General features: G+C 37.6%; 1 protein-coding gene and 1 pseudogene across 4 annotated transcripts; one reads left to right on the forward strand and one right to left on the reverse strand.

Moving 5' to 3' along the window:
- Positions 1-6,448: 6,448 nt before the first annotated feature.
- Positions 6,449-8,561, reverse strand: LOC149231355 (dnaJ protein homolog pseudogene; annotated as a pseudogene).
- An 8,350-nt stretch (positions 8,562-16,911) lies between these two features.
- On the forward strand, positions 16,912-176,719 carry OVA9 (glutamine-tRNA ligase, putative / glutaminyl-tRNA synthetase, putative / GlnRS). Of its 4 annotated transcripts, none has more exons than XR_016248061.1 (24): positions 16,912-17,253; positions 17,372-17,507; positions 18,881-18,931; positions 19,041-19,112; positions 19,286-19,385; positions 37,403-37,498; positions 37,749-37,810; positions 38,008-38,109; positions 38,253-38,348; positions 42,735-42,887; positions 43,009-43,064; positions 62,230-62,320; positions 62,538-62,624; positions 62,810-63,007; positions 63,096-63,194; positions 65,830-65,961; positions 66,123-66,259; positions 69,273-69,372; positions 125,178-125,273; positions 174,932-175,032; positions 175,419-175,524; positions 175,618-175,707; positions 175,813-176,016; positions 176,383-176,719. XR_016248061.1 is itself a non-coding variant. In XM_089379183.1 (24 exons), the coding sequence occupies exons 1-24, from the start codon at positions 17,075-17,077 to the stop codon at positions 176,478-176,480; spliced, it is 2,499 nt and encodes an 832-aa protein (XP_089235309.1). In that variant the 5' UTR covers positions 16,914-17,074; the 3' UTR covers positions 176,481-176,719. The 4 variants fall into 4 exon arrangements, 3 of the variants coding, with proteins under 3 accessions (XP_089235309.1, XP_089235308.1, XP_089235310.1); XM_089379183.1 differs by having other exon boundaries at positions 16,914-17,184; positions 175,887-176,016; XM_089379182.1 differs by having other exon boundaries at positions 16,915-17,253; positions 175,887-176,016.
- Positions 176,720-288,358: the final 111,639 nt, after the last annotated feature.

Consider the following 288,358-nt stretch of genomic DNA (forward strand, 5'->3'; position numbering starts at 1 on the left):
TAACTTTGCATGATATCATTTGATAACTTCATACTTCTGCAAAGTGTTTTACTTGAATTGCAACATGGTTGGTTCTTGTGTTACAACTATATTTTGTTGTTGCATTCAATTTTTGATCTTTAAACTTTGCATAATGATAATTTGATTATTGTTGCAAAGTATATCTTTATTGGATTGCATCATGGTTGGTTCTTGTGTGACAACCATGATTGTGTTTGTATCCAATTATCCTTTAAGCACTTTTGAAAAGCCATTGTATGCTCATAATAATAATGTAATATTTAATATATTTTGGAAGTATTTAGGCTTCTGAATATGATATGAACATGGAAAGATATGGATAGGAATGTATTCCTCCCCCAACTGATGGTATTGGCAATTTTATGAAATGAGGAAGAGAAATGTTTTTCCAACAATTATCATTCTAGCTTTTTATGGAATTCTATGGTAAAAAGTTAGAAAATGACGTACCTTAACTTACCCTTTGGAAATGGATGAGTTGTATGTGTGGTGGCTACAAAATTTTGATCATAATATTCTTCAAGTGGCTGGACAAAAAGAGTCAAGATGACTTTTTATTGCTTCTACTAAAACTTGTTGAATCTGCTCCAAAATGCTGAAAATAATAGTCTTCATGTCTTCAAAACTCATTGGCACAATTCCTGCTATGTGAATAGATGTTCTGATGTCGAACATAGCAGGAAATTGTTGACTTAGTGGCCAGTAATGGATGCCACTAGTCAACACAAGAACTCTCACCATTGGTGAGAATGAGAGTTAAGATGCCCAAACACATCTTGCTAGATACGAATAAATTTGCCAATGTCAAGTCACCTAGAAGATCCGATGAACAAAGGACATTAATGAATTCTCATTGTTCATCGGCATGAGGACTTGCCATTAAGGCATGTAAGCCTTAAGGTGTTTTTGCAAGGAATTTAGACTCAAAGGACTTTGGACTCAATAATTTGCATTAAAGCAGGGTTTATCTGCAACATGAAAATGATGAGAAAGGGAAAATGAAAATGGAAGATGGCAATGGAAAGTAATAATGGCAATGGGCAATAAACATGTAACCGAGCCTCTTTCTTTTATTTGTGGGTTAGGAGTGGATAAAAAGTAATGGAAAGTGTATGTAAATGTAAATGGAAAATATGAAGGGAAATGAGGTGAATGGTTTATTATGAAGTATGGATGTAATGGAGACAATAGTATCTAAAAGTTTTGCAAATGCTTCGATTTGATTTTGCATTAGCACGTGCTCATGCATTGATGTTTCTTCTTTGTTGCTGATCATCCTCTTATGAAACAAATTGGTCTCTAAGAGAGACACTATTCACTTCTAGTCATTTGTCCTTCCTCCTGGAACCTGCAAAAAAAAACTAATACTTCTTCTGCAATGGAATTTAAGACTATCAAAAGAGAGAGGTGATCAATCTCTCTAGTTATGATATTTACACACAAAACTAGGAATTCGTACTAATGAAACAAGTTCACGAAGGAAAACCAAAATAATTTATACCTGTGTTGAAAGTAGTGTCTCAAGTTACCTGTTGTTTCTTTTCAGCAATTTATTTATTATTTACTGTTTCAAAATCTGATAATAACTTCCTCATATTGTAGATCTCGTCGAGATCTTTCCAAAGATGATTAAATCATCGAATTCCGATTTTGTATGAGAAAGTTAGACTGATTTGAACAGTGAGGTTTTTCAGCTGTAGAATTGATGTTTAGCTGCAGAACGTGCACAGTCTCTGTAGCTAAAAATCTTGAACAGAAAGTTAGCTATTCATTTTTCATCATTAGTCCAAAATTAATCAATACCTTCCAAAAAAGTGAGCAAATAATCTACTCATTTCATTGATTTTATTTTTTATTTTTTTTACCTGTGAACCCGAAGGCCTAGTTTCTATGTGAAAATAAGTTCATGTACCCAACTGAAAATGGTGATGGCTTCTTCATTTTGAGACAATGAACCAAATCTATCAATACAGGAAGAAAAACTATGATAATGTAAGGAGCTATAGGTCAGACACACAACAAATCAATATTCTATGAAATCTTTGAGGACAAAGTAGTTTTCAGAATCTCTGCCCTGATGTTTTCCAAGCTACCCATGTAGTCATTTTTCCCTCTTGACACCTGGAACCTGCAAAAGCGTGAAAGTAGCTGCGGAACAGTCGATTAGCTGCAAAATGTGGCTGTGTTCCGTAGCTAAAAGACAACCAAGACATCAGTTTTCTGATTTAAGTTATTGGAAAAGAAATTTTATGCAACCAAGTACCAGGAAGAAAGTCCAAGACCGCCCATTTGATCCAGCTAAAGCTAGTATGGCATCTACCTTTGCAAGATGGATATCATTCAAAACATGAGCTTGCCCAGCGTAGAATATTGTCAACTGGCATCTGTTGTTATACTTTTCGGGCCAGCTGGAATGCTGGATTCTCTGGCAGCTGGTGCACTTGGATGAAAACAGAGTGATTGTATGCACAATAAGGTGTTTGATAGGTGTGTGGGAGAAGTCTGGTTAAGCACGAGTCAAAAACGAAGATTGCATCATTAGACCGTTTGGCATTGAAGATGGAAGGCATGGTGTAATCAGTCTAAATCGAATTGGACTCTTAGATTCGCCATATGGATTGAATGCCACAACATGATTAGTCTTTAATTTGAATTTTTCTTCCTGGAACGTGCCGTGTTCAAACAATGCTTTGTTCATTTAATGAAATTCGTTTTTTTCCTCACGCAGCATGCCAAATTGGGCTCCAAAGAACTTGAAAAGTCTCCCAAACCATTGTGAAATTATCCAAACCATTTTTGAGTTATCTAATTGACCATGTTCTCGAAAAAACCCATGTTTTTGTTTTTCCTAATTCGTTTTTATTTGGCTGGAATTTGGTTTTTCTGGCAAATGTGTCTTCTATAAAAAATCAATTTCGAATTTTCTCCAGATGCAATTGCAGCACAGACAATAGCACCAACAAATGAACCAGCCAATGGTGTGTTCTCAGTGACATAGCCTCTACAAGTAAGGCTCTTGGTGATTTGAACACTTGCCTTTGCTGGAAATGGTGTATGGATTAGCAGGCGCACTGGTGGACTATTTCATCGTATGTTTCAAAGAACATTTCATCAACATGTCCAAGAAGAGCTATTCTCGGTTGCAATTCTACCTCTGGTTGATCTGTTTTTGCCTCAGCCAAAACAAAAGCAGTGTACTTCCCTTTGGGAGCAACATTATGTGAATAAGAACAACAAAATACATACATGTCATACTTGCGTCCAAGTTGCTTCTAAGGTAGAATTATCTGTATTGATTGGGAGTCATTTGTGTTTGTGATGGGGTGGCTCATTACACAAATTGCACGAGCAACCTCCATAGACAGCACTAAGACGTGCAAATCTCTGAGGTAGTTCACCCAACCCATACAATGGGTACATGTATGGCGACCCTCCTTGAAAACGTGCAAGAGATTCTTCATATAGCTTTATTTTTTTTACGGTTTTTTTTCTCTTTGTGTGGGCAATGTTTTATGGACCTTCTCCTCGGCTGCAGTGGTGATATGTATTATTCGTTGGTTTTTTTTTAATGTATGTTTTTTAGTTGATTTGTTAATAAAATTATATGCTATACTTAAAAATAAAAATAAAAATATACATATATATTTTATCAAACAAAACAATTTATTGAAATTAAAGTTTTTCATTGAATCAAATGAAATGATGAAAATATCTATATCTACTATATATATATATATATATATATATATATATATATATATAGATATTTTTTTTTAAACATAAAAATTCTTTTTTTGATCCTCCAGATCACACAAAGTGCAGGAGAAGAGCATACTCGAGAAATTATTAATTTTTTTTTTAGATGTAAGAAATAAGGTCTCCTAATTACACTTCCCCGACAACGACGCCAAAATGTCTAGTCAATTTAGTGTCCTAAATTGCTCTACATAAATTATCAATCCGGGTATCGTAAACTGATGAAGTGTGGTGCACTATATGTGCTTAGTTAACCTTTCTCTTACTTCGTTGTTTTATAGTTTATGTTGTTTTTGGGGGTTTTGTTTCTCATGCTTAAGGAAATTAATCTAAGAAAGAAAAGTTATGCTTCTAAATGAAATCTCTAAATGTTAATGGACAACTAAATCTCTTTTAATGTTAAAATCTAATTTCTAAAGAAGGGAGAAAAGGAAATGAACAAATCAAAACTTTGAATAGTTAGATTAATCTAAGCCGACAAAATGTCTATGAAATGAAAGCAAAAATGATAACAGCTAAATGAAGTGTTTTATCACTCTACTATACAATTTTGGGAGAACTACCTCCTTGTGATAGCATTTTGAGGGACTCCATACTTCATTGTTCTAAAACTAAAAATGAATTTTAAATGAAATACTAACACTGAAAGTGAAATTGCAACTAATATACTATAACAACTAAATGAAGTGTTTTATCACTCTGCTATATAATTCTAGGAGAACTATCTCCTTGTGATAGCATTTGGAGGAATCCAATACTTCATTGTTCTAAGAAAAAGTAAACATAAAAATGCAAAGAAAGACTCATTCATAAATGAAATACTTCACCACTTAGTTTTAAGATGAACCATCAACTGAAAGGGCTTTCGAAAATATTCACTTACTATTAAGCTCCCATAACTGTCGCCGATTTATTACGGAAACCAAATCTGCGCCAATTCCATTAACCATCTGCCACCCATTCCAAAAATTATGGAAACCATCTGCTGATTGATTAATTTCTTGTTGGGAGCTTCTGGAGTTGTCCATTACTCCCTTTTCAGTTCTCTACCATGATCTGTGGAACACTTGACACATAACCAACAGAAGTTTGATGGAAGCTTGGCTATAAATACTTCTGTTGGGTCCCCAAGCTTACTAACTCAAACCCCTTCAGCCTTACACCATCAAATCAAAGTGAGCAGAGCTTGGAAGTGCCAAACGAGAGAAAGAAACAGTGACAGAGTGTGAACAAGTATCAATTGCCGGAGGTACAATTTCTTGGGCATTCAAGTTTTCGATTCTTTTAAGTGTTTATTCTGCATTATAGAATCATTATTTAGACCTTATCCACACCCAGCGTGTTAAGCGTTTTTTCAATTCCGGACTTGGGATCATTTTATATACGTATGCCCTGTCTTCTTCTGTTATAGGCCACTTACTGTATGCCCTGTGCTTTAGCTTTGCTTAACTTTCTCACATTTACAATAATCTATGCTCTTAGTATTTTACTGGATTTTAGTCCACCCATTCTGTACGTTTGATAGGAAGATCATATTATAATTTTGCTTTCAATAATGGCGCTGCATTCCATTGGTCAAAATGTTTTCCCTTTTATTGGAATAATGCATCATCTTATCATTTTAGTTTTAGTTATTGGCACACGCAGCCGTGGATTTTCTGAGATCTCATTGCTTATCATTTTTTAGTTATTGACACACGCAGCTGTGGATTTTCTGAGAACTCTTTCCCTAACCCAATCGTTATTTCTGCTTTCACTTACAACATGAGTTATTAAACTAACATCAAATCTACTGTGTGCTCTAATGCTCCAAGCACCAATTGGAAAATAGGAGGACTACTTTCTTGGACTATTTTGTCAAGCATAGATTACACAGTTAGATAAATCTACAATCAACCGGTTGAACACACTTGCATGAATTAAACTTGCATGAATGGAAAATCTAAACTATTAAACTTGAAAACAATAAAATGACATACTTGAATGAAATCAAAGCAAAACTACAAAATAAAATCTACTCTACCTTACATTCTAATATGCTCCATGACATCTCCTACTTCACATCTCCTTCCATGTTGGGAACCTCAAAGCTTTATTCAAATTCTTCAAAATTACAAAGTACAACAAGTTGAGCTAACAAAGTTTACAAAGCTTCCAAATAAATGAGAGAGATCTCCTATTTATACAAAAAGATGAGAAGTCATCTTATTAATGAGAGTCCATGAATCTCTCCCTATACCTCTAGAGTTATAATCAAAATAGGAAATGAGAAGACACATGTCTTCTTAGAGTTTCAATACAAATAGGAAATGTGACACATATCTTCATGAGCCCATGATCTTCTCCACTCAAATTCGAATTTGGCCTTAGGATGCCACATAAAAGTTTTCTAGAAGCTTCTTTTTGACCTACACATGTTAACAATCTCATCCCACTTGTTAGGTATAAGCATATGCACATTATTTTCTAATTTTTAACCACAAATTCACTTAAAAATGCTAAGAATTAATAAAGTTTGGAAAAACATAAATGTGACCCAATAATAACGAAAGTGAGATGAATGCAGTGACATGGTAGTGAAATGAAAGTGAAATGGAGGTGATATAATGGACATGATAGTGAAAGTGTAATGGTAGTGAATGAAAATTTCAAGACCCAACGTTGCACACGGTCACCTCTCACAAACTAGCCTAATTAATTGTTTTGCACATTGCACACATTGACCCTGAGGTTCGTCATCCTCTTCATATGCTTCTTGATGTTGTTGTTGTTGCTTCCTTCTTAATTCATCCTCAATATTGACATTTTGCAAAAGTGTCTCTTCACATTCATCCAATTCCATGTCTGTTATATAAGCAGTTAGATGTGGAAGCAGGATAGCATCCAATGCCTTACATGGTTCTAGGGTGTTCTAGGAAAAGTGCTCCAAAATATGGAAACTCAACATTGAAATGAATTTACAAACAACCTTTCACGAAAGGCCTTTGATATTGAGGCATACCTTCATTTAATGCTTTATATTGATTAGGTTTGATTATCTCTCCTGGCCTTCCCTCAAGGCTTTCGATATTGAGGCATACCTTCATTTAATGCTTTATATTGACTAGGTTTGATTATCTCTCCTGGCCTTCCATCAAGGTAAGGGGAAATTAGAATCCACACAATGCCTCCGTCAAATTTAGTGTGTGCTCAACATAGATATCATCACCCTTTCGTTTGAACTTAGAATGGTCTTTCAATTGTAGTACAAAAACAATGTTCCCAGTTACAGTGTTCGACGCCTCATCAACTTGACCCTGAAACATTGTCCTCTGTCCATGCTGCATTCCCTTCTCAACATATACTTCTAACACTTTCCTGTCTTGAACAACTTTGTTCCCTTTACACTACTAGTGACCACACTTGTCCTTGTCACTGGTTGTCTCGCCTGAGCCTCTACAATCGGGGCAAACATGTTGCATTTGTTGTATCATCCTAGGAACTAGTTGCCTAATAGAGACCTTCGTACCAAAACCTTGGCATCTCATTATAACAAAGCAATGTATACCAGAATCTAATCCTAAAATTTGATGGACACAATATAGGGACAATTTACATTTGGAAAGGCTTTAAACACATTATAATAGACTATTGGATATCAATTCACTTACACAACAAATTTTCTACCGAGTTCTGATGAGTTGGGAAATGGGTAAACAATCAATCTTATAAGAATGTTTGGTGAAAATTCTTGTCATAATGTTTTAAACGAGTGTGTCATATCGTTGGATTTCATTATATTTTACATTCAAAGCGAACAGGACACTTAATCTACTAGATTTCCAAACATTTATGCTGTTGTGATGGGTTGAACGGTTATCCAAATAGATTTCATACTTTTCATGAAGGGAATCTATATACTTTTGATTCTTCGAAATTTTTTAAAAATTGACCATTGCACTAACAATTTTAACTCCAATAAAACTTTTATTCGAAAGTGTGCTATAAATTGTCATTTAGGAAAGTTTAAACTATCAGCTCCCATACATCGACTAGAAGCACCAAATTTAGAGCCTTTCCCCTTACACTTTGAACATATAACATTTCTCAATGTTCCATTGTACATGTCCTCTAGAGAAACCTTAATAAGATGTACAACATCTTCAACTTACTTTTGTGCTCAACCCCTTGAGCTACCACCTCCTAAACTATATCCTCCAAAAGAACCTCCAAAGAATGACTCAAATATGTCAAATGGATTATGGGAAGCACTTCCTCATCCCTTTCCCTCTTTCAACGCATCTTCTCCATATTGATCATATATCTCCCTTTTTTTCTGGATCACTCAATGCTTCATAATCCTGAGCCAATTATTTGAATTTTTCTGGATCCCCACCCTTATCAAGGTGATTTTTGATGACAACTTTTCTATAAGCATTTTTCAACTCATCACGTGTGGCACTTTTTGACACACCGAAAATATCATAATACTTTGTGTTGTCACTCTCTTTTGGTGCACACCCAAACACAGTTAAGACTTTAGTCTCCACTCTAACAATTTCTATGAAGCTATATGTGAAATGGGATATATTTGGAAAATATTTTTATATGTAACAACTTTTCATTAACATAAATATTGCTGGGTTTTTTTTCCTTGTGAAAATGAAATGTGAAGATAATATATTGTTGTCAATTGAAATGCATTTTTTTTAAGCTTCTCATTATGGAAGGACATCATGAATATATGTCTTTCTAATTGAAATTAAGACCGACCCTTCAAATTTGATAATGGTTCCAACCCCCATCGTATTCTTATTTTGTTAGCGCGGTTAAAAACTTCAACAGTTAAAAGTTAGATGATAAAGGTCTTAAATACAATGCGATGGCGCATATATATAATTTGTTTCGTTTATTGGCTAACAGTTATGGTTCCAAACCATACCAACAACCTTACCATTTAATATGCCAACAAACCATTTTTAACATATTTGTTGAAAAATATGTTTATTTAATATGGAATTTTTATAACCATATTAATACCAATATTGTAATATATAGGTTTTTTTTAAATGAATTTTTGTTTTTATATGGGTTTTGTATTTTATGGAATTTTTAATATATATATTTTTGTCTTTTTTGTGCAGGGCTAGGAACAAATGCTAGTGCGCCATGTGTCAATGGTTTAGTAGCCATTTAGTTACCACATAAACTTAGTGGGTCTCCCCTGTTGACTGGGATGCCATGTGGCATGTCGTGGGTCTCGCTTTTTCCTTGTCTTGTCAAACTTTAAAGAGCCATAAGTTGGTCATACAAACTCGGATTTGAGTGTCGTCTGCACCACCAGAATCGTAATGACGAGCACTACATATTGGTATTGTTTTTGAGCCATTCTGGAGCCACTTGGATCATTATCCCTACATGGATACATTGTGATAATTAGAGTTGCATAAGATTGACGGAAGACCCACTGTTGCATGAAAAGACGAAGCATATAAACAATAAGTACCACTACATCAGAAGCTTGGTACGAGATAAGGTCGTGAAGTTGCATTATCTACCCGCAGATGAATAGGTAGCAGGCATATTGACTAAAGCGCCACCAAAGAAGAAGCTTGAGTACCTAACAGGTAAGCTTGGTTTGGTGGATATCTCTTCCCTGGTTGAGAGGGAGTGATATCAGATAGTTCTTGTCTTTATGGGTTAGACACTAAACTAGGACTAACAACCATAAGTCTTAGTGAAGACCATAAAGAAAGAATGGAGTCTAGAGGATTGGACAATCATCTAGATTATAACTTCTCATGGATTGTAGAATCTAGGAAAATAATTTGTTATTCGATGCTCTTTGAGGATGAGGTAGGGCATCCAAGATAAGAGTAGTCGGAGATGACCGATATTCTTTAAGGATCCAGGTTTGGGAATCTGAGATAAGAATAGTCCTAAAAGGGCATACCTTGTAGACATCCAGATGGGGTATATGCCTTGAGAGGTAATGTGACAACTCACGTAAAGCCTCCCAACATCATGCTCATAATTAAAGATGAGTTTGTCTAGATAAGGCCTTCAAGGACAGTGTTGGTTATGACAAAGATGTTTGATATCAGTCAGACTCTTCTTATGAGAATGCTTCAAGATTGAGATTCCTTGTACCATGAATACCTCCTTAGTTAAGAGGGAGTGTTGAAAATTGTAACTAGGTTCAATCCTCATTATGATGTAACTGTAATCATGACATTGTATATTCTTTATAAATAAATAAAAACAAAGAAAAACAAATTTTATTTTATTTTTGGAGTATAGGTTTTATACTCAGGTTTGAGTCAAAAGAATGTCCTTCGTGCTTTTAGGTCTTTCAGGTCTTTCTAGGATAAATAATAATATTGGTCATATGTCATAGCCCCATTTGGACTCATTGCAATGAAGAGAAATATTTATTTTGTCGAGAAAAATCCATGGATAAGCCCAAGACCAAGTCAACCCAAGTAGCAAGTCAAGTCGTCCTAAAAGGAGGGAATTCAACCCTCAAGAAAAACTATATAAAGGAGTGAAGCTCAATTCATTTGGCCACTCAACTCAAGCAAGTTTGATAAGCAATAACGAAGGTGAAGAAGATTATTTGGGAGGACAAAGAAGAGGAGCAAAAGTCAAAGTATATCAATGAATCTCTTTCCTTGTCTCACTAGGGTTTGTGAAGCTGCGAATTGCAAGAGGCTGAAATTCTGAAGTAGTTGCAGGAGGTTAAAATTACAAGGCAATAATTATGTTGCAGGGGCTGAAGTTGCAGCATCATGGAAGAAATATCGAATTTCTGAAGCTGTCTCAAGGAAGATCTTGTTGGGGGCTGGCTTGGGGTTTGGAGGGTTTGTTGGCTTTAGTCTTTGGGACTTGGAAGTCTCTTTTGTAAGCATATTCTAAATTATAAGAGAAGCATTTTCTAGGTTTTCCCCTGGCTTGGAGCCTGTATCTTGTGTACTGTCTCCTTGTGATCTTCATTGTTTTGGTAATTGCTTGATGAACATAACTAAATAAGTAATAAAGAACTAACTAACATCACAAGTAATTATAATGATAAGGAAAATAAGTTATAATCTACAAGTCTCCATATTTTCCAGCACTAAGTTCACCGTAGGTGGTCTCAATCTTCCACAAGGGAAACCATATTTATTGACTATCTACAAAGGAGAAAGGTTGTCCAAAATAACACAAAGTGTTGTATAAAAACCATCTTAATAATTGCAAGTAAGAGTGCTACTATAATACATAATAGAAAGTCACGAATCAGAAGAAGTCACGGGGGTTGGATCTTGGGTGTTAGATTCAAGAGGAGTTGGAAGCTTAATGTCACAGTGGAGATGACTCTCCATGTGGGAAATCTTAGCATTCAAGCTCTCTAGACATGAATGTTGGTAATGCCAGGAATGCATGATATCATTTAAAGCAGAGATAATGTTGTTTTGTTCGTCATGTTTCTCCTTGAGGACCCTGCCCAAGAGTGTTCATTTTCTAATGTAAGGTGATGGAGATGAGGTATTGTTTCCATCTTTCCCTAGTGTGACCAAGGTCATAAACCCAATGGGTTACCTCCTTAAGGCTTACAGAGTCTGAGAAAGCTTAATGGTCATTGGATACAAGAGTCTTGAGATGGTGAATCTCATCTCGAATATCAAGGGGGGTAGTTGAATGGTAGATGGGCACTTCCTCCTCAACCTGAGTTTAGGCTCGTGTTCTCCCTGGGGGCCTCAACCTCCTCCCCCTCGAAAATTGCACATGCATTGTCGAGGCATGGTACACAAGGAAAGGCAACACCACTGACAGAGCACAAGAGTTAATATACCAAAGAAGGAGAGGGAATCACAGGAACAGGGATATTAGTCAAAAAAGGTCTGATGCGAGAGATTAGGTGGTGTATAATTAGAATGTACCAACACCGGAGGTCAGAATGGGAAGACATGATGGAAGATAAAACTTCTTACTCAAAGAAAGGTTCCAATAGATGCCACCGCACCATAGAATAGAATGCCAATTACCAAACCAAAAGAAATGCAACAAGAACCGAGAAGAACAAGAAGTATCCTAAAGGAAGTCTCCCACGTTGCCAAAATTTGCATATGTTGATGAGTTGTAAATGGAGAAGCAAATGTTACAACTGCAAGATCCAACTCTGAAAACAACCCTCATAACTAGTGAGAAACTTCATCGGCATGACCAACATTGTCATTTATAATGTCACCTAACTTGCTTTGTGCACACCAAGTCATCCAATCTCCATTTAATTTTTTAGAGTACGAACATAACCCAGTCACCTTGGCTCCATTGTTTGGAATGGACAAGCACGCTTCAGGAAAAAGTAGGCAGGATTTTCCCAATTTTATAGTAAATTCACCTTGCACTTGCCCCTCATCGTCGTGTTAAATTTTTGTTACACCCTAGGTCTAGTCTATGGCTTACCAAGCACACAAACACACTAGGTATGTTCAACCAAAACAACTTTGCATAGTGGAAATATAACAATAGTGAATCAATAAAATACACAAGATAAATATATGGCCCAAATCTTGTTATTATTTATCCATTAAGAAAACAAACATAGGCCTCTCATACAGGGGATCATGACCCTTTTACACCCTCATACAAGAATAGTATACAATAATGTACACCAGGGCTTGAAGTCGACTCCTTTTGACTTGCAATCTACCCAAAAGAACAAAAATAAAACAAACAACTTACTTGTTGATGTAGCCCCTTCACAACTAGCCCTTTCAGTCCTTATTTGCCCTTGACACCCAATTGTTCTTTGTCTCCAAAAACACTAGAGAAATAACTCCTTTAACTTCTCTATACAACCAACTACTCAACAAATTAGGTCCTTCAAATTCACTGCATACTAGCCTCCAATACCAGCTATCCAACTATCCTTTGATGAAAAGACTTCTCACAATGATCACAAAGGGTAGAGACTTCCTTGCAAATACTATTTATGCTGAAATTGCCTTTTGGGCTTGAAGCAAGACCTAAAATTATTTATGATTGGCTAAGAATTCGTCTTCCTCAAATGGAAGGAAACATGGTAATGATCCAAAACCCATAAACATTTGGTAGATCATTATGAACCACCACCAAATCATTTTAGGTGGTATGGTTTTTCTCAAACAACAGTAATAAGTTATTTATTTTTTACTTTTTTATTTTTTTTATTTTTATAGTGGGAAAACCTATCACATCTCAATTGTGAAACCGACAGTAGGGACAACCATCACTGGCTGTTATTAACAGATGCAAGTTGATTCATCACTATTATTCAAGGAAACCCATGCCACCTAGGATTAGCCATTGGTGGTTCGTAAGGGGGAAGGCTTTCACTCCTACCAGATGCCTTTGGGTCTTGGACCATTAACATGTTTCCTTACGTTCGAGAAAGACAAGCTTTTAGCCAAACAAAAACAATTTTAAGACATACTTTAGACCCATATAATAATAAATTATCTAACATTCATGATAACAACCAATAATTATTTTCTTTATTATTGTAGATATAAGTCTTTCGAATTAATCACATTGTTAGGATTTGGTCGACGTTTCGAACCAACTAACGTGGTTCATCCTGAGGACAAGGTGAAAAATCAATCGGTCTAAAGGAATAAATAGCATGGATGCATCATTGCCCAGAGTTAGTCGTTGGAAACTAGTTGTTGGTAAAATATTATTTTAAGAAAAAGTGGTAAGGGATTATCTCTTTAATAATTCAAAATTTAGTTAAAAACTAGTTGTTATGTGATAATTAATTATTTAATTTCGATATTATAAAATAATAATTTAATGATAACAATTTATATGGTAATAGTTAATTTATATAATATAATTTGACTTATTAAAATAAATTTGGTTGGAAACTACCGGTTAGGAATAATCCAAAATTAAAAATATAATAATAATAATAATTAAATTTATAAATAAATAAATAAATACTAAAACAAAAATTATTTCACTATATTTTAGTGATAAATTTATTAATATTATCAATTTCACTAATAAGATTAATTTATTAATGTTGTCCATTTAATATGATTATACCTAATTAGAGGAAAACTTGTCCTTAAATAGGAGGAAAGCAGAGATAACCCTAAAGATTAACTGCAATATTAATAGCTAAAAATATTATTCAATGCAAAATGAAATCAAGATTAAAAAAAAAAAGATAAAAAAAGAGGATGTTAAAAAAGATATAATAAGCCGATCATATTAGACGAATGAAGATAAAGATAATTAAAGAGGAAAATAGGGGATAAGACTAGAAGAGGAAAGAAGAAAATTAGGAGGAGACAGAGGGAGAAAGGAGAAAAAAGGAGAGGAGGAGTCATGATGAGAGGGCTGGAATCCAACTTTTACTTAATTTCCACCCATCATCCCTATTAAGGTTACTGGCATGCCTTTCGATTTCAATCGCTTCCCTAAGTTTCCTGTGGTGGAAATGATCAACCCTAGCAATGACTTTGGAGTCTTCAATGCAGACGTGGTGTTTCGATTTCTCTGCATGTTCGGCAAGGGCTGATGTGCGGGAACGATTGTGTCTAATGTCGACAGCATGCTCCTTAATCCTCTATTTAATAGACCTACCTGTTTCTCCAATATAGGGGATACCACAGGAGCAAGGAACAAGGTAGACTCCTTTTGTGTCTTTAGGATCAATAGGGTCCTTAATAGATCTAAGAGAATTCTTAATGGTATTGAGAGGTTTGAATGAAGCAGAGACATTAATCTTCCTAAGAATATGGGCAATCCTATCCGTGGTTCCTTGGATATATGGGAGATGAACCTTAGAGATAGGATCAACATGAGCGGGTTTAACTCTAGGCGCTTTGTTGGCTCTGTGAAAGGCCTTGAGGCTTAGAGGTCTGCTATACCCATTATTTTTAAAAACTTCAAGAAGATGAGATTTCTCCTGCTCGAGGTGGCTATCATCAGAGATTCTTAGAGCACGGGTGGCAAGAGTGCTGAGAACCCCGAATTTCTGAGCCAGGAAATGATGGGAACTCGCATGAAGATACTGTTCAGTGTGAGTCTTTTTCCTAAATACTTGGTGACAGATCGAACCATCTTCCCTCCTAGAAAGGAGAATGTCAAGAAAGGGAAGGCAACCATTTTCCTCAACTTCCATCGTGAACTTGATGGAGTTTGACTGAGAATTAAGGTGGTTAAGAAACAGATCCAGTTTCTCACGACCATGAGACCAGATGACACAGGTATCATCAACGAACCTTTTCCACTTTTTAGGGCGAAATTGAGCAGTGGCTAAGGCCTTGGTCTCAAAATATTCCATAAACAAGTTAGCGATGATGGGAGAAAGAGGGGATCCCATGGCAACACTGCAAGTTTGCTCATAAAATTCTCCCTGGAAACTGAAGAAAGTCGAAGTGAGGCAAAGACCAACTAACTTGGCAGTGTCTTTGTCAGAGATGCGATTTATGATGTCAATGGCTTCTTGGATGGGAATTTTGGTGAATAAGGATACGACATCAAAACTAACCAGCAAATCTCCAGGTTCCAATCTGACATCTCTCCACTCTTGAACAAAGGAGGCAGAATCTTTAACAAAAGAATCAGTGTGACCAACAAGAGGTTTAAGCTTTTGAGAAAGGAATTTTGCAAGAAGGTAGGTAGGTCCGCCTATTGTGTTAACAATAGGTCTTAAGGGGGCCCCTGATTTATGAATCTTTGGTAGGCCATAGATTCTAGGGGTGAGGGGATTGCTCTCAATGAGCTTCCAGGAGAGAGGATTAAGAGACAGATCAACTTTAATAGCGGATGCTACCTCTTTGGAAATGGACATAATGGGATTCTTCTTGAGCTTGATGTAACTACCACTACTAGATAGATGGTCTACCATTTTGTGGACATAGTCAGACTTATCAAGAATGACAACAACTCCACCTTTGTCTGCTCTAAGGATGACAATGTCGGGGTTGTCCCTTAGGGATTTAAGGGCAAGAAACTCAACCTTGCTCAAATTTTTCTTAGGAGGCTTGGCCTTCCTAAGAACAACAACACAATCTTGCCTAATAGTCTCCTTGATGCTATCTGGAAGGTCTTTAATACCGTACTCAATGTTACAGATAATGTTGTCAGTAGGAATCCTATTAGGGGCAAGGGCAAAATTAAGACCTTTATTAAGAAGGCTAAAGATAGAGGGATCCAAATTTTTGCTTGGGAAATTAATAACATTCTTAAAACCTAGCACAAAATAATAATAATAATAATAATAATTATTATTATTATTATGTGTATAAGCAGAATCTATGTGGTTATTAAAACACAAGGGAGAAATCGCTTTGATCATATTCTCATTTTTATAATTAATTAGATTGTTATAATATTTATTATATTAATTATCTTTAATATTGTTATAATATTTATTATTATTTTTATGATTATTATTATATATATTAATATTGGTAATATTATTATATATATTAGTATTAGTAATATTATTCTTAATGATATTATTTTTATTAATAATGTTACAAGTAAAAGCATCAAAGCATGAGGGAAGGTTATTATGGGAAATCAAATTAAATGAGAGGGAGCGTGATGCCTTGGTCTTATAAGCTATTTTTAGTCTCATGGACTTTAAAATATCATTTCATTTCATTTTTGTAATGAAATAAAGAACAACGCCAGAGGGGAGAGGGACGGTGAAAAGGGCAATGATGGGGGAGGGATGACAAAGAGTGGGGAGGAAGGGTTCCAATTGGGAGAGGGAGGTAAAGTTGTAGGACTAGAAGCAAAAGGCATAAAAGAAACAGGCTTGGAGGATCCAGACATGGAGAGGGTTGCGTTAAGCAAGGTGGATGAAAGGTGAGCAAAAGGAGATAAACTTAAATAAATTTTACGAACTAAAAAAACTTTAATTTTACCAACTAAAAAAACTAATTCTCCTCACTATTAATAAACAACTAAATTATCATAAAATTTATCATATTTTAAAACAAAATATACTCAATATCTTCATCTGAAAAAGAACAAGGCTGCTCCCGCTCGTTATCCCATTGGTTCCAAAAAGTGCCGAGATGCTCAAACTCTATAGAGGAGATTCGTGTACAAAGAGTTTGCTATGGTCAAAATGAAGAATAAATTGCTATGATTATTCTACCATAATCAAGGCCACCAGGCCACAAAATGAAACGCTAATTGCATTGAAAGAAAGAGGAATACTTGGACAACAAGATTCCTATAGTCAAATTACTAATGTCAAACTCCATAGAAGCCAAGTCAGAGAGACCAACAAATAAAACCTAATCACATCTCAAAATCTACGACATTTATGCTAGGCTTCAAGCATTGGTTTAATACCGTGGTTCAGAGTTCAAAACACGGGAAGAGACACAGTCCGCTCACTCAACACCTACGATATTCGTTGCGGACCTCTATCAGGTGCGAAAGGGCATTTGGTTCGCTACTGGAATACGTTATTTACTCGTTCTCTACAAAAACCCTACGAAGGTGGGAATTGCATTTCAGGAACTGTGTCTTTATTGTGTGCATTTCAGGACAAGGACTATCGTTGACATTGTTGAGAGGATTGCCAGGGTTTTGCGTCACTCCTTACTTGTTTGTGCAGTAAAATGGTGACAAGCGAGAGCAACAGCGGCGAGATTCTCCAGCTGTTCCTTAAGATTGGCTTGGACGAGAGGACTGCCCAAAATGCTATAGTCAATGGCAAGGTCTCCTCCAATTTGAAGGATGTTATTCGTGAGGTTCGTACATCGATTGGCCTCCAATATAATTTGTTCTGTAATAAAATTGTAATAAACAAAACGAGCTTGATAAATATATATAGATATGAGCATGCGTGTGTAATGTGGCAATTCTGCATTTCATAGAAGCTGGAAATGAGTTCTGAATCTTCAGGCATTTCCACATTTCAGTTAACTTAAAAGTGAAACATGTATCACAAAAATGTTGCGTCACATGTCTTTCAGGTTAGCTATCTGATTACTTTACTCTGTAGAATTTGGTATTCAATACGACGAAGACTTACACATATCCTATTCATGGTCAGGCACAGAAACCAAGTGGTAATAGGCATACAAACATTCTCCTTACCTACTGTCAGATGTATAAAGGGCAAGATGCAGTTTATGACTTTGAACCAAGCTCCCATCCACCAGATGCCTTCTATCAATTTGATCATCCTCGATATTTTCAGGTCCCATAAAATTGTAATTCCCACTATTGCCCACCTGCATCCAGTGATATACACTGTGCCCTATTTTCTTAATTCCATCATATCCTCCATTGATAACTTTGTATTCTACAATTCTAGCCTTTTGCTGTAATCTTTCATTTACCAGATCTTTTTCATAGGACCAAATTCAATGATATGATCTTCATTATTTTTGATCACTCGAGGAGTCAAACATCCTCAAAAACTCCTTAATTGGATCCAACTGGCTTAGTTATATTAATTTTCTTTCCATTCTGCTATTAGTTTATCTCCCGACTTCATCTCTTTAGATTGGTACCCAGGTTCATTTTCTGCTTCTTTGTCAAGGGAAGTGCATTGATCTGGTTTAAAGCACTTTTTGCTACATTCTAAACTCCTCCGCCTACATGTTTTTCTGAGTTTATAGTCTTCCATTTTTTCTGCTTCCTTGTTTACATTCCCTTTACTGTTTGTGTCCCATTTGGTGGTTCCTGGCCATTCTCTTCTATTCCCTATTTTGAAAGAGTGCTTGCCAGCTTCGTAATTTGTAGGGAGTAAAATTGGAGTTTTAGTGTTTGAGCTGCTGTTCTCTTTCTTATCTTATTACGTTGTCATTCTGTAATTTGAATTTTCCTATTATTTGCAATGGCATTTCTTGAGGAACAGATTATTCGCGGTTGTCAAGCAGTTTTCTAAGAATAAATTGAATTAAGGTTGTAACTCTAAGACTATAATGATGTGGATGTTGACAATTTTTTTATGATAAAGTGGATATTTAGAATCTTAGATAGCAATTTTGTAATTTCTGAACCGTAAGTCAAATCTGTATGATATTCATGTACCATGATCTATGCCTGTTGTTTGCATTGCTTGATTTGATTGTGATTGCCGTTAGTCACGCATTAAAAATTGTCTTACATGCAGGCAGGTGTGGAAGATGGGTGCATCAAGTCTGTTGGAAATCTTCTGTACATGGTATATCACATTAAACATTTTTTGATTGTTTATATATCTACAATGTATTTCTTCATCTCATCTTGATCTAGATTTTTCATAAAAACTCTGAGTAACAACATTGCAACAGGTAGCAACAAAATATCCAGCAAATGCACTCAAACATCGACCCTTTCTTCTCCAGTATATCATCTCATCTAAGGTATTCGGAGTATGCATTTCTAAATTTTATGTGTGGTGTAAAACATGATTTTAGCCATGTGAAAAGTCTCAAGAAAAATAAAAGCACTACTAAAAATCTTAACAGATATAATGCTGTAATGAAATAAACACTGCACAAATATTCATATGAAGCATGGGATGTACTTGTTGCAGATTAAGAATCCAAATCAGTTGGAAAAGGCTTTATCTTTTCTATCTAATATTGGTCCTGAAAGTTTGGAGGTGGATGACTTTGAAGAATCTTGTGGTATAGGTATGCTTTGTATTTCTCTTGATCATTTGTTTATGTTGATTGTGAATAAAAGCAGAGGATAAGATTGAGTCGAGTTTGATATGAATTACAAATGTTGCAACCAAACTATTTTGGTTTGAAACTATTATCTATCATTCTTTTCCTTATAAGATGCAGATTACAATACATTAATATTATTTAACCTTATATTGTATTACATTAATGGGCTAGAGAAGTTTTGACCTATGTATTGACATAATGCTGCAGTAGTGGTAGCTTATCTTTCTCTTTGTACCCCATGCAGTGAAATAATTGTAAATTTAGACATCATGTGTTTTTTTTTTGGTTTTGCTAGTTTGTTCGTGACCTGCGGGACTAGTGCATGTCTAAGAACCCGCGACCGAGGGGCCTCTAAGTCCTCAAAATTTTACCTGGGGATTACACCCGGCCTGGGCCACACCAACCCTTAACATGGTTGGATTTGTGTCCACAACATTTTGAACCTAGGACCTTAACACAAGGAGTGCTTAACAATGCACCCAATCACCAGTTGCTCTACGTCCTGTGGGCAAATTTAGACATCAATGTGCACAATAACACACAAAGGGTGTTGGGGGGAGGACTTACAAAACTTAGGTCTAGTGCGGAGACAATCACCCATATAACAAATTGGCATTTTGTTAAGATATGCAGAAGCTAATTGATACTTTTCATGCCTTAACATGTTATGTCTAGACTCTAATGCTATGTTGCATTGGTTTCCAGAATGGGAAATGATGGGATTGGGGATGGGTGTGTCGGATAGCTAGAGCACTGTTAGGAAAAATATCGAGAGGGGGGGCGGGGAGTGAATCAATATTTTTAATTCACTTTAACTTTCAATTTCTTATTCACAATTTTGTACGCTACTGTTCTTCATGCAACCAATGTATGTACGCGATTAGTGAATGCAATCAACGTATATCCAGATAAATTAATTTGTCATAACTTCCATCAATGGGTTAACTTAACCATTGCATTATTAATTCATTAACCATTAAGCATGCAGAAAGATAAATCACAACACATAAGCAACACATATAGAACACTAGGATTTTAGGTTGAAACCCAATGTGGGAGAAAACCACCGTTGCAGTTGTCTCTTTCTTTTTTCTTATTCTATAAAAATATCTTCATTACATTTTGTATTGGCGCAAACTCTTACCAGCACGCAAACACCCACTTGCAGGAGGCTACAACCCCCACTCGTTCTCCAACCTCCATTGGAAGGGAGCTACAACCCCCCGAACTCATTTACCGGCTCCTATCAGAAGGAAGCTCCTACCCCCTTTTTGAAGACTGTAACCCTCATCTCCTTGTGGATCACTTTTCATAATGTTTCATACTGGATCCACTTGTCAAATGATCATCAAACAACCTGTAGGCCACCTTTAATCAAATTTTCATACTGAACCCACACCATCAGAAAGCCCAAACCAATATCCAAACTAAAATACTGAAACACAAATCTGAATCACTGAATCTTTGTAAATCAACTGAATCTCTGAAGCATAAAGCTAATTAATACAAAATCTAACCAGAACAAATGAACTTTAGAATATGTACATGACTGTTCTTAAGATAACCTGTGTATATACGTGCTTCCTTTGCATAATATCTATGTATAGATCTCAAATCATTGATTGCTATAAACATTGTCGAACCGAATCACTGTGTCAGTGACTGAATCACTGAAAAACTAAATCACAACAGATACATGAAAACCCAATCATCGTAACTGATCCATATAACACTCCACAACTCAATTGAGCCAAACAACATTGCGGGATACAAATCATGCTTATCAAGACTTCATTGACAGACAACAACAAATAGGATAGACATCATCAATGATTATCATCAAATAACACTGCAAACCTTGACCATATCTGACTTAGAATATATATGCGGCTGTAATTAAGTAGACCAATGTATATACACTTAAAATGTGGAACACTCGTGTATAGATATTAGCATACTGAAAAACACATCACAAAATATATACGCGATTACCCAGAAACAAATCTGCGTATGTACGCGACTATTTAGAAATAAAATTGCGTACAAATCTGAAAATTCTCATTGCAAACACAATTCCCATTCCATAAACCTCACTGTCACATATTCATATTACAACGCCATTATAACCAAATATCTATCATTATTAGCTACATGTATAAATAGATCAAGCGAGTGTATTCATTTATCTTTACTACACTTTCAGATCTATCAAATCAGAGCCATCTCCTTGCTCCCTAATGCACATGTTTCAGATCAAATCACATATGAATAACTCATTTACTTGCACACTTAACACCTTGATCTCCATCTCTTTATATAGCTTTTGCCTTAGCCAATACCTTAGGTAAATCCTTTTGTAATGTTGTTAGTATTTGTTGATGGGATCAAATGAACGTTGTCGCTCTAATTACTATGGGCCAATACCATGGTAATGACCCTTGGTATCCAGATTACCATGGTTTAGATTCTGTGCACGACTTTTACTCACAAGACCTGCGTATGTATGCGACCCTTCTTCATAGGAACCACGTATACTTTCTCAAACTTTACTTTTGTCATCCTTCTGTAACTGAATTGCCATTTCTTTGTACTTATCCTCTGTAGCATTTGTACCAATCTGCATGAGTTTCATAATAATCATGTTATCACAATGTTGACATCTTTATCAAGTAGGTTTTTATCAAGGACAACACATTAGCCATAATGCCAACAATCTCCCACTTTGGATTTGATGGCAACCACTTTGGTGTTTGGACACCACCTGCAAACATCTACAAACACACCTGTAAACGCCAAGACTTCCTTCCAAACACCTCTATCCAAATACCAAGTCTTCTCTCCCCCTTTGACATCAAGGGCAAAGGGCTGAATCAGACTGAGTGAAGTACTGCCCTTGTAGTGCTGATCGCTGAAGGTCTGCCTTGCTGAATATGAATCATGAAATCTGCATACTGACCATGCTCCCCTTGAGCATATGCTGAACCTGCTGAAGATATTCAAAAGATTACAAGACTTTATGACTCAACAAAATATGACTTTTCCTATCACCAATGACTCATGATTACATTAGACACCCAACATATTGGACCCAAATTTTACATCAATGTCCCAACATAATGGGATTACATACATGACATGACTTGATCCCAATAGCCCATTCATGATTGAATTTTACAATGATTTACAACATGGGTCTTTTCATGACCTTTACATCAAGAGACATATATGACACTTAGAACCAAAAGCGGGGACCTCAACAATGAGGTAGCAAGACCATGATAGTCATCAATCATGCACTGTATAGGAATCTACAACATAATCATCTGATAACAACAATATAAATGTCATAATGAAAACAACATGAATGTCCTCATCATCAAGAAGTTATGTAAGATAAGACAATGAAGCATCAATCTCTCCAATATCATCAATATGTGACCAAGTATGCAATGTCTCCAAGCATCACTAATCAACTGTAGCAGAGGCATAAGATGGTAAAATCAAGCTCTGTTAGCAACTCATCCCCTTGACCTGATGTCATCAAGGTCAACACACTCTCTCCACATATAGGAAGAGCCACAATCCTCAAGCAACAATATCAAACACTATAGGCAACATGTACATGCATCAATAACATATGTTCAAACAAAGAGAACCTTTAACATCACAAATCATAGAACTGATCGACAACATCATGAAGATCTTCAAACCAACTTAACCAAGTGCAAGACACCATGCAACGAGAAGTGCTTAAGAAACCATAATGCCAACAATGGACTAGTAGAAGCATAATAAATGCTCCCCCTGAACCTGTGCCAACTTCTCACCATCAACTCTGATCACATCCATCTCATCAACTAGCAAATACACCAAAGAACCATTTCAACAACAACAATATAAGATCAACTCATAACCTTATCAAGAATCAATCATCATTTCTAAGCAGTAGAAGGGTAGTATTAACAATCTACAAGAAGTCAATATCAGAACTAGAAAGCCAATAATAACTGATGGAAGCATATGAGAAGCTCCCCTTGAATTTGTGCCACTTCTTTTTCATTGCTGAGAATCATACACGACTGTCTTGATCTAAAACCACGTATACACGCAACTGTCTTTCATAAGATCTGCATACAAAAAGTAAACTATTAGTGATTACAGCTACAGTTCCTCCTGAACATGACATGCCTATTAGAACAATTAGCAGAGTGAAGAGGCAAGAATCATTCCTAATTTCTGTCTGAGATATTCAAAGGAATCACGTGGAAGAGGCTTGGTAAATAAATCTGCAACTTGTTCCTTTGAAGGAACATATTCCAACTTGACTTTTTGTTCAAGCACTTGCTCTCTAAGAAAATGGTATTTGATTGGGATGTGCTTAGTTTTGGAGTGCATGACAGGATTTTTAGAGATACTTATGGCACTAGTGTTGTCACAGAGAATAGGTACAGGTTGAGGACAAGTGACTTGAATGTCTTGCAATGTTTGGATCATCCATAGAAGTTGAGTACAACAAGAGGCAACAACATATTCTGCTTCAGCAGTTGATAAAGCAATAACATTTTGTTTCTTGTTAAAGCAAGAAACTAAGCGAGGTCCCAAATAAAATGCTCCTCCATTAGTACTTTTGCAGTCATCAACATTACCTGCCTAGTCTGCATCTGTGTAAGCACGAAGTGCAAAGTCTACATTTTTGGGATCCCATAGACCAACATCTTGAGTGCCTTCCAGATACTTGAATATCCTTTTGATTGCTTTGAGATGAGTTTCCTTAGGATTTTCTTGAAAATCGTCCAACTATGGCAACTACATGCATAATGTCAAGTCTTGTACCTGTAAGATAAATCAAGCTGCCACTCATAGATCTGTATTCAGGTTGATTAACTATAGGAGAATCATCATTCTGGCTCAGATTATATCCTGTTACCATTGGTGTGCATATAGGTTTGCAATCTTCAATTCCATATTTCTTCATAATTTGCTTGAGATACTTGGTTTGAGAGAGAAAGATACCATCTTTAGTTTGATGAACTTGAAGACCAAGAAAGTATGTTAGCTCACCAAGTAAAGACATTTCAAATTCCTGTTGCATAGTTGAAGCAAATCCTTGACTCATAGATTCAACATTGCTTCCAAATATGATGTCATCTACATAAACCACTACTATCAAAATTTTGTCTTTGTCAAATTTGATATATAAATTGCTATTTGCAGATCCTTTCTTGAATCCTTGTTGCTGAAGATACTTGTCAAGATGATAATATCATGCACGAGGAGCTTGTTTTAACCCATACAATGCCTTCTTAAGTTTGCAAACAATATTTTTATCATTGCCAAGTATGAATCCTTTAGGTTGTTCAATATAAACTTCTTCTAGATCCCCATTTAAAAATGCAGATTTAACATCCATTTGATATACTTTAAAGTTATGAAAGTTGGAAAATGCAAGAAACATTCTTATGGCTTCAAGTCTAGCTACAGGTGCAAATGTCTCTTCAAAGTCTATCCCTTCCTGTTGAGCATAGCCTTTGTATACAAGTCTTGCTTTGTTTCGAATTATTTTTCCATTTTCATTTTGTTAAAATTGGCAACTAGGTCCAAACTCCATGTGGGTCTTCTTATTCATGGCAACTGATATTTTTCTTGGATTTCCTTCATCGAGAGGTGTATGATTGATCTAAAGATCATCTGATTCCGATAAGTATTCATAGAGATATGAATTTATTTGTGTTATGGGACAATTCCTCAAGGTCGGCCAACAACCAAATTGCCCCCATCTATCCTCAACGTTTTACTATAAAAGGAGGTGGCTTGCAAGTCATTTGTCACTCATCTCATGTGATCTTTTCCTCTCCACTCGTTTGGGTTTTGGTGGAAGGAAAAGTCACTAAGAGTATACGCTGCCCTAATGGTGCCCTAAATCCTATACGTTGTCATGGAAGGGATGCCTAAATCCTATACGCTGTCATCCTTATGCTAAACGTTGTCATGGAGGATCTAGTCTCCTAGCCGCAGTACACGCAGCAAGAAGGGACACTTATACTCTGTGAAGAGAAGGCCTTAAACCGCAGTTTGAAGAGGCTTTCATCTAGCCCTATCCGCAATAAAGGAGGTCCACTCTCAACTGAAGATACACAACCCTAGCTGCACTAACCATAGGCCTGATCCGTAGCTATTGTACAACCCTCACTCTCAGTCCAAACAAGGTGACTACAATGCTGTCATATTTGGCCCATCCGCTGTAAGGAACAACACCTAACCTCATCAAGTGAAAGGTCACTTGGCCACAGTAAAAGAGGTTTCAACATTGAAGTGACTGAAGGCCTCAAGATGTTGTAAGGGGGTTCGAAATTCACAATATATGACAATGTTGTACCAAGGTAATGAATAAGCTTGTTCCAAGGTTTTTCTAGGCCTGTTGAAAGAATTTACAAGTTACAACTTGCTGCTTTGCTAGGCTGCAAGCCGTAGCAAGCAGCTAAGGCTGTCCTAAGGTCACAATGCAACGTGTATTATATAATGGTGCAACATAGTGCACAGTGATGGGTACAACAGTGAATGGTGCAGCATAGTGCACAGTGATGGGTACAATAGTCAATGGTGCGGCGTAGTGCACAGTGACAGTGGTGCAGCACAGTGATGCATAGTGCAACATGATGATGAAGAGTAGCATGTTGGGTACAACATGATGAGGTACAACTTAGTGATGGTGCATCATGGTGCAACACAGTGATAGTTACAACAAGGTGATGGAATCACCTGTGTTCAGACCAGCTACCTCATGTGACATCTTCTTAGAGAAGATCTCTGCTCTTATTTTGATAAGTCAAAGTGTTGACTTCTGATATATATGTACTATCTCTCTCTCCGCTGAACTATTGAAGAACATAAGAAGAATTGATCAAGGGTTTCCCCATATTGGGGTTTGTCCTTGGCTGGCGCCACATCTTCTGTCCTCTTGTCTTGGCTTGTTTTTTGCGATTCATGTTTATGTTCTATTGGCATTTTACTATCATGCTAAATGTGATTGCTAATCTGGAATTGATATTGAGCTAATATGGAAAATTGAAGTAAATTTGTTCCAAGCAGAGAACATACCTAAAACTAACATGGGATCAAAGCTAAGGTGAAAACAAAGCCCAAGCAAGAGTGAAAGAGCAATCACCGAAGACAGTTGAAAAGGACAAAAGGCTCAATGGGTTCCTCACCCCGCTTCAAATTCCCCAAGGTTGAAGTCAAATCAAAGAAGATTATCAGAGTGGTGCAGCGGATGCATCTGATGGCCTACCTAAAGGTCACTTCAATGGGAAGTCCGGATCTAAGAATGGAAGGAAAGGCAGATGCCTTGCTTGCAATAAGTTCGACCATTATGCGAAGGAGTGTTCGAATAGAAGGGACACATCACTTGATGATGATATCAATCATTCCAGGGACATTTATAATGATTGAAGGAGTGACAGGTACAACGGCAAGTCACTTGTCACTCATCTCATGTGATCTGTTCCTCTCCACTCATTTGGGTTTTGGTGGAAGGAAAAGTCACTAAGAGTATACACTGCCCTAATGGATGCCCTAAATCCTATACACTGTCATGGAAGGGATGCCTAAATCCTATACGCTGTCATGGAAGAGATGCTTAAATCTTATACGCTGTCATGGAAGGTATGCCTAAATCCTATACGTTGTCATCCTTATGCTAAATGCTGTCATGGAGGATCTGGTCTCCTAGCTGTAGTACACGCAGCAAGAATGGACACTTATACTCTGTGGAGGGAAGGCCTTAAACTGCAGTTTGAAGAGGCTTTCATCTAGCCCTATCTGCAATAAAGGAGGTCCACTCTCAGTTGAAGATACACAACCCTAGCTGCACTAACCACATGCCTGATCTGTAGCTATTGTACAACCCTCACTCTTAGTCCAAACAAGGTGACTACAACGCTGTCATATCTGGCCCATCCGTTGTAAGGAACAACACCTAACCTCATCAAGTGAAAGGTCACTTGGCCACAATAAAAGAGGTTTCAATGTTGAAGTAACCTGAAGCCTCAAGATGCTGTAAAGGGGTGCTAAATTCACAATAGATGACAACATTGTACCAAGGTAATGAATAAGCTTGTTCCAAGATTTATCTAGCCCTGTTGAAAGAATTTACAAGTTACAACTTGCTGCTTTGCTAGGCTGCAAGCCATAGCAAGTAGCTAAGGCTTTTCTAAGGTCACAATGTAGCGTTGTATTATATAATGGTGCAACATAGTGCACAGTGATGGGTGCAACAGTGAATGGTGCAACATAGTGCACAATGATGGGTACAACAGTGAATGGTGCAGCATAGTGCACAGTGATGGGTACAACAGTGAATGGTGCAACATAGTGCACAGTGACAGTGGCGCAACATAGTGATGCATAGTGCAACATGATGATGAAGAGCAATATGTTGGGTACAACATGACGAGGTACAACTTAGTGATGGTGCAACATGGTGCAACACAGTGATAGGTACAACAAGGTGATGGAATCACCTGTGTTCAGATCAACTACCTCATGTGACATCTTCTTAGAGAAGATCTCTGTTCTTATTTTGACAAGTCAAAGTGTTGACTTCTGATGTATATGTACTATTTCTCTCTCTGCTGAACTATTGAAGAACATAAGAAGAATTGATCAAGGGTTTCCCCACATTGGGGTTTGTCCCTGTTTGGCGCCACGTCTTGTGTCCTCTTGTCTTGGCTTGTTTTCTGCGATTTATGTTTATGTTCTATCTGCATTTTACTATCATGCTAAATGTGATTGCTAATCTGGAATTGATATTGAGCTAATATTTAAAATTGAAGTAAATTTGCTCCAAGCATAGAACATACCTAAAATTAACAAATTTGTTCTTAAACACCCACTTTGTCCTAATTACATTTTTATTATGAGGCCTTCGTACAAGTTCCCATGTATGGTTCTTTTCTATTTGATCAAGTTCTTCAAGCATTTATTTAACCCAACATTCATCTTTGCTTGCTTGATTCACATTTTGAGGTTCAATTATGGGTAGTAAGGCTAAGTGACTAGACAATCCAACAAAAGTTCTTTTAGTTTGCTAAGTCACCTGACACGGGGACATGAGACACACAGGACACAAGGATTCGAGTGTCCAACATTGGCACGTAGACCCCTTAGAATAGGACACATTATATATATATATATATATTAAAAATTAGATATTTCTTACACAAGTTCTCATTTATAATACAAATTCAAACATAGATCTAGATTCTACATTGTAAATTCAAAATTTGTAAGTTTTACAAAGTAACATTATGCATACAAATACAATTGTGACAGATTCATCAATGATCCAATAGGAGAAAGACAAGAAACTGCAATTTTCTCATTAAGTCATCAAAATCAAAATGTGTTACATAGGTAGTAGCAATGCCAATGGCAAATAGAAATAGCAAATACAAAACAACTACAAGCCTCAAGGCAGTAGGTAGCTCATGAGTCATCAATCATCATCATCAAAATCAACATCACTGTCATCATCATGGTCACCACTGCTCTCCTCTACTGCATCCTCCTCCTCTATATCCAATGTCATCTCTGCATCTATTGGTGTGGAGGATGACCCCTCAACAGTATCACCATCATTAAAAGTAGCAGGCTCTAGCACTGGCTCATTAAGATCCAAGTTGGCCAATGCCAACTCAACATTGCTGTCCAAACCCATATCATCAGGAAAGTCATCCCACATCTTTGTCTTTCCCTTCAACCACTCATCCCTCTACTTGTAAATAAGATGAAGGTTGGTGTGCACATACACCATTGTCTCTGCCATGGACCGCTCAAGCCTGCTCTTCTTCACACTATAGAAATTCCCATATGTGCTCCAATTCCTCTCGCAGCAAGAAGATGAAGTCACCTGAGAGATGAGCCTCATGGCCAATTGTTGTAAATGACGGGTTGTTGCTGCATGAGTTGCCCACCAAGAATAGGGCTTCTTAGCCCCCCTGTCTCTAATCACATCATATCCTGCAAATCGACCAGTGCCAGTGGAAAACTCTGCAAAGGCATCCTCCACCTCATCAAGGGATGCTCTATCGTGAAAAATCCACCTCAATGCATCCGTCCTCCCTTGTGATATTTCACCATCCATGTGAGGAGGGAATCTGTGGGACGGTCCACCATTCAACCACTTATGGCTATAGTATTTTGGGTTCAATGAGTGAGCCAAACAATGCAAAGGTGTGCAATTCTTGTCCCATCTACTGACAAGAATATCCTGTATGGTGGTGAAGAAGGCCTTTGATGATCTCATACTCGGGGCACTCACTCTGTAAAATAATGGTTTTTATCTACAAATCATAGCAAAGCAATGATAAGGTCCATGATCTTAATAAGTGGATATACCCTCTCCCACCAAGCATCATCTAACACTGTGTCCTTCACTCTTTTTGAGGCTGCTTGATCTGTGTTCCTCCAAAAAGACCAAAACTTTGAAATAACCATGGCTCCAAGAGTGGTCTTGACCTCCCTCAACCTCTTCAACATGATGAATGAAGAGTCAAACCGTGTATCTGCAATCTTCAATAATGATATATTGGTGTACTCCTTGTAGATTGTGAGGGCATTTGTATGATTTTGTACAAAGTTGTGGATATACCGTGCATCCTCAATAATACTTCCAATCCAAATCACATCAGAAGCAATAGATTTAAGCAGTGTTTTACAACTCGGACTCGGACTCGGACTCGGCCGAGGATCGACTCCGACTCGGACTCCGACTCGGCCGGCTCGATTTCAATGACTCGGTCGTTGTAAAAAATAGTAAATACATTAAATATTTATTTTTTTTATAAAAAAAACATAATTTTAAATATTTTAAACATAATTTTAAAGATTTTCATTCATGTTTCCAAACACACAGTGGGTGAAGACAGTTTTGGAATTTATTGAAGGTGCTTGGCCCTTTCTTCTAGACCACATATGTATTATGAAGTATTTGTGGCTCCATTGAAGCTACCTGGAACTATAATCTTGAGCAGTCACATAAAATGCTTGAATCTCCATGTTCATTGCACATGCTAAGTATGAGTTCTGTTGAGGTTATGACAATGTTTGCATTAACAGTTTTGTTGGTGACTCTTCATCCTACAGCAACATGTAAAAGTTGACATGTCAAAGAAGCAGCATAGCATGCCACAGGTATCCATTGAGATAACTGTAGAAATAAGTTTCAACTGCTTGAGAGGAAGAATCACATCAAACTGAAACTTCTGACATGGAAACTATTGAGTTCTTTTGTTGTAACAGGAGATTTTTTCTTGCAGAAACCAAATTCTGGCCCGATGTATTTAACAAAAGGTATTACTGAACATACAAATGCATTTCTGGACCTTGACTGTGGTTATAAGAGATTGAAAATAAATAAGAAATAAATTGTGTAAACATGTGTACAAGAAGAGAAGTGGTCAGAGAAACAGGCAAAACACCAAGAAATAGCCCTACATCAAAAGGAATGGCTCAGGCATCTCTAACTTGGATACAGCTAAGTGTAATGAAATGAAGCGACGAAATCCAAAAATAAATATATTGAAAAAAACACAGTATTAAACATCTGAAATCGAATTTCGAAGAAATATCCACAGATTCCACACGTAAGTACAGTCCCAACCCAAATTCAGTTAACCGGTATTAATGTTATATAAGTTCAAGGCTCAAGCACTGCTACAGGGATAATCTTAGCCCAAATGCTAGTTAGCACTAAACCGTCTTGACTCATAACACTTATATTGTGATTTGGGGAGTGACTCGGCCAGCTACCCGGCCGGGTTGACCGAGTCACATATGACTCGGCCGAGTCATTGGATGACTCGGCCGAGTCATATGTGACTCGGTCAACCGAACCGGGTAGCTGGCCGAGTCACTCCCCAGGCCTTTGACTCGGTTCGACTCGGCCGAGTCGGAGTCGATTCGGCCGTTTTGTAAAACACTGGATTTAAGTGCTAAATTCAAGGAATGGACAATGCAAGGTGTCCAAAATACTTGTGGATATTTAGCTTCCACAATCATGCCAGTGGCTAGTGTGTCCTCAAGAAGCCCTCCAAATTTCATGAGATTTCGATGGTGGGATTTTGAGATATCGCAAGCCCTAGCTCAAAAACCAATTCTTGTCCTTGGTTTTCCTTAAGCTAGTTACCTCATAGGGATCGTTGTGCCAAATTTCATTGAATTTTTTTCTTTCAAGCTCATCATTGGTTGCTAAACCCTCCCCCCTTGACCTAACCTGGGGTCCATTTGGTCTCGTGTGGCCTCGTTTCCTATCAAAGCTAACTTTTCAAGGATCACTTAGGAATCCAAGTTCCATAAGGATTTTGAGGAATAGGAAGCTCCATTGCATGCCATACTCCCTAAAACTAACCCTCAAATATGCATCAACCTTTCCTAGAAAAACCCTACACCTTGCTTACAAAGCAAGCAAGCCCTAATTTTGAGTTTCTCCTTGGAAATGGTGATTGGAATCACTTCTTATCCATTGCATTGATATATTTTTTGTGAGTGAGTCCTCATATTGGGTCTCCTACCGTCAGTGAAAGTTTGTAAAGAGTAGGGAGCCTTAGCTAATGTGACAGTGGGCTAAGTTTCCATTGTTTTCCTTGTCCTAGCAGTTGCCTCTTTAGGATTCCCTTTAAGACCCCTGCTAGTTTGAGTGGTGACAGGGCCAATACCACGATAATGACCCTTGGTATCTAGATTTCCATGGTTCGGATTTTGTACGCGACTTTTACTCACAGGACCTGCATATGTATGTGGCCCTTCATCATAAGAACTGCGTATACTTTCTCAAACTTTACTTTTGTCATCCATATGTAACTAAGTTGCTATTTGTTTGTCCATATCCTATGTAACATCTGTACCAATATGCATGAGTTCCATAATCATCATATTATCACAACCGTTGACATCTTTATCAAGTAGGTTGCCATCAAGGAAAACACATTAGCCATAATGCCAACAATCACATCCCCAAAATTTTTAGGAGATGGGGGGGTTAGGGATGGAAATAATATATAGATGGATATCAGGTAGATAGAAAATAATAAATATTAAAAAAATTGTAATTCACCATAAACATGAATAATACAATTAAAAACATTGATTAGTAGTTAGAACTAGGCAATGTTTTAAAACACAGACTTAGACTCAGAGTTGGTTGAGGGTGAACTCAAACTCGGATTGATTATGATTGGTCTGATTTCAGTGATTCGATTTACTAAAAAATACATAAAATATTAACTTTTAATGAAAAATTATATTATAAAGATTCCAAACCATGCTTTTAAAAAATTATTGAAACTTTGAAAGATACCATTAGAATAAATGAGCAAGAATACTTAAATGACAAACAATGTTCCACCATCGCCTATATTGGGATCCTCATCATTAGTAGCACCCTTTCTCTCTTGTCTAGCATTTGCATCTAGCTTGATCCTCTAGGGAAATAAGTCAACACCACCTGATTTTGGTGAGACTACCTAATCTAAGCCTTATAATATGGTAGAACAACATATTCTTTTGCCAAAAAATTATGAACTTATATCCAACTTGCATATGAATTTTGTAATTTTGAAAGTTGCTAGGGTTAGAACTTAGACTGAGAAATTTTCCTCACTTACTCCCACCATCCAAAGTCTTCCACCTTTGACCTCATCCTTTTGACTGCACACCCAATTGATTGAAGGCACTAGTCACTGTGTGTCAATCTTCTTTAAATTTTCTTTTCTTATTTTTTGTGGTAAACTAGGGTTAGGATTTTGCAAAATCTACCTTAAATATAATAAAACACCTTAAATATCATATACCCAGGGTTAGAGTTGGCACCAATTAATTTGAAAAGGAAAAGTATCATTTTTTATGCATTTTCAGCCATAATAATAGGGCTAATGTCTAGGGCTTCCGAGCTGTTTTGTACATTTCAACAATTGAAAATTTGCTTTAGCCTTTCTCTTGTTGATCTATTTCATAGCCTTTGATTTTTTATTGTCTGTCATCAGATATAGGAAATTTTTATTGCTGCTGCCATAAATTTTGCATGCTCTAAAATGTCTTTATTTTAAACTCTAATTTATAATAGCAGTTGTTTAATTAATGGTAGCATGTGTTTGGAATCTATTTGAGCATCTTTTGGACTTATCTCAGCCCTCTACACCTAGCCATAGGTTCTTTGAAATTTCTGCCTAATTTTCACCTGGAGCCCTACCTTATAGAATACATTTTTGTGGTGTCTAATTAACAGGTTCCTAGGAGGGTATTTGGCTTGGGATTCCTTTGATTACTTAATCTTTGAGGCTTGTTGGTGAAGCCTCCTTTGTGGGGATGACATCCAACCACAAAACAACAGGGGAACAACCACTATGGTGACAATGGTGGTTGATCTCATTGTTGCTGTGGACCTAGAGTGCCTAGTGTGGGTTTGCATTGGTTTGCTAGATTTTGTGGTAATAGTTTCATTTGAGGCAATGGAGGGATATTGACAACATCACTATGGAAAACTCAAAAGGTGGTAGGTTCTTGGAAAATCAATGTGATGGGATGTGGGAAGTTGCTTCTCTCAGGCTTTGAGGAATCATAAGAGGGCCTTGTCATTTGCAAAGTAATTAAGGGATTACAATGATGGGTGAACCTTGTGGATTGCCACCATATGGGAAGGAAAGGTTTGAGCGTATACAAGTCGGGCCTTACTGAAATGAAATCTCTTGTTCCCTCCTCTTGGAGAGAGGAGTTCTATTGAAATTTGAGAGTGATGTAGTATAATGCGTATATGGATTGATGGGACAAACATTAAGTGGGCCCTATGTCACATGGTTCAGGTTCGAATTCAAGTTTGAATTTTATTATTAACTTATAACCATATATAATTTTTTAATACATATAAATATATAAATATTTTATTAATAAATATTTTATTAATATTTATTATTCATTTATAATTAAATATGATTTTGATTTATATATAAAAACTATAACTTTTATTAATAACTTATAACTATATAAAAATATATAATATTTATTGTTGATTTATTAATATATATTCTAATTTATAATATAAAGTATAGATAATAATTATAATATGAAAATATAAAAAATATAACTAACCACCATGTCATTCCATGGCTGCTTGTTGTCGGGTTTTGCATAATCTATTTATCTTCCCACTCAATTAAATACATTATACAGCCTCTCGGTTAAATACAGTTCACTTTTGGGTGGATCATGGTTGTGAACAGCGACCTGAGTTGTGATAATTTGACCCTATCTAGCAAGAAATCACATCATGTGTTAAGAATTGTAATCTTAATTAGTCACCCATCATCACAATTAGGAAGTTACCAGTCACTTGATTGCAGCAAATCACACAATGTCACAATACAACAATGAGACCTGCACCATGCAAACCATACACAACAGAAGGGAGTCAACAGTAGCTTGATTGCGGCAAATCACACAACATCTCAATGCAACAATGAGACCTGAGGGTTGTAATTGGTCCAGTTGGTGGTATAGAGAAAGCACACAACACGCAGATAGCCACTGGCATAAAACGTGAATGAATCATTGACCAAATTGAAACGAACTTCTTTTTTTCCTTGGGGTTCGCCAAATCTCAAATTTCAACTTAGGAGTTTGACGAATCCTGTGATTTAGAGTGGGCATAATTGTTAAGAACATGTGTTTCCTCCTAGGAGGTTACACGTTCAAATCTAGAGGGGGTAGAGTATGTACACCTTCATAGATTTTAGCTGTCAAATTGTTGCATGAAGGGCCATCTTTTGTCCCACATACAAGGGATTCTCTTACACCAATTTGTTATTTGGCTTGGCTGTGAACTTAGAATTAGATTATTATTATTATTAGTATTAACCAAAGACTTTGGGCCCTGGGGCAGTATAGTGGCTAAAGGATTTGGGATATTTCTTTACAAAGTCAATTCTTCTATCATGGAAGAATTGTCCCTTGAGAATTTGGAAGTGATAGTTGACATGTTATGGAGCCATGGATGACCAAGGAGAATGATGTGCATATTTATCTCTGAGGAAATAATCTCACACAATCCTTACATACTTAAGTGAAAAATGGGGGCTGCTGGTACCATGCCAGTCATCACAGAGTTCTCGTCCTTGTTTCTTGGGAATTTTGGATGGAAGGACCTGATGAGACGTGATCCCGAGACTATGTATTTAGCACAAAAGAAATTACCATTCGAGCTAACCCTTGGGGCTAGAATTGCTATACCTAAGGGGATGGTTTCTTATTTATTGAATTGCTGACAGAGACGTTGAGGCGGCCCAAGCTTGGTGATATCAAGAGTTTGAGTCAAAATAATATGGGAATCACAATGAATGCAGAGTGTTGATGAACGATGACTCTCTGCACTAAGTAATCTATAGTCTATACCTTTGTGTGGATGGAATCATGTGTTTGAAGATACATTGTTTAAGGATTGGGCAAGTTTCGTGTTCTCAGAGATAGCTACCACCATTCCAGCCATCGTGTTTGTACAATGTTTTTCACTGTTCTTTGAATAATAGAATTTAGTTTTCACTGTATCTTTGTCTTTCTTTTTTGGTATTAATGCTGTTGTTCATTTTGTTCTTAAGCTAATCTGGATCAAATATGAGAATTATGACTTGCATGGGAGTTGTGATGACATGACAACTTGGTTTCAAACTTAAGAAGTGAATTTGTATGGCTTCACTGTTCAGACACTTGTCTATGGCATCCTCACGAGACACCTGAAATTGGGTGAGGGATTTATATGACTGTTGAGATTGAAAAGCATGGATGAACTACTCTTGTAGTGGTTGGTTAGGAAGTGTTTGAGAGCATCCATGAATCACTTAATGCCACCTATTGATGTAGGTCAAGTTGGACTATTCAGGATTTTATTTTCAATACAGAAGTGTTAGTGTAAGTTTTGGCTATGTCAAAAATTAAAGTGCTTAATGAAGAGGTCCACCAATTGTTGGAAATTGGAATGCATATTTGGAATCCTATGGTAGACAATGAAACCACCTAAGTTCTTTTTGTTGCAATGATAGAATGTAGAGTTTGAATATGACAAGGTCCTGGGTCATGAAGTCTGAACAAATAACAATAAGGGCATCTATATGAGTAGCAGGATCTTGAGGTAAGTCTCTAGCAAACTTAGATTAGTTACGACGTGGAGAAGGAGAAAGTGGCATCAATCTGAGGAACGAAAGGACTCCTGAGGTAAATAATCTCTGCATCAAAACATGTGTGACAGTGGCACACTAGGATAGGGGTTAGGAGGTTACATTCCTCGACAGTGTGGTGTGTGGGAATGGTAGGGGAATGTAGCTTGGGAAAATAGACTTCTATTCACTTCCATATGGTATATGTGGGATATAAGCTATGGTAGAAACAGGAGGTCGTGACAAGACAAAAAATGATGAAGTCTGAACTGAACTAACCTAGTAGATATGGTGTTTTGTTAAAGTAGAAAAGATTACTGTGCTTAGTGCTCAAAAGAAACATATACTCATTCTTCTGAAGATTTCAATTTAATTTTGATCATGTCTATGGTCGGTGTGGAGTTATCTTTTTATTAGTACTCTTGTTGTTTTTATGCTACATTTTGAGACAGCATTCTGTATAGTATCTGATCTAATTTTTGACGTTCTTAGTTTATTCTTAGAAAAATTGCCAAACAGATGCTATGTTATGAGGTGTATATTTTGGCTATTACTCTTTTATTGGGTGTAATGAGGGCAAAATCTGGGAAGGTTTCTTTCAAGAGGATATGTAAAAGACGGATTTTAATACTTTGATTAGAAATGAGGACCATTCTATGATGCTTTGTAACTTATGCCTAATATAGTTTTTTAGGTCACTGAAGACTTTCCTATCCATTTTATATTCTAACAAAATATGAATGTTTCTAAAAGATGTTGAGATTGATGTCTTCGAAGCAGGAGTTGAGGTTTCAGTTGGAGACATCAAGGCTGCAGTAGATGAGGTGGTGAATGGGAACATCGAGGCCATTTTAGCACAGCGTTATCGAATAAATGGTTGGACTCCGTAAATCAATTCTCTTTGTTTGCAATCGTCTGTTAATAACTTAGTTTCTTTATTTCATTTCATTCTTTATCAACATAACATTATTGATTTACATTCCATTTCTTGCTCTCTCATCCCTATGCACATTCTTTATAATGGTTTTAGGATTAGTATTGACAAGATCTGTGTCACTTTCCCATCTTTATTATAGCATGTACATCTGGTGATTTTTAATTTTTCTTATGTTTTGTTACTTGTTAGTTGGAAATTTGTATGGCCAAGTTCGTAAGCTACAGCCATGGGCAGATGCAAGAGTGGTTAAGGTGAACACTGAGCGGAATTTATGGGCTTGTGCTGATATGATCTTAAGCTTCATTCAATTTGCTTCCTTTGGTTGATGATTGATGATTCAATTAAGATATACAGTTTTTATAGTAAATGGATAATGCAATCAGAACCTTGTTTCTTTTTCAAATATAATGCCTTTCGATGGAAGTGAGTTTTGCTTGGCCAATCACAGGAAACAATGGACACTAAGCTTCATGAGTTACTTGGGGAAAAGACAGCTGCAGACGAGGAAAAACCAGTCAAGAAGAAAAAGGAAAAGCCTCCGAAAGTGGAGGTGAGCTTTAAGTATTGACTACTTCTGTCCATTGATAGCTTTAAAGCTAGTCCCTAGACTGGCAATATTTCATCTTTAAATAAGTATATTTTTTTTGAAGCTATAGAATTTCAATCTGAAAGAGTAGAATCTTGTGTGTACAGGATAAAGTTATTGATGCTAGTAATTCGGCATGCGCTCCTGCGTTGGTGGATACCAACCCATTTTTAATATTTCCTGAACCAGGCGAGAATTTTCAGGTATGCTGATTATGCTCCTGGGTTAGGAATTTCAATTCCTACTTGTTTCAGGTGTTTGGCTTTGGGAAAACTGAGTTTTGAAGTTGTTTTATATCAGTTAGTAGAGGTACAGATATCATAAAAGGTTACCTATATATATTTGATTAGGCATTTTCCACAGAAGTTTTCCTCTTATTAATGTCTGCATTTTGGTATCTTTTTCATAATTCAATTCCAATAATCATGTCAATCTACTCTTACTGCTCTTCTAGATTTGCAAATGGGAATGATACACCCTTTACGTTAGCTTTTGGTTGGTTTGCAAATGGGAGTGATACACCCCAACATCAATATCAGAAAAACACAATGCTACATAAATATGAAAATAAGACTGATATATAAGATGTATATGATGTCAAATGGTACATCAGATAACGATATTGAAATATGATATCTGTCTTGAGTCATAAGTTTTGCTATGTGATACAAAATCACATCAAAACAAAAGTAAATATATCTCATTAGATGAATCATGGCAATGAAAACAACATATTTTCCCTTATTTTCTTGATTGGAAATGGTCAATGTTACAATAATTGGACAGGTCAACCCCAAAAACTCGATCTGGACCAGAGCCAGAAAAAACCAGACCAAAAGACAGATTGACCAAAAAATACATAAAATAATTAAATTTGAAAAATGAACATATACAGCCCACGGGGCTTTGGATTGACAGTGAATGGGTGCACTGTTAAGACACTCCTTGTGATAGGTCACTGGTTCAAATCCCCCGTGGGTGCTTACCTACCAAAAAAAGGAAAAAAGAAAAAAAAGAACATATACAATCATGTGCATCCATATGAATCCAAACCCTTATACACAAATATGCAAAGTTTGTCATGTACATAGCAAGTAAGGGTACATATAACCAAAATAACCTCGTATGTGATAGAATACAGTGGAAATGTTGCTATCCTGCCAATCCTGAAACCCTGAAAACTGTTCTGCTGAATTGTGAATGAGATCTAAAAATCTACTCGCTCTATATGAAATCCAAGGTGGTTGGAACCACTCTAAAACATCCTGAAACAATTAAGAATAACGTTAAAAATCTAAGTCAAATGATGAAAATGAAAGAGAAAGATGAACACACTTCTTCATCTTTCATTTTCATCCCTTTACTTAAAGAATTTAATATTACCATTAACTACTAGGATATGTAACTCATGAGATGAATCATGGGAAATGTAAATGATAGATTTCACCTTGCTTGCTTAATGGAAAATATTCACAGTATCCTTGGTGCTCATTCTCAATCCCCTAGCTCCCTTTAAAAAAATGAGGGTTAAATGACCCGTAATTTGGTTCTAAGGTAATATTGACAAATATAGGGTGATGATCTTAAAATTATCGTGATAAATTGAAATTATCACGATAATTTAAAAATGGAAAAGTATCGTGATTTACTGCTGATATTATTGCCGATGTTGGTTTTGGTGATATTATCACGATCAGTGTAACACTGACTCTGCCCTTCTTATGTTGGGTTTTCCTTCATTAAGTTAACATTGTTCATTTCATTGATATGGGAGCTGAGTTCTGATCTGGCCTTTGGCCACATAAGTATTTTCAGAATTTTTCTGATCTCCTGCTCCTTGAACCAATTTAGGACTTTGGCCATACTTTTGCCAGGTCCTGTCTGATGCGGCATTTTGTCCCACTTAATTTTGGAGAGTTTCAACGTTTGGAGTAGATATTGCAATTGTACATATGGTTGAATTATAGTGCATAGAGAGGTCTTCCTTCACTTCCTTGGGGTGTTGTACTATGCCCATGTGTGGGCGAGTGGAGGTTAGTGTTCTATGTTACCAATCACGGTAGCATTCTAGCTGCCAATTGGGTGGTGAGATGCTTAAAGGGGCTTGCTTTATGTTTTGTTTTGGCATTGGATGATGGCGTCACAACATATATGCAAGGTTTGAGGGGCTTTTGATTTGTGTGATATTATCTTTCCTCCCACCCAAGCCCACCTGTTTTAGGTCTTGTGTTTGGTCATATTCATGATTATCTTGTTAGCATAAAAGTTAGTTGCAGGTTTGGTTTGGTGGATTTTGGAGGGTAATAGGGTAGGTTGGGATTTGGTGAAATGCCCAGTTTGGAGTTAGAGGTCAATGGGTACTTACTGTAGAGTTGCCACGCTTCTAGGATTATCATTTGAGTGAAGAAAGACATCTTTTGGGAAGATTTGTGAGATACAATGGCTCATTGCTGGAAAGATTGGCATACCTTGGCTCATGAGTATGTTTTGTTTTTTTCCTAATATATCATGAGTGATGGATTTGATAGTGCTCATATCCAGCCGGAAATATTCGAAATGAGCATTGCGATGTTGGGACTATTTTGGAGGGATTAGCGGTAGAGTTTTGGTTAATCCTTGCTTTAGTATACTATTATTCAAGAAGGCTTTATTCTTTGTTGCTTTGGCAGCATTTATTAACCTTGATTCTCAATGTGAGATGGCTGTCAATTGATTTAGAAGATAGCTTGGTGTATAGAACTATATGAATACCAACCTCCATTAAGTAGAACTTCTCAACTCTTTAAGAAATGCCATCACTGAATTGCGCATCATCTAGGGGATGTGATCTTGATTTGTCCATTTTATAAAGAGACATTGTATAGAGGCATTAATACCAATGTTGCGAACATCAGCATTGGGATAAAATCAGCAAGTGTCCGGAAAACCAAAAATCGTAAAAATCAGAAAAATATCAGTAAAAACTGGCAAACATCGGCAAAATCAAGATACCATCAAAATATCGGTAAAAATTGACAAACATCAGCTAGGCCAAAAAATCGTGATTTCGAGATAAAATTGGGATGTTATCAAGATGTTCGCAACACTGATAAATACACGAGAGAGGGTATAAAATGAGTAAATGATTATATGCTTGCATTAGACAATTTGTTCGTTGATGAAGAGAAGTGTGCTCAAGTATGGAGCCAATTAAGCAAGTACATCAGCGAACATATAGTCTTGGTAACTTACATGCAGCTCAAGATGGAGATAGGTCAAGTTCTATTGAGAGGTAGAACATGTATGGTTCCTTTACCACACATTTGCATAAACTGGCAGTGACGGTGCTTTCACAAGTTGTTAACACTTCTTCGGCATAGAGGTGCTGGAGCACCTATGGCTATAACTTTATACACAATGTTAAGAGAAACAACTTGAATGTTGACAGAGTAGAAAGTTTGGTTTATGTGCACTACAAGTTGAGGTTGTTATCTTATTATTGTGAAGCAGCAGAGAGGAGTCTGATTTGGAGGATGGAGCCATAGCTTTAGAGCACTTGGAATTTGAACTTTTGGGTGATCATGATGGTGATCATAATCATGGATTAGAGATGCAACCCCCATGCACCAGCTGGTTTCCAGATGCAGGAGTTTTTCCTTTATCTTCACAACATCTAGCATTACGTGGGGGCCATGCAGCTACTAGTTGTGTTCCACGAACACCTCCACTTACTTTACTTCTCTTTTTTAGATCACAGGAAAAGAAACTAGAGGTTTCTTGTGGCAAGAGGAAAGCTTAGTAGATACGATATCTCTTTTTCTTCTCCCTGTTTGGAAGTAGCCTCTAGAACTTCTTACTGTCTTTATTATGGCTTATTTTGTAAACATTATATGATAGTTTCAGTTTGAAATTTGAAGTTTGAACCTACCTTTGAACTTTAGACTAAATCGTACAATTCTTTGGTAATGAATATGATGCTCTATTTCATTTCGTGGTTGATATTATCTCTTACAATTTTGGATGAAACTTTTTATATGTTAAATCCTGAAGGTTGGTGTTGTGGTTGATTATTGATAATTTCATGACAATGTGTCTAGGCTGAGCATAGGCCAGGGCCAGCCCCTATATTGGATGGAAGCAGTACCAATGACCCACAGTGGGATGCTTATCACCAAGATTGTGTGAGGCTCGGTCAAGCCTGGATGCCCCTTGGGAAGTTTAATTCCCCCAAAGTGGCTTCCATCCTCAACCCCCCCCCCCCATGAGGTTTGAACCTGTGAACTGGCAGGGACTGAACCCCATGCAAACCAACTGGTCTACACCTCATGGGTATGACAATGTTATAAGATATAACTACTAGATGATTGATGTGATGTGTACTTAATGATTTACTGATTATCACTACTAATTCGGTAGTTAAATCTATTTACTCATGTTTTTTGTAGTTGATTCGGCATTCTACATGTTTTTTTTTGAATATGTATGCACCAGAATATATTAAAATATATATTATTTGGTTTGTCCTAAAGTTTATATTTTCAGGTCAGTTTCTTTGTTTTTTGTTGGCATGCTACGTGTTGAGATATTGATTCATGATACTGGTTGAACAGGTACACACAGAAATATTCTTTAGTGATGGTTCTATTTGGAGGCCCCATAACACGAAAGAGAAACTTGAAAAGCATTTGAAAGTGACGGGTGGCAAAGTATTTACACGTTTTCCTCCAGAGCCAAATGGATATCTTCACATTGGCCATGCCAAGGTAATCATAGGTTGTAGCTTTTCATTTCTTAAATGATCAACTGTGAAGCTGAAGATTCAGTATTTCATTCTTTTATAACTTGACCTGGAGCTGAATTTTTAGTTGGCTTAATTGTTTTCAGGCCATGTTTGTGAGCTTTGGCTTAGCCAAAGAAAGAAATGGGTTTTGCTATTTAAGGTGAGATAGAGGATTAACACTTTGAAGATAACTGTTCTTTATAATTAGTTGCTACAATTTTGCATTCTTCACTAATGCAGTATTGCTGCTGTTTATTTTTGTTGTTATTGATTTTTTTATTGCTTTGTGTTACCTAATTTGTTATTTTGTGTATGTATTTTCTGGCTGTAACTATGTATTGCTGTGTTTCGATCTAGGGTGAGATAGAAGGCTTAACGCCTCTGGAGATAAATGTTCTTTATTCTTGCTAGCTACGATTTTGTATTCTTGACCAATGCAGCATTGCTGCTGCTTCTTTTTGTTGCTATTGATTTTTTCACTGCTTTGTGTTACCTAAAGCTGTTATTTTATGGAAGTATTTTGACGTCCATCACTAAGGATTGCTGTGACTTGAAGCTTATTCTGTCTTGGATTGCACATATTGACCACATCCCTTTTTCCTTAAAATTCTAAAATTCATTAATTTAGCAAGGATACCAAAAGAATATTGGACAGGGAAATGCAAGGATACTATATTTATCCTCCAAGCTTATTGGACAGGATAATTCCTCAAGTATTGGCCTTAATTTACAAACTATTCCTCTTCATTCTAGCTATAGCAGTGGGTGTTTTTAATACAAACAATAGGACAAAGTTTCAAAATTCGGAAACCCTGAATCCTTTTGCAGCAACTGGAAATTATTCTCCAAATTGTTAATTAAATTTAACAATTTATTTACTGTTTCCTACAACAAATATTGAATAACTCACACTGCAACCTACACAAATCAAACTGTGGAAGAATAAAATAACACAATTATTTTTGGACAAATGACCCCCGAAAAACCCAACTTGGGAAAATTGGTGCAGCAACTGAGGAAATTTAATATTAAGCAACAGTGAAATAATCTGAGTACAAATGGATGCCAAAACTGGCAATCCTATAGAGAAACACTGGCAAAAGAAATCTAGTGAGGAAATTTCCTCACTCCACAGGGAAATTTGGGCTCTGACCTTAGCTCCAAGTGAGCTGTCCAAATTGGCTCTGTGCAACTACTGCATCACGCTAGCGCAATCCCTTTTGCACTTAGTTTGAACCAACTTCTCCTCAAGCCGTTTGGTCTACTGTTGTCTGGGAAAATGTCTCTTTTGGCCTCCGGAACCTCTGCCCATCTTCTGGCACTAAAACTCGTCTTTCCCGGCAGAATCGAAACTGCCTCTAGAAGCTATTGCGCCGCTTCGACGTCAACCTCTTTTTGGCTCTTCTGCCTCTCTTCAAATGCACTCACCGGATTTGAAAATCTTCTTCCGGCTTCACTGTCTCTACCCCTCTTACTGCTTCGATCTCACTAGCTTTCTCTCTGGCAACTCACTGCTGCTACTTCAGAAATCAATCTCCTTATGAAATCAAATTGTTCAAGTGTATTCTCCAAGTGCCCATCGACTTCTTATAATCCTCTGTTAGGACTCCAACGACCAAGATTAAATCTTACTCAATGGCTAGGAATAACTTGAAGTCGATCTGTGTGAGTTTATCGATCATTCACGCCTTGACCTTAATTAATTCTAATTAATTAGCCATATTCCCTAAGTTTAGACTTGGGAAACATTTAAAAAATTGGTTAATAATCTAATTAAGTCATTTCTAGGCGGAATTTCCAAAAACGAATTATGGATTTTGGAGATATTTTATATTCTAGCCTCTTCACAAAATTTTGTGGCTACAACACATCCGATGCTACAAAAACTAATACTCCCTCTTAGCGATGAACGTGTTCTAGTGCTCTATTGCACATCATGTAGCAACACCCTGTCTCTGCATCATCTCCTGTCATGCTGTTGATGTCTAACCATTTGCCAACCAACCACTGTGCAACTCTAATTTACGCTGCATCTGTGCTGCTGCTGACTTTGTTGAACTACTGCCAACACTGCATCTACATACAAGGTTCAAGGTATATTACCATCAACATATGCATTTAAATACATCTAGAACATATTTGGCACCTAGGGATTGTCATTATACTTAAATCTTCATGTTTAAGGCATCATGGGCATCTTTAGGGTTTCATCATATGAATGATCCATGTTAGGGCATAGACTTAGGGTTTCATTAATGTACTTGGCATGTGCATCTAGAGTTTTATCATTAAGCCATGCTTCAACAATCTAGGACAAGGGTATCTTTTATGTAGATCTAGGGTTTCTTGCACATTAGGATTTTCTTCATAGGATCTTGTCTAGGGAAAGATACCTAGGATGCCATCTTATTGACATCAATGACAACTTTGACAGTTTGACCAACAATTTCCCCCTTTGTCATTGATGACAATATTCTCGCGCTTTCAATATTCTCCCCCCCTTTAACATCAATGGAAAATGGTGTGTCCTAACAATGTCTTTTTCCATAAAATGCTCCCCTTATCATGCTTCTTCTTGTTATGTTGCTCCCCTTGTCACCATGCTTTCCTTCTTCTGGCAATGTGCTACAAGAGAGATGTCTTAGTTTGTATTTCTTCATGTGATCAACCAACTCTCCATGCCTACATAAACTTCTTTTTCTCTCCCTTTTGCTCATGGAACCAAAGACAGGAAAGATTATTGTTTTGAGTGGAAGGCATCTTCAACAATGGGTGTGTGGTGGGGACAAAATATCATGATCTTCTGCCCCTAAGCTTTGCCCCCCCTAACAATATGCATGATCTTCTTCTTAGTAAGCAAAATCTCATCATCAAAACTTGAAATATTTGTTAAGATGCACTCATCAGATCAACAACATGAGTTGATGCTTAGAGTATTCAAGACACATTCCACGTGATCTCCTTGTGGTTCAACTTGCTTCCTTCTCCAAACTTATTTAACCTTCTTTTCATGCTTGGTTGTCATGTTTTTAAGCTGTTTAGGAGCCCAATTCAAGTTAGAATCTCAAGCCATATGACCAATATTATGACATTTGTAGCATTCAGTTTTGTACATAAATGAGGAGGCATAATTTCTTCCTGCAAAGTTGCTTTTGGGAGGTTGATGAGGACCCATATGACCAATATTATGACATTTGTAGCATTCAATATTGTACATAAATGAGGAGGCATAATTTCTTCCTGCAAAGTTGCTTTTGGGAGGCTGATGAGGACCATTATAGTTGTCCTTGTTGTATGCCCTACAATCCTTTGCCATGTGCCCAAAATTTGTACAAGAGTAGCAATAACCAAAAAATATACTTTGATACTTGGAGGATGGAGCTTGCCTTGATGAACTTCTAAAGTCTTTCTGCCTTGAGATCCTTTGATGATATCCTTTGCTTCTTGCATCCTTGATACCTTTTACATACTTTTTTCGAGTAAGGTTTCCATTAAGGTTATCTTGATTAATCTTCTTGCTTTTGCTGGAATTGGGCACATCAACATTTCTATCAAGCTTCTTCACATTATTGTTGCTTGATGCATTAGAGTTTGTATCATTTTTGATTGAGGATTCACATGCAGAACCAAGACCTGATTTATTAAAGGGGGATCTTTGATGACTTAGGATGTCATCTAGGGTTTGCGAGCTCTTTAAAATCTTGTTCAACTGATCAACTTCTTTCCTTGGGAGATCATTTTCTTTATTCATCATCTTGCATTTTGTCTTTATTTGCAAGATGGTTCTCAATATCAATATTAATATTTGGGCCTTGAGAGAGGAGGCATCTGATCTCAATATTAATATTTCTTCATCTTTTTCTTCTAGTCGGCATGCTATGGTATTTCTGTCCTTTTTTGCTTCTTTCAGTTGAGATTTAAGGGAGGAGACCTCTTCCTTGTATTGACCAATTTTTGCTTCAAATTTGTTCAAGTCCTCATGTCTTTGTTCAAGATGGTTTGACAAAATGTCTTCACTTTTCTTTGCTTTATCCAACTGATTTGTCATGGATATGACTTCTTCATGATGCCTTTTCTTGTTTTGATGCAATTCCTCCTTAAGCTTGGTGAGCTCCTTATCTCTTTCTTGTACTTGAAGCTTGAAGAGGTCAACTTCCTTACTTGTCTTTTCAAGATCATGGTTACCATCTTGTGCTTGCCTTTTGAGTTCTTCATTTTCTTTTTTTAAGTCGCTTCTTTCTTCTACGGCAGCGACAAGCTTTGTCTTAAGATCTATTTCAAACTTTGTCTTAAGAATTTCTTTATCATCATCTTCCTTTATACAATTGGTCCCTTCATTTTTGCTTTCATTTTTCTTATTTGGTTCATCTTGATGCTCTTTGTTATCATCTTTTGGATCAAAGGTTATGACCAATAATCCTTTAGAGTGAAGATCTTGAAGCTTTTCCCAAAGCTCTTTTGCTAATGAACAATTTTCCATTCTGTCCTTTATAGGATTTGGTAGCCCAGTCAAAATTGCCTTCATTGCTATTGCATTATGCACTTTGGATTCTTCTTCTTCTATTGTGCTTCTGGTAACCACTGAATCCCAAACTTCAAAACCTTGAGCCATTAAGAAATTCTTCATTCTTGCCTTTCATATTTCAAAGTTTCCATTGAACAACAGAGATTTCCCAATTTGATTATCCATTTAGGAGGTGACACCTTCGAATGGTTTGCAAGCCTTCTTCCTTGACTTTGCCATTTGTGTTCTAAGGCTGAGACTGAAGGAACTCGCTTTGAAACCAATTGTTGGAAACACTGGGGGGGTTGTGAATCAATGTTTCTTTTACAATTGTTACTTTACCAAATTTAGATCACTTATAAACAGAACACAAAATGAACAATATATAATAAAATATTTTATTAATCAGAAATGACGAGGACTCCAATCCTCTTCTTTACAATAAATCAAGTACAATAATGCTTAGGGTTCCAACCCTAGACGAAGACACCAATCTTCAATCAACCAGGTTCTGACCTGTATGATGCTAACCTCCAACATGGTCTTTATGAGGCTCCAACCCTATCGTCCACAAGGTTCCAACCTTGTCGTTATGCGGCTCCAATGGCTAGGGCTCCAACCCTCTCCACTGGCACAGGTTCCAACTTGATCTTCTTAAGGACTCCTATCCTCTAGGGCTCCAACCCTCTTAATCTGCTTCAACTCTTCAATCTGGATTCAATAGGTCCTTCAAGGACTCCAATTTCTTCTGCAACAAGCCTTGATGATTTCTCCAAGAAGGCCTTCTACAATGTCTTCAATTAGTTTTCAATAACCCTTTGTTCATCAATGACAACTTTACCAATCTCTAAAAGAGTCTTCAAAACTCTTCATCATTCCCAATATAAGTTCCTTCAATGTCACGCCATGAAGCCTTCAACAATGCATCAAGTTCTCCACTAATGCCTCCAAGATTAGCTTCTGCAAATAGATCTTCAACGATGCAAGATATCTTCAATTAGGTGCTCCAAGGTATTCTCCCGAATCTACACGGCTATAGGGTCCAAATTAGCCTCCAATTTATGCTTCAAAAACTTCAACCCTGCTTGGATTAGGGTTTTCTCTAATAACCACACAATTGGTCCTTTCCCAACAAGTCTTCAAAGTCTTCTTCAAGAGTATTCTAGATACTCTTCAAATTTTGCTTCAACTGGACTTCTATCCCGCTTTGCTCCCTCAAAAAGGTGTCCTCAACTTTGTCACTAGATTGCTCTAGACAATGCCCAAAAACCTATTCTCAACACTGTCCTCAAGGCTTCAAGTCTACTCAGATTGCTGCAAAGGATTGCTTCAATACTTCAACCAAGCTTGTTGCAACAATTCCTCTTCAATTTGTCCTCAACAAGTTTTTCAATAGGTCAACAAGTCTTTGTCCAAACACAACAAGTCCAAGGAGGGTTTCCAAACCAATACTGTCTGCAAGATGTGACTGTGTATGTGTTTAAAGCTTGCTTCAACACAATGCAATCTGCTTCCAAAATACTCAGGCTTGAAATGTACTGCACAAGTCCAAACAAAGTCTACCCATAGCTCTGAATTTTGTGCAACAGAGATTAACCTTGGGTCCAAAACTCACTCTTCACAAGACTGCTGTTATATATTATATCACAGATTAAAATTTCAGGTCTGAAACTTTTGTTAGATACAGGTTGTTACTAATCAAACATGAGCACAGCACACAAATCCAAGGTGAAAGTGTAGGTCTGTATTCTTACTCCACAGGGCCGAGGTACAGGACAGTGCCACTTCTTTTTACAAATCTGAACTTACAAACTTCTGTTTATATGTCGAGAAGATGTTCTATATCAAAGTTATGTTCCATTGATCTGAGTAATTAATCTCCACAGGACTGAGGTATTTCTGTCCAAGACAGAGGTATGTCTATAGTTCTGCAAAAAGTGCTACAACAAGTCGAAGATATGCCTCCACAGGTCTGCAAAGAGTAGTTATACAGGTCTGAATTTTTTCTCTACAATGTGCCTCCACAATTCTGAATACTACAGTCCAAATTACAGCTTATCATAGTGGGCCGAAGTTACAGTGCCACAGAGCCCGAAATTTTCAGAGAATGATAAGCTTTGCTCCACGAAAAATACAGATTTATTAAGAGACTTCATCCTTCTTAACTCCTCACTCTTTTCTGCAATTCTACTCTGCTTAACCAAATTTTTCTGAGCTCAAATGAAGGAGACGCTGGGGTATTTATAGTTGTTGGAGTGTACTGAACCGACATGTCCCTTAAGAGAGCTGACCAGTATATTGGAAGGCCGACTTAAGTAGGCATATAATCAGTGTGTTTTTTGGTCTTTAAAAATTAAATACTCCTCAATGACAAGGAGTTAGGGGATAAGAAATTATTTGCTGGAGAGGATGAAATCTTTCATAAACTAATGCAACAGTCTTATCAAAAAAAATTCCTTATAGACAGTAATTGTTTTTGTATGCTTGCTAGGGCTTGTATATTTAGGACTTCATTTATGCATACAAGGTTTCAAGGTTTATTACCATCAACATATGCGTTTAAATACATCTAGAACATATTTGTCACGTAGGGATTGTCATTATACTTCAATCTTCATGTTTAAGGCATCATGGTTATCTTTAGGGTTTCATCATATGAATGATCCATGTTAGGGCATAGACTTAGGGTTTCATTAATGTACTTGGCATGTGCATCTAGAGTTTTATCATTAGGCCATGCTTCAACAATCTAGAACAACGGTATATTTTACATAGATCTAGGGTTTCTTGAACATTAGGATTTTCTTCGTAGGATCTTATCTAGGGAAAGATACCTAGGACGCCATCATATTGACATCAATGACAACTTTGACCAACATGGGTGACATTGAGCTATGCCGAATATATCCTTCAAGTAAGTATCAGTAAGAGAAGAAGAAAAGATGTAACTCGCAAAGCTGTTAGATCAAGTACCAATTCTGCTTAAGGAGAGTTTGGAAGAGCCCAGTGCAAAGATCAATGTTTTGCTTCAAAGCATGCATTTCACAGATTAAGCTTGAAGGACTTTCTCTCACATCTGACATGGTACCATATCGTGACACACATCCCCCCTCACTGGCCAGGGTTCAAGGCTGATTTAGCAGGCAATTCGAGAATATTTAGGAAATTATTCAATTGAAGGGATTGTATGCAACACTTCCAAATTATGAGGATGCAGCCCTGTTGTTGAGGGTTAAGTCAGATGGGCTATTCTATTTTAACAGTTACGGGTCTTGCCCGTTGGCTCAGCAATATATTGGAATCACTATCAAGAAGCCACTCCAAAGGTCTCAGTTAATGAATGATGTGTGTTCCGAAAAGGTGATGGCTATTTCCAGCAAAGAGAGCTCGTGCTATAAAAGATGCAGCCCTTGCAAATGACACTCTTGGACGTTTTTTTGAAGACAGCTAACTGGGAGATTCTCCAAACAGAGACCGAATTGCCATATGGTTTTGTGTCCCAGAGCAGATTGAATTTGGTAGAAGACCTTTTTGCTGATGGCCATATTCATGCTTTTATGTCCTCTACTATTGCATGGGAGTAAATCTTCCTGCTCATACTATTACAAAAGAGAAAGATGCATAAATTGAACCCCAGTGAACCCCATTGTAGAAATCACGGAGGCTGTGAGAATACTGGTCAATTATGTAAACAGTACTTCGTAGAGTTGAATTCTTGATGGAGAGCTGCATTACAAATAGATACTTTAAGATTGAGGTCATTTCTTTGCCACCGAGCAGTTTGGTTGTGCCTGCTGCATGAGGGCTTTGTATAGGTTTATATTATAAGCTTTCAGTTATTGGCTAGTAGGTGCTGGTCGGAAAAGACTATATATATTGATATATGGTTGGATTATTTACAGCCTTGGAATATTGGTACGGAAGGTAAATCAACCCCGCTCTCGAAGAGGATCATTATTTGAAGGCAGAGAATAAGATGCTCAGAGATTAGAATCAACGATTATCTACTGACACTGTGGGACCATTAGTTGTTATGAATCTAATGATCAGTGGCAAATCTATGTTCCGGCTAATTATCCTTTTTACAGCTCTCTTGTTGTTTCACTTTCTTCTTTTTGTCAATAAGTTTGTGCACATCAATATCAAGGCACTTCTTCAGATGATTCACAAGGTATTAAGTGTTTTTGTATTTTCAAAGGAGCTATTGTGTCTTGTTCGAAGCATAGATTTGACATACAATAATGTGAAGTCGGGAAGTGCACCATGCTGTTTTGACAGTTTGCGTAAGGTAGTGTTTGCCATCCGAGAGCAACTACAGGACTGGGAGGATGATTTATCAAATTTTGAGAAAGGCAAGGAAATCACTCACTATCCTTTGCAAAAAGAATCTTCAATTTTGCAACTGTTCAACACCAGGTATAATAGAGGCCATCAATTGTACTCATGTCAAGAGTTCTTGACGAATGTTAATAATCTTTCGGAATAATATTCCAGTGATGCTTATGGACAGTGAGACAGTACGCCTGCATACCTTATGTGGTCTATTGTCAGTAAAAACAAAGACCTTACTAACAATGAATCTTGCAATCAAGTGAAACAGTGACATTGTTGATGATGAAGGGAGTGACCTAGTAAAGTGTGACCTGTGATTGAACATGGGTTATATGGTTGTGGTCTTACAATGATCTTACTGACATCAACCTTTTAACATGAAGCATAGCTGGTATGAACTTGTAGCAATAGAGAGAGCATAATAATTCAAGGTCAAAATTAACCTGAATCTCTCAAGGAGGAATAGTCTTCCAGGAAGTATGAAGACCTAGAGCTATTAGTCCAAGATAGAACTGTGTGTTGTAAAGAACCTTGGTTACCTCTACTATGTGTAGCTCTATCCTTTGTATGGTATCAGCATCATTTATGCTCTCTTTTTAGTCCGGCATTATGAACAATTTTGTTACAATTCTGTAGCTATGGTCTTGTTCACAATTGAAGTTGTGAACAAGACAGATGTAAAATTGGATAGCTTATCTTTTGGAAGGTTGCCTATTAAGAAGAAGCTACAGTGATCTGCCAGAAAAAGAAATTGCAACACCTTTGATAAGAGGTGCAACTCTCCTGAAGTTGTAGCCGCATGATAAGTCTCATCTCTCATATGGAAATATCATCAGATGATCACCTTTATAGTGAGTTATAACATCCCTGGATTAATATCATATACTTACATTCTCAATATTCAAAGGAGCTATACAGCTATTGATGTTGTCTCTCGTTATATGCCTTGATTCCAATGGACAACTGCTCATTAAAATAATTTGATCCATAGTTCATCGCAGAAAGTTGCAGGGCTGACAATATGGTAGATGGTAAAAGCACATCTAAGTGTCATATCTCTTAAGGTCCACCCTTATATCTACAAAGTAGACGGATCTCACGATGAGCAGGTTGCCAGATGGACACTTTGCACATTGGAAAGACAAGCTTAGGCCTGTGATCTCCCTAAGCAAAAGGGAGCAAGAATAGTTAAATATTTTCTTCATTTAGATATGCGAGAAGCAGAGGATTACTAAGTGCTGCTAAGATCTCTGCTGCTAAAATGGCTAATTATAAATTAATGTCTATTAAAAGGCTGTGTATGAATATATATGCTGCTGGGTGGAGCTATTGACGATTTGGTCAACAATATCATCACCTAGATCTAGTCTTGATTTTCAGAAAGCAGCATGGCTCTATCCCCTATATGAAGGGATCTTTGGTTAATATGGAACATTGAGCTCTGGGAGCTCCTAAAGGCTTGGGGTACTTATTGAGCTATGTGCGACCATAGGGTGAGTGGTTCACCTTCCCCTATGATTGATAACACGTGTGTAGGGTGAGTGGTTCACCTTCCCCTACTATTGATGACATAAGCATAGGATGAGTGGTTCATCTTCTCCTGCGGATACCTTGGTGATAGATGCATCAGGCATCTCTTGTGGACATGTCGGTGGGACATGATTCATCCTTTCCGCACATGTAGGATGCTCATTCCCTACGATTTACTATTGACATGTCCGTGGGACGTGGTTCACCCTTTCCCCACTTATAGGATCCTTCCTACGATTATTGATTGGCATGCATGTAGGACGTGGTTCGTCCTTTCCTTGCTCATGGTTTGCATGTGTGTAGAATGTGGTTTATCCTTTCCCTACGTATGGTTGTGACATGTGTTTGTAGGATGTGGTTTATCCTTTTCCTACGTATGGTTGTGACATGTGTTTGTAGGATGTGGTTTCTCCTCTCCCTATGTGTGGTTGTGAGTAGGATGTGATATATTCTTTCCTTGCTAGTGTTCTTGTATCATCCCACCCATGTAGTCTGGGACACATGGGAAATACCTCTCATCTGGCCAATGAGTTGGGAAAAGTGGTTTGGGACCATAACACTATCAATGGACACATTGTGTACTGCTGTACTCTCTATGTCTAGGATGCATTATGTTCAACAACTTGATCTGGGATCAAGTCGGATTGAGGTAGTACCTCTAGACTGACTTTTGTCAGTGGAGAGTGGTAAGGTCTTGTGACTCACTCTCAATCGATTCTTCTTCATTATTCATATTAGTGTTCAACAGAGCATAAATGAGATGAGATACAAAGATGGTACGTGACGACATGATAATTCATGATGACCGAATGACACGATAGATTGGCAGGTGGAATTCTCCCTAGTTGAGAAAGAGTGTTAAAATTGGCAACTAGGGCCAAATTCCACTATTGGACAACTCATATGTTGGAGATGATTATTGCATTGAATTCCTCTTTTCAAGAGGACCAAAATCGACCTAAAGATCACCAAATTTGGATGAGGAAAAATATTTATTTATTCAAAAGGAATTCTATAAGGCATGACCTTATCAAGGCGGGAAAAATTTAAAATTTGAAATTTGAATTTGCCTCCAAGTGTCAAGGTTGGCTCCATCTCCATAAAGACAAAACGTCATGTCTAATTGTATATATATATGGGCATCCTCCAAACTCATGAGACATTCAAAATCTCTCGTGTGATACTTCTGACGGAGCTGTAGCTTGAGAAGCTAGGAGTACGAGTTGTTTGGGTTTGCTCCTTGGTTAATTTGTCTCCCACAAGTCCGAGTTAATAAAAGACAGCTGACTGCAGGCTTTAGGGCTATTCTGAATGATGTCTTGGCTTGACTTTTGGGTCTGAAACTCTCCTTCATCTGGCCGCTTTCTTTCTGTGGTATCACAGGTAGGCCGCAGCCCTGTTTGCCTTGGAACCACAAGGCTGAGAGTTATTTCAGGGTTACAGAATAGGCGGCAGGCTAATATCTCTTGCTGAGGGAGGCGAATGTCTAATCTAAGGGCTATTCTCCAACCTATATTGACAACGAAGGAGAGCAGAAAGGATTAGAGGCCCTATCACAATGATTGAGGAAGTCTGAAAGAGGAGGAACAAAGGTAAAGCAGGAGGATCGAAGGTAAAATAGGTTAACAGTAAACCATAATCAGTAATCAGTATTGCAGCAGCTCTTGAAGCATGTTTTGCCAGATCTGAGGATTGATTGGGCCATCTTCCTGTGGCAAGTCAATGTTATTGTACTCTCTCTCTTTGTTGAATTTTTGATATTAATAATAAGAAGAATTGATAAAGGGTTATCCCCATCTTGGGTTTTTCCCTGACTTGAGCCAATTCCTGTGTTCTCTTGTCTTGGCTTGTCATCTGCTCATTTGTTCAATGTTCTTTCTTCAATTTCTGTGATTTGTAATGAAATAAGAATTGCTAATGATCTAATGAAGTATTTGACCTAAACAAGAACATGTTAACCTAAAATTAAGATTTGTAAAGGGTTGTAATCTCTCCTACTTTCATTAATACAAAAATGCTTTGTTTTGCTATACTTATGTCTCATTAATGCATATGTATTACAATGTCTTCTTGACTCATTGTTTAGAGATGTTAGTACATGCTATTTGTATGTTGTAGTGCTCTTGTGCAGTACCAAGATCTGGTGTGATTGGCACCTATGCGAGCCTACAAATCCTTGTTTGTGGGCAGAATCTTCAAATGAAATTTTGGTGCCACGTCTTTATTGTCATCCAAAGGCCAAACTATCGTCATATCGCTAGTGCGTGTGGTCTATATGATTTCATTATTTTCGTTGCATGCCATCTACAGGCCTAGCCACAATCAGCGTGGAACCCGAGTTACCGTATCTGTGTGGCCAAAATTGGTTCGTGGTCGTGGGTCGAGTACCTGAGCCAATACGTTGCCAAAAATATAAGTGAGAAATCATGGAGCAAATTCCTGTTGCATGTAATTAAGTAGCTGTGCATGATTGCTCAACTTTGATGAGCTTTATGATCCTGTGCGCATGGGTAAATTATAACACCTTGAGATCGATGGGAGACTTCACATTCTGAATAAACTGTTGCAAAGACTAGATGCCAAAGATAGTGGATGAATGTTCGTGAATGTATAACTAGTGCATGGAACTCTTAACTGGGCGGATAAGTGTTGTGCATTCTAAGATGCCTAATCAATTAAAATGTGGTATGAGTACACACTCCCATAATTTGGATAGCACATGAATGCAAAGCATTTTGCTGTGCGTTGATCGACTCAATAACATGTTAATCATATAACAAATGCCATTAGGATAGGTTGTAGTGCGTGGGTCAATTAATAGACCAGTATGGATGCCGGTGCATCGACAGTCTTGGTGTAAGATGGTCGACCTGTGCATTGGATCAACAGAGCATTATGGCTGAGCATTGTAGTTTATATGGCTATGAATAGCCATGTATATGCAGATATGCAACTATGGTCGTGTTAGACAGTAGCGTGATTTAACAGTGCACCATCTACTCACTGCAATATGCATAGAATGCAATGAGTTGGGGAGTGCAAGTATTCATTGTGCAGAGATCATCAACACGCTGGAGAGTTGGTGATGGATCGTTTGACTAGCAAAACATATGGTCGTGCTTAATGAGACTGGTTGTTGTAAATCAGTATTGCTGAGAATTGATGCGTGACAAAAGGGCGAGATTCACTACTGTTTGGTGGCCAGTAATATTACCTGTGTATGTAGATCAATTTCACTGATTTCGGTGCATTCTGGGCGTGAAGAGACTTCACATTCTGAATAAACTGTTGCAGAGACTAGATGCCAAAGATAGTGGATGATGTTCGTGAATGTATAACTAGTGCATGGAACTCTTAATTGGGTGGATAAGTGTTGTGCATTCTAAGCTGCCTAATCAATTAACATGCGGGATGAGTACACACTCACATAATTTGGATAGCGCATGAATGCATAGCATTTTGCTGTGCGTTGATCGACTCAATAACATGTTAAGCATATAACAGATGTCGTTAGGATGGGTTGTAGTGCATGGGTCAATTAATAGACCAGTATGGATGCCTGTGCATCGACAGTCTTGGTGTAAGATGGTCGACCTGTGCATTGGATCAACAGAGCATTATGGCTGAGCATTGTAGTTTATATGGCTATGAATAGCCATGTATATGCAGAGATGCAACTATGGTCGTGTTAGACAGTAGCGTGATTTAACAGTGCATCGTCTATTCTCTGCAATATGCATAGAATGCAATGAGTTGGGGAGTGCAAGTATTCATTGTGCAGAGATCATCAACATGCTGGAGAATTGGTGATGGATCGTTTGACTAGCAAAACATATGGTCGTGCTTAATGGGACTGGTCGTTGCAAATCAATATTGCTGAGACTTGATGCATGACAAAAGGGCGAGATTCACTACTGTTTGGTGGCCAATAATATTACCTGTGTATGTAGATCAAAGTCACTGATTTCAGTGCATTCTGGGCGTGAAGAGACCGTAGTCTCCTTGTTGACGGGTCTGAGATTAATAACATCTGCATTGAGGAGGTATTATATGTAGAGGCTATGAGCCACTTACTGAGGTCAATTTGGGGGTGGGAGATAAGTATCCCAAGTTTGGTGAAGGTCGAATACTTCATTGTGTCTAGCTGATTCGAACAATAGGTTGAAACCTCATTGCTAGCGTATTATCAGTCTCTGAAGCACATTTTCCTGAACTGCGTGGAGTCCACAAGCAATGAACTGATTGTTGGTGCAGAAGACGGATGCTAGAGGTTTGATACTAGTAAACTCAGAGGGTTTGAACGTGTATAATGGACTTCCTAGCTTGTGCTTCTTTTCTAGATTCACATACAACAATGTATTTGAGACGTGTGACAAAGATCACATTGAAAGAGGGTAGCAAAACTCAGAAATTTCAAATAAATTGGCAACATTTCTTGCTCCAGATCTGAAGTTCCTCTTGGGATCACATTTTACATCCCTATAACAACCTAATCTTCCAGGATTTATCTTAGAATTCTTGAACATCAAGGGCAAAGTTGATCATTCTAGCTTAAACATGGATCAAACCTTCATGAACTCCCTTAATAAACTAGCAACAACAATCAACCAATCCTTTTCCAAGGGGATACTTACTGTGCTACAACAAGAGCAACCACAATTAAGGAAATTGAAACACTGCTAAAAATAGTAAACTGTGCTATAATTAAGGAAATTGAAACACTGAAAGAAGCAATGGTGGGGGTCCAAGTGGAATTGGCGGGTGGCCACCAATATCCACCTGGATTACCTTCTGACTTTCAGGATGATGGTTCTTCTTTGGATGAGTCCATGGGGTCATACGAGGATGCCTTTGGGGAGCATGAGTAGTCATGTGGAGTTGTTGAAAACAGGCCAGAATTATATTCTGGTGTGTACGGTGAGCAGTCAGTGGACCTTGTGGGAGACATTCAAGGTGACGAGTCACCTGTGATGATTTAGCATGAGAAGCATCTGGTGGAGCATGAGTCAGATGAGGAGGATGATATGCACAATCTGCATGATGAGCCTTTTGTGGAGAGTCAACTAGTGGATCATGTTGAGCTTATGACAGAGAAGGATGAACAACCATCCTTGGGGCTAGCCATTGATGACGAGCAAGCAGATGTATAGATAACCAACATGATTGTAGTATTTGTAGACACTTGTCGTCAGGAGATGCTAGAGCCTGATGGGATAGTTTTGCAGGAGTTTGCTAGACTGGTGGAGTGTGGAGTTTCTGGTCAGATGAGGGAGGATCTTTTGGAGATGGTGGTGCATCCATCTTTCAGCCCACCCATTGATGAGGTACATATAGGTGTAGTGGCAGCCAACATAGCCACAATATTCCTCCCAAGCAGCAGAGCTCTCCAGGAGTACATAGACAGGGCGTGCAACACGGTTTGGCCACTTTTTCCAATTGTAGGGAGAGAGGCAGGCTTTCTAGATGGATCTTATTGATTGATCAGGTGGAGCTATATGAGTTGAGCATAGTGCAACATAGTGAACTTGTTCCATATACAGGTTCCTGTACATCCGATCCTTTCCACAGGATGGATTGGCAAGAGATCATGAGTTGGTATCTTATTTATGGAGCGATATTTTTAGTCAGGGACATAGTGCAACAGGGGTGCTTAGTTATAAGGGATGTTGCATGTTTCATTTGGCAGAGGGATACAAGCCATTGGTTTATCAACATACCATTTGCACTAGGCTTGCATCAACATAGTGGGGCTGACCTTGGTTTATGCCAAATTTTGGACTGGAAAGAGGTGATGAGTTGGTACTCTATTAGTGGAGCAAAATCTATGTCACGAGGCAGAGCCCAGTTAGAGCCATGAGATAGGGGTGCTGGTGATTGGCCATGGTGGCATTGGGACGCAGGAGGATCAATTGATGGCAGGACAAGTCAACGTTTAGTCTGGGATCCGGGCATTAAGGGATCCTTTCATGGTTGGGTGGCATGGGGGCGGTAGGATTTGTCATGTTCCTTATTCTGGTTTCCCTTATGGCATGATTAGGATGGATTTCCAGGGTCGAAGGTAGCTAGGTCACATGAGCAGGTTTACTCCATCAGTGGGCCTAGGGGCTTCTAGAGTGGTTTCATTGGGTTTTGAGGAGTTTCTATGGGCTTTGATGGCATTCTCTTGGCATATTCCATCATCCGCACAACTTGCCTTTTATTCCGACAACTTTCGAAAAACAGGGTTATTATTGGACCTAATTCAATTAATTGTGCTTAAGGTGGTATTCTGGGAGAAGTACTTGACATAACACCTTAGTGTAATAGCTTGTTGGAACCGGAATGAGAAGATCTACATGATGAGATGGTGGAAAGTGACTATCAGTGGCCTGAGGAGGAATGGTGGCCTATTTACCATTTTCCCGAATTAAATGGGTATTTTAATTAAAATTAAAAGAGGAAAAAAGTACCAAGTGATTAAAATAATAATCAAATAAGGCTTCTAGAGGGGTTCATCAAATTCATAAAAGAGGAGGAGACCATTTGAGGATATATTGGAGTTGAGTTTTCTTTCTTGTGGAGAGGTTTGGAGAACCGGGAGTTCCCAACTTTAGCAAAAGCCCCAGGACGAAAACCCTTGGGTGATTCAGTGAGGGTGGGTGAGCACCCAACTCTTCCCTTGGTGAATTCATCTAGAATTTACATGAGAGCTTAGCAGTTGCATTTCAGCTCAGTTTTGGAGGGCCAATGCAGCATTGGAGCAGATTCTTGAGGCTAGTTTTTTATCTTAGCTATATTGATTGTATCTGCATGTAACCCCAGTTTATCTATTGTAATAAAGCTGATATTATTTTTTGCCATTGTATTATTATGTTGCAGCACTTCATTTGTTATATTTTACATGGCAATGTTATGTTATGTTGAAAATTTTTCAAACTCTCCAGTTTGGGATATTACAGAAGGCAATGAACCAAATTCACCTTCTAGGTGCTCAAGTTTGGTTGCGGTTGTCTTGTATGACTGGTCTGACCTTGAGCTTTCTTGTTATAATCTCAATAATAATAACTTAGATTGCAATGCATTGGAGGCTTTTAATGTCATGGTTGATTGCCAATTGTGTTCCTTTCAGAAATGCTCATGGTTCTGGGTGGGGTTTGAAGTGGATCCCAGGTCACATTCAAATTTTAGACAATGTTTCCCTTTCTGGGATGCAAACAAGTTCCCTGGCCCTGCCTCTCCCTGAATTGCCTCTCACCAACCTACATTTTTGTGTTATTTCCCTCATTGACATTTGAGTGAGAATATGGGTGCCTACTTAGCAGAGCTATGTTTGAGCCCAGAGAATTGCCAACTTCAAATAAAAAATCCCCAGCGAAATGGTGATGGCTCACAGACATTAAACACCTTTCTCCTTCATCCTGGGGATGGGAGGGGATGTTTCTTGGGGAACACATATTCCACCATTGAGGATGAGCCCTTCATGGTTCAATGGGGAAAGCACATGGACCAGATCAAATTTGCTTCTTGTGCTGTATGAAAGGGTTTGAGGCATTGGAGACAGATTATCTACATATACGATTTTTCAGTTAACAACATAAGGTGTGAGGGTGAATATTTCGTAAGAAAGATAGTTTTACTATGATCCAATTCCTTACTTAGCTTTAAGACTTGAGGAAGTTATATTAATATCCACATACAACCAAAATCGGTCAATGAGAAAAGTAAGTTAGATCCACAAAAGGAGAGCCTAAAACAACTATTAAATACAAGTGCTACAAAGGCAGTTTAACAAAGTGTAAACGTAAGCCCTTAAAAGCACATGGTACCCAACTAAATTAAATAAAGTGGGAGAAACAAGATAGAAAAGGAAGAGTTACTGTGGCCAAACGAAGGGCTTTGTCAAGGAAGGGACAGAAAAGGAAGGAAACCTGTCTCTACCCCTTGTTAGAATTAGAATTAAGATCTGCAATAGTGCTCATCAGAATGTCCTGAATGATGTAACTAATAATGTTTTGTGGAGTGTGAACTGGATTTATGGGACCCTGCAAACGAATCATTGGATGCGTCAAAATGCTCTTTCCAAAGAAGGGCTAAGCTCCCAACGAGAAGGCTGAAGGGTTTTCACAGGAAGTGATGTAGCCAGCAATATGGCCTCAATCTAATTTGACTACTTAGTCTGTGTTGATGGGACGAGATCTCTATGCAGCCTGGCAGAAGGGGCAATGCTTGATTGAGATATCACTGTCAGCACTAGTCTGTCAAGGGGACTAGATCTCTATGCCGCCTGGCTGAAGGGAAATGCTTGATTTAGATATCACTGTCAACATGTGCATTGGCTACACACAGTTGAGCTCTTCATATACTCAAGATTTGGAGAATGTCAGAAGAAGTTGTAATTAATCTAGTGGATCTAGTTGAAATCTGAAGAAGCAATACTAGGCATCTCTAGTCAGAGGATACCAGAAGATGGAAAACGAGCTATGCCCCTGGCGCCCCTCAAATTTGTGAATTGTCATTACTGCCTTGTCCTGATCTCATAGTAAAACGGGCTTCTATAGATGAAAGGCTCCTAGGTCTCTCCCCCATATAAGCAGCAAAGCCTTCAGATCCTAACCTTTCGAGGGATGTGGTGGTCTGTCTCCAGTCACATCTGGTGCAGCTTTATGCTGATTTGGTTGAGAGGAATGTGACCGATGATGCCACAGATAGTCTGGACAAGCAGTCAATCTATCTGAAACCTGTACATGTTCTGAGTAGAATGGCAACATTGGACTGAGATGTCTAAATGTGGAGAACCAAGTTGTTTGAATGAGGTATCTGTATATATCTTCTGTGATCATACTTTAATCTCTTCTAGAAAATGAGAAGGTGCAGCAAAGAAAATATATAGGGGACTATCAAATTAGAAAATTGTGCGCTGCTTATACAGATGCTTGTTTGCCTTTTATGGTTAATGTGGTTTGGATCTTTTCTTCTGCAGATTTGATGACACAAATCCAGAGGCTGAGAAAAAGGAATATATTGACCATATTCAAGACATCGTGAATTGGATGGGCTGGGGCCCCTTCAAGGTATACCCTTGATATCTGGTTAAATGGGAACTGCTTGTTTATCTATTGTTGAACGGATAAATAAAGAACAATTTAATATGATATTAATGTCCACTAGTAGGCAGTAGCTGCTAATGGGCCTGAAATTACATGGTAATACTTTATCTCTTTAGGCATTGAGGGGACAGGATATTGTGCCCCTTCTTGGAAAATGCTAATTTCTGTCCTGCTGTTGTAGATAACCTATAGCAGTGACTATTTCCAAGAGCTTTATGATCTAGCAGTGGAGTTGATCAAACGCGGTCATGCATATGTTGATCATCAGGTAATTACCAATAAAAAATGAACTATTCCTACCAAAAGCATCCTAATTACTAAAAGATTTTTTTACATATATTTAAGAGATAAGAAACAACTAAGTATAAACATAGTCGAAAGTAGATATTTGTCATAAATGGATTCAGGAAGCCATTCTAGATGGCTTATCTATTGATGAAATCTTTTCTGCAGACACCCGAAGAAGTAAAGGAGTATAGGGAGAAAAAACTAAATTCTCCATGGAGAAATCGTCCTATTGCAGAGTCTTTGATGTTGTTTGAAGAAATGAGGCGGGGAATGATTGATGAAGGAAAGGCAACTCTTCGCATGAAACAGGATATGCAAAGTGATAATTTTAATATGTATGATCTAATTGCTTATCGCATAAAGGTAACCTTTGATTTTTTGAAAGAACTTTATTTGAATTTACAGTGTTATTTGGCATTTGTGTTGACTGAACTGTTCACTTTGCCTTCAGTTTACACCTCATCCACATGCCGGAGATAATTGGTGCATTTATCCAAGCTATGACTATACACATTGCATTGTAGATTCTCTTGAGAATATCACACATTCAGTAAGTTCTCTGTCACTCTCATGTTTAGTCTTTTTATTTTTCCTTCCATAGACATAGTAATACTATTTTTTTAACTTTCAATTTTTGAGACATTTGTTTCATCTGCATCATAGCAGTCTGATTGTGGGCATAAGCTGCAATAATTCTTCATATTTGTGAAACAAAAGCAAATCACACTCTTGAGTTGTAACTAGTCACATATGCTTTCTTTTCTAGATAATTACATATTATTGTATCAACAGGCCATCGGACATCAACTGCACTTTCCTACATGCGGTCACCCTCTGAACGGTCACACAATTATAACCTTTATGTATTTTAATTTTTAATATTAAATTAATCTTGATATGAAGACTGTCAAACTTTACCAATTTATACTCGTCACTCTTCTCGTGTTGAGATTTAAACTTGGGTCATTAGCATAGTGACATCCTGTGTCAACCATTGACCAGAGTCCAATGGACCGGGGAGGCTTAAACATTGCCAAAATCACTAGATTGTCAATGTTTAGTACATTACCATGTTGAATCTGTGATTTGCTTGATCATTTTTGCACTGAACAATGAACATTTATGAATTGTGATTTTGATAAATGGATTGTAAACTTTCTCTTATGAATATGAATGAGTATGGCCAGGTGGTTTAGTTATAACTCATGACTCTGATTATGAGATGTCTGTATTTACTTTAGAAAAGTGAATTATTTGCAACGTACAAGTTATTTTAATTTTTTTTGGAGAAATATATTACCTCACTTGATATATTAGGCATTCCAAGTAAGGATGCTGGTACTTTGCTATCCCCCCCATATATATATATATTTTTCCCTTCTTCTGTCGGTTTTTTGGATGGAGAATGGTAGTAACTGCCATTGGAAATTCCAAAATACTCTCTGGTGATCCTAGGAGACTCTATGAGGCTATATATATATATACATATACATTTAAAAGAAACTCTAAAATTTGTTATGTGAAAGTTGAGTTTTTTCATTTCCCATCCTATATCCATTTTTTGTTTCTCATTTGTGGTAACATAACTTTAGAGTCCCATTGGTCTTCTTTGGTCACTCGTGGACACTTTGTAGTTTTATTTTGTTTGTTTTATTATATCCTGGCAAATAGGTGTTTGATCATATAGAGAATATCACAAATTGCAAGCCATAGCCTTTGAATTGACATACTGATACAACCTTCTTTGTGTGGTGTTCAGCCTAGCCTTCTCAGCATTAAGCATTCTCCTATGGATATTATGAGATCCTGTATTGTCCAAATCGTAGTGATAGATGAAAGCACAGTCGGTCCTTCCACTTCTGCTTCAAGCATTTATACAAACATGTGACAATGCTGATCTGGTCTCAGTTTCTAGCTCTGTTCTTCATGTTCCATAGGAGACAATTGTACATGTACTTGGGTGTTATATTTTAGATTTACCCACTCACTATGCTTGTAATATTTGCTTTGTTTGCATTATTTAGCATCTTAGTGTTTGGCTACATTTTCAATCCCTAGGGTTTCTATCCTTGTCCTTTTCTGTTTTGGTGGCATTGACCTACTTTGGGCATTTGTGGACATTAATACTGTTTGTTTCTATCTTTCTCAAACCAACCAGTTGAGCTATAAAGCCAAAAGTCCACCCATGTTAAAATATCTTTAGGTCACCGCAACCCCACCATTGCTGAAACAGTGAAATGTGAGTGAAGCTATGCAACCACTACAGCAGTAACCACACCTGAGAGTCTGATGTATGTAACACAGCAGATGAATCACCATCAAATTGACATGCAAACTGCACCACCAGGAAAATCAGGAGGTGAGCCATATACAATAATAGCAAATCATAAGAAAGTTCCAAAGCATCATCACCGGGATCACGAAGATCACTGGAAGCCATTTAACCAAGAAAGATTAAAAGCATTGCCATAGGGATCACCAAGATCACTGGAAGCCATATAACCAAGAAAGATTCAAAGCATTGCCATGGGGATCACCAAGATCACTGGAAGACATATGATATGACCAAACGTCTGTAGTAGCTCCGATCTCTAGACAGTTAGTTTCAAAGTGATCTTCCCCTTCTCCTTGCATTTTTGTGTGTTGAGTGGATAAGGAAACTTGAGCAAACGTGTTTCTTACAGCAGCCCAGGAGTCAGAATCCCATAGAACAATTTAGTCTTCTATCCATATTGGTGTATCTATATATAATATTGTTGTATGGTCTATTCTGATGTATTCAGCCTTTCATTGGTTGGAATTGCTATTTCTTTTAAAGAATATCCTGACTGTACTGTTGAAGGATAATTAAATTTAGATTTTTTTCTTCTGTTTTCACGTTTAAAATCTGCTAATATTCTGCATTTCTCAGAAAGATATTGTGTCTGTGATTGTCCTTGGAATCATCGTATTATTTCCTCACAATCTTTCTCCCCAAGTTTGGGAAATATAAAATGATTCTTTTCCTGTGGCTGTTTGTTATTGGTTGTCTTTATCCTGGTAGGTTTTTTTGTCCCATTGTTGACTGGCTTTGATCGTTTGGAGACTTGATAAAATTTTGACTTAACATTCCTTTTATTAAGAGGAGCATTAACATTCCTTTTATTAAGAGGAGCATTGAATCTAATTTTCTTTTTGCTGTGCAGCTTTGCACTCTTGAATTTGAGACCCGCCGTGCTTCTTACTACTGGCTATTGGAATGTTTAGATCTTTACCTTCCATATGTGTGGGAGTATTCAAGACTAAACATGTCTAATACAGTAATGTCCAAACGTAAGGTACAGACACTACTTCATATAATGCAAGATCATATAGCACTCACTGTATGGAATTCTAGTTTTACTTCTTGAAAATTTTATTATTCTTATATATTTTCTAATAGTAATTTGCAGCTACTACCTGTAATGCTTTTCTTTTTATCCTGGTTGCATATTTGTAGTTAAATCGGCTGGTTACAGAAAAGTTGGTTGATGGTTGGGATGATCCACGACTTATGACATTGGCTGGTTTACGACGGAGAGGAGTCTCCTCAGAGGCAATTAATACTTTTATCAGAGGTGTTGGGATAACAAGAAGGTAAGTGACATACTATGATATTGTTCTATTGTTAGTTTTTTTAGTCTTTTTATAACTTTGAAATCATCTAGTGACAGGTTGTTTGAGTTTGTATACAATGTTAAGTTACCTGAATTTGTTAATTCTCCTGCAAACCTAGCATTCCATTAACCTAGCAGATCACAGATCCACTGAATGATTGCACAGCTAGGTTTTTAACATTAATTAGTAGAAGCAGAAACATAACCAATCTCACAAAAAAAATGGCACAACAGATTCTGCCCAATCAAATCATTTCATCATTAAAATATTCAGAACCTACTTGGGTTCCTGTTCTAGGATAATGGCCCAACTGAGGAAATGCATGTACAACAACTGGATCTGATCTAGCTGATGAAGCCCTCCTTGGTTGATGCGGGTTTCCTTGCCGTCCCCCTTCTTGGGACTCAACACACTAGAATATTACACTCCTCATTGAGATGCCTCTCTCAACCTTGTGCTGCTGTATGGTGTCTTCTCCCTCTCCTTAGCCTTACTTTTATAACTTTTTGTTGAACTAAATCCCTATCCCTAATATGCAAAGTGATTGACAACTGAGATTAGATCTCGCCTCACTTGAGATCAAGGGCTGAGATTAAAACATAATTACTAAAGTAAGAAAAATTACTTTTTCTAATGTTTCTTTAGCTCAATTAGCCAGCATAACAATTATGCGATTTTCCTAATTTTAAACATGGATCTACAAATTAAGGCTGTGGGAGTACCTGTGCAAATAGGAGATCAGTTAGTGGCAAAAATAGAGTCTCCCTCGTCCCAAAACTCATCTCTTAGTCAATTCTCCAACCATAGTAATTGCCAAAATATAAAAGAGAGGTGAGTGTCAAAAATTAACAAATCCCTTGGAATATGTTTCCTTGGCGAGGGACCCTTTTAACAAATCCCTTGGTATACATTTCCTTGGTGAGGGACCCTTTTCGGGGATGACACTGCAGCTGGCTCATGCTGGTGAGAAGTATGGAGCACCATGTGCCTAGAGAGAAAGTTATATGTCCAAAGAATCAAGGTGTCAAGAAGGAGGATGCCAACCACGGCCCAGGAAGAGGAAACAGCTCAGCTAGGCCAGCTTTTCCCTCCTGATCGTGGAGCTGCAGTCCGATTTTCCTAACTAAAAAGCCATGCTACCAGGCAGTAGATGAGGAGCCTATTACGAGCTGCAGAGAGTCGAGAAGAATGGAATGCCCAACAAATCCAATGGAGACGAATTGCTGCAGAGAGTCGAGAAGAATGGAGACGAATTGCTAAAGAAATCCAATGTTCTTATGCTCCATACCAATCTTTTATAAGAGTATCCCTGACCGGCATGTCATGTCTCCGCTGGGTGGCCATTGATGGCTGATCATTGAATACTGGATGATTGATATGATTGTGCCTGCTGTCCAAATCCATGAGAGCTGTACTGTCAGTGATATGAAACCACTGCAAATCCACTGAATCCCCCTTCGTGCAGATAACCAGTCTAAACAATGAATGTGGTGCAGTCTTGCCGGGTGGAGAGTTGTGGCTGCCATCTGCGTGCAGCATAACATGCATGTCTTAAATGAACTCCTGAGGGGGTGTGTTGCCACATCCTGCTGGCTCGTGGGCTGGTGGGGCAGTGGCAAGACGCTCCCTCCCTTTTGCTGGCTTGGTCACCCCTTCCAGAGCTATATTGAAGAATATTATATATTAAATCTTTATGAATTATGTATGAATAAAATAAATGCATGTCCTATGAATCCTTGTTCCATGTTAATGTTTTAAGTTCAATGATTATGTTTTACTATAATGAGTCTTTATGTATTGATTCATTAAACTTTAATGAATATTTTTAATGTAATGCAATATAATTGCTAAATAAAAATATGCACCTCACTTGGAATTTATAGTTATTTGTGGGTCTACACACATGCATGCATGCACAAATATATGCATGGTGCTATACCCATGATTCCTAAGTTCTAACTTTGGGATCCTTTCCACATTGACATGCTCGCCTGCCACATTTGCACTGGGTAACTTCAATGACAAGGGTAACTTAGCCACCCATGTTTCCCAACTTTGGGATCCCTGCCACATTGGCACCCTCTCCTGCCACATTGTACTGGGTAACTTCAACGAGAAGTTTAAGTTAGCCAGGTTTCAGCAATCCATTTGAGTGGTGTTCAGTCGTATTCGGAAACTGGATGTCTGGTAATGAAGATATCTCATTCTAGGAGCTTGCTAATCAACTAGCAGCATAATGTCATGGATGTATCTGTATCATGGAAAGTTCATTTTGGTAAATAATTGCTAGTTGCTACTATGGGATAATGTGCATGGTCTTGTAAGGTTTCCAACTGGAGACATTTTGATGGTTCTTTCTATTGTCTGTATATTCATTTAGCTTGTAAGTTGTGAAACCAAATTATTTTATCAGTGTAATGTGGTACTAATTGCTTTGTTGCTAGGTAAAATAAGACTGTTCCTTTTGGGTTGGGAGAAAGCTCATGATACCTGACCTGCATTCCCTTTGGAAACTTTGAAAATTTGAGTTTGTTTGGAAGTTCAGATTATTCCATATCTCCCTTGGTGCTGCTCCTGCTTTCACAGTTTAGATTATTCCATCCGTTTCTACTATTTATTTTTGTACTTCCATTATAAATATTAGCTCGAGCCAGCATTAGCAAAAGGATCCTAACCAATTTTTAATATTCCAGCATTCTTTTATTATGCCTAGTTCTTTCTTAATTGAATTTATGGCTGTGTTTTTTGAGTGCAACTTTTGCAATCGCATTTCGCAGTCAGATATACTGCTCTTTGTTAATTGTCTTTGTAAAGAGTTGACCATTTTTAGATGTCAAAATCACTGGCACTGCTGTAATTTGTTCGTCCCGCAGTCTATTTCCTTCTTGTTTTAGATGCCATAAAATTTCTGTTTGGATCTACAAATTATGTTATCTGCAGGGTGATTTAATGCAGGTTAAAGTTGGAGCTAATGAAATTTGTTCTTTTGCAGTGATAATAGTATGATAAGAGTGGACCGGCTTGAGCATGTCATTAGAGAAGAGATGAACAATTTGTCCCCTCGAACTATGGTTGTTCTGTACCCTTTGAAGGTAATTTCTGAGTTTTCTAGGATCTTTTCGCTGATTCTCATCCTCCCACTTTCTGGTAAAAAGCAGTTGTACATTGAGAGGTTTTGGTGGACTCGGTTTAATTTAAAAGATTTGACCTATTATTATTTTTGTGGCATATAGTAATGTAGAAATTTAGGGTATACGCATCCATACAAATGGGGACTATGGTCTAGAGATAATAAGGAATACACTAATATAATTGGTGCTGCAGTGTATAGATGTTTCTGATGCCACTTTTTTTATATCTCATTACAATTTATAATACCCCTAAGTGGCTATGGTTATTCAACCACCTGTCCCTTGAGTTTTAATCTCAACATTTAACTTTCCATTGGTTGCATGCCATTCCCATATAATGTCATGATGTTATTCTCGGTTTGAATATCATTAAAGTGTTAATACTCAGATATCTACTCTTAATACAGAAGCCCAAAGGTCTTAATAGTGAAGATATCTACAACAACAATAAAGGAAGACAACAAAATTTTCAAATGTGAAGATTGCATATGGATCGACCTCCATCCATGGAGGCATCTATGACCAGATTAACCAGCTGAAATACTTGTTGGGTTGCTTGTTGATGTTTGTAGCTCAGGCAGGTACTTTCGCACAGGTCTAAGTGTCTAGACATGTGGAAGTCACCTAACTATCCTTCAACCTTATCAATTATATATATATTTTGAGAAAATGCAAAGATTATTTGCATTAGTGAATTAGGTAATGCAAAGATTATTTGCATTAGTGAATTAGATAAATCTTGACCTTTGATTTGAATTGAAGTTGAGATATAATCTTCACCATCAATCACTTTGGAGATTATGGTTGTGGATTTAATTGGTGTGGAAAAAGTCGTGATAAAAGAGGTAAAGTCCGATTTTTTGGGCTAGCTGATTTTATCGGCTGACTTTTTGGCAATATTTTTGAAAACAAAAAAATTGCAATTTTATCGGGAGTCGATTGAAAAAATCGAGAAGCCTGTCTAGGCCGCGGATAAGTGAGGGAAACAGCCGAAAAATCACTCATTTTTCACTCTTCTTTCTGCCATTCGTCCTTGTGGAGAGAGGAGGTGTTTGCCATTGCCCAAGAGGAAGAGATTTACTAGTTTTGTGGTGTGGATTTGGAGATTTGTCCACTGCTCAACGTGAGAGACTCAAGGTGCCGATTTGTTGTTGCCAGGGATGTATTTTAATTTCTCTCTCGGTCTTTGTTACACAAATGGCTTCTTAAATCTTTCTATTAGTTTGTTTTTAGCTTACTTTTACTTAGAAATTTGAACCAAAACATTGTTTAGGATCTAGATTGAATCAAAACTTCAAAATGTTTAGATTGTTTACATGTTTCAACTTTCAAGAATAAAAAATTCAAACCCTTGTTTAGTGAATCTGAGTGTGTTCAAGTGAGTGAGAAGAGGCATTTAAAATTTAAAATCAACAATTACATTTGTTTTTGCTTCTTATGTGATGGGCAATTTTTATTTTTTTTGTGCCCATGTTCAAATTCAAGTTCAAAATTTCAAACAAAATGTCGAGGAATTTGGACCCTATGTGGGAATATGGTGAACCTGATCTTATACCTGAATCTCGGGTGGTTAATAGAATGTATTTGACTTGCATGTTGTGTGGCAATCATATGTTAGGGGGTGTCAAGAGATTAAAATTCCATCTAGGGCAAATTTCGGGGCAAAAATAGAAATTTTCCCAAATCCATCTCCAGAAATCATCTGACAGGCCATTAAATCATTGATGGATAAAGAGGAGGGCAAAGAAGTTAGGGCAACGATAAAAAGCCAACTTGTAGGGGCCTCAGGAGTGGGGGGGAAGTGAGAGTTGTTCTTCAATATCACATTCCACACCCACATGTCCCAACCCCTTAGTTTTCTCATTTTTTTTGTTCCTAGAACCACACTTGGTGCACAACCTGGCATCAAATCGACACTTAATAAAAAGGAAAAGGCTGTAGCTGACAAGGAACCACACTTGGTGCACAACCTGACATCAAATCGACACTTAATAAAAAGGAAAAGGCAGTAGCTGGCATGATGTTCCTTTCAACATTGCCAAGACCAACCCATTCTTCCAACCTATGTTTGATGCTGTTGCTGTTGTTGGCCCGGGGTACAAAGCCCTACCTTTGCAGAGTTGAGAGGGCCTCTTCTTCAAATGAAAAGGCTAATTGTACTGTTAGATTGGAGGAGTTTAGGGCATCATGGGAACACACTGGATGAACAATCATGTCAGATGGTTGGACTAACTAGAAGTGCAGGACCCTTCTTAATTTCTTGGTTAGTTGTCCCAAGGGGACAATGTTTATGAAATCTGTTGATGCATCTGCACACATTAAAGATGCATGTTTATTATGTGAGTTGTTGGACATCTTCATTCAGGAAGTAGGTCCACAAAATGTTGTCCAAGTCATAATAGACAACACTGCAAATTATGTTGCTGCTGGCAGGTTGCTTATGGAGAGGTATCCTAACTTGTTTTGGACACCTTGTGTTGCTCATTGTATTGACTTGATGATGGAGGATATAGGTAAGATTCCTTTTGTGAGGGATATTGTTGAATCATCCAGGAGCATAACAAAATATATATATAATCATGTATCTGTGTTTAGCTTGATGAGAAGATTCACCAACAACAAAGAGTTGGTGCGTCTTGCCATTACATGATTTGCCACTACTTACATATCCCTTTAGTCTCTGTTGAATTCTATGTGGGATGTGAAGAGCATGTTTCTTTCACAAGATTGAAGTGCTTTATCTATTAGTTGCAAACCATAGCGAGAGGGCTTATGCATACTAGTTTCATATGATCGAAGCTTTTGAGCAGGATTAGAGGAGGTGTATACCATTTTAAAACCTTTGGTAAGGGTTCTTCGGTTGGTTGATGGAGACAAGACCGCAATGGGCTACTTGTATAAGGCCATGGATAGAGCCAAAGAAGCCATTCGTGCCTATTATGAAGATAAGGGAGATGAGGGGTTAGAGAAACAACAATTGGTATTGAGAGTGATTGATGAGCGATGGAACAATACCCTCCATCGCCCCATTCATGCCAGAGGTATCTACCTTAACCTTGCATTTTCTAACTCCCGTGGTTTCAGATTTGATGTCGAGGTGATGGATGGATTCCTCACTTGTGTTGAGAGGATGGTGGTATCTGAGCAAGAACGTGAAGAAAGTTCTAAAGAAATGGAGGTATATAGGATGGGAGGTGGCACATTTGGTTTTACCATGGCTATTAAGAATAGGACGACCAAAATCCCAGGTAAGCTTCAGTTTGTTTCAACTTTCAAATTTCATAATTCATTCTCTTCATAATTTGCTTCAAGTTTAGAATTTCAATCTTTTAGCTTTTTTTTTTTTTTTTTTTATGTTTCTCATTTTTCTTTTAACTTGTAGATCAATGTTGTGAAAATCGCGTTAAAATGAAAAAATTGCAATTTTTTCCCTTTGCCGATAAAATCACGATAATTAAACGAAAAAATCGCCGGATTTTTTTTTTTGCCGATTTTTATTGAAAAAATCGTGATTTTATGAAAAAATCGCAATAAAAACGAAAAAATCGCGATAAAAACTTAAAAAATCGCTGAGGGTCGTGACATCATAGTTTTATAACATTTTTTTGGGTTTTTTCATGCAATTTTTTTTTTGAAAGAAACAAATAATTTTTGAGTGGGGCAGCTTAATGATCAAGTCTAGGCCCTAGTATGGATATGCTATTCATGGTAATGTTAAATTCTTAAAGTAAAAGTGACATTCTCCTTAATCTTCATTTTCATCCTTTTATTTAAATTTTTAACATTACCATGAAATGACTCAGGATGTTTGAGAGTGGTTCCAGCCTCATTGGATTTCATATGGAGAAAGTAGAATTTTAGATTTCATTTAAAATCTAGCAGACTTATCAGTTTTTTCAGGATTTCAGGATTGGGAGATTGTAATGTTTCCAGGTGACACCACCTGCCCGGGCTACCCCTACCACCAGTAGAGGACGTGGTCTACCTCCTATAGCTCCTACTTCTAGTTCTTCAGCTTCTAGAGCACATCAGACTCCACTGCCATCTCCACCAGCACAGGCACCAGCATTTACATCTAGAGGGAAAGGGAAAGCTGTGGCATTTTCTCGCAAGAGGGGCAGAGGAAATCAATAGGATTAGACTTTCATTTTATTGTATATGACATTATGACATGATGAGATACATTATCATATTTTTTGTTGATATTTTGAGGTTGAGTTGGGACTCAGGATTCAGGACTTACTATTCAGGACATGATTCAATGTTATGTGTGATTTTAGCGCTAGAAATGATATTAAACATCTTATATATTAGTTTTTTTTATCATATTTATGTGTCAATGTATTTATTTTATGTTGTAGATGGTTTAGATATTAAAAAAATTGAAAAAAAATGAATATTTTTGTACCAAACGATTTTTTCCTGATTTTTTCCGATTTGTTTCCCGCGCCGATTTAATCTCGATCACGATTTTCACAACATTGTTGTAGATGCTTGGTGGACAAGTTATGTGGTAGAGTACCCCATCTCTAAAACCTTACCATTTGAGTGCTCATCCAAACGTGCAAATCCTTTGGGTGTGAGCGCAATTGGAGTGTATTTGACAAAATACACAACAAAATGCGGAATAGGTAAACAAATTTCGAATTCATTTTATTATTTTTAATATTTAAATTTTCTAAGTACTAATTTGCAATCTATGACCCTAATACAGATTGGAGTCGCCTCAATGACATAGTCTACGTCTACTACAATCTCTGATTGTGGGTGAGACAACTTCTAAAAACTCCTGATGTGGAAACCATCTCATCAGACAATATTGATAGCATTGCTGCATCAGGGTCGAGACTGAGAGGTCCGTCATGGACTCGATCCCTGATAGGTTAGGTTTGGATCCAGAGGCACTAGAGGTAGAACAAGTAGTAGTTGCAGGGGAGGGAGAGCCAAAGGTAGAGGACACATGCCACCTCTTTTTTTTTTGCTTCTAGAGGATGACAAAGTCCATTTGTAGCCCCAGGGGTAGGGCCTTCTTCCTCTAGAGGAAAAGGCAAAGCATTCCCTATTCCCGTAAAAGGGGCAGAGGATCTCAGTGATTGATTATTTTATGACATGTAGATGACTCATGATATACATTTATTATTTTTTGTTGTTAATATTTTGACTCTTGAGAGTTGAGACTGAGTCAGGACTCAAGATTCAGGACTTGATTCACTATTTTGATATGTGATATAGCACTAGATTTCATATACATGTTATATATTAGCTTTCTTTTCATGTTTACATGGAAATGCATTTGTTTGATGTTGTGGATACCTTAGATGCTAAAAAAGTAAAAAAAAATGAATATTTTTGCATTTTTCAATTTTGCCGACTTTTTGCCGATTTTTTCAAAAACCTCCAAATTGTAATGACTTTTTCAATTTTTGAACCGTTGCCGATTTAATCCCAAGGTCAAATTTTTCCACATTCAATTTAATTATATCTCAAACTTAGAAAATGAAGGGTGGGCCAAGGGAGGAGACACATTTATTAAGCACAAGACACAATGAGATAAGTGAGGATCTCAGTGATTGGGTGAAGGAGCACATTCATCCCAAGTGTGCAGTGGCCAGAAGAAGACAATGACAGTGTGTGAAAGCAAGACAAATCATTCAAATTTGGAGGTTGTGGTTGTGTTATCGCTCAAACTAGCAGGGGTCCTAGGAGGGCATCCTATATAGCAACTACTAGGTCAAGGGGCAACAATGGAGCGATAACACACTATCACCTAAGCTAAGACTTATTGCTCTTTATGGACTTTCATCGATGGGAGGAGACTTGGTAAAATAAGGATCACTATAATGAATATATCAATGATAGGATGAAAGGTGATTCCCAAGGCCTATTCACAAGAAAGACTCAATTGTATGGATTTCTTGCTGTTGAAATATGTAACTAGGTTCGGTCTTCATAATGGCATATGTAATCATGATTTCATGTAATTGATGTAAAGAAGAAAAATAAAATTATTTTGTTATGCATGAGTCATGGTTTTCATGTTCAAGGAATTTTATTTTAATAGATGAAGCTCCCATTGAGAGCTATTAGGATTGGTCATCAAGTCATAAAGTCTATTGAGTCAATGTCAAATTATTGAAGGCCCAATTGGGCATGTTATACATTGTAAAAAGAGAAGTTATTTTAGTCACAAACCCTCCAAGACCTTGTTGCAAGTACCTCATCAAGTCGGCTTTCAAAAGGGGATGAAGATGATTCTAGAGTGGCAAGACCACCTACCCCATGGCACAAGTCGACTTATTTTCTATGGGAAGATCACTATATATTGAAAGATCTCGACCTCTCTCATGGCACTATTTGACCAAGGATCTAAAATAAGAAGTGCGAGAATCACAAGGAGAATAACCTCATAACCAGCGAGAAGGAAGGGAAGAAGAGTGAAGAAATTTGGGACTGTTTTTGGGTCATCCTCCTCACATGTGTGACAAAAACTAGGGTTTCTGCAGTAGGGTTACACTAGCCTTTGTAGAAGCCAAGTAGAAGGTCACTACAACAATCTTGCTAGCCAATGTTACAAGGAGAAGCCCTCAATTAAGGTGAAGATGAAAACCATCATCAAGATCCATAATTCAACCCACGTGTGATCTTGTAGAAGTTTCAAGCAATCGAGAATTGCAAGACTGTGGAAGAAGGCCGAAATACTAGAGTAGCTGAAATTTAGTGCTAGAAGTCAGTTTGACTATTGTTGACTTGGGAAAGAAGAAGAAGCAGTGAAGAAGGGTCTTGTGACTTGGTCTTGGAAAGGTTGATAAGTCAAGGGTCTTGGTCTTGGAATTTGTCACTTGAAGTTTCTATAAGAAGAAGAATTCGTTTGGGTTTTCCTCTCAAGTTGGAGAGGTTTTAGCCCTGGCTGATTGCCTACATCCTGTGTCTCTTGTCTCATTATTGTTTATTGTTTGGTAGCTGTTTGATGAAGAAGAACACTATAATAATTCAGAAGAAGAACCTAATCTAAAGAAGTAAAAAGTATTCACAAGCAGTGATCATTGCTAGAGAAATCACCTTTTGTTTCATGCCCTAGATTTCTCAACACTTGCTTGGGAAACAAGGTGGTAGGCTCTCTAGGAAGGGCTAAAAGGATTCTTGAGGCCAGGGTTTGGGAATGTATCTTGAAGAGATGTTCTTTAAGCCTAGAAATCCTTATGGAGACTTGGTCTTTATGTGATCATTGCGGAATTGGAGTTATAAAGTTGTAGGACAACGCAGGACCAAGTGGGCCCAAAATTAGGTAAAGTGGGATTGGTCACTCAAGGGGGGGCTTCACCAAATTGCGGAAGAGAAGGGAATCAATGGGCAAATCTTCTTGGAATAGAATGCAATGATCCAAATGAGGTCAATAGCCAAGGGAAACCTAGGGCAAGAAATGGTCCTTGAGTTAGGGCTCGCTATATCTCGAGATCCCATCGTCGAATTTGCTTCAAATTTGGAGGGCCTCTAGAGCAAACTTCAACAATTGATTCCCTAAGTGACCTATGTAGGCTAGGCCTAGAAAAAGAGGGAGGTGAAAAGAATAAGCGTTGAAAATTATCACCAATGGAGGATTAGTGCCTTGTCCTTTGGGAGAGATGGAGTCAAGGATAATTTGTAGTTTGGAATAGATTCACTTGGTCAAGGAGGCCTTGAAAACAACTTCGCATGGCATTAGGGCATGAGAGAAGCAACTTCAAGGTCTTTGCACTTCGATTTGCAATATTTGATGGCTTGTCAAGACAAATTATCTCTAGGAACATTCACTCGTTCATACATGGCCCATAACATGATGCAATGATATAAAAGATCAAATTCCCACAATTTCGCATTAGAAAAGTAGTAAATTTTAACCTAGTATAGCGAAAATCCTAGCAACATGCATGTGACAAAAGTAAATAAGAAGAATAACATTAAAAGAACACTTGCATATAATAAAGAGTATATACAATCATCAAGATATGCCAATAGAGAAGCTCCAATGCAAAATGAAAGAGATCCAAACATGAAAATTCACCCATTCATCCAAACTCGTCCTCCAAGAAGGATAGCGAAATTCTCACAAGAGGAGATAACCCAATCCAAGTAATAATGATCAAAATGAATCATCTCATTTCTATTTATACACTTTCTAAGGAGATCAATTTAGCTAAATTGGCCTAATTGAGCCCTTAAAATAAAATAATGTGCATAATAACAATACTTTTGGTGACAAGCCCACCAAATAGCTCAATAATACATGAATAAGCCTCTCAAGAGGGCCAAATGATCAATAAAGTGAGTTGTTGGGCCTTTGAGCAGGCCTAATCAAGTCCAAGGGGTGTTATGATGTGGAAATGGACTCCCAACATAGTGGACAAGGGGTTGGCCCCTTTTTTCAAGCAAGAACTTGTGGTGCTCCCAAGTAGGTGTGGGGGCACAAGGACATCCTCATGGGTCTCCAAGTGGATCGAAAATGCCTGTAGACCATCTGTAAGGGCTAGGATGGTGATGTTAGCCCTCCCTCTGTTGTGAGAGACATCCTTTAGACCTTGGAACATCTGTCGAGTGTATGGTGCAAGTTTGGAGCTGGCTAGGAATTGTGAACTAGGTTCATCATCCTCATCCAAAAAGGTGGAACACGAGCAATCAATGATTGGTGCTTGAGATCCATGAAGTAATATCTGCTACGGTGGAAGATCATGGTTCTCAACGCTCACCCTACAAATGCTAATGTGGCTCTCTAGAGGGCTAGGACCCCTTATAGGGAGACCAAGCTCCAAATGAAGACCCACCTGCAATCCTGCATAAGATCCAACACGTCCCTTACTCTCCAATAAAACAAGTCATTAGAATACTCAAGTAATAAAGCTTACAAGTCATGGGATCAATGGGGCACTTCATGGTGGCATGCCCTTCCATAGTGGGCTTTGGCATGTACAAGTCTCTTCAAGCTCAATAGGGGGTTAACCAAGGACCTTAGTTGGTGGTTTCAACGTCTAAAGGGGGTGACATGTCCATGGTACATCCTTTAAGTGGTAGGTGGCAATTGATATAATAATGGAATGGAGTGGGGATCAGGGGAACATCTAAACCACATGTTAAGGTTCATGGGTAGCTATAATAAGGGAAGCCCACACCTGGGTATGTGAGTGTAGGAGGAAGCAAATCATGGTGCATGAGTTACCCCGACGTTTGTTTTTCCACCCGTCTTCATATGCCTTTTGCCTTTGATTGATTTTTCTTCATAACTGCTCGTGGCGCTAGTAGATGGAGAGCATAATGTGTAATATGTAACAGTGGATATCCCTTTGAGGTGGGGCCGTTCATCGCCCACCAGGGGTTGGGACAATCACAGGTTACTTAATGATGGAGAGAGCTCAGGAGGGCTTATAGGAACGAGTGTGATGGCCATGGATAAGGGGTAGAGCTCATGTTTGGCTATTGCCCACGTGCTAAATTTGTGAGTCCCGACCATCTTTTGCATTTTGTGGTACATTTCTTGTTGAGAGTGTCCAAATTATGCTTTTTATTTTCTTTTTAGCTGCATCAACCTCCGGGGCACCGTTCCAGGACTGTCCCAAGGTGTGGACAAGGGAAGCGGGGAGGCCAACCCTATATGGACCCAATAGACACATGTGGACCCAGATGGGAAAAGAGATGCATGGGGCTAAAATGAGTGGAAGGGGAGTGATTTAGGTGGTATCGGGAAGTGAGAGCGCACAACCAAAATCAAGATTTCCCATGTAGTGCCAACCCTAAATCTAATGGCTAGTAAAGGAGATCCCACGAGACTAGGATACAAGGGTAACCATGAAAATGGGCAACGAAGATAAGAATACAGACCTAACCCACTCTTTCTGTCGAATCCCCCCACCAATCCATGCCCAAAAGTGCCCATGAAAAGTAAACAAAATTACTCAACCAAACCAATGAAAAGCCATAGCTTTGGGGTCGAGAGGCCCACCTTCAAACATACATTCATAACAGATGGGCGAGGGACCACATAGCTAGTTAAGGTGGCAGAGAAAATGGCATATCAAGCTATATGGGGGCTGCAAGGGGCTGTTGGCTGCCGGCTGAGGACCATGCAGGAGAAATTTTTTCTCTTATATACACTACCCACAGGTGGTGGGTTATATTTTTTGTCATCCATCTCGATGCATTTGGTGTGGAAAAAGTGGAGGAATCAACTCACGGGACCGTTTTTACTGGTGGGACCCAGTTTGGCGAAACGAGGTCTGAAACCTTCCAGGAGTGTTTTGAGGCATCAATCAACGTTTTTTTGGGATAAAACTTTTTTTCCATTGCGCCAAACCTTTCATGCTATTCTACACGCAAAGATCTTTCCAACGGTGCAAGAAGCGAGTCAATCAGAATCTGTATGCAAAAGTTATGCCACTCAGAAGTTGACCTTCCTGTTTCACACCTATAGTTGAGGAGGATGCCGCGTCAACGCCCATTATTTATGGAAAGGGGGCTAGCCACGTGTTTGTGATGTAAAAGATTCTATAAGAGTCTATATTGTAACTCCAGTTAAGAGTTGATGTAGTCAAAATTAACCACTAGTAGGCTATCGGGCTATGTTATAACCACACAACTAGCAGGAATAGACGTTGCATTCTTTCGAGAGCATTTTGTTCCATAGTTGAGTAAAGATAGCTAGGAGAGATAGGAGGTAGAGCACACAGAGAGGATCTGTGCACTGTAGCAGCCCACGGGCCACAGGCGTTACTTCATTGTACCTTCAGCCATATTTCAAGACAGAGAAAGAAAGCGAAGCGACCTCACCTTCTAGTCGGGTTTTCTTTCGAAAGGGTTTCCTAAAGAGCACATCTTGTGTCTTGTGTGTGTGTGTGCTTATTTTATCATTCTCTACTTTTCTGCATAATTTCCATTCACATGCATGCATTAATTACAGTTAAATCCACATATCTTAAAGTTTAATAAACTGTAATAGTGTAGAATTTTCAGAGTTTTAATATAATATTCTTAGATCTGTTGTGACGAAGAGATCTATAATATTTCATCCACAAAGAGATGGGTAGACAGAAGTAGTCAACAGGACTTTGGTGCAACTTCTGAGGGGATACAACAGAAGCATCCGAAGACCTGGGATGAAAATCTTGGATATATACAACATTCTTATAATAGAGCAGTCCACACTTCTACAAGAAAGTTCCCATTTGAGACTTGTTTGGGATATTTGCTACCTTCACCTTTGGATATTGCATATGGGACGCAAGGAGGAGTGAGGGAAGATCTTATAGTAGATGCTTTGAGGGCTACAAAATTTATAGAGAAGATTATACAAAGCCATCTACAGGTACAAGAAACATTGTAGAAGTCGTAGGAGAAGTATAAGACTAGGCATGATCAATACAGAACAGAGAAATCATTCAAGGTGGGAGACAGAGTATGAATACAAACTAAACAGGGAGAGGCTGCAAGGGCTTGGTAAGAAAATCAAGGCTCTAAGGTATGGTCCCTTTGAGATACTGGAAAAGGTGGGTGATAATGCTTATCGACTCAGTTTACCACCATATATCCGCATTTACTCTGTTGTGAATGTAGAGAATTTGAAACTCTATGAGCCTTCCATGCTTGATCAGGAAGAGGAACAAGTCCTACCTTCTGTGGAGGATTTGGCACCAGATGCTCAGGCAAAGTTGATAGAGGATGTAGTTTTGTAGAAGAGGTCCAAAACTACAAGATAGGGGCAGCATGACCTTAGGCAGATTGGGTTGAAGGGACAACTTCCATGCAAAGCTAAATGGTACACCAGAGAGAAGGTGGAGGAAGAATTTACTCACTTCATTTCGTAAAAGCTTTTGGGGACCAAAAGCCTCCCAAAATGGGGAGGTGTGATCCAAATTGGATCATTATATTGTTTGTCATCCATCTCGATGCATTTGGAGTGGAAAAAGTGGAGGAATCAGCTCACGAGACCGTTTTTACTAGCATGACCTAGTTTGGCGAAATGAGGTCTGAAACCTTCCAGGAGCATTTTAAGGCATCAAACGATGTTTTTTGGGGGTAAAACTTTGCCGCTTTAGCCTGCCACCTTTTCATGCTATTCTACTGATCCAGGTGGATGTTGGTGGCCACCCACCTATCCCACTTGGACCCCCACAATTGTCTCTTTCAGCTTTTTCAGTTTCCTTAATTGTAGCACAATTTACTATTTTTAGTAGTTTTTTCAGGTCTTGAACTTCTAGAGCCGTTTTGAGGCCCTAAACGACGTTTCTTTTGGAAAACTGCGAGCAACATGGGTCCATGGACCGATGTTACTCATTCCAAAGTTGTAGTCCTCAGATAGATCTTTTTAACGAGGTATTGTGCCCGTCAAACAGAGATCGTATGCCAAAGTTACGACCCCGGGAAGTTGATGTACCAATTTACCCAAAACGGGGCCCATAGTTTGGCGCTTCATCTCCTAGGGTTAGGGTTTTTGATGTTTAGGGTTTTCCATTGTTTCTCAACAATAAATAGGCCTTCGAGCCTCATTGTAAGAGTTCAGGGGCATGTAGCCGCCACATCTCTCCTCAGAGATAAGCTACCATCGCCTATGCTAGTTTATTTCCGTTTCTGTTTGTAAGCATATTTCAGTCTTTTACATTAATGAAATGAAGTATTATTTCTACTGCATCTCTGTATTTATGGTTATCTCTGTAATTTGTTGTGTTCCTGTTTAAATCCGGATCAGTGGTATCAGAGCGGTCTGTTCTTTCTTTGTTTTTCTTTGCATGTCCCCAGCGAGGTCGGGATATAAGGAGCTAGGGCTTGAACTGGGCGAACCTTTGCAAGACTAGCCTCACAAATCCTGACGGCCTCCCATGGCAGATGAAAATAAAGACGAGGGGGCAGGAGATCCTATCAAAACCTTGCTCGAAGAAGCCCTCGAGCGACAAAGGAATGCGATGATGGAAAACTTTGCCCAGATCCTTCAATGGCTACCCATGGGCAACGCATCTACTTCCAGCAACTACTTCGGAAACGCCACACCCTTTAAGGTGCAATTTAACTTTGAAATCCCCATATTCGAGGGTCAGATAGATGCAGCTGTCATAGATAAATGGTTAAATTTGCTAGACGGGTATTTTTCTGTTCATGATTTTTCCAGATGGGAAAAGATTACTTTCGCTCTTCTCAAAGTAGCCCCCCACGTTAAAGACTGGTGGGAAACCTACTGTGAGCAAAAGGATGAAAGTACGAGCTCATTGTTTTCAGCCGCACCCACTTGGAATTCATTCTGGGATGCCATCAAGGAGCAGTACTACCCTGTCAAGAGCTATGAGGACAAATACATCAAGTGGACCACGCTGCGGTAGGGAAGGGACCAAGATGTGTTGGAGTTCACAAATATTTTTCATACCCTTCACACAAAGTTGGGTATCAAGGATTCTGAGCTACGTTTGGTACTCAAATACCGTGGCTGCTTACATAGGTATGTCCAAGATGAGATGGAGTTCTTAAACATCTCCTTACTCGGCATGACATACCGATACACCGTCAAGATCGAGCAGAAGTTTAAACAAAAGAAGCGAGACTTTGGATCTGCGAATCTGAAGAACAAAGTACAAAGCCAAGGCGGGGTGACCTAAGACAACCCGTCGAAGCCGCAAGAAAAGAACAACACCACAAAGTCAAAGAAGGACACAGGAAAGTGGTGTGAGTTCCATAAGAGCCCCACTGATAACACAACCGAGTGTCGAACCAAGCAATCGCTGGTGGCCAAGTTGAAGGCTTTAGAATCAGATGCATGTTTTGACCCTAAGTCAGAACCCGACAAGGGGAATGACAAAATGTAGCAAATCATTGATGTGGAGCCCAACGCCACTGTTGCCACCACCAAGGTCTAAAAGAATGAGCCCGAAGATCCAGAGGAGGGGGAACGCCTTTTCCACTAATTGATGTGGGTGAAGGGTTTGCCGCTGCAATTCATTATCAACAGTGGCAACCAAAAGAACCTCATTTCAGCAGAGGTCGTGAAGCGGTTGGGCCTACTGACTACACCACACCCACAACCGTACAGTATTGAGTGGCTTCACCAAGGACGAGATCTCCGAGTCCGCCAGCAATGCCGCCTTCCCTACAACATCAAGCCTTTCACAGATGAGGTATTGTGTGATGTTGCACCTCTTGATGTTTGTGATGTACGATTAGGCCAACCATACTTATGGAGGTGACATACTATGTATGAGTCAAGGCTTCGCGCTGTTATTATTTCTTTGGGTTATTCATTATACAGGATACCAAAGGTAGCCCCACCTACCTCCACCTCTTTGATCACTGCTAAGAAATGTAGCAAGCTCATCTCCTAGACTAGGAAATTCATTTTCTGTCTGGTTCGCCCCAAAGTAAGGGGAAGATCGAAGCCACATCCATGACCCTCGCGAAGGGTTCCTCCACGCAGAAGCAGAAGCAGGTGGATACAGTCATGAAAGAAGACAGGGACATCTTCTCCTCACCCATAGGGGTACCGTTGCACTGTCAGGTCAAGCATTCGTTCGATCTGACTTCTGGAGCACCTCTACCCAACGGGTCGATCTATCGCCACTCCATTCTGGAAAATGCCAAGTACAAGCAGCAACATGATCAACATCAGGTACCACACAAGTTTCAAGTGGGCGACAAAGTCTGGTTGCATCTACAGAAAGAACGCCTTACAAGAGCCCATCAGAAGCTCAGACCACTCCGATATGGTCCTTACACTAGTACCAAGGCTGTGGGAAACAATGCTTTGGAGCACAACATTCCCCCATTCCTTCACTTGCACCAAGTGTTCAATGTGGACCGCCCTCGACCAAGCTTCCCACCATTACTGGACACATCAGAGGTTGCAGAACAACTCACCAGGGACCAAGTTCAACAGAAGTTTCCTCATCTCATGGAGGAACTCAACGCAATGGGGACCATTGCTTCCTAAGGGGGGAGGAATGATCCAGGTGGATGTTGGTGGCCACCCACCTATCCCACTTGGACCCCCACAACTGTCTCTTTTAGCTTTTTCAGTTGCCTTAATTATAGCACAATTTACTATTTTTAGTAGTTTTTTGGGTCTTGAACTTCTGGAGCCGTTTTGAGGTCCTAAACGATGTTTTTTGGGAAAACTAGGAGCAACATGGGTCAATGAACCAATGTTGCTCATCCCAAAGTTGTAGTCCTTAGATAGATCTTTCTAACGAGGTATTGTGCGCGTCAAACGGAGATCGTATGCCAAAGTTATGACCCAGGGAAGTTGATGTACCAATTTACCCAAAACAGGGCCCATAGTTTGGCGATTCATCTCCTAGGGTTAGGGTTTTGGTTGTTTAGGGTTTTCCATTGTTTCTCAACAATAAATAAGCCTTCGAGCCTCATTGTAAGAGTTCAAAGGCATGCAACCGCCACATCTCTCCTCAGAGATAAGCTATCATCGCCCAAGCTAGTTTATTTCCGTTTCTATTTGTAAGCATATTTCAGTCTTTTACATTAATGAAATGAAGTATTATTTCTACTGCATCTCTGTATTTATGGTTATCTCCGTAATTTGTTGTGTTCTGTTTAAATCCGGATCATCTACACACAAATATTTTTCCAACGATGCAATAAGCACATCAATCAAAGTCTGTATGCAAAAGTTATGCCACTTAGAAGTTGACCTTCTGGTTTTCACAAGATTCTGAGTTAGCTCCCATTATTTATGGAAAGGGGCTAGCCACGTGTTTGTGATGTAAAAGACTCTAGAAGAGTATATATTGTAGCTCTAGTTAAGAGTTGATGTAGTCAAAATTAACCACTAGCAGACTATCGGGTTGTGTTATAACTAGGCCGCTAGGAGGAAGAGGCATTCCATTCTTTCAAGAGCATTTTGTTCCATAGTTGAGCAAAGATAGCTAGGAGAGATAGGAGGTAGAGCACACAAAGAGGATCCGTGCACTATAGTAGCCGATGGGCCACAAACATTACTTCTTTGTACCTGTAGCCATATTTCCCGATAGAGAAAGAGAACGAAGTGGCCTCACCTTTCAATTGGGTTTTCTCCTGAAAGGGTTTCCCAGAGAGCATATCTTGTGTCTTGTGTGTGTGTGTGTGCTTATTTTATCGTTCTCTACTTTTCTGCGTAATTTCCATTCGCATGCATGCATTAATTATTGTAAATCCATAGATATTAAAGTTTAATAAACTGTAATAGTGTAGAATTTTCAGAGTTTTGATATAATATTATTAAATCTGTTGTGACAAACTGTCCAGTGGAATATCCACGACAGTTTATGGATCACCATACAACAGGGTGAAGGGGCTGTTTGGTCTGTACAGGTCACATTAACAAGTAGCAAGTGGTTTGTGGATGATTTATAGATTTTTGGGAGGGCTGCACCGCTTGGATAGGTGCCAAGTTAATTCCCAGAGTTTTGCTGTAGCTAAATTGTTCTTTTAGTAGGCTATTTTCCCTGTAAGGACCGCTTGTATGTTTGGAAATTTATTGAATGAAAGACAATTTTTGAAGGGCAAATATTTCTGTGTATTTTTTTGTTTGAAAAATGGCTGTTTTGTTTTCATTATCTTATTTATTTATTGGCCAGCTAAAATCCCTGTGGTACTTTTTATTTAGTAAAGGTGAAATTTAAATTTGAAAATCAGCAAGGAAATTTTCTAGGAAATAATTAGTCACTTATTGGGGCTAGTAAATTAACATGGTATCGAAGTTTCTCTGAAGAGGAGGAGGCCGATTTCCTTGTTAAACAATAGAAATCCAACAATACATTCTTGTGAGTGCTAAAATGAATTAGCACAAAGCATACTTTTGTTCAGGTCTAGAAATGGTACTGATCAATGTCAAGTTTGAAGACAAATTGTATGGGGTTTCTAACTTCCCACCCTAGAAGGCAATGGTTACCTTGATGCTGAAAGGGAATGATCTTTGAGAGATTTTTGATAATGTGATTAACCACCAATAGATCCAACACTGTTGGCAACCCATGAAAAGATGACATTAAAGATCGACAAGTCATTATTGTTGTTGTGAAGGATCACTTGATCCCTCATTTGGTGGAAGAGAATATAGTCAGGGGAATGTTCAAGGCTCTAGTGCACTTATTCTGGAGTGATAATGTGAACTGGAAGATGATCTTAAAGAGCAAGTTAAGATCGACACATATGTTAAGATCAGACAATATTACTGACGATCTTATGAAGATCACCTAGATATGAGATCAACTTGTAGCCATTGGAGAGAAAATGGAGGATGCAGAATTAGTGAATGTGGCACTGAATGGTTTCACCAAATTATGGGAATCATTTGTCAAGGGGATCTGTGCTCGGCATAGTTTTAAAAACTGGCCAATTTGAACTGGAAACCGGTCAAACTGACTAGGTTGAAATGGCCAAAAAACCCGGTTGAAGGGTCCATTTCACCCAAATTTCACAAAAGCCGGACCAAACCGGCCGATTTATGATGGAACCGACCGATTTATGGTTAAACTTGCCGGTTTCATCATAAATCAGCCGGTTTATTGCCAAGGCAGCTATAGACCCCACCAAATGCAGTTTTGTGAGTTTTGACGCTGTTTTGAGGGAAATTTGGGGTTGGTTTCTTCCAAAAATAGTCCCTCCAAGAAAAGCATGCCTGCCCTCTCATTTTCTTGACACATCTCAACCCTAGAAATGTTTGGCAATTAATGGTAATATTAAATTCTTAAAGTAAAAGTGACATTTCCCTTATTTTTCATTTTCATCCTCTTACTTAAATTTTCAACATTACCATGAAATGACTCTGGATATTTGAGAGTGGTTTCAACCTCATTGGATTTCATATGGAGAAACTAGAATTTTAGATTTCACTCAAAATTCAGCAGACTTAATGGTTTTCAGGATTTCATGGTTTGGGGTTTTGCAATGTTTCCATTTGATTCTATAATGTGTGAGGGTATGAGATTGGCATTTGATCAAGAGCATAAAGCCCTTTAAGATCCTTGATGTTTGTGGCATTGATTGTTGAACTTTGTTGATGTTGGTGGTATTGATTGTTGAACTCCTCAACCATGGCCTTATCACTCAAAGGAAAACCACTGGTTCGACATGCTAATATTTTTCTACCAAATTATAAGGTTGAGGAGATGAACCTTCTCTGAAACCAAAATCATTGGTTAGGCATGTTAAACTTTTTCAATTGTTAGCACGTTATAAGGTTGAGCAATCCAAGTCTGAAGACTTTGAGCTAGATGATGTTTATGTATCTCTTGTTGATGATCCCATTTCTAGTAGCACTGAATCAATGATGATTTTCATGAGTGACCATGTTGATAAGTGATTTGTAGTTTTGATGTCTATTTTTGCTACTACCACTACTAAAGTTGTAGAGGAGTTTTAGGAGTCCTCAAACTTTGAGCCATATTATATATGTAGCTTATGTTGATGATCTCTTGTCTAGTAGTGGTGATGAGTTTGATCATAATGAGGAGTGATCATGTTGTTGATCATTGATATGTAGACTTGTAGTAGGTTAGTGGACCCATAGCTTAGAGCATTGTTTTCATATTCTAGAGGCCATATAGAGCCTCATTGATTATGTATTTGGTTGCTGATATGTATTGCACTCGGTGTCATTTTGATATATTCACCTTTACATGGTATATAAATGAGCAAACCTTGCATATATTGTCTCTATTGGTTTGGAATCATGGTTTTAAGTCTTAAAAATAGTTTTTTTATTATTAAAAACTAATTATTTGATGTATTTTTTTAAAGGCCAGTACATTGAGATCCGACTAGACCCGGTTTGAAACCCAATTTATTAGGTGGACCAATCCGATCACTGGTTCCGATTTTTAAAACTATGGCGCTTAGGAGCACCTTCCCAACTGGGAGAGGCTTTGGGATGATTGCTTCCATGAAGAGGTTGACTCTAAGGCAACAAACAAGGAGGTGGAGAGGAGAACTTGGCCTTGGTTAGGCCAAGAAAGGAAATGAAAGGGGTTTGGCAAGAAGGGTAAAGTTAGGGGGTCAACCTCATAGCCGGGCAAGAAGGACTTGAGTAAAAAAAGAAGGGAGGGGGAAGTCATAGTAGGCAATAACATCAACAAAGACACAACTTAATGAGTTATAGCAAAGTTCGAGAAGGGCTTCTTGTTGGTCTCCTGCCTGGCTACCAACACCATCACCTCTAGGATTTTGTTTGGTGTTGATTTTCTGGAGCACATACTAGAAATTATTTTCTTCAAAAGATGACTACTTTCAATGATTCAGTTAGCATTTTCACATATCATTCATTCATAATCATTAAGCAATTATACAGAGGAAAATTCAACCATTAAAACCATGAAAGAACAATAGAGAAATAACCAAGATACCATGAGACAAAGACACAAAAATTTGGCTTGAGGCCAGGGAAAAACCCGCGAGGGGAAAACCCGCGAGGGGAAAACCCAAAAATTCTTCCTTATGCGAGAGAGAGAGAGTTCATAGTTCATCAATACATCAGAGACAACATTAAAAGAATAACCAAACCAATATCCAAGAATAAGACAAGACCCCAAACCCTCCTCCTGAAATTTCGACCCTCCATTTCAGACTTCTTCCTTTGTTGGGTCAGAGATAAGCAAGACAAAGTCGATGTGTGCAAATGATGGAGGAAGGCTCCTTTCTATAGTGATCAAAAGGGGTCGAGTGGGTGCCTTCTAAGGGCCCAACCAACCTAAACAAAAATATGGCTGATTTGAATATTTTAGGAGGGAGAAATATAAATCAAAATTTTCAATTTCTCTCACATGATGAGAAATAGTGACCATGGCTACGATTTTCAACACTTGGTACTTGGTTAATGGTTCATCATGCTACGTGATAACAATGTGAGAGCCTTTTAGTCATTTGATATAGGAAGACTCAAATTTACTTGTGGATCTTGGCAACGGTGCCAGGTATGTAGTGAAGGGTGTTGGAACTATCATGTTCCAACTCAAGGTTGGAGGGTACCTGGAGGCTAAGGAGGTGCTATATGTGCAGGGTTAAGGAAAATATTGGTTTCAATCTCAACTATGCAGGACAAAGGATTTGTAGTGATGTTTTAGAAGGGATATGTACTCATATGTTCAGAGGGAGCTAGTCCTAACACAACTGGGGCCATTGGGATTAGTCAATTCAATCTTTACATGTTGTAAGGGAGACCAATACGGGCCTTGGTACATAACAATGGCAACTTGTGTGAGTTGTGGCATAGGAGGATGGGACATTTGCTCTTTAGGGTGTTGTCAATTCTAAGGGAGATTGTCATTGTTAATGTTTATAGCTTGGACAAGTGCTTTGTATAGGTTAGGTGTCAAGCATGTAGAAGATGTTCAAAAGCCCTGCTTAGGTAATTGCATGAGTAAGTGATTAATATGATTTATTTCCTATGTATAACATGGGAAAAGTACATTAATTAATTTAATTATTTAAGTGAATTGGATCTAATCTCTACCGTTGATCTCAAGTAAGGCGTATGTTCTAATCCTAGCCATTCATCACTTGGGAGATGAGGGTTAGGGATTTGGCTTAATGAAATTCTAAAATAGGCCTAAGGAAGAGGTGAAAGACACATTGTGATTGAGAAAACAATTTTCTCAAGAAGTGAGAGACTCAAAGACTGAAGAGAAGGGAAAGTTCTGTAGTGTGGTAATTTTGGGAGAGGAATTCAAGGAGGTTGAAACCAATGATAAGTCAAGTTTTCTAGCCAAGGGTTTGCATAGAGGAGGAAGGCTGAATTCATTAGTGTGCAAGGAGGTCATATAGGTGAAGAAAAGGAGGTCAGTTTATAGTTGGTGTTGAGTTTTCCAAGCCCAAGATTTTTCTAGTGTGTTGAATTTCTAGTGGGTCGAATTTTTTGCTGTTTCTTGTGGTTGATTTTTTATTTATTTCTATTGCAAATTCATTTGTGAAGTTAAATACTCGTGTTTTTATTTTCAGTTGTATTAAGAATTTTATCAAGCAAAATAATTTCTGGATTTAAAATAATTATTGAAGAAAAATAAATAAGATCTAGTATTAAAAGTTAATAGTCATTGGTCTCCCATAGTTCAACATTGAGCAACAGGGCATATGCAAAGGGTGTGCACTCGGCAGGAATGCCAAGGCTGCTTTTCGAAGCAACATGACTAGGTCCAGTGGAATCTTGGATCTCGTTGATTCAAATGTGTGTGGACCGATGTCAGTGGCACCATGGGTCACTATATTATGTCACGTTCATAGATGACTATTTAAGGAAAACATGGATCTTCTTCATGAAGACCAAGGATGAGGTCTTGAGGTGGTTCTGGGAGTTCAAGCCCAAATGGAGAACCAAATATAGAAGAGGATCAAGGTCTTGAAGTGAAATTATGGGGGAGAGTACACCTCCAATGACTTTAAGGATTTCTGCACGGAGGCAAGGATCAAGAGGGAGATGACAGTCTTGTACAAACCTCAGCAGAATAGGTTATGAAGAGAAAGAACCAATCCATCATAGTAGTTGCCAAGGAAATGATTCATGACGAGGAATTGTGTATGTTTCTTTGAGAAAATGCATGCAACACAATAACTTATGTTCAAATTAGTATTCCTCACAGGATCTAGGGGGACAAGACTCTTGAGGAAGCATTCATAGGGGTGAAGCCAAAGATAGGGTACTTTCACATCTTTGGTTATCTGGCATACATCCATGTTCCAGTGTAAAAGAGTACGAAGCTACAACCTTTAGGAGAGAAGGGTATATTTGTGGGGTACAATGACACTTTAAAGGCATACAATATTTTCATTCTAGCAAGGAGGAAGATAGTGGTTAGTAAGGATGTGAAGTTCGAGGAGGATATAACGTCCAACAAGTCTCATGAACCACTTCGTGTGACGAAGGTTGAGGAGCAAGAGGCTTTGAAGGATGAGCAATGATCATTGACTACTTCTAGTTCAAGGAATTAGACTTTAGGTGGGGAGGAGTAGTGAGCAACAACTACCAATTTTGTTTAGAGAGCTCGACGGTTTGAGCAGACATTGAGGGTTGCTAAGGAAAATTTGGAGGCTCCTAGGAGCACATTTAGAGTGAGTAAACCTCCGAGGAAGTTCCTAAACCATGTCACACTTATGAGCAACATTATTGATTCCAAGTCTTCTAGTTTTCAAGATGTAGCATACCAACAGGTTTGGAGGGATGCCATGATAGAAGAGTAAAACTCCATTATGAAGAATGATGTATGGGATATAGTGCTAAGACCGAAGGACAAATCAATTGTGATTTCTAGATGGGTCTTCAAGATCAAACATGCTGCAGATGGTAGCATAGAGAAGTATAAGGCGATGTTTGCGACGAGAGGGTTCTCCCAGAAAGGGGGAGTGTGTGAAAATTCCTTGAATGCAATTAACTGGAGATTTATCTTCCAACTATTAGCAACTTATTTGTATTTTGAAATAATATGTGGCAAATAACGATAAATTCACAATTGCATTTTTCAGAATAAAATGGTGCAGAAAATATAAAATACAGAACTAATTAATAGATGCACACACACAAAATATAACACTGTCATTTTTGGACAATTGCCCCTAGAAAAACCATGAAGGGAAAACCAGTGCAACAAATGAGGGTTCTGTTATTTCTTCAACAAATTCAAGAGTACAATAGTCTTCCTGCCAAACTGGCAACTCTCTGGTAGTCTTCTATTGAGAAAATAAACTGGAAGACACCCTTGTCTCCCTCTACAACTAATCTGACCTCTCCTAGCTTGCACACACTCTCCCTAGCCACTCACACTGCAACCTAGAAATGCGCATAGCCTGGTTGAATAATTTCGTACAACCCTGGAAATGCCTCCAGGTGAGACGCCTAGCCTCACTTTTCCACTGAAACCCACTCGCTTTGCCTTTGGGACACTAATCCAACAAGTGGCAATTGAAACATGGCCCTTTCAGCAACTTGTATTGGGTAAATTGGCTAACTCGCACTAGTTGTAGCGGCCCTCTCTGCAGATGAATTAAGGAGGAAGTTGTTCTCCACTATACTGATTTGTTCTCTGAAGTAGACGAACTTGGCCCTCTGTAGAGTCTTTGTGAGTATATCAACGACTTGTTGCTTTGTGGGAACACGCTGTAGCCGAATTGATCCACGCTACTGGTGTCGGACATTTGTGATACCTCCTTCCTTCACATCTTCCAGCTGATTTGACTCCCTGTCATTGGAAATCATTGTGAAGAAACTCACTTTCCACCCTGCTACTGCACGTACTCTGATCTCACACTATTGATGCCTCTATGCTGGAGTCATCACTGCACTTGTGTGTACTGATCTCTCAGAACTTAATGATCAAGCTTCCATAGGGATTCTCCCTCTGAAGCTGGACTCCCTCTGAGTCTCTCATCAATTTGCTGTTTCACAGCAACTGGCTCTGCAACTGTCCCTTGAGTCTTTGATTGTGCCTCCTTGGCTTTGCATTGTCTCTCAAGTATTTGGTTGCGCCTTGCTGACAATTTTGATCCTCCTGCTACTGAAAATACATGGGCTGCTGTAGCAAAGGTATTGGTCTAGCTGAGGAATCTCCTGAATAATGTCTGGATCTGACCTACTGATCAAGCCCTCTATGGCTAGATCTAGACCTCTTACTGCTCCTCCCTCGGACCCTGCCCAATCTCGCATACTAGAGTAACATGCTCCTCCCCCATCTTAGGATAATGTTGCAGACATACCGAACTCATCCTCCAATCTGACGGATAAGTCATCAATCTTTGCTGAAGCTGCTGTTTGCTTCCTCTTCTTGTCCTTCTTCCTCTTTGGACACTAGGTGATGTAGTGACTAAACTCACAACAACCGAAGCACTTGACCTTTGACAGGTTCTTTTTCTTCTTCTTTCCTTTAGAGTCTTGTCCTTAGCTGTGACCCTTCTTCTATTTTCCTTTTCCTACAAGAGCGATGTTTACTTCTTCAGTGATGTTTACTTCTTCCTTCTCTACCTTCAATCCCTTGTCATTGCTGCTGGTAGTATCATCTATGAGACTGAGCCTCAACTCCTCTTGAGTGAAGTCACTCCATAGGCGCTCCCAACTAGGAAGTGTGTCTCGCCTAGAAATCACTTGTACGAATGTACGCCACTCCTTGGTAAACCCATTGAGTGATATGCGCACTAGCTCACTATCTGATGGTTTCTATCCAACAACTGCAAGTTCATCTCTGACACCCTAAATCTTGGTGAGATAGGATGTAACATTCATGCCCTTCTACATCTTGACTATTCTCAGTTTCTTCTTGAGAAACATTTTCCGATTCTTAGATGGATCCTGGTATAGCTTCACGACGACATCCCACATGTCCTTCGCTGTTGCCTTATCTGCAATATGTGAGACGATATGATCTTGAACTGCATTGAGGTCCATCCTCTTGGCTTTGGCTATATCCTTCTTATAGTCATGGGTGCTGGATAGGATCTGTTGGCTCAACAACAACTGCTGTTACAAACTCCTTCAGATCGTGCTCATCCAATAGGAATTAGATCATGGCCTTCCAAATGTCAAAGTTGGAGGCTCCGTCCAACCTGTCCTGATCTCTTAGTATTTTTGCGACCATCTTTGCTAAACTAAAAAACTGGAGAAATAAATTGGGAGTTCTCCTTCTCCTTTCGACAAACTACTTTGTCCTTCTTGTTGCTACTCTTACTCCTCTTGGAATGTGCAGATCTACTACTGGGTAATTTGCCCTTGCCTTTGGATTCCTTCCCAGAACTTACACTGCTTGGTACTTCATTCTTGGGTAACTCGCTCTACCTTCGAATGTCCTTCTCCGACACTAGAACACACATTGTTGACCCTTTAATACTCATTGACTTGATTGGCAAGTTCGCACTGGCAAATTGGTTTGCCTGCTATAGCCTTCTTCTGTTGGAAATTACGACCTCCTTTTTTCCTATTGGAAAATTGGAAACCCTCTAAGAATTTCTAGAAATTCCCTTTGTGTGCTTTTCTATTCATTGCCCTACACTGATCTGCTGCTACAAAACCCTTGCTGCAAAATCACCGTGCTAGATCTGCTCTGTGAAATGTCTGATTTGCTTACCGAAAACCCTGTCCGACAATCTCTATGGCCTGCTTCTATTGCTTTGAGACAAATCGAGCTTTTCCTCTAAACTAGACTGGAAATCGACCTGTTGTCTCTCTTGCAATTTGCATTGCTTGGCTAGGCCCGTGGAGATCTAGAATTTCGTGCTTTAGATCTCCCTTTGAACTACGCAATCTTGATTCTTTCGCTTCTAGAGCCTCTGGTTTGATCTTTATCGCTCTGATACCATGTGAAAATTCCTTGAATGCAATTACTTGGAGATTTATCTTCTAACTGTTAGCAGTTTATTTGTCTTCTGAATTAATATTTGACAAATAACGATAAAATTCACAATTGCATTCTTCGCAATAAAACACTGCGGAAAATATAAAATATGGAACTGAGAAATGGATTCTCACACAAAAAAATATAACAGTGTTATTTTTGGACAATTGTTCCTAGCAAAACTTTGAATGGAAAACTAGTGCAGCAGATGAGGGTTTTATTATTTCTTCAACAAATTCAAGAGTACAATATTATGCCTGCCAAACTGACAAGGCTCTGATAATCTTCTATTGGCAAAATAAATTGGAAGACACCATTGTCTCCCTCTACAACTGATCCAGCCTCCCCTAGCCTACTCGCACTCTCCCTGGCCACTCACTCTCTCCCTGGCAATTCGCACTACAACCCAAAGATGCGCACTGCCTGGCTGAATAAATTCGTACAACCTCAGAAATGTCTCCAGGTGAGACGTTTAGACCCTCTTCCTCTGAAACCCACTATCTCTGCCTTTGGGACACTGATTTGACATTTGGCAACTGAAAAGTGGCTCTTCCTGCTACTCGTACTAGGTAAACTAACTAACTCGCACTCACTGTAGTGACCCTCTCTGCAGATGAATTCAACCTCCTCTTTCCGTTTCCCGGACACTGAAAATATTGAGGAAAATTCCTCCCGACTCTTGCTCCTAAATCTCTGTTGAAAGCCTTGCTTTGATGCTTTCCTTAGCTTCAACTACGCCCTTTCTAAATACCTGCAACTGGGTAGTTGAAATGCTCAACTCATTACTGATGCCATCTCCATGCCATTCAACTTGCTCTTATAATCTCTCATTGGAGTCTCAATGACCATGATTTCATCTCAATCAATGGCTAAGATCAATTTGACTTATCAATAGAAGCCTCGAGAGCAAAAATGAACTTCCTTAATTAATTAACTTTAATTAATTAGTTTTCCTAAGTTAGACTTGGGAAATAATTAAATTATGGCTAATTAATTTAATTAAGGCGTCTCCAAGTCTTATGTTGCAAAACCTTTTCTGGGTTTTGGAGATCTTGTGTTCATTAGCCTCTTAGACATCATCTGAGACTAGAACACTTGTTCATTGCTAGCAAACACAAAAACTAACAGAGTGGACTATGAGGACACATTTTCTCTAGTTGCCAGATATAATTCCATTAGAGATGTTTTGTGACTTGTCTATTGCTTTAGTCATGAGATGGAGGATATGTCAGATGGCTGTAAAGACAATGTTCCTCAATGGGGTGATTGAGGAGAATATTTATATAGAGCAGCCTCAAGGCTTTGAGGTACATGGGAGCAAGTCTCATGTGTGCAAATTGAAGGCGTTATACAGACTCAAGCAGGCACCTAGGGCATGGTACTCCAGTGTTGATGGATATTTACTAAGCATGGGTTTGACCAAGAGTGAGGTGGATCCCAACTTATCCTACTTATTGGAGATGATCCACTCATCTTGGTGCTGCATGTGGATGATTTGTTTCTTTTAGGTGTAGACGGGCTCATAGAATGGTGTAAGTAAAACTTGTGTATGAAGTTTTAAATGAAGGACATTGAGTTGATGCATTACTTCTTGGGACTAGAGGTATGGTAGAGGCTAGGTGAGATGTTCCTTGGTCAAGTAAAGTAGGCAGTAGAGATCACGTGGAGATTCAAGATGGAGGACTATAGATCTATGTTTATACCTATGATCATCAATATGTGGAAGGTCTTGACTTTAGATTCAGAGTTGTGGATCCCACGTTGTATAGACGGTTTTTGTAGTGAATAACTTGATCCAGTTCATGGTGGAGTCAAGGCAAGTGCATTGGGTAGCAACAAAACATGTGTTGAGGTACTTGAGAGGTACAATGAAGCAGTATTGGACTAGAATTGGTGGAACTGGTTAGTCCAACTGTTTTGACACCAACACTGATTTGGCTAATGGCTTGGAACTAGAAGAAGTCGATTTGGTACCAAACCAAGCTTTTTTCATTGAACCAAACGACTCTATATGATACAATCGAGGACCCTCTGAATGCAATTTTTTTTAAACAATAATTTATAAGTGGAGTAGCCTAATATTCAACCCTAGGGCCCCAACTAATGCTATATAATTAATGGTAATGTGAAATTTTCAAAGTAAAAGGATGGAACACCTTCATCCTTTTACTTAAAATTTTACCATTACCATTAATTGTTTTAGGATGTTTGAGAGCGGTTCCAACCTCATTGGATTCCATATAAAGAAAGTAGAATTTTAGATCTGACTTAAACTCCAAAATACTTAAAGAGTTTTTAGGATTCAGGATTGGGGGAATTACAGTGTTTCCATTTGATTTTGTCATGTACAAGGGTATGGAACTAGCTTTTAATCAACAACACCAAGCCCTCTATGTACCTTGATGTTAGTGGCATTTATTGTTGAGCTTTTCTATCATGACCCTAGTAAAAATGTACCCGTTTCCCAAACAAAATCTCGATTTGACATGTTAAGCTTTTTCTATCTTATTTTAATGCTTAAATGGTAATGTTCCACAACCCCATGTCTCTCTAACAAATATAAATATGCATAAAATAATAATTAATAATTATGAAAAGGCATGTCTTACAGGACATGAGTGTTCGTGAAGGGGCACCCACCCGGGTATATATACAGGACTCTCATTTGTAACCAAGCCATATAATTCATTCATACATTCTTCATTATATTAAATTTTATCCTAAATGGATTACTTTATATTCCAAGTCTTATGGATTATTTAATTGTGAGCCAAGTTTGGCTATCACATTTGGTATCAGAGCTGAGTTTTTGATCCTGACCATTGGCCATAATAGGCTCTTAGCCACACATAATCAAATTTTTTTGAGAGTTTATCCGATTCCATGGTCTTCGACCACAATTTGGCCCTTAGCCATAAAGAAAAATCAAAAGTTACATCAAAGAAAGTACTCCATCACAAATTCAAATAACAAAAGCAAGACAATTAGTTGGATGAGGGAAGTAATAAGCAATGTTAGACCAGGCAGTAACTCCTCAAATCAATTCGTTATATTCATTCAGGTTGGTCTTTATTATATACATGAAGGGAGAGACTGTTCATTTCTTCTCTCGGTGACTCTTCATATTTTCCATTATTTATTTACATCAGTTATACTTATTCACCCAATCCTGATGATTAGGTGTCAACATTCCCCCCCCCTTAATCTGAAGGGATATTGGTGAGTCCAAGCATCGTTCTGAATCTTTCAAGCTTTTCTCTTCCAAGCGCTTTGGTGAAGATGTCTACAATTTGCTCATTAGTGGAACAATGGCGAAGATGGCTTGTTTTGGCCTCAACATGATGTTGAATCAGATGATATTTAGTATTGATGTGCTTTGTTCGATCATGGAACTTTGGGTTCTTGGCCAACTTTATTGCTGAGGTATTGTCAATCATGAGTGGAGTCGATTGTACTTGTTTTACCTGCAAATCTTTGAGAATTTTCCTGAGCCACACAATTTCTTTTGTTGCCTCAGCTGCTGCCACATGTTCTGCTTCTGTTGTGGATATTAGAATATCTCTATTTAGTATTTAATGCTCAGTCTTTTAGCTGTTGCTATTTTTATTCTTTTAGCAATTTCTTAGATGAAACTGTTTGTTTCCATATTCTACATAGAAACCTGATGTTTCTATTATTGTAAATATCTTTGTATTATCATTGAGCTGTTTGCTCTTTGTTAATTAATTCATTCAATATTCTTTTACATGAGTGTTTCGCACTGTTTTATGGTATCAGAGCACAAAGATTTTTTTTCGAAATAATTTTTCATAATTTGAAAAATTCAGTAGTTCATTTCGAAACTGCTCTCAGGGTCTGTAGATTTCTTGATCAGCTATCCTCCTCGTATCCTAATCTCGTGAGTTCCTTCATTCCTTTCTAAGGTCGAGCCCTCTGTAAGCCAGGTAGCCTTCACTGAGTCTTAGCCTCGGCTTTGCTCATTGTGATAAAAGCTTACAGTCGTCAATCTCGATACAGAAAGGGATTCTTCTCCTGCATTATCATTTTATGAGGAATTAACTTTGTGGCAGTGCTCAGAATCGTGAACAGTTTATTTGTTTTGAAGTCTTGTTTATTTCGTGGCCACCCGATCAACGAATTTGGAAGCCATGCAGGACCGCCGACGCCTTCGAAGAAACAAGATTCGAAACCCCGGGGGGCCCAAGTTCTAAAACGGCAAAGGGCAAAAATTACTATCAATCGATAGAGGGGAATGAAAGCCAATCGTCGGAGCAGTCTTTAGAACACGTGATCTGAGAGATCGGACCAGACCAGCTTCGAATTGAGGCACGCCCGAAACATATCAAATTCAGTAAGGCACTTTCCAGCGGCACCAAATTCGACCCGAGTTGCGAGGAGAAAACCGGCGAAAGCACCTAACGCTGTATCGATCCTCTGATTTGCTTTGCCACACGGGAACGTGGCAACACAGTCTACATGCCCGACGCTCACACAGTCTTCGCTACACGGGAATATATCAGTGTTAGCTACACGGGAATATATCAGTGAGGAATCACACGCCCGAATCAAATCAGAGTTACAGTATTATATCAAAGTTACAGTTAGCACGAATCAGCTCCCGTGGTATTACATTGACTGGTCCCGTGGTATTACATTGGCTGTCTCGAGGGCCTGAACCAAAGCCAAAGCGTTTGCGTTCGAAGCATTGGCTCATGTTTTCAACAGATCGAGATCCTCCAGATCACGTGACGACAGTTTCACGTAAAGTTATTTTCCAGATTCACGTGTTTGCTTAGCAATTGGATTAAAGTTTATTGTGATTTTATTTGAAGCGGTGGGACCAGAATAGCATCACAGTTATTTTTGAAGTGGGATCAAAACAACATCACAGTTATCATCAGTGCACGTGATCAAACCAGCATCACAGTCATCTTTAAAGTGGCGTGATCAGATCTGAGTTATTTTTTCTTTTGGTCTAGTGTTTTTGATCTGGTGCATTGATACAGATCTGAGTAATTTTTTGTGTGCAAGCCTATTTCTTTCACAACAGAATTTGTTAAGATTTGGTACAGTCATCTTGAAAGAAGATTTTTAAGCAGGCAGCTACACTTTGTTGTGTGTCAGACTTCTGTATTAACTTTGGGAAAATGGCCATGCTCACCAATCTGATGTTAGAAAGAAATCAACGCTTTAATGGCAGCAACTATAACATTTGGAAACAAAGAATGCTGACCATTTTTGAATACAGACGTCTTGATCAGCTCATTTTGGGCAAAGAGCCTCGTCCCGGTACAACTGGTACCGATCAAGATAAATTTGATGATCGAAATCGGGAGGCTGTTATGCTTCTCAAGCTCTCTGTCGCTGATGATCAGTTACCACAGATTCCTTCTGGCAAGACCGCTGCCGAAATCTGGCAACACTTGAAAGAACTGCACGAGACATCTGACAAAATTAGAGCATTTTTTCTCAAAAATCAGTTGTTCTCCATCATGATGGATGAACATATGTCTTTACAGGAACATCTCAACAAAATTAAAGACATTCGAGATCAGCTCGAAGCCATTGGTCGGACCATGGAGGAAGAAGATATGGTAGTCATTACTCTGAAGAGTCTACCAAAATCTTATGAACACTTCATAGAAACACTCAACATTACAACCACAAATGTTGATTTGAAGTTTCCAGATTTATGTACCAAACTTCTGCAGCAGGATCGGTGGAAACAACAGTTTGGTAGTGGTACTTCATCAGTGCCCTCGGAAAATGCATTTGCTGCAAAATACCAGTCCTCTCTGTCTTTTCAGCAGAAAGGCTCTCCTCAGTCTTTTGATCCTGCTAGGAAGAAAAGTGTGCCGTGTAATTACTGTCACAGGTTCGGTCACATGAAGAAAGATTGCCGACAGAGGATTGCTTCTGAACAGAAGAAACAGGGAGGGCCAAATCAGACAGCGAATGTTGCAGAACATTCCGAGTAGATAGATTCTGCCTTTTACGCCTTTATGGCTAAAAGGTCTTCAGAACATGTTCCTTCCTCTGCATGGTACATTGATTCTGGTGCATCACGCCACTTCTCTCACATGCGTGACTGGTTTATTGACTTCTCACCTTTCAGTGATTCAGTGGTATTTGGTGGAGGTGAAAAGTACAATGTAGCTGGCAGGGGTACAATTAAAATTCAGTCTGGTGGACGCACGCTCATATTTCTAAATGTATACTATGTTCCTGGTATGGAGATTAATCTGCTATCTGTTAGCCAGATTATGAGGAATTCTCCTCAGCTTGATGTTGTGTTCAGTGCACACAAGTGCTCCATCATTGACAGGGAGACCAGTCTAACAGTTGCTGTTGGCCTAGAGGACCATGGTCTATACAGGCTACTTGACACCGGTGACTTTCCAGAAGTGGCTCTAGCAGCACGTGTCTCTCCCATCAACACTCTATGGCATCAGCGATATGGGCATCTAAATATGCAGTATCTCTCTCAACTCTCTCGGGAGGGACTTGTGTCAGGATTACCTGATATTCAGACTCAACAGTTGGGGGTATGCAGCGCCTGTCAAGCGGGAAAGCAACATCGGTCTTCATTCAAAAATGGAGAATCTTGGCGCGCATCTAAGGTACTTCAGTTACTTCATGCTGATATTTGTGGTCCTATGAATACAGCTTCTATCACTGCTTGCAAATATTTTTTACTTATTGTAGATGACTTCAGTAGAAAGATGTGGGTGTATTTTTTAAAAAATAAATCTAATGCTCTTAGTACCTTTCAGAAGTTTAAAACCTTAGTTGAAAAAGAATCTGGTTGTAATATCATGACCCTTAGGACCGACAATGGGGGGGAATTTTGTTCCTCAGCTTTTGCCAACTTCTGTGATATTCATGGCATCAAACGTCAATTAACCACACCTTACACTCCCCAGCAGAACAATGTTGTCGAGCGTCGCAACCGCACGGTTGTTGAAATGGCTCGTTCCATGTTACAACACAGGAGTGTTCCAAACAAATTCTGGGCTGAAGCAGTATTTACTGCTGTTTACCTTCTTAACCGATCACCTACTCAGGCTATTAAAGGGAAGACTCCTGAAGAAGTTTGGTCTGGTCGTAAGCCTAAGATCAGTCATCTCAAAGTATTTGGCTCAGTTGCATATGTTTGGATTCCATCTGCTAAGCGCTCTAAGTTGGATTCCAAAAGTCAGAAACTCATGATGACAGGTTACAGTGATCATCACAAGGCCTATAGACTGATAGATATAGCCACTGGTCGTCTTAGCTTCAGTCGAGATGTAGTATTTGATGAAGACAGAGGATTCTTTCAGTCTTCTTCTTCTGAGCAGCGTTCTGAGGATCAGCGTCACAGTATTCTTCTTCCGGTCAGTCCACCTAATGGGAGGGATGATGTAGCATCAGTATTTGATAATACTCTATCTGAGCTTCCTCCAGAAGCTAACCCTCCTCTTGCTGTCCCTATTGCTCTTGAGCCTTCTCCACCTCCTCCTGATATTGGTTCTTCTACTCCTGATATTGGTTCTTCTTCTCTTCGGCCAAAATGGTGGGCTAAAACCATAGGTGATCTCCGGGATGATGAGCTCCTTGAAGGTAGAACTTCTAGAATCTAGACATAAGAACAGACAACAGTCTACAGTCAATTTTGCTCTTATGGCTAACCTACACAGTATTTTTGAGCCTCAAACCTATTCAGAGGCTAAGGGTACATCTGAGTGGGAACAGGCTATGGAAGCCGAATTCCAGAGTCTTCAGAAGAATCACACCTGGACACTTTCTGATCTTCCTGCCGAAAAAAAGCCCATAGGCTGCAAATGGGTGTATAAAGTGAAATACAAAGCTGATGGAACCATAGACAAGTATAAAGCTCGTCTTGTGGCTCGAGGGTTCTCACAGAAGGAAGGCATCGATTATGAGGAGACTTTTGCTCCTACAGCCAAGATGAGTACCATAAGGCTTGTTCTTGCCCTAGCAGCTCAGTTCAATTGGAAAGTTCATCAGATGGATGTAAAGAGTGCTTTCCTAAATGGTGATCTTCAAGAAGAAGTCTACATGACGCAGCCTCCAGGATTCAAGGTTGCTGGTCAAGAACATAAAGTGTGTCGGTTAGCTAAAGCAATCTATGGATTGAAACGAGCTCCTCGGGCTTGGTACATGAAAATTGATCAGTACCTGATAGATCAGGGTTTTCAGCGGAGCCCATCTGATGCAAACCTGTATATCAATCATACTGGTGATGATATCTTGTTTGTGGTTGTCTATGTGGATGACCTTATCATTACTGGCAGCTCTGCACATTTGATCCATGGGATGAAACAAGATCTATGCAGAACTTTTGAGATGACAGACTTGGGACTTCTTCATTACTGTCTGGGGGTTGAAGTTTGGCAAACTGAAAATCAGATCTTTCTCTCTCAGTCCAAGTATGCCAAAAATCTTGTGGAAAGGTTCAGAATGCAGGATTGCAAACCGGCCACGACTCCTATGGAACCAGGGCTCAAACTTTCAGCACAGTCATCCTCTCCCCTTGTGGATGAAACTTTATTCAGGAAATTAGTGGGCTGTCTCATCTATCTTACTGCTACCAGACCTGACATCAGTTTTGCAGTAAGCTACATTTCTCGCTTTATGTCAGCTCCTAAAGCTGATCATTGGATAGCAGCAAAGCGGGTGCTACGATATGTGCGTGGTACTTCTGATTATGGCCTCTTATATACTCGCAGCTCCAATCCTATTCTCAGTGGCTACACTGACTCTGACTGGGCCGGTTCGGTTGATGACCGTAAATCTACAGCTGGGTATGTGTTTAGTCTAGGATCTGGTGCTGTTACTTGGACTAGTAAGAAGCAACAGGCAGTGGCTCTCTCCTCAACAGAAGCAGAGTATCGGGGAGCAGTTAAGGCATCCTGTGAGGCAGTTTGGCTTCGTCGTATGCTTGTAGATATGCATGTTTTCCAGACAGGGCCTACTTCTTTGTTTTGTGATAATCAGGGAGTGCTCAAACTTGCCAAGAATCCAGTCTTTCATGAACGAACAAAGCATGTGGAAACTCATTGCCACTACATTCGCCAGCTGGTTGAAGACGGCTTAGTTCAGTTGCAATATGTTCCCACAACAGAGCAGCCAGCCGACATTTTCACCAAGCCTCTTGGTCCTGATAAATTTGTAAAATTCCGAGGGTCTATTGGTGTTGTAAATAGATTGAGCATTAAGGGAGGGTATTAGAATATCTCTATTTAGTATTTAATGCTCAGTCTTTTAGCTGTTGCTATTTTTATTCTTTTAGCAGTTTCTTAGATGAAACTGTTTGTTTCCATATTCTACATAGAAACCTGATGTTTCTATTATTGTAAATATCTTTGTATTATCATTGAGCTGTTTGCTCTTTGTTAATTAATTCATTCAATATTCTTTTACATGAGTGTTTCGCACTGTTTTAGTGGAATTTGCTGGAACTGATTGTGTGCGTGATCTCCAGGAGACAACTCCTGATCCAAGACTCGTAGCATAACCTGAAGTAGATACCCCAGTTTCTTTGTCTCCATCGAAGTTTGAATCAAAGTATCCAATCAAGCTGAAGTCGTCCACCAATGTGTATACTTGATTCCAAAGTCTTGAGTTCCCTTCAAGTACCTTAGAACTCTTTTTGCAGCAGACCATTGTCCCTCACAAGGCTTTTGCATAAACCTGGAGAGGATTCCAACAACAAATGAAATGTCTGGTCTGCTAGTAGTTAGGTAGTTGAGACTTCCTACAAGCTGTCTATACTTTGTTGCGTCCTCAAATTATTTTCCTTCAATGGATGTGAGCTTTAAGTTTTGTTCCATTGGAGTAGTAAGAGGATTGCATTCTGTCATGCCAAACCTGTTCAACAGATCTCCAAAGTACTTTGCAAAAGAAATATGGACTTCGGATGTTGAGTTACTTCAATACCAAGATAGTAATGAACATAGCCCAAATCAGTCATTTCAAAACCTTTCCTCAATTCCTTCTTTATGGATGCAATGTAACTTTCATTGTTCCCTGTCATCAAAAGATCATCTACATATACCACAAGATATACAACTGCTTTGCCAACTTTCTTGACAAATAAAGTTGCATCATCAAGATCATAATGTTTGAAATTGAGTTTCAGAAGATGCTCAGTTAGTTTTTCATACCAGGCTCGCGGTGCTTGTTTGAGGCCATACAAGGATTTCACATGTTTGCATACTTTATGTTCATGTCCTTTCACAACAAATCCTTCAGGTTGGGACATAAAAACATTCTCTTTTAGATCTCCATTCAAGAAAGTAGTTTTTACATCCATTTGATGGACTTTCCAACTGTTCTGAGCTGCTAGGGCAAAGAGTGTGCCGATGGTAGCCCATTTTGCTGTGGGGGCAAAAGTCTCCTCATAATCGACGCCTTTCTTCTGTGCAAAACCTTTTGCCACAAGCTCGGCTTTGTGCTTGTCAAGTGAGTCATCTACTTTATACTTGTTCTTGTAGACCCACTTGCAGCGAATTGGTTTGGTTCCTAATGGAAGATCAACCAGCTTCCAAGTGCCATTCTTTATCAGGGCATCATACTCCTTTTGCATTGCTTCTTTCCATTCATCATGAGAAGCAGCTACTTTGAAGGAAGTTGGTTCGAAATCTGTAGACAAATTCAATTCACAATCATAAGAAACATCCATATCAACAGGGGAATCAGAGTCATTTACATCACCTCCATTTTGTCGGTTTGAATTTCTAGTTCCTGTCTTTCCAACCTCATCAGGATGAACACTTTCAAGTGTCTTTGTCAGCCACTTTGGGGGACCTTTCTCAGATGGTCCAGGCTACTCCGTTGATTGAGTTGGGACTGAATCAAGATTGAGTCTCCCAATTCTATCAATCACATCACTTAAAGTATCATCCGTTGTTGGAGTTTCATGCGGGGGAGAGAGTTCTTCAGAAGAAGATTCCATAGGTTGATCTAGTATAGGAATCCCCCCTTCAAGATGTGGAATCTGATTATGACATTCTTGAAATGATTTTGCATTTGCGAATCTATCCAAGCGATAAAGTTGCCGCTCAACAACATTGTCAGTTTTGGATGATTCAAGAAAGATTACATCTCTAGATAGAACAAACTTTTTATTGAGTTCATCATAGAGACGGTATGCTTTGGAGGTGTTTGAATACCCCAAGAAGATACACTTACGACTTCTTGCAACAAGTTTGTTTCTATGTACCTTTGGTATCAAGGCATAACAGGTGGAACCAAAGACCCTGAGATGCTTTACCGAAGGAATGTGCCCATACCACATTTCATAGGGAGTCTTGTTTCTGATATCATTAGATGAACATCTATTCTTTATATATACAGCACATAGAATTGCATCAACCCAAAACATCAATTTTACTTTTTTGAAAAACATCATGGAGCGCACCATATTTAAGATTGTCCTATTCATTCTTTCAACTACACTGTTCTGTTGGGGATTATAAGGCACAATTGTTTGATGTTTGATCCTATGTTGGCGAAGATAGTTTTCAAATTCATTTGAGGTGTATTCTTTTCCATTATCAGTGTGAATAGAGCCAATATGAGATCGTGCATCATTTTCAATCCATTTATGAAAGTTCTTGAATGTTTGAAAAGCATCAGATTTGTTCTTCAATAAATAAACCCAACACATTCTGGTGTAGTCATCAATAAATGTCATCATATATTTGTTTCCATTTGCAGAAGGAACAGGCATTGGACGACATAAATCTGAATGAATGAGTTCAAGTTTTGTATGTGCTCTTGAATGTGAATCATGAAAAGACTGTTTGCTATGCTTTCCTAGAATACAAGCATTACATTGCTTAAGTTTCCTAGGAATTGTAGGCGAACCAGCAACACCATTTTTCTTCAACAAGCGAAGGCTGTCATAGTTCAAATGTCCAAATCTAGCATGCCATAATAAACTTGATGGAAGTGTACCTTCTTCATAATGAGAGTTGTATGAGAAATGTTGTGCACGAGCAGAGGTACCTTGCAGCTTGAGAAGCCTTTCTTCTTCTATCCCCCTCATGACAAGTGAGTGGTCAGATGCTTTTCTCACCTCAAGCTTGCCATCAAACATATGAATGGAGTGACCTTGCTAGCGGACGTGGACCAAGGACAACAAGTTTTTCTTCAGCTGTGGGAGATATAGAACATGATGCAGAAGAAAGTCTGGAGGACCAGGCAATTTAAGCTTGATTGTGCCAAGCCCTGATGGCTTCATTTTTGATTGGTCTGCAAAGTATACTGCTCCATCAACATTGTCAGCAAATTCTTCAAAAATATCTTTTCTATGGCTCATGTGGCAAGTTGTTCCTGAATCAAGCAACTAATCATTTTTCCAAGAAGCAAGTGAAGCATTAAATAAGTCTTCATTTACTCCAATATTACATTGTGCCACAACATAATGAGTGGATTCAAGTGCTTTACCTTTGTCTGTGTCATTAGTTTTACCTTTGGGTTGGTTTTTTTTTTCTGCTCAATTTTGTCCCAAGGTAACTTGCATGTGGAGGCATCATGTGATCCATTTCTTTTGCAGCGTATGTAGTGCAAATCTGCCTTTTCCCCTTGAGAGTGTCTGCCATCCCGCCCCTGAAATATCTTCCTCTTCCTCTTCGACCACCTCTTTCTCTGGAAGAATCTTGGGCAAGATTCTTTTCTTTATGAGCAAGGCACACAACCTGTTCAGAAGATTCAGGGGCTGTCTTCTTTCCAAAAGCTTCTCTCTTTCAACAAATTTTTTCAGAAGAGAGTCAAAGGTAATATCTTTGAGATTTCCATTTGCTTGCTATGACTCAAGATAATTGCAGTAAGTAGGATAAAGTGCCTTGAGAAAAGCTATAAGAGGAATATCCAATTCAACCTTAGTGGCTTTGATATGTATTATGATAGAACTGTTGTTGCTATAAAAGTAATATATTACAAAATTAGGTAGCAATTGACGTATTTGTCATCGGCCAAGAAGTATCTTCATGGGAACTCGTAGTAGAACACCAAAATCAGGGCATAATAATATATGTAGTGGTAGTCATAAATAATCACAAACTTGTGGTACCCTTCCGAAGTTGTATCCTAGCAACTACAACCTAAACTATTCGACTGGGGCATTGAGTACATTTTAACTACACGTGGAACTTATATTGACTATTATAATCGATTCCATTTGATTTCAATGTAGGAGACTGGAATAAGTCTCATGTCGTTGATGCTAATAAACAACACTTGTAGGTTTTAAAACCACTCTACCATTTCAAGCTACACACAACTCTCCAATCTGCTGTAAACATACAGTTCCATACGACCTTGCAGGCACTCGCTTCCTTGCCATTTGTACATCAATTCTAAAACTAGTTTGTGCCATCCACACAATGACGTCCTCACTCGATCCGTAAAACTTTGTTGTCAAAGTAATATTTGTTGTTGTCTGTACAACAACATATCAGACGCTGTACTCTATTGTGCCTTTGTGAAATTAAAACAAGGACGTCACGTTCGTATAGTCCAACTCCGCATGCCCACGTGACTACTCATACACACTTGATCATTGGGAATTTTTAAATTTTGAAGGAAAAAGTTTCAGTGTAAAGGTTTGTTAAAATTGGACAACTAGGTCCAAACTCCATGTTCTGATGCTCAGATTAAGAGGCTAATATTTTTGTTGGATTCCTCTTTCTGAGAGGTGTAAAATCCATATAAAAATAGTCTTAATCCGATGAGCAGAACTTATATTTTGAATTTATTATTCTTAATAAATTATATGTGCAAGGTCAGCCAGTTTTGTAATGTAGGCTCACATGCCCAACAGATGTGTCACACACCCTCATTGATGGATATATATACAGGAAAAGTTGGAGAGAATTTGAACACAACACAACTCACATCTTCCTCTCATCTACTGGTTGGAGGGTTGTTGTGACACATGCTGGGCTGGCTGACCAAAGGAGACTTTGCTGGTTGAAGCATCCTGTTGACCGCCGAAACGAACACATTCATTTTTCTTGTTTCTGATTTGTCTTCTGTAAGATCTGCTTATATGTTCTATCTGCATTTTGCTTATCTACTTGTATGATTGCTGTGAGAAAAGTGAAATTGCTCTTAGCATAGAACATCTACAAAACTTTACATGGTATCAGAGTTGAGGTGAAGACAAACTCTATCTATAGCAATCATCATCGAAGAAAATGGATTCTTGAGTGATCTCCTCTCCACGTCTGGGTTTTTAGAAGGAGAGAACCAACAGATACGCTGGCCCAAGGGTGATGCCCTAACCGCAGGAAGCCGCAGTCATATAAGGAAAAACCGCAGTAAGGTTAAAGGTTAACGTGTGTTCATATAAGGGACAACCGCAGTAAGGCTAACGTAGCTGCAGTCAAGCCGCAGTCATGTCTTACAAGGAGGTCTGGACGCAGTGCAAAAGGAGACCTGTAGCTGTCAAGAGTACTAATACGCAGTGGAAGAAATAATGAAGCCGCATATAAGTAAACACAGGACATAAAGAACAGTTATGATACGCTGTTCATATATCCAATATTGTTTATGTTGTATACGCAATATGGAACCACTTTATACGTTGGGAATGGTTATACGCAGTCAAAGCCGCAGTCCATACAATATATACGCTGGAATAATGAAGCCGCAGTCCATACATATATACGCACAGTTAATATAGCCGCAATCTTTGGAATGAAGACGCAGTCCATACATATATACGCACAGTTAATGAAGCCGCAGTGAAAACCTATGTGCAGTCACGGAGACAGTCATATGAACTCCGATACTTCTGATATTTTGAAGAACAGTTACATGATAAATGTCGGAACTCTGTCCGCTATAATAATCATACTATTAAGGGAATGAAGCAGTAGTGGAGCCGCAGTCTAGAACGCAGAAATCACACATGCTAAATCTCGCATGGAGAAGCAGGCCCGCATTAGGGTATGACTGCACCTCGACCGGGGTATTAGGTACAGTCATGACCAGAACTCGAAGGTATGATGAGGAATGCAGACATGGAGACATTGATGCGATGTAATGAGATATGCTGTAACATATACGCATAACACCTCTCTCGCTGACATTAAGACACTAAGTAACGTAGCATAATACTGTTATGCATACGCTGATATGTATACGCAAACGCTAAAATCTAACGCAGTTATGGCATAGAGTGTCATGTATATGCAGAGACTGAAATCTAACGCAGTTATGGCATAGAGTGTCATGTATATGCAGAGACTGATATCTAACGCAGTTATGGCATACACTATTCTTGAAAGACCTAGCCGCAGTTCATGAAGAGATACATGGAGACATATACGCTGTCCACAGTTCATGAAGAGATACAGGGAGACATGTACGCTGTCCGGAAGACATACATCCACGCAGTCTACGCTATCATGAAGTCAATATACGCTCAGGTATGGAAAACCTATACGCTGGGCAAGAAATGAAGAAATCCACGATGGATCCGTTGTCACATCACATCCAATGTGATGCCTGAAACATCAGCAGCCCTAAATTGGATCTATTGGAATCATTACACGCAGCCAATGTGATGCCTGGAACAACTGCTGTCATAAATTCATAACACACAGTTAATAAAGGGTCCATACGCAGTCATGAAGATACCCTTACACACAGTTCATATATATGGTGTTCAACGTTGCTCATGTTATTACACGCTGTTCATATGTATATACGTTGTTCATGTTATGCACAGAGATATCCATATGCAGTCATAACAACTATCAAGGTATGGGGCTGTTATAAATTCCTATAGCCGTAGTCATGCATACATATATACGCTGGGGTGATACAAGTTATACGATGTATGCTCATATATTCTAAACTATGCTCATGACAAGGTATATGCTGGTTATGGCAATAAATATCTATGCAGGCAGAAGGACGTATTATCATTAGGATGCAGCTATGATATAATGATGCATGGGCAGTATGAGAAGTATGATGCATATGGGTAGTATGAAGCAGCATAAGGCATATATCATGTGCATCATAATGAATTAGATCATGTGTATGGGTAGAACAATGATGCATGGAGCATGAACAACATCATAGTAAATATAATCATGAGAATGGTACAATTGTGATGAATGATGCAACGGGCAGCATCATGATGGTGCTTCACAGTTAAAGGCAGCACATGATGAGCAACACTATGAGATCATGTGGATGGCAGGACAAATGATACATGTGTATGTAAGGGCTGTGCTGAAGGAAAACATACAAGGGGACCTTTCCCCTCAAGTGTCACAAAGACATCTGAGATATTGCAACTGGTCCATTCTGATCTTTCCGGTATGTTGCCTGTAACATCCCTGGGGGGATGTTCTTACTATATGACATTTACTGATGACTTCTCTCGCAAAACCTGGATATACTTCTTGAAGAAGAAGGATGAGGCTTTCATGTGGTTCCGTACCTTCAAAGCCTTGGTGGAAAATATGACCGAAAAGAAGATCAAGATTTTGAGGACTGACAATGGCACTGAATATGAGTCAAATGAGTTCAAAGACTTTTGCAGAGAAGCTGGCATTAAGAGGGAGACTACCACTGCATATACTCCTGAGCAGAATGGTGTTGCTGAACGCAAGAATAGGACTATTGTGGAAGCTGCCCGTGCCATGCTATGTGACCAGGGTCTTCCAAAGTTTCTGTGGGGAGAAGCTGCAAATACTGCTGTGTACATTCAAAACCGATGCCCTCATTCCGCTTTGGACTCCAAAACTCCCGAAGAGTTTTTCTCTGGTAAGAAACCTGATGTCTCACATTTTAGAATTTTTGGATGTCCTGTCTATTTTCATGTGCCGAAAGAAAAGAGAAGTAAGCTGGATGCTACTGGGAAGAAAGGAATGTTTGTGGGCTACAGTGAGACTTCTAAGGCATATAGAGTCTATGTACTTGGTCAAAGGGAAGTAGAGATAAGCCATGATGTCACTTTTGACAAAGATGCTTCCCTGAAGAAAGTAGTAGATCTTCCTAGATCTGAAGAAAACCATGAAGAAAGACCTGGAAATTTGGAAGAACCCCAGGATGAGACTATGCCTGATGTTGAAGGGCAAATGGACCCTATTGATCCTTCCCCTTCTCTAGGAAAGAGGCCATCATGGCTCAGGGACACCCTCGAAGATGCTGAGGGTCATGCTGCCCCAAGGGGAACATTCCGAGAAAGCAAGAAGCCGTGTAGATACCAAGGGTATCTAGCTGCCATGAGTACTATTATACAATCTGAACCTGGATCTTTTGAGGAAGCCATCAAGCATCAAGTCTGGAAGGATGCTATGCATGAAGAATATGAGGCTATTATGAAGAATGATGTCTGGGATGTGGTCCCGAGACCGAAGGACAAATCTGTTGTCACCGCTAAATGGCTCTACAAGATTAAACATGGATCTGATGGGTGTGCTGAAAAGTTTAAGGCAAGATTTGTTGCCCGTGGCTTCTCTCAAAAGGAAGGAATTGACTATGACGATATATTTGCACCTGTGGCTCGATATACCACCATCCGATCCATCATAGCCCTTGCTGCTACGCAAGGATGGAGTCTTCATCAGATGGATGTCAAGACCGCTTTTCTGCATGGTGCAATAAAGGAAGAGGTGTATGTAGAACAACCTCTGGGATTTGAAGTTCAAGATCGAGACACTTATGTCTGCAGGTTGAAGAAAGCCCTCTATGGGTTAAAGCAAGCACCCAGAGCTTGGTATGAGAGGATGGATAGTTACTTGATGAAGCTGGGCTTCACTCGAAGCAATGCTGATCCAAACCTTTACTTTAAGGTTGAGGAAGGAAAGCCTCTCATTCTAGTGCTGTATGTGGACGACCTCTTCCTGACAGGTGATGACCCTCTCATTCATCAATGTAAGAGGGAGCTTGCTGCTGAGTTCGAGATGAAAGACCTAGGACTGATGCACTATTTCCTAGGCCTGGAGGTCTGGCAGAGACCTGGAGAGATTTTCCTTTCTCAAGGAAAGTATATTGTGAAGCTTCTAGAAAGATTTGGGATGGTGGACTGTAAGTCCGTGTCGACACCAATGGAACTCAACTTTAAGAAGTTGAGTGGCAGCGCTGCAGGGCCTATCTTGGCCAATCCTACTGAGTATCGTCAACTCATAGGAGCTTTGATGTTCTTAGTGAACACCCGTCCGGACATATGTTTTGCAGTGAATACTTTGAGTCAACAGATGGTTGAGCCTCATCATTTTCACTGGGTTGGTGCCAAGAATCTTTTGAGATATCTTCGGGGCACGATAAACCATGGGCTGAGATACACTGCCGGGAGTGTGATACTCCGGGGATATACTGATGCCGATTGGGCTGGCAGTGTGGTGGATCGTAAGAGCACATCTGGATGCTGTTTCAATCTTGGTTCTGCTTCGATCTCATGGATGAGCAGGAAGCAGAAGTCGGTGGCTTTGAGCACCACGGAGGCCGAATACATTGCTGCTAGTATGGCCTGTTGTGAAGCAGTTTGGTTGAGGAAGCTCTTTAGTGAGCTGTTCCAACATGTGCTAGATACCACTGTAATACTCTGTGATAATCAGAGTGGGATTCATATGACTGAGAATCCTGTGTTCCACGACCGATCCAAGCATATTGATATCAGGTACCACTTTATTCGGGATATGGTACAGCGAGGCGCCGTAAGGCTCGATCATATAGGAACTGATGAGCAAGTCGCGGATATTCTCACTAAGCCCCTGGGGAAGGTCAAGTTCCTAACCTTCCGTGAGAGTCTTGGTGTCGTGGAAAGACCCTATGATGTGGGTCCTGTTGGACGATGAGCTCTGGGAGCTCTGGGGGGCTTTGGGATAGCTTCTCGGAGCTATAAGCACTCATAATGCTTCTGCCCCACCCTTGTGATTATTGAGCTGGTTCGCCACTCATTTAATCTGTGCCCCGTATGCATCCTACCCATTGAGTTCAGGGCTCATGGGAAGTACCTCTCATTTGGCCAATGAGGTGTGGAAAAGCTAGAGACTATTAGCAAAGACTGATGGACGCATCAGAGATTGCCGTACTCTCTATCTAGGATGGCATGGTCCAACCACTTGATCTGGGATCAAGATTTGTGAGGTCTGGGACCTCTGGACTGATTATGTCAGTCGGGGAATGATGTCTTTGTGACTGACCCACTTCTGTTCTGAAATAAAGAAGCCAGCAAAGCAAGTTTCGGCAGGATGACTCACGATGTTAATTGCACTAATAGATGGAGTTCTCCCTAGTTGAGAGGGAGTGTTAAAATTGGACAACTAGGTCCAAACTCCATGTTCTGATGCTCAGATTAAGAGGCTAATATTTTTGTTGGATTCCTCTTTCTGAGAGGTGTAAAATCCATATAAAAATAGTCTTAATCCGATGAGCAGAACTTATATTTTGAATTTATTATTCTTAATAAATTATATGTGCAAGGTCAGCCAGTTTTGTAATGTAGGCTCACATGCCCAACAGATGTGTCACACACCCTCATTGATGGATATATATACAGGAAAAGTTGGAGAGAATTTAAAGACAACACAACTCACATCTTCTCATCTACTGGTTGGAGGGTTGTTGTGACACATGCTGGGCTGGCTGACCAAAGGAGACTTTGCTGGTTGAAGCATCCTATTGACCGCCGAAACGAACACATTCATTTTTCTTGTTTCTGATTTGTCTTCTGTAAGATCTGCTTATATGTTCTATCTGCATTTTGCTTATCTACTTGTATGATTGCTGTGAGAAAAGTGAAATTGCTCTTAGCATAGAACATCTACAAAACTTTACAAGGTTACTCATTGATTAAAAAATTATTAAAAGCCAAAGTTCTTATTATAAAGTGTTATTAAATAAAATAAAATAAAAAAAACATAAAAGGAAAATTCATAAAGGTTTCTATTAAGAGAAAATTTAAAGTAAAAATAAAATGGTAATTCTATTAAGAAAAGAGAACGCAAAGGTGTTTAAACCCGTATAAATAAAAAGATAATTATAAGGAAAATATATATCAAAAGAAAAGCTTTATTATATTTAAAGAAGGTGAAGGCTTTCGTAATTATTATTATATTTTAGTGATATTCTAGCATTCTGTGCACCTATTAATAATAAAAAAGGTGAGTTAAAGAAAAAAGTGAAGTATTAACTGAGTTCCATATATAAGTCAACATTTTGGACTAAATGCTCTTTTTGTGAAACACAATTTGAGTATTAGTTGATTCTTAAAAATTGCAAACGTTGTTGTCCAATGTGTGGGAAATGGTTTATTGTGGAAGGATTTTAAAATAATACACAAATACAAACAAAAAGTTTAAAAGATGAACTCACAAAGCTTCAATAAATCAAGAAGGTATCACGACAAAAATACAAAGAGCTCGAGGATATGATTTATAGAGATTCAATAGAAAAGGACATAAAAATTTCTTGCTTAAAAGATCACAACCAGAAATCACTTTCACAAGTCAAGAAGTCCAAGGCTATGAGGCAACAATTAGAATAGGAAAAGGAAGGTCTTGAGAAAAAGTCAGTGGGAGTCTATTAGAGAAAGAAGAAGAAACTGTGTGCTTAAAAGACCTTAACCAAAGATTATTAGAACAAATTAAAAGTTTAAAAGATGAGAATAAAGACATTAATGATAAAGTGGACAATTTAGAGAACAAAGAACTTTCACATTCAAAAAATGATAATACCCAAATTAGAAGAACTTACCACAAAAGAAGCATCAAAATCTTCAAAAATCCAAGTTGATGAAAATGGGGCAAATGCTAATGCAAATAATATTGCAATTCAGAAAGATTCCAATCCAATTAAAAGGAAAACATTTTTAGATGTTGCAGTTCAAATGACGGAAATTCCAAGACAAGATCTAGTAATCAGACCAGCAACATTAGTATGCAAAGAAGATCATATGCCAAAAATAAGTAAAGAAAATGCTACGAGTACATTGAAAGAAAATCACATTACAAGAATTCCCTATTGACATTCAGATTAGGAGAGCAGTTACATTAACCAGTGAGGGTATCGACATCAATCAGAAAGAAAACAATTAGCCCATCTTCAAACGAATATTCATACTAGTATTATCAAGTCTCCTTGTAATAATTCATCTTGGAAAGCCTATAAGTGTGACATTTCGTGAAAGATTGGTTTGGGATTGTTAGATCCTTTAGCAATTCGACAATTTTGGTCATCACTCAGAAGTTCATATAATCTTCTATTATCGAATATAATAGTTCCAAGAATTGAGAATTACGTGAAGACATTAGGAGATAGAAAAAAATATCCAACCTTTTCATCAATATGCTTTGAGGACAAAGCATTTCTAAAGGGGAAGTCAATATAACAAATATAAATATGTACAAAACGATAATTAATAATCATGAAGGGGCACCCACCTAAGTATATATACAGGACCCTCATTTGTAACCAAACTGTATCAATTCATTCATACATTCTTCAATATATTATATTTGATCCTAAATGGAGTACTCTATATTCCAAGTCTTCTAGATTATTTAGCTATGAACCAGGTTTGGCTATCATAGTTCCCACGCTCATGGGACGGGGGGATGCCTAGGGAAATTTTTCCTCACATCCCCATTTTGGGGAAACTCGAGGAGATGGAAGGGGAAACATTTCCCAATAGGTGTGCTTGTTGACATCTCCCCTCAAAAAGGGTGGGGTGCCCCCCTTGAATTTTGCTTGAAAACAATAATTTGTGAGTGGAGAAGCCTAATATTCAATCATAGGACACTACTAATGCTATGTAATTAATGGTAATAATAAATTCTTACTTTTTCATCCTCCAACTTAAATGTTTTACATTACGATTAATTGACTCAAGATGCTTGAGAGTGGTTTTGACCTCATCGAATTTCATTTGGGGAAAGTAGAATTTTATATCTCACTCGAAATCTCGCAAACTTAACAACTTTCAGGATTTTAGGATTGGGGGGATCGCAACGTTTCCAACTGGATTTTATCATGTATGAGGGTATGGATGAAAAGAAGGACAAAATACATCTCTCTCTCTCTCTCTCTCTCTCTCAAGCTCACATATGTGGAAGGCCTCCCTCTCTCCTAGTTCGCATATTTTCTAGGAAGTTTTTGTTGAAAGGGCCGACATTTTCTGGGCATCTACAAGGTCCGAAATTTATGGGTTTCTGGGCAGAACAAAGAAGTAGAAATTCGGCCTAGGGCATATTAGAAGGTAGTGTTGTTTGATCAGATTGGAAGGCTTGACCAGGTTTAACCATAGATTTGTTGAAGGTCAGGTTGACCTAGTTGATGACTAGAAGGTCTAGGTGTGTCTCTTGTTGAATAAAAGAATTTCTCTATTGAAAAGGTCGCTGCGTTTTTCCCCTTACTGGGTTTTCCCAAGGTAAATCTTGTGCTCTCTTTGCGCATTGTGATCTCTTCTATTCTATTGTTCTTGTATGGTTGAATTTCTGAAGTATAATTGCTTAATGATATATTGGAAAAATTAAACGAAGATCAACATCATTAGAAGTAATTATTAGTTTTTCAGAAATATTGTGCTTCTATGTATTACACTAGAAAAATCAACACGGTATCACACCTTTGGTGAAGAAAGGAACACTGAGATCACTCTTGAAGAAACCCTACATTGAGATCACTATTGTTGAGTCCTTGTTGATCGACATTCATGGCTTCCTCTATGAAATCAGAGAACAAGTTAGAAGGAGCCTGAAATTTTAGAGTTTGGAAAACTAGGTTTTGGATATTGTGACAGGGAAGTTTGTAGAACTAGCAGATACTGAAGGAAAAGAGAAGTTCAAGGAAGATGAAATCACTACAATGAGTCTTATTGTGGATTCCATTAGAGAGCATTTGATCCCCTACATTGCAAAGCTTGATATTTCCAAGAAGATGTATGATGCCCTAACTAATCTGTTTACTGTCAAAAACATTTGGTCAAGCCATGAGCTTGAATAATGAGCTTTGCGATATAAGGATGACAAGTGATGACACTGTGGGTTCATATTTTGTGAGAATCTCTCAATTAAGGGATCAAAATTCAAACAATTTATGAAACTGTTTCTGAGGAGGAACTTGTGACTACAACACTCAATGGTCTACCTAGATCATGGGATGCGTTTGCAGCAGGTATATGTAGTTGGAAGCAAGCTCCTTCGTTTGAAGAATTATGGACCTCTTGTGCTCAAGAAGAGTCAAGGCTTATATCAAGAAATAGAAAGGAAGAAGAAACTCATACATTTGCAGCTCGTTTCAAAAAGAAAAATGGAGGAAAGAAGAAGTTTGGTTTCCAGGAACAAAAATCAAAAGGAAGACCTGCTTTAGAAGGGAAGAAGGATATATTGAAGATTGAATGCTATCATTGTCACTTTTGTCACTATAAGAACCAATGTTCTAAAGGAGAAAATGATAAAAAGATAAAAGGAAAACAACATGCTTCCGTAGCTGACATTGATGATGAACATCAAAAGAAGCCTAGAGGTGATAAATATTTCTTTTACTTTTCTGCTCTAACAGGTTCTATTGCAATTGATGTTGATATGTGGCTTGTGGATGGTGGTGCTTCAAGACATATGGCAGGAGATCGTGTCAAGAAGACTATCTCAAAGAGTAGAGCTTGAAGACAACCATAGCTATCAGTCAAAAGAGTTGGAAAGACATCATTGAGCTGGAATCTGGTAACAATGTCCATCTCAGCAATGCTCCATATGTGCCAGGTTTGAGAAAGAACTTAGTCTCTATTTCATGTTTGGAAGATAAAGGAGATAAGAGTAGCATTTGTGGATGGCAAAGTACTTGTATGGCTCAAGGGCTCTCGTATGCTAGAGTTATTGGAAGTCGTGAAGGGAGATTGTTTAGGCTCATGGGTCAACCAGCTCAAGCTCTAGTACATGATGAAATTAATCCATGTGAAATATTGTTGATTTTCTAAGTGCAATATAGACTAGCACAATATTTTTGAAATACTAATAATTACTTTTGATGTTGATCTTCTTTTAAATTATTCCAATATATCATTCAACAATTATACTTTAGAAATTCAACCATACAAGAACAATAGAGATCACAATGCACAAAGAGAAGACCAGATTTACCCTGGGAAACCCACCAAGGGAAAATCCAAACAACCTTTTCAATATGGAAATTCTTCTGTTCAACAAGAGACACACCTAGACCTATGGTCAAACTTGGTCAACCCCTCCAAGTCAAGCCTCCTTATCTAATCCAGAATTTCGCTCTGCCTGATCTGACCCAGAATTTCGGCCCTGATCTGATCCAGTACTGTAGAAAACAGGTCTTTAACTTGCCATAAAAGGTAAAAATCATCAATCATCGACAACTGTTTGGCCCTTTAAGGTTTCTATCACAGTTGAAAACTTATCAACCTTATTCCTTTCTTTCAGCAGTACTTCTTTGTAAGTTTCCAGTGGAAGTAAATTACCTTTATTGCCCCAACAAGTAGGTAAACCCATCTCTAGCAAATTGTTAAACCTATTCATAAAGTGATCAACATTCCTTTCTATTACATTGTATTTATTTTGAGCCTGTTTAGTTATATTTTTCTTGGCCAGAACTTCATCTGCTTCCACTGTCAATGATGTCCTGTTATTGACTCTTAATGCATTCAATTCTTCCCAAGTCTTGGAATTAAGGAATTTTATAATTCTAATAGGCATTTAAGGCTTATTCCCTAATTCATTCCACGTTTGATGAATTTTCTGTTGTGTTTGATATGCAAAGTATAGACTTATCGCCAATTAGTCTAAAAGAATTCCAAAGCCTTGTTATTTTTGCTATTATATGGTCCCATAAGATATGCTTTGCTCCAATTAAATAAGTTTTCACTATCAACCTATTCTGCATTTGCTCCAGACTCTGCTGAAGCTTAGCCTTAAGTTCTTGATAAGCTGTGATGGTACCATCTTTCTTCAACAATTTGCTCTTTTAAAATGTGCAACTCATCATGTTTAAGAGTAATAATTCTTTTCAACTTTTCTAGTTCAACTTCACTTAAATTTAGATCATAAAGAGGTTTTGCTATTTCCTTCGATTGATCAATTGGTGCTATTGTTGCTGCTAGTGTAGATGAAGTAGCTTGAAAAACATGTTCTGTCCTTACATTGGTCAATGCTTCAATTCACTGTTCATAATTTTTTACTTGTTTATTTAACTGTATCATTTGACTAAACAATTGATCTTTTTCCTATTGCATTGCCAATATTCCTGAGCTTGCACATGCTCTAAATTTGGAACTTTGAGCCTTTTCTCCAATGCAAGGGTATCAATATCCTTAGATTTCACCAATGCTTGAATAGATTTAGCATCATTGGGATTTGATCCCAACATTATTATCCATTGCGCCAACTCTTATATTCTCATATGCTTGGTTCTATTGAACAATTTCTCCTGTTTTAGCAGAGGGCGCTCAGACCCAATATGTTACCGACACGTACCCTTGGTGATATACCACCTGGTAAACTTTTCAGACCCCTTGACACCCCTGTGTTATCTATCGAGCAAGTTAGGGGGGCTAGGATGAATGACATTTGTTAAATTGGCGTGCTTTCCATGGGTTGTGTGCGTTGTTTAACTCAATGCTTATTAACTACTAAATATATACAATTACATATGTTTAGTGCAAATTTTTTATGTTTTTTACAAATTTTCCAGAAAATTAAGGGGAAAAGCCATAATTTTCGAAATATAAACCTTATTATTCACAGAAAAACCATGAAAACATTCCCTACTACAATAGATACTATCCCCACAACGGAGGCTTCTCCAATGGATATTGGAGATTAGATAACCTAAGAACTCCTAGTCTAAATACCCTCCAAGGGTTCCTCAAAATAAAATACTCGAAATTGATATTCAATAAGGCATGGCTCTGAGTGAGATGAGAGATAATTCAATGTAGTGAGTTCAAAGGAGTTATGGCATATCTAGAAGGCTTAAACATTCCTCCAGAGGCTGAAATATATCTGATTGGTGCTATAATTAAGGGTTTAAAACAATACAATTTACAACATGCAAAAATTATGATAACAATCATAAAACAACCTATAAATGTTGATAAACAATAAATATGAAAAAGATATTGAATGAGTAAATAAGTCGCAACAATTTTAAAATTGGCAGAAAATGCTTAAAACAACTAAAAATTCCTAGACGTCAGCCCTTAAAAAGAGGGTGGAAAATGCATAAAAAATGATATTTTGCTTTTCAATGTAGAATATGCAAATCCTAACCCTAGGTCTATGAGGTCCAAGGTATTTTATGCTATTAAATGCAGATTTTATTGTAACCTAATCCAAAATTATTATAGGAAACATTACAAAAGATAAAATTTGGGGTTTAATTTTTTTATAAGGATTGAGACACTAAATGGATTAGTGCCTCTCTCATTCCTTGGGTTAATGGAGTCAAAGGGCGAGGTCTATGATTGAAGACTTGATAGGAGTGAGTTAGGAGAAAGAAAAACTCTCCAAAGCCGTAGCAATTTTCAATCATTTTGAGATTTATGGTCAAGGTAACTATAATGAGGTTCCTTGATCTATACTTGGTGAAATTTTTGAAAAATGAGATGTTAGAGCCATAAAATGTTCAATACATTAAAATGAAAATTTCAGTGAAACGCTAATTCTACAACAATTGCACAATGCAAGAAGATTACACACAACAAATTTGCACAATCTGTTCATCAGTCCGAGAAAAAAAAATCCCTGCAAGCATAATACCCTCCCCAAGACAATTTGCTACATCATGCTCTAACGCATCCAAGAGAAAAAGAACTAGTGTGCACTCTCTCCAGTGAGTGATAATGAGTGTGTGACAATGATCCCACTTAAGTCTTCTTCCCTTTACTTATATTAGGGCAAACAAGTCGATTTAGTCCAATAATTGAGTAAAAGCCCTAAAAAATAATAAATTAAGTTGGTCACAAGCTGACCTAAAAGGTAGCTATCTCAATAATAAAACATAACAAAAGGCCTCCTTTTAGTCCACATGTGTGAGCAAAAGCTGCTCCAAAGGTGATGTCATCCTCTAAAGATGAATATCTCCATCAAAATATGTCATGGATGGGTCAAAAAGGTGCTCCTTACTCGAAGGCCATCTCCTCATCAACAATGTGTCTACTCTCCAAGCACAACCCTCCTCATCAACATGTCATCATCAACCAAGCCCACATCACCACTCCAAGCCATAAAAGGTTCAATACATTAAAATGAAAATTTCAGTGGAACCATAATTCTACAAGAATTGCAAAATGCAAGAAGATTACCCTCAACAGATTTGCACAATCTGTTCATCAATCCAAGAAAAAAATCCCTGCAAGAATAATACCCTCCCCAAGACAATTTGCTACATCATGCTCTAACGCATCCAAGAGAAAAAGAACTAGTGTGCACTCTCTCTAGTGAGTAATAATGAGTGTGTGACAATGATCCCACTTAAGTCATCTTCCCTTTACTTATATTAGGGCAACCATGTCGATTTAGTCCAATAATTGAGTAAAAGCCCTAAAAAATAATAAATTAAGTTGGTCACAAGCTGACCTAACAGGTAGCCATCTCAATAATAAAACATAACAAAAGGCCTCCTTTTAGCCCACATGTGTGAGCAAAAGCTCCTCCAAAGGTGATGTCATCCTCTAAAGGTGAATATCTCCATCAAATGTCATGGATGGGTCAAAAAGGTGCTCCTTACTTGAAGGCCATCTCCTCATTAACAATGTGTCTACTCTTCAAGCAAAACCCTCCTCCTCAACATGTCATCATCAACCAAGCCCACATCACCACTCCAAGCCACATGAGAGTGATGTCACAAGCTAGGGCATGATGTAATCATCTATAAAGGTGTACTATCCCTTCGAGAAGGATCTCAAGCAATCTTCATCATCATCAAACTATCCCAAAAATAAGGCAACATCCATCAAGAGGGTGCAATGCCAGCCTATGAGTGTGCTGGGGTCTTTGGGATACATCTGTCTTCTTGGCAATGTCTTGGCTTCATTGTGCAACATTTCAAGCTCTAGAGGGAGACGAGAAGGACGTCATCATCATTGCTAGATACATCCCAAGGTGAATGCTTCACATAGAGTGGTCAATCTCCTATTTGGAGTGATGGAGACGTCTCATCAATCCCTCATGGGATGGAAACTGTACATGGGAGAAAGCATCTGAAGCATACCCTTGAAATCAAGTGAGATCATCATCATAGGTAAAATAACCATAAGAGTACCATAGTGGGCCATATCTAGTGCAAAAAGCATCAAAGCACTTCTTCAGATGTCATCTTAGCTTAGGGTTTGTAAACAAGTTACATGCTTAGATATGGGAGGGTTTTCGAGAGGCCCAGGAACACTTATTAAGCCAACCCATTAATCAACAGATGCAAGTGGTTAATTACATGAAAGGGGTTTACTTCATGGAGGCTGCCACCATCTTTGTACCAGCTATGAAATTCCATCATTCTTGAGTGTTATAATGTGAAGACGGAGTGATCATGGGACTTGAGTTACCCCTTTCCTTAGCCTATTTTTGCCACCCCTTTTGTGCAGATTTTTCTTGCATGGGTTGGGTTACAAGCTTTCATTTATTCATTTTTTACCCCTTAAAGAAAAGTGGATTATTGTTCATTGGGTTGGGATACTCAAGTGTCCCTTCATTTTGATTGCTCATGTATTAGCCATGAACTAGGTGAGGGCTAATGAGGGGGTAAGAGCTCAAGCTAGGATTTTGTCCACACACTTTTTATATTCCAACCAATTCTTTGCATTTTATCATCATGGCTCATGCTCCTTTTTTTCTTTTGGCTCCATAAACCTCTTAGGTTAAAGTTTCTGGGCCCCTACTCAAGAATGAGGAAAACAGGGAACCAATATTGGTGATATATAGCAATCAACCCGAAGATGGGATATGGATATAAGGGAAAATATGGAAAGTTTTAGGTATGGGTTACCATGGGAACACAACATGAATTAGAGCCTCCTGTTTGTGCCTGTCCTGGATTGTGGAAAGAATGGCCTCAAGGAATGTCACCCTGAACTGGGGTCAAGGGATAACCACCAAGGTGAAGCATCGGAACAAGAGTACAGTACAACCAAAATTGGTCTATCTCCCAATTCAACCTGTGATCCATACTAGATTGCCCTTTAACATTAAATGAAAACATTTGATTACAGAAATGGTTAATTTACCTTGCAATAGATGATCCACCTTCAACTGATGAGTGAGATAGATTTCATAAAGCACAGATCGGAGCATGGGTGGAGGGCCCTTGAGACTAGCTATCTATATATCATCATAGGGCTGCTTGCTGGCAAGCTGATAAGAATAGGAGAAAACTTTCTCCTAGGGGTTACCCACATGGGTGGGTAACATTTCCATCAAGCAGAATATATTATGTATATTGTATTTGTCTTTGCCAGATTTACATAGGATGTGATTTGGATGACCAGCATGGGTTGAATCTACTTCTACAACATGTATTATGAAGGTTACTTAAGGTCTGTTTTGTTTCAGAATATGTTTAGTGATGCTTTGTAATGTAATGTATGCAAGCTATTTATTGAAAAGGATGAACTTTGTTTTGCATAAGCATTTCAACGTAATGATAAGCTAAGCCCCTTTATTTTATGTGAACATGACGGGGTAGTAAAAGGATTGAATTGGTTATGAAAATATGTCGATACAGAAAGTCAATATTCTTAAAGAATTAGAGATTGGCATGGATCCATCTTAAACCCGTATCTATCAAGCACCAACAGTGATCAAATTTCTGAGTGTGTAAATTTATTTTTTATTTGATTCTATGTCATGGATTAATTCTTTCATATTAAATGATAAGAAAATTAGACAAATTTGATCCCTCTTAGTGCTTGATATATCCAGGAGTAAGATGGATATATGCTGGTTTGTTGCCATGATCATGTTCATATGTACATGGCAACATGCATAATGATTGATTTTTTGTTTTTTTTTGACATGTAAACATGTACATAGTTATTTACCTTTTGTTGTCACATAGATTTACATGACATCTCCCCATACTGGGTTGTAGAGCACCTCACTGTGCAACCAACTATGAATAGAGTGTAATTGTTTTTGTTCATTGTCAACTAATAAAGAACATCTTTTTCCAAAATTACCTTTCTTATTACAAACTCCTCAAGTAAACACTTTTTGTTTTCTTTCCAGGACCAATTCATAATCGAAAGTAAATATTTGTTGTTGTTATTATTATATCTGACTTTATTTTATCTTTTACTTTCATGTCGACTTGTATTTTGTAAATATTTTTAATGTAAGTATATTTTAATTCTTTAATCTAATGTTAATTGATGCTACATGACAACATCTTCCGCATACTGGGTTGTAGAGCGCTTCTCAATGCAGTCATATAAATCTTGGGAAGTTATGACAGTAAATTCTGATTAATGTTTTACAGGTAGTTCTTACCAATCTGGAAGCTAGTGCCGCAATGGAACTGGATGCAAAGATTTGGCCTGATGCTCAAGAGGGGGATGCTGCTTCATTTTACAAGGTAGCTTGTGACACCCTCTGCTAATTTTTGTAATAATTGAACCTTTGTTTTAATTAGCTCCATTTATGTATGGTGTGAGCTAGCATGGAAGTAACATAAAACTATTTTAATCTCTGCAACTAATTACAGATTTTATATTAAAGCTTGTTATTTTTATTCACATCTGACTGTTTATTCATGTTGTGAAATTTATTGGGCCGCTATACCTTTTATTCTCACGTAGATAAGGATGGGTTACAACATTAACTTTAATCTTCAAGACACTAACCATACACTCAAGCACCTTTGCTAATGAGACTTTTGCTATGTCAGCGAATATATTTGTTACACCCGCTGGAGTTTTCCCATTCAAGTTCTTAGGACTGCTTTTTTAATATGCGTGGACAAGCATTCTAAAGTCCTTGCATGTTGTGAAATTTGTTCGGCTTCCATATTTTTTATTTCCACAGAAACTTGAGCAACTTTTTGAGCAGACTTTTGTTTTAAAATTCTAAGGCTAGTGCAGTAGAATACAATTTTCTGCCAGATAATTACTTCTTAATGCTTTTTCCCACAGTACTTATGCCACTGCTTTCATTGAATAATTAGACTAAGAAAATTTCAACAGTAAATGCAGCGGAAACAGTAAAGACCACAGAAAGACAGCCATGCACAATAGAGACAATAATTTTACCCTGGGAAACCCAACCTTGGGAAAAAACCTGGCAACTTTTCTCAGGAGAAATCATTCTTCAGCAAGGTTTACAAATCAACAATTTGTCTAGAAATCTGTGGCAATAATCGAAGTCAAATACTAGCCAAAGCTGGTCAAACAAGATCAAGTCAACACTGGTCAAACCAGTCAGAAAAATTAGAAGTCAACGCTGGTCAACTCGGCCTGCAGTCAAATTTTGGCCCTGCGGTTAAATTGTGGTCAAACCATGTGATCTGCGGTCAAATCCGCATGTGCTGTCTCCAAGAACTCGGTCAAACAATGGTCTAACAGATCTGGTCAAAGCTCGGTTAACATCAGTCAATGTGGCCAGGTTAACTCGTCCTTCATTCTCACACATGCGGCTGTCCAAGAGATAAAATGATGAAGATGAGAGAAGATAGACCTCAAAAAATCAGATTTCTCCTTGCTCAGACTTGCTCTTCATTGGTTGTCAAATGAGACATCACATTATCTTATTTATACATCTTGAAGGGGTGTGACAACCCAAGGGAAACGTACCTTCACTGGCTGGCCGACTTGAAGACCATTTAGTCATGTAGGATTACCTCTTGATGCTACACAAAAATCAACATTTTGCTATCATCAAAATATATTTCCTACCCCTGCTGGAGTTCTTTCATATAAGTTCTTGTGACTCCGTTTTTCTAGTCACATCTTTTTAAATTAAGCTACAACAATTTTGAAGTGCATTCAAGGTACTTCAATTAAAAATGGACAAAAATGAGACCATATTGTGTTACTATATCTTAATTCACCTAATTTCCTTATGCTAGTTGGGGTTTCATGAAGAAAACTTAAGTCGGCTAGTGTTTATGTCATGACTTTTGAGGGCTAACGTCTACCCTCATTTGATCACCATCCAAGTGCAATGTCTCAAGAAGTCTACAAGCCTATGTGACGAGTTCTCAAGGGGCAACTGGAGTGAGAAAGGGAGTTTCAGATTTGTCTCTTTCCGTGGTCTAGAATGAGCTCAAAGAAGACTTGACTAAGTGTTGATGCAACTGAGTTAGTGAGGAGATTCCTCCGTGATTGGGACAGCTAAAGTTTGTTGAAGAAGAGGCTTGAAGCATGCCAAGACATCTCTGTTCTGTGAAGAAGGAAGTGGGCCACAAATCTGTGAGTAGGACCGAGATATAGTTTGTTGGCAAAGTAGGCCGAGAGGCTTGTATGGTTGTGGAAGGAGGCCCGAGTAGCATCATGTAACTATGTAGAGATAAGGGTCTGTATTCGACAAGTTTTACAGTTGTTGTTGTAGGCTGCAAGCCTATGATTTTCCACCGAGATTTGTCACAGAGTTTGACGAGTTGATCGAGGTGAATAAGGGCTGTGGCTAGGGTTGCGAGTTGCTTGTTTTCTGTGGAGACTAGTTGCTAAGTGGAGAGTTTGTTCTAGGTGTGAACAAAAATTGAGAGCAACCTAAGAATAGTACCTATGTGGACTGTTAGTGGCTGGCCATGTAAATGCTAAGTTTAGTAATAAGTGGTAGTCTTATCACTGTATGAGTGTAGGTTGTTTTGTGCCCTAAGAAGCAATTAATCACAACAGTTGAAAGGTTGTTGAGAGGGCTGGTCGTGCAAACACTAAGGATTGTCATCTAGGAGGCGCTAGAAGGATGTCAGGAGCGCAAACTCGAAGAAGCCTTAAGAACAATGAGTGTAGGAGATTGTTCACTGTTGTGTGGGAATATTTATGAATGCCCTAAGGACAGTGAAGCAATGGACATTCATTGTTAAGTGGGCTATGCTTGGAAGACCTTATGGCAGTGATATTGGAATAGCTAAGACATTGTGTGAAGGCATTTGAGTTCTGTTCACAAACAAACCTATGAATAATGTTTCTCGTGGCGTGTATGCAGTGGGTAGATGGACTTATCTATTGTGAGAAGCCAACTTTGTTTTCAGACCTTATGTATAATGATCATTGTTGGAGCTAATTGACTGTTAGGAGGTGGATTTATGTGAGCCCTAGTTCAATGATTTGATTGTGCAAATCATTGATAAGAGGGTAGATCTGGAAGACGCTATGAGTTGGCTATCTTGGAGGAGTAGGAGAGCAACTAGAGGGAAAATTGTGTGAGCCTATGTTTAGTCATCTTGGAGCAGGTAGGAGGGTTAATAGTGGTGGATTGGGTGACTGGAGATGCAAGCATTTCGAGGTTGCAGAAGTTGCAGTGATCAATAGAAGAGGTGGCAAAGGACCTGCTAGATGTGTTCAAGGTATGTGGACTAAAAGAACTGTAGTGCGCACCTTCAGCAAGTAGGTAAAGTGTATCTTGTTAAGGGCGTATTTGTTATCATAGTTGTTGACACCAAGCCCTAGTTGTGTCCTTATATCAAGGCTGTATGTAAGGGCCATGATCCCTGGTACGAGAGCTATACGACTGTTGTATTAAAGTTTTTAATATACCAAGTAGTGGGTTAAAATTTGTCTTGCATACTAGTTGATTGACTATTATTTGTTATTATACTCTGCAAAGTAGAAGTGTTGTGGCATTTGAGTGTGTTTGTGATTGTGATCTTAGACTCAAATCAGATTCTTGAGTGCCGTGGAAAAATAAATATTTGGATGGAAAACACATTGAATTTAGGCCCGAGGGCAAATTCCAGGATGTTGGATAGTTCTTTTAGTGGATGCTAGCGAGCATATTCCAACAAGATGGACAATGCATTCAATGGAGTCTTGAGGACACATCTTATAGCATCATCTTCGGAGCTATCTTTTTTTTATTTGTAAGATAAATGTTTTTGACTATCAACTAAAATTACATGTCTTTGGTCGTTGCTTACCACCGACCTACGACTCAGGGAACTAGACTAACAATAGAAAAAGGGACCATTAGTCTGTGCAGTTTTTAGATGTAGTGGAACGCTGAGCTTAACATAGTATTGGTGTTTGTGTGAAAGGGCATCGAAATAGTTACCTAACCATAAAAATTGCCTTAGCAACCCTTAAAACAACTGCAAACAAAAATAATTGAGAGTAATTGATCATAATATAGACTAAGAAGTGACAGATGCATCGACCTTGATAGGTATAGGCACTTTTGGGCTGCAGTGGTTGGAACTACGAGTAGGAGCCACAATTGTTTCAATATGTGCTAGCGAAGCATCTAGGTCCTTGAGTTGAAGTTGAATATCATCCTGAATCAAGAGTGAAGCATAAAAATTGCTACTGAAGCAAGAAAATTGATAGCTTGGGAACTTGAATGTAAAAATATACGAGGTATTTAAAATAATAATGTATTAATATATATAAAATTGTACAAGTGGTGATTGTTTACAATGAGGACTCGCCTATATATACCTAAGCAGGTGTCCTTTCGTGACTGGGCATGTCTTTTAGACATGCCTTTTCACTTAACTTAATGACTATTTAACCTAACTAACATTTGATTATTTAATATTTACATTAATTTTATTTATGTCACTTGTTATGAATTATATTCATAAAATAGCCCTTTCCTTCGGAAGCTTTGACCTCAAAGCTTTAATGCTGTGGATTTCCTTCACTTAGTGTCTGTCGTCTCGATGTCTATAATCTGACCATCATCTTGTTGTATAGCTCATCAATAATATTTCCTTGGAATTTTTTAATTTAATTTAATATATATATATATATTTTTTTTTTGTTTCTGAATTTTTTTTAACTCTAATTTTTTTATATAATTTAATTAATTAAAATATATTAATTAATTAAATTATAATTAAATATATATATATAAATAATATATATATATATGCATAACTATAATCTATATATTATATTATATAAATTAAATTAAATTAACTAAATGCTGGTTCGAACAACTATGTTGACCATCACGCCGAATCAGAGAGGTGGTTGGACGGTTTTGATAGCCGGTTGACCAGCCGTCTTTTGGTGCCTGATGTGAATAGAGCGCAACATAGAAAATAAAGTCTAAACTTTGCGGAACAGAAGCTACAGGCGTCCACGCATTTTTCTCAGCATCATACTTCATCACTTGTTTTGAAACGATCACGTACAGGTTCTCACATATACAGACAACATCAGAATCTTGCTCCGTAACACACGTCCGTAAACTCCACATGTTTTCTAGCGTCTGCCAACGACCCGTCTCCTCATCAAAAACTTCCGCGCTACTTTCGACTACAACTGCTCCACGAGATGACATTCCACTTATCATCATAAATTTCCCATCGAGGTAAACACACACAGATCTATGGTGGCTTTGAGTCATGGGAGGCAAGATTTCCCACTTGTCTTCTTCCACGTCGTAGGCTTCCGCAATGGACAAAGAGTTGCTATGCTCATCTTCGTCACCAACGACGTAGATAAGTCCTTTCGAAGAAGAAACTGCAAAAGTGAAGTTGATACGACTAGTGGGCATGTTGGCGCCGCGGCGCCATTTTTTGAACACAAAATCATAAATGAAGACAACGACGTACGACCTCACCCTCATCTCAATTTTGATAAAAAATTCTCCAGACACGACAACCTTCTCATTCACACAAACGAACTCCCACGTATTTACAAATGGAACAGGATCATAAGGAATAGGTGGTGTCCTTTCCCACGTCTTCTCCACGAGATGACATTCCACTTATCACCATAAATTTCCCGTCGAGGTAAACGCCCGCAGATCTATGGTGGTTTTGAGTCATGGGAGGCAAGATTTCCCACCTGTCTTCTTCCATGTCGTAAGCTTCTGCAATGGACAAAGAGTTGCCATGCTCATCTTCATCACCAACGACGTAGATAAGTCCTTTCAAAGAAGAAACTGCAAAAGTGAAGTTGATACGACTAGTGGGCATGTTGGTGCCGCGGCGCCATTTTTTGGACACAAAATCATAAATGAAGACAACAACGTCCAACCTCACCCTCATCTCAATTTCGATAAAAAATTCTCCAAACACGACAACCTTCTCATTCACACAAACGAACTCCCACGTATTTACAAATGGAACAGGATCGCAAGGAATAGGTGGTGTCCTTTCCCACGTCTTCTCCACAGGGTCGTATATTGTTATTCCATCATCAAAGAAACTGTAAGTTGATTGAATAAGACATATCAAATGTTGGCTTGTGCCATAGGTCTTTTTGTTCTCATAGAACCGGGGACTACACATCATTTCCTTCCAGCTTCTGCACACATCCTTCAACTCATCGTGTAATATGTAAGGAACGTGCAACAACACTCGCTGTTGGACATTAGTAGGAATATTAAGAAAATGTTCCATTATTGGCAACGATGAGAGATTCAGAACTAAGTGGACCTCCTTGTCTTCATGTTCTTCATCTTCTACAATTTTCATTGTTTTCCCTTCATCCCATTGATCCTTAGGCAAGAGCTCCACTACAACTACATCCCCGTCAAAAGCTCGATTCATATTATCACATCCATAAATTATGATCTCGTCACCAATACTTTCACTACCAACATAGGCCTCAAGTGGGTTGTAACGATTGACACGAAGTTTCCCTTTTCCATGTTTTTGTTCTAGTCCTTGCTTCCATGAACTTTGCATTCGTATACGTGGTGGTAACCCTTCAACTGTAGTTTCTGTTTGTTCATCATCAAAATCAGTAATCTTGATTTCTTCATCCTCTACAATTGTATTTACATCTTCTTTTATAGATTCTACATGTTTAAGTGTTGTATTTTCAATGACTTCATCCTTTTTGACATTAAGATCAGCTTCATTGGAATCATTATCATCATTCTGGTAAACATCTTCTTTTCTTGCTTCACCTTGTTTTGTTTCCTCACTGTCGCTATGATCTTCCTTTTTATTGATTTCATTTAGACATACTTTAACTTCTGCACATGATTTTTCTAAACGCTGAAATGCTTCTTGAATTTCACTAAACTGCTCAACGCATTCAGTACGTGAATGTAAATGGCACATTGTGCGGCGAACAACGTTCAAAGACTCGCATCATTATATTGTGCGTCATGGCTCTGATAACACTGAAGCTTAAAAATTGCTACTAAAGCAAGAAAATTGATAGCTTGGGAACTTGAATGTAAAAATACATGAGGTATTTAAAATAATAATTTATTAATATATAAAATTGTACAAGTGGTGATTGTTTACAATGAGGACCCGCCTATATATACCTAAGCAGGTGCCCTTTTGTGACTGGGCATGTCTTTTAGACATGCCTTTTCACTTAACTTAATGACTATTTAACCTAAGTAATATTTGATTATTTAATATTTACATTAATTTTATTTATGTCACTTGTTATGAATTATATTCATAACAAAGAGGATCTCATCCTTGGCATCATTCCTGTCAACTAGGACTTTGCCTAGGAGGGACTTCATACACCATAATAGATTAATCATGTACATATATTGATTTTGGTGGCCATGAATGTACCTAGAGTCAAGGAGCTTGTCCTCAATCGTCGCAATCACTTTCAAGTCCAACGAAAAGGTCCACTCACCAACGACCTTGTCCTACATTGCTTGTAATACTTTCTAAATTGTCTGGGGGGTCCGAATATGGTAAATTCAAGTCGTCTCATCTCTAATGTGTGCCCATTAGCCACACAAAGAGCTACGACTCCCACTGCCTCTCCTCCACCTATCTTGTTGGTGAGTCATTGGTGTTGCAGTTGGGAGGGAAAGATGCATAGGGGTAAATTGAAGAGTGGGAGAACCAAAGGGCCAAAGAAGAGTTGGAGGAAGTTAGTAGAGGGTCGAAGAATACTGAAGAACTGCTAGAGTGTAGTTGGAAAGGCAACCATGCTACTCATCATTTGGAAGGTAAGAATAAAGAGAACTCTCAGGGAAATCCGTAGGAAGAAGCTAAGGGCAAGTGTTAAGATAAGCTAGGATAAGCGATGTTGCCAGGAGGAAGGATGCCATTCAGACCATAATAAAAGACCAGTCAGACACTTGACTGGAGTTGGGAGCAATCTAACCTCAATATGGTTGCACATCGAGGGGGGATTGAAATGCACCGTCATAATTGTACAAATTGGATGTAGTACCATGCAGGTGCCACTAGCTAACATGGTTATGATGAGTAGTGTCCATGTCGTCCCCATGCATTGCATGAGGTGACAGTGGCATGCCCCCCTCAACTTGCATCACATCCCTGTTCACCCCATATGGGAAACTTTCAGAGTTATCTTAAAATACATTAAAAATTATTATTAAAAAATAACTAGTGATGGAAGAGTTAGTGGTCAAAGTTTAGTGAACTTACGTGGGAACAAAAAAGCTTGGAAAATGAAATAAATTTGGGTTTTTTTTGGTGGTGGTAGGGAGAGATCAGTCACTCAGTGCCTTATTTTGTTTGGGCTTTGAAGTCAAGCTTGCACCTTTAGAGGGCAATTCTATGAAAGATCTAGGATCTGGTTGGGTTGCAAATTGCAAGCCAAAAGAAACCCTAAATTTGGGGAGTAATTATCACAAATTAGAGGAAGGATGTAATGTCCCCTATAGATTAATTTCCCAAGGGAGGACAAAGTAGCCTATCCAACCCCGTAGGCTATAGTCATTGGTAAAGGTTAAAACCTAGTTATCCAATGTTTTGGGCAACATTGAGTAAATTTTGGGGTAGTTGAGGCAAAAAGCCTGAATTGAGGGTTGAGTTTGCAACCCCTCACCCTTACACTTGAGGAATCCCATGAAGAAATCTATAAATAAAGGAGAGTTGGAATCATGTTTTTAGCATCGAATTGGAATTGACTTGTGACTATTTTCTTGAGCCTGAGGCTTTGAAGGTTTTAAGATCCCTTCTTCTTGATTATTTTTGGTGGAGGTGATCCCACCCTAGCTAATCTTGTCTAGTTTTGGTGGTGTTGACTCTGTTAAACACACATAGACAACAAGAGAGATATGAAAGATAAAACATGCAATACAATTTTTATTAACAACTGATATACATTTATAGTACATTGTTATGACCGTTGGGTTTCACATCCCAAGGTCTCTTGGACTACTTAGTCAATTCAGCTTCCACACTAATCCATTTAGGATTAGGTGTCCAACATTCCCCCCCTTAATCCGAAGGGTTATGTATGAGTCCAAGAAGAGAGCTGTAATACAAAATGTGCAAAAAATGCATGGCAGCACTAGGCTGAATGTGCTCTATGAAATGTTGGTATAAAGGGCGGTGGTTTAAGGATGACCACCAACACTGGAACGCTTAGTGCAGTTCCCGGAACTCTTCCAAAACTGGCAAGAAGCTGAAGTCTTCTGCTAGAGGAAGTGCTCCTATTGTTTTGAAGAGGGAAACCTTCAACCAATAAAGGGAGGTCTTACCCCACATAAAAGGGAGAACTTCAACCTAAAAAGGGAAGTCTCAACCTGTGATGGTTTAAGGATGACCAACAACTCTGGAATGCTTAATGCAATTCCTGGAACTCTTCCAAAACTGGCAAGAAGCTGGAGTCTTCTGCTAGAGGAAGTGTTCTCAATTTTGTTCCTGGAATTCTTCCAAAACTGGCAAGAAGCTGAAGTCTTCTGCTAGAGGAAGTGTCCCAGATTGCCAATTGAAGGCATGTTCACGGGCATCTTTGTTTCTGGCTACAACTCTGAAACTGGTGTGGCAGGTTGTGGCTCAGGCTCGCTTGATGTGGCTTTGAAGCTTGTAGATGACCATCATTTCCCCCCCTATCAGATACAAGGTGAGATGATGGAGAAAACTCAACTGCAAGACTGTTCAATACTCTAGAACAAGTTCTGACATGTGATTGGAATATCTTCTTGGCTGTTGATGCCCATTGCCAAGAAGCGATCCATCCAAGATGAATCTTTGTTCTTGCAGGACGTTTGTTTCTGAAGCATCTGTGTGAAGAATGACTGGTTTTATGACAGTGCTTACATGGATGAAGATCAAAACAATGATCTTTCAGATGGCCAACTCGGTCACAGTGTTGGCATTTTACAATCTGTGGTTGTTGTTGTTGCTGTGGAAGAGGAGTAGAATCTGGAACAACTGGAGGTGAACTGTCATGAGGAGCAGGTGAACTATCATGAATGAATCCAGCACTCTGAAACTGAATGGGCTTTGAGTAGTCTGGAATATGAAAGGACAAGTCCTTGTCATATCCAAGACCAGTTCTGTGCTTGTTGTGGACAAGCTGTTCCCAAGGTCTGATGATGGGCTTGGGAAGTGCAGACTGAGTTTCTGCATCTGCTTGTACAACTGCTGCTTTATCTGAATGAACTGTAACATTATTGTCTTGCTGTTTATGGGAGTCTGTTTCAATCTTCTGAACAGAAACAGGTTCAGAATGATGACTCCACTGCTGTAATTCTTCTTGTTGTAGTTGAGATTCAAGCTGCAAAAAATCAATCTTTTCCTGTGCATTTTGTAGACATGTCTGAATTTCTGAGAGAAAATCCTTGCTGATTTTGACTGTATTATCCATAGTAGAGAGTATTATATTTTCCACTAACTCTAATATTGCACCAATTGGAGCCATTTTTAACCTCAAAAAATAGTAAAACAATGAGGAAAAGATGGACACCAATTGCTCTTTTATATAAACTTATGGCAACAACTTCAAATCAATCAGCTTGCAATAGATTCAACACACAAAGAATGGTGATATCCAGAAAACAGACTCCTCATTCAAAAATGAATTTTCTTCAATTCACCTGAGAATTTAACTTCCAACAAAGCTACAAGCAATTTAGGCCTCAAAAAGATATTTTCCTGTACCAGCCTTGAATGCAAGGGAACTTGTCCTGGCAACAACTTCAATCTAGTTCAATAACAATCTCTGATATGAACAACCTTTGAGAAAATACACCAATTCGATCTACAAAGGATAGCCTTGGCTTGAAACAATTTCCACTGAACTCTTAAATAATGCCAAATTGCTGCAACTTTAAAGAATATAAACAGTCCCCAATTCTTATGAACATTGAACTATCAACACTTCTTCAGATATATCCAAGTCACGAGACAAACGAACTGCTGAAGATTCACACACCTTCTTGCTCAACTGGTTGGAAGGATTCCCTCAATATAAAATTTACGATGAGCAGATGCGAAGTTTATTTGGGATTGGTTATGGTTTTGCTTTTTACGTTGCAATCCACAGGATGCTTCAACATTATGCCTTGTTTGCGATGTTGTTAGAAAGCCAATCCAAACCTTCATACAGTCCTTCACCAGAAGTAGCACAGGTACTGCCAATGACGTTGACGCAAAGAATGCAGGCCAAGCTTATCAATTATCTCAGCAGCATTCATTTCATTGGGAAGATCCTGCTTTTTTGCAAATACGAGGAGAACAACATCTCGCAACTCATCCTCATTCAGCATATAACTGGACCATTCTATATACCATATTGCCTCTTTTTTTTTCTTTTAAGCAAGAGCTCAACGCACATATAAAGTCAACAAAATTCCGCTTTGCTAAAGATCTTCACCAACTCATTGAAGATGAGGGTAGCCTAACAGCGTGGTATATATATATCCCAGTAACAAAATTCCGCTACACTTTGATACTCATTACATACAAAATACGCTTTGATACTCATTACATACAAGATGCACTAAGACCATCAAACGCTATTCATATACTGTGAATAGAACTTTGCTGTGCAGATCTTTTACTAAACATTATAAATAACTGTTATCGAAATTATATGCATGTCGAAATTTAAAATACATGTCAACAGGCTAGACCACCGTATGTCGGCCAGACCATCGTATTTCAGGCCAGACGATCGAACTTGTGGCGTAGCTGAGGCTGTCACTAATACTAACCACCGGGCTAGCAAAATATAGACCCGTAGACTGCAACTGGTATCCCTGCCGTCGCTTGGATTCAAAAAACTCGATCCAACTCCCTGCCGTCGCTCTCACCCTTGTTCGCAGCTCAGCTCAAGCATTGCTGCGTTGTGCAACGGTAAGATATGGCGTTTTGTAGACGATGGAGACCAAACACAATATTTCGGTTAAAAATCTATGAGTCACGGGATTCGATCACAGAATTGCACCACTGGTGGATCTGGCGAGGCCACGGCATGTCATTGTCAAAGAAGAAACGACACTGATGTCAACGTCAACGGAAGGCGGCCTTCAGAAGCCGGATGAAAAATCTGGAATTATATCAGGTGAAGGCGAACATTATCCTGTTGTGGAAGCCAGAGATTTCCCAGTATTGATCAATTTTGAGAAAATATGCCTTTGGGACCATGATGGCGATCTTAAGATCGGAATTAGAATGGAAGATCTAGATTATATGAAGAAAATATTATTGGAATGGGTTCACGATGTTGGGGCGTATGCTCGTTTGCTCCAAGGTCATATCAACAATAGCGTTAAACAACGTTCAAAACTCCAAAACGTTCAACACACAGCCACAATTTTCAATTGAATCCGCACTGACATAGTATGCAACAGGCGCAGTTACCAGGTCAGAGACGTTTATGAATCAGTGAGAGAGCTGAACAGTCAGAGACGTTTTATGAATCAGTGAGAGAGCTGAACAGTCAGACAGAGGGGCAGGCTAGCAGCGTTGAGGTTACGTGGAGCAGGCCAGCGTTCAGAAATAAAATGCATATGACAGACAGGGCCAGCCAATAAAAATGACAGACAGACATCTCAGAACCGCTTGGATAGCGCTGGCAGTGTCAGGAGCAGCTAAAATTTAGCTGAAGAAATATTCATGAGAAAATATTCCTGAGATGTAGAATTGATGGCAGAAATGACATGCACAAAAAAGGCCATACAACAAATGGTTCAAATTAATTATGCAGGGCAGGAATACGCCTGCTCTGATACCATGTTAAACACACATGGACAGCAAGAGAGATATGAAAGATAAAACATGCAATACAATTTTTATTAACAACTGATATACATTTATAGTACATTGTTGTGACCGTCAAGTTTCACATCCCAAGGTCTCTTGGACTACTTATTCTATTCAGCGTCCACACTAACCCATTTAGGATTAGGTGTCCAACAGACTCCACCCTACCTAGACACCTCTTTCTTGTTCTAGCATAGCCCAACAATTGGAGTATATTTGGTTTGGCATAGCCCATAAGCAGTGAATCTCCCTTTGTGAATTTCAGTGGATTGGTCACCAAGCAGAGGGCATCCCACGGGTACCGGGACCCAACTCGAGGAAAACAATGGCACACCCCTCTCAACTTGCATCACATCCCTGTTGACCCCATATGGTGAACTTTCAAAGTTATCTTAAAACACATAAAAAATTATTATTAAAAAAGAACTAGTTGATGGGAGAGTTTAGTGGCCAAAGTCTAGTGAACTTATGTGGGAACAAAAAAGCTTGGAAAATGAAATAAATTTGGGTTTTATTTGGTGGTGGTTGGAAGAGATCAGTGCCTTATTTTGTTTGGGCGTTGTAGTGAAGCTTGCAACTTTAGAGGGCAATTCAATGAAAGATTTAGGATCTGGTTGGGTTGCAAATTGCAAGCCAAAAACAACCCTAAATTTGGGAAGTAATTATCACAAATTAGAGGAAGGATGTAATGTCCCCTATAGATTAATTGCCCAAGGGAGGACAAAGTAGCCTATCCAACCTCGTAGGGTATAGTCATTGGTAAAGGGGAAACCCAATTATCCAATGTTTTGGGCAACATTGGGTAAATTTTGGGGTAGCTGAGGGAAAAAGCCCAAATTGAGGGTTGAACTTGCAACCCCTCACCCTCACACTTGAGGAATCCCATGAAGAAATTTGTAGATAAAGGAGAGTTGGAATCATGTTTTAACATCGAATTGGAATTGAATTGTGACCGCTTTCTTGAGCCTGAGGCATTGAAGGTTTTAAGACCCCTTCTTCTTGATTAGTTTCAGTGGAGGTGATCCCACCCTAGCTAATCTTGTCTAGTTTCGGTCGATCTGACTCCGCCCTACCTAGACACCTCTTTCTTGTTCTGGCATAGCGCAAAAATTGGAGTATCTTTGGTCTGGTTAAGGAAATTGTTTGATTATCAATCTGTCTAAGGAGGTCCATAAGCAACGAATCTCCCTCTGTGCATTTCAGTGGATTGGTCACCAAGTAGAGGGCATCCCACAGGTACCGGGACCCAACTTGAGGACAATAGGGTACACAAACACAAAGAAGGAATTGTGCTCTTCTATGGAGTATTGTGTCACTATAGGTTTTGTAGTCGACGAGTTTCCCAGGGTTGTAGCTGTAGGGCCGAGCGCTGTAGGGTCTAATTTTGGGAAATTGCTAACTGTTCTGTAGACAACCCTAATTCCTATTTGATATGGCAATAAGTTAAATACAAAGGCATGGTCAGGAATCATTGAAGCATAGTAGGGAATTCGAGTCTCTATGATAGAGAAGTTGGATCCCTTGGAACAACAAAGACCTTCACAGATTAGGATAGGCAATTGGTTAGGGTTGCTACAGGGCCTTCCCCTAACAACAAACAAGTTCGGTAACAACATGGTAGATAGTAAGTTGATTAGCGTAGTAACAATAATATTAAATGTACTAGCATAACACAGTTGAATGTTGGTTTTGGCATTGTAAATCGGAACTATACTGATGGATTATTAGTTGGATAAGCCTATTGTTCATTGGGCGATCGACCCTACCTTATTGTGGGTTTGTGAAGAATAATTTCGCTGTTGAATTTCTTTATATTATTCTTGCATACCTACTGTTATATGAATAGATGAATGTGCAATGCTATTGCATAATCTAAGTTGTTGGAAACCCTAGTCAAAGTAGAACCCTAAGGGAAAAATTACCCTAGGACATTATAGTGGTATTAGAGCTGTGCATCCTGCCAACTTGTGAGTGTATGAGCCTTGAAGATACAAATTACAACCATGGAGTGTTGAATTTTGTAGCTATGGTCAGTCTTCATAATCTTATTTTAGCCCTCCAAATATATGAGAAATGGTAAATACAAATTAAATTTCAAGTTGACTTCAAAAGGAGGGAAAATGAATTTTTGAAACCAAAAAGATCAAGTTGGCCTTCCAAATGATTAAGTTAGCCTAGTGATGAGACACGTATATTCGGGCTCTTGAGAGACCTATATATAGGCCACTCGCCCTCCTTCTCAAGACACAATTCAAATCACTCTTCTTTTGTTCATGCAAAGTTTTCTCTAAGGCAATCCGAGTTGGAGAGGGAGATAAGAGACCTAATTCTTTGTGGAAGATCGAGTTTATGGGCAAATCTAATTCTATGAGGCAGATCGACTTTATGAAGAGAACGAATGTCTAAGGAGGACCTAGTTCTTTGAGGCAGATCGAGTTTATGAGGAGATTGAATTTTTCTGAGGCAGTTTCGTTGGCAGCAGGCCGAAATTTTGAGGCAGAATGGAAGGCCAAAATTCTAAGGCAGAGAAGAAGGTAAAAAATTCCGAGGCAAAACAGAAGGCCAAAATTCGTTCGAGTGGAAAATAGTTGACAAAATTCTTTTGGGCAGCTATTTGGCTTGGCTCGAAGATAGTTTGACTAGGTTTGACCAGGGTTTTGTTGCTGGTCAGTTTGACCTTATCTAGACTAGAAATATTAGTTTGAACTTTGTATCTTTTGTTGAATTTAATGGTTTCTCTAAGAAGATGTTGCTGGGAGTTTTCCCCATGTGGGTTTTCCCAAGGTAAATATTTCTATCTCTTGTGTTTGGCCGTATCTTTATGATCCTACTATCATTATTGTTTCGTTTGTTGAGATCTTTTGTGTAATTACTTAATGATGAATGTGAACACAAGAAAGATTAGTTAAGAAATTATTAGAAGTAATTTTCAAATTAGAAGACCTTGAAAATTCAACATGGAGGATAGGGGAGGTCAAGTGGAACAAGATCCTAGTGATCTCTTGAAGGTATCAATCCATGGACAATAGGAAATGACTAATTTACTATTGCAAAGGAAACAACAGATACCCCAAGGACAACAACAAATGACACAACTCATCTAGGCCATAAACAATCTAACTAACAACTTCGCTGATAATAGGAATGGGGTTGAAGGGAGCAACAACCTTAATCTTGGCTCCTTAAATACTTTTGCACAATCTAATGCTAAGGTAATACCTTAAATGTCTATTGGTCAAAGGGGGGAGTCCCACATTCAACAATCTCATGGCTCACCTGATTATGAGACCCAACATGCAGTGATAAAAGAAAATTGTTGCACAATGTGCAAAGCAACTACAAAAAGGAGAAGAGGAGAGAACAAAAGAACTGAAGGCAAAGCCACTTAAGAAGATGAATGAGAAATGTATTAACAATAAGTCTAGTGCCAGGTCCAACCCCTCAAATTGTGATGATGTAGTAACTGATGTCAACAAAGAAAGCAACACAAGAATTGAAAAGGACATGTTTTATCAAGAATTTGAAGGAGGGCAATGTGATGACATTTTTAGGAAATCTTTAAGACAAATTGTGTGCTTAGAAGTAGAACTAGAGAGATCCCCATCTCCCATAATTGAGGTACAAGGCAATTGTGATGAGGAAAGCAACAACCAATGTGTTTCTTGGACAAAAGAGAGGAACATTCAACATGGTATGCCTTGATGGACAACAAGAAGGTGACAACGAACTCCATTATGAAAAAGGTGGATATAAATCACATGATTCAAACATCGTTGAAGAAACCACCAATGAAGTGCAAATTGCGATTTCAGTTGGAGGAAATTGTAATGAGGGTGATCAAATTAAACTTATCCTTGATGATCTAGTTCTAGAAGTGCTAGTGCAACAAACATCAAACAATGAAATTCAAGTTGATGAAGAATGCAGTAAAAAGTATACCTTGGTTTCACACAATATTCAGAAAGATCCCATATAACATAGTGATGAAAGTCTAAAATTGAATGATTCAGAAGCCATTGAAGAATACCCAGACTCCGTAGTTGAAGATGAAGAAGGAAGTAAACAATTTGCCAAAAATACAACACATGCTCAAGAAATTGTGTCACTTAAGAACTACAACGCTGAAACTCAATAGTCTATGACAGGTGAAGCTCATGAAGTCAAGTTTAAGTTCTGAGATAATAACAAAGAGTGTTTTGGTCTTGATTAGTTGAATGGCCCTCAAATAGAGGGTGATGGCAACCAACAAAATTATGAGAATGAAGATCAAAAGGGTGGAGAATCCAGAGTCCGAGAAATGAGTTTGAGTTCGCTGGTTGTGGATGGTAACATTGATATTTATTCCCTGTCCAATGATCGAGACCCTTAATTCTCTCACTGGTCTGAGGAGTTTGGGAAGTCATCATCATACAACTCAATGAAAACTCTTGTTTAGAGCACCAGTGCATTAAGTGGGATCCAGTGTATTCGTTTTGACCCTTCTACTCGTGCATCATCTGTCAATTCAACATGTGATATTCAGTGGCCACCTCTAGCACTTGCATGTCAAGCATCAATGCTTTACACAGGCTCTTCATCATTTATGAGAGTTGGTCATTTGGACATCTGGGTCTTCATAAGGCAACAATCAAGAAATCAATGCCTAATGGTCTTGTTAATGAATTTATTGGACCAACCTCCAACATTGATGACCACTAATGTATGACAGAGTTGAAATCACATGGGCTTGTTTCAAGCATGCCTGGCAAAAATGAATGCTTTCAAATGTAGAAGTCAAGGTGATTTGATCCAAGTACTTCTACCAAATGGATTAAAAGGGTTGCACCAAGAGGTAGCGTTGACTTGAGTCCATATGGAAATATGTGAGAAAGGTCTCAATTGGAAGATATGGAGATGTAAGGGAGTTCAGTTCATCGACCAATAGAAAAGTGGAATTGCAAGGTTGAAGTATACAGTTTCACAACCATTTGCTCTTGCTATGGATAAAAGAGCTTCCATAGGGGTGCGACCTATCGAGGTAATGGCTAGTGACATGAACCAGTGGATTGGTGCAAGACGTACCTCGCCCTCTTCAACTCCTAAGAGGAACAAGATGTCAGTAAAAATGGATACCTAGGTTGTTTGCAGTCCTTTGTTTTCTGGAACACTGCATCTCCATGATCAGAAGATGCATCCACCCAAACATTCAAAGCTAGGGAATGATACACATTCCACTTTTTCCTCAACTGCAAGTGCGAATTCAATGAGAGATCCTAAGGGCAAGTCCGACCATACTCCTTTTGGGGTTGTTTTAAGCTGTAGATGCAATAAGAGAGCTAAGAAGCATAAAGATTTTTTTTCAAAATTAGAGGTAAAATTGAATGCAAAGGAAGCAGAGAAAAACTAGTTGCAAGTCAAAACAAGGGAGCTGCAAGAAGCTGAGATAAAAATGCTTAGGAAAAGTTTGTCGTTCAAATCATCTCCCATGCCCTCATTCTATCATGAAACAACTCCACCAAAGTTTGAGTTGAAGAAGATACGTCTTACTAGCCCAATATCTCCCAAGTTAGGGCTTAGAATGAGCTATGTTGGTGTAGAAATTGAAAATGACCAGAAAGAAGGATGTAAGCAAAGTGATTAGTCCTCATGCTTGAACGTAAGGGAACAACTTTTCCAGGAACCAGACATGCCATTGCTTGAGGACAAGCAATGTCGGGAAGGGTGGACTGTAATGCCCCCTATGGATTAATTGCCCAAGGGAGGACGAAGTAGCCTATCCAACCACATAGGCTATAATCATTGATAAAGAGGAAACCCTATTATCCAATATTTGGGGCAACATTGGGTAAATTTTGGGGTAGCTAGGCCAAAAAGCCCAAATTGGGGGTTGCACTTGCAATCCATCATACTTGAGGAACCCCATGAGGAAATCTATAAATAAAGGAGAGTTGGAATCACATTTTTTATCATCAAATTGGAATTGAATTGTCTCTATTTTGTTGAGCCCGAGGCTTTGACAATTTTAAGACCCCTTCTTGATTCGTTTTGGTGGAGTTGATCCCACCCTAGCTAATCCTATCTAGTTTTGGTGGAGTTGATACCACCCTACCTATACACCTCTTTCTTGCTCCGGCATAGCACAACAATGGGAGTATCTCTGGCCTGGCTTGAAAAATTGTCTAATTATCAACCTATCTAAGAAGGTCCATAAGCAACAAATCTCTGTTTGTGTATTTCGGTGGATTGGTCACCAAGCGGAGGGCATCCCAAGGGTACTAAGACCCAACCCATTTTGAGGACTACAACGCACACATACAACAAAGAAATTGTGCTTTTTTGTGGAGTATCAGGTCACTACAAGTTTTTTGGTTAGTGAGAATAGTAACCCTACAGCCGCAACCCAAAGGGCTGAGGGCTGCAGGGCCTAATTCTAGGAAATTACGAATTGTTCTGCGGACAACCCTAATTCCGGTCTGATATGGCAATAAATTAAATACAAAGGCATGTTTGGGAACCATTGAAGGATAACAGGAAATAGGAGACTAGGAGTCTCTGTGACAGAGAAGTTGGACCCCTTGGAACGACAAAGACTTCCACAGATCAACATGTATGATTGGTTAGGGTTGCTATAGGCCCTTCCCCTAACAATAAACAATTTCGGTAGCAGCACGGTAGACAATGAGTTGATTAGTGCAAAAACAATAGTATTAAATATACTAGCATGAACAAAGTTGAATGTTGGTTTTGACATTGCAAATCAAAACTATACTGGTGGATTATTAGTTGGATAAACCCACTATTCATTGGGTGGTCAACCCTAACTTATTGTGGTTTTTTGAAGAAACATATTGCTGTTGAAAATCTCTTTATTATTCATGCATACCTATTGTTATATGAATAGATGAATATGCATTGTTGTTGCATGATCTAATTTGTTGAAAACCCTAGTCAAAGTAGAACCCTAAGGGCAAAATTAACTTAGGACATTACAAAGGAAAGGGTATTTTTATGGGATCCTCTTTCAAGAAAATGCAAGGATGGCTTTTCCTAAATATTCCCATTGATGTAATGGTTTTCAAAATTTCAAGGTGTTCTATGTATAAAATTTTGCCTTTATATCAAAGTATCAAGTAAGTCAAGGGGTACTTCTTAAATCTAAATCCTTGTGTTGACTTTGACAATCTAAAACCTACAATTAAATACCAACATGCACCAAGCATCTGCTACACATTCAAAAAAATAGCATAATCATCCCATAATAGCTTAGACAATGAATAGTGCAATTTTATTTCAAAGCTTGAGCGCACTCCGAACTCACACTTTACAAATGGAGGGAGTAAATTCTTGTGTATGTTTGAGCTCAACTCCTTCTATATTAGATAATTAATTGTTTTCCATCAATTCTCCAAGAAATAACAATAAAACATTACATCTCTATCGTCCTCAACAAAGTTTTTAGACGTAGAGAAGCAAGTTGTTGAGAACCACTTTTCTCTCTTGATATAAATAATGTTCTTGTCTTAACTAAATTTAGGAGAAAGTTTCAACAGTAATAAAGTAATGAGTTAGCTATATACAACCTCCCAAAATAGCGAATAAGCTAACAATCTCCTCAATGTGGTCAATTGACTTTGGTTTCCAAGTGTCCACACCTATTTCTAAGAAACTTTATTCATATATGGCACATTAGTTTATGCATGAGGAAAACAACTTCATTACAAAAAGGTGGTTTGATCTATAATGTCATTCACACATGCATCGTGCAACCTTCATACATTGATGGAAAACTACACGATCTCTAAATGGACTACTACCCACCTAATTGGGTGACTCCTAGGAGAAAGCTTTTTGTCTACTTGCTTAGCTTGCCAATTAGCAACACTTTGATGATCTGCAAAAAGCTATCTCCCAGAGCCCTCCATCCATGCTCAGGTCAGTGCTTTTAACATCTAGCTTACTTCTTGAAGGAAGGTGTGCCATCTTTAATAAAGTATTGTAACCATTTTTGTAATCATGTGCTTTCATTTAATGTTAAGGGAATTCTAGTATGGATAACTGGTTGAGTTGGACAATTGATTGTTCTTGATTGTATTCTTCTTCCTACACTTCACCTTGGTGGTTATCCCTTGCTCCTAGTCTAGCGTGACCTTCCTTGAGGCGATTCTTTCCATTGTCTTGGCGGGGCATCAATAATGTGTCCATGATACACTTTTCCACTTATCCCTTATTACCCACATCCATTCTCTCAGTTTATCCTCATCTTTGAGCAAGGGTCCAAAAGCTTTGCCGTTAAGAGGCTGATGCAGTTGAAAGAAAGTCAAAAGCTTATATAGCCACAATGTAAGAAAATTATAAAAGGAAAAGGATGGTTAGGACTGTTGAGAAATCTAGGGCAGCTAGATTAGGGTGATTTCTCTTTACTTTGATAGTTGCTTGTGATGTTCTTTAACTTCAGCTTGTAGAATTTATAATTGATTTCTTCTTCTGTTGATTATTATAGTGTTCTTATCATCAAACAATTACGAAAAACATGAAGATCAATAGAACAAGAGGACACAAGATATAGGTTGCTAGCCAGGGCCAAAACGTCTCCTAGAGAGGAATGTTGAAGGGTGTAACTAGGTTTGGTCTTCATAAATTGTACTTGAGGTCAAAATGTAATATATTTATTGAAAGAAAGCAAAAATAATTTTATTATTAAATTGAATTGACTTGTTAAAGCATGTGTTTCATGCTTGGGTCAATTGTCATAGGTCAAGCCTCCATTGTAGGCTTTAGGATTGTTTGTTTGAATCAAATTCTATCTTGTTATGTTAAACTCCTCCTCCATCAAAGTCTCCTTGCAATCAGAATTACGTTAGCATAGTCATGTAGTCGCCCTAAAGATACTTCTCTTAATGAACTCAAGTCGGCCTAACCTTATGAAGACACAACTATTTAAAGTGCTCATGTCGGCTCATTTCAATGTGGAAACAACTATATAAAGGAAGACAAACTTCACTCAACTATCACAGAACAATAACTTGCAGAAATTTCAGAGATACATTTTGGTACTGCCACAAAAGTTCAGGTTAATTATAGAGATGAACTCGCAAATCACAGAGATACATTTTGGTGTTATCACAATGGATATATATCGGTATTGTTACAGTGAGAGGGCTCGGGTTAGTTGTAGACAGGTTTGGAAATCAGTGGCTAAGTTTCAATACTATCACAGTGCCTACATTTTGGTGCTATTATAGTGGACAAACATCAATGTTACCACAGTCTTAGTGTACCACAGTTTTGGTGTAACCACGGTCTCAGTTTGCCATAGTCTTAGTGTACTCTTTGAAGAAGGAATATAGTTCGATCATAATGAAGGAGGGCCACAGTTTGTATTGCATCAAAGTATGATAAGAATGTTGCCTCAGATCGAAACATAATCTTATTGAAGGAACGAAGCATTTCATTGGTGCAAGGAATTGAAGTATAAGCTAATGCTCAGCTGATGCAAGGTTGACTTGATAGAGGAAGTCTTGGGTCCAAGTTGTGAGGGTGTTGGTCGTCTCATCTTGAATCTACTGAAGGAAGAATTTTGACCGAGTTTTCCACTAGAGTGGGGTTTTGCCCTGGAAGCATGCCTACATTTTGTGTTCTCTTCTATTTGTTGCTTGGCACTAGTCTTGATGATAAGAAAAGATAATTCGAAAGAACTAATAATAATAATGAAAACATCACAAGATAATTTCATAATAAGAGAATTCGATTAACTAACACACTTTGGATTTCTCAACATGGTATCGGAGCTAAGGTCATGATCAAAGGCAGTTTGAAGATCACTTATACATCTTTGAAGTATTCTCTGTGAAAGGTTCTGTCTTCATTTAGGAACATGATAGTTAGATCAAAACATAAGAAGGACATCTATGGGCTAATAAAACTAAGATCACAGAGAGCTAGTTTAGTGTTTATTCACCATATCAAGACACCTTGATGAAGAAGTCAAATCAAGTTAGAGAGCAAGGTTCGGTGAAAGTCATAGTCATGTCATAAAGGAGATTTCAGACTCAGTGGTGTATGATCGAAGCACTAACATGTTTAAGGGCTGAGGCTTTGTTATGGTCATTGGTATGTGTAAGGTCGAAACAATGAAGAAATATATTCTTCCACTCGCACTTGTTGATCAAGTTCTATCAAGGATCTGAGATGATAGTACAAGCACAAGGAACCAACTTAAGGAAACAACAAGTCTAATGAGCTATCAAATCAGAGGTACTTAAACATGAGGTACATATATTTATAAGCTTTTAGATTTCTATTATCTGTAATGGTTCATATAATCCTTTTTTATAACTAGTCTAGGATAAAGATTGTACTCTCTAGATAACTTAGTAGACCCTTAATCCTCATCCTCTAGGGTTTACAAGTAATCTAGGATTTCAAGCAAAAGTCCTTGATAGAAAGAAGGAATAGCTTTTCATAGGATTCCATCCTCCATGGTTATATAGGAGATCTAACTTGAGAAATTAAATCATGTTCTTGGTATCGCATGTTTTGCTTGTAATTATTTACTACAAGTGTAAAAGATCATGGCTTAATACAAAGAAGGTACTTCAAGGAATCCAAGATTTGTCAAGGAACATCTCCAGGTATATCTTAGTCTATGCACCTTATAAAATTCTCTTAAAGGCTACATTCATCGTGTTTTGAAATTTGTGTTACATTACTAAGATCGTTATGTCTAGCTGTGTTGAATCATAAAAGATTATTATTTAGGGCGGTTCATCACTTGACAAATCTACCCTCTTTACATCCTTGATTGTTCTTATAGAACCCTAGACAGGTTCTTTGGAAAACCCTAACTTAAGGGTGTGCTAATGTTAATATGTGAAACCATAGCTTGCTTAGGGTTATTGGGAATGCTATTTGAAGTTTTAATGATGATGTCATGTTTGGGGTTTTGATATGATCACGAAAACCCTAACTTGTTAGGGTTGGATGATGCTGTCTAAGATCCCAAGACTTTGGAGTTTTGGTATAGTAGGGTTTGCTTTGCTATGTTATGAAACCCTAGATCTTTAGGGTGTGGTTGGGTTTATAAGCAAAATGCTTGTTATGTCTTTAAGGTAAGATCATAGGAATGAAACCCTAGATATGTATGTGTCCATTGGTTGAATACATAGCCTGGTCTAGGATGGTATATGTGTAATATGTTAATATTGCCTAACATATGATGTGCCTATGCATGATAATGAATTCCTAGATATGTGTGTTGATCTAATTATTATTGGTCAGAAAGTCATAGGGTTTAATCTAAGCCCTTGCTTGAATTTGATATTCTAGGATGATGTTGTTTGAGAAATTTAGGGTTTTGCAGCTAAACCCCAGTAGTAGTTAAAACCTCTAGTATGTATATCAATCTGGAATCTATGAATCTATATAGTGATTATTGAGAATTTGTAAATAAGAAATCTAGGGTTTACATCAAACCCTAGTAGAAGCTTGTCATGTTGATAAGTTGTGAATGATTATTGGAGCTCATGTATGAAATCTAGGGTTTGTTTAAAATCCTAGTAGGTAGTCTAACATATGAATTCTAAAAGTTGTTAGATGCATTGATCTGAATTGTTTCTAGGGTTTGCTATATGAAAGAACTTGTCATATCATTGAAAGAATATTGAAACCCTAGACATAATTAGTTCGATATCTTGATGAGCTATGGATATGATTTAGGGTTTGTAACAAAACCTGGGCAAGAAGTTGAAGTATTAAAGTATAGTCTCTTGTTGATTATGTTTGTAATGTATAATGCTTCTGTTATTATAAGATTTTGATATGACTATCTTCATGCTTCTATAGTTTGCTATCTAAGTTGTGCAGGTACATCGACTGCAAGATGGTGAAGATTATTGTAAGTAAAGTTGATATGATAAGCATGATATATGAATGACTTTGATAAGAAGGATGGAAGCCATGAAATATTCTCCCATAAGAAGTTGATCTCCTTGAGTTAAGAGGGAGCCTAAATAGAAGAGATCTTCCTGAGATTAGGAGGGAGCTTGGAGGGAGGGCATATCATAGTTTTGATTGGAGAATTCATTTTCGAGGATATGTTGCTGCATGTGAAGTAGGAAAGAAAAGTTGATTGAGGAATCTTCTATCAAAGATTCAGTTGATAGTCCTACTGCGATTAGTTGAGAAGCAACATCTAGAATGACCTCTGAGGTTTTTCAGTATGAACATTTGAAAGTGTACTATTGCTTGGGGTTGTGTTTGTACAGTTAAATCTCTCAAAGTTTTGATAGCATGCTGGCTATCGATCAGTTTGGTTGGTAGAGATTTGTTGTCCTTGATCTACTGGATCAAGGAGTGTTGGGGCTTTGTGAGTGAAGCATTGCCTGGGAGGACATCTGACCGAAGTAGAAATTCCCACTGTAGATCAACAGATTATGCAATATACTAAAACACAATACAAGATCTACTTCTACAACACTTTGCGAAAGCTTAATCAATTTGAGCACGATCAATCAGAACACATATAACAGAGAAGAAGAAATCATACACATGAAACAAAAGAATTTACCTGGGGAAAGCCTCAGCCTAAAACCCCAACTCTGTATTATCATACAAGTGGAAATATAGCCAATATTACAAAAAGAATTAGCTTAAAAGCTATCCTACTCTCTCTGCAATACCTTTGTTGCTTCATAGATAGTCAAAGGCCTCTATCTAACCTCTGGTTTGCCCTCCAAGCCTCCTATTTCTTTGCGCAATTATGATTGGGGTCCAGTGCAGCTACTTGTGTGAATTGGCCTCTTCACACACTCACTAACCTCTGATCCAACTACGCAGTCCTGAAGGAGATAAATCCTCAACATGGATGAGCTTCCTTTATAGGAGAAATATTCATCCAACTGATAGTACACCATCCCTTCTCTGATCTCAACTGGGTCTCTATTTGAATTGACATGCATGAGTTATTCATGAGAGAATCTTCAGTTATCTGAAGTGCAGCAGTTATATGCAAGCATGCATTAACTAACTGAACTTATTTAATTTAAACAAACTGTTTAAATCAATTTAATTGGACTTGACTTAGTTAACTGAGCCAACAAATTACTACTCAATATAGAACTCATCCTTATCTCTTTAACTGATGGATAAATTCCTCAATTAATAGATAAACTATTTCATGTCCTCACATAGACTTCGAGTTTGTTTTTCCTTAACTAACTAACTCAATATGAATTAATTAATTAATTTACAAACTGTTGTTAATATCAAATTCAAATTTTACATCCTATTTTTAGTCCGGGGACTGAGTAAAATAGGAATCCATCATGAACTGCTAAAAATAGCAATTCTATTTTTAGCACTTCCATTTTTCATTCCCTGTTGCTCAATCCAGCACTGATACCCAAACTGCTATTTATAGTAGTGCTATTTTTAGCACTTCTATTTTTAGCATTTCTTGTTGCCATTTTCAACACTCCCTCTCAACAAGAAAGGCTTCTTCTCGAACCCAATCCTATACCTTCGAAATGTTCTGCATGCAACACTTCTACCAAGTGTGGTTGCTCCAACAACTCTCGGAACAAAAAAACTCTCAACTGACCTCTCTGTTGGGCTAGAAACATACTCTGATGCTGAAGCTTTACCTGCTGTTGACAAGTGCTCCCTCTCTGACCTTTGAGCTGCTGCAACACTCCATGCATCTCGCACCGTTGCACACCTCTCTGTGCTACCCTGCAATGGTGCAACACTCCTGTGCCTCTCGCATTGTTGCAACCTACTAGCTCTACACAGTTCTGGGACTCCTGCACTGTAGCTCTCTCTGCCGCTTCATCCGCATCTGTCTCTACCCAATCAGTCAGTCCTGCTACTCCTCATCGGGGCTCTTGTAGCAAAGTCGAATTAAAGAGGTTGGGTACCTCAAGGATCTTGCCCCTCCTCCTTGGGACGATCACTCCACGTCGCCCCACCTCCTACCTGGAGGTATGGTTGCATGTGATCTCTCTACCCACTTGGCTCGGAGTTTCCCCCTACTAGAGGTCTCTGCATGAGTAGATGTCTCTACTCAATCTCCTCTCGGCTTCTCCAGTTGTGGCTGCTCCACAACCTCCTGAAGCTGCTTCACCAATTGTGGCTCCTCCACAATTGTCTGAGACTTCTTCTAGCGCTGCATGTTGAGAGGTAATTTACTCTCCCTCCCAACCACCAAGTATCTAACATTTGCCTTGCTCCTTAAGGCTTTGCATGCATCTTGTACCTCAAGTGCATACAAGTTCTTGGCTAGCACACCAATCTGTTTCCACTTTCCCGCCGTCACAATTTTTTTTGGAAAAAGAGCTAATTTTAAATCAGCGATATCTCCCTCATCCGAACTCTGATTCAGCCAATTTTTGTTGTTGTTGAATTTGGGTCTTTTTCCGCAAGGAATCCAAATTTGCTAATTTTTTCCTGAAAATTTTGCACAAAAATTTTCAGATCTACTCTGCAAACTCTCGGCCAAAAACTCGAAAATTTGAAATCTCCTCTCAGTATACTGTTCTCTCCTTTGATCACCTTTCCTCTGATACCATGTAGAAATTCCCACCATAAATCAACAGATTATGCAATATACTAAAACACAATACAAGATCTACTTCTATAACACTTTGCGGAAGCTTAATCAATTTGAACATGATCAATTAGAACACATATAACAGAGAAGAAGAAATCATACACAAGAAACAAAAGAATTTACTCGGGGAAAGCCTCAGCCTAAAACCCCAACTCTGTATTATCATACAAGTGGAAATATAGCCAGTATTACAAAAAGAATCACCTCAAAAGCTATCCTGCTCTCTCTGCAATACCTCTGCTGCTCATAAACAGTCAAAGGCCTTTATCTAACCTCTGGGCGCAATTATGATTGGAGTCCAGTGCAACCACTTGTGTGAATTGGCCTCTTCACACACTCACTAACCTCTGATCCAACTACGCAATCCTGAAAGAGATAAATCCTCAACATGGATGAGCTTCCTTTATAGGAAGAATATTCATCCAACTGATAGTACACTGTCCCTTCTCTGATCTCAATTGGGTCTCTGTTTGAACTGACATACATGAGTTATTCATGAGAGAATATTCAATTATCTGAAGTGCAATAGTTCTATGCAAGCATGCATTAACTAACTGAACTTACTTAATTTAAACAAACTGTTTAAATCAATATAACTGGACTTGACTCGGTTAACTGAGCCAACTAATTACTACACAATATAGAACTCATCCTTATCTCTTTAATTGATGGATAAATTCCTTAATTAATAGATAAATTGTTGCATGTCCTCACATAGACTTCAAGTTTGTTTTTCCTTAACTAATTAACTCAAGATGAATTAATTAATTAATTTACAGATTGCTGTTAATATCAAATTCGAATTTTACTTCCTATTTTTAGTCCAGGGACTGACTAAAATAGGAATCCATCATGAACTCCTAAAAATAGCATTTCTATTTTTAGCACTTCCATTTTTCATTCCCTGTTGCTCAATCCAGCTCTGATACCCAAACTGCTATTTATAGTAGTGCTAATTTTAACACTTCTATTTTTAGCATTTCTTGTTGCCATTTTCAACAACCGATACTTTGTGTTGATGTCTAGGTCCCGAAGTTGGGAGGGTGGTGTTGGTCATAGAGCTCTGAACTCAGATACACACCTAGATCCTTGGTTTGATCATTAGCAACTAACCCTGATGGTACCTAGAGAGGCTGAAAGCTTGAGTCCATCTTAGTCCCACTTGGATAGATTGCCTTGGTCAAGAATCTAGTCCGTGGCATTGCGGTGCTTAAATTGTTGAGAGACCTTGGATAGATTTTCCTAGTCAGGAAACTAGTCCATGGCATTGAGTTGCCTAAACTTCTTCGTAGATTATGTGTTTTGAGATTTTCCATGTACTTCTTGGTTATATGTAAATATGAATACCTCCCTAGTTAAGAGGGAGTGTTGAAGAATGTAACTAGGTTCGGCCTTCATAAATTGTACTTGAAGTCAAAATGTAATATATTTCTTAAAAGAAAGCAAAAAGAATTTTATTATTAAATTGAATTGACTTGTTAAAACATGGGTTTCATGCTTGGGTCAATGGCTATAGGTCAAGCCTCCGTTATAGGCTTTAGGATTGTTTGTTTGAGTCAAAGACTATCTTGTTATGTTACACTAATCTTTCATCAAAGTCTCCTTGGAATCAAAATTAAGTCAGCGTCCTCATCTAGTTGGCCTAAAGATACTTCTCTTCATGAACTCAAATTGACCTAACCTTATGAAGACACAACTGTTCAAAGTGCTCATGTCGGCTCATTTCAATGTGGAAACAACTATATAAAGGAAGGTAAACTTCGCTCAACTATCACAGAACAATAACTCGTAGAAATTCCAGAGATACATTTTGGTAATACCACAAAAGTTCGAGTTAATTATAGAGATGAACTCGCAAATCACAGAGATACATTTCAGTGTTATCACAGTGGATGTATTTCGATATTGTTATAGTGAGAGAGCTCAGGTTAGTTGCAGACAGGTTCAAAAATCATAGTGGCTAAGTTTTAGTACTATCACAGTGCCTACATTTCGGTGCTATTACAGTGGGAAAACTTCAGTGCTGCCACAGTCTCGGTGTACCACAGTTTTGGTGTAACCACAGTCTCGGTGTGCCACAGTCTCAGTGTAATCATAGTCTCAGTGTACTCTTTGAAGAAGGAATACAATTCGATCATAATGAAGGAGGGCACAATCCATATTGCATCAAAGTATGATAAGAATGTTGCCTTAGATCGAAACATAATCTTATTGAAGGAACAAAGCATTTCATTGGTGCAAGGAAGACATTGAAGTATAGGCTATTGCTTCGCTGATGCAAGGTTGACTTGATAGAGGAAGTCTTGGGTCTAGGTTGTGAGGGTCTTGCTCGTCTCATCTTGAATCTACTGAAGGAAGAATTTTAACTGGGTTTTCCCCGAGAGTGGGGTTTTGCCCTGGCAACGTGCCTACATTTTGTGTTCTCTTCTATTTGTTGCTTGAAATTAGTCGTGATGATAAGAAAAGATAATTTGAAATAACTAATTATAATAATGAAAACATCACAAGATAATGTCATAATAAGAGAAATCGATTAACTACCACACTTTGGATTTCTCAACAAGGAAAACCCACAAGAATTATTCTCTTCTTGTAGAATCTTCAAATGATGAATTCGAAGACCTTTAGACCCTAAACAAAAAACCCCCCAAGACCAAGTCAACCTTCCTTGTAGATGAGCTTCCTTTCCACAAAGTCAACACTAGTCAAACAACTTCAAACTTCAAAATTTTGGCTTTTATTTTAGAATTTCAACCATTGCTTCAATTCTGCAACCTTTCGGCCTTTATTGCAGTTTTGGTTTTCACACGTGTGAGTGATTTTAGGGCATAATTTGGTCCTTTTGGTCCCTCGCTTAGATTGCTTCTTTCTCTTTAGTAATTTGACTTCCTAATTTGACCTTTTGATACCAAATTTTAGCTCCTTTAGATGACTTCAATTTTGTTCCTTGCTGCAACAAAGTTTGCCCTAATTTCTTCGCACGTGTGGGATAGTGTTACCCAAAATCAAACTTCAAAACTTAGATCTCTCTTCCTTTAGTTCTCTCTTCTTTGCTAACTATTAGATTTATTTTCTTATCTTGTTTATTGATCTTGATGGATGCTTCTCAAATGAGGCCGAGTATCTTGTATGTATACATTTTCTGGAAGTTGCAAGTGGATGTTACCCTATTTAGTCACCATTGCTAACCCCTAGATTTTCCTATACAACTGGAGGTTAATATTTAGTGAGGTTCCATCACACTCATCTCATTTCAGATGCATCTAGACATTGGCATTGATTAGAGCTTATTCCAAATTCATTTTCTCCAGATTCGAAGGGTCCACATAATAGATATTTTCACATAGAATTGGTCCTCAAGAGCTCATGATGTCGATGAGCCCTTTTTTAGGGGACATGCAAGTAGTTTCATGATAATTGCTATTTTTAGCAGTGTGCTTTTTAGTCCTTGCATTTTGTTTCTAAGCACATATTTCAATTCCTTGTAAAAATGAGTCTAATGGCATTGCTTTTGTTTGCATGTGAGATGATCAATGTTGCTTATTTTTTGTTTTTTTTCAGGGGATATGTTGATACTATCTTTCTTCATGATCAATGTTTCCTATTCTTTGTTTCTATGATTTTTTGGGGGAACCCTTTCTTTCTGGACATGTCTGTAATTAGCTCTGTTACACCGGAACTGCTCCTGAGAGGTGGGAAACCCGTTCCAATGGTTCCCGCGCCCCTGAGAGCTTTGGAACCATATGGGAACGTTACCTTTTCAGCGAGAGCTACAATGGTAGCTGGGGAAAGTTCCGAGAGCTTCGAAGGATGTTTTTTTTAGAGTTCCAATGTTCCCTAGGGTTGGGGAATACACAACCTATAGAGAATTATGCTGAACTGCCCACAAAATATGAGCTTATGTTGAAACCTTCGTAGGAACAAAGGCCAAAGGCATCCTTAACACTGATATCCTTAATTGAGAAACTGGACCAATCTCTTGATGGGTTAAGGAAGCATGTGGCACCTCGATGTAACGACGATATCTCGGGTGTCATGCTGATGAGTATTTCTTTTGCTGTTTATGTATATGTATATATATATATATATTGTAGAACATTGTGTGCATATTGTACGTGGCAGTCAATGCTTAAACATTAGAGTTGCTATGCTTTTTCTCTTAAGAATAACTAGCGAAACATATGTAAAATTTTTCCTTTGTATTTTTAAGCCAAAATGTTTCAAAGATTGGTCATGTGTTAGAGAACTGATAATGAATTTGATATTTTATATATATAAAAGGGAGAGACTCAGGGAGAGAGACACCTGGAGAATATATTTATATGTAAGAGAGATTATACATTATATATTTAAATTGATTTTAATATTTGAATATTTTGATTCATTATTAATTTTGATTATTATATAAATTATATAATTAAAAAAATATTTATATTTTTATATTTTAAAGTTTTTTATTATATAATATTACCACTCCCGATTAGCCGTTTCCTGTAAATTTTGGGGAAATCTCTAGCCGTTTCTGACACCCTTACGTAAGTTCCCGAAGTTCTTGTTGTAAAATGTAACTAGGTTCGGTCTTCATAATGACATGTAATTATGATCTTTGTAAATGATGAAATAAAGAGAATACAATTATTTTTGTAATGACTTCCGTCATGGGTTTCATGAGCAAGAGTTTTTATTTCTATATGGCTCCCAGGTATGAAGATATGTCAAAAAGTATTCTAGTTTATAGGACTGTCAAAATAGCCCTCCAAAAGATGAGCACGGTTCTCCTCTTCATGTCGGCCTCTAGAAGGAACAACTAACACAAGTCGGCTCACAAATAAAAGACACATCCCTTCATGTATACAGGTTGGCTTATTTATGGACAGACTACTATAAATACGTGGCTATGATCTTCACAGAAGGACAGTGCATAACTCGGCTATCTCTGAGATTTTCAGAGGTCAATTACAGTGCTAAGTTCGGATAAGGGTGTAGAAGAAAGTTTAGTGAAGGAGCTCAGTCTAAGGTATAGAAGTATATAGATAAGCTCAGATTCCTCTGAAGTTCAGAAAGGAGACTAGTTCAGATCATAGATAGGAGACACTAGTTTGGTTGGAACTCAGAAAATGATGAAGGGACAACAAGGATTTGTTTAAGGATTGATCACCGTCAGCAAGTTTGGATCTCTGAAATTAGGGTGGCAAAACATAGAGACAGAAGTTTGGATTTGGATGAATAGTTACAGTTAAGTTCAAATGTCATTACAGTCAAGAAATTCAGAGTTCTGTGAGATAGATTTGGTGCTATATCACGGTGATTTGGTGACATTACATTGACATGTTTCGGTACTATCTCTAGTGTATCTACAATTCATTAAGAAGATGATCTAAGTGTTAAGAAGGTCGATGAAGAAGAGAAGTCAAGAAGAAGAAATGAGTAGAACACAAAGAACTAGTGTCTTGATCACGGAGTGGCTAATAGGTCAAGGGTCTTGGTCTTGGTATTTCTCAATTGGAATCTCTATAAGAAGAATTTGTGCGGGTTTTCCTCTCAAAGAGTGAGAGGTTTTGGCCTTGGCTGATAGCCTACATGCTGTGTCTCTTGTCTATTTATGTTCATGTATTGGTTACTATTTGATGAAGAGGAACACTAATAATCTAATGCAAAGAAGATACTAATATGAAGAAGTAAAAAACTTTCACAAGTAGTCACTAATGAAAGAGAAATCCCTTAATGCTATTGCCCTAGATTTCTCAACATGGTATTAGAGCTATGGTGTTGAAGTCAAAGGAAGGGCATCTAATCAAAGAGACATTCAATGATCGAGTTTCATGAAGGGCATCAAAGCAAGTTGAAGGTTATCAAAGAAACAGATCAAGATCTACTTTGAAGAAGCAGTCTACAACAACAAAAGTTCCTTTTGATCCACTAGTCATCATCAAGATATCTACAAGGGAAGATAGCTTGAAGGACTTTAAAGATGTAGATCACATCATCTTGGAGAAAGTCGAAACCCTAGAAGCATTTCTAATTTACACTACAAGAGAAGTCAAAGTATATTGAAGGCGAGTAGGAATTGTCATCATTTTCAAGGTTATAAAGCAAGCAAGGATCCTCTCCTTGCCCTAGAAGAAGATCATTCGAGAAAGCAACAAATCATCCTCATCAAAAGCAACAACCTTTTCTATTGAATAAAAACTTTTTCATTTGGAAGAAGGTCATCCAAGATGGAGCACTAATACATCTTCTTCAACCATCATCAATGTGATCAAGTAGAAGAGTTCATCCTCACTTGTCAAGTAAGTATCTTTCACTCTTTAATAAAATTTGGTAAAATGACTTCATGCTTGCAAGGAGATCTATAAGCTGGCTGGGTCATCAAAATTCCTTGCATGAAAAAGGAGGATAGACTTAGTCCTCTAAAAAGTTGAAGTCATTTAACATATCAAAAGGTCTCCTCTGAATTCATGGAAAGGGATTCTTATTAAAGGTCCCTTCATATAGCAATATTGGAGACATCAATGAGATGTATATGATAATTGTTGAACACCTAATCCTAAATGGGTTAGTGTGGAAGCCGAATAGACCAAAGCAGTCCAAGAGACCTTGGGATCTGAAACCCAAGAGTCACATAATGTACTATAAATGTAAACCTCTTGTTAATAAAATGGTACTGCATGATTTATCTTTCATATTGTCTTTGCTTTCCATGTGTGTTTAACATGGTATCAGAGCAGGCGTATTCCTGCCCTGCATAATTATTTTTGAGCCATTTGTTTTATGACCCTTATCTGTATGTGCAAATCATTTCATGAATATTTTCTCATGAATATTTCTTCAGCTCAATTTTAGCTGCAACTTGATTATAGTGCTGCTAGTGTCTGTTGTCCATAAAATTTGCTGCCCCTCTGTCTGACTGTTGTCTGTTGTCCATAAAATTTGCTGCCCCTTTGTCTGACTGTTCAGATCTCCGACTGTCATAAACGTTTCAAAAAGGGCGTTTTTTTCACCTGCACTTTCATTGATTATTCTGTGCTCAGATATGAAATAATCTGCCTCTGCCTTATTCCAGCACTGCCTCATAACACATCTGTCCATTCTCAGAAGCGCTGTACGTTAAATTTCTTCATGAATAGCGCTGGTTCATGACTGACAATGCTGAGTGGTGTATGATGAATCTGCGTTGAAATGGTACTTGAAACGCTGACATGTTGAATGATGAGCCGTTTTGATGAACGCCCAGAATCCGCTCCTGTTGAATGCGTCGTACCAGGTGAAAGGCTATAATTCATGTCTTGCTGCCTGGTTGGCTATCCACTGCAAGTAAACTTGGTAATAGCCTTGGTGCCCTCAGATACCGCGTGCTTTGCCAATTCCTAGTGGAAAATGAGCCTGGCTGCAGTCTGAATCTCCCTGGAAGTGACCGTAGGCTTGTGATTATAAGTTGCAAGGCAACAGGCCTCTGCTGCAAGTTTTTCAAAGATGTCATTGATGAAAGAATTAATGATTCCCATCACCTTAGAAGATATTCCGGTGTCGGGATGCACCTGCTTCAAGACCTTGAATTTGTAGGCCTTGTATGTCTCTGTCCAAGTCCAACAAAGGCGGGAAGCAGCCGCTGTCGAATGTTATTCCATTGAAAATGCCTCTCTCAGGCCCTCATCAGTAGTGCGTTTCGATAGCGCGCTTACAAAGAGCTTCAGAGATGGCTCTGTCGGTTCTGTAGACAATCCCCTGATTGCAGAGGTATTCAATGTTGTAGACCGTGAAGCTATAAAAGGATCCTTTTCCATAAGAAGTACGTCTAATGTATTGCTATCAAAAACGCGCCTCGAAGCCATTTCCAATAGAGATATAGCGCAAGAGGGTAAGCTCCTCGAGAGAAGACCTACTAAGGTGAGACTACACTGTGGACATTTGTGTCCTTTTTCCTAAAGCTGAAGCATATATCCCCTGAAGAAGCCTCTAGAAAAGATGCTCCACCGATAGCGTAGGTAGCAACCTGCTCCTACTCCCGGTATATTCACAAGTAAATTGCAAGAATCGGTAGATACATTTCTCCTCCTCCTGGTATACGTTTCTCCCATACGACACATAGAAGCCTCACTGGTTCAGGCCCGGTACTGTTGCTCTCCGTGAAATCCGAAAATACCAGAAAAGCACTGAGCTTCTCATCAGAAAGCTGCCCTTCCAGCGGCTTGTAAGAGAGATTGCCCAAGATTTCAAAACAGACCTGAGATTCCAGTCATCAGCGGTGGCAGCATTGCAAGAAGCCGCGGAGGCATATCTTGTTGGTCTCTTCGAAGATACTAACCTCTGCGCCATTCACGCCAAGAGAGTCACCATTATGCCCAAAGATATTCAGCTCGCTCGCCGTATTCGGGGAGAGAGGGCATAGAACAAAGTTTTTTCGCTTATGAAAGTCAATGAAAAGAGCGGAGAAGTTGACAGAAGAAAAGAGAAGAGATGGCACGGACTAAGCAGACTGCTCATCGATACCACCCGGTTTTGAACGTTGCTCACAGGTTATATTCCACATCGCCTCCCTTCACCCGCAGTGCACATAATTGAGGCTGGAATGAAGCGTTGAACTTCCGTTGATCTTGAATCGTTTGATATGCCACCAGAGTCTGAATTGTGCAACACGATATCACAAAGATTGTCCATAATACACTTGGTTCATATTAACGTTGTCCGTTAGCTGTATTGTAGCCGAAGATTGCTAGGAGGGAAGAAAGATTGGCCCAGGGACCGACTGAGGCACCGACAACACCTGCACAACAGGCTGCAAGGGGAGCAAAGATGAAATGACGTGTCTGCTGTAGAACTTAGTTTTGCTAAAGTTTTTCCAGGCCTTGCTGAGCTTTCTAAGAGTTACTTCAGAAATGGAGAACAATAGAGAAACCAAAACTGTTGATTTTTTAATTGTAGAGTAGCGCAGCCTTGTAGCAATTTGATTTTAATGGGATCTCGATGTGTTATTATCTAGGACTGATTGGATGCATATGATGATATTTATTTACTTTTCCAAAACTGAGGCAAAACGTGCAAAGAACAAGGCAAGTCGTGAAAGGAAGACTCTTCACAATTGGATGTGCCTAACAGTTCTCCAAAGTTGTATATGTTATCTGTTATTCATTTATCAAGGTTGGAGCGTTCCATGTATGTTTGAAGACAAAGTTGATGTGACTCGTTTTAAAGTAGTAAGTTTTTAAAGTATCGGAGCTTTCATACACTTGCTGGAGAGTATTCTTGTACACAGGATTTCGTTTGTGAGCACTGAGAGTAGTGTAGGGATAGATATTTCTTGAGAATGATTTTTGTCAGAACTTGAAAGTAAGAACAACATTCAGTTCAAATTTACGGTGGTAATTGCACAGTTGGGAATCTTGTAATTATATAATTAAAACATTCAGCTAGACTGCCTGTCCTTGAGCAGCTGTACCTTGTAACAAAATACTTGAGAGGCAGGAACTAGTGATGATGCGTTTTGTGAATGTAGTTGGATCCTGCTGAAGAGTGGAGCATGCTTTGTTGGAAGTTAAATTCTCAGGTGAATTGAAGAAAATTCATTTTTTGAATGAGGAGTCTGTTTTCTGGATATCACCATTCTTTGTATGTTGAATCTATTGCAAGCTGATTGATTTGAAGTTGTTGCCATAAGTTTATTTGGTGTCCATCTTTTCCTCATTGTTTTACTATTTTGAGGTTAGAAATGGCTCCAATCGGCGCAATATTAGAGTTAGTGGACAATCTAATACTCTCTACTATGGATAATACAGTCAAAATCAGCAAGGATTTTCTCACCGATATTCATAGTTGTTTACAAGATGTACATGAAAAGATTGACTTTTTACAACTTGAATCTCAGCTTCAGCAAGAAGAATTAAAACAGAGGAGTCATCATTCCAAACATGTTTCTGTTCAGAACATTGAGATTGCATCCCATAAACAACAAGTCAATAATGTTACAGCTGGTTCAGATTTAGTACCCAATAAAGCAACAGTTGTACATGCAGATGCAGAAACTCAGTCTGCACTTCCCAAGCCCATCATCAGACCTTGGGAACAACTTGTCCACAACAAGCACAGAACGGGTCTTGGATATGACAAGGACTTGTCCTTTCATATTCCAGACTATGCCAAGCCCATTCAGTTTCAGAGTGCTGGATTCATTCATAACAGTTCACTTGCTCCTCATGACAGTTCACCTCCAGCTGTTCCAGATTCTGCCCCTCTTCCACAACAACAACAACAACAGATTGAGAAATGCCAACACTGTGATCGAGTTGGCCATCTGAAAGATCACTGTTTTGATCTTCATCCATGTAAGCACTGTCATAAAACCAGCCATTCTTCACACAGATGCTTCAGAAACAAACGTCCTGCAAGAACAAAGATTCATCTTGGATGGATCGCTTCTTGGCAATGGGCATCAACAGCCAAGAAGATATTCCAAACACATGTCAGAACTTGTTCCAGAGTATTGAACAGTCTTGCAGTTGAGTTTTCTCCATCATCTCACCTTGTATCTGACAGGGGGGGAAATGATGGTCATCTACAAGCTTCAAAGCCACATCAAGCGAGCCTGAGCCACAACCTGCCACACCAGTTTCAGAGTTGTAGCCAGAGACAAAGATGCCCGTGAACATGCCTTCAGTTGGCAATCTGAGACACTTCCTCTAGCAGAAGACTTCAGCTTCTTGCCAGTTTTGGAAGCATTCCAGGAACACAATTGAGAACACTTCCTCTAGCAGAAGACTCCAGCTTCTTGCCAGTTTTGGAAGAGTTCCAGGAATTGCATTAAGCATTCCAGAGTTGTTGGTCATCCTTAAACCATCATAGGTTGAGACTTCCCTTTTCAAGTTGAAGTTTTACCTTTTATGCGGGGTGAGACCTCCCTTTTATGGTTGAAGGTTTCCCTCTTTAAAACAATAGGATCACTTCCTCTAGCAGAAAACTTCAGTTTCTTGCCAGTTTTGGAAGAGTTCCGGGAACTGCACTAAGCGTTCCAGTGTTGGTGGTCATCCTTAAACCACTGCCCTTTATACCAACATTTCATAGAGCACATTCAGCCTAGTGCTGCCATGCATTTTTTGCACATTTTGTATTACAACTCTCTTCTTGGACTCATACATAACCCTTCGGATTAAGGGGGGGAATGTTGGACACCTAATCCTAAATGGGTTAGTGTGGAAGCCGAATAGACCAAAGCAGTCTAAGAGACCTTGGGATCTGAAACCCAAGAGTCACATAATGTACTATAAATGTAAACCTCTTGTTAATAAAATGGTACTGCATGATTTATCTTTCATATTGTCTTTGCTTTCCATGTGTGTTTAACAATAATCTAGTAGGAATACTCTCTGAAGATGCAGTCTACACAAAATTAAAGGTATCAAAGGATGAAGGATATCTTCATAACATATCAACTGCGAGATCTGGGAGAGATGAGAATATAATTATCGTTGATCTATAATGCACTAGCTGATGGACAAGGTAACAAATATCCACGAGGATAAGAAAGTTACCTCATTCAACAACTTGTGATTTCTATGCAAGATAGAAGAAGACAGGTTGAGGGCAAAAGTGTTGAAGGATCAAATGAAAGGATTCAAACACTTTGTCGAAATGAAAGAAGAACATAGCTAGGATCAAATGAAAGGATTCAGACACTTTGTCGAAATGAAAGAAGAACATAGCTAAGATTTAATGCTATGGACATTACAAGAAAGATTTTCCTAAGCTTAAGAAGGACAATAACAAGAAGGTTAGGGAAGAAGTCCATTTCTCTGAAGAAGTAGAGGAATCTGAAAGAAGGAAGTCCAAGGAAGAGAAGCATTAGAAGTAAGAGCTTGTGACATAACCATAGGGAAACATGAAGGACCGTTAGAACAAAATCTACGGTAGTCAACTTTGAAGGATATAGTTTTTGGTGACCTCATTGGAAGATCAAAGAAAGAAGTCATCTAAGACAAGTCTCATCATACAAGAGTTTAAAAGGGAAACATTTGCTAAACAAGGATATGCGAGATGGAATCCTCATTGGAGGATTCACCGATCTAGAAACGAAGCAAGTGTTTCATCATAAACTCCAACTTATCGAGGTCATGGGATGATGGTATGATGACATGAGAGATGAAACATATCAAGGGGTTGAAGATCTTTTTCAATCAAGGAAGCTGTTGAAAGAAGCCTAGATGACCTAAATATAAATAAGGTATGCTTGTATTTAATGTTATAAAGTCATGTCATATGGTTGCAGGTAACAAGGATCACTGCTTCTATTTGGAGAAGCATGATAAAAAAGGAATCTCCTCCTATGAAAGAATGTCCGAAATACACGAGTCACACTAGATGAAATCAACATAATATGTCCTCATATGAAGTATGAGGTCGTTGACTACGGTTGAATAACTCTGATTAGAAGCCCTTGGGAATGAAGTGTGTGAAAAGATAAGAAGAGATCATGATAATATGCAACAAAGAAAGAAGGCATTCAACATCCGAAGTCCAAGAAGATTTGACTAGAAGATCTCTCGGAAGAATGTGAAGACTCTGATGGAAGTCGGAAAAAGATAGAGACCCTTGACACTGAACATCTGTGGGAGATGTGTCAATCTGCATGCAGGATGCTGATACTTACAGGAAGATGTCATGGTGAAAGATCATCACAAAGGTAATTCTAATTTGAAGTGTACATTGATTATTTTTGAACTAACATCTGGTTGGGCTTATGTAGAACTGTAAAAGGGAAGATCTGTGAATGACTTCCAAGCAGACCATATGGAAGGATGTAATGTTCTTCCGGAAATATGGCATGAAAGCAGAATGACATGAAGCAAAGCCAGATGGAAAATCTAATGGATCACTTTCTGATGAGTTGAGGACATGACTAACTCATGAATAAAGTGATGGATGATCTATGCCCTATATATAGAAGTTCCCAAAAGTTGAAGACTCCTTAAAGAAATTCATGACATCGAAGAAAGGAGCTCTTCATGCAGCTGATTGTTTTAGGATCTCCACATGAAGAGCTACTATAGGTCCCTGGTTAAGAGGGAGCTTGAGAAGAAGTTTCTTACTTGGAAGAAACTCAGAAATTCCTAAGCCAGAAGCTTAGGTACATTCCTCTGTGATAGGAATGAGTACATTCCTTTAATGGAATAAAACCTCCCGGTATAAAAAGGAGCGATAGACACGTTGTTTTGTTCTTCACCTGGGAAGACAAAATGGAGGATTGTGTAATCATTTGGCATCCGATGCTCTTAGGGGATGAGATAGGGCATCCCAGGAAAGAGTAGTCATGGAGGACCGATATTCTTTTGGGACTGGGGAGTCCAAGAAAAGAATAGTCCTTATGGAGCATATCTTGAGAGAACTCGAGTGGGGTATGTTCCTAGAGAGACAATGATGAGTATGTCTATAAATCATTGGTCTCGCCAGCATTGTGCTATGATCTTGTGGAGAGATAGAGTTGTTAGTCAAGGCCTTGCTATATAACAATGCTGGTTGGTATGATGCTATACAAATGAGTTACAAATCCGAATTCTTCTTATGAGAAATTCTTCAGATTGAGAATGACCAAGTACCATTATGAATACTTCCCTACTTAAGAGGGAGTGTTGTAAAATGTAACTAGGATCTGTATTCATAATGACATGTAATTATGATCTTTGTAAATGATGAAATAAAGAGAATCAAATTATTTTTGTAATGCCTTGCTTCATGGGTTTCATGAGCGAGTGTTTTTATTTCTAGATGGCTCCCATTGAGAGCTTTAGGATTTGTCAAAGAGTCAATGTCATGTATGAAGATATGTAAAAAATATTCTAGTCTATAGGATTGTCGAAATAGCCCTTCAAAAGACGAGCACAATTCTCCTCTTCATGTCGACCTCTAGAAGGAACAACTAACACAAGTTGGCTTACGAATAAAAGACACATCCCTTCATGTATACAGGTCAACTTATTTATGGACAGACTACTATAAATACGTGGCTATGATCTTCAAAGAAGGACGGTTCATAGCTCTGCTATCTCTGAGATTTTCGGAGGTCAATTACAGTGCTAAGTTCGGATAAGGGTGTAGAAGATAGTTTAGTGAAGGAGCTCAGTCTAAGGTATAGAAGTATAGAGATAAGCTCGGATTCCTCTGAAGTTGAGAAAGGAGACCAGTTCGGATCACGGATAGGAGACACTAGTTCGGATGGAACTTACAAAATGATGAAGGGACAACAAGGATTTTTATAAGGACTGATCATAGTCATCAAGTTTGGACCTCTGAAATTAGGGTGGAAAAACGCAGAGACAAAAGTTCGGATTTGGATGAATAGTTACAGTCAAGTTCAATTGTCATTACAGTCAAGAAATTCAAACTTCTATGAGAAAGTCTTGGTGTTATAAAGAAAACACAATTTAGCAATGGATACCTCAAATTCAGTGCTATATCACAATGATTTGGTGACATTACATTGACATGTTTCGGTACTATCTCTAGTGTATCTACAGTTCGTTAAGAAGATCATCTAAGTGTTAAGAAGGTCGATGAAGAAGAGAAGTCAAGAAGAAGAAACAAGCAAAAGACAGAGAACTAGTGTCTTGGTCTTTTAGTGGCTAATAGGTCAAGGGTCTTGGTCTTGGTATTCATCAATTGGAAAGAAGAATTTGTGTGGGTTTTCCTCTCAAAGAGAGAGGTTTTGGCCCTGGCTGATAGCCTACATGCTGTCTCTTGTCTATTTATGTTCATGCATTGGTTACTGTTTGATGAAGAAGTACACTAATAATATAACGCAAAGAAGATTCTAATCTAAAGAAGTAAAAAATTCACAAGCAGTCACTAATGAAAGAGAAATCCCCTAATGCTAATGCCCTAGATTTCTCAACAGTTCCCACGTTCCAGAAAGTCATGCAACGTAGGTAATTAGCAATGTTTGGGTATGTCAAGGGTCGATTGGGTGAAGAATGATGAGTTTAGAAAAAACTTATTTGGGTGGATGTTCTCCTAGAGTAACATGTGATAGTGTGATGAAGGGTTTCATGTACATGAGATTCTGAAGGACTAAATATTGGAACCCTAATTTGCACTTGTTTTACTTTTCAAAGGTCTAATTTGCTTCACATAAATTAAATATTATGCTCAAAACCATAAGTTGAATTGTTGGAGAGACTTGTCACAATACTTGTTTTATTAAAACCAAAGAGCTAAAGTTGCTTTGTCAAGAATGCTGCTAAAAGGTCCATTTGTTGAGTAAAGCTTGAGGTTTGACGTTATCTTAAGTATGGAAATGAAAGCCAAATCCACAAACACTAAAAGCATGAGATTATTTTTGGGAATAAAAAGCATGTTAATCATATCCATTCTCTTATAGGGAACAAGGCATCGTCTTGGTGGTGGTTTGGTGCTTTAAATGATGATTCAAGAGAACAAAAATGTTTTCAAAACCCTTCAAGGAAATTAAAGGTAGGACAACAAGAAAAAGTGAGGAATAAATGCACAAAGGAGGGTTGAAACAGGAATGAACTATCCTTTCAAAAAAACGTGCAAACTAGGAAAATGAGAGTTGGAAAAGGGGGGGGGGGGGGGAAACATCTAGTGGATGAGTAGAAAACTTAAAACAACAAGTTAACTCTCAGGAAACACATTATTGACAACAAATTACAACATCTTAAATTAGAAAAATGCTAGTTGAAGGCGACTCAACTGCTAAAGGAATGCTTTTCTAATCTAAGTCACATGGTTCATCTTTGTGTTCAAATCTGACTGCAATGGAAATTGATAAAAGTTCGTTTAAGCTTGATGAAGTTAGATACACTTTGTTATTAAATTCAGTATATATATATAAAGTTAAATTTAAATTATATAATTTATATTAATTTTAATACAAAATTTATATTTAATGAACTATGTAAAAGTTTTTAAGTTTATAATGAGTTATATATATATATAATCTTAAATCTGTTATATACACTTCAAAGTTAAAACCTGTAGGGGGTGGCCAACTCTGCTTGCCTTGTTATTTGGGTGGACGCATAGGTGTGAAATCTAAATGGTATCCACTGTAACTTGCAAATGTAGCTACGTAGAAACCTGCACAACTATCACTACAGTTGAGCATTGATAAAATAACCGTCAGCGACAGTCGGGCCTATTTGCTCCATAATTTGCATTGATGTTGAGGTGTGTAAAATTCAATTGTTATTCGCTATAATCCACAAATCCATAGCCAGGAACCTGCACACATATCCCAACGTTGGAGAATTGACACTATTTGATATATATCGTGTTGAAATTCTGATGTTCTATGTTGTTACAATCACCTAAATCAAAAGGTTCTTTACATTGCAAAATAAGTTAAGTAATTGTAGATAGAACATAAATCATATAAACCATATGCACAGTGGAAAACAACCAAGAACTCAATGAGACACAGAGAAGTTAGGTCAAAGACCAGGGCAAAACCCACAAGGGGAAAAGTTGAAAACCCAACCAGATTCATCTTCTATTAGAAATCAATTGTTCAACAGAGATACAAAGTACAATGAAAGAATGAAGAAGTTCACGCAAATCCAAAGAAGATCTTTGATAGCAGTAGCTAGTGCAAACACTAAATCACTTTCGCTCTCCAAGGTTTGCTCTTGCACGTCAAGAATCTCTCTCTCTCTCTCTCAATCTTCCTCTAGACTCTCCAACTCTCTCTTTCTCAAGTTGGAGTTCTCCTTTCACAAGCACAAGTAACTGTGTCATGTGAGGATGAGAGGCACAAATATATAGGAAGAGCAAGGGGGTCGAATTCATGAGGGAGTAACTCCTATGCCTTGAGGAGGAGTTACATATGCCAAAATAGGAGTGTAACTTATGCCATAAAGGAGAGGAGTGTAACTTATGCATTAAAGAGGTGTAAGAGGAATCTTTTTATGATGAGTCATTAAAGTGTGTAAGAGAGTGTAAGAGGTGTGTAAGAGCATTAAAGAGAGAGAGGAATGAATCCATTAAGAGAGAGAGAGAGTAACATATGCATTAATTGAGGGGAGTTACATATGACATGATTGAGTCTCATGATTGAGAGACTTGAATTTCTTTTTAATAATAATATAATAATATCATAAAGAGGATAATAGTAATAATAATAATAATAATAATAATATTGATGATTAAGTTAAAAATTAAACAATTGAGATTGATTAAGGACAAGTTAAATGATTTTCCATCATGTATATATGATTACTAATAATAATAATAATAATAATATATATGATTACTAATAATAATAATAATATCGATGATTAAGTTACAAGTTAAACAATTGAGATTGATTAAGGACAAGTTAAATGATTTTTCATCATGTATATATGATTACTAATTGATGGAAGGTGATTTACTATTTTTGGAAGGTCATGGTTGCAAAGATAGTCATGACTTTCTATTTTTAGAAAGTCACTTTAGAAAGGTCAGAAATGAAATTTATTCAAGGAAATTCATCTCACGATTGCCAATTTTCAACATATCGCACATGGACTGAATTAGGTTGGACTCCATATTCTGGCATCGACCTCCCAGATTTGACAGTTACAGTGAGTGGCATTTTCCTCTCCCTCTTAGCCCCTTAACATGTCGAGTATGCATAGAAGTTTGCTGAATTTTAACCTATGTTTTGAGATTGGCCTAAATTAGAATTTCAAGCTTCAAATGTGGCGAACCTAGTGACTTAGTTGCTAATCATTGTTGGAAAACACTCATTCAACAAGTAGGGGAAAACCCTGTCAAAATAACAGTTAAAGTTGGTTGGCATCCATGTAAAATATGTAGAAGCATTCTTTTCTTGCATTATTTTTATTTTTTTGACAAAAATGAGTAGAATTTGTATTAAAATCTGCCCTTGGACATAACAATTACTTGGGAAGTGAATTACAATATATTCTTCTTCGGCTAATGGCACTTTCAAAAAAGCTATGACACCAACCTCCCAATAAGAGCAGGGAGGGAAAAGTTCCAATACTACTAAGTCTTCGGGTTTTTATTCCTACTGTTACAAAGGAGCAGGAATAAATGGTAACAAACTGTTTACATGGAAAAATGCAAAAACAATACATTTCTATAAATTGCTAGAGGAGTTACCACAACTTGGCCCATGGAAGTCAGAACCAAATTTCTTTCTACTATGATCTTTCTTACTCCTTGCTACTGGTGGGGTGGAATGCTGCTTTTTAAGCACCTTTGAATAGGAAGGGGGAGAAGAGGAGGACTTCTTCTCAACCACCTTAGTAGATTTTTAATTTTTTAGTATAGAGACCTTCGAGGAAGGCTTTCCCGCCGCTGTAGGAGGGGTCTGACCTAGATCCTCTTCATTGTTCAAATTAGGAGGGGCCTTTGGACTACGGATATTTGGCTGATCCACTTGGGCATCAAGATTCTCACTTTCTTCTTCAGAAGCATTCAAGGACTTAAAAGTTGTTTTTGGGAAGAGGCTGATGCTTAGGTTCAACCTTACCAGTCTGTTGTTTTTGATTGCCATGCTTCTTATGCTTCCTTTTAACGAGAGTGAATCCTTGCATGTTTTCCCCTTGCTTAGAAGGAGGCGATGGAGTTGGGCAGCTTCGAGAAGCTGAAACTTTTAGACAACTTTTTGCAAAGTGTCCATACTCGTGACACAAATTATGTTTGAAAATAACTTTTTTGTAATCCAGACCATAGAGATGAGATCTGTTGAAAAATGTAACTAGGTTTGGTCTTCATAATGACATGTAATTATGATCTTATGTAATGAAATGTAAATAAGAAAAATTATTATATTGACTTGCTTCATGGGTTTCATGAGCAGGGGATTTTGTTTTTGAGTCAAGACTCCCATTGAGAGTCTTTAGGATTTATTTGTCATCTTGTCATAAAATGTTAGAGTCATTGTCATGTAAATGAAGTCATGTTACACTTTGTAAAAGGTCATCTTGTCTATGTAAAAGTATCCTCCAAGAACTTGTCACCTAACCCCTTCAAGTCGGCCTACAAACAATGAAGGAACTCTCTAGATGATGTCGGCCTAACTCCAACTGTCAAGTCGGCCTCAAGACCCAGTGAAGAGGTGTATAAATAGCCTAACTCGACCTCCATTTGAAGCAAGAAGTTCGATCTGAATTCGGTCTAGAAAGAAGTGCGAAGAAAGGGTGAAAAGGAGTGCGAAGAAGGAGCAACAAAGGGAAGTGCGAAGTTTCTTTTGGAAGACTATCTTCTGGGTATAACGAAGTTTCTTCTGGGCAGTGCAAAATTAGTGCAACGAAGTTTCTTCTGGGCAGTGCAAAGTTTCTTCTGGGTAGCAAGAGAAGGATTCTTCTAAGAAATCAAAGTAAAGACCTAGAGACCGAGTTTCTCTAGGGAAAGCCGAGAAGTAGTAAGAAGGATAGAGGCCGAGTTTCTCTAGAAGGAGCCGAAGAGAGCAGTTCTAGATCAAGAAGAAAGGCAAAGGAAGGAAGAGGCAGAGCATCAAGGTTAGCGACAAGATTCTTGAGAGGATACGAGAGTCAAGGGTTTGTGCCATGGTCTTGGTACTTCTCAATTGAAGATCTAGAAGAAGAATTTTTGATTGGGTTTTCCTCTCAATAGGTGAGAGGTTTTGGCCCTGGCTGAAGAAGCCTACATACTGTGTCACTTATCTTTTATGCATGGTGGTAATTGTCTTGATGAAAGAACACATTAATAAGCTAACGAAGAAAAGACTATAAGATAAAGAAGTAAAAGTGTATCACAAGCAATTATCAAGCAGAGAAATTGTTAACTTTGAATGCCCTAGATTTCTCAACAAGACCACCTATCTAGATTGAGCTGAATCGCCTCAAGGAGGCCTTTGGAGAAATCCATTGCAACACAAATTTGAGGGCACGAATAATTATGCCCTTTTTCCATATCACTAGTAATATATGTGCCCAACTTATTTCCTATGGCCTTAAAAATGGCTCCACCCCAGAAAATAAGGGGCAAAAGGTAATCTGATTAAATTTCCATTAAATGGATTAAATTCAAGAGACCAATGAGTGAGAAACAAACCTATAATGCCCATGAAATAGGGAACCGATATGTAGATGTTGAACCTATCTTCCTGATTTGCAAAGAGAAATAAATAATATCCATTTCCGCAATAGATAATGTTCTTGGGTTCATGATTTGCCCAGTTGTCAAAAGCCCAGCCTTTAAAAACTTCAAAACTTCGCCACAGACCAGTGAACTTTCCTAGTAACCTGTTTTCCTTCAAGAATACCACATTCTCTTTCATTGAGGAGAGAAACCCCAGATCCAAAGATGGGTTTGATTCTGTTTTCTTCACAAATTTATTTAGGGTGCTCATTGTGCCCACAAGAAGCACACATTCAACAAAACAACCCCAAAACCCTGGTGATGGTTGGTCATAGGCAAGCAACTTCTGGTAGCAAAAAGCTCAGATCTATGCACATAATACATTTGATCTACACTTCACTCTGACGGATCTAATCTCCCCTGCACCAGCAGATAATAACAGCTATGGAAACTAGAACACAAGAGAGCACTGGCATGATTCAGTTCAACAAGCTTGCAGATGGAATAATTTGACTGCATCCTTGCTGCAGTAGACAAATGACGCTACAAGAGGCAAGGTGACGACAACCTTGTTCCAAATTTCTGCAATGGAACACAGATGAGGCTGGCGTACAGTCCACGCACAGAGAATCAAGGGGTGCTATCTGCAAATTCGATGGCAGCACCAGCATCCAATGAAGTTCGCAGTGGCTAGGGTTTCCTTGGCCATTGGGAGAAGGGAGCTGCGGAGCACCAGACCATCGAGTTTTAAAAATTATGTAATAATGTTCTTAACCTCAACTAGGGACTACTCTTTTCTTGCATTATACTCCATGTGTTGCAGTTCTTATGTACAGAGTTAAGTCACTGTGATTAGTTTAGACAGTTTTCTTTCAGAGCAGATTGTAGTAGCAAATGCCTTCTCTCTCTTTCATTGTCTAGACCTTAGAGCACTATTTCAATTGCAAGCAAGGAGATCAATGGAAGCATATCACTTGTGATAAGTGTGATGTAATAATCAATCTCTTTGGTAACATGTGATTTGGGACAATTATACTTTCTTCTATCTCCTTGAATCTATTGGTTGTCATTGGTTAAATTCTTTTGTAGTGTTATGCTAATTTATGGTGCATTTACATTGAATTTTTATCCCAACGGTGTGCATTCATTTTCCCCACTTACAGTGATTTGTCGTTACAACTATCTTTATGCAATGATCTTAACCACTTTTATTTTTTGCTGAGTTCATCCTTGCTTTGATTGTGTATAGGCAACACAAGAGCGAGTTAATATTATTGTGTGTTAATCAATTAGTGTATTACCCAAAAATCTTAGGCTGATATCAACACACAATTCCCGGGAAACTCCCATGACCCTAGAAAAGCACCAATCTGAACAGAGAGGCTTCCAATGGTGGCAGGGTTGGTTGTATACAATTATTAGGCAAGTCTACTGATTGCAGATTTGCCTGATAACGGGGTTCAATTCTCTAATATTTGAACTTTGTTGAAGCACACTCAAGCAATATGGTTTCAGTTTACGTAATATTGGAGGTTTTTATTGATGTACACTAAGGTAAACGACGTGCTTACATCTTATATCCACTATATAATATGATTGTAGTAGATGCAATAATTATCTTGGTCATGAACATAAAATTTAAAAGGTGACATTAAGATATAGGGGCATTTAAGGAAACTTAGATCATTGGATAAGTGGTTAAATACAGTGGAATTGTGTGTTAGTCTAGGCACATTCACATGAATTTTTGGAAACTAAATCATCCGTCCTATAGGTGGCTATTGATGATCTTGGCCATTTAGAGCATATTAACTTTGTCCTCAAGGCCAAGGTCATTAGGTTAGGCAAATTTTATGGATGATATTCAAAATTCATTGAATCTGATAAAATTGAAATTTGTCAAGAGTTTGCCAACATTTAAATGTATTTTTCATGGTAAATTTAAAGCAATGTAATTAGATCCAGATCGCTCACTGAGTAGATCGACCCCAATAATCAGAAACATATAGGAATTGATAAAAATTGGAAGCAAAAATATGCTGATCAAATAATACATAATTATGTTTAAAGTTTGACTAAAAAATATATATTCATGTAGATCCATTTGAATTCAAACCATTAGAAACAAATATGTAAAGTTTTCTCATGTTGATAGCAAGGGGCATATCATGAGAACCTGGGTAAAGGAAGTAATTTAAGTGCGCATATTATGATCTGCTGTGTTTTAATATATTGCAGTGATCTGATTTAATTTGACGAACCCATTTTTGTTATCTAGTTGCTTTAAGCATAAATTGGATATTAATTGTTGCAATCACTATTTGCTTTCTTTCAAATATTTATTTTTTAGTCACTTGAACCAGGATATGTTATGTTCTTACTCAAATGCATATTATAACATGCCACATTTTAATTTATTTTAAGAATTTTGATCTTTGACAAGCCTTGCATGGAAAGCTTGAGAAATTGAGTGCAAATGCACATTATAGGGAGGTTGTGTACTTTGTCTAATCTATACGACCTAAATCTGCAGGTACCATTTACAAATGTTATTTACATTGAAAAATCAGATTTCCGAATGAAGGATTCTAAAGATTACTATGGTCTTGCTCCTGGGAAAACTGTCTTGCTTAGGTATGTTGTCTGCATTATTTGGAATTACCTATGTTCAACAAAAACATCGGTCAGCTAGAATTCCTTGTTGGACACACTTGCAAATTACAATATCAATTTCCATTTGGTCCCATTATTTATTGGACTTTTATACACTAAAAACTCAGTATATCCTCTTTTACAGCAATGCTATTTTATCCTAGTTGTTTGTAAGAATAAGCTAATCTTGTAGCGAAAGGGCCCTCTTTCTGCCACAAATCCGCTAAGAATCAGTCGGAAATTTCAGGCATTAGCTGAATTCCATTATAATCTGAGCTCTGTGCATGGTAGAACAATGCCACTAGGAGTTTTTCGTATTAATTGGTTGGTTTGTTTTAGAGAACATGGCATGTTTCTTCTCTTTGCAGGTATGCGTTTCCAATAAAATGCACAGAAGTTATTTTTGGAGATGACAAGGAGAGTATTGTTGAACTTCGTGCTGAGTATGACCCAACCAAGAGCATAAAGCCAAAGGTTATGATTTGCTTTTGCTTTTGGCTTCGATTGTTGAACCATTACCTTTTTATGAATTATTGTAACAAATAATTACTTTTCTTTGTAATGCAGGGAGTTCTGCACTGGGTTGCAGAACCATCTCCTGGAGTAGATCCAGTTAAAGTAGAGGTTAGGCTGTTCGAGAAACTCTTTCTATCCGAGGTTTGTAACATACTTTATTAGAGCACAATAATACTTCTAATGATAAATTCATAGATAAAATACTACCTATTAGTTTGATTTATATTTATCATTTGATTTGCTCAGAATCCCAGTGAACTGGATGATTGGCTGGCTGATGTTTTTCCGTTTGATTTGAATTTATCATTTGACTTGCTCAGAATCCCAGTGAACTGGATGATTGGGTGGCTGATCTAAATCCGAACTCTAAAGAGCTGATACCAGAGGCATATGCAGTCCCCAATTTGGCACAGGCTAAATTTGGTGACAAATTCCAGTTTGAAAGGCTAGGTAGGTTGCTTTCCACAAGTGCTTGTGCTTCAATGCAAAATATCTGTAATGTTCTTCAATAAGGAGTTGTTGGTATGAAGCAACATTGATGATATAACTTATCTTGAAGGCAACTGGAAGTTTGTAGATGAAAGATCTGTGAAGTTGAATCATACTAAAACAAAAGTAGGTATATCCACATTCACCAGTTATGTTGGTGGATATACCCAACTTAGGAGGCAGTTTAATCCTTTAGGGAGAAGTGCTTGATTTTGTAGCAGTTGTCAGTGATCTCACAGTACATGCTTCAACCAGTTTTTCATGTTGGTCAGCAGATGTTATATATGTTTCTGTCTGAGTTCTGCTTATGATTAACCTGTTTTGCAGGATATTTTTCTGTTGATCAAGATTCGACCCCAGAGAAGATAATTTTCAACCGAACTGTTACTTTACGTGATTCCTACGCTAAGTTGGTCAACAAGTAGACCCTCTAGTATGGTGTTTAAATCAATTGAGGTCCATAGTCTCGATCTCGAGTGTAATTAAGAAGTTAATTTGGTTCTTTGTATTTTTATTCATTTACACGCTTGGTAAGCTTGTCAGCATACTCCATAGAGTTTTTGAAATACATAGGGCCTTTTAGTTTTGTGAATATTTATGTATCGTCCATTGATATTAAAGAATAAAAATCAAATATAAATTTTGGTCTTGCAAATTTAACTGATATCAGTTGTGCTGCATGGTTTGTTCCCATTTCTAGTATCTTTAAATTTGTTTCATATTTTCCTATTGCTGTTCAGTTGGGCAATTGAAGTCGAGATTGATTTTTCCTTTTCTGAGGAGCATCAATAAACATTTAAACTGTTAGGGCCTTGTGAATCTAACCAACATTGTGATTAAACATTACGGTGTGTCCGCTCCCTATTCATTGTTGGATCAACCCAAAGTGAGGGGATGCAATCACCTTAGACTATTTTAAACTCATAATTTCTCACTTTTTTTTGCATCTTTGTGAGATTCAATAATATTGGGATCATATTGCTCATGGTAAGCTCAACTTTCAAATTACAGCCCACGAGGTTACATTGGACTTTTCTTTGAATCTAAGTTATTACTTGCTTTAACATGCTTCTTGGATTGTAAATCTTGTCCCTGACCTTTGTTTCCATTATATTCCACTAAAATCCTGTGTCCGATTCTTTCTACATTTGTCACTTTAGGTTCACATAAAATGGTGTCTTGACTAATTAAAAAGGATTAGTCTAACCATATTTTGTTTGTTACATATAACTTGAGTTATCGAACTTCGATCTTTTTGTCTTTTACCTCCTACTACTTTAATGATGGTCACAATATTGGCTAAGATAAATGTGTTTATGAGCTTTTGTTATTTTGTTTAAGGTCTCATATAACATGTGTTATGAACCTTTCTATGGTTTGGTTCAGAGCAGACAATAATGGACTTGACATGTGAAGCTGAAGATCATACAGTGGAAAGTATTAGATCTACATATTTAAGAAAGTTGAGTTTTGTTCAGAAACATCTGCATTAGAGGGAAGGGTGATAGAGAAATTCAATGCTGAAGTGTTTCACCTCTAGATGCATAAGAACAAAGCTGATTTTAATCGAGAAGCAACTTTAGATCATTGTGCAAGGAACCAAATCTGAGTAATGATAACATTGCAAAAGAAATTTGAGTGACCTTGTAAAGACTTTATAACATGAAGAGTGTTATTATTTGAGATAACATACACTTAATTTTACTTCAATTAGAATAGTGAGTGGAGTTGTGCATTGGAACCTTGTTATTATCGCCAAGAGGGACTTGTTATATGCATGCATGAGTTTTACTAATCTCCACTCACATGAGATGGTTAATTGATGATTGCATAGCCAATTAACTAGGACTAGGTGTTAATTTTCTTCATTGCATGTACACATCTCTCTAGATTCATTGCTAGACTCACTACTCTATTAGTTTAGCCATGTAGAATATATTGCATTGGATTGTGTTTTCTCATAATTTTCTTTTTTGTGCATCAACATAATTCATTAACTTTTCTCTATCAAATTTATTTATTTTTCCTTGCCATTTTTGTTCATTGTTTTCTAGGTAGATCCAATATGTGTAGGATCAACTAAAATTTCACATGGTATCAGAGCCCACATGGGCTAGGAAGGAGCATAAATAATCTGTTTGCATGTATTGAAGAATCGAGCTATCAAAAGAATGGAGTTTCCACCTTTCACAATTCCCTGTTATGAACAAGGTTCATATATGCAACATAAAACTAAGATTTGGTATATGTAAATATCTATTATAGGACACACATATTATATAAGAAACATATAGGGGATATGAGATATGGTGTTACAAATGAGGGACCCACTTATATGCTTAGGTAGATGCACTTTAATGATTGGTCATGCCCTTAGAGACATGTCCCTTATTGTCTTTAGTTATTGTTTTTAGAGACATGTCCTTTGTTATTGTTTAATTAACTATGATTACATTTATTGTTTATTTATATGTATTTTATTCATAACATGGCTTTTCTCTTTAGAAAAGTTTTTTTCTCAAAGCTTATTGATGAAAAGGCATGATTTTTTTTGTATTTTTTTGTTTGTTTTTGTTTTTGTTTCGAATGTCTTTTCGTCTCGGAACTGTCATCTTCATTGATACAAAAGATGATATGATTTTCCTAAACAAATTGTCGAACTGAGAATGGATCTGACCATCCTAGATTAATTTTCTATGGAATGTGGTAGTTACTGGATATTTTAGATGAATTTGATCACAATATTGAATTATGTTGACATTAGTAGTCTTTGGAACACGCCTGTTGTTTCTGTTTTGAGCGATACATATTTGTAGACTGATGGAGATGTCTGCTCTTGTGATTCAAATGTTGACAATGAAGTCTTGTGATTTGATTTCCCTTAAACACGTTTGCGACAATTTTTTGACTTGAGATTTTTGGTTTCCTTTAGATACATAAGTCACTTGATTAATTGTTGGATCTTTACTTGAAATCTCTGTTGTTTGAATTGTAACATTTGAATATGTTTTCACTTCTATTGGTTTGTCATCTTCTTGAATTGTGATGTTCATTGGATCAATATTCGTTCATTTTTCTTCAACTTGAGTTGTTTCATCTGGAGACTTTGATTTTGTCATAATTTCTTCTAGTTTGTTCTCCAATGATTTCTTATCATTTTTAAGTTTCTTGATTTGTGTGAGTAGCTTTTGATTGTGATTCTTGATATGTGAAAGTTCATCGCTTTCTGGATTGTTGATTTTATTCTTAATGTCTTCATTTTTTAAACTTTTGATCTGTTTTAATAATGTTTGATTAAGGTTCTTTAAATGCAAAATTTTCTCTTGTTCTGATAGGTGCTTCTTGAGTTATTTTTTTGTGGCCTTAGTTTTCTTGACTTGTTCGAGTAGTTTTTCACTATGACCTCCAAGATGCGATTTTTTTTTGTCTTTACTGGAGATGACTTCTTCAAACTCTTTTTGCTTCTTTGATATTGTTTTTTGATTATCGTGAAACATATGTTTAAAAATATCTGTAAAATTTGCCAATGAGGGCATTATTGTCTCAGGCTTCATTGTCATGTGTTGCAGTGTGATAAACTTCTTTTCAAAAGGAAACATCAATTCTTTTTCTTTATGTTTAACATGAATGTACCCAATTCTTTAAACCAAGGTAGACTGAGAATTATGTCAATCTCTTTCTTAACCATAGTTACGACACTGAATTGAGAAATGCATTCATAATGATCAATTGCCACTTGTAAATCATTAATTTCATATTCCTTCTGGCCAAAAATATATTTTCTTTCACCAATGCTTGGCTCTTGAATTAATAGTTGATTCACCAAATTAATATTGATGTAGGTTTTCTCGTTGCTTGTGTTCAAAGCGATATCAATTTTTTTCCCTTGAACACTAACTTTTAATGTAATTAATCTTTGATCTATAATTGAAGGATTTTTGTAAGAAAATTTTCCTTCCTTTGTTTTTAGATTAAAATGGGATGTTTTGTCTTCAGTGATTCACTTATATGTGGAAGTCATATTCGGTTCCTTTTTAACTTATTTGAAGTGTATTTTCTTAATAATCACTTAGAATCCACTAATGCAATGTGATTCCTTTCTATTTTGGTGATATATATATATATATATATTTTTTTTTTTCTTCTTTTGCTTGCACCACTTATAAAATTTCTAATAATTACAATATATATTTTTGTATTTATTTTTTAAATAACCTTGTTAAAACTTTGTTTAAACCCTTTTTCCAAAAGTCAAAATTCACGAGATGCGACCATATAAGGAATCACATCCTTTACAGAGAGAATCATACAGATTATGGTATTGTCCAACAAGTTACTCTAAATTTGTTTTGTTTTTATTTTTTATTTATTTTTTCAATATCTATACCAGAATTGGTTGTGTATAGCTGGACTTGCGAGGGCGGCTGAGAAGAATGGAAACACATATAACGGACTGTGATGGATGAGGAAGGGCTGACGTGAGTGGCTGGCAACATAAGCGACAATAGTGGTGTTTAGAACAACAAAGAGGTGGCTATACACGATGACGAATGTTTGAAGTCAGTGGAAGTCGATGTAATTGGACAAAAGTCTACAGGAGATGTCGATCACTGACTTTGGTGATGAACAAAGAGTAGTAGGTAGGTGGTGTAGGTCGGTGGTGGAGTTGCTCATTGTCGCAACAATTGGATTTTTAGCGTGACAATTTGTGTTAACGACTATAATTTTTTCTCGCCTATAGGTTGGTCATATAATAACGGTTTGTGTTTAGTAGTTGGTTTAATGTGGTAGTTGGTCGAGCTGAGCAACGATGGTCAACACTATTGCAGTGATAGGTGGTAGGGTAGAGGCGATTGCCGTGGCGAGGAGGGCAACGATAACTGTGCGGCTTGGCTGAGTCGACGAGGGTAGTGTAACAGTTACGTGTGGACAATTTTGTGGTGAGTGCGGCTGGTCGGTGGCACTGCGGGTGGTAGTTGACGGCCACAATGAATTTATATTTGATTTTTGTTTTTAATATTTATTTTGGTTTTTTTTTTAATATATATATATATATATAACCAAATATATATATATATTTGCTTTATTTATTTATTTATTTTATAATGGCCAAAGGCTTGAATGACGAAACTAGTGAAACAAAGAAACTCCAAACGCTGTATAATGAACCACTTCAATCTTAATCACAACAAGATTGGTGAAGACTTAATGGCCAAAGACCGAGATAAGAGAACATGACTCTAATACCAATGTTACGAACAAGGTTCTTATACGCAACAAAATACTTAGAAGATCTGGTATATGTAAATACCCATTATAAGAGAAATATATTATATAAGAAATGTATAGAAGAAATGAGATAGGGTGTTACAAATGAGGGGCCCGACTTATATACCCAGGCAGATGCCCATTCATGATTGGTCATGTCCTTTGAAACATGCCTCTTCAATAAATAGTTATTATTTAATTAACTATTATTACATTTGTTATTTATTAATGTTTCATGTTGAAGTATGCTCCACTTCAAATCAAGTTTGGACCACTTTGGAGACTCTTTGGGAAGTAGGATGAGATGTAGGGTCACATCCTTGAAAATGAGCTCAACTCATTAGATCCAAGCAATTTTGAAAACATTCAATATTTCTTCACAAGGTTCAAAGCCTTGTTACTCTAGTTGAAAGAATGTGGAATCAACAAATCCAAGCAAGAAAGCCAATTGATTCTTGCCATATTGTCAAAATTGGGTCCAAAGTATGCTATATTTGTCTCCACTTTTGAAACAGGTAGGCTTGCAATAGGAGCAATCTAGAAGATGCCAATACTATGCTGTTATTGATTCTCTAATACATGCACAAGATGAACTCATAAATATGGGCACATTGAAAAGTTCCAAATCCCATGCACTCATTGTTCATGAAAGCAACAGGTCCAACTTGAAATTTAATCAACAATCCAAAGGAAAAGAAAAGGCAAAAGAACCAGATCCAAGAAAGGGAGGCAATCCCAAACATCTAGGTGAATCTCCTAGTTTGAAGGGAAAGAAGGGCAAGAAGGGGAAATCAAAATGTAACCATTGCAATCGTCGTTGCCATTAGGAATCATTGTGCATGAAGATGACAATTGATCTCCTGGCATGAACTCTTCAACAAAACAATCGTGGTGATTGTATTCTAGAGTGTCATGAAGAAGTAGAGAGAAAAAGAGCCTAAAACAAGAGGGAATGAATGTGTTAATGGCTATTCATTCTTCTCATGATTCATGGATCATAAAGCTTCACATCACATGAGAGCCACAAGATATGCTCTCATATTTAAAACCATATGCTGGTACTCCTATTCTTATGGGCACTGATTCCCCTGTAGAGGCAATCAGAGAAGGGCAGGTAGATCTCAAAGATGGAAGTTTCAAGAATGTCTTGCATATTTCAAAGCTTTCAATGAATCTTCTCTCTTTGTATGGAATGACACATACTGACACTGGAAGAAGAGTTTAATTCACCCCAGATTCGATGAGCATATATGACATGCAAGATAACTCCAAAATAGTAGTTTGTAAGGTAAATCATCAATCTTGTTTGTAGAATTTTTTGAATTTGTTCATCAATCAGATTCCAGTTACTAACTATTGATGCAAATGATGAAAGTAGAATTTGGCATGAAAGGTTTGGAAACTTAAATTTCAGATCCATGTAACAACATAGCAAACAGGGGATGGTGAAAGGCCTACATGCCATAGAATTTTCTAATGAAGTTTTTGAAGGATGTGCTCTTGGAAAGCATCCACAAGAAAAGTTTGGAAGGGGCATGCATGGAGGGCATCCTCTCCCTTGGAGCTTGTTCATAGTGATCTTATGGGGCCATTTCCAGATCCTTCCATAGGCAAAGCTAGATATGTACTCACATTCATAGATGATTACACGAGATACACATGGGTGTACTTTCTCAAAATCAAATTTGAAGTGTTTGAGCATCTAAAGATTTTCAAAGCACATGCATAAAAGTAGTTTGGAAATATGATCAAGATACTTCATACAGATAATGGGGGGGAGTATGTCAATAAGGATGTCCAACATTTTTGTGATGAAGTAGGAATATAGTTGCAACATTGTTTCTTACACCCCGCAATAGAACCTAGTAGCTGAGAAGATGAACAAATCCTTGAAAGAGATGGCCAGTTACATGTTGCATACAATGCCCCTTCCTTCCAAAGTGTTGGTTGAAGGAATTGAAGTAATCAACTGTGCCTCGTACATTCAAAACAAATCTCCTCATAAATTTGTTACAGGAAAAACACCTTTTGAAGCATGGAGTGGCACGCAACTGGAAGTTACACATTTATGCATTTTTTGATCTTGTACATGGTCCTGCATTCCCGTAGAAAAGAGGAAGGCTTTGGAACCTCAAAGCAGAGTGCATCTTTGTTGGATATCCATAAGGTGTAAAGGTATATAAATTGTTAGATCATTCAACATAAAAGCACCTCATTGAGAGGAGAGTATACTTTGACGAAAGTCCTCTGCATGGATATAAGAAACAACATGCAAAAAATTCTATGCTTACCTCTATGGCAGATCTAAGAGGTGATACGTCTTGTCATGCAGATTAGATTTCAAGTTTGAGTTCTAAAGTTGATTAAGATGATCACAAGAGTGCATGCCAAGATTCAGATTCTTTACAACTTTTGACATAGAGGTGACACCTTATGAGTGATCTCTTGGATGATCTTGCCATGAGATCTCAATTTGAAGAAGGATCTCATGCACTCACAACTATATAACCAATTATGGCCATAGTTTCTACATGGTTCTAACATCCAAACCTCAAACTTATGAAGCTATAGGGAATCCTTTCTAGGAAGTGGCTATGGACGAGGAGTACAACTCCCTCTTTAAGAGACAAACTTGGGACTTGGTTGCACTTCCTTCAGATCGAAAGCTTGTCAAATGCAAGCGGGTCTACATGAAAAAGAAATAAGTGAATGGACTTGTGAGTAGTTCTAAACCATGGTTGGTGGTCAAAGGCTTTCAATAGGTTCGTGGCATTAATTATGATGAAACCTTTGCTCCAATGGCCAAAGTGGACTCTATTTGGTCTAACTCTTGCCACTGCAACGACAAGGAGGTAGGAGGTTCACCACTTGGATGTGAAGAATGCATTTCTTCTTGGTGACTTCAAAGAGGAAATTTACATGGAATAACCACAAGGGTATACAAAGAATTCATCTTTAGTTTGCCGACTTAAGAAGTCTCTCTATGGCCTCAAGCAGACACCTAGAGAATGGTATGTTAAAATGGATTCCTATTTATTCTCTCAATATTTCATTCGATGTAAATATGATCCAAATGTTTTAATGCTAAGTACGTTTGACTCTTTATTTCTCGTAATGCTCTATGTGGATGATCTACTAATCACATGTAGTTTAGACTTAGCCGTTGCTACACTCAAAATTGTTTTACATGACAAGTTTTCCATGACAAATATGGGTTTATTACACTTCTTTCTTGGACTAAAAATCAACTAGAATGATTATGGGATCAAAATTTCTTAGTCCAAGTATGCAAGAGATCTCTTAGTTTGCTTTCACATGACCAATTGCAAGCCAATAGTTACACCTTTCTTACCAGGGGTACACCTTGAGGATGGAAAGAATACATTGTTGGTTGATTGCACCATGTACATACAACTTGTAGGAAGTCTCCACTATCTCACTCACTCGTCTAGATCTCTCATATGCAGTAGGCTTAATTTCTAGATACATGCAGGAGCCACATGCATTGGATTGGAAAGCTGCCAAGCACATACTTATATATGTCTAGTGAAACATCAACTATAACGTTCATTATGAGTAGGACGTACTTTGGATCTCATTGGCCATTTTATTTAGATTAGGCTTGCGATAACATTGATTGCAACTCCACTCCACGATATGTTCTCAATTTGGGTTCCACCCCCATTTGTTGGTTCAACAAAAAGAAATCCACAATTGCTTTATCATCGACAGAGGTTGATACAAAGGTGCAATCAAAACTTCCATTCAAGCCATTTGGTTGCAAAAGTTCCTCACTGACCTCGGTATTTGTCGTCCGACTGCCATTTGGTGCGACATTCAAAACCAACTAAAATTTTGCAGCGATCTAGTGTTGTGACAATGAGAAAAACACATCGAGATCCACATGCATTGCTTCTGAGAATTGGTACATGATGGGATCACTGACTTGCAATATTGTCCCACTTTTGAACAATCAACATCTTCATGAATACTTTCATTGAGCAGAGGTTTCACTTTCTAGGAAGAAGTTTTGGGGTGAAGGACATAGCTGTCTAGTATTTTTGTTTCTTTTTCAGTGTTGAAGTTTGATGGGGTCTTTTGTTCTCATGTGACTTTCCATTTTTTCTCTTGTTGCAGTTCTATGTTACTTAGATGCATTGTAAATTAAGTACCTTACATGGTTTCTTGTTGGGACCCATTCGTTCTATTCTCTTTGGTAGTGCTTCAGAGGGGGTATTGGAGATTACATACACTTAATTATACTTTAGTTAGACTAATGAGTGGACTCATGCATGAAAACCTCATTATTATCACCAAGAGGGAACTCCACAATTCCACGCATGAGTTTTACTCATCTCCACTCACATGAGACAATTAACTAATGACTACATGACTAATTAAATAGGACTAGGTCTCAGTTTTCTTTAGTGCATGTTCACATTTCTCTAGATTCACTGCGAGACTCACTACTATATTAGTTCAACCATGTAGTATTTTGCATTGAATTGTAGTCTCATAAATTTTCTTTTTGTGCATCAATAGAATTCATTAATTCTTTTCTCTATCAAATTTCTTTCTTCTTACCTTGCAAGTTTTGTTCATTGTTTTCTAGCTAGATCCAATTTGTGCTTGTTTAGCTACAATTTCATAGTCATGAATGAACCATACTTACCACAAAATCTCACAACCTTTAACCTATCAAAGAAGGAAATATAACTTGTTATCGGATTGCTATGAAGGTGATAGTCAATCATCTTACCATGGTGATGGTTGACATCTTTATAGATTGACTTTGAAACAAGAATTTGATGATTTCGCTAGGAAGCATGGAGAAATAGGTTTGAATGACTTGATTGGACTATTTCATTAGTAGACTTGATGAAAATCATTTTTAGAGTAGAAATACAACATTGCATTATACTTTGGTGAACAACTAAACATCATCATAGATCTAAGAAAAACAACAACACCCAAGAAGACTTGAATGAGCTGTGAGACAACTTTAGAAGGGAACATTGCATCAAAAAATGGTAATTGTTGTAGATAATGTCAATGAGTTGTGTTATGGTTCATCTCAAAGATGTGTCTATACATGATGAATGAAGGAATTCTATTCTTGTAGAAAGGTTGAAGGTCTATGTTGATAGAGGCATTGCAAAACTCACTTGTGATGGAGGTTAGAAGAAGCTGATTGGTGTATCATATTGTAGAGTTTATGAGAAATATACCTTTAATGAGCAATATTGTAGATGTTGGTTTTATTGTGAAAGCTCTTATAATTTCTTAATGATCAAGGGAGGAAAGTTTTTTTGTACATTCCACAAGTGTTCTTCACTGATGGAAGTGGCAAGTATTGTTGGATTGAAGGTGTATCATGAACTAGAGACAATGGATGTCGAAATAAAATCTATGCTGATAAATCGAAGGTTGATGCTAGTGGAAGAGTAAGAGGTTTTCGATGAGAAGAATGCAAAGAAAAACGACCTCACTTTCTAGCATTAATGACTTGGACATTTGTTTCTTCAAGTGTTATGATAATTGAGTTGGGATTGAACACCTTTGATTTGATTGGCCAATCTATTAAGGAGGTATTTCAATTAACATACATGTGTATGTGGATCAAAGGAGGTGATGTTAGAGGGAAGAATTTAAGCATTTTATCAATTTTATTGATGATTTTTCCATGTAGACTTGGGTTTATTTCTTGAATATAAAAGTACGAGGTCTTTCAAAAGTTTAGATAATTCAATGCATGCGTTGATTCAAGTGTTTTGATGAGATGCGATTGACCACCTTTGATTTGATTGGTTGACCAATTGCGAGGGCATTGGAATTAGTATATATTGTTAGAAAATCGATAGTGGAAGCAATTAATCTTATCTTTCTTAACCTTGATAATGCTTGTGAATCGTTAGTTATCTTATTTAGTTAGATCTTTCATAAAAAATATCAAGAACAATGATAGTAACAAAAATAGGACACAAATATAGGCTCTCAACCGGAAAAACCCATCCAAGGGGAAAACCTAGAAAATATTCTCTTCTTAGAATATTCTTCAGATGAGATACAAAGACCCAATCCCTAGACCAAGTCCTTCTCCCTGTACCAAGTTGGCCCTTTTTCAAGTCCTCCTTTTATTTTGCTTCAAAATCCTACACCTTGCAACTTTGACCTGCCAACTACAACACTGCTACTTGACCTGCAACTATGACCCAACAACATCCTTGCAACTTCCTAGAAATCCTAATATGGCAATCTATTGAGACCTACTTAGAGGAAGACAACGCTCCCAAGGTCAACGAGGTCAAGATATGAGTTTTCCCTCTTCTAGCTACCATATTTTGCACTTCGTCTTACAACTCAAACTTGCAACTTTGGCCTATTTCAGCAACCCAGAACTCCTAGAATTTTGCACGTGTGAGAGGGATAGAGCCCAAAAACAAGAAATTTTGTCCTCCTAGCTTCTACTAGACCTTTTCTCTTCTTCTTCCCTTCCAAACTACAAATAAAACTCTTTCTTGTAGATCGAACTTGTGAGTGAGTCACAAATGAAGTCGAACTGCTCCTTTATATAGCCTTCTCAAGGGGTCGAATTCCCTCCTTTAGGCCGACTTGATAATCCCAGGGTCAACTTGTACTCTTGGATATTCCATGACTTTCTAGACTAAAATATAATTCCTTTTACAACTACAAATTCCTCGAAAGGGTCTTATAAACATGATGTTGACTCCATTGACTTATGACAATAAATCCTAGGACCTAACAAACCCTAGAATTATGAAGAACATGTTTTTACCTTGAATACCATCAGTAATGAGCATGAAACCCATGCTTTAATGATAATAATTTTTCTTTCTTCTTTTCTTGCTTGTTACAGAGGATACATATTTAAATGAGTACAACAATTACGAAGACTGAAACTAGTTACATTTCTCAACACTCCCTCTTAACTGTCAGGCCAAGCAGTAACTCTCCAAGGGCAGAAAAACTGATTGGTGTATTATTCCATAGGTAACCCATTGTTATATACAATAGGGAGTGATTGTTCAGTTCATCTCTCGATGACTGTTCACCTTCCCAATTAATTTTATTTACATAAAATTCCAAATCATGAAGATTAGGTGTCAACATTCCCCCCCTTAATCTGAAGGGATGTTGGTGAGTCCAAGCATCATTCTGAATCGTTCAAGCTTTTCCTTTCCAAGTGCTTTGGTGAAGATGTCTGCAATTTGCTCATTTGTGGAACAATGACGGAGATGGATTGTTTTGGCCTCAACATGATGTCGAATCAGATGATATTTAGTATTGATATGTTTTGTTCGATCATGGAACTTTGGGTTCTTGGCCAGTTTTATTGCAGAGGTGTTATCAATCATGAGTGGAGTTGATTGTACTTGTTTTACCTGCAAATATTCAAGAATTTCTTGAGCCACACAATTTCTTTCGTTGCTTCAGCTGCTGCCACGTATTCTGCTTCTGTTGTGGAATCTGATGGAACTGATTGTTTGCGTGATCACCAGGAGACAGCTCCTGATCCAAGACTCATAGCATATCCTGAGGTAGATACCCCAGTTTCTTTGTCTCCATCGAAGTCTGAATCAGAGTATCCAATCAGGCTGAAGTCGTCCACCTGTGTATACTTGATTCCAAGGTCTTCAGTTCCCTTCAAGTACCTTAGAACTCTTTTTGCAGTAGACCAATGTCCCTCACAAGGCTTTTGCATGAACCTGGAGAGGATTCCAATAGTAAATGAAATGTCTGGTATGGTAGTATTGAGGTAGATGAGACTTCCTACAAGCTGTCTATACTTTGTTGCATCCTCAAATTCCTTTCCTTCAATAGATGTGAGCTTTAAGTTTTGTTCCATTGGAGTAGAAAGAGGATTGCACTCTGTCATGCCAAATCTGTTTAACAAATCTCCAATGTATTTCTTTTGAGAAAGAAATATGGATTTTGGATGTTGGGTTACTTCAATGCCAAGATAGTAATGAACATAGCCCAAATCAGTCATTTCAAAACTTTTCCCCAATTCCTTCTTTATGGATGCAAGGTAGCTTTCATTGTTCCCTGTCATTAAAAGATCATCTACATATACCACAAGATACACAAAATTGTTTTGCCAACTTTCTTGACAAATAAAGTTGCATCATCAAGATTAAAATGATTGAAGTTGAGTTTCAGAAGATGCTCAGTTAGTTTTTCATACCAGGCTCGCGGTGCTTGTTTGAGGCCATACAAGGATTTCACAAGTTTGCATACTTTATGTTCATGTCCTTTCACAGCAAATCCTTCAGGCTGGGACATAAAAACATTCTCTTTTAGATCTCCATTCAAGAATGCAGTTTTTACATCCATTTGATGGACTTTCCAACCGTTCTGAGCTGCTAGTGCAAAGAGTGTCCGGATGGTGGCTCATTTTGTTGTGGGGGAAAAAGTTTCCTCATAATCGACCCCTTCCTTCTGTGCAAAACCTTTTGCCACAAGCCTAGCTTTGTGCTTGTCAAGTGAGCCATCAGCCTTGTACTTGTTCTTGTAGACCCACTTGCAGCCAATTGGTTTGGTTCCAAATGGAGGATCAACCAGCTTCCAAGTGCCATTCTTTATGAGGGCATCATACTCCTTTTGCATCGCTTCTTTCCATTCATCATGAGAAGCAACTTCTTTGAAGGAAGTTGGTTCAAAATCTGTAGACAAGTTCAATTCACAATCATAAGTAACATCCATATCAACAGGTGAATTAGAGTCATCTACATCACCTCCATTTTGTCTGTTTGAATTTCTGGTTCCTGTTTTTCCAATTTCATCAGGATGAACACTTTCAAGTGTCTTTGTTAGCCACTTCGGGGGACCTTTCTGAGATGGTCCCGGCTGATCTGTTGATTGAGTTGGGACTGAATCAAGATTGAGTCTCCCAATTCTATCAATTACATCACTTAAAGGATCATCCGTTGTTGGAGTTTCATTCAGGGGAGATTGTTCTTCAGAAGAAGATTCCACATGTTGATCTAGTATAGGAATCCCCCCTTCAAGATGTAGAATCTGATTATCAAATTCTTGAAATGATTTTGTTTTTGCGAATCTATCCAAGCGATCAAGTTGCCGCTCAACAACATTGTCAGAATTGGATGATTCAAGAAAAATTACATCTCTAGATACAACAAACTTTTTATTTACTTCATCATAGAGACGGTATGCTTTGGAGGTGTTTGAATACCCCAGGAAGATACACTTACGACTTCTAGCACCAATTTTGTTTCTATGTACCTTTGGTATCAAAGCATAACAGGTGGAACCAAAGATCCTGAGATGTTTTACCGAAGGAATATGTCCATACCACAATTCATAAGGAGTCTTGTTTCTTATAGCATTAGATGGACATCTATTCTTGATATATGCAACACATAGAAGAACATCAACCCAAAACATTATCTTTACATTTTTGAAGAAAAACATGGATCATACCATATTCAAGATTGTTCTATTCATTCTTTTAGCTACACCATTCTGTTGGGGATTATAAGGCACAATTGTTTGATGTTTGATCCCATGTTGGCGAAGATAGTTTTCAAATTCATTTGATGTATATTCTTTTCCATTATCAGTGCGAATAGACCCAATGTGAGATTGTGCATCATTTTCAATCCATTTATGAAAATTCTTGAATGTTTGAAAGGCATCAAATTTGTTCTTCAATAAATAGACCCAACACATTCTGGTGTAATCATCAATAAATGCCATGATATATTTATTTCCATTTGCAGAAGGAACATGCATTGGACCACATAAATATGAATGAATGAGTTCAAGCTTCCTATGTGCTCTTGAATGTGAATCATGAAAAGACTGTTTGCTATGCTTTCCTAGAATGCAAGCATCACATTGCTTATGTTTCCTAGGAATTGTAGGCAAACCGGCAACACCATTTTTCTTCAATAAGCGGAGACTGTCATAGTTTAAATGTCCAAATCTAGCATGCCATAATAAACTTGATGGAAGTGTACCTTCTTCATGATGAGAAATATATGAGAAATGTTGTGTATGAGCAGAGGTTCCTTGCAGTTTGAGAAGTCTTTCTTCTTCTATTACCCTCATGACAAGTGAGTGGTCAGATTCTTTTCTTACCTCAAGCTTGCCATCAAACATATGAATGGAGTGACCTTGCTGGCGGATGTGGACCAAGGACAACAAATTTCTCTTGAGCTATGGGAGATATAGAACATGATCCAAAAGAAAGTCTGGAAGACCAGGCAGTTTAAGCCTGATTGTGCCAAGCCCTGATGGCTTGATTTTTGACTAATCTGCAAAGTATACTGCTCCATCAACATTGTCAGTGAAATCTTCAAAAAAATCTTTTCTATGAGTCATATGACAGGTTGCTCCTGAATCAAGAAACCAATCATTTTTCGAAGAAGAAAGTGAAGCATTAAAAAAATCTTCATTTACTCCAATGTTACATTGTGCCTCAATATAGTGAGTGGATTCAGGTGCTTTACCTTTGTATGTATCATCAATTTTACCTTTCTGCTGGTTTCTTTTCTGCTCAATTTTGTCCCATGTTAGCTTGCATGTAGAAGCATCATGTGATCCATTTCGTTTGCAGCGAATGCAATGCAGATCTGCCTTTTTTCCTTGAGAATGTCTGCCCCCCCTGCCTCTGAAATATCCTCCTCTTCCTCTTCGTCCACCTCTTCCTCTTGTAGAGTCTTGAGCATGATGCTTTTCTTTATGAGCAAGGCACACAGTCTCTTCAGAAGATTCAGGGACTGTCTTCTTTCCAAAGGCTTTCTCTCTTTCAGCAAACTTTTTCACAAGAGAGTCAAAGGTTATATCTTTAAGATTTCCATTTGCTTGTAAAGACTCAAGATAATTGGAGTAAGTAGGATAGAGTGACTTGAGAAAAGCAATAAGAGGGATATCCAGCTCAACCTTAGTGGATTTGATATCATGAATTATGGATTTTACTTCAGATGCAAGAGCAAGAGGATCATTATTTTTCAGTTCAAGAGTGAAGAGTTTAATCATGAGCTGAACAACTTCAAGTGCAAAATGTGAGTCATAGAGTTCTTTCAGCTTTTGTAAAGCTTCAAAGGCAGTTGAATATGATGAAATATGGCGACTTACTTCTTCATTTACAGATGCTGTGATTAATGCATAGGCTTTGCTGTTCTTGTTTTCCCAAATGACAAGTTCTTTATCTGATGTAGGCTGCACTGGGTCTTTGTCTTCTTCTCCGACACACACTCCTTTCCGCAACTCGTTGAAGATGAGGGTGTGTTTTATCATCTGAGACCATTCAGGATAGTTCTCCTTGCCAGTGAGAACTATTCCTACCATAAAGATGACTGAATGCATTCCGGATGTGGATGAAGACCCACGTTGAAGAAGCGCCTTCCCACTGGGTAAGGCTGAGAGTCACAATTCTGCAACCAAACAAACTGTAGATAACAATCCACTGCCGGACTCTAAGGTAGAAACGGTAAATACTTATGAGAACTAGCGATGGAAAGACTGTCGTTTCCAATAATACATAGAATAACTAGTGTGAGAGCAAACCACAATATCCACCCTGAGCCATGAATGCACTGGTACCCACGGCGCAAGCAAATCATTCGATATCATATTCAATTTCACTCACCGCATACTTCTTCTATTGAGATCCTCTTTAAAAAAAAAATGAAAGAGCTGGGCTTTAAATACCACACAAGAATGGCGCAGCTCACGGTAAAGCCAGAGGACCTTAGGTTTACACAGGAATCAATTGCGATCAAGTTTAGAAGCCCTTACGATGATCTTCGAGTCGACAACGCAGTTGAACAAATTCAGGAGGGAATTCTGACGGCCGAGGAGTTTATAACGATGAACGTTGTAAAACGCAAGGGCATACTCTGGTGCTTAGACAACAGGCGCCTTTGGGTATTTAGGAAGGCAGAGGGATAATAGACAGAGATTGTATCAAGACAATGGTTGTTTAGAGCTTTGGTGCCGCAGCGACATTGAGAGGTGGCTTGCCTATCTGGAATTGTAATAGGATCAGGCACCCTCCTCTACGTTCAAAGCATAGAAGGCTTGCTGTATCTACTGTAAACCAAAAATTAGATGACGAAAAGAACACCGAGGAGGCCGAGAAGACGACCAATTTTTCCTTGATAAAATTCTATGGAAAACATTCTACGCCCTTGACTTCTCTCCAGAGCGCCCTCTGCAATGTCTGCGTTAGCTGCAAAGCCAACAGACTCTTTCACCACAAATATTCCAATGAGCATTCAATAGGAAATGGATAGAAGATGAGCTTGCGGCAAAGGCAGCGCTGGAAAAGGCAGCGCGTTATGGTCAGAGGTGAGTTTTCAACGGAACCAGCTCACCAGAATTCGACAAGTCGAACAGTCGCAGCATGTCAGTGGACAAAACGACAGAGGCAGAGCATAATAGTGGACAGAATGACAGAGGCGTTTGAGGACAGAGCTCAGGCCTGCGTACAGCCCATAGTAGCAAAAATGAAGGGAGTTACAACTATTTTTAGAACTAGCTCTGATACCATGTCAGGCCAGGCAGTAACTCTCCAAGGGCAGAAAAACTGATTGGTGTATTATTCCATAGGTAACCCATTGTTATATACAATAGGGAGATTGTTCAGTTCATCTCCCGATGACTGTTCACCTTCCCAATTAATTTTATTTACATAAAATTCCCAATCATGAAGATTAGGTGTCAACATTAACTAAGGAGGCATTCATAATTGTACAAGGAGTACAACATCATATCTCAAACTGAAAAGTTATCAATAAGAGTCAGATTGATAAGCCATACTGTATGAATCATCGTCGTGACCAACACTGCCCCTAAGGCCTAACTGGACAAGCTCCACTGTAGTCAAGAGAATTATCCTGGGAGGGTTTACATGTGATACCACACTACCTCTACAAGGTACATAACCCATCAGGATGTCTACAAGGTATGTCCTTTTAGGACTATTCTTATCTTGGATCTCTAATCTTGAGTTCTGAAAGAATATTGGTTCTCTTCGACTTCGCTTCTCTTGGATACCTATCACATCCTCAAACAATGTCGATCCCTTTCCTTTCTTGGATGTTATATCCTCAAGGAAACGACAAATGCTTATACAATCCTCCGCCATTCTCTCTTCATCACCTGAAGAGAAGAATGCACATGTGATATCCAACATCACTCCCCATTAACCAAAGTAGACATCCCTATTCTCCTTTAATCTTGAGAATAGAACCTTGCTCCTGTACAAGGAGACTCCTTTACTTCCTCTCAAAATCAGAGAATATCTAGACTTTCTTTCTATTTGGGAACTCATCATCACAAGCCTTACAAATTGTCTTCATAAGAGTATCAACTACCAGTTCTCCATAGTTTCCCGACTCCCTCTTTCCTCTATATCATCAAGCTTTCTTTCTTTCAAGGTTTCATGGAGCCACCTTCTCTTTTCGATCTTTTGAAAGGTCCCAGACCAATCTTCTTTCTCTTCACTTTCTTCTTTGATATGAAGGCATTACATTGAACCTTCCCAAATTTTAAGCTGATCATTGCTTCTTCTTGAAATTAATATTATTTTGACCTTCAGGTTATCTTCTTGCACTGCTACCTTTCAATCTCAAGAAGTCCATATCTTGACTTCATAGTTGCTAGGTACGAGATATCGAGCTTCCCTCAATATCCTTCATCCATACATTGGAGCTTGCCTCAACTTCCATCATATATCCATGCAAAATTATACCAAGTGGCAAAATAATATGTTAACCAGATAATGAATAACAATGAAAATCAGACTTACCTCATCATGATTACCTTCTCGTTCCATCAACATTCTTGTAGTCCATCTCCACTCGAATCTTCCTTCACACATCAGAGTGCCCAAGGATCGAACTTGATTACCAAGTTACAACTTTTATTCCAGATACTATATTGGATGTTAATCATTATTGTATATATATTCTAGAGAAAGTTTTAAATTCATTATACATCCTTAAGTAAGTCAAATCTTATTCTTCTCAACCATTTTTATGTCCAACATGCATTCCTATGCTTTCATTTGATCATATAACTATTCATATATCTCACAAAGATCCTGTGTCCTGACCCATTGCATTCTTTCATCCCTTTACTAGTATTACTTTCCACATTACATGGAATGTACACTTTTTAATAGTGCTTTTCCCAAGAACCTTCCATAACGATGGTTCTTCTAGGATCACAATGATCCACCTAAATAAGATGACTACCTCTAACATAATGTTATATAATGCCTAGATCAATATGCAAAATGGTCTATCTATCCATATATCTTGATGATATCTACATAGCAACTTAATCATGTTAATTCTAGACATGCTACTATCATATGCTTTTTTCTATGATGTTATGCAAAACATGCTATTCTAAAATAAAGATTAATCTTCTCAGAGAACCTGCCAATCATTGAACCTTATTTAGTAGTAAAGATCCTTCACTTCTTCCATCTTTGCCTTTTTCTCAGGTTCTCCCATGGCTTTGACTACATGAGCTTCACTCCTTTCCTTTATCTTATTGTTCTATTTGTTTAAACAATCCCTCTTAAAGTTTCCAAATTCATTGCATCCAAAACATTTCACTTTGGAGATGTCTTTCTTCTTGGACTTACCAAACTTTCCTTTCTTCAACTTCTTGACTTAGGCTAGAAAGGCGTGATATTGCTCATCAGATCAGTGATTATACTTGACCTTGATCCTTGATTCTTCCAATATGCACTGTGCACACAACTCATCAAAGCGAGTTGAATCCTTCTTGGAGTAGATGTTTATTGCAAAGTTGCTCCATTCTGGTGGAAATGCATTTAGTACACAGATGGTTACTTCCGAATCAATGATTGGTTTCCCAAGTCCTTGAATATGGTCTCTTAGTTGAGCGATTCTCATGGGGAAGGATGCCACATCCTCATCCTTTGACACTACAACAAAACCTTGTGATGAGCGTCCCTTTTTTCTTCCTTTTTTGTGTCTAGAGCCCATTTTTGGTGCTATTTGTGTCCATTTATCAAATATGGTGCAAAAATTGTTGCAAAGTTTGCACCAAGTTTTTCACCAAGTCTTACACCAAGTTTAGCACCAAGTATTGTAATAGGTTTTGCATCAGGTTTTACACTAGGTTTTATGCTAGGTTTTATGACAAGATTTATGCCATCCTTTGCACCATGTTTTGCATCAAGTTTGGCACCTTTGTTTCACCAACTTTTGTATCATTTATTGCATCCACTTTTTGTGCCTACACTTGCATCAACTTTTTCATCATCTCTTGCATCCTCTTTTGCATCATTCCTTAAATCATTTTTTGCATCCATTTTTACATCATTTTTTGCATCCCCTTTGCGTCAAGATTTGCATAAGGTTTTGTGGCTCATATTGCATCTACTTTTGCATTGAATTTTGTTGCATCAACTTTTGCATCATATTTTTCATCCATTGTTTCACCCATGTTTACGTCCACTTTTGCATCCCTTTTTGCATCTTATTTTTCATCTTCATTTGCTTATTTTTTGCATCTATCATTACATCCACTTTTATTATGACACTACTTGTACCATGTTTTGTACTTACTTTTGTACCCATGTTTGCTTCCAATTTTGCATCCATCTTCGCATCAACTTTTGCATTAAAATATTGCATCTATTTTTGCATCCACTTTTGTGTTGGGTTTTGCATCTCATTTTGTATCTTCTTTTGCATCTACTTCCATTGCATCCATATTTTTCATCCAATTTTGTTTCTGTTGTTGCACCCATGTTTGCATCCACTTTTGCATCCCTTATTTCATCTTGTCTTGCATCCAATTTTGCCTCTTTTTTTGTGTTTTTTATTATATCCACTTTTGTTGTGCCATATCTTGTGCCTATCTTTGAAACCCACATTTTCTTCCAATTTTGCATCCATACTTGCGTCCTCTTTTATGTCCAAGTTTGCACCAAATAATTTTTATGTTTTTTGCATTCCATTTTGCATCTACTTTTACATCCACTTCTGATGCATCCAATTTTGAATTTAATTTTGTGTCCACTATTGCACCCATGTTTGTTCCATGTTTACATCCATTTTTTAATCCAAATTTTCCTCCTTTTTTCATCCAAGTTTGTGTCTTTTTTCTTTGTTCATTGTTGTATCCACATTTATTTCACAACAATTCATGCTAAGTTTTATGCCTACTATTACACCCATGTTTTCTTCCAATTTTTCATCCATGTTTGCATCCTATTTTGTGTCCAATTTTGCATCAACTATTGCATCTACTTTTTCATCCACTTTTGTGTCAATTTTTTTTGTCTTGTTTTGCATCTACTTATGTTGTGTCCACTCTTCATCCAATTTTACATATATTGTTGCCCCCATTTTTTTTTTTACTTTTGCATCGATTTTCCAACATTCATATATTTTTTGCATTGATGATATTTCTTATGACATTAAAAATTATGAACAACTGATGACAATGTCAATAATTATGACGATGATGATAATGAAGATGATGATGATGACATGAATTTTGATTAATATTATGATAATCAAAATGATGATAAAGATGATGGGGGTTATAATGAAAATGATGATGGCGATGCTAATGACCTTGGGCAATCTTCCCAATTTTTAAATGTTATTATGGTCATTGATCTGAATTGGATCCATGAAGAATTGTCAGAAGGACCATGATTGTATCAGGTCAGGACAAACATTAGAGAATTAAGAAAACAACGGTCAAAAACACCTATGAACATTGGCAGTTAGCAACCAGCGTGGAGCGACGAGGACCTCGGTCAAAGCATGCTGACCGAGGCCCGTGGAGACTATGCAGGAGGCAAAACTAGCCCTTGGGAGGCCAGGATCGGGAAACATAGGCAGTTTATCGTGCATCGCTGGGAAAAATCCCTTGAAATGGGAAGACCTCGAGTGCTCGGTCGCGTGGGAGCCAGGAAAACCACAAGACAAAAGGCTAAAAGCTAAAAGGCGGGACCCACTTCAAAACCAACGGTGTTGATTGGGGGCATCCTTGGGCGGTAAGAAGTTTTGATGAAAGTGGAGCGATTCCACTCAGCACCCAACGCGTGGCAAGTAGAGGAGAGAGAAAACAGTCACTCATCACAAACTAACGGTCGAGCAAGTCAACCACATGAAATGAGCGGATGGTGTTGGCTAGGGGATCCAAAACTGACGGTTGACATTGCGCCCGACGACAAGATCGGATTTAACGAGGGAATAAGCCATGATTTAGAAGAATTTGAGGTCCGCTTTGACTGCCAAGGTGGTGGGAGACTCATTCCATGATGTAGCTGAAGAACTGAATTGATGAAGCGAGTTAGCGCAGTTTGGAAGAGGACAAGTGGCCGCTCCCTATGAGCCTGATGATGACACCGAACAAGGAACTCCAAGCACAGCTACAACAGGTGATCTAACGGGAAGTGGAAGAGACTCGAATAGCCATGAGAATGAATGGCCTTAAAGCCACGAACAGAGAAAAGAAGACACCAGAACCCTGAGAGAAGTATGGAACATAGAGGGGAAGAACCGAAGATAGAAGACATAGAAGCAAAGAAGACAGTGAAGCAAAAGCAGAACGGAAGACAAAAGGCTGAGCTAACCAAAGGTAGCATCGAGCACTAGAGAGCTTGAGAGATTCAAGCCATCCTAGAGAAGATCTGTCCGGACTGAGCACCACATTGGGCTCTCTCTATTATAGACCATAAGGTCACAGAGCTGGTAAAGAACAATGTCTGTGTACTCTAGTGGCTTGGGGCTTCCAAGAAGCACCCTGCCAAGCAAATTCTGTTTTAGGAGACTCACATTGAGCTCCTGCATTGTAATTCTTTGCTTAAGACACAATAAAACAAGGCCACCACTAAGAGCTGGACCGGAGATGTAGCCCTGGAGGATAGGGTGAACTCCTTATTAATTTCTTGTTTCCTTATATTTGCTTACTGTATTTCTCTGTTGTTTTCCACTTCAAGTGTCTGTGTATTTGCAATCTGATCGATCCTTTACCTAAATAACATATACACACACCAACACATGAGTCTGTAATAACTTCATGTGATAAATCTTTAACTGAGGTCACTCATAGGGTGATTATCAGATCAAGTGGTATCAGAACTTTAGGTTGTAAAGGTTATACAAGCTTGTGTTGGTTTAGCTTTTGAATGCTCACTAGATCAAAGATTAAATTAGGAGAAGGAGAGTTGGTGGAAACTAATCCTGAAATTGGGAGAGTCTATCCTTGGAAGAAAATGTCAGAAGAAGGTTCTGTAGGGCCAGACCCTCAATTCATAGAAAGCTTCCTAGCTATAAAGTCCATGGTAGAAGAAATGTATAGGGACTTTAGAAAACATAAGTTTGAAGATTCATCAGGTTCTAAACAAGACAAAGAAGAAGATGAGTCTCACTTCCATGACCACTCCAAGGGAAAAGGGAAAGAGGAAAGCTTTGTCACACCTCCTAATAGCCTTGTGAACAACATGAAGGAATCTTTGATCAAGCTAAATGTTAAATTTGATTTTCCTATATATGATAGAGAGATAAATGCTGAAAAGCTGGACAGTTGGATTAGACAAATTGATGTGTATTGCAAAGTATAGAACATCGACTCAAACAAGAGAAAGATTCAGATAGCAAGCCTACACCTAGGAGGCACTGCCTTGGTTTGGTGGGAAGGTAGAAAGCTGATATGAAAATACATGGTAAGACCATCTCTGTCTGGAGTGAATTTGTTTTTGCAATCAAGAATAAATTCTATCCATTGGCCTATAAGCAACAAGCTGTGATGAGTTGGTAAACTCTTCGGCAGTTGAAAGGGAAAAGTGTGCAAGGGTACACTCAAGAATTTAGAAAGAGAACATTGATTCTAGGAATCTCGCTAGACTCACCAGAAACTCTTTTGAAGTACATTGGTGGTCTACACAGCTACATGAGGCATACCATCTTCATGTTCAATCCCACTAGTATAGATGAGGTATCTGTACAAGCTACTCATCTAGAAGCTAGAGGAAAGAATGGAAATCCAGAAGTTTGGGGACCATCCCAAACCATTGCAAGCAAGAGCAAGGAGAAAAGAAAGCAAAAGTGGAAAGCAAGGAATGCTAACACTACACAGAAAAGCAAAGCTTCAAGCACTCACTGTAAAAAGGATGGTCATGATGATGAGCATTGTTGGATTCTGCATCCAAAGCTGAGACCTAAGAAGTTCAAGGGCAAGAAAAATAAGATTGTTGTAGCTATTCAAAAAGATTGGGGGTCAGACTCGGGAGATGAAACAACTATTGCAGCCACAGGTATAAAAGTAAGAAGTCTGAAGAATCTACTAGCAATTTTGCTCAATATGTTATTGATGAAGAAAATGAGAGAAAAAGACATGAGCTTTTCCATATTTGAGTTATTTCCAAACATCAAAAGATTGATACTTTGTTTGATAGTGGCTCACAAGTAAATTTAATTTCTGAAGCAATTGTAAAGAAATTGGGATTAGCAACCACACCTCACAAGAAACCATACCCATTAGGATGGTTGAATGATAAAGCACAACTACAAGTGACTAGACAGTGCAAACTCAAGTTTTCTTTTGGGTCAACATTTGTAGATGACGTGGAGTTAGACATAATTCCTTTGGATATATGTGGAATTGTTTTAGGAATTCCTTACTTGTATGATAGAAAGGCTATTTTCTATAGAGCTGAGAACAAGTATCTGCTTGTTAAAGATGGAATCGAATACTTTGTAAGAGCTCATAAGCTAAAGAATAATTATACTCTCATAAACTCAGGGCATATGAAAAGAATGATAAATTCATGCAAACAATTCTTAGTGATGGTTGTAAAGGAAAAGAAACCTGATGAAACCAATGTATTTGAGGGCTATAGTGCTAAGCAACAAGCTGATTTAGAAAAGGTTGTTTCAGGAACCTAAAGGTCTGCCACCCAAAAGGGAAATAGTACATGATATTATTTTGCAGCAAGATGTTCCATTACCTAACATTGGGATGTACAGGTTGTCAGCTTTAGAGAATGTTGAAATCAAGAAGAAGGTACAAGAGTTTCTCGAGAAGGTGTTCATTAGGCCTAGCACATCACCGTGTGGGTCACCAATCATTTTGGTGAGAATGAAAGATGGCTCATGGAGAATGTGCATTGATTATCAAGCACTGAATAAGATAACGATCAAAATTCGTTATCCCCTTCCTCGCATAGATGATCTTTTAGATCAATTGAAGTTGTTTATTTCACCAAGCTAGACTTGCATAGTGGATACCATCAGGTCAGGGTTGCAGAACAATATGCATGGAAGACTACTTTCAAACAAAGCAAGGATTGGTATGAGTGGCTAGTTATGCCTTTTGGCTTAACTAACGCCCCTGCTAATTTCATGAGATTAATGAATGATGTAATCAAACCTTTTATTGATGATTTTGTTATTGTGTATCTGGATGACATTCTCATTTTTAGTAAAACGTGAAAGAACATTTAAAGCATGTTAAGCAGACACTAGATGTTTTGAAAAGAGAAAAAGTTTATGTTAAACTCTCAAAATGTGAATTTGGCAAAACATCTCTAAATTATTTGGGTCGTATAGTAGGGGTTGGTGAATTGAAGATAGATCCCTCTAAAGTGGCAGTCATTGTAAACTAGCCTAAACCCAAGTCTGCTACAGAAGTGAGAAGCTTCTTAGGAGCAGCACAATATTGGAGGAAGTTCATTTCTAACTTTTCCTCAATTGCAACTCCCATACACGCTTTAACAAGATTGAGCAAGGTGTTTTAGTGGGGAGGCAAACATCAGAAAGCCTTCGACACCTTGAAAGAAAATATTAGTACAACTCCTGTACTAGCACTACCTGATTTGCAAAGACTATTTGAGATCAAAACTGATGCGAGTGACTATGCCATGGGAACAATGTTGATACAGCACGGTAAATCCATATGTTATCATTCTGAGACTTTTAATCCTGCAGTAGTTAACTATCCTACATATGATAAATAATTGTATGAATTAGTTCAGAGTGTGAAAAAGTGGAAACATTACTTAATGGGAAAAGAGACAGTAATACATACTGATCATCAACCACTTCAATATCTACACTCCCAAACTAAGTTGGAGCAATCAAGACATTATAGATGGATGGGTTTTCTACAACAGTTTCATTTAGTCATCAGATATAAAAAGGGAATACATAACAAAGTTGTAGACATGTTATCTAGACCCATTATAAATGCATCTATTGTACTTAAGCATAATTTTGTGCTACATGAAATCTACATTTAACAATATGCTCAAAATATAGACTTTAAAGATGTATATGCAACTTTGAGTCAAGGAAAAAGAGTATAAGAACTAGATTATCATGTGAAGGACCGACTCTTATACCATTGTGGGAAACTCTACATTCCACAAACTAAGGGAATAAAGATAATTAGGGAAGCACACACTTCTTTGATATCCGGTCACTTTGGGGTAAGTAAAATAGTTGCATAGCTGGAAAGGTTTTGTTATTGGCTAAAAATGAATGAGACATTTTCTAGATATGCAATAGGATGTACTATGTGTGCGAAAAGCAAGCCCAGTAACAAAAAACTAGGCTTGTACACTCCTTTACCAGTACCTTCTCACCCTTGGGAAAGTGTTTCCATGGATTTTGTTGGAGGATTGCCTAAATCTAGGAAAGGTCATGATTATCTATATGTTGTTGTGGATAGGTTCAGCAAAATGTGTATTTTGATACCTAATAAACAGATTACAACAGAACAGACTGCAAAATTGTTCTTTGAACATGTATGGGTTCATTTTGGATTACCCACTTCTATTGTATCTGATCGAGACACCCGATTTGTGGGGAAGTCTTGGTTAAGTCTGTGGGAACTGATGGACACCAAACTGAAGAAAAGCGCAGCTTTTCATCCACAAACTGATGGCCAGACAGAAGTAGTTAACATGATAGTGATCCAGTCACTAAGAGGATATTGCAACAAACATCCTAAGCTTTGGGATGAACATTTGTATTATGTGCAGCATGCTTACAATAGAGCAAAACATTCTTCTACACAAAGATCTCCTTTTGAGACCTGTTTTGGTTTCACACCAAGGTCTCCTTTGGATTTTGTCTTTGGTAAAGATACCATGATTGATGGACACAGTGATGTGGACAGGGCAACTAGGTCCATTGAACAGATCCAGGAAATCCACCAGGAAATACAGGAACATCTGGAAAAGAGCCAAGTCAAGTACAAGGCTAGGCATGACAAGCATTGGATGGAGCATAGTTTTCAAGTTGGTGACCAGGTCTGGCTGTATATCAGCAATGACAGGATGGAAAGTGAAGGTAAGAAGCTAAAGCCTATCAGGTATGGAAGGTAAGAAGCTAAAGCCTATAAGGTATGGACCCTTCAAGATACTTGAGAAGATTGGTGAAAATGATTTTCACCTTGATCTACCAGCGTACATGCACATCTACTCAGTCGTAAATGCAGATTGCTTGAGATTGTTTGAACCTTCAATGATTGAGGACCCTGAAGAGTAGAGTCAATTTCCTTCTATCGATGACATGCTACCCGAATATCTTAATGAATTGCAGGAAGAACAGTAATAGACAAGAAGGTGGGGATGATGCACAGGGGAGATGTGGAGTACCTCAAGATTGGGCTCAAAGGTTCAAAGCCAAGCAGTGCAAAGTGGATTGAGATTGGACAAGTGAGAAACCAATTCCCTCACTTAGTCGATACTTAAAAACCAACTTTTGGTGGTCCATAAACTTTTCAATGGGAAGGCTGTGATCCGAATTGGATCCATAAAGAACTGTTAGAAGGACCATGACTGTATCAGGTCGGGACAGACATCAGAGAATTAAGAAAATAGCAGTCAAAAACATCTCTGAATAGTGGCAGTTAGCAGCCAGCGTGGAGCGACGAGGACCTCGGTCAGAGCGCGCTGACCGAGGCCCGTGGAGACTATGTAGGAGGTGAAACTAGCCCCTGGGAGGCCTGGATCGGAAAACACAGGTAGTTTTTGATGCACGATTAGTGCCTAATCGTGCATCACTGGGCAAAATCCCTCGAAATGGGAAGGTCCCGAGCGCTCAGTCACATGGGAGTTGGGAAAACTCTGGGACAAAAGGCTAAAAGCTAAAAGGCAGGACCCACTTCGAAACTGACAGTATTGATTGGGGGCATCCTTGGGCAGTAAGTAGTTTTGATGAAAGCGGAGCGATTCCACTCAACGCCCGACGCGTGGCAAGTGGAGGAGAGAGAAAACCACCCCTCATCGCATGCTAATGGTCGAGCAAGTCAACCGCACGAAATGAGTGGATGGCATTGGATCTGGGGAATCCAGATCTGACGGTTGACATAGCACCCGACGGAAAGACTAGATTTAACGAGGGAATAAGACGTGGTTTAGAAGAATTTGAGGTCCGCTTTGACCACCAAGGTGGCGAGAGACTCATTCCACGACGTAGCTGAAGAAACGAACCTACGAAGCGAGTTGGAGCAGTTTGTAGGAGGACAAGTGGCCGCTCCCTATGGGCCTAATGATGACGCCGAATAGGAAAATCCAAGCGCAGTTGCAACAGGCGATCTGATGGGAAGTGGAAGAGGAATCGAATACCCATGAGAGCGAATGGCCTTAAAGCCATGAATACAGAATAAAAGACACCAGAACCCCAAGAGGAGGATGGAACACGGAGAGGAAGAACCGAAGACAAAGACAGAAGATAGTGAAGCAAAAGCAGAACGGAAGACAGAGGGCTGAGCTAACCAAAGGAAGCATCGAGCACCAGTGAGCTTAAGAGATTCAAGCCATCCCAAAGAGGATCTATCTGGACTGAGCACCACATTGGGCTCTCTCCATTATAGACCAGAAGGTCACAGAGCTGCTAAGGAACAGAGCCTGTGTACTCTAGTGGCTTGGGTCTTCCAAGAACCACCCTGCCAAGCAAATTCCATTTCAGGAGACTCACATTGAGCTCCTGCATTGTAATTCTCTGCTTAAGACACAATAAAACAAGGCCACCATTGAGAGCTAGACTGGAGATGTAGCCCTGGAGGATAGGGTGAACTCCTTATTAATTTCTTGTGTTCTTATATTTGCTTATTGTATTTCTCCATTGTTTTCCATTTCAAGTGTCTATGTATTTGCAATCTAATCGATCTGTTGCCTAAATAACATAGACACACACTAGCACATGAGTCTGTAATACCTTCATGTAGTAAATCTTTAACTGAGGTCACTCATAGGGTGATTATCAGATCAGTCATAATCATAATCATTATCTTTAGAGTCATCTTCCAAGTCATCATCATTTGATCATCATTATCATTATTTTCATCTTGGTCATCATCAACAACAATAATGGCATGAATGATGATTATGATGTTCATGACGAAGTTGACAACAATGATGATAGAAATTACATTAATTATGATGATGGGGATGATGAAAATTATAATGACGATGATAATGGTAGTGATGATGATGATCATCGATCATCTCTAAAAAGTAAAGTTGTCATTTATATTGCATACATCATGTGTCCTAACAACCCTTTTTGAGCACTCATAATACTTTTTGGGTTGATGATATTTCTTACGACACCTATAATTATGAACAATTGAGGACAATGTCCATAATAATGATGATGATTACTACATGAATGGTGATTATGATGACAATGCAATGCTGAGATTGATGGTGGTGATGATGATGATGATAATGAAGATGATGACACTCCCTCTAAAGGACTCTCAAGTTGAAATATTCATATAAGAAGGGATCTGGATTGATAAGAATCAACGATGATTTACATCGTTGCAACCAACATTGTCAAAATAGAAAGGCTTTGACTAACAAGTTATATCTCTCCATTAGACCATAGCATAATGTTGGGAGGCATAAATTTGGACACCACTACCTCTTTAGGCACTTACTGCACTAGGATGTTCATCAAGCATGTCATTGCATGATCATTTCCTAATCCACTGTCATAATATTTGACACTAGGAAATGTTGATCCTCATGACTATTCTTATCTTGGATTAATGTACTTGACTTATGGTGGTTAGTCCTAGTCAAAGCACAAATTCTGTTGGGTCCCTATAATACTAGTGATTACCCCATTACTATTTTAGTTATACCCCTTATTTATATTTTTGTGCCCCCATTGCCCCCATATTGTTATTAATGTGCCCATAGAATCCCTCTATTGTTATTTTTGTGGCTTTATTTTATTATTGTTAGGCCGGCTGGATTATATTGTGACTCCTTAGACTCCTATATATAGAAATGAGGTTTTGTCATTTGAATCATCCAAGAATTGTTCATTTATGTAATGTAAAGGAGGTTGTCCCCTCGAAGAGGCTGAATTCTTAGGCGTTGATCTATCTTTTCTGTCTTTTCTTGAGCAGGTTTCATAACATTTGGTATCGACTTTCTATTCCAATTGGAGGTGCTGATGTTGTACTAGGAGTCCAATGGCTACAATCCTTGGGTACAATAGCTTTTAATTTTCAAGAACTTTTCATCAAATTCTCTACGGAAGGAAAGGAAGTTGAATTAAGGGGTATTGCAGGGAAACCAGGAAAGATAATCAGCTCTAATGGTATGACAAAGATTCTAAAAAAGGAGCAAAGGGGTGTAATTGCACAATTATGTTCGCTAGATGTTTCCACATTAGAATAATCTATTTCTCCAGATCTCCAAAAAGTCCTGGACAATCATTCCAAGGTATTTGAGACTCCCAAAGGTCTCCCACCTATGCGTGATCATGATCATGCTATTCATCTGATTCCAGGAAGTGTTCCTCCAAACATCAGGCCGTAAAGATATCCCTATGTCCAAAAAAGTGAAATTGAACATATGGTTGCAGAAATGCTAGAGGCTAGTATAATTCAACCGAGTCAAAGTTCTTTCTCTGCTCCAGTAGCATTGGTGCATAAGAAGGATGGATCATGGCGCATGTGTCCGGATTATAGGGAGATCAACAAGCTCACTATTAAAGATAAGTTCCCCATTCCTGTCATTGATGAATTACTAGATGAATTGCATGGATCAATTTACTTCACCAAGTTGGATCTTTGTTCAGGATATCATCAAATCAGAATGAAGATTGAAGACATTCCGAAAACGACATTTAGAACTCATTAGGGTCACAAAGATGTTGGGTTATGACTTTGAAATCATCTACAAAAAAGGGAAGAAAAATATGGTGGCAGATGCACTCTCAAGGAAGGATGAGGATGTGGAAGCATTGTTGTGCGCTATTTCTATCATCCAACCAGATTGGATAAATGAAGCAAGGGAGGAATGGAAGAATGATGAAGAAGTGTGGGCACTTATTCGAAAGCTACAACAAGATTCCAGTACGTCTGATACATTTAGCTGGAAAAATGATTTGTTATGGTACAAAGATCGCTTATACCTCTGTAAGAATTCCCAGCTAAAACAAAAGATTCTTATGGAATTGCACACTTCTCCCTTAGGAGGGCACTCAGGATTTTTAAAAAATTACCACAGGGTTAAGAAGGAATTTTTTTGGGATGGCCTTAAATCAGATATTCAAAAGTTTGTGGCAGAATGTTTGGTTTGCCAACAAAATAAAGTTGAAACAATTAAGACATCGGGTCTATTACAACCTTTATCCATTCCAAGCCAACGTTGGGAGGAGGTATCAATGGATTTTATCACAGGTTTACCCAAGTCTGAGGGAAAGAGTGTCATCATGGTGGTAGTTGACAGACTTACCAAGTATGCACACTTTTGTGCATTATCACATCCATTTAAAGCCAGTACAGTTTCTACTGCATTTATGGAAACAATTCAAAAGCTACATGGAAACCCAAAGATTATTGTAAGTGACAGAGATCCCATTTTCACTGGAAATTTTTGGACATAATTATTTTCTTGTCTTGGTACTCAGTTAGCTCATAGCTCATCTTATCATCCTCAATCTGATGGGAAAATTGAGATAGTAAACAAATGTTTGGAAGGATATCTTCGTTGCTTTGTATCTGATAAACAGACACAATGGGTCAAATGGTTGCCTCTGGCTGAATGGTGGTATAACACTTCCTTTCATACAGCAACAAAAATGACCCCATTTATGGCACTTTATGGGTATCAACCACCATCCATCACATCATATTTAAGAGAAAATTCTAAGGTTCAAGCAGTGGAACATCACATCGAACATCAACAACAAGTCCTCCAACTCTTAAAGGATAACCTCGTGTTGGCACATAATAGAATGAAACAACAGGAAGATCAACATCGCAGTGAAAGAATTTTTGATGTGGATGATTGGGTATTCCTACGGCTACAACCATATAAGCAAATGTCCCTCAAGCAAGCTAAGAAGGATAATAAATTGTCACCAAAGTATTATGGTCCGTACAAGGTGTTGCAAAAGATTGGTACTATGGCATACAAATTGGAGCTTCCTGCAGCTTCTTGATTGCACCCAGTTTTCCATATTTCATGCTTAAAGAAGGTTATAGGTGACAAGCTCCCAGTTCAAACAATATTGCCAGAACTTGACGAGGAAGGAAAAATTGTATTGGAACCAGAAGCAATTATAGAAACAAGAACTCGACAGCTACGAAATCGATCAATTTCAGAGTACCTTATCAAGTGGAAGAACTTATCCGCTGAAGATTCCACATGGGAGGATGAGAATTTTATGCAGAAGTATCCAGAACTACTCAAGCATTGAGGACAACACTTTTTTTAAGGAGAGGGGCATGTTGGGTCCCTATAATACTAGTGATTACCCCATTACTATTGTAGTTATACCCCTTATTTATATTGTTGTGCCCCCGTTGCCCCCATATTGTTATTAATGTGCCCATAAAATCCCTCTATTGTTATTTTTGTGGCTTTATATTATTATTGTTAGGTTGGCTGGATTATATTGTGACTCCTTAGACTCCTATATATAGAAAGGAGGTTTTGTCATTTGAATCATCCAAGAATTTTTCATTTATGTAACGTAAAGAGGCTGAATTCTTAGGCGTTGATCTATCTTTTCTGTATTTTCTTGAGCGGGTTTTATAACAAATTCTCAAAGAATATTGGTCCCATATGTTTATCTAATCCACCATTCTCCTTACTGGTGTCTTTAGCAGGCTTACGACTTTTAGTCTCGGCCGTAATACATGAAAAATGGATAATATGGTGTCAATGCTCACTCCCTCTCAACTAGGGAGGAGACATCCCAAGCATAAGCGTTTCTCAAGAATACCCATCATTTTCACAGGGAATAACATCATTAATTTGTTTTCACCGCATGATGCCTTTATGATTAAGCATTCATAGATTTGTGGCAAAATATTCCCCTTTTGTCATTTGTGATGAAAGAAAATCAAAAAGTGAAAGCCAAAATCATTAAAGAAACACTATAATGATTTATCTAAGTCTAAAATCTAAGGTTAAAGTGAAAAATTATGTAAATATTATATCTATGAGTTGTTCAAAACTTATGAAAACCTTATTCCCTAAGTCCTATATATAAGAAAAATTAAAATAAAGAAAAAATAAGGCCCAATGAATGGTAACTCATATATTCACACCCTCTTTGGAAAACATATGAATATATACACTCCTAGTCACGCTTGATCACATGTTTGTGATGGCTAAATCATGAATTCCTATTTTCCCTTTTCATTTTCACTTCATCATTTAAGAACCTAATTGAGGATCTAGGGAATTTTTCTTGCCTAAGGGTTTCATGTCTACTCTTGGTTTACTTATGTCACACTATGGTCAATCATGTGATGGAGTGAAATACTTAAGTTTGTGGAGTTATTAGAATAGTGTATTAAGTTAGTCACCACACACACATGTATTACATGTCATTGATCCACATGTGTGGTTTGGATACTCATTGCTTGACGGATACTACTTTAGGGCCTTGATGGTATATCTTACAAAATCTCTTGGTAAACATTGTGATTCATCCTTTCTATTCCTTGAGACACTTGATAATATTAAAGTCACTCCCAATAATCCACGAAGATGGGGAGTATAAATTACTTGTGTTGGAAATAGAATTGAGAAATAGAGGTTTTCCATTTGCGATATTGGAGTCACATACATTGGATACATGGTAGTAGTCCTCAATGTCAATTAACTAAAATTATATTGTCATAATGCAAAAAGAGCTAAACATATTGGTAACCTTAATGTCCTAATCATTCCAAATAATAGCCATTCAACCCAAGTATATCTAATCATCAATCACTACTACTTGGAAATTCCTCCCCCATTTTCTAATTATATGAGGTAGAACCTCACTTAATATTTTTATTTCTTATATCTACATTATTGATGGGTGCTTTGCAGACCATTTTTCTTTTAGGAGTATTTGTTTTCCTTTATTATTGAGGTCCCTCATGTTCCATGAGATTATTTTCATGGATAATTTACACAGAAAGGAAGTATAATGTGACTAAAACAAACATGTTCCAAGATTTAAGTTATTGGACAATGCCACTTCATGACTCCTATATTTCCTTAACCTGGGACTGAATGGTGAACTTGATAGCCTTAAGGGAAGTCAACCAATGAAAATCTCAAAAAGAGGTGACTTTTGACTTTATCACATACAAGTTAATATACTAAAAAAATATCCATAAAAAATTCATCAATCAATGAATCTATAAAAAAAATATCCAAAACAATTTCATCAAGCAATGAAGCATTACATTATAAATTACAATCTATAAACCTTTTGTGAACTTTTTGCTAAACCATGTTCAAAACCAACATATTTAATATTAATATTTAACAATAATATGGAAAAAAACACATTTTCATAAATTAAATAACATGTTATCAATCCTAAGAAATGTCACTAACATAAAACTAAAAAGCATGCAACTAATGGGAGTGACCACTCAAGGCCACCATAGGACAATTAATCTATTTAGACAGGGATTAATGGGGAAAGAAATCTAGAAAAGACAAAGGAAAATCTATTTTAATTTTATTGTTTTATTAGGTGCAAGTTGAACATCTCAAGTTATAATGAAGAGAAGAATTAATTTTATTGCATTAAGAAAACCCAAGCACATTCTATAACTTAGCGAGGAAGAGATGTATAATACCCATCTCAGCAACACAATGCATGGCATCAAGTTACTCTTTTATACATAATTTAAACTTATATCATAAAGTCACAAATTTTGCATGAATGGATGTTTAAAATCCATTTTTATAAAAAGAAAATATAATTTTTGTTATAAAAAAAAACCAGAAACTAAATATATTTTTTTAGAAAATAAAAAAATACTAAACTAAATATATATTGAAAAAAAACTAAAATTAAGCAAATATATATATATATATATATATATATATTAAATTTAAAATATTTTTTAGATTTTTTTTAAACACTTCCCTCCATTCTAAGAAGCAAAAATAATAATAGAAATAAGGACGGACCAAAAATATTCCTTTCATTGGTAAGTGTTTCCCACCATTCATTCCACTCACTCAAGTTATTTCATAAAATAAAGATAAGTGTTATTTCACACTCTTTTCGCAAAGCCTATTGGGATTCTCTTATGATATATCTATTCCTTGATGGAGTCCTTGATATATTGATCAACTTTTGATTCCTTGAAGATTAATTAGAGCAACGAAAACATGAGTACTCTTAATTCCAAGTTCAATGCCTCTAATGGTGGATAGAAGGCAAGGGAAGGGTTGCTATCGTGGTCATAACTCCAAGTTCATTGTCTCTAATGGTGGACGAGGCAAGGGAGGGGGTTGCGGTCATGTTCGTGGTCGTGGAGTTTTCTCTTTTACATTATATTTAGGGAGTTCAAAGAAATTTGAATGGAATCATTGTCGTCACTAGGTATAATGGATTAAGTGTGATAATGGATAAAATGAAGTAATTATTTGCGATAATTTGTTCTTGAACAAACATTAGGATCCATCTTATTATAGAGAAAAGTACATGCATTAAAAACAACTCAATATTTCACGTGACATTCATATTGTATGCGACTTATTTTTCATTAAAAACAATTTACTTTTTCATGTGACATTATTTTTTTGTTAAAATTTCTTCTATTTCTAATCTGAATTACAATTATAATTTCAAATAAAGCTTCTAGTAAATATTAATTTACCAATTCTGCATGGAAATCATAAGAAACATTCACAATATGATATGAAGAAAAAATGCGTACCTACTTCATATGGATTAAAAATTGCTTCTACTACTTAATGTGAATTACAAGTGTAATATTAGTTGGATCTCCAATATATCTTAAGTCATATTTTCATTTTATTTTTAGTACTAATAAATGTTATTATGTCCTAACTCATTTTATTATTAGCATTCTAATAAAAATATGCATTTTTCTATAGAATTGGCATTAACATGTAATATTGAATTTTTTTTCTAGAAAGTTATAGGTAATGACCACAAAAGTGATGATATAGACTATGTTTAGATTACATCATATATCAGAGATGACGATGATGAGGATGGCGATGGCATTGGTGATGATTATGTAGATGATATTATCAGGATGGTTAGGATGATGATCATGGAAATGATCATGAGGATGAGCTTGACTATGATTTTCATGGTGCTAGCTAGTCATGCGTTATTTTTTTATATTTAGTTGGATGTCTTAATATGGTAATCATACATTTGAATTTTAGTTTATTTGAATAATGATGATGATACTATCCGTACTATCTTTTTACCTTATGAATATGTTTAAAATTGTTTACAATTTTTTTATGAATAATTATTGTGTGTGATGAGATTCCTAATTTTTTTATGGATGTTGTGAATTTACATTAGCATAATGATATCTATGAAACATTTACATTTGGTAATCTTACATTGAATTTTAATTGATTTGATTAAATCTCATGATGATATTATCATTTTTATCTTGTTATTTTATGTATATATTGAAAATTATCAACATTATTTTGATGGAGAATTATTATGTATGATGATATTACTATGTTTTGATGGGTGTTGTGAATTTACCTTAGAATAATGGTGTTCATGAAATATTTTGATATGATAACCACACATTTGAATCTTAGTTGATTTGATTAAAGATGATGAGGATATTATTAGTATTATCTTGTTACTTTATCTATGTGTTGAAACCTTTCAATGTTTTTTTATGGGGAATGATTATGTATGGTGATATTACTATTTTTGGATGTAATGTTGTGAATTTACCTTGGAATAATGATATTTGCGATAAATGTTGATTTAGTAGTAATATATGTATATTGAAAATTGTCAATGATTTTTTGATGGAGAATTGTTATATATGAGGATACTGCTATATTTTTTTATGAACGTTGTCAATTACTCTTAAATTTGTTTACAAATACTAAGTTATGAATTTGAATTGTGATATATTCTTAAATGTGTTATACATGAAAATACCTCCTGATCATCTTGGAGGAGAATACTATGATGTTGGTTGAAATAACCCTTTCTCCTAAACTATATAAGCCTATAATACAAGTTATGTACCATGAGAACCACAATATCCTAGTCTATAACAAGTTGTCCCTTTAATCTAACTGTTGTTACCAAAATTCTCACATCAGAGGAATTCTCAACTCAAAAAATAACCACCTAAGAAAAAATTAAGAAACTAATAACATAATGCCATGTAGACAATTTTTTAATATATCATTTTTATTATTCTTTTACCAAAATTACCCAAATAAATGTCACATTTATCAAAATAATTGTATATTTATTTTATATTTAAATTAATATATTAGCACAAGATTTAATAAAATTTAAATTAAAAAAGTAAATTTAAATTAAAAAGGAAAATTTAAATTAAAAAAGAAAATTCAAAATTTAAAGGAAATTTAAATAACCCAAGAAAAAGTCACTTTTATAAAAAATAACTGTCTACATGTATTTTATATTGAAATTAATTTATTAATACAAGATTTAAGAAAATTTAAATTCAAAAGGAAAAATTAAAATATAAATTTAAGTTAAGTTTAAATTTAAGTTACCCAAATAAATGCACTTTTATCAAAATAACCATATATTTATATTTTATACTTAAATTAATTCATCAATACAAGATTTAATAAAATAAATTAAGAAAGTAAATTTAAATTTAAATTAAGAAAGTAAGTTTAAAATTTAAATTAAATTTAGGACTTAGGATTTTATATCTAAATTTATTTATTTAACATGCCATGATTTACCCTTCATTAAAAATATTCTCGATATTCTAACTTTTATAGATTAAGATATTAATTTTATTTTTAATATTTAATATAGTTTTGGGTCACTTGGGCACCATTCACAGTTAAATTAGGTAAGTTATATTATTAAAAAAAATCCACTGCCGAGTCACACATGTATGTCTTTTAAATTTTAAAGGATTTTGATTGGTTTACACATTATGACATGGAAATTCAATGTTAACATTTTAAAATGAAGATTCCTCTAATGCGAGAAAAAAAGCTCAAGTTAACTAGAATTTGACACTCTTGTTCACTTTCGGAAACTCATATGGTGGAATGTGATCTCTTTATCCTCATCTTTAGATTTTTCCTAAAAAATAAAAGCATACAAAAGTGGAAAAGAGCCATAAAGCATGGGAAAGCTTTTTCCTAAGCACAAAAGCATCTAAAAAGTGGAAAATGCCATCTTTATATGAGGAAACATTATTCACCCAACAACTTTTGCCAAAATTGAACTAATGAGGAATTTGGGAAATCTTCATAGCCTTCACTTTCCTATATATTGGAGGCTTGGCCATTGAGGAAATGTTGGAAATTCATGTATTGTCACACCGCTGAGATCTATATTGAGAGGGAGATTTTTGGAGCTAGGAGTTCGGGGAGGTATTGTTGCAACTGCATGATGGTTGTAACTTTCCTCCAACTCCTTTATTAATATATATTATTTGTTCTTCCTTTCATATGCTACTATTCATTCTTTATTTATCCTATTTAACTAATGAATCTATGGGATTTTGATTTATATTTATTTATTCAGTAATATTTATATGTTTATGATAGTTTCAATTATCAAGACATTATGTTGTGAAGTTTTCTTTGTTCTCTCTCCTGTGTGTAGGACCAAGATTTGGAGCTATCTAGGAGTGCTTCCCAGCTACACTAAAAACTCCAACAAGACCTGCATGCGTGGACTCACATGAATTCATTCTTATTTTCTTAATTTATACTCTACATCTTGATCTACTAAGAATCCTGAGCCTTAGAACAACCATTCTCTTAATCATTCTATCTTAGGTTTCTGGGATAAACTGAGAGGGTTTTATGTTCATCTAACTGTGCATTAAATCCTAGAACAAAATGATATTTAGAAATTGTATAATATTTCACTATGTAATAAAATTAGTAAAATGGAAGTAAAAGTAAAACTTTAAACAAGAAGCCAAAAGTGGATGTAACCATCGATGCAAAATTGGGAGTAAAATTGGATGTTAAACTAGCCATCAAAACAAGATGCAAACAATGAGACAAAAAGGGTTTTAACGTAGAATTAAAAAGGTGTGCAAAACTAGACACAAAGAAGGGAACAAAATAGGGCATACAAAAAGATACCAAATTGGGTGCAAACAAGGATGCAAAAAAAGACACCAAAATGAGGATGAAAATGATGGTGTAAAATTAGGATGAAAAATTGGGTGCGAAAAGGATGTAAGAAAAGACACAAAATAAGAAGCAAAATGGGACTAAAAAAGGGTGAAACTAAGGATGCCAAAAATTATGCATAACTAGATGAAAATTCAAACTAAAATCTAGGTGCAAAATGAGATGCAAATGTGGACACAAAATGTGGCAGAAAAAAGGATGCAAATTTGGATGCCAAAAAAGATGCAAAATTAGACACCAAAGGGGATGCAAAATTGGACATAAAAAATATTGAAAATTTGGACACAAAAGTAGAAAAAATGGTGCGAAAATGGGCATAAAAATAACTCAAATTTGGATGTAACATTGGATGCAAAATGAGGTGCAACAAATGATTCAAAACTTGGTGAAAAAACAAATGCAAAAGTAGATGAAAAAAATGGCTCAAAATTGAACGTAACATTAAACACAAAATAGGATTCAAAAGTGGATGCAATGCATGGTCCAACATAGGGTGAAAATTTAGATTTTCAAAAGGATGAAAAATTGGATGCAAGAAATGTTGTTAAAAATGATGCTAAATTGGATGCAACAAATGATGCAAAATTAGGTGCAAAATATGATGCAAAAAAGGGAGAGAAATGAAACCAAAAAGTGGATGAAAAAATGGTTCAAAAATGGATGAAAAATTTGGCACTAAATCAGATTCAACATATAGTGCAAAATTAGATGCAAAAAATGGTGTAAAAAAAGGCAGAAAAATTGGTGCAAAAATAGATGTAAAAATAAGTACAAAATTAGAAGCAAAAAATGGCATAAGACTAGATGCAAAAACTGGCACAAACTTGATGCAAAAAAGACACTAAATCAGATGCAAAAGATGGTTTAAAACTCGATGCAAATATCAACACAAAAATAGAAGAAAAGAATGGCACAAAACAGGAAGAAAAAAATGATGCAAAAATAGATGCAAAAAATGGCACAAAACTAGAAGCAAAACCTGTTGTAAAACCAAATGCAAATCTTGCTGCAAAATATGATGCAAAATTTGGCATTAAAAAAGATGCAAAAATTGGTGCAAAAAAGGACGCTTTAAAAATTGTACAATAGAGCCATATTTAGCGCCAAGCTGATCATCCCAATGGAGAGAAAAATACACTAAAATCTGGTGCTAAATTTGGCGTAAATTGCCTGTTTTGTTGTAGTGTGATTTCTTCATTATGTACAACTTGTTCCTTAACAACATATTTTGACCTATTGTACTTACTAAATACAAATTCACTAGCTTGTCATACATGGCCTTGGAAGTCTTCAAATTTGCAATAAATGGAACAAGATAATCCTTAATTGTTTCAACTATGATCCTTTGAGCTCTTACTTCCCCTTTCTTGTATTTTTCTAGTTCTTGTGTCTTATATTTCTCAGGTGTTATAGACAATTTTGTGCCTTACAGCGACAAGCATGAATTGTCAATAATCCAAGGGATCCAAAGTTCCCTAAACATGATGTTCCTACCCCTAGAGGAACAAGGTCAGCAAACCAACAGCTCTCAGATCAGTTCTCCACCTGAAAACACTAAAAAACAAGCAGTCCTGAAATCAAAGCAGGTGCTCCACTGGGTTTCTGCGCTGAAACACAACTGCTCCATGGTGTACCTGCGTTGCAAAGCAGGTAGAACAAAGCCCACCTGCGTTGGGCGAGTTTGGACATGTGACACAGTGAGTCATTGCTTTGGAATCTTCCAAAAATGACACTTGGATCAGGTATTTCGCCTTGTGATGAGTCAGAGGCTTTGTTTCTCCAAGTGGAAGCAAGGTTCACCAAGTGGACTCAAGAACTGAAGATCAACTAAAGATTAACTGGAGAGAGAGAGGACACAAGGCAGCTACACATCAGTTGCAAGCTGACTCATCCTTTCTCAATTCATCTATATATTGAGCTCTCTCCTATGAGCTCAGGAGGCTGGAATTTTGTGCAAAGTAATGATATGCTGTTGGTTTCATTCTTGAGTTATTGGGTGATTGTTTGAGAGAGGTGAAGAAGAGCAATTCTTTCTGCTGGGAGGTGTTGCTGGGTTGGAGCCTGCAATGGTTGTAATCCTCTCAGAACCTTTATTTCTTCATTAATAAAAGCTATTGAGGTTCTTCTATGTGCTCTTGTTTCAATTATGTATTGTGATGATTGCATGTTTGGTTTACACTAATCCATGAACCAGTTATGATTGCATGCCTCTTGTAGTTTCCTTCTTTGTTGTTTTGCAGGATCTCATTGCAGCTGGGCGAGCAGAAGGACAAAGAGCTAGGAGCAAGCGGCCAAAGAGGAGAGTTTGGATTCGACATTAAGCGCAAGGCAACGGTTAGTGCTTCCTCCATTCTCTTTTGCTTTCATAAAGAAGTAAACCTTCAGTAGTTTGTTTTACAGTTGTTGCTAAGGAATTGTCACCCTTAGAGTGGGTTAGGGTCATCCGAGTCAGATACTTTTCCCTACAACATCAGGTTCAATAATTTCCCTAGTAACATATTCCATTACTTGTTGTTATGTAAGCATCAATTCAATTCTTTTCTTCCATGCTAGATAGTTTGATGCCCCAATGAGCTTGTTACTCTCTTTGAAGAAAGAACCCATATGACTTGAATATTTAGGCATAATTTAATAATATGTTACTTGATGACCAAGGTTCTCCTTGATGATGTCTCCAACCTTCTTGATTCATTCAAGACCTTTGGAGAGTTCTTGATGATGTCCTTGAAAGATGTTCTCTAGGATTCCCCGACCGGGCCTAAATCGCCATGTGTCATTTGCGAAGGGACCCACTTCCATCGTGATTGTCCTTGTATTCCCCGGATACTAAGGGACTGGTCCCCAAGGTTGCACAATCCGGTAGCATCAACCTCTGGTAGTCATGTTGATTGCAGTCCGTCAACTAGCGAGAGTGAAGGACGAAGAGGGAGACCAAGATCACCCTGTATATTGTGTGAAGGCGAGCATGCCATCCACAAATGTCCATTCTTAGATGAGGCAAAGAGAGTTTTGGAAGATCGTCCGGTTTCACCGTTACGACTTCCTCCTGGATACCAAAAACTCACGCCTAATCCCTCGATAGTTGAAAATCCAGCTGACCCGCCCAAATGGTCAGCTGAAGTGTCCGTCATTGAGAATGAACCTACTGAATCCAGACCAGACGAAAGTTTAAAGGTCGAAACGGCAGTTGACCCGGTTCTTCCTTCAGAGGTTTCATCGTCCAATGACTCCGTCATTGAAGACCCATCTTCAAATGACACCCTCACTGAAGAGGATAAGGATGACACCGTCCATATTCTTTTCATCAACACAGACTTTGATGAGCATCAGGGCAATGCGCCCATTCCTTTATCGCAGGAAGGAACATCGTCAGGGTCGTATCCGGCCGTATATTCGGTCCCACCACCAAGCAACCTAGTTGTATCCTTTGATTGGAATCAATTAGGCAGACCCCGGTTACCAGCCAGTATCCCATTCAGAATCATAGTCCAAATCTACAGAATGGTGATGGCTGGAACTATCATTGATGAAGGGGAATCTGTGAGTATCCTTTCCTCTGTTGCTTGGAAAGCACTGGGTTGCCCGGCGCTTTTACCTGAGATGAGAAATCTATCAGGTTTTGATAAAGGAACCAGTCACCCGTTAGGGATTCTCCCCAATGTTCCGCTTACATTGAAAGGGAAGACAGTTCGCATGAACATCATGGTCGTCCAGGGACCCTTGGCATATAACTTACTCCTTGGACGAGACTATATATATTGCATGGAGGCAATAGTGTCCTCACTCTTTAGAGTCATGTGTTTTCCGCACGAAGGAAGAATGGTCCAGCTAGTAGACCAACTTTCATTTCCAGGATCACGCATTGCAAATAGTCAAATACCATCCCTTAACGGTTTATTCACTCAAGGAATGCCACCGCCTCCGGTTCTACTTCCCGATGAATGCGAGTAATTCGGGAAGAAAGAACTGGGACCCAGGGGGCATGCACCCTGGCCTGCCTCGGGCAGAGAAAACCTTAGGTATAAAGTTAATTTCCGCAGAAGAATGGACTAGTCCGTACCCCGTCCGACAGTGGAAGGGAGGGTTGTTCTAGGATAAAATTCTTTTGTCAAAGTTATGGAAGCGAAGCGGTCGCTCCCTTTGTCTAAAGAAGTGGGCTCTCCTAAGGAGGGGGTCTATTTGTGGCAGCAAGAAGCCACCATCTTTGAATGTCAAGCCTCACCCATTAAAACAAGCTGTTTTGAAGGATAAGTAGGGGCAGTCTTCAAAGAAAGAGATGAAATTGCTGCAACAAGTGGTCACCATCCTTAGCAACCTAATGATAGACATTGCCGAAAAGAGAGTTTAGTTTGCGGCAGCAAACAAAACCATTTTTCGGATAATAAGTAAGAGATGGCAGAATCTCGAAATTATACTTTATACCTGGGGGCATGCAAACCTTTTGGAGTGCAAGCACGGGGCGACTATTTATTTTTTTAAATTTTTAGGTCCTCCCTTTAAACCTGTAGGTCTAACTCGTTAAACTCGTAGGATTAGCCGTTTCCAGCTTGCATAAAGAAAGGATGAAGGGCAAAAGTTAAAACCTGCCAAATTGGAGTAATTAGTGAGGTATCGCTCCTTAAATAAGATTACCTCACCTAAGGCATTCCTTGTATTAAGACTGGTAGAATCGAGCAGTTTTAGCAATGTTCATGCTCGTTAAAAAATAAACGCAAGAATCGAGCAGTTTTTGTGCAGAAGTTCATGCTCGTTAAAAAATAAACGTAAATTGTGAGCAATCTTTCCCTAGCAGTTCAAGCTCATCCCGAAAAAATGAACCGGTAAACAACCTCGAGAAATGTAACCTTTGAAAGCCATATTAAAAGCCCTTGGTCGTGTTTATACGCCATCACCTCCATCCGTTCATTTGGCCAATCGTTCACCTCCATATGTTTGTTTACCCATTTTGAGGAACAGCTGCGAAGAGTGATTTCACTTAGCCATCCTTGTGACACTGCCGTGATTGGAGAATTCCAACCTGTACCTGGAATCTGCTGCTATCCCTGGTCATCACTCGTTCCTCAAAAGACGAGTCTTCTTTGAGCTCTTTTTCACTGACTCGTAATAATATGAAAAGTTTGCCGAGTTTTGGCCTTCCAGCTCGTTAAAGCGACCAGAAAGCTATCCCTCCTCTAGATTTTAATCTTTTTGGACCTGAGGGATTATTGCACAAAAAGATCGAGCGCTTGTTTTGTTCGGCTCGTTAAAGCAACCGAAAATTCATCCCTTCTGTATTGTTTTATACTTTTTCGGACTTAAGGGATTAGAAGACGAAAAAGGAATTTTGGAGTTAACTTTTCGTACCTTTTCAGACTCTCTAAAAATGAAAAGAACCGAGTTTTCTTTGTCGTTAGACTCGTTAAAATGATTAAATAGCGACAAACTTGTCTTTAGACGAGAACGAGTTTCCCTATCGCTAGGCTCGTTAAAACATAGCGATGGGCTTGCCCGAAGGGCAGGTTATAGAACAAGCATATGTTATCCTCCTCAAGCTTGACAAAAATAAAGAGGTACTGGTCAGCAATGACTGGGGAAAAATTGGGAGAACCTCACAGTATTAATGGTAGCAAGTCGCTCTTGAACATGACACTTTGTCCTCCGTCCGCATCGGGTTGGGTTGTTTCATTCACCGGTCACAGAATCATGGTCCTCGCCACACCATCCACAATTGGGGTAATGCTACCAATCCATCACATCAGTGTTGTTATATGTTCAAGAGATGTGGTTCTGTAAAGAGTCAACCCTGTTCCACCCACTGCCATACATTATCCTTCATCCACTTCATGACCGCCACCCTGAATCATACATCACAGTTTGTTTTCACCTCATCATAATCACTAGCTCCATTCCGTGTCACTGATGTGGGATTCATTAAGGCCCTCCTCTGACGGATCGCTCCTTGTCGACATCAGCTCATTATCCAAGGAGTTAATCTAGGAACACCCCCCTCAGTACTTTGAAGCTTGCATGCCTCAATGGAAAGTTTCTCACTTCCGGCGACAGGTATACATCAATGACCTTCGACCAGAAGATTTTGCATGGTGGTCGACGCCAAGTCCTTTATTCCCACCATGTAGATTGTACTGCCGTACCTTGAGGGTCATCATCCTTATCGGTGACTCCTCTCGCGCTTGTTAACGGTTTACATTATTGACCGGTAATCAAGTGATGTCTTTCCATGTTCGACTTCAAGAAATTCTCACATGGATCGACTTGTACATCGAGTGAAGATCGGAAGAGATTGAAGACCCCAGATCTGGTTTCATCCATCCGGGCTGCGATATATATTCAGGACATAAAGACATTTGATATGTACATCATTGCAGCAGATGATCATCCTTTTCAAAGGATGATAAATTCGGCAGAGAATTATCAGTCTAGCATCAGACGATCGTCTGCTCTATGTACCAAAATGTATTTATAAAGTTGAGCATGGGAATGCCCGCCTCAGCTAGATCATGAAAAATGTATGAAAAATAATGTATTGTATTGTATCTTATTACAGGACACTTCTCAACAGATCGAATGAACTTCGGATCCTGTCAATAAAGCATTTCACCCGATAAACGACCTCATACTTTAGGGGGCATCTGTTATAGACAATTTTGTGCCTTACAACAACAAGCATGAATTGTCAATAATCCAAGGGATCCAAAGTTCCCTAAACATGATGTTCCTACCCCTAGAGGAACAAGGTCAGCAAACCAACAGCTCTCAGATCAGTTCTCCACCTGAAAACACTCAAAAACAAGCAGTCCTGAAATCAAAGCAGGTGCTCCACTGGGTTTCTGCGCTGAAACACAACTGCTCCATGGTGTACCTGCGTTGCAAAGCAGGTAGAACAAAGCCCACCTGCGTTGGGCGAGTTTGGACATGTGGCACAGTGAGTCATTGCTTTGGAATCTTCCAAAAATGACACTTGGATCAGGTATTTTGCCTTGTGATGAGTCAGAGGCTTTGTTTCTCCAAGTGGAAGCAAGGTTCACCAAGTGGACTCAAGAACTGAAGATCAACTAAAGATTAACTGGAGAGAGAGAGGACACAAGGCAGCTACACATCAGTTGCAAGCTGACTCATCCTTTCTCAATTCATCTATATATTGAGCTCTCTCCTATGAGCTCAGGAGGCTGGAATTTTGTGCAAAGTAATGATATGCTGTTGGTTTCATTCTTGAGTTATTGGGTGATTGTTTGAGAGAGGTGAAGAAGAGAAATTCTTTCTGCTGGGAGGTGTTGCTGGGTTGGAGCCTGCAATGGTTGTAATCCTCTCAGAACCTTTATTTCTTCATTAATAAAAGCTATTGAGGTTCTTCTATGTGCTCTTGTTTCAATTATGTATTGTGATGATTGCATGTTTGGTTTACACTAATCCATGAACCAGTTATGATTGCATGCCTCTTGTAGTTTCCTTCTTTGTTGTTTTGCAGGATCTCATTGCAGCTGGGCGAGCAGAAGGACAAAGAGCTAGGAGCAAGCGGCCAAAGAGGAGAGTTTGGATTCGACATTAAGCGCAAGGCAACGGTTAGTGCTTCCTCCATTCTCTTTTGCTTTCATAAAGAAGTAAACCTTCAGTAGTTTGTTTTACAGTTGTTGCTAAGGAACTGTCACCCTTAGAGTGGGTTAGGGTCATCCGAGTCGGATACTTTTCCCTACAACATCAGGTTCAATAATTTCCCTAGTAACATATTCCATTACTTGTTGTTATGTAAGCATCAATTCAATTCTTTTCTTCCATGCTAGATAGTTTGATGCCCCAATGAGCTTGTTACTCTCTTTGAAGAAAGAACCCATATGACTTGAATATTTAGGCATAATTTAATAATATGTTACTTGATGACCAAGGTTCTCCTTGATGATGTCTCCAACCTTCTTGATTCATTCAAGACCTTTGGAGAGTTCTTGATGATGTCCTTGAAAGATGTTCTCTAGGATTCCCCCACCAAAAACTTCCAAGGTTGATGCCTTACAAATTGAATTCCTTTTTGCGAGATCAACGCCCTCCTTGCGAGATTGATGTAGTCTTGATCTTCTTCAATGTGGAAACCCTAGATTAGAAGGGTCTTTTACCAACGAGCCTTTAACCAGATCCCTTCAAGAGATAATTTTCCTTGTAGTCTTCTTCTTTCAGGCTTCGAGAGCTTCCTATCTTTTAATCAACAATTCCTTTTAGTGTTCTTCTAATTGACTTCCTTGTTCAGCTTAGCTCTAAAACCGTGTTAGAAAAGCGATAGTAGCAGCTATTAATCTTATTTTTGTTAATCTTGATAGTGCTTGTGAATATTTAGTTATCTTCTTTAGTTATATATTTCAGCAAATAATATCAAGAAAAATGACAGTAACAAAAAGAGGACGCAAATATAGGCTCTCAACTAGGGAAAAACCCCTCCAAGCGGAAAACCCAAAAGCTCTTTTCTTAGAATCTGCTTCAGATGAGATACAAAGGCCCAATCCCTCGACCAAGTCCTTCTCTCAGTACCAATTCAACCCTTTCTCAAGTCCTTTATTCTGCATCAAATTGCTACACGTTGAAATTTAGACCTAGCAGCTACAACATTGCTACTCGACTTGCACCTTCGACCCAACAACTTCGTCCTTGCATCTTCCTAGAAAACCTAATATAACCTCCTCCCAAGACCTACCTAGAGGAAGACAACTCTCCCAAGGTCAATGAGGGAAAGATAAGGGTTTTCCCTCTTCTAGCTACTAGATTCCACACTTCATCTTAGTGCCACTCACACTTGAAACTTCAGCCTATTTCCGCAACCCATAAATTCTACAATTTTTCACGTGTGAGAGGGATAGAGCGCAAAAAAAATAAATTTCGTCCTCCCAACTTCTTCTAGACCTTCGCTCTCCTTTTGCCCTTCCTAGCTATATATTAAACTCTTTCTTGTAGATAGAACTTGTGAGTGAGTGAGTCACAAATGAAGTCGAACTGCTCCTTTATATAGCCTTCTCAAGGGGTTGAATTCCCTCCTTTAGGCCGACTTGATGATCCTAGGGCAAAATTTTACTCTTGGAGATTCCAAGGCTTTCTTGACTAAAAAATAATTCTTTTTATAATTACAAATTTCCCGGAAGGGTCTTAAAAACATGATGTTGACTCCATTGACTCATGACAATAAATCTTTGGACCTAACAAACCCTAGAAGCACGAAGAACATGCTTTTACCTAAAAGACCATCAATAATGAGCATGAAACCCATGTTTTAATAATAATAACTTTTCTTTCTTCTTTTCTTGTTTATCACATAGGATACACATTGAAATGAGTACAATAATTATGAAGACTGAAACTAGTTACATTTCTTTACATATACAAATATGTGGATCGATCAAGTTGGTGTAAAAGACATGAAGTCAATGTTTTGCCACTTTTATTGATAATTTATCAAGGTAAAGTTGGGATTTTTCTTGAAAAAGTAGAAGGATTGTGAAGAGATGTAGGAATGAAAAACATGCTATTGAGGCATGAAAATGGTGGTGAATAATTTCCAATGAGTTTGAGAGGTTTTATAAGAACGAAATCATGCTTAGATAGAGATTCACCCCATACACACCATAAAAGAGTGGACTTATTTAGAGGAAGAATTAGGCTATGGAGGAAAAGTTCAAGTACATGGTGGTATAGGTTGGTTGTGATATTTTGGGTTGAAATTGTGATGACAATGTCTTACCTCAATGATTGATCACAAAGAACGGTCTTGAAGGATAACACTGGGGAAGACGCATGGTTTGATAAAAAAAACTTATGCATTTGGATGTGATACATATGTTTTGGTTCATACATTGAAGTTGTGTACATTTGAGGATAAAAACTATTACTATATGATTTTTGAAGCCAAAAGGGGGGGGAGTTGAGAAAATTTGAAGAGATAGTGGTTATAGCAGTGGAACATTTTCAATTTTTTTTTGAAGCTTTGGAGAGGATTTCATATGCAGAGGTTATTTGATTAACAATATTATTCCATAGTTTTTCTTGTAAGAGGATAATATATAGTAATGGAGGAGGCCTCCTTGGAGGAATTAAAAGCCCCTCCCCTTAGTCTTTAGAAGGGTAAAAGTCTAGGTCAGAACGATTACACTATGAAATTTTTCTAGGATTCCTAAAATGATTGGAAAGTGTTTTGCTTCAAGTAGTAGAGGATACATGGTTGTCTAGAAAAATATTAGTAGCTTTTAATGTCTCTTTTGGATCTTATCTAGAAATCGGATAATCCATCCTTTGAGGAATTTCATTCGATAACTTTATGCAACTTATCATGGAAAACAAGGAGAAAAACATTTTGTGAAAGACAAATTTGGGGAGTAGTTTATTTTCCTAGTTGGTGGGCAGATTCATGAGGCTATTAGAGTTGATTAGGAGGGCATTCATAACTTTAAATTAAGGTATTTAAAGGCGGTGGTGATAGGATTGGATTTATCAAAGGCTTATGGCATGGTCAATTGGATTTATCTAAGTTTATTGACGTCACAACTGAGTTTTGAGGTGCCTTTTATGATGTGGTGATGAGTTGTGTAATGACAACCTATATTTTTGGTTGTCATCAATTATGTTGGTTTTAGTTTTTCAAAAAGGGAAGAGGTCTTATGTAAGGAAACACCTTGTTGCCTTCCTTGTTTCTTCTAGTGGATGAGGGGCTTAACATATCATTAATGGAGGCAAAGAGACCAGGATACTTTAAAGGAGTTCATATGTTGTTGAATTTATATATTTCATATCTCTTATTTGTAGATGATATATTATTATTTTGCAATAGCAGTGAATATGACCTAACCAAGCTAAGAGCCATTCTTAATTTGTATTGCAATGAAACAAGGATGGTGGTTAATGTAGGTAAATATTTAATTTCATTTTTAAGGTTGGAGGAGGAACAAGTTTTTTCTTAGTCTCCTTGTCCTTAGTTAATGGTGGATTTGGAAGATGGGATGAAATATTAAGGACTGACATAAAACCAAATAACTATTGAAGAAAGATTGGAATTGGCTTGTCTCTAAAGTTAGTAAATGACTCATGCTGGAGTTACAAGTGGTTGTCATGGGGAGGAAGGCTTGTTTTGTTTAAATTTGTTCTCGAGGCAATTCTTGTCTATTAGATGTCTACATAATGGATTCCAAAAGGGATTCTTGAAAATATTAGAAGGATAAGTTTTATGTTTTGTGGGGAGGATTAGTTGAATAAAAGGTGTTTCTGTGGCTAAAATGGGAGAAATTAGTTGTACTGATGTTGTTGGGATGATGGGACCTTATGAACAATTTCCTTTTATAAAAAAATTTGGCAACTAAGAGTGTTTGAAGCACTATTATATGTGAAGGATCTCAAGTGGTGATTTAGAAATATATGTATATAGACTTAGTTGAAGAGTGGATAAAGAGGGTTGAAAAATATAAGTATAATAGTTCAATGATGTGGAAGGTAGCTGTGAAGGATTTTGTTTTGAATGGGAGGCCCTAGATTGGAAGGTGGGTGAAGGGGAATTTGGTTCAAATTTGGGAAGGACACTTGGGTTTAGAGTGGATGGGACTACCTACTTCCACTTATTCACTATTTTGGAAAAAGACAAATAAACCTATTCATTTATATTCTAGCGAGAAATAATTATTTTGGAAAAAGAGATAGAAACCTACCTATTCATTCCGAAGAAACAACCGCGCTAGATTGTTTCCTTTTCCTTCCACCATGTTTGATACACCCACACAATGGTAACCATTCCATTTTCTCCTGCCAAAATTAATCAACGTAAAAAATCGCTCTGATCAACGGAGGAATAACATGTATTGCACAAAACTAAATGAAAAAGGGAGTACAAGGAAAAAAATAGATTTAGTGTGTTAGAATATTGTATTTACTAAACTAGCTATCTATCTAAGAAACCAACAATATATCAACATATAAATAAGAAAAGAAAGAGAACAAGGAAAAATAATACAACAGATATACGTGGTTCACTTGGGCTACGTCAACATGAAGGTTGTCTTCTATTATCTCAAGAAGTCTCCTACAATCTTACAAAGAGAGCAACTACAAATAACCTGATACAAATGGTAGTATGATGTGAGCACAAGATAAGATGTGATGGTATCACAAAATGGTATATGCCTTAAGAGGCTCCCTTGACCCTATTATATACCTAGAGATGTGGAGGAATTACTCTCACATATTAAATGTGGGATAATATAATTCTCTAAAATAACACCCCTTTATATAATAAATGGATACAAGAGTACACTATGCCATAATAAATATGGGATATAATGTATTACTCTTTTACATAAAATTGTGGACAACTTCCGACATAATACAAAGACATTATTACCTTCCAAGCAATATAATATATTCCAATACTCCCCCTTAATAATGGATGGGAGAAGGGCCCATCCTAACACTAAGGAAGGAAGGAGTCATTACTACTCCCCCTTGATGACAACTTCCCTCATCCCAAGAAAAGAACGCAGATGCACATACTTCGCTTTTGTTAAGGATTTGGTGAAGATATCGACTGCATGCTGCTCGATAGGACAATACTCCAGAGAAAGAATACCATCAACGGCAAGACCTTGATTATAATGAGCATCAAGGTCGAGATGCTTTGTCTTGGAGTGATATATTAGATTATAAGCAAGATGAATTGCAACCTCATTGTCACATTTCAACACAATGGATGGTTTTGGAACCAGACCAAGCTTGATAAGAACATGCTGTAACAAAATGACTTCTTTAGCTGCTTCTTTCGCTGCTCTATACTCTGCTTCACATGAATATAAATATAGAGTCCTTATCTTCTTACTGGACCAAGAGATCAGACATGTACCAAGTTGAAATATGTAACCAACATTTTACCGTTGATTAGAACTATCACCTACTCAATCAGAATCTGTATAACCAGAGAGTAAAACTGTATCACCACTTGAATAAAATAAACGTCCCTTGTAAATATCACATTATTCTCTTGGCTGCCTGCCGATGAATTTCACGAGGTTGTTGCATGAATCGAGAAACCATACTGACCACAAAAGAGAGATCTGGTTTGCTATGAGTTCAATATATCAAATTTCCAACAAGCTGACGATAAAGAGTAGCATCAACCAGTGGAATGGTACACTCAAGAATTAACTTTACACCAGATTGAAATGGCGTAGGCGCAGGTTTACAATGACTCATATGGAAACGAGTCAATAAATCTGTCGCATACTTAGGCTGAGAGAGAAAAATACCATTGACCATATGCCAGATCTAAAGACCCAAGAAATAGTGCAATGTATTGAGATCTGTCATCTCAAACTGCTTCTGAAGAGTAATTTTCATATCTTGAATTAATACAAGCTGTCTGCCAGTGATAATTAGATCATCCACATATAAAACAATAATGAGGATATTATCACCAAAGTTCTTAACAAACAGATTTGGATTAGATATACAATGCTTAAAACCATTATTCAATAAATATGCATCAATTTTATCATACCAAGCCCTAGATGCTTGTTTGAGACCATATAAAGATTTATGTAATTTTCATACTAAACTTGAGGATTCGGTAGAAATAAAATTAGGAGGTTGTTGCATATAAATTTCTTTAGTCAGATCACCATTTAAAAAACTACTTTTAACATCCATTTGATGAATTTCCCACTTATAGGATGTAGCAAGTGATAAAATGGTTCTTATTGTGTTCATTTTAACAACATGAGCAAAAGTTTCATTATAATCAATACCTTCAAGTTGATTAAAACCTTTTACAACTAATCTAGCTTTATGCTTTTCGATCTGTCTTTCTGCGGTGAACTTAGTTTTATAAACCCATTTACAACCAACTAAATTCTTTCCTAAAGGAAGAGGAACAAGAGACCAAGTCTTGTTTCTCAAAAGAGATTCATATTCAACAGACATAGCTTGTTCCCAATGAGGCTTACCCTTAGCTTGAGCATAAGTATTAGGATCATCTGTGGCAAAAAAATTGGTCATAAGAGAAAAGTTAGATCTAGTTCGATGAGTGTCAAAAGGATTTCCGACCTTACTACCGACAGATTCAAGAGTTTTTTGAGCCCAAACAAGAAGAGTAGAAGGAACAAGGGTCACTTTAGGAGCTTCGTGAGTTTCAGGTGGAATACTTGAGGGAGAGGAAGAATCAAGATCAATAAGAGGCACAGAACTAGGAGTAACATGTGGTGTTGGTAAATTTAGGGTAACATGAGATTCTACAGACTTAGGTGGGAAAGAGACTTTATAAAATTGAACATACCTTCGGATTATTACACTTTGATTAGAAGGATCAAACAACCTGTAAGCCTTGGAATTCTCATCATAACCAATGAAGATACACTTGTGAGATTTGGGTTCTAACTTTTTCTGTTTTTCATAAGGAATATGAGCCCAACATTCACAACCAAACACCTTAAAATTACTAATATCCAGTTTACGTCCATTCCATTTTTCCTTAGGGGTAACATGCTTAACAACTTTAGTAGGAACTCTATTTAAAATAAAATTAGCACAACATATGGCTTCAACCCATAATTTCTTATGCAGTCCTTTAGAATAAGGCACACATCTAGCCATTTCAACCAAAGTTCTGTTTTTCCTTTCAAAAACAACGTTTTGTTGAGGTGTGTAAGGAATAATATTTTGATGTTGAATACCATGTTTAGATAAATATGCATCAAACTCTTGCTTAACAAATTCCCCCCCATTATTAGATCGCAAGATTTTAATACTCTTACCAGATGCATTTTCAACCATGGATTTAAATTCTTGAAATTTTACAAATGTTTCACTTTTATTTTTCAAAAAATAAACCCAAGATTTTCTACTAAAGTCATCAATAAAGGTAAGAAAATAAACTGCATGAGATATTGAAGGAACTTCAAGAGGACCACAAATATCACTATGAATTAATTGCAAAGGTGCTTTAGCACACCAGACTTTACCTTTATCAAACATTTCTTTGTGATGTTTACCAAGAACACATCCTTCACAAACCCCAGTAGTAGAAGAAATATTAGGCAAATCATGAATCATTTTAGTTATCATTTGCAATTTACCATAATTCGAGCGACCCAATCTTTCATGCCATAATTGACTTAGTTCATTAGCATGAGAAACATAAGAATAAAAGGGTTGTCTCTTTGTTGAATTAAAACCAAAAAAATTATATAAACTAGTTGTGTGATCAACATGACCAGAAGAGACTACTTTGTAATTTTGATTGATATCTTTAAGAACATATTTATCAGGCCAAGCTTCAAATTTAAAATCTTTCTGACATGTACGATAAATAGAAAGTAAGTTGATGGGCATGTTTTGAACATGAAAAACATCTTCCAATTGACCATTAGCAACATTAATATTACCAGAACCAATTACGGAAAGCTGTTTACCATCACCAATAGAAACTTTCTAAGATGAGCGCTTATTAGTGTCAAAAGTTGTTAATAAAGAAACATTACCAGTCATATGTTTAGAAGCACCAGAATCCATTATCCATTCCACATTAGAAGAAGAATTTCTAGACGAAACAATAGATGCACATAAAGCTACTTGAGATTCATTAGGATTTTTCTTGTTAGCTTTAGCCATTAAATGTTTCCCTTTAAAGTAATTCTTTTTAGGATGGTTAGTTTTACCACAATGCTTACAAGGATCATACACTTTCTTGCTCTTACTAGTTTCATGATGTGCATGAGAAGCATGACCATTATTATTAGTATGACTAGAAGTGTGTGAATAACAACCTTTATCATTTTTAAAATTTTTCTTAGGATTCTTATTATGTGCCATAAGAGCTTTATTAGGTGAGACTTGTCCTGAAGCAATCAAACTTTTTTGCTCATTTATCACCTCTTTACAAAAATCATCAAAATTAGGTTTCGTGGTACTTTGAGACAATTCAAGAGCCTATTCCTAGTTTGGATGAACATGTCAAAACAAGATGGAAATTTTTGTTCTACAAGAATGGTAAGAGCAATGTCTGTCTTCTACCATACTCTGATACCATGTTAGAATATTAGATCTACTAAACTAGCTATCTATCTAAGAAACCAATAATATATCAACATATAAATAAGAAAAAAAAGAGAACAAGGAAAAATGATACAACAAATATACGTGGTTCATCCAATTGGGCTATGTCCATGGGAAGGTTGTCTTCTATTATCTCCAGAAATCTCCTACAATCTTACAAAGAGAGCAACTACAAATAACTCGATATAAATGGTAGTATGTTGTCAGCACAAGATAAGATGTGATGGTATCACAAAATGGTATATGCCTTAAGAGGCTCCCTTGACCCTATTATATACCCAGAGATGTGGAGAAATTACTCTCACATATTAAATGTGGGATAACATAATTCTCCAAAATAACACCTATTTATATAATAAATGGATACAAGAGTATACCATGCCATAATAAATATGGGATATAATGTATTACTCTTTTACATAAGATTGTTGTTAAATTTCGACATAATACAAAGACATTATTACCTTCTAAGGAATATAATATATTCCAACATAGTGGATCCATGGTGGAAAAGAAAAGCTACAAAGACAACACACCACAAATTTTGATGGAAAACCCTCCAATAGGTGCTTAATCTATATGCTCCTTTTAGGTGATTTAGGAATTTTCAAATTCGAGGGAATAAATCTCATATCATGCTAAATTCAATATAAAACCAAATTAAATAACATCCTAACACTATTTATAGATTCATGTACAACACTTCCTCCCTCAAATGAAAAACAAATAGTTATATATGGAAAACATACTGCATATTTAGATGGACACTCTAGATGGTAGGTGGTTTCAAACCTTGAGAACATAAATCACATATAAGTACAAGATCAAACCAATCAAAGAAATATTCCTTCCTTTCCATTTCCTTGCTCATATATAAATTCCTCTCATTCATTCCCTTACCTCTGCTCATCTCTCTCTCATTGTGTACAAACATAACAAAACAAGAACCTACACAAAGATACACAAAAATATAGATATATAGATACATAAACATATAAACATATAGACATACATTACTACATAAACACAATCACAAAAATGAAAACATGCACATTTAACAAACAATGCCAAGGAACACTTCACACCACTATGAAGGGAGATATAACATAGGGCATATAGATGATGAAACAAAACAACCCGTATAATTTCCTGTCAATGTGGAAATCAATTTATAGATGGAATATTATGATGCACCTCATATTCTATCATTCCATGTCCCTCGTCTAGTCCCATGACAATTTGAATAAAAGCACAAAAGCATTGATATGATCAAGCAACTATAAAAACTACATTCAATTCAAATTTGATCAAGAAAATTAAACTTCAATCTTTAGATAAAAACACACCGTCAAGTGAGTAAGGCCACCCTAAAATACTATTTCCATCTACCCTTCATTGATCAAGTCTTAGATACCTAGGCATGGAAGAAAATTTTATCCTTTCTTGATAGATTCAATGGCTACAACCAATTCAAGTAGCCCTCAAAGATCAGGAGAAAAAAAACTTCACTTTTCCTTGTGGAACTTATGCTTACCGAGTTCTCCCATTTGTATTATGTAATGCTCCAACAACTTTTCAATGGGTTCTTCTTGGAATATTTTCTGATTTGACTAATGATTATGTTGATATATATATGGACAATTTTACAGTATATAGGGAGACCTTTGAAGAAGCTCTGAAGAATCTTGATAAGGTACTAATATGGTGCTAATAAACCAATCTTTCTCTTAGTAATGAAAAATTCGAAATGCTTCTCAGAGAAGGGATCATGTTAGGAAACCATAGCTCTCTTAAAGGAATTCGAGTGGATCCTTCCAAAATAGAGGTAATCCTTAAGTTATCAACCCGAACCGCATAAAAGGATGTCCACAATTTTTTGCGTTATGCAAGATACTACAAGAGGTTTATAGAAAATATTACAAAGGTAGTTTCCCCAATGTTTCATCTCTTAACAAAAACTACAGAGTTCCACTAGGATGATCAATGCCAATCGACATTTAATTCTCTTAAAGAAACTATCCTCTACCCCTATTTTGTGGGTCCCTAAATGGTTCTTACCCTTCCATATTCACATCGATGCTACAAATACAACCATTGGAGCTGTACTGTGTCAAAAGGAGGAACAAAAAACTTACGCCATTGATTACATTTGTAAAAATTTGACCCTAACTAAATTAAGTTACAAATTATCTGAAAAGGAATTCCTCGCTCTGCTTCATGCCATAAATAAGTTTTGTCATTATATTACTAGGAATCCTATTTTTGTACACACTGATCACTATGCCATATGGTATCTCATGAATAAATCGATTACGCATGGTAGAGTGATTAGATGGTTTCTACTCCTACAAGAATTTGATATTACTATCATTGATAAAATAGGAAAGGAGAACGTTGTTGCTGATTTCTTATCTCGACTTCATCATACTGACAAGTTTAATCCTATAGAAGGTGTTTTCCATAGTAAGAATTTGTTTTATTTGTTTACTAATATGCCTTGTTTGTAGATATTGTTAATTATTTGGTTGTAGGTAAAATCCCACAACACATCACCCAATGAATGACATAAGGTTGTCAAAAATAATGATTTGTACTCTTGGATTCAAGGGTACTTTTTTCGAACTGGGCGTCATCATATAATCTGATGATGCATTCAAGAGGATGAATATATGACAGATTGAACGCATGTCACGATGAGCCTTGTGGGGCCCACTTTGCATATAAGAGGATTTCAAACAAATTTTTGCAAAAATGGTATTATTGGGCAATAATTTTCAGGGATGCTAAAAAGTATGGTCAAAGCTGTGATATGTGTTAAAGAATGGGAAGGCCAACAAAGAGTGTCAAAATGCCACTGCAACCACAAGTTATTATTGAGCCTTTTGAGAAATGGGCCCTTGACTTTGTAGGCCTTATCAACCTAGCATCAAGACAAAACACATACATTTTAGTATGTACTGACTATGTAACCAAGTGGGTTGAAGCTAAAGCTCTGATGAAGGAAACATAATAGATAGTGGCTGATTTCTTATATGAAAAAAGATTTATTTGATTTGGCGTACCACAAGATATTGTTACCGATTAAGGGACACGATTTACTTCTATAGTGGTCCAATTTATCATTGAGAAGTTTAAAATAAAATCAGATGTCCAATTCATATGACTTGCGAGCGAATGGACAGGTGAAGGTTATTAACAACAATGTTTTGGTAGATATCTCGACAAATATAATACAACACCATCATAAAGACTGGGTTGAAAAGCTTCCAAAAACTTTGTGGGCATATAGAGTTGTAAGAATTCCACCAGTTTCACACCTTACGAATTGGTATATCACAAACATGTTGTACTTCTTATTGAATTCAAAATTAATATATTAAGGACAACCCTTCAATATGTAATGGACCTCTCTGAGGGTGAAAAACATCATTAGACCAACTTAACGAGCTTGATGAAATACACCAAGACGCCATTCAACAAATGAAAATTTTTCAACAACGATGAACGAAATGGCATGATAAGTTCATAATGAAGAAGCAATTCAAAGAAGGAGACTGACCCCTCTTATTTGATTCAAGAAATAACGACTTCAAAGGAAAATTTCATACCCAATGGTTAGGGGCATATGAGATCAAAATTATATTCGAGAATGGATCTGTAAGACTTCTGACAATCGACGATGCACAAACACCATTAATGACCAATGGAAATCATTTAAAGTTATACCAGAAGTCCAAATCTAAGGAGAAATTTATTGAGGAAGTAATGAAACTGTCTAATTTAGATGTCATAGAGACGCTGACTAGTCCATCCTCTCTTATGACTCTTTGATTTTCCAATCCTATTTTGAAAAAGAAGAAGTAAAATAAAAGAAAAAAATCTGGTGATAAAACCCCATTCTTGGGAACCTCTAGCACTTAGTAGCATTGGAAAACTATTTTTTGGTCAAGCTACTAAGAAAAGAAACCCTTCCGAATGTGAAAATAATTAAAAAAAAAGTTGCAATAGGACAAGATTTCGCTGAAAAACATTAGGGAAATTTTGAGGTCTAAAATGGGCCTCCTAAGGAAATTATAAAATAATGGTGGAAATAATAAAATAATATTAGATTATATCATCAAATTTTAGAGGGAAAAAAGAAAAAAATATTTTTCTCAACTCGTATTTTCAACTTATCTCCCTATGGGTTTACTCAAATTTCGAGTGGGGACACTCATTGGATGCATAATTTGATTCCTCATCCAAGGAGTACCCATGTTGCATACTTTCGATGGACCCTGCTACATGAAAAAAGAGAAATACATGAAAAACGTGATTGCAATTACTTATTTTCATGTATTTATAATTTTTCGTGTTGCAGGGTCCATTAAAAATATGCAACATGGGTACTCCTTGGATGAAGAATTAAATTTTGCATCCAACGAGTAATCCCGCTCAAAATTTGAGTAAAACCTTAGGGAGATAATTTGAAAATACAAGTTGAAAAAATAGTATTATTATTTTATTATTTTTAAATCTTTTTACTTTTTAACCCCAAAAATGGTGAATCATCCCCATGGTTGACATCATTATCTTGAATTCTATTGGTTCTTGTAAATTTTATTTTGGTTGTACATTTTTCTTAGGAGGCCCATTTTAGACTTCAAAAGTTTTTTAATGTGAGGAGACTTGCGAGTAGAGTTTGAAAAAAAAGAAAATAAAAGAAAAAAAGGGAAAAAATAATAAATAAAAAATGTAAAAGAAAAAAATAATAAATAAAAAAGGTAAAAGAAAAAAAATATATCTTTCTTTATAAGTAAAGGTCCATTTGACAAGAAGTAAAACTTGGGAAAAAATACATTATCTTGGAGATAACTAATCTCTATGTTCTAGGTAATCGAGGAAAACCAGAGTGCTCTGCAACCATAATGGCATCCTCCTTTCTCCTATTCGCGGGGACCCTCCCCTTGGCTCGCTACAGTCTGGACGAGGATATTTGTAGGCCGGTAGGTGTCCCTCATCTGCTGAAAAAAGAACCACGCTCGATAGAGGTAATATTGCAATATTCAATTTTGCAAGTAGGGTTTTTTTTTGCCAAAATTTACCAGCAAGACCCTGGGCTTCTTGGCCGGGTCAATAACTACCAGAACCCATTACCTGGGCATGAAACACGATTAATCCCACAAATGCTGATCATTGCGGCGGCTGCTTGGGTTTTCGTCCAGCCTAGAAACAAAATCGACACACAACGGCCTGTATGGCCTGCGACTTGCCCTAGCAACAAAACTGCCTCCCACAGGCCGCAGTGCGAGTGGAAACAAGACGAGGGACCCGCTGCATCTTGGTTAACAATTGGACAGAGGAAGCCCTGTACAAATGTAAGGGGGCCGACTACAGAGGACCCATTAAACCTGGGCGCAGTGACAGAGTACTCCAAAATTGACCCTTATAAACCAGATAAGGAGGCTCCATTGGGCGGAAAAAATACAAATAACAGTGGAGCGATGGGTTCCTCACAGAAAATGACCAAACCACCGGAGTTTTGCCACAATATGGTTGAATCATACTGCCTAGGTGAAGATCAGATACAAATATTCATCAAAATGATAGGGGGAAGCCACCGTTGCATGAGGCTTAGCATGGGGTTAAACGTACAAGAGTTAAAAAAGGAAATACAAAACCAACTTGGAATACCTACAAAACATCAAAACCTGATATGTACAGGTCATTGTCTACAGGATCATCACACCCTACAGGAATATGGGATCAGTAATAATACAACCATTTTTCTTAATCTGAGACTACGCGGAGGATGCAATGGATCCAGCTCAAAGACTCCAGGCTCCTTTCGAGATGTAGTCAAGGGGAAAGAAAAAATGCAGCACAAATCAGTGGCAGCACCAGAGCAACCAGGTCCTTATATAGTGGAACAAAAATTGGAATCCACAATGCTCCAAGTTACTATGCCAGAGGTAACTGATCTACACACTGAACTCTCTAAAAATGCTGTCATATGTATATTTAATGGATTTTGGCCAAAATCCGATGCTCTACATCAGTGGATTTACTCCTACTGGACACTAGATTGTGATATACACCTATGTTCGAAAGGATTTTTCATTTTTAGTTTCCACACAGAACAAGAACGTGACAGTATTATCAATCAGGGGCCTTGGTTTTGGGGCAATGCTGGCCTTTTTATTACCGCATCGTTCACTGAATTTGATGCAAACATTATGAAAATTTCAACAATGCCTGTTTGGGTGAGGCTCCATAACCTCCCCTTACACTTCTGGCATCACATAGTCTTATCTACCATTGGGAATTCCTTGGGGAAATTCCTAAAAATTGATGAAGACAAAGTTACCAGAGGAATCTTCTCTTTAACCAAAATTTGCGTAGAAGTGGACCTGAGTCAGGGACTGCCTGATCATATTACATTGAACTATAACAACACTCTGAGAACTCAACCCCTTGACTATGAGAACACTGCATTCAGATGCCATAGCTGCATGCAAACAGGACACCTCCAATATCCCTGCCCACTCGCCAGAAAGGACCCCAGAGGAAACAAGAAACAACAAAAAAAGCCCAAAGGGTGGCAGCATACAGATCTGATGGAAGAAGAGGACAGATAGACAGAACATACAAAGAACCAAGAAGAACCTGATATAAATATGGAACAGAATTGTACACAGGATGTTAATGCCCCAGACCCTCAACTGGGGCCAAACAATATTCAACAACATCAAGAACCTCAGCTGGAAGTTAGTGGCATAAAAAGAACTCATGGATCTGAAGGATTAGAATTCGACAAAGAACTTCCATTGAACACACAGGAGAACCAGCAAGCCATCATTGTACCCCCTCCTGACTCTGAGGGTTGGAGTAGGGTGGAGAAGAAGAAGGGCACAAAAGTATAGGCTTGCTGATTTATTTTTTCCTTTTTTTATTATTGTAATTGTCCTCTACTTGGACAGCTATCTGCATATGCTCTAAGCATCTACAACATGTAATTTTTCATTATGAATTAAATTACATTTTTTCCACGGAAAAAAAAGGTCCGTTTGACAATCCATACCTCTATTCTACCAAAGGACATAATTCTCTGAAGACTATGACTCCAGGGCAGATGCAAGATTACATCTAGAGAGCATGGGCATGAAAATCAATCAAATTTGGCATCATCGTGTTTCCGCCAACCACCAGGGTTTTTTCCTTTATCAACCTTTTGATTATTTTTTAAAGAAAAAAGTTTTTAAGTTACTAACAAATAATATAATATACCTGTACATCTATTACATTACCCAACCTACCCAAAAGTTTTGTTCCTAATTCTAGCCCCTTTTATCCACATTAGCCTAATACTATTAATCTCATATCATCATCTCTAAAAAAGGACATGAAGGCCTTGTTGAAAATTGGTAGCTTAGAGATGAGTTTCCGTAAATAAAGTCTCATTTCTGACAATTCTGGAGTGACTTTCTAAAAATACAAAGTCATGTCTAGCATCTCAAGTATGACTTTCCAAAAATAGTAAATCACCTTGTATCAATTGGTAATCAAGTATAGCTGATGGATAATCACTTAACCTATCATTAATCAATCTTAATAGTTCGATCTCAACTTAATCATCAATATTATTATTATCCTTTCTATTAGATTATGATATTATTATTAAAAATAATTACAAGTCACCTTACCTTCATCACCTCAATCACTTCACACTTCTCTCCTTAATATCTCACATAGCACTACGTAACTCTCTTTGTCTCCCTCTCTCTCTTAATGATTTGTCACACTCTCTTACGCACCCATTAAAGACATGGCATATTCCTATTACACTCATTAAAGGCTTAAAATGTTCCTCTTATGCTCTCTTTAATGCATTTATTACACTCTCCTTAACTAAGGCATGTGTACCTCTCCTTAATGGCATATGTTTCTCTTCCTCAAGGCATGCATATTGTTCCTCCTTTATGACAAGAATTTGTAGCTCTTCCTATATGTGTATCTCATATAATCTCATCTTCTTACTACTTGTGCATTGTGAATGAAAAATTCAATCTTGAGAGAGAGAGTTGTAGAGACTTGAAGAAGATTGTGAGAGAGAGAGATATTTGGAGAGTAAGAGCATAACTTGGTGAGCCAAGGTTGATTCATTGTTTCAATGTTGATTTAGTTGAAGGGAAGGTTGATTTGGTGTTTACCTGCTGCTACCAGTGATCTTTATGCTACAACTTGTTCAGATTTGGGTGAACTTACTCTTTCTCTTGGTCTCTCATTGTATTCTTTATCTCTGTTGAACAATGGATATCTAATAGAAGAAGAATCAAGATGGTTTTTCTTGTGGGATTTTCCCTGGTCATTAGACCTAAATTCTTCTTGTCTCATTTTGTTCTTGGTTGTCTTCTATTGTGCATTTGGTTTATGTTCTATCTACAATTGCTTAACTCATATTGCAACAAAATGTTTTGTAATAAGTGTTTGTTACAACATAAAACATCCAAATTTCAACATGGTATCAAAGATTTTCTAAATACAAGCCCAAGAAGATAAGAGTTGTCACTTATTTGTAGAAATTTTACTTCAAAGGGATCTTACTTGTTGTTGTAATTTGTTGCTCAAGAATATAAGAGCTATCACTTATTTACAGAAATTTTACTTCAAATATATCTTACTTGCTGCTGAAATTTGTTTGACTCAATTGAGATGTCTTCTTCTTACTTCAAGATTTAAGAGAAGCTAAATGATGATTCAAATTTTGGCCCATGGAAGGAAAGTTTGGATATTATTCTTGAAGAACATGATGTACTGGAATATGTGGAAGGTGAGGTTGCAGAACCTCCAGAAAATTCAAATGTTATTGTCAAGGCCAGATTCAAGAAGGGAGAAGTCAAGGCTAAGAATATTATCCTTGATTCTCTTGGAGACCATCTCATCACCTATGTCTCCAAGCTGAAGAAATCTAAGGAAATGTATGATAAGCTGATTGGAATGTATCAAGTAAACAACTTGAGTCAAATCATTTCTTTGAAGAATTAACCCAAGGACATTAAGATGAACAAACGAGAGACCATTCAAGCATACTTCACGAGGATTTCTAAAATCAAGGATCAATTTCTAGTGAAATTTTATTTGAGAAGGAGATGATGTTGATTACACTTGGAGGTATTTCTCCAACTTGGGGAAACTTTTATTACTACCATCAACAACAGTGATAAGTTTCCCACATTTGATGAGATATTGGGAAAGTGAAATCAAGAAGAGGCCAAAATGATTTCCGTAGGAAGAATTCTCAAGCATGAAGAGGGAGAACCTACCGCCTTTTCTATCCAAGGCAAGAAGCAAAAAGGAAAAAGATGTCATCACTTTTCAAGAAAGCATGATCCTAGATCCAACAGTTCCTATAAATGGAACATGGACTTATCAAAAAGTTCAATGGTACAATTTCCATAAGCATGGCCACTAAGGTCCAACTACAACAATCATAGAAAAAACTTCAGATCTAATTATAGAAGAAGAAGAGAAACTCTTGTTGTTTATAAAGAAAGATATCATTCTTCCAAGATTTCAAGGAACCCAAGGTACGATAATGATGCAACTAGAACACAATCATAATACTTCCTTATTTCTGCTCTTTCTAGTTCCTCTCATGCATATTCTTGTGACAACTAGTTTTCTGATAGTGGTACTTCAAGACACTTTACTGGCTATAATGAAGTTCTCTCAAATCTGGTTGAGAGGAAGACAAATATGAAAATCATACTTGGAGATAACTCTTAATATCTTATAAAGGGATTTGGTTCTATTTCTTTTCATTTGGATCAAGGTAAAACTATATGTCTTCAATTTTTTTGTATGTACTTGGTATGAAAAAGAATCTTGTATTTATATCTACCTTAGAAGACAAAAGAATGAAAGTTTCTTTCATAAATGGAAAAGTTCTCACTTGGCCAATGAGATCTATCATGAGAGATGCCTTCACTCTAGGATCGATATTTGAAGGTCTTTATAAAGTTAATGGAAAACCAATCCATGTGTTGATTCATGAAAACATCATTAATGTGAACTTTGGCACCGAAGGTTCGCTCATCTTCACTATAAAGCATTGCCTCATGTGAGAAAGATGGTTTTTGGAATCCTAAATATTAGAGTGGATTATGATGGATTTTTCCAAGGGTGCACAAGTGAAAGAATTTAAATGGACCATTCCCTTCAAGAAAAAGTAAAACCAGTCAGGTAATTCATCATATACATTCTGATTTATGTGGACCTATGCCTGTAAATTCTCTTGGTGGATACTTGTTTTATATATTTTTTGTTGATGATGTTTCTCGTAAGACATGGATTTTATTTTTGAAAAACAAAAGTCAAACATCGAACATGTTCAAAGACTTCAAACCTCTAGTAGAAAAACCAACTAGAAAGCAAATCAAAATTTTCAGATCTGACAATGGAGGAGAGTTCACTTCAAATGATTTCATTGACTTTCACAAGGAAGTTGGAATCAGGAAAGATAGCACCATACCATATAACCACAATACCATATTCTCTCAAGATACCACCGAGACATACTCTCCAGGCTTTACCATGCACTCCATCCTGGAATCACTAGGCCCAACGGAGAGAAAATCCACCTCTTGGCTTTACCATATTTCCCGCCATTCATCGACAAGGATTCCTAGGTCCACCAAGGCACACAATCTGGCTTTACTGCAACCCACAGTACGGTTCAGGGGTTACTAGGCCAGTGGCTTCATGCATCCTTAGTCTGGTTCAGGGACCACTACCACCATGTGTTTGTCAATTCGGAGATCCACTCCACTAAGCTTCGAATCCAATCTGACCATCCCCCAAAAATAGCATGAGAGAACCCATCTCATCAAAGATATTAGGAAATGGAAAGGCTAGGCTAAAAATAACATCACACCTGGAAATACCCATGCCATGGTAGAAAAGAAACACATGCAATCCCATGCATGCCAAATCTAGCAAGGAAAATACACATGCAAGTTGATACCTACAATGAAGCATGTTGTAGCTGCTTGATCCTACTTTTCCCTACTTCATCTTTGCTTCCTCTTGCCTTTTTTTCCTTTCTTTATCCAATGCCAAAGTGCTCCCAGAAAACTCTAAGTTTCCAAGAGTATAATAGAAAGAGAGAATAATGAGAGAGCTCCAAAGCTAAACTGACAAAAGGTTCACACTCAAAGGAAGAAGCTTGCCCAATGATCCTCAGAAGCCTTTTTATTAATGAGGCCTCTATTTTCTCCATTTTCCATTATTTTCTTTCATTTTCCTCCTCACATGCAACCTGTGACCTTTCACCTTCCTTTTCTCCTAATTTCCATTATTTTCATTAATAAATGTGCCAAAATACCTTTTTTCCTCTTTAATGCCTTAGCCATTACCTTTGCCAATTTCCTTAGCCATAAACAACCAAATGAGCACCCCCTAGGATGTCTTGCCCAACATTCAGCTTGGAATATGTGTCCCATCATCCATGGTATTTATATATTTGTACATGGAATTTTCACTAGGGCTATTACAAACATAGATCCACAACTTTGTGGGTCTTGCCAATTTTTAGCGTTGGTTCATGTTGGGGTTCTTTGATATCACTTGGCCTTTAATTCAAGTCACCAAGGGAAAAGTGAAAGCAAATTTCTTTTGGTCAAAAACCCAATAGTGAGCATTCTCTGATTTCAATAATCACCTCTATTTTGCACCTGTTCTCACATTACCATACCTGCAACAACCATTTGAGATTGAGACAAATGTCTCCGACTATGCTATTGGTGCAGTTCTTACTCAACATGGGCATCCAATGGCTTACCACAATGAGACACTTTCAGACACAGTCTGAAAGTACCCCACATATGAGAAAGAAATGTTTTCCATTGTGCAGGCCTTTTGTCAATGGAAGCATTACATTCTAGGGAAGGAAACGACCATCGACACAGACCACCGATCTCTACAGTTCATAAAGACACAAGGGAAGTTGCAGGACGATCACCATAAAAAATGGTCCACTTATCTACAACAATTCCATTTGAACATTAAGTATTTGAAGGGAAACATCAATAATGTCTCTAATTTCCTCAGCCAACCACTAGTCATAGCGCTAATCATTGTGCTCAACTCATGTGGGCACGACACATCGGGGTGGCCACATCTTTACAAGAGCAATCTAGAATTTGACAGCATATACCAGACACTCCTAGAAGGGAAGCAAGTTCCAAATTTTCACCTTAAGGATTCACTATTATGCCACTTGGGACACATATGTGTTCCTTCAAGTGAGTGTGCCAAGATGATTTTGGAGGCACACTACAGTTGGGTCGTTGGACATTTCGGAGTAGAGAAAATAGTGGGGGTATTGAAAAAATATTTTTACTAGACGAAACTTTGTCAGGATGTTGGGAAGTACATTAGATCCTACATTACCTGTGCCATTTCCAAACCAACCATCAAGAATAAAGGCTTGTATACTCTACCTACTCCTAGTCAGCCTTGGGAATCTGTCTATATGTTGGTCCTTCCTTCTACTAAGCATGACAATGATTATGTTTTTGTGGTCGTCGATGTATTCTCTAAGATGGCCATCATGGTGGTTCGCAAGAAGAGTATCACAAGAGAGGCCATTGCTAAGCTCTTCTTTGAGATAGTGTGGGTACACTTTGGGATCCTATAGTCCCTTATCTTAGATCGGGACAACAAATTCTTGAGTGCATTTTGGTCAAGTCTCTGGTCGATGCTGGATACAAAACTTACTAAGTCCACGACTTTCCATCCCCAAACTGATGGCCAAATAAAGGTTTTCAACATGATGATCGTACACATTCTATGCATGTACAACTCGAAGCATCCATGAACATGGGATCCTATGTCCAACACAGCTACAATAGAGCTCTCCACAACTCAATAGGCCGCAACCCCTTTTAGGTAGGGCTGGGGTTTTAGCCATTATGCCCCATTGATGTGGCCATACCATTTGTAGCCACTCAGGGATATTTGACTCACGTGTAGTTCGAAGCTGAAAGGGCTAATAAATTCATTGAGTGTATTCAACACATCCACCAATAGGTCCATGATATATTGGACAGAGCCAATGCTAAGTACAAGAAATGCCATGATCAACATTGAGTGTCACACAAGTTTCAGGTGGGCAACAAAGTTTGGCTACATTTGCAGAAGGAGCGCCTTGATGGACCCCACCGCAAGATTCGACCACTCCGATATGGGCCATACACCACCGCCATTGGTGACAATGCCTTCGAGTTCAGTATCCCACCATTCCTTGGTCTGCACACAGTGTTCAATGTAGATCGCTTTCGGCCATACTTTCCACCATTGTTGGACACATATGACGTTGCAGAACAACTCACACCAACAAAGCTCAACTCAGACTACATGAAACATGCCACAAATGATCAGATCATAGACACACAGATCAAGAACACTCGGAAATATAGGATACAACTATATTGAGTTGTCAAAGTAGGCCAACTCCTTCACCAGGGCAAGTGGTTCACTAGGGACGAGGTTCAACAAAAATTTCCTCACCTCATGGAGGCTCTTCACGCAAGGGGGACCATTTCTTCCTAATGGGGGAGGAATGATCCAGGTGGATATTCGTGGCCACCTAACTATTCCACCTAGACCCCACAGTCAGTTTCATCTGTTTCCTTAATTGTAGCACATTACTATTTATGGAAGTTTTTCGGGTCCTGAACTTCCGAAGCCATTTTGAGGCCCTAAACGATGTTCTTTTTGGCAAAAGTTCTTTAGTTATTGCTATGGGAATCACATCAATAGTTATATTCCACGGAGAGATATTTCCAATCAGGTATCATACGTGTCAAACAGAGATAATATGACCAAGTCACAACCCCGGGAAGTTAGTTGCCCAACTAACCACAACGAGGCCCATAAACTCTTGGTGTTACATCTCCTCAGGTTAGGGTTTTGGTTGTTTAGAGTTTTCTCTTATTGTTCAATAATAGAAAGGCCCTTGAGCCTCATTGTAACTTAGTTCATAGGCATGTAGCCACCACATCTCTTCTCAGGGATAAGCTACCATCACCCGATCTATCTTATTTCCACTCTGTTTGTAAGCATAGTTCAATATTTTTCTATTAATCAAATGAAGCGTTTTTTTGCTGCATCTCTATGTTTATGATTATATCGGTAAGTTGTTGCATTCGTGTTTAAGTTAAGATCACGATGAGATGATGTTCCCATCAAGCTCATTCAAATTCCATATCGTATTGCTCGTTTTCCTTCCTTTAGTGTAATTTTGGAAGAATTTGGTGTTCTCATCACTAGTTTCTAGCCAGATAGCCCTACTTTCGAGTCTCTAGGTGGCTTCGATGTATACCAGAAGGATGTTCTTTCTCCCTTCTAATCAAATAAATCTCTCTTTCGATTCCTTTGATTTGAAACCTTCAACAACTTCCTTCAATAAATATTTGAGATCTACTTCCACCTCTCTGAGATCTTATGTATCCTCGGTCGTTTGTTCACTAGCCATTTTATGGATGCATCTTTTACAAATTTGAGGTTCAGAGAAAATTGATCTTGAACAAAAATATCTAATTGGTGGTTATAAGGTTTCCATGTATATCTTACGAGGTTCAAGAATCCTTCTTTAAGCCATACAAAGTTGAGTTTGAAGGAGATGGATGGCTTATGTCCAATAGTCTTGATTTTCAGATAAATAGGGGAGTGATCCAAACCCACACCTGCCCCGATCCATTATCTAATAACTGGAATATTTTCCACCAGCTATTCAACAATTAAGAAACAATACAATTGCTTAGCGACTCTGTCCTTAATCATTTTGTTGTTCCACCATGTGGGATTGAGCTTTATGGGTCTAATGTCAGTGAGGTTATGATCAATAACAACGTAGAGAAGTATTATGTATTGGGATTGGCATGATCTCCAGGACTCCAATTCTAAAAAAACCTAGAGAGAAATTTAGGTCACTGCCTACGATGAGGTTTCCTACTGAGAAGCAGGATTTTGGAATATGGAATCCCAAAAGGGAATCTTGTCCTGGGGCGACCTGTGGATACTGAGAATGAAAATCATAATTTAGTTCCATAGATCAAAAGTTTATATCGAGGACCTATTCCATTCCCCAATAATTAAGGGCTTTGATTTAGCGAGGGATCCATCCTATCACTAGGCCTCTCAATATACCATGGGCATCCAAGCAGATAAAGATCCATCCAAGCAATAATCTTAACATGAGACTTGATATAGAATCCCTAGTGCTCAATGTATCTTGAAGGAGGAGAAAAACTACACCCTTGAGCTCAACCAATCTCTAGAGAGCCAATTATTTGGGAGGGCTAACCAAGCCCCTATAGTTTAGGGATAGAATAATCATGGGATAATTCCCTTAGGGCCAATTTCTGATCTAAGAACCCCATCTATAGAGAGTTGTTTTCTATATTCCATATTGACTAGAGATTTTTTTTGAGATAGGACAAGTTTGGATCATCGACCCTTTCCTATGCATGTGTTTAATTCAGGGGGGTTTTACCCAAGGCCGCTAGGTGGTAATGAAGGGTTGGATAGTATCGGGTAGAAGTTATATAAGGGTTTAGAGGATCTCGAGAGGGTGGAGGATTCATTAAGGGAAGTAGTGGGAATAGGGTGGTTAGACGACGTAGAGGGAGGGAGGGAATATTCAACATAATGAAGAATTGATTGTTTAGGAGGAGGTTCAACATATGTCATAACCATGGATGATCCCTGAGAAGATGGATCCATACCTGAAACATCAAGATTATCAACCAAAATTGTAAAGAGGGCAGGAATAAGGGTTGGAGAGAATGGGCTTGAGTCTTTGTTCGATGATTTTGGCAATGACCTTGTAAATGTAGTTGCATAGTGAGATAGGGTGGAATTCATCGAAGGTAGTGGGGCTATCCAATTTAGGGATTAAAGAAATGAAGGTGAACTTAAAGGAGGCCTGTATATGGATGGACGTTCTGGATACCTTGATGACTTTGAGGAGGTCTTTGCTCAGGTTGTTGAAAAACCCAAAAAACATTAAATTTTCCATTTGCATGGGCAGTGAATTTTTTCCTTTTGGAAAATTTCCAACCTTCTTGAGTTCATCCATAGTAACAACCTCCATAATGTGGTCATTTTCTATGATTTTAGTCAATCTTGTGAAAAAAGGGCCATACAAACCACTTAACAATGGAGACCCCACGTGTCTCCTTGAAAAGATTCCCAAAGTGTTTTTTCTCGAGTTAAGCCAAATTATCAAAGGATGAGATGTTGTTCCCATTAGGGTCATTCAACTTCCAGATTGTATTTCTCATTCTCCTTCATTTAGTGTATTTTTGGAAGAGTTTGGTGTTCTCATCATTGATTTCTAGGCATATAACCCTACTTTTGAGTCTATAGGTGGCTTTAATGTTTGACAAAAGGATTTTCCTTGTCCCTTCTAATTGAAGCAATTTATCTTTAGATTCCTCTGATTTGAAACTTTCAATAACTTCCTTCGATAAATATTTGAGATCTACTTCCACCTCTCTGAGCTCCCGTGTAACCTCACTCACTTGTTTACTAACCTTTTTATGGCTGTCTCTTTAACAAATTTGAGGTTGAGTGTAAATTAGTCTCCAACAGAAACATCCAATTGGGGGTTGTAGGGCTTCCATGTAGATATTACGAGCTCCACAAAGGCTTATTTAAGTCAAGAGGAGTTGATTTTGAAGGAGACAGGTGGCTTATGTCCCATAGCATTGATTTTTAGATAAATAGGGTAGTGATCCGAAGCCCCATCTTCCCTAATCCATTGTATATTAAGTGACATCTGTTCCACCAACTGTTCACTTTTTTAGTTGCTTGGCGACTTTGCTCTCACTTGCTTTTTTGTTCCGCCATGTGGGTTTGAGTTTTATGGGCTTAATGTTAGTGACGTTATGATCAACTAGTAAACTAGAGAAGTATTACATATTGGGATAGGCATGAGATTGAGGACCCCAGCTCTCAACAACGTCTGGAGAGAAAATTAGGTCCCTACCTATGACGAGGTTGCCTAGTGAGATGAAGGATTTCAGGATATGGAATCCCAGAAGGGAATCTTGTCTTGGAGCGGCCCATAGATATTGAGAATGAGAAAATCATATTTTAGCTTTATAAATTGAAATTTTAGAACAAGGACTAATTCCATTCCCTAATAATTAAGGGATTTGTCGTAGCGAGAGTTCCATACTATCACCAGGCTTCCCGATCTACCATGGGCGTCAGAGTAGGTAAAGTTCCATCCTAGAACTAATATTTTTAGGAGGCTTGATATAGAATCCCCAATGCTTAATTTCTCTCGAAGGAGGAGAATAACTACACTCTTGAGCTCAACCAATTTCTAGAGGGCCAATTTTTTGGGAGGGATGGATATGCCCTTATAGTTGAGGGATAGAATAATTATGGGACAATTCCCCTGGGCCCAGTCACTACTCTAAGCACCCCATCTATAGAGAGTTTCCTTCCAAATGCCATATCGACTAAATCCTTGTTTTGAGATAAGATGGGTTTGGATCGTCAATTCTTTCCTTTACATGTGGTTGATTTAGGGGGGGTGTACCCAAGGCCTCTAGGTAGTAATGAAGAGTTTGATGGTCTTGGGAAGAAGTTACAACATGGTTTATAGGAGCCCAAGAGGGTTGAGGATTCATTGAGGGAAGTGGAAGGAATAAGTTAGTTGGATGATGTAGGGAGATGGAGGGGAAATTCAACATAATGAATAATTTATCATTTAGGAGGATGTTCAATAGATTTCATAACCATGGATGACCCCTGGGAAGATAGATCCATACCTAAAATATTAGGATTGTTAACCAAAATTGTAAATAGGGTGGGAAGAGGAGTACCCGTGTGAGGAACGGATCTTGAGGGTAATTGGACATTGGTTGGACCAGGAGAGAAATGGTCATTCTTGGCTTTAGGTGCTTGAAATGTGTCATATGGGATGGTCCCTTGTGGAGGAGCTGAGTTCATATCCATCGATCCTTTTCCTTTATCCTTTGTAGATAAGAGTGAATTCCCCTGGTTGTCTTCAGTTGATCGATTAGGTCCTCTTTTTGAGGGAGTAAGAGGCCTTTCTGATCTTTGTTTTCATCTTAAGGGAAGCTGACATTGGAGGGAATTGTGTCCATATCTGTGGAACCATCTACACTTGAAGGAGATTTCTTCATAATCCAAGCTTTGGCGTGAGACTATCCTCTATGAATAATCTCCTTTTTTCTCCATAGACCTATGAAAATGTCCAAAAGGACCAGAATCCCATGCGAGCTTTATTTCTCTGGATTTAAGGAAGGACACGCCAATTTCTGATAATTCACCCAAATTATTTCCAATTGCAGTGATGACACCCTACATCCAAGAATTCATAAGAAGCCTTGGTAGGTGTACCCATATGGAAATTGTATCCATTCTCTCTTTTTTGGGGTCAAAGAGATGGCTCCTACGCTTGAGGAGAGGGATGGAACCTATGTGACAAATAATTTGGAGAATTGATGAAGCCTCTTCTTTGTCTAGAAAATTTAAAGCAAACTAGCCCCTAACTAGAGAGTGAATGGTTGAAATATTTTTAAGATGATTCTTCCATTCCTTGATGACCCATTACTCAAGAGTTTTTTGAGTGAATCTTTGCCCACTTGCCCAACTCACCAGATAACTTTCAGCCATATGCACCACTTGGTGAATTTTGACATCGTCCCCATAACCATGGTCAATTTTCCTTTTAGCTCCTTCAATAAGGGATTTATATTTCTCTTTAGTCCTCCTTCTGATTGATGGCTATGCATTTTGTAAATGGGGGATCTCGGGGGGGGGGGGGGGGGGGGGGGGGGCGTGGGGGGGTTGTTCCCTTTTCGATTTGCTTAAGATATTCTAATTGAATTGTTCCTTGGTATCGAGGGTTTGTAGAGATGACATTCGGGATGGAAGGAGGCATTTTATACCATACATGGCTTCAAAAGGACTCATTTTTATGGATGTTTGATCACTGTTATTATAAGAAAACGTTTTCAAAATTTGTAGGAAATCTTCCCATTTAGTGGGTTTCTCCATAACATACCTTCTTAACATTGTTGGGTGTGGAGCCTGATTATCTTCTTTATTCAAAGGTATCACCCATTGGACGCCAGTTCGTAATGTGGAGGCAACGCCGCTCGTAATATTTGTGCTGCAAGGGAGGTCTAGGGGGTGACAACGATCTTTAGGAGCCCCCCCCTTGGTCGGGGATCAAGGGCAGTGCCCTTGAAGCTAAAAATAGATGTAAAATTTCCTTGTAAAATGTTGTAATTTCATAGTCAATTTGGGATGTTCATTAGGCAAAGATCCGACGGTAGAAGTTATGTTTAATTTAGGGTTTTTTTCCCTAGAAGGCAACCCCTCACTATATAGGAGGGAATTGTATTGCGTCTATGTAGATCTGTATTTTGAGTGAGAAAGAGAGAGGTGATTGTGTGAGAGAAAAGAGGGAATTACAACGAATATGCTATAGGTTGTATCTCTTCATTTTGCTAGATAATATAAAAGGAAGGACTGGCTGTTTCTCCATGGATGTAGATCAAATTGGGTGAACCACGTATATCTATGTCTATCTTGTTTTATGTGTTTTCTATGTTTATATTTATGCGATATATTTTATGTGTTCCATTGCTCTATAATATATAATTTTCTAACAACTGGTATTAGAGCCGAAGGCCTATTTACCTGATAAAATTGCAAGAGAGAAGGGTCCCTGGTTCGAGTGGGAGCAATGGCGAAAGATGGTAGGTTTAGGGTTGAAAAATTTAATGGCCAAAACTACCAACTATGGAAGATGCAGATGGAATATTACCAGAAAGATTTATACCAATGATTGAATGGAAAGACAAAGAAGCCGATGACTATGACAAACACAGAATGGGATATTCTCGACAGAAAGGCACTTGGAACAATACGGTTGTGCCTAGCGGCATCGGTAGCCTATAATATTTCAAAGGAAACAACAATAGAGGGTTTAATTTTGGCATTGGCCAAACTATACAAAAAACCCTCAGCCTCAAATAAGGTATTTCTTATGAAGCGTTTATTTAATATGATGATGTTAGAAGGTGGATCTGTTTCTGATCATTTAAATGAATTTAATATAGTTACCAATCAGTTAAGTTCTGTAGGGGTAACTTTTGATGATGAAGTTAGAGCTTTGTTATTTCTGTGCTCATTTTTAGAAAGTTGGAATGGTTTAGTTATGGTCATTAGTAACACTATCTCTGGATCTAGTACTTTAAAGTTTGATGATGTTGTCGGTGCAATCCTTAGTGAGGAAATGCGACGGAAAATCTCCGGTGAGACATCAGGTAATGATTTGACTACAGAGACTAGGGGAAGAAAAATGAAAAGAGGAGAGAGCCCAGGATATTGCAGTAAGTCAAGGAAAAGCATATCCAAGTCTAGATCGACCATAGTGTACTGGAAATGCAGGAAGAAAGGAACCTTGAAGAAAGACTGCAAGTATTGAAAGGGAAAAGAAGGAGACGTGCAGCAAGAAAACAATCATGAAGCGAATGTGACAGGTGATGTGTTGCAATATGCTTTGCTTCTTTCATTAGATAATATTATTGATGCCTGGGTGGTAGATTCATGGGCCTCATTCCATGCCACACCTGATAGGAAACATTTTCATGATTATGTTCAAGGAGATTTTGGACAGGTTTGATTGGGTGATGATAAACCCTATAAAATCATTGGAATGGGTACAATTTTCATAAAACAATGGAATGGAATCAATGGCTATTGAAGGAGGTAAGGCATGTTCCAGAGCTGAAGAAAAATATAATTTCAATAGCGTAGTTAGGAGGTGAAGGCTATGTAACTACTTTTACAGATAAAACCTGGAAGGTCAGTGTAAGATTCCTGGTAATAGCAAAAGGAGAAAAAGTTGGTACATTGTATTTATGCAATGGTATTTCTAATTTTGTTAATTCTTTAACCTCTACAGGAGAAGATACGACATTGTGGCATGATAGGCTTGGTCATATGAGTGAGAAGGGGATGTCGATTCTTCACTCAAGAAATTTATTGCCAGGTTTGAAGCATGTTGATTTAAAATTCTGTGAGAATTGTGTTTATGGAAAATAGAAGAGAGTCAGATTCCTCAGAGTTGGGAAAATTATAAAAGAAGAGTGAAATTTGTGCATATAGATGTATGCAGACATGCTCAGGTATCATCTCTCGGTGGCTCTCATTATTATGTTACTTTTATTGATGATGCAACCAGAAAAAACTAGATTTATTGTATTCGAAATAAATCTGATGTATTTGATACTTTTAAGAAATGGAAAGCTTTGGTTGAAAATGAGACGGGAAAAAGGTTGAAGTGTCTCAGATCAGACAATGGAGGTGAATATTGCAACAAAGAGTTTGATAGTTACTATACAGAGAATGGAATTTGTAGAGAGAAGACAGTTCCAGGAACACCACAAGAAAATGGTGCGTCAGAAAGGATGATCAGGACAATCATGGAGCGTGCAAGGTGCATGAGATTGCATGCAGGATTGCCTTTACAATTTTGGGCAGATGCTGTAGATACTACTATTTATCTAATAAACAGAAGGCCTTCAAGTTCCTTGGATGGTAGTATTCCAGAGGAAGCATGGAAAGGTAAAAAGGTAAACTAATCATTTTTAAAGACTTTTGGTTGTGAAGCCTTTGTCCACATTAATAACGAAAATAGAAAAAGCTTGAGGAAAAATCAAATAAATGTACCTTTATTGGATATGGTGTTAATGAATTTGGTTATCTCTTTTATGATTATCAAAACCACAAAATCATTAGAAGCAGAGATGTCATATTCAATGTAAATGTTTTGTATAAGGATCAACTGCAGGAAAAGAAATAGGAAAAATAAAATAGATAATACACAGTGCTTGATGAGATCACAGAAAAAGTGATGGTGCCTGGAAATCATAATGATCAACAACCAGAACAACAACAACAACCACAACAACAAAAAGCACCTCAAACACCTGAAAGTGGTGTTAGAAGATCTACCAAGATAAGTATACCCCCCTGAACGATACTCTCCTTTATTATATTATATATTTTTGATTGATTCTGGTGAGCCAGAATATTATGAAGAAGCAATGCAGGTAGAAACCAAGAATAAGTGGGAGCAAGCCATGAAAGAAGAGATGGACTCCTTAGCACATAACCAGACTAGGGACTTAGTCAGGTTTGTTGTAGGTAAAACAAAATTTTAGAATAAATGGGTTTACAGGTGGAAGGAAGAAGATGGAGGTAGAAAAAGGTATAAAGCTAGACTTGTGGTGAAGGGGCTTGCACAGAAAAAGGGTATAGAATTTGATGAGATATTTTCTCCTGTTGTTAAAATGACTTCAATCAAAACTATTTTAAGTCTAGTAGCAGCTGAAGATTTTCGTCTTGAGTAGTTAGATGTAAATACAACCTTTCTCCATGGGGATTTGGAGGAAGAGATATATATGAAGCAACCATAAGGATATGAGGTAAAAGGGAAATAGAAACTAGTGTGCAGGTTGAAGAAGAGCTTGTATGGTTTAAAATAGGCTCCAAGGTAGTGGTATCTCAAATTTGACAGGTTTATGTCTGAACAAGGTTATACTTGATGTCACTCTAATCATTGTGTTTATCTCGAAAGGAAAAATGATGGCAACTATATTATATTGTTATTGTATGTAGATGACATGCTTATTGCAGGTTCTAACATGCATGAAATAAATGTGCTCACAAGAAAATTGGCAAACTCATTTGCAATGAAGGAATTGGGTGTTGCAAAAAAAATCCTTGGTATGAGAATAACTAGAGACAGGAAGAATAAAAAATTAACATTGTCTCAGAGTGAGTACATAGAAAAGGTGTTGAAAAGATTTAATATGCAAACTTCAAAACTAGTTAGGATATATTTGGCTAGCCATTTCAAACTAAGTAAGGAGGTGTGTCCCAAGAATCAGGAAGAAATGACTTATATGTCTAAAGTTCCATATGCATCAGTAGTTGGAAGCTTAATGTATGCAATGGTCTGCACAAGGCTTGATATTGCACATGCAGTGGGAGTTATATGTAGGTACATGAAAAATCCAGGAAAAGAACATTGGATAGTGGTGAAGTGGATTCTAAGGTATTTGAGAGCTACCACAAATCAAGCATTATGCTTTGGTGGTTCAAACATTGCTCTACAGGGATATGTTGATGAAGATATGGTGAGTGATAGAGATAACACGAGGAGCACCACAGAGCATGTGTTTACTGTAGGTGGAAAAACTGTCAGTTGGGTTTCAAAACTGCAAAATGTTGTTGCACTCTCAACAATGGAAGTAGAGTATGTTGTTGCTACAAAGGCTAGTAAAGAAATGATTTGGTTACAAAGGTTTTTTGGATGAATTGGGTAAGAAGCAGGAGTTGGGTAGGTTATATAGTGACAGCCAGAGTGCCATACATCTTTCAAAGAACTCTTTATTTCATTCCAAGACTAAACATATACATCTCAAGTACCATTTCATACGGTTAGTGTTGGAAGATGGACAATTGAAGATGGAAAAGATACACGCTAGCCAGAATCCTGCAGATATGTTAACAAAAGTTGTAACCAGGGAGAAACTGAGATTCTTCTTAGTTTCAATTGGTCTTCAAGTATGATGAAGAAGACGAGAAACAACTAGATCCAAAGTGTAGTCATTATCCAGCAAATGAAGCAGCGGTGGAGTTGCTATAATCAGTCTCCAAGTGGGAGATTGTTGGGTGTGGAGCCTGACTATCTTCTTTATTTAGAGGTATCACCACATTAGACCCCAGTTCGTGATATTTGCATTGAAAGGGAGGTCCAGGGGGGGCAACAACGATCTTTAGGAGACCCCCCTTGGAGGGAGATCGGGGGCAACACCCCGAAACTAAAAATATATGTAAAATTGCCTTGTAAAATGTTGTAATTTCATAGTATATCTGGGCCGTTCATTAGGCGGAGATTTGACAGTATAAGTTATGTTTAATTTAGGGTTTTTTGCCCTAGAAGGCAACCCCTCACTATATATGAGGGAATTGTTTTGCGTCTATGTAGATCTGTATTCTGAGTGAGAAAGAGAGAGGATATTGTGTGAGAGCGAAGAGGGAATTAAAATAGATCTACTATAGGTTGTATCTTTTCATTTTGCTAGATAATATAAAAGGAAGGACTAGTTGTTTCTCCATGGATGTAGCCCACATTGGGTGAACCACGTATATCTGTGTCTCTCTTGTTTTATGTTTTTTTCTGTGTTTATATTTCTAAAAGATATTTTATGTGTTCCATTGCTCTGTAATACATAATTTTGTAACAAACATGTCCTCCAAAATTTGGTTGGTTCTCTTGATTTTCCAATCTATTTGAGGATGATATGCCATACTGAAATTTAGTTGAGTTCCCATGCCACAGAAAATTCCTTCTAGAATTTTGAGGCGAATTTGGCATCCATATTGAAAATTATCATCATAGGTATTCCATGTCACTAAAAAATATCTTTCATGAAAATATTAGCATCTGTGTTGTACCATAAGTGGATTGTGCCAGGATGAAATGGGTTGCCTTAATTAAGGTGTCTACCACTACCATGATGGAGTCATGTTTCATCTTGATCCTTGGTAGTCTTGTGATAAAATATAAGGAAATTATTTCCCATTTCCATTCAGGGATATGTAGTGGATTCAGAAACCCGATAGGGTGTTGATGTTCAACTTTTACAAGTTTACATTTGAACATTTGGATAAATATTCAGCCACCTCTTTCCTCATACCTGACCAAAAGATTTTTTTCCTTAGTGCAGTGATCATATTTTGGTATCCAAGATTTCCTACATATGGTTTCTTATGATATTCATTTACTACCATTTGTTTCAGGGTATTTACATTGGGAACATACAATCGTTTTCTATAAACCAACAATTTTTCAGAATTTTCTGCATAACCAAGAATGTTATTATGATGTATTTTTTTTTCCATGTATTTAAGGTCACTGGTTATTGAATTTTTATTTTTCTCTATCAATTCTTTATTAAAATTGCTAACAGACACTTTATTTGAGTATAAGCATGTCTTCTCAAAGCATCATCTACCTTGTTCTCTTTCCCTTTTATGTGTTTAATGTTGAATTCAAACTCACTAACAAATGCCATCCACCTAGCTTGCATGGCATTCGTAAACTATCACTGAAAGACATCATAATTATTTTAATGTGTTTTCAACTTTCTCGATTCGTAAGCTATCACTGAATTGTCTTGAATTAAAACTCCCCCTAGCCCCTCCATATAGACATTAGTGCAAACTGTAAATTCTTTATTTGGAATTGCAAGTTTTAAGGTGAGATCCATTGTGAGTAGATGTTTCAGCTTATAAAAACTCTCCTGACATTCAGTATCCCATTAAAATTTTACTCCTTTTTCTATAAAAATGTGATAGAATGTTCTAGTTTTGAGAATCCCCCTATAAATATGCAATAATATCCCATGATTACCATAAATGATCGAACACCAAACACATCCTTTGTTATGGGCCAATTTACCATGGCCCTAACCTTCTCTCGATCCACTGCTAGTCTGTCCTTTGAGATGATGTGGCCCAAATATTGTAGTTTGATTTTCTAAAAATCACAATTACTAAATTTGGCATACAATTGATGTTCCCTTAGAGTTTGCAACACCAATTTTATGTGTTCCCTATGTTCTTCCTCATTCTTGGAATATGCCAGAATGTCATCTATAAATACCAGCATACATGTTTCTAAATATTTACTGAATATACTGTTCATCAGAAACATAAAGGTTGTTGGGGCATTATTAAGGGCAATGGTAACACTATAAACTCATAGTGACCATATTTGGTTATGAAGGTTATCCTATAAATATCTTCAGTTTTTATTTTCAATTAATCAGTCCTTAAGTCAATTTTTTTTAAAATGGTTGCCCCCCTTACTTGATAAAATAGATCATCAATACGGGGAAATGGATATTTTTTTTTGATACTTAACTTGTTTAATTGTCAATAGTCAATGCACATTCTAAATGTGCCATCCTTGTTATTGAAAAATAACACAAGATCCCCCCACGGTGACACACCAGGCCTAATATAACCTTTGTCTAGTAGTTCTTATAATTGCATTTTCAACTCCAATAATTTAGGTGGACTCATTCGGTAAGAGGCTCTAGAAACTAGGGCTGCACCAGGTACCAAATCAATGGAAAAGTCTATATATCTGCTACGGGGAAAATTTGGAATTTCCCCTGGAGAGACATCACGAAACTCCTTAATAACTAGCAGGGTATCTAATTTTGATTCTTCTCCTTGTTGTTCACTTACTTCTACATGAACCATAAATGATTGACACCCCTTCCATGCATTATTTTTCATTTGTGAAGCTGCTATTTATCTGACTGATATGGGTTTTGGTATGCCTTGGATTATTTGTGTTTGTCCTTGCTGATTCACACAACTCACTGTTTTTTATAAACATTTTATAATGGCCCCTTGATTTCCCAACCAGTCCATGCTTATTAGTACATCATATGATCCTAGGGGAAGTACATTTAAGTTTACTGCTGTGAAATAACCATTTGACTCAAGATGAAATTACTTTACTTGGCTAGATACTCTTCTCTTGGTGCAAGTTAGTAATTGTACTAACTAGGAAGTTTTATATTTTTTAACAATAATTTTACATTTTTCTACCACCTGTGGTCCAATGTAACTCAAACTAGCCCCTGGATCAATTAAAACAGAAACAGGTTGGTTGGAAATAGTACCTTCAATCTTAATCATTGTTGATTGATGTTTTGTTTGTCTATCCTCCAAGGTCGCGCTTATCCTGGGAAAATTTCTAGCAATATCATTCACTTTGGTGGCTTCGTGGATAACTTGTGTATTTTGGATAGATCTGTGATTATGCAGATAATCCCTCAATAGATGAGGCTCACCACACATCACAACACTTCAGTGGTTCTTTTTCTCCCCCCCACTGATATTGTTACTATTTACATCCATAGGTTTTGAACTAGCTTGAGAGTGTGTCGACTGATTCACATTCCCCTTGCTGAAATTTTTTCGTTGATGATCCTTTCCAAAATTTTTAAGATAACCATGTTTCTATCATTTTTCCCTAATTACAGGTTTGGCTCTATCCTTTTTCTGCCAAAACTTGGGGATTTCACCCTTATTCCTAAACTGTTGATAACATAGACTTGCCTTTCTTACTACTTCATCTATTGTCTTAGGATTGTCGAACTCAATCCATTCCCTATAGATAGTGGGAAAACAATTCAAAAATTGTTGCACTTTGGATTTTTCTTCTTTAATATAGGGAACACACTATGGTAAATTGGTAAACTTTGCCACAAATTTATCCATAGCTAACTGTCCCAAGCTTAAATCATGGAACTCCTTTGCATGATAATCATAATAATGTTAACTTAAGTAGCGATTTTTAAACTGCTTCAGAATTCCTCCCAAGATACTATTTTTTTCCTGCAAAATATGCACACTTTTAGCTTCTTCCCACCAAAGGGCAGCTTTACCATGCAGCTGATAAATTGCCAACCTGGCCTTTAAGTTGCTCTCATATTCATAGACTTGAAAATATTTGGTCATATTAAGTAGCCATGCTCCTACATTCTCCTCTTTCTTCCCATAAAAAATAGGGGGCTTGCTTTTCCTAAATTCCCCTTGTAGTTATGTTTGTTTCTTTCTCTTATATGTTATTGGACATGTTCTATTAGAATCCCCCCCATTTTCAAATTAATTTGATTCTGTGCCCCTTTTATTTCCTTTCAATATATTAGGTTCCACCATTTTATGGCTAGACTTTTCAGTTAGCCCCCTGATCATCCTTTCCTGCTCCTCACTAGCCTTTAACAGGTGCCTATTGCTTCTCCTCACATATTCCAATTCTTGTTGAAGATTTATAATAATCTCCATGATTTGAGCAATTGTTTAGGTGGCCCCATTTCCCAATTCAACATACAATTATTCACCTTCAGTGATGGCTGGAGTCTCCTCATCCATTTTCACTATAGTTGGGTCACTTTCTTACTTGTGATGCAACACAATCATTTATTAGTTCTTACTTACTTCAATGTTTCAAGTCTACACAATTATGTTTATTATTTCTATAGTGGTTGCTTAAGGCCCCAGTGGTGAACTTGGGCCCTGATACCATCTATCACAACTCTTATCGTACAGGATAAGGAATTTTTTTTTCTTTTTTTCTTCATATATGTATTTGTAGCGGCGATACTATTATCACCATGTATCATAACTTCTCTAAACTATTCTTCATTTGGGGGTTATATATATATATATATATATATATATCTTTGCATGGTTATTTCATAACATGATTATCAAGTATACTTATCCCTAGAATTGTTATCTTCGCTCGACACTTAAGAGGTACTCCTTATTGCTAGGTTTATTATATGCATTAACATGTTCCATTATTATACTTCCTAGCCAAATAATTATTATATGTCCCCTCGATTCCTTATATAAATTAAAATAATTATATTAATACTAGGTTGCTCTGTATTGTTAGATAAAATGTGCCTCTCCAAGGTTATACAACATTTTTGTTTTTATGCTAAGAACTAGGGAGTAAGGCTTGAGTTAATTCGTCTTCTCTATGGGTATATAATTAACACAAACCCCACTGTTAATTTCAAGGCTACCTATCCTATCCCGCCTTGGGAAGTTAACCCTGCAATCAACACATGCCATGCCACCTCCTTCACATGGAGTGAATGTGACCACCATGGAAGTGTTTGGATGATTGGGATGAAAAAATGGAAATCAAGGGCTAAGATTAATCTTTGCTACCCTAATCCATTTTGATCCCTTTTTGTTTATTACCCATTCACGCCACAAGTTCATCCCTTTGTTTTTTGTGTTTTACTACTTCCTTCTTAATCTCTATTACTGTGAGTGCGCCATGACATATTGGGGTTTTGATTTATTTTCTTTTGCTATTACTTTCTGGTACAGATAAAAACAAAGCCCAACCTAGCCATCTAGGCAACATTACTGCATAGAAGAGGCAAGAAAGCAAGATCGATAAGCTACTATATTGTTTGCCATTGTTGACAGAGAAGAACGTAACTTCTATGAAGGCTTGCTTTGTATTCCCTTGGATGATATTCCTTCCTGAGGTAGAGAGAGGTCGTGCTAGTCCTCTTGGCCTGTCACATTTATCCCCTTACAAGTTTTTTTGTTTTTCTTTTGGTGTTCATAATAGATTTTACTGGTCATTTCTCGCATCTAAATAAATCCTTTTCTAATTGGTCATAGATTGAAGTACACCTATAGTTATTTGATAACACATATGGAAATCACTCCTCCTCTGTTGTTACTATTTCCCGTTTCACTTAACTCTATAAGGTAAAATACTTAGACTTTTCTCTCTTGTCTTGTAGGAACAAAGATACCCTTTGGAGCATCTTGTTTCCTTATGAAGTTGCGAAAGACGGTCCTCACTTACCTTCGCCCTTGCTTTCATCCATGTTAGTTAAGCTGAATCTTTGGAGCTCAATCCAATTCAATGGTCCCGTTCAAAATTTCTTATGCACTAGTGGTATTGGGGCTCTTCCTAGGATATGCCAAGGGTCAAAATGGGTGTTATTACACTAAACTATGGGATTGTATACTTTTTATTTTCACTCTATAGTTATTAATTGTAGTTTGGCCTCCTGCCATTGTACATTTTACTTTCTTTTATGCACTTAAATTCTCTAAGTCACGTGGCCATCGGGTTCATATTTTTTAGTGGTTGGAGCACAATAAATCCTATGTACGATATTGTATTTTGTTATCCTTTGGCACAATGAAGGAGAGACTGTTTAAAATTTCTCTCATTTTATTCTCTTGCGATTTATGTTCCGAACGTGATATATTTTGTGTGAAAATTAGATTCTCTATAATGACCCTTATCAGGGTGACTTTGTTATTATTTTTTTAATATAAAGTACCGTATATTCCAACATCAATCTGTTTATCTCAGATTTGTTTTATCCTTTGTTGTCTAGTCTTACTGAGTTGTTATATTAATATGCTAGGCTAACTATATTTATTTCATGGTTTAACAATGTAATTTCGTTTGGTAATTTTGTATTTCCTTTCGTTTTGTTTATGAAAAGGAAAGTAATAGATCCAGTATTGTTCTGGTTGATTATTTCCTCTTCAAGTAATTTTCTCTTATATTAATACTTCTCAGTGGTAATATTGAGCTAAGGGTCAGGTTATATGGTTTTCAAATTACTTGGGTATCACTGAGCGTGTTTTTTTACTTTTTACTATTTTTTTCTAAATCCTATATCTTGGGTTCCCCTCATTCACCAAGACGTTAAAATTCTTATGGTGCCATAAGGGTCTGTTCCCAATGATAAATATGGCCTAGTGTTCATGCTTATTTTATCTGTAGTTTCCCCATTTTAGCTTTTCTTTTTCTTTCTTGATCTCTCATCATACATTTAAATGCTGCAAGTCTATTGTAATGTCCCTATCATAGGGTCTTCTAATAGATCTATATTCTATGGGAATTAAAATAAATAAGAGACAATAATTTACTTTCTTACAAGATATTTAAACAATGGAAATTTTATCATTTACATTCTAATCCCTACAACTTATAGTGAACATTTCATTTCAATAATTTACATGAGTAATCTATACATAGATGGATACCTGTACTAATGGCCAGTGGAGATTCCCTTGAGCTGTTGCTTCTGCTGAAATGCTCCTCTTGCCTGCAGAATGGATTTACCTCCCAGACAACTAGGAAATAATTCCTAGTCCAGGAAACCTCCATAGGTTCCCTAGCCCTCCGAGCCCAAGTCCAACCAGATGTAGTGTGTGTCCAAGATGAATAATCCAGACCAATATAAATAATAATTCCTCCAAATTCCAAGCCCAAGAAACATCCACAGGTTCCCTTAGCTCTCCCAAAATCACAACCAACTCCAAAACCAAAAGAAAGACCTAGCATCCTCCTTTCTCTCTTCCTCCTCCCCCTTTTATGCCTCTCCTCTCTTCTCCCCATCAACCCCCTCTCATTAATGTCATTAACTTCTTGTTCATACTTACAGTTGACTTCTCTTCTCCCAAGTAAATCTGAGAGTACATTTGGAAATGTGATATGAATATAAAATTGGAAAATTAATGGGAGAGGACCATGTCTTCTCCCAATTAAATGTGAGAGTAAATTTGGGAATGTGAGATGAATATATAAATTGGCAATTAGTTGGAGAGGACCATGTCTTCTCCCAAGTAAATGTGAGAGTACATTTGGGAATGTGAGATGAATATATAAATTGGTAATTAGTTGGAGAGGACCATGTCTTCTCCCAAGTAAATGTGAGAGTACATTTGGGAATGTGATATGAATATTTAAACTAGAATAATGGTAGGAGACTATATCCTAGCCAAGATTAATTTTGAGAAGACAAGTTGGAAATTTGACTAATAGCAATAATAAATTTTACCTTTGTAAATAAAATTTACAGTTTTCTCAAGTGAAGCTATTCACCAATATTTCTCAATATTTTCAGGTAATGTAAACATTAATAAAATTTGCATGATAAGATTAAGTGGGGCATTACATACACCCCTCCTTCAGAAAACTTCGTCCTGAAGTTAGAGTGAAAAGACACAAGGAGTTCGAAGGCATAACAAAATAGAGAGAGTTGTAGTAGTAGAATTGATAAGTCAGACAATGAAATTAATTTTCCCTAAGAGTCTTCAACTGATCTATATCCTCCTATCCATCATGACCTATTTCCATTCCCACCCTATCCGTCCTTTTCTACTTTATCCAGTGGCATTGGCCATACTAGCCCTTGATAAAACCGACATGGTGGAAGCATCGACTACATCGACCTAACTTCCCTAGCAAGCAACTGGCAATCGTCATCACACGTCTAGGGGAGCGTGTCCACCACTGCCATCCAACGGTTCCAGGTTTCGGAGGATACACGGTGGGAAATGCCTCCACCCCCCTTACAACTAGGGTCAATTCCCTAATACAAACCACACTATAGAGCTGGTTGGACTTGTCTTCGAATAATCCAGTCAGGTTGTCTTGCCACCTGTCATTTGCATTTTACTCATGTCATATGAGTGCATATCAAGTAGATACCAAATGTAATAGAACAATGTACATTATACCTTCCTCCTGAGATGTCTCGACTTTCCATCAATGGAAGAGTAAATCTCAGCTATCATATAGTTCTTTGCCCCTGTGGGTTAGCTCTCATTCATGCATTTATATAACAACAAGATATATAATCATCATGTTATTAAGTCTAGTATCCACGTGTCAATCTTGCAGTTCATCATAATTTCACTAAGTCATTCATTTAAACAAATCATATCCTCTTGATCCATATATGAAACAAAATAACTCTGATAAGTCACGCACTAGATAATTCACCACTAAGTGTGTCATATATTTAGGCTATACATCAACCATTTCCTTCATTAACATCAAATCTATCAGTAGTTTCACGTGTCCAACCAAATGCATCAATATTACATAATGTTCATAAATAATAACATGGAACTGTAAAATAGAGCCTTAGTATGGGTAGCTATTTAAGTCAAAATGGGCATCATAGATGATCATGTGACAACCTTGTGCAACCCCTCAATAACAATTACAGTTGAAACAGATTCAACTGTCCACCATGGAAAATAGCATTTGAACTTGGATATGCTATAAGGTCGTACCAAAACCAAAATAATGGCAAGCAATGGATTAGTGCACTATCAATTCTACTACAAGGTGCTAGTATAAGTTTCATGCATATAATTTCTTTAATACCTCAATGAAGATAAAAGTCCCACTCTTTGACATATTGCCTACACACCATTGTTAATTAGGAATGAACACATGGAGAAGCTATTACAAGATATGTGTTGTTTTATTTTCTAAAAGTAAAATATCATATCATGTCTTGTAATGATACGAGCATGAATTGTGAATTGTTATACTTTAAAGGCGTAATATCATTATATTGAGTCTCTATAGGATCCTATGCCTATTAGGTGGTCCAAATTAGGATTTAATATATTATTTAAATACTGCCATAGTCCTGATCGACAAGACTGGTATAATGGATGACAAACGTCCATAATATATGAGATTGGAGACACTTAAACACATTAATTGGCAGCACCCCTTTGAAAAGAGTTGTTGGACAATTATTCGTGACAACTTCAGGTCACTACTCTAGGAGGCCATTCACTGTCAAGTTGATTTCCTTGATGAATGTGGATCTCTTGTTCTGAGCTTTTATTGCATTTTATTTTTTGTATTACCTTTGGGCCACGATAGCAGATGCTCCCTTCGAAGGTCTTTTTAGGGTTTGTAGAGTTATTTCAAATACTGGCTATTAATGAGGTCTCTGCCAAAGTTTGGGCTAAGATATTCAATATTACTCTATTGGGGCTCATTCTATTGTGAAGAGGATAACTGTCAAGGTTATTTTACTTGGCTTGAAGCCAACACATAGAATTTGGCTAAATAACTTCAATGTCTCTTCGGCAAGCCCATTATGGGAGTATCCCCCAAATATTGCATTTCATGAGGATTCATCCCTTTTAGGCACGATTTCAATCAGTTGCAAACATTATTTATTATCCCATAGTTTGCATACAAAGTAACAAGGGCATTCCATATGGAGTTATATGAGCAGAATATTGTTTTGATGATTCATATTTCCACAAGTTCATAGGAACAAGTCTCAATGCAATTGACATTTCCATTGCCATTGCCTGCCTATGCCCTCATGATAGGGTATGCCCTTTGTTGATTCTCTTGACAACAGATATCCTTTGAATAATAGTTTTGCATGTGAAGAGATTTCATGTGATATGGGAATGAGACAATACATTCCATTTGAGATGCACCGCTAGCCATGCAAGTAGCTGAGTTTCTAAAGCACTGTGTGTGTGTGTTCTCACATGAATCTAAAGATATTTGTTGAATGTTCTCATCTAGGGCTTTTGAGAGATCTATACTGTTTTTGTTATTGCGAAGAATATCTATATATATATATTTATTTGTTGCATAAATGCTTTATTTTATGTCTAAAATAATGTTGTTTCAACTTTCAGTCCCCAAGGCACTTGTTTTATTGGTTACTATTTATGAATTATAATCATTAATGACACTATTGTTTGAAATTAATGTGGATCCTCATGTTGCTGAAAAGATTGAGAATGATGACTATGATGATGAAAAACAATGTATAGTAGAAAGACCCCATAAAATAAAGCAATCAGTTCACCAGAGTAACCTGCGAATGGAAAACAACCCTTGTGGCAAGCAAGAAACAACCAGAGAGTGAGGGATTGAAAGGGAATGTACAAATTTAGGCTAGCAGGGATTGTTAGAGCCATAAGATGAGTGGCTCAAGTCATATAATACTAGTTATGTTCCTTGGAGACCTCCAGTAAGTCCTGAATGTAAATTATTTAGAGACAATGAACAACATCAGACAAATTTAAACAAGAATCAGACCAGGCCCATCTCCTTGTCTCACCAAAATGTAAGCAAACTAGGATGTATAAGATAAATTGAAGATAAATTTGTGGATAATTTACTGTTGATGCAACATGCCTTGCATTTTGGATCTTATGTAACAAATAATTTTCATCAATTTGAGAATTACTATTTTGGACAACGTTTTTCCAAAAATATAACGAGACAAAATATTTTTGCACCTACTAGCTATTGTTGGATGGAACTTGTAGCAGGACAATCTACTTTGCTTATTTGAAGGTTTTGTAATATAGCAACATGTTTGTAAACCTGAATTTATGTATTTGTACAAAATAAATCAAAATATCAAGGTGATCTTAAGGTGAAGTTTGAAACAACAAGATAAGGCTTCATGAAGGATATCAACAAGTGGAAAATGGTTTATCATCTATTGTTGCATTGCATCTTTTATTCAAATTTGTTCTTGAAATAGTGTTAAATTATGAAGTGGATTTTAGTTCAATAACTTATTAAGTAATGGTGTAGTGATGCTTTTTGTAGCCAAGAAGCAACTCATAGTTCAAGTAATGGAATTGCAAGACATGCCCAAATAGGGCTCTAAACCATTTCATGGTAGACCAGTGTCACGACATCATCATCGGTGGATGAATAAATGAATGACAGTGACACCATATTATAAAGTCAAGTAGTCAAGAGGTAGCCCCAACAGTGTGAAAAGCTTTGATGATGAGAAAGTAACCTACTGGTTTGCTGGTTTGATTTCCATTGTATAGTTTCTGGTCAACCTGGATCTATCTAGAAAATTAATTCTAGATTGGTTAGAACTCTCACATTATAAGCTCAAAGATTGAGAGGACAAAACTAGGTTTTGTTTGGAATTCTTTCCTCCCATTTTTGGTGATTTGAAGTCTATCCTCTATATCTAACCTGAGAGTATGGCACATCATAAAGTAAGGAGGTAGAAAAGTCATTTCATATTTTAACGTGCTGTTTGGATCCAAACAAATGACATTAGCAGCTTTGGAAAGGATTTTGGACCTTTTTAGTTTCATTGCTTGACAAGCTATAGATGCTGCCAAACCGACAAGTATCTTTGTGGCAATTGTTGCCACCGATTGGCTGGATGGTTATATTGCCCACAGAGTATGTAATTTATCATATTCCAAAATATTGTTTCTTCTAACTGGTCTTCTTTTTAAATTTATCATATTGCACTTATCTCTTGTTTGTAAGAAGGTAAACGCAAATATTGTTATAAGAAATGGTGCAAGAGTAATGGGAGTGGCCTTAAAGGCAGTCTCCTGGGCACAATCTTGCCTAAACCGGCAATTTTCATGGATTATAGAGGGGATGGGGATCTGCTTTTGGATCATTCTTGGATCTCGTGGCTGATAAGGTAAGATGGATTGCATTTGCTTCAAAATAAGTTTACTAATTTTTGGTTGAATTGATTGTTGCTGCTGCTTACTTTTCATATATTAGGCTGTTGAAGGCCTTTTATGGTCAGTCTCATCTTATTTTATTCTAGTATTGTGGGTGAGGTAGAAAGAAATTGTTTGTTAATTTTACAAAATGTTTAAAAAAAGAACTGGCCATATACTGTGGCTTGCTTGTTTACACGAATTCCCTTTCATCTCAGATCACTCTTCCTTTGTTTCTATTCACATCCCGATTTCATCTGTTCTTTTAAACTTTTATACTATGCCACACATCCAAACAAATTAATTTATATAACATACTTTGTGAACCATCTATCTATGTCCAAATATATCTCACCAATAAAATGTCCATATACTTGGGATATAAAGAAATCCATAAGGACAGTATTTTTGACGAAGTGATCCGTGGCACACCTAATTGATGTGGATCTGGTGGCATCCTATTTTTTTATTAGAACCATTTCATCATTCACAAAGCAGTTTTTGGTCAATACTAAAAAAAACAAATCAGAATTATGTGCTCTGTGGTTGCTGTTAAAAACAACACCAGATAGGGGTATAACTAATATGAAAATTTTGAGAGGTTCAAAGCTGATATTAGATTGGGCAAAGGGCATCACCAAATTTTAGAATTTACATTTTATCCTGTTCATGGAAAAACTAAAGATCCAGGGAATATGTTTGAAGAGGTTTCCTTTCAAGTTTCAACACATACTTAGAGAGCCCAATGAGAAATCTGGATATGCTTTCAAAAGAAGCATTGGAAATGGATGAACGCCTGATGGTGCTATAAAAAAAATGATGGTGCTATTAAAAAAAATGATAGTTGCCCTCTCCCTGAAGTCATGCCACTCTATTGAGAAGGAGTAGAATGAAAGAAGCTTGTATTGCCCTTTTTTCTTTTAGTAGAAAGGATTATGTGTCATTTGTTGTTAAGCTGTTTTTAATTTGGCTATTAAGCCAAGAGATTTGAGAAAGACTGTAATAATAGTGGACTGTTGTGGACCGTGGTGTTTTTACTAATGTGTTTTTCTTATGAATGGTATCTGTTGCTAAGATACAGAAGTAAGACTATTAACAACAATTTTTGTGTCAGTAGATAGGTTCAGATTTTGCTTGATGAAGCAATAGAGTGATTTTATCTTCTGGAGTGCCAAGGCACAATGATACACATATTTTGATTTCTCTTTGAAATATTGAATATACAACCCTTTTTTTCTTGGAAAGAAAAGGTTGTATAGGAGGGTCCTATTTGGCAGCGGAACAATTTTTCTTAGTGTCATTATGCCATGTATTTACATGGTCACAACTTTTACCGATACTTTATTCTTTTTTGTAAATTTAGAATCTGGTATAATCCCTTTGGAGCAGCCTTCTCTTAGCTAATGTGAATAAAATGAAAAATAGAATAGTGAACAAAGTGGAAAAGGTTAAACATGGAAACCCGAAGATACAACAGAAACAACAGAAACAACAGAAACAACAAAATGAACTAGTACCAACAACAGAGCAGTAGGGATTGTATCTGAGGACCCCTAGCAATAGAGCTTATAGAATGGGCTCGGAGGTTTCAAACAAACCAACTTTTGATCTGAATTGGTCATTTAAGCCTGAAGTAACGTTTGCAACCCAGAACTTCAATGAAGCAATGCAAATGCCATTACAGCAAGATATTCTTCTAATTTGTCAGAAGCCTTTTCAAGGACTTATCTGGAGTGGCTAGGTGTTACTAACTGTGGACAGTCTCTTACTCTTGAGAAATCAACAAGTTCCAAGAGGAACAACTTTATCACAGCAGATGCAATCAGATGAAAATCTCAAACACAGTCAGATGGCTGCATTTGTGCCCCAACAATCTGTAGTTGGGGAAGGCCGGCCATCTGATGTTTGGGCAGTTTCTAAGATAGAGATGTTGTCCAAAGTTCAGACAGCATCTATTTCATCTCCATATGAGCAATTAGAAAAGGCATCAAAGGAACAACATATGCCTCATGATTTAGGTGATGATACCCACAATCCTTCAGTTGTGAATGACTTGTCACGGGGAATATCTTTGTCCCAAGCCTCACTAGAAGCGGAGCATGTCATTGGAGTTTTCAGTGTCTCCACCTAGTAAAAATGTAGTTTTACCAGAAAAATATGTGACAAACACTGGGATGTTGACAAGTTCTGTAGCTGATTCTATGGTTGGCTATACTCCAGAAAAGGTTAGTCTTGATAAGAATGTGTATCACAGTGATGTGATGATATCAACAGCTGTGCATGCTGAAGAGGTTAAACTCCATGAGAAACAGGACAATAATGATACATCAGTAGTAAAGGATATGGATATGGCTGAAACAAAAGAGGCAAAGAAAAACATAGAGAAAATGTCTAGAAAAAAAAATAATTCTAAGATGTCATCTAGGCTACATAAAGGGCCTTTGGAAGTAACCAATCATCAATAGGTGAAGCAGGAAAATGAAACTGCTAGAGCAGTTACTCCAGCTCGAGATGGTAAAAATGTTAACTTTTTGTCTTTGGTCCAGATCCCAGGTTTGCAGTAAAAAATGGTGAAAAATCCTATTGCTCCTGTAGATTCGATCCCAGTGGTAAGTTTAGCTGATACTAGAGCTTCAGGTGATATTGAGTCTCTAGCTAGAAGTCCTGTGGCATCCTCTATATCTCATCGAGCCTGGAAGCTCGCACCATGTCCAAAACCAAAATCCCTATTGGAAATACAACTGGAAGAATAGAAACAAAAAGCAGAAATAGAGAAGGTTGCTTCTGAAGTTTCTATTTTTTCCGATGCCAAATAATCTGCCAAGTATGTGATCAGGTCCTTGGACTGGACCTGTCATTGGTTCAGAAGTCAAATCTTCAAGATATGTTCAGCAGGATGTGAAATCTATTGCCAGTGTTATACGCTCTAGTTTTGAAAATTTGGAAAGTGTTTCTTGCAGCAAATCCAAGAGGAGTCACTTGCATGATTTGCTAGCAGAAGAAGTTTTAGCAAAAATAGGCCAACAAACTGAAGCTTGTGTCATTGTCAATGTCAAGAAGTCTCTTGGATTATTTACTGTTGGGTTGTGTTATATTCTTTCCATGACTAGCCCACGCAATTAACCAGGGGGTTAGAGGGGGGGAGGAGCCCCCCTTCATTGCACCGATTGTGTAGCGAGAGGGGCTCACAGGGGGTTTGAGGCGTACTTGTAACCCCACTTTATGGGTTCTGGGGCAGTGCCCTGGAAAATTTTGGTTTTGGACCCTATGTTAGGATGGGCGGACCCACCTATGGTTTTGTGCATCATTTTTTCATATGTTTTTGGATGCGATGGTTTTCGGTCCATGGTATTGGACGCGATGGTTTTCAGTCCATGGTATTGGATTCTTTAGCATGTATAAATATGTATTATAACATTGAAAGGAACATAATGAAAATCAAGCTGGTAGTACCGATTTTGGGATGTAGGGGAAAATCTCTGTGTATATGTGTTTTATGTGTTATTCTCTCGTAAATTGTTTATTTTTTGTGTTTTAGAATTCTTATGTAGGTAATTTCTGTATGGGGTTAAAACCTACATTTACGACACCTGTAGTTTCATCGTTGAGGTTACTACTGCAGATGATAGAGAATTTGTTGAGGCCAAGGATACAAAGAAGAACAGGAAGAGGGCACCGAAAGGAAAGGGTGGCCCAGGTAATATACCTATGACTGCTTCTTTGGAACCTCCTATATCATCTGTTCAACTCGAGAAAAGCAAAATCTCTCATCAACTTCAGCAGGAAAAGAATGTATTACCTGCTCCACCTACTGGTCCATCTCTAGGAGATTTCCTGCCATGGAAAGCAAAATCTTCAAGCTCTCCACCAACTCCAGCTTGGTCAGTTGATACACTTAAGCAGGCGAAAACTACATCACTGAGAGACATTCAGAAAGAGCAGGAAAGAAAACTCTTCAACTTTGGTCAACTCCCAACCACAGGTTACTGCTGCACCCAAAGTACAGACGAATCGGGGCTCAAGTGGAAATATTTCTATGTGGCAGCACTCAACATTCTCACAATTGCCAAAAATGGTGGCTCGATCACAAAGCATCACCATCCCTTCTAATAATTCTAGGTCTAAGACTGAATATGAACTCTTTTGGGGTCCCGTCAACCAGACAAAGGAAGAAACTGACAAATTTTAAAAAACCCTAAAACTCAAGCTTTGGGTTTTGAGGTTGAAAATCTCAAGTCAAAGACACTGAACATTGAATTTTCAATCTTAGCTTCCAAAGTTAATGAACGAAGCCAAAAGTAGAAAGGCAAAAATAAGCAAAAAAACAAAGTGCAAACTGAAACTGAGCCTTTGAAACTGAGTAGAGAAACGCATTTATGTCAGGCTGGAATTTGAAGGTCTGGGTAGTTTTGAGCAGATAGAACAAGAAGATCTGTTATTATCCATTCTTAATGTAGCCATAAGAAATTTAACAATATTCAATAAGAAGGAATTCCATTTGGGCAAAGAGACAGAAGTAGTCTTTGACCGCTTCTAGAATGGGATCAGCCTGGTTAAGCAGGATAAGGAGAAAAATATCTTCAAGGGAATTGACTGTAGTTTTTTTTTTTTTACTATAATGTTTTAGGGTAGAGCACATGCTTATATGAAAAGGAAGAATGGAATTCAATGCTTCTTTGCAATACCCAACATCAGGTAGATCCCTTTCAAATTCTTATAGCAGTGGTGCCTTGATATATATATATATATATATATATATATATATATATCCAATACTCAGTCCAATACTCAAAACCTCCTAACAGATCTGTTCATATCTTGCCAACGCAACTTTAACATGTCTTTACTTCAGTTTTATTGCTTTCCATGGCAATAAAGAGGGTATCATTTTCCATCTAAAATCAAATTGTTATATGTATATATTAGGATTACAAGTCCTTATGAGGGTTACGAGCTCTTTATAGAGGAATTTTGGTTTTAGTGGGTTTTGGGTCTAGATTTTGAACCAAAGCTCTAATACCACATGTAATGTCCCTATCCTAGGGTCTTCTAACAGATCTATATTCTCTGGGAATTAAAAGAAATAAGAGACAATAATTTACTTTCTTACAAGATATTTAAACAATGGAAATTTTATAATTTACATTCTAATCCCTACAACTTATAGTGAACATTTCATTTCAATAATTTACATGAGTAATCTATGCATAGAAGAATACCTGTATCGATGGCTGGTGGAGATGCCCTTGAGCTACTGCTCCTGCTAAAACGCTCCTCTCGACTACTGACTGGATTTACCTCCCAGCCAACTAGGAAATAATTCCTAGTCCAGGAAATCTCCACAGGTTCCCTAGCCCTCCGAGTCCAAGTCCAACCAGATGTAGTGTGTGTCCAAGATGAATAATCCAGAACAAGATAAACAATAACTCCTCCAAAATCCAAGCCCAAGAAACCTCCACAGGTTCCCTTAGCTCTCCCAAAATCACAACCAACTCCAAAACCAAAAGCGAGACCTAACATCCCCCTTTCTCTCTTCCTCCTCCCCCTTTTATGCCTGTCCTCTCTTCTCCCCCTCAACCCCCTCTCATTAATGTCATTAACTTCTCGTTCATCCTTACAGTTGACTTCTCTTCTCCCAAGTAATCTAAGAGTACATTTGGAAATGTGATATGAATATAAAATTGGGAAATTAATGGGAGAGGACCATGTCTTCTCCCAAGTAAATATGAGAGTACATTTGGGAATGTGAGATGAATATATAAATTCGTAATTAGTTGGATAGGACCATGTCTTCTCCCAAGTAAATGTGAGAGTACATTTGGGAATGTGAGATGAATATATAAATTGGTAATTAGTTGGAGAGGACCATGTCTTTTCCCAAGTAAATGTGAGAGTACATTTAGGAATGTGAGATGAATATTTAAATTGGAATAATGGTAAGAGACTATATCCTATCCAAGATTAATTTTGAGAAGAGAAGTTGTAAATTTGATTAATAGCAATAATAAATTTTACCTCTGTAAATAAAATTTGCAGTTTTCTCAAATGAAGGTATTCACCAATATTTCTCAATATTTTCAGGTAATGTAAACATTAATAAAATTTGCATGATAAGATTAAGTGGGGCATTATATCTATGCATAAAGAAAACATTGTACACAATACATATTTATAAGATGGTATTGTGCATAATAGTATAAGTGTGAAGTTAAGACCCTATAAATGAAATCAATCCTGCAACACATATTTTTTTTTTTAAAACATGCATGTGGTGTCATCTTTTTCAATTGTTAAAATTTTATTCACTAATACTCTAAATTATAAGATAACCACATTGAAATCAGTTTGATTATAGTTTAATATTTTAATTTAACTAATTCCATGCCGACGGTATTCCTAGTGTTATCACCGATGCATATTCACAAGCACCAAAAATAGTATAACGGCCAATATGCCTAACTTTATCATCTGCACATATTATTTTGCACCATAAAATAATATACCAGATAGTACTTCTAGCTTTATCATCTGTATGTATTCATTTGCACCATGAAATAACATATCATATAGTAGCTCTAGCTTTATCATATGCACATATTCATTTGTACCATGAAACCACATAATATAAAGTCTAATCGTGAAGTTGCTAGAAAGACACTCAGGAATCCTGCACCTTTTTCCACCCAACCTTGAACTAAAATCCTCTAGTTTACCCCCAAGCTGAGATGTACTTTCTAGTGAGTCAACAACCTCTATTTATCACATCCACAAGTATTTTATGCCTTTCTTCCATGATCGATTTTTCCTTTATCGACGTCCCTTTTGTGGTTCTCAACATCCACTTGCCTAGGATTTTCCTTGAAAGCCCACTTTTCTCTCCCACGATGCTTTATTCTTATCCAGGCTTAGCATCTTTCCCCAACTAAACGGTTTAATGGATTTTATCTCCTATCCATTAAAACTTATCTAGAATCTTTATCATGGAAGAGTTATCTCAATCTCATTTACTGATGAAATTTTTGTTTTTCTTCCTTTCGAAAAAATCTCATTTTCAAGTGTCTAATTCCTAATTACTTTTAATCCAATTATTTATTTATTAATAAAATCATATATTTACATAAGAATTCCAATGTACCTCATGGTTTTTCTGCCATTCACAATAACATAACTCAGTTTGAAACAAAGAAAACGACATTACAACCACAAAGGGGCATTACATGAACAAAGGAAAAAAAGATGTCTGTCTAAGAAATATTCCTTCCTCGCCAAGCGAAATATGCACAGTAAGATATATCATATTGTTTAAATAGGCATGGATAAAGAAAAAAATTAACAAAAACATTTGATTTTGTGTTACTAAGTATCTATTTTCTATATTAATTTTACAACATTTTCAAGGATATTTGAAAGGGGTTAGCATATATACGATGGCATTCGAAATTGTATATGAAAAGTGCAATAATCCAATCACAACCGTTAGAACTACAAACAATATTATGCTTTATTCAACTACCTGCAAGTAGCACTCTATATTTCTTTATTTTCATCATTTAAATTGCATCATACATGCAACTAACAATACTGAAAAATATTGTATCCTGAGGGGTGTTGAACTGGAAAAAACATTGCCTGCACTACGAGAAATTTCTTATGACCAATACTATGAAAAAAAACATATTCTATTGAAATCTTGAGCAAATTTGAAATACATGGCACATTTACAATAGACCATCAAAACGTAATTGCATGTATATGATGTTGGGTTTGTTTGTTTACGTTGTTTAGTAATTCGACAATGACACAATGTTACTTCATTGCATTGCTAACCATCCTAATAGATCTTTTGTTTTATTGGACATCTGTGATCTGAATTCACATTATTAATCAATATATTGTACCTATGTAAAAACAAGATTAGCAATCTACTCATCACAACAATAATACTATTTTTTCTACCAATGCAAATGTTACTATGACATGGTATATAAACGTAATCCAATGAATTTTTATTTATTTTTATTTTATTTATTTATTTATTTTTTTCGGCTCTATGTTTTTTATTATTCTATGTCATTTTTTTGTTTTTTGTTTGCACTCATTATCATTTTTTTCTCGATTTATCAAATTTTCAAGTTATACAACTACATAGGCTTGGTGACATTACTTTACAATAACAATCTTCTTTGTTTACAAATTCAATATTGTTTTGCTATTTAAATTCCTATTCCATACAAGATTTAAACAAAGATCCAAATAACTCATCATACAAAGCTCAAACGATTTTCTAAACTGATATTACTTATAAAACACATGGCATTTATACATAAATATTTAATTTAGAATAGTCCGATATGTTGCTTTGCGTTAACTTTGTCAACAATATTACAATACACAACCTTTAACATATACTGAATTTCAAAATCTATTCAAAAAATAGAAAAAAAAACTAATAATGCCTTCTCTATTAATTAACCATTGTTTATGAGAATTAATGATTGTACTGATTCATCTGTTCATGATTTCCAATAACTCTTCTAATGACATTCTTATGGTATCTAGTTCATCTTCAAGATGCCCAAGCATTTGTTGAAGTTTTAGTATTTTATGCATTAACATTAAAATATCTTTGCTAAGCATTAAGATATCTTGGATGAGCACTAATATATCTTCACTTCATGCGTGTACATCTTCCTCTATGCCCATGCCATTGTTTCTTTGAGCCAATTCTTTGGTGTTAGTAACAAATGAAGAAAATAATAGACAAATTATAAAGCACTATATTAAAACACTTATCAGTTTCAGAACAAAATGAACATTGCCATTTTTTTTTACAGGAAACAAGCATATATATATATATATATATATAATGCGTTAGAGGAAATAAGTCATCTAAATCACACATTGACATTTAAGTTTTGACACAACATTCAACTACTATCAGTCTCAATGATAACCATTAACTAGTAATCATTATCAATGTGGATAATAATAATTTTCCTGAACTTTAATTAGAAAATACTATTGTAAATTTGTTACTTTAAATCATATACATTTTACTTAAATTTCAATTTGACATAGCGAAATTGACATGATTACATTTCATGATTAATATTCCTTACACACTTTAGAAATCAGTGTCGACGTACTATTTTATTAAAATCATAAATCACATTTTATTTTCACTAACTAAATCTCTTTTGCCAATAAATAAAAGTATTTTCCATAATTATTCATCAAACGAATGCACATCTAGCATATTTACCATGTAGAATTGCCATGCTACCATCCAACTTTTACTTTGCAAAAGTAATTTCGGAACCTAGATGTCAATTCGCCACTTGAATGCCTTTTGGCCTTTATCACATTGTGAAAATATTAAATGAACTTTGTTCATTGAAATAAGTAATGTGTCTCATTTATGTATCAATTCCACTTCTAACTACCGAGACCAAATCTACATAAGTCACCTAATAAAATATGTTATAAACACTAATGTTATACTACATAGATAATGGTTATAATATGTGATATCAAATTTGATAAATGAAAATTAATACTGCATCTTATCTTTGAAATTTTTTGTAGCCAAACACATATTTGAAAATATGAAGATGCACATTACTTATAATTAAAATATTGAAAAAGAAAACACAAAATATTTAATACTAAAATATTAGAAATAAAAAACATTATATATAATTAAATTATTCGAATAATATTGTATTAGTCCACTAGTTATCTCAGTGTTATTGCAAACAACAAATATAAATGCCTTCAATGTGAATGCTGGTGGACCCTAGCTCACAACACATGTGGAGGAAGGGTGTCCACACATAGCGTACATGAAAGAAGTGTGGAGAAAGCATGAGCTGAGATAAAAGTGTTGTCGAAATGCGAATCCCACTTAATTAGCTGTAGAGACAGGTAAATACACATCATTTATGACTAAAGTAATAGCAACAATTGTATAAGTCCACTGCTTGATTCAACGGTAATAAAACTGTTTAATACTAAAGTACCAAGTGCAATGATTCACATATTGAAAGCTTTGTCCACACAATGAACTCTCCCTGCACTTAAATAGTAGTATTATACATTATTTACAATTAAAATATTATGTATAGTATGTGCATAAACAATGCTATCATCTGCACAATGCAAACTTGAAAACTTCTTCTGCTACAAACAAAACATTTGATCAATGAAATGTGGTTTTGTATACAACTTTGGGTGCACTTAAAACTACTTTTACTCAATTGACTACTGATATGCATTATATATAACTAAAGTATTGACATTAAAAGTGTTTAGTTCAAAGTGCGTACATTCACACAAAAAACACTTTCGCACAAGGGCATAAAAAACAAATATTCAAAACATTGTTTACAATAAAAATATTATCAATAATATGAACATAATCAATGTTATTATCTGTAGAACTTTTACTAAATTGAGAGCTGATATGCATTATTTATAACTAAAATATTAACAATAATATTAACACTTAATGTAAAGTGCAGAAATTTGTATAAAGAACACTTTCACAAAAGCATATGTTCGAAATAAACAAAATATAACAATAACTTCTTATATATTAACCATTTACTAAAATAACTATTTGCTCTAGTGGGGTCTCCACATATAGCTTGTACATAAAAAGTTGTGCGGACTAAGCAGTGCGAAAAATGCGAATTTCTCCACATATAGAGTTACGTGTCCATATATAGCATGTATGAAAGAAGTTATCCAATCGTAGTTGTGAAAAGAAAGCTCTGTGGAACAAGTAATATGGATGAAATACAAACATCTTTTCACAAACAAAAAAAGATATTCGAAAATATGAATATCACCAATAATATCATATACATCGATTGTTTACCTAAATATTAGCAATAAAAGCCTTTAGTGGACGAAGTGTGGATCTCTCCACACAATAGAGTTACGTATCCAAATATAGCACGTACAAAAGAATATGTGTAGTCGTCCTTATGTGGAGCAACCAATGTAGAACACACAATGTGGATGAAATACAGACCTCTCCACACAAATACAAAAACGATTACTAATTTTGTGAAAAATGCTATGCAAAAGTGACAATAACGAGAAAACGAAAGTGCAAAAAACACTCTCGAATAAGGATTTAATAATGTATTGGAGAAAACTATCTGACACAATACCCTCATCCACACTTCCGCATATATGCCTAATTATTTAGATTGAAATATTAACAATAATTGTGCCGACCTATTTATATTATTTTATTATTGGAAAATGAATACATCATTACTGAGAAAACACTATGCAAAAAAATCAATTTTTTTTACTTTATTTTATTATTGGATGTAACAACCATGGTGAAAATTCCATGTAATAAAAGTTAATAAAGGAAAAATAATAACCATGGTTGATGGGACACTTAATCTAAGCTAAATGTTGGGTAAGACATCCTAGTGTGGGTGTTCATTGGCTTATTATGGCTAAGGAAATTGGCAAAGGAAAAGTGGCATTTTTGGCACATTTATTTATGAAAATAATGGAAATTAAGATAAACTAGAGGTGAAAGGTCACAAGTTGGATGTGAGGAGGAAAATCGAGGAAAATAATGGAAAATGAAGAAAAAAGAGGCCTCATTCATAAAAAGGCTTCTGAGTATCAATTGCTAACCTTTTTTTCAGTTTAGTGTTGAAGCTCTCTCATTATTCTCTGTCTCTCTCATACTCTTGGATACTTAGGGTTTTATTGGAGCACTCTTGGAGGGTGTGACATACTTGGATTTTTTGAGCAAGAAGGCAAAGAAAGAACAAGAAAGAACAAGAAAGAACAAGAGGATATCGAGATCAATAGCTACAACATATTTTTCTTGCAAGTACTGAGTGGCATGTATTTATTCCCTCACTAGTTTTGGCATGCATGACATATGCATGTGGTTTGTTGATTGCGATCTGTCATGGGCATGGAGGATGGCTAGGATTGAAAGTGGATTGCCTAGCCTTTCCATTTCTTGGATAGGCATGGTGATTGTGGATTTTCTTTCCTTGTTTTGTTTTGGTTGTTTCTCATGTTTCCTTAGCTTGGGTTGAGTTATTAGTCTTGGAAGCCCTGGTTGGACAAACGCTTTGGAAGCCCTATAACAACTTGGGTTGAGTTACTAGTCCTGGAAGCCTTGGTTGGACAAACTCTCTGGAAGTCCTTGGTGGGTTGAGTTACTAGTCCTGGAAGCCCTGGTTGGACAAACACTATGTAATCCTGGTAAAATCTATGGGTTGAGTTGCTAGTCCTAGAAGCCTTGGTTGGACAAATGCTCTGGAAGCCCTAAAAGGCTTGGATAGAGACCAATATGAAGCTGGTTATGTGATGTCTGACTGTGAGGTGGAACCACTGTTCGATGGGTTGAGGAAGATGGCCCCAAGAAGCCTTGGATGGTTTTGGATTGATGTGTCCTATGAGATCCCACATTCATGCTTGGAATATGGCATGGAGGTGAATGGCTGAAGAGATATTTGGCTCAACCATTTTACTGTTGGGTGGAACATGGAAGTACCATCCCGGGTTTACATTTTGCATCATCAATATGAGGTTATTTCTCCTCGTATTTCTACGAGTATTATATTGGATTATATGTGGTTTATATGGTTGTGATTTCATTGGTATTTTTGCTACTATTATGATCGTTATGTATGTGTTTTATGATAGTAGCTATGTATGGCTCTCATCATGTTTTTACTTGTAAATGAATGATCAATGTATCTATGACCTAATGGATGAAATGGTAGTTAATATGTTGAGGCATCAATGTCTCTTTATGATTTTCAGCCAAGTATGAGATCTATATGATCAGATTTGTTATTTCCACGTGCAGATTACATATTTGTGATATGTTTGAAGAAATGTCTATCATGGCTAGTAGGGGTCTAGTCAAGGTATCATTCAAGTGATTTCATTTATACTGTCATTTCCTTGTTATTTTACTGTTCCTAAGATGTGATTCAATTCTAGACAGTGACCTCAGCTCTGGGCTTGAAAATGTGGCTTAAATCTCATGGACTTTGGCACAAAAATGGGCAAAAAAGTCCTTGGATGCAGGGTTGTCGGCTTGTGAGAGCGTCTAGAGGTCCCTATATGTTGGTATGCCCATAGCATGAGAGAATCTAGAGGTAAAGTGGTCCAAAAGCTTAGTAGGACCAAGGGGCTAGTTGGCAGAAAGGTTGGATCGGTTCCTCAGGGTCATAAGGCTGATGTTGAATGTCTGTTTGGTGTGTTTCCATTAGTTTCACTTCCTTAACATGACTTAGGAGGTTGAATCATATCATAGTGGCTCCTCGTCGCATGTTTACCCCGACTGGATGATCGCTTATGTAGATGTGGGAGGATGGTGTTACAAATTGGTATCAGAGCATGGTTCACCCCTCAGACTCGATGGGATATGTGTTGGTAATGCATGCATGTCAGCTGCATGTGTGTCGCTTATTCTTGCATTCCATGTGATTTTTGCATTTGCATGATTTTCATCGTGGTTGTAGTGATGTTTTCATGTGGAAGTTGATGTTGTTATTGTGGAGTGCATAGTCATGAGTGTATGACTGTTTAGATGTTGTATATGTCCCTTACATGTTGTTATATGTCACTTGGTTACATTCTTGTATGTTTGGTTGCATTCTTGTAGGCTTGGTTGCATGTATCATTCTTATATGTTTGGTTACAAGTATTGTTCATTTATGCTTGATTACATGTGTTTATGCATGTGTGTGGTTGGGTAGGCATTGCTTATGAATGTTCATGTTTGCATGTGGTCAAGTGTGCAATGATGTAGTGGTTGTTTTCATGCATGAGGTCGTGATGTGCATTGTTGTTAAGGTCATGCATTAATGACTGAACCCTAGTTAGAATGATGGTGGCGTGGTTATATGCTTATGTCTTATGTTTCCATATGCTGTCATGATTATGTTATACATGTATCACGATGATTTGTTGATATTGCAGATAAGGTATCCTCCCCGAGCTATACTAAGGCATGTTGGTTTATTTTGATTTCGTTTAACTGACATGATAGACCTTGCAGGAAGAAATATCAAATGGCTAGCAAGATGGTAGACTACAAAGATTCTCCCTACGAATCAAAAGAGTAGTATGGTGTTGTGAACCCTTTAGATTTGGCAGATACACTAAGAAGCATAAATGAAGAAATAAGGAGTTGTAAGGAAGATAATGAAAAAATCATGTAGGCATAAGAGAAGCTAGCAGAGGTAAATGTAGTGATACTTGAGATCTTGTTAGATTTGCAATGACATAGACTACTTCGTATCAACTATGAGCAGGAGGACCAAACTAATGGGGAATATTATAGTAGGTTTTATGGTGGTCACAGGTCAGATAATGATGACACGATAAGAGATGGTAGATTGTTGGACACTCTAGATAGGAGGAGGGATAGACGTAGGTACCATTCTAGTTCTAGTTCCGATAGGCACGATGATCAATATCGTTATCATCATTACATGAGGAGTGATAGGGAATACTTTCTAGATAAGTTTAAGAAAGAAAATCCACCTACTTTTGATGGAGAGATGAAGAAATCGTAGGATGCAAAGGCATGTTTGCTTGGTATAAAGAAGTTCTTCAGGTTGCATGATTATTTAGAGAACATGAAAGACAAAGTAGCAACATTCAGTATCAAAGGTAAAGTAGACATTTGGAGGGAAGATGTGAAGAATGTCAGAGGTATACATGAGAAGGATTTGACTTGGAATGAGTTTGAGTGGTTATTGAAGATGTATTTGTCAGAGAGATACTTTGATGACAGGGAAAAATTATTCTGAGCTAAAGATGGGATCTATGATAGATGATGAATACACTAGTAGGTTATTAGAACTGTTGAAGTATGTGATTTACATTAAGGAGGAGAATGCCAAGATTCAGATATTCACTAGTGGGTTACCAATGGCATTCAAAGATAGGATTGAGTTCAATGATCCTATATCATTGGAGGAGGCTATCTGAAAGCTAAAGCATTGCTATGAACAATCAAAGCGCATATCTGAGACTAAGCCAAAATGGAAAGGTAATGAAAATAACAAAGGAAAATGGGACAAGAAGTGAGTAAGACCATAAGATTTAGGTAATAAATAGAATGTTGCACCACTTAAGGGGTTCAATGAATTATATGGGGAATAGAGAAGTCGATATGAGGATCAGAATAAGGAGCCCGTGCAGTGTTGGAATTGTGGAGGAGATCATTGCAAGAGGGATTGCCCACAATATTAGGATGGTAGGACTTAGATTTATAGTGCGCAAGACACACAGACTATCTGAGATGTTAGTCAGAGCGTTCCTCGTATTTATGAAGCATTGGATAACAAACAGGCATACCATCAAGCATATATCATTGAGATGGACGTAATATTTGTGATCACGTTATTTATATTTTGATTGACCCTGGATCTAATTATAGCTATGTTAGTCCTGACTTAGTTGATAAGTGTAGTTTGAGTAAGGAATTGCATGCAAAATCTTGGTTAGTGCAGTTGGCTACAGGTACGAAGAAGCGAGTTCATCATTGGGTAAGATTTTGTGAATTTGATTTCAATGGCATTCCTATCGCATCACATTTGAATGTATTACCATTGGGATCATACAATATGTTTTTGGGCATGGATTGGTTGTACCTTTATGGAACTAAGGTGGATTGTTATGACAAAGCTAGTGAGTGTGTGGATGACAATGGGGAACCAAGAGTATTACAGGGTGTGTGTTATTTTCAATACACATTTCTAGTGATAAAGTTAAGGAAGTTGAAGATGTAGATGTGTTGAGCAGGTACCCAGTTTTATAGTAGTTCAAGGATGTATTTCTTGAGGACATTACAGAGTTTCCACCTCACAGGGAGGTAGACTTTTCTATTGAGTTAGTGCCAGGGGTAGATCCAACATCAAAATCACCTTACAAGATGAGCACACCTGAGTTAGTAGAGTTGAAGCTGCAGTTGAAGGAAATGTTGGGCAAGGGATACATTAGGCCAAGTGTATCACCATGGGGCACACCGATATTGTTTGTAAAGAAGAAATATGGCACTCTCAGATTATGCATTCACGATAGGCAGTTGAACAAAGTGACCGTCAAGAATAAGTATCCATTGCCGAGGATTGATGACTTATTCGATCAACTGAAGGGAACAATAGTGTTCTCTAAGATCGACTTGAGATCGGGATAACACAGGTATGTATCAAAGAGGAGGACATTTAGAAGACAAATTTCTGGACGAGGTGTGGGAAAAATGAGTTTTTTTTAGTTCCATTCGGTTTGAATAATGCTCCAATTACATTTATGTGCTTGATGAATAGTGTGTTGCGTCCATATTTGGATAAGTTTGTTATTGTATTCATTGATGGCATGTTGGTATATTCTAAAAATGAGGAAGAGCATGTTGATCATTTAGCAGTAGTGTTGAGGTTGTTGAGAGAGCATAAGTTGTATGCTAAGCTCAACAAGTGTAGTTTCTTTCATAAGGAGGTAAATTACTTGGGACATGTTGTCTCCATGGAGGGAATTGCAGTAGATCCATAAAAGATAAAGGCCATCATGGAGAGGGTAGCCCCTAAGAATGTAGACGAGGTGAGATATTTCATGGGGTTGGAAGGCTATTATAAAAGGTTCATTACGAACTTCTCACAAATTGTTTATCCTATTACATCATTGCAGATGAAAGGTAATAAGTTTGAATGGACAAAGGAGTGCGAGGCTAGTTTTGACCAGCTTAAGCAGTTGTTGACGCATGCACAAATGTTAAAGATTGTAGATCTAGACAAAGATTTTGTAGTGTACACATATGCTTGCAAGAAGGGACTTGGTGGAGTCCTTATGAAGGATGGACAAGTGGTATGTTATGAGTCACAAAACTAAATGAGAATGAGAAAAACTACCCCACCCATGATCTTGAGTTGATAACGATTATACATGTGTTGAAGATGTGGAGACATTATCTTCTAGGTAGGAGGTTTACATTGATGAGTGACCATAGTAGTTTGTGGTATCTATTTGACCAACCAAATTTGAATGGTAGGTAGGCTTGGTGGTTGGCTATGATCAATGAATTCAACTTTGAGATCAGGTACATCAAAGGAAAAGAGAACATAGTGGTAGATTCTATTAGCAATAAGATACATGTAAATCACTCAACAACTATGAGCTCCTATGAGATAGACTTACAGGATAGGGTCTTGCAGGCAAGTCAGTAGGATTTCAAGTATATGGATATTATGCACAGGTTGTAGCGGAGTACTAGTATAGGTACAGGTGGTAGTATAGGTATAGGTGGTAGTACAAGTACAAGTATAGATGATAGTATATGTACATGTATAGGTACATGTACAGGTATAGGTACAGGTACAAGTATAGGTGCAGGTGCGCAACATGTGGACTATTTCCTTATCAAATATAGATTGGTTAGGTCCAAAGACAAGATATATGTGCAAGATAGTGTGAGCTCAAGAAGGTTATCTTGAGGGAGTTTCATCTGAAACCATATTTGGGTCACCGAGGTTATCAGAAGACAATGACAATAGTGAAGATATTTTATTATTGGCGAAATCTGAAGAGGGATGTAGCAAATCTTGTGGCTATGTGTTTTGACTGTTAGTGTGTGAAGACAGAGTGTAAACATCTAGGTGGAATTCTACAGCCGATTGTGATACCATAGTGGAAATCGGAATCTGTTTCCATGGAATTAATCACAGGTTTGCCAAGGACAGTGAGACAACATGATTCCATCATGGTTATTGTGGACACATTGACAAAGGTTTCACATTTCATTCTAGTGAAGTCTACATTCTCAGCTAGCGATGTAGCATAGGTATTCATCACAGATGTGGTTAGATTGCATGGTGTTATGAAGAATATTGTTTCAGATAAGGATGCAAAGTTCACTTCCATGTTTTGGAAGGAGTTACTTGCAGTTTTGGGCAAAAAGTTGGCCTTCATTACAACTTATCATTTGCAGATAGATGGATAGTCAGATAGGGTCAACATGATACTGGAGGACATGTTGAGGATGTATGTGATGCATCAACAGTGAAAGTGGGAAGATTATCCTCCACTGGTAGAGTTCACAACAATGGGTATACGAAATCTTTGAGGATGAGTCCATTTGAAGCATTGTATGCACGGAGTTGCAATACTCTCATCAGTTGGAGTGATCTAGTTGACAGGGTGGTGATTGGACCAGACATGGAACAAGAGATGTAGGTTATAAAGAAAAATCTAAAGGAAGAACCTGATAGGTAGAAGAGCTATGCATATTGTAACATGTTGTTTAAGGATTTCTAGATTGGGGAATAGGTTTAATTTCTCATCAAACCAAAGAGAGCTCCTTACGGATTGGATCATGTGCCAAGATGAAACCACGGTTTTTTGGACCCTTCAAAATTATTGAGAGTATTGGGCCACTAGCCTATTGACTTTCACTGCCTACGACAATGAAATTTCATGATGTTTTCCATGTGTCATTGCTTAAGAAGTATGTTAGAGACGTTGATCATGTGATTGACTAGTTTGTATTGCAGGTGGAACCAGATGGAGAATTCTAGCCAGAACCTCAATGTATATTGCAGAAAAAGGTGCTCATGCTCTGGAACCGAGCAATCAAGCAAGTTAAAGTGAAATCAAAGTAATTTGGGCTTGATGAAGCTACATGGGAGATGGCAGATCAGATGCAGTCTATGGCAGATCAGATGCAGCCTATGTATCCTTCCTGGTTTGCTAGTTGAGGCAAAGCAATTTTGGTATGATGTTTTGGTAATGTTTTTATATGTAAATATGTATATGGATGTAAACATGCCATGAGCTATGTTATAAAACTTCAATAAGCGGTATGGGTGTCATGCCATTATGACGTTATGTTTTCATGTTTGTTTTCTTCTCAATAGGTTGATCATTATAAATATTGTATCGAGATAAGCTATAAAGCTCCATCGATAATATATTTTACTTACAACATTTTTGTGGTTATAGGTGTTGTTGAACACTAAATATGGTGTTCCCCTAAGGGGGAGAGTTTTGTAACAACCTTGGTGTTATAGACATTTTTGTGCCTTACAACATTGAGCATGAAATGTCCACAATCTAAGGGATCCAAAGTCCCTAAACATGTTGTTCCTACCCCTAGAGGAACAAGGCTAACAAACCACAGCAATTCACAGAAATTCTCCACCAGAAACTGCTCAAAAACAAGTCAATTCAGGACCAATTCAGTGGCTCCACTAGCTGTCTACGATGAAATGCAAAGTCTGCACTGGCTACCTGCACTGCAACACAGGTAGAAGCACTACTAGGGTGCGCTGAGCGGGAATTGACAAATGGAAAGTTCATTCCAAGAGGTGTCAAGACCCAGGAAGCTTCCAGAATCTTCCTCAATGACACTTGCCTCAGTGAATTCGACTAGTGATGAGTAAGAGGTTCCCAATCTCCAAGTGGAAGCAAGAACCTCCAAGTGGAATCAAGAACTGACAAAGGGAGAGGACACTAGTCAGATCTCAAGCTGACTCATCCTCTCTCCAAACATCTATATATGGATCTCTTCTCCATGAGATCTGGAGGCTGGAATTTTGTTATTGCAAAGAATTGCTGTTGGTTTGAGATTGGAATCATTGGGTGCTTAATGCTTTGAAGGGAGGTGAAGATAGGAATTCCATTTGCTGGGAAGGAGATGCTGGATCGGAGCCCTCTGGGTTGTATCTCTTCCTGAACCTTGTTATTCATCAATAAAGCTATCTTGGTTTCTCCTATATACTGATGTATCTTTGATGTATGATTGCATTAGAATGTTTAGTTTATTTCTAATCCTGAACTAGTTATGAATATGAATCCATGTCTTTGTGTAGTGTTCTCTTCTTGTGATCTTGCAGGGACCTGTTGAAGCTGGGCGAGCGAGAAGGCAAGTAGCTGAGAACTCTCAAAGAGAAGAGAAGCCAGATCGAGGGACAAACAGAAGACACCGGTTAGTCCATCCATCTCTCTTCATTCTTAATTCATAAAGGAAGAATACTAGAATAGCTGTCTCTGTTTGTTGCTAAGGCACTGTCACACCTTAGGTGGATAGGATCGTCCTGCATAGGCATTTTTCCCCACAAAAAATTGACGACTCCACTGGGGACATTTGTTTAGTCATTTTATTTGTGTCTCTATCATTGTTTGTTTCATAGACTTAACAACAACAATCGAACTGCATCTGCTATTCTCAGATGCAAAGTAGAGAGCTGCTGCTTTGATCCAATCACTGGATTTGTCTATGACCTGAATGATGGACTCACAAATGATTTGATGATCCTTTGTGATAGATCTTAGTACCCCCTCAAAGCATCTCTTTGA

Source organism: Pinus tabuliformis, chromosome J (assembly GCF_031772625.1).
Source record: "Pinus tabuliformis cultivar Carrire ecotype Pingquan chromosome J, CPIR1, whole genome shotgun sequence".
Taxonomy (NCBI): Eukaryota; Viridiplantae; Streptophyta; class Pinopsida; order Pinales; family Pinaceae; genus Pinus; species Pinus tabuliformis.

Bases quoted from the DNA above. Each gene is read 5' to 3' on its own strand.
- OVA9 (XM_089379182.1), top strand. From the start codon at position 17,075: ATGCTAGGCTTCAAGCATTGGTTTAATACCGTGGTTCAGAGTTCAAAA. The intron at 19,386-37,402 runs GTATGCTTTGTA...TCTTCGAAGCAG, and splicing joins TGAAGAATCTTGTGGTATAG to GAGTTGAGGTTTCAGTTGGA. The intron at 65,962-66,122 runs GTACAGACACTA...GCATATTTGTAG, and splicing joins CAGTAATGTCCAAACGTAAG to TTAAATCGGCTGGTTACAGA.